At 46.4% G+C, this 284,013-nt stretch overlaps 4 protein-coding genes, 1 long non-coding RNA gene and 1 other non-coding gene across 46 annotated transcripts in view; 3 read left to right on the forward strand and 3 right to left on the reverse strand.

Moving 5' to 3' along the window:
- Positions 1 to 694: 694 nt before the first annotated feature.
- On the forward strand, positions 695 to 132,927 carry BPTF (bromodomain PHD finger transcription factor). 25 transcript variants are annotated; one of them, XM_070060437.1, is made up of 33 exons: positions 696 to 1,541; positions 26,340 to 27,162; positions 38,099 to 38,322; positions 43,190 to 43,393; positions 43,938 to 44,126; positions 61,195 to 61,383; positions 66,359 to 66,546; positions 68,658 to 69,013; positions 69,477 to 69,608; positions 80,164 to 80,293; positions 80,682 to 80,820; positions 84,010 to 84,186; positions 85,192 to 87,439; positions 91,597 to 91,721; positions 92,519 to 92,647; positions 94,578 to 94,728; positions 95,412 to 95,454; positions 98,422 to 98,668; positions 99,028 to 99,189; positions 99,428 to 99,579; positions 100,420 to 100,528; positions 105,417 to 105,634; positions 108,917 to 109,142; positions 109,785 to 109,870; positions 110,009 to 110,677; positions 112,121 to 112,203; positions 112,483 to 112,708; positions 116,297 to 116,622; positions 119,250 to 119,423; positions 120,156 to 120,348; positions 122,359 to 122,443; positions 126,916 to 127,102; positions 130,818 to 132,927. In XM_070060437.1, exons 1-33 carry the CDS (start codon positions 923 to 925, stop codon positions 130,852 to 130,854), a joined length of 9,246 nt encoding a protein of 3,081 aa, XP_069916538.1. In that variant the 5' UTR covers positions 696 to 922; the 3' UTR covers positions 130,855 to 132,927. The 25 variants fall into 25 exon arrangements, with proteins under 25 accessions (XP_069916545.1, XP_069916540.1, XP_069916538.1 ...); XM_070060450.1 differs by having other exon boundaries at positions 697 to 1,541; positions 110,009 to 110,272; XM_070060436.1 differs by having other exon boundaries at positions 109,785 to 110,677; positions 130,047 to 132,927.
- C17H17orf58 (chromosome 17 C17orf58 homolog) lies at positions 131,121 to 139,853 on the reverse strand. Of its 2 annotated transcripts, none has more exons than XM_051825134.2 (4): positions 139,187 to 139,853; positions 136,959 to 137,444; positions 136,761 to 136,860; positions 131,121 to 136,456 (listed from the first exon to the last, which is right to left on the reverse strand). In XM_051825134.2, the coding sequence occupies exons 1-4, from the start codon at positions 139,260 to 139,262 to the stop codon at positions 136,318 to 136,320; spliced, it is 801 nt and encodes a 266-aa protein (XP_051681094.2). In that variant the 5' UTR covers positions 139,263 to 139,853; the 3' UTR covers positions 131,121 to 136,317. The 2 variants fall into 2 exon arrangements, with proteins under 2 accessions (XP_051681094.2, XP_051681092.2); XM_051825132.2 differs by having other exon boundaries at positions 136,669 to 136,860; positions 139,187 to 139,824.
- A 2,788-nt stretch (positions 139,854 to 142,641) lies between these two features.
- LOC108178564 (uncharacterized) lies at positions 142,642 to 154,528 on the reverse strand. Of its 6 annotated transcripts, none has more exons than XR_011383422.1 (5): positions 154,321 to 154,528; positions 150,707 to 150,796; positions 147,719 to 148,012; positions 147,551 to 147,612; positions 142,642 to 144,125 (listed from the first exon to the last, which is right to left on the reverse strand). It is a non-coding gene; the product is annotated as an uncharacterized lncRNA (long non-coding RNA). The 6 variants fall into 6 exon arrangements; XR_007911361.2 differs by lacking the exon at positions 142,642 to 144,125 and adding an exon at positions 146,170 to 146,891; XR_011383421.1 differs by lacking the exons at positions 142,642 to 144,125; positions 147,719 to 148,012 and adding exons at positions 146,170 to 146,658; positions 146,765 to 146,891 and having other exon boundaries at positions 154,321 to 154,526.
- Positions 153,729 to 153,801, reverse strand: TRNAR-CCG (transfer RNA arginine (anticodon CCG)). Its single transcript has one exon. It is a non-coding gene; the product is annotated as a tRNA-Arg (tRNA).
- Positions 154,529 to 160,609: 6,081 nt separating the features above from the next.
- Positions 160,610 to 172,677, forward strand: KPNA2 (karyopherin subunit alpha 2). Of its 8 annotated transcripts, none has more exons than XM_070060459.1 (12): positions 160,610 to 160,744; positions 161,115 to 161,380; positions 162,254 to 162,351; positions 162,491 to 162,628; positions 166,294 to 166,382; positions 167,687 to 167,955; positions 168,188 to 168,282; positions 168,382 to 168,645; positions 168,822 to 169,055; positions 169,275 to 169,457; positions 170,700 to 170,849; positions 172,353 to 172,677. In XM_070060459.1, the coding sequence occupies exons 2-12, from the start codon at positions 161,359 to 161,361 to the stop codon at positions 172,443 to 172,445; spliced, it is 1,635 nt and encodes a 544-aa protein (XP_069916560.1). In that variant the 5' UTR covers positions 160,610 to 160,744; positions 161,115 to 161,358; the 3' UTR covers positions 172,446 to 172,677. The 8 variants fall into 8 exon arrangements, with proteins under 8 accessions (XP_069916560.1, XP_069916561.1, XP_051681086.1 ...); XM_070060460.1 differs by having other exon boundaries at positions 161,115 to 161,290; XM_051825126.2 differs by lacking the exon at positions 161,115 to 161,380 and having other exon boundaries at positions 160,646 to 160,744.
- A 62,395-nt stretch (positions 172,678 to 235,072) lies between these two features.
- Positions 235,073 to 284,013, forward strand: part of SMURF2 (SMAD specific E3 ubiquitin protein ligase 2) — a 142,321-nt gene continuing 93,380 nt past the window's right edge. Inside the window, exon 1 of one of the 4 annotated variants that reach the window (XM_017349279.3) lies at positions 235,073 to 235,613. In XM_017349279.3, the coding sequence (XP_017204768.2) occupies positions 235,562 to 235,613 (52 nt within the window). In that variant the 5' untranslated portion in view covers positions 235,073 to 235,561. Of the gene's footprint in view, positions 235,704 to 284,013 lie in introns of all 4 variants that reach the window. The other 3 variants (XM_070060465.1, XM_070060463.1, XM_070060462.1) reach the window with 3 other exon arrangements.

Genomic DNA, 284,013 nt, shown 5'->3' on the forward strand with positions numbered 1-284,013 from the left:
TAAACTGAGACCAGGTGAACTCGTCAGGTAAAGCTATTAAAATCCTCTCGCAATAATAGAAACATACAAGGCGCCGAGGTCGACCGCAGGTGGGCTGCCGCCTTTTCCAAGTTCCGGCCGCGGGGGTCCGGCTCGCAGCGGGACACGGGGGCAGGTGCCCGCGAGACCCCCGGAGGCCTTCCGGGTGTGGACGCCCCGCCAGGGCCCGGCAGCCCGGGGCGTGGCTCGCGACGGGTCCCCCGGGTCCACTTCAGGACTCTCGGGAGTTGCAGGTTTCTGGGGGGCTCGTTCCCGCCGGCGCCGCGCCCTCAGTGGTGACACTCGGGCACTTTCAGCATCACTTTCCCCACGCGGGCGGGAAGGGGGCGGTATGTCGGGGCTCCCCTGCCCTCCTCTCCGCCACCGGGGAAGGGAGGCGCCGGCGGAGGCCCTGCCGAGGCCGGGCGTCGCGCGGGGGGCTCCCGTCCCCCGGGGCCTTCGGCGGGGGGTACTGGGGAGGGGGCTGCATGCCCCTCTCTCCTGAGCGCCGCCGGCGCCCGCGGTCCCGGAGCGCCGGGCCCGGCTCCCCGCCCCCGACTCGGCGCTCCCGCGCTCCCTCTAGCGGCCGCCGCGCGGCCTCGCTCCGTCCCAGGCTCGTCGGCGGCGCAGCTCACGTGACCGCGCTCCGGGCCTGCGGCCGCTGTCGGTTCCCCCAGTCACCGAGCGAGAGGGAAGAAACAAGATGGCGGCTGAAGGCGATCCGGAGTGGGGCCCCAGCAATTCGGACTGAGCCTTCTCCCTCCACCCGCTTCCGCCGGCCGGGCCCCTCCCGCCCGGCCCCGCCGGCCTCCCCACCCGGCCCCGGCGCCCCCCACCGCCCCCACCCCGCGCCCGCCCCTCCCCCCTCCGCTTTCCCTTCTCCCCCCCGCGCCTCGGCTCCGACATGAGGGGCCGGCGGGGCAGGCCGCCCAAGCAGCCCGCGGCTCCCGCTGCGGAGCGCTGCGCCCCGGCCCCGCCGCCGCCGCCGCCGCCGCCGCCCACGTCCGGACCCATCGGGGGGCTCCGCTCGCGGCACCGCGGCAGCAGCCGGGGCAGGTGGGCCGCCGCCCAGGCTGAGGTGGCGCCCAAGACGCGGCTGAGCTCGCCCCGGGGGGGCAGCAGTAGCCGGAGGAAGCCGCCGCCGCCGCCGGCCCCCCCCAGCACCAGCGCCCCGGGCCGGGGGGGGCGAGGAGGCGGGGGCGGCAGGACGGGGGGCGGGGGCGGCGGCGGCCACCTGGCCCGGACCACCCCGGCCCGGAGGGCGGTCAACAAAGTGGTGTACGATGACCACGAGAGCGAGGAGGAGGAGGAGGAGGAGGACATGGTCTCTGAGGAAGAGGAGGAGGAGGAGGAGGACGGCGACGCCGAGGAGACCCAGGATTCGGAGGACGACGAGGAAGATGAGATGGAGGAGGACGACGATGACTCCGATTATCCGGAGGAGATGGAAGACGACGACGACGACGCCAGTTACTGCACGGAGAGCAGCTTCAGGAGCCATAGCACCTACAGCAGCACTCCAGGTACCCACCCAGCCCGGTGGCTGCAGGCTGCTTCCCCGCCGCCTCCCCCTCCCCCTGCTCACTCCCTCTCGAGTGCCGGGCATCCTGCTCCGGCCTCCCCCCACCCGCCTCCCCCCCCCTCGGACGGAGGGGAAATGCGACGGCACAGCAAGTGGCAAAAAAACTAGATTTACAAGAGGAAAGAGGCGCATTGTTCAAAATGGAGATTGCATTGTTGCAGTTTGCAGGCCACACGCTCGCTCGCCCTCTTTCTCTCCCCCCCAGCCCCCTCTTTTTCCTCTTCAGAATTTGTGCCAGTGCAGTGGCTCCACCGGGCAGGATCGAAACTTTGGCACTCGCCTATCCATTGCATTCATTTTTCTCCCCTTGTTTTGGTGTGGTTTTTTTTTTTTTTTTTTTTTGGAATGAAAGAAGCCTCTTGTTTTGCAAAAACCTCTTTGCATTTCTAATGTGGGCTCTTTGAGATTTTTATTATGTATCCCTTCCTTAAAAGGGAATTAAGGATTGGGACAGATTGTGGCACACAAACACGCACAAAACACGCTTCTCTTCGCACGCCTAGCTGGGCGGCTTACAAAATCGCGTGAAAGAGATGGGTCGGTGGACTGAGTCGGGAAGCCTTATCTGGTCCCGTGTTTGTTTTTATGCTTGGAGGGCTAATGGGCCGGTGCAACAGTTGCTAGTCAATTGCTGATTAAAAAGCAGTGCAGAAAAGCGCAGGAAAGCAGCCTTGGAAATGCACCCGATCTCCCAGAGCACCTTGGTGAGTCCACAGCAGAAGTGCAGAGGGGCAGGCAGGGCCGCCGCCGCCAGCCTGGTCCCTGGGCTGCGCTCGGGCTGAGCCGCCTCGCGTCACCTGTTGCGGAGGCCGTGGAGGTAGCTGATCGGGCAGTCGGCCTTGCCGGAGATGAACTTTTGGGATCGCTTCTCAGTTCCGCGGCAGAACGAGCAGATCTGTTACTCATTTTGTCCTTTTCCGTTTTGTTTCTGAAGAAAAAAGCCCTCCCTGGCGCTGGAGTGAAGGCTGCTCCGAGTGTTTTCAGAAAGTTCCTCTAGGAGATGCATTTGGTTAAGCACACTCGCAGCTGCTGCTTTGTGTGAAATCCGTGGTTGTGGCTCACTAAATTGTGAGGGGAAAAAAGAAGTAACTTGTAGCAGCAATCTGCATGACCTTTATATATTGTTAACCTCCATGAACTAAATTACAATTTGGTGTTAAGAACGTTTACAAAGTAAAGTTTATGAGGAAATGAGTTATTTTTAGAGAGACTAGGGTAGTAGAAGCAGTTAGAAGGAAATGTTTTTTTTTTTAAATAAATGCTTACATATGGGGGAAGTGTGGGTACTAACAGGTGGACGCGCACTTAGATTGCCCTGACATTAAATGAAGAAAGGTAGTTCATTTCTTTGGGCTGACAGGACAGCTGCCTGTCTTGCTCCCAAGAACCGAGCGTCCGGCACGCTTGTCTCCTGTGCAGAAGGAGCTAGATGCAAGTTTTGTCATCTCCTGTGGCAGTAGTTGTCACTGAGCAGTCGCAGGTTCATCCCCTGTGTGGAATCATGGAGACTGACTGACTGCCACCACTGCAGGAAGTTTCCCGGTTAGAGCTAAGGCTGGCAGGCAGGCGGCTCCGCTAACTTTCACTCCCATCTGAGGGCCCAGCAAATCATGCTAGGGGGGTTGATGGCTGTGCTGAGTTGAAGTACAGTTTGTGGTGAGGCTTCCTGTTTTTTTTTTTTTTTTTTTTTTTTTTAGTACTTGAATATTTGTGATACTTCCTTGACATTTTGTTTTTCTTAGCGACGCTGGTAGCCTAATTTGTGTATGCTTGTCCCATCCATATATAAAATTAACTCCTTAGTGGTAGGTATTGATGTTATACTCCCTGAGCTCTAAACCAGTGTTTGGCATGTAGCAGGTGCTCATCAAAGATTGATTGGATACGCAATTATTTGCTAGGTGAGAACTTGCAGTAGATGAAGTTTTGGTCATTCTGTAATTGGCAGGCGTAACTCCTAGACATTTTGGACTTGGGGAACTAAAAGTTGGTCTGATGAGATTCTGATGCTCGCTTTGAGTAGTTCATGTCCAGTCATGGAGTTACTGTTCCCAGTGCTGTTTCGCCTTGCTTCCCAGGTATTTTCCTTCCTTTACCCGATGTGGTATTAACTGGGATGTGTTGCCTTTGGGTACACATTACTTCTCAGGATTATGGTAAAAATAGATGCTCCATTGTGGGACCTAAACTTTGAGAATATGTCCGCTTGCCTAGTGAGTGGCACTGCTTGCTGACAGTGAGTTGTCAGGTGCTGGTTTCAGTAGTTTTGTTGTCTGGACTTCCCAGGAGGGAGGCTGTCAGGTCAATGTGTATATGCATTGGAAAAAAAGAAAACTTTTAGGACTGGTTTAAGACATCCCATGTACACATGAGAAAATGTGGTTGGTGTATTTGAATCCTGTTGTACTGTTAAGGCTAAATGAGGCATATACTTTATTGGTAATTTAGAATATTTGATTAATTTTTAGTTTAGAATGTTGGCTTAGCTGCTAACATTAAATCCCTGATGTAGGCAATAATCTCTTCATCTGTTGAGTACTACGTAGGTAATTCCAGAGGTCTTCAAAAAGTTCATGGAAAATATCTCTAATGAAACCATTTTGGCTTTCAAGATTGTTTTGTGCCTAAATAATTTGTCTTTTAATTCCATTTTCCATGGAGTTTTTGAAGTATCCTTATACAACTGTTGATATAGTCATAGATTTAAAAATGTTTATTCATTGGAGAATATTTTTTTCTTATAGAGAAAAATTTTAAAATAGGGATAACAACTTATTACTAATGCCAAATTGAAATCATTAGGTTTGCTAATGCTGGAGGCATTTGGCTGAATAGAGCTTTGATTTATCTGAATTTTTTAAATGGAGAATTCTTCCAGCTTACAGGTTTTATGACAGACTTTTGTCAGTGCACTGCAAAGGATTTGTATTGGAAATCTGGTCCGAATACACAGCTGAGAGAGTTCTGACCACTCTTTGAAGTTAAGCATTTGCTTATTTTAAGAAATTAAGTTATGCTTGAACAGAGTGGTTCTTGCATTTAATTTGTGTGACTTCTGAGAATACTTACCTGGAATTTTGAAATTTGGAACCTCTGATGATTTCAGAAAGCAAAACTTCTGGTGGTATCCTGGGAGAGTGAGTGATTATGTCCTCTAAGGAAGATGACTGTTGGAGTCTGGCCATGAATGGATCTGTAGATCACCCGATTAAGCATTTGTTAAGGGTTTGGCAAGTCTCATTTCCACCAGTGTCAAACACCTTTTCAGAATGAGTGCGATTCCTGATTGCTACAGGTTAGGTACAAAGTGCTGGGGGAGACTGCAAGGCAAGGCAAGGCAAGATCAGACCCTGTTGAGATGTGTGTGGGCGTGAGCCTGTGTGCTTCCTGCAGGGGCCTTGGATTGTGGGGCCGGTAGAGGGAGGGCGGCAGAGGGAGAAGTGTGGGCAGTTGCAAGTAATGAGTTTTGCTGGAGCCTGAGGATGTGAGTAGGAAACAAACTAAAGCTCTGTTGTATGCTGCGTTGGGCAGTACCTGGAGAACCAGGCTGGAGTCATTGTACTTTTCCTCCCTCATTGGTCCAATAAGCATTAGGCCTCAGGCATTTTGTACTCCCCAGCACCCAAGGGGTATGCTGGATTCCCACAAGCACCTCGCATAAGCATGAACCAAACCAAGTCACAGAAATGCCGTTGAGCCACAGTTATTTCCTTTTCCTGCTATTTGAGAGAATTACCAGGAAGGTGGCCTGAAGCCCTCTTTCTCCCAAACCCATTGCATATCTGTTTAATTTTAGGGGTTGGGATCAGTCAGAAGATGTGGAAATGGTGGGGTATGATTTAGTGAGACTCCTGGGGATTTAGCGTGGCTTCTGTCTGCAGGATGGGTCGGAGGAGAGGGAGATAACTGCTGGGATCTGGATGGGTGTTGTACTCCTGGGTGGAAGACCAGTCTAGCAGGTGCATCAGAGTTGCCTTGACATAACCCAAGTGATGTGAGAGGAATGCGTCAGCTGTGCCTCAGCAAGGATGGTAAGGCTTTCAGTAGCGGTGGGGACGCCAAGATTACAAGGAAATTAACGTGCTGTGTTTTCAGATAACAGTACCTGAAGAGGCTAAACAAGAGGATTAAATGCAAGGAAATGAGAGCCAAAGTTACCAAAAACTTGAGCAGCATAGTTTGTGAGTCGTGGAGAGGCGTATCCTAGTATGCAATAATGACCAATCTTGCATATAGTAGTTGTGTCTAGTTCAGCGCCTGTTTGATTCTCACCCATATGCAGATGCAGGCGTGGAGTGCTGTGTTGAGATGGTGTGTGCAGCAGCAGTGGAGATGTTGAGGCCAGGAGCTCTGGTCTCTTCTTTCCAGTCCTCCTCTGCCCTCTCAAGGCTTTGTGCTTTCCCTGTGGACCCTTGGAAATGGAGATGGGGCGGGGGGCAGCCTGGGTGGCACAGAGGGGGCCTCTTCCCACCTTGCTCTCAGCTAGGCTTAAATCCCCCTTCCTATGAGAAGCCTCTGGCACTGACCCTCATTAACCTAATTTTTTCATGCTTTTGGGTCTTTAAAATAATAAGCCTCAAGAGGCAGAATATTCTTAACTTTAAAAAAAAAAAGGCACAATGTATACATGCAGAATATACTTTAAAAGATTAGAGTCTCAGGCTCCTGGCTTCTGCCTGGCATAACCTAGGCTGTTAGGGCCATTTGAGCAATAAACCAGTGAGTTGAAGTTCCCTTTCTCTCTCTCTAACTCTGCCTTTCAAATGAATACATAAATCTTTAAAAAACAAGAAAACCGAAAAGAAACAGATGGAAAACTCAATCCCAGCCACTCCAATGTGAGATGCAAGAGTCCCAAGCATTAGTTTAACCTGCTATGCTGAAGTGCCCACCTCCTTTATTATTTTTAAAAATTTTGTTTATTTGAATGGCAGACAGAGGGAGAGAATATGAATGTTTCTAGCCATTGACTCACTCCCCAAAATGCCTGCAATGTCTGGGGCTGGCTAAAGGGCCTGAGTTTGGAGCTTAGAACGCAGTTGGAGTCTCCCTTCTGGTGTCAGGAACCCAACCACTTGAGCCATCATTGTTGCTGCCTAGGGTCCACACTAGCAAGAATTTGGAGTCAGGAGCTGTGCCTTCGACACAAACCCAGTCACTCTTACAGGGACCTGAGTGCCCCACCTGTGTCCTAACTGCTAGGCCAAATGCCTGCTCCCTAAAATTATTTTGATATGTTTTTCTACATACCAAGTTATATTGTTCAGATATTATTTTTTGATTTCTGGATGGTTTTAAAAACAGTAACAGTAATAGTTAACATTTATTGGATATTTAAATTGCTGAATGATTTTTTTTTTTTTTTTTTAAGATTTATTTATTTGAGAGTTACAGAGAGGGAGGGAGGGAGGAAGGGAGGGAGGGAGATTGGTCTTCCATCCATTGGTTCACTGCCCAACTGGCCGCAATGGCAGGAGCTGCGCCAATCTGAAACCAGGAGCCAGGTGCTTACTCCTGGTCTCCCATGCCAGTGCAGGCCCAAGGACCTGGGCCATCCTCCACTGCCTTCCCAGGGCACAGCAGAGAGCTGGACTGGAAGAGGAGCAACCGGGACAAAATCTGGCGCCCCGATCAGGACTAGAACCTGGTATGCTGGCCCCGCAGGCAGAGGATTAGCCTAGTGAGCCATGGCGCCAGCCTCCAGAATGTTTTTATCACCCCAAGAAGAAACCTGTGCCTATAGAAATTTTTCCACATTCTTATTTCCTGCCCCCATCCTCTGACAACCACTAACCTAGTTTCATTCTCTGTTGATTTGCCTCTTCTGGACATTTCTTGCCTTTTTTTAAATTTTCTTTTTTTAATCTTTTTTTTAAAAGATTTATTTTTTTATTTGAAAGAGTTACACAGAGGAGAGGCAGAGAGAGAGAGGTCTTTCATCCGATGGTTCACTCCCTAGTTGGCCACAACGGCCGGAGCTGCGCCAATCCGAAGCCAGGAACCAGGAGCTTCTTCTGGGTCTCCCATGTGGGTGCAGGGGCCCAAGGACTTGGGTCATCTACTGCTGCTTTCCCAGGCCATAGCAGAGAGCTGGATCAGAAGTGTAGCAGCTGGGTCTTGAACCGGCAAGCATATGGGATGCCAGCGCCTCAGGCCAGGGTGTTAACCTGCTGTGCCACAGTGCTGGCCCCTAAAATGTTTTTTAAAAAATATTTTGATATTTAATTGAAAGGCAGAGTGATAGAGGGGGAAAGGCAGGGATATCTTCTACTGGTTCACTCCCCAAATGCCCACCCCATTGTAATAATGCAAAGTAATACTTTATCAGTTGTTATGGTAGATAAGGATTTAACCTTAGGATTTTCTTTACCCTCTCCTTATCCTCATTGAAAAGAAAACATGATTTTTGGATAACTTGGGGATTGATTATAGCATTTTGACTATATAAATTATTTGCTATATTATCCTATGATGATGGAGTGTTTTCAGAAGTGGGAATTCTTTTCCTGTCTTATTAATTAATTAATAATTATACTTCCTGTCTTATTTTTTCTTCTGCTTAACATTGTTGGCCCAGTTTGCTGTGAGGGCTTTAGAGTCCCCTGGTGCTTATTGCTTTCCAGACTCTCAAGTGTAACCTTTCCAGGTTCTGCCCTGTTGCTCTCCTGCTCCCACAGCGCCCTCGCCAGCTCCACTACGTCACACTGGGAACTCTGTTTGCTGCGTGCCCATGTTGATGCGCTGTTTTCTGGGCCCTACATCTTTCTTAGTTTACTTTTTTTTAAGCACAAGCTTGGTTGCTTCCTAATAATGAGTGTGTGAGAAGTAAGCTCTTTTTACATCATTATATGTGTGAAAAATGCCCTTTTCTTTTTTTTTTTTTTTTAAGGGTTTATTTATATGAAAGGCAGAGTTATAGAGAGGCAGAGGCAGAGAGAGAAGTCTTCCTTTCACTGGTTCACTCCGCAGGTGGCTGCAATGGCTGGAGCTGGGCCAATCTGAAGCCAGGAGCTTCTTCTGGGTCTCCCACATGGGTGTTGGAGCCCAAGGACGTGGGCCATCTTCCACTGCTTTCCCAGGCCGTAGCAGGATCTGAAGTGGAGCAGCTGGGCTGTGGCGAAGTAGGTTAATCCTCCGCCTGCGGCGCCGACTTACAGCCATTTGAGGAGTGAACCAACAGAAAGAAAGCTTTTCTCTCTGTTTCTTTCTCTCACTGTCTGTAACTCTGCCTCTCAAATAAATAAATAAAAATCTTAAAAAAAAAAAAAAAAAGTGGAGCAGCCAGGACTCGAACTGGTGCCCTTATGGAATGCAGGCAGCAGAGGATTACTTGCTATGCCACGATGCCGGCCCCGAAAAGTGCCCTTTTTAAGCCTAATACTTGGACAGTTGCCAGGGATAGGGTCCTAAATAAAAACACAAAAATTCATTGAAGAAATAAAGCAGTTTCACTTGCCTTATTGTTTTCCAGCGTTTTGTTTATTTAAATTTCTGCTTACTTTTTATTTATTCGAAAGGCAGAGAAGGTACCCTTAACAGCCAGGGCTGGGCCAGACTGAAGCCAGGAACTGGGAACTCAGTCCAGGTATCCCTTTTGAGAGGCTGGGATCTGAGTACTTGAGTGATCGTAGCAGGGAGCTGGATTGGAATCAGAGGACCCAGGACTCAGAAATGGGATGGCGGGTGTCCCAGGTGGCAGCCTCACCATTGTGCCAAACTCCTGCCCTGGTGTCTCAGCAGGTAGTTCTCTGTTGAGAAGTCTGTTGCCCTCTGATTTTAGCATTCATGTTTGTCCTGTTTTTCGCCTTTCTAAAGCTGCTAGGCTCTTTCATGGCAGTTTTGCTGTGATCTCGTATCCCTCTGTGTAGGTCTTTTTTCCTTCCATTGATTGTGCTGGGTGCTTGGTAGGCCCTGTGTATCTAGAGACTCGTGACAGTTCTGGGAGCATTTCTTCTGTACATAATTTTCTTCCTCAATTTTGCGAAGTTCTTTCAAACTCCTATTTAGATGTTGGATCTTTTACACTGATCTTACTATGGTTTTTATCTTTCTCATCTTTTTTTTAAATTTTTTTAAACTATTTATTTATTTATTTAAAAGGCAGAGTCACAGAGAGGCAGAGAGAGAGAGAGAAAGGTCTTCCATCCGCTGGTTCACTCCCGAGATGGCCACAATGGCCAGAGCTGTGCCAATCAGAAGCCAGGAGCTAGGAGCTTCCTCTGGGTCTCCCATGCAGGTGACCTGCATTCCCAGGCCATAGCAGAGAGCCAGATCAGAAGTGGAGAGGCCAGGACACAAACCTGCGCCCATATGGGATGGATGCCAGCACTGCAGGCGAAGGTTTAACCTGTGCCACAGGGCAGGCCCCTGTCTCATTCTTTTTTATCTGTGTTTTCGGTCTGCTTTCTGGAAAATTTATTTCTTCTAAGCCTTCTTTTGAATCAGTTTTTTATTTCTACAATCAGATATTTAATTTCCAGAGCTGTTTTCTGTGTTTCTTTTTCATAGTATCCTGTTCATTGATAAAATATTTTCTTGTATTTCTCTGGGGATATAAATAATAATTACTGAGACTCAATTTACATATACAGTACAGATCATCTTTTTTATTGTACAATTATTTTAGTGTTTATTATCTACTTGAAAGGCAGCATGACAGAAAAAAGATACCTTCCATCTGCTGATTTGTCCCCAAATTCTCCCAACGTTTAGAGCTGGACAAGGCTGAAGCCAGGAGCTGGGAAATCTATTGAGGTACCCCAAGTGGGTGGCAGGGCCCCTAATATCTGGGCCATCGTCTGCAGTCTTCCCAGGTGCGTTAGCAGGAAGCTATATTGGCAGTAGAATGGCTGGGACTAAAACTGGCTCTCTGATATGGGACGTGGGCATCCCAAATGGTTACCTAACTCTCTGCACCATGACACCTGCCCTAGTAGTTCACCCCCCCTTTTTTTTTCTTTTATTAACTAAGTAATGTAGTCCATTATGTGGTTGTACCACAGTTGGGTTTATCTAGCAAGGACATTTGAATTGTTTCCACATTTTAGAGATTGTGAATAAAACTGCTGTAAATGTTCATTTACAAGTTTTTGTGTGAACATATGTTTTAATTTTTTGTGGGTAAATACCCAGGAGTGGAATTGCTGGGTTATATGCTAAGTGCGTTTTAATTTTCAGAAACTGCCAAACAGTTTCCCAGAATGGCTTTTTGTTTTTTTCAAGAAGCTGGTGAAGGCAGGGGAAAGAAGATTCAGGGTCTTGGGATCAGCACATGCGAAAGAATGAGGGAGAACCCTGAAGGTTTCAGATGGGAGTGCTGTGATGGCGTGAGTGTTGTAGGTCTCAGGCTGCGGACTAGCACGTGACTAGAGTGGGGTAAGCATGGATTAAGGTGTTAAGCTTAAGTAGGTCAGGTAACATCTTTAAGATTTATTTATTTTTAAGATTTATTTATTTGAAAGGCCGAGTTAGAGAGAGAGAGAGAGAGATTGTCTTCCATTAGCTGGTTCCCTCCCCAAATGCGGTAACAGCCAGGGCTGGGTCAGTCTCAAACCAGAAGCCAGGAGCTTCTTCCGCTCTCCCACATGGGTAGCAGAGGCCCAAGCATTTGGGCCATCTTCTGCTTTCCCAGGTGTGTGTGGGATTTGAACTGTATAGAATGCCCGTATCTCATGCAACAGCTTTATCTGCCACGCCACAGTGCTGTCCCCCATGGTGACTTCTTGTACTGGGTTGGCATAAGCAGAATAGAGAGAAATAATTCAAGAGTTAGAATGATGTCTTAGTGATAGATGATTAGGCTGGGACATGGTAATGAGCAGAAAAAGGAGTCAAGGATGAATTGACTCCTGAATCTCCCTGTTGCCTTTCCTATTTCTCCTCACCATGTGTTTGATCCTCAGGTGTTGTTGGATTCTTTGTGGCTCTCCCACACCTTCAGCTAATTCTCTGTTCCGGTGATTGCTCCTAGTTGCCTGTCCATCGCCTTCTCCAGCTGTCTTTCTTTAACCATCATGTGGTCTAGTTATCAAATATTGGGGGAGGGGCTGGTGCCATGGTAGTAGGCTAAGCCTCCACCTGCTGTGGAGTGCTGGTTCAACGCTCTCTGCCATGGCCTTAGAGAGCAGTAGAAGGTGGCCCAAGTGCTTGGGCCCCTATACACACATGGGAGACTCCAAGAAGCTCTTGGGTTCAGATCGGCCCAGCTCTACCCGTTGTAGCCATTTGGAAAGTGAGTCAGCATATCAAAGACCTTGCTTTCTTTCTCTCCCTCTTTGTTTGTAACTCTCTCAAATAAATAAATAAATAAATAAAATCTTTTAAAAAAATTAGGGGATTTCCTACATATCTTAATTACTGATTTCTAATAAAATTTCATTATGTTCAAAGAACATATTTCATAGGAATTTGATTTGTAAAATTTTTTATTTAAAAAACATGTGAAAGAGAGGAAGGGAGACAGGCAAAGATCTTCCTTCTGCTGGTTCACTCCACAAATGCCCACAACAGCTGGGGCTGGGCCAGGCTTAAGCCAGGAGCCCTGAACCCAGTGTGGGTCTCCCATGGCCTCCTAGGTTATGCATTAGCAGGAAGCTGGAATCTGCAGCAGAGCCAGGATATGGGGTGTGGACATCCCAGGCAGCGTCTTAACCACTGTGCCAAATGCCTGCCGCTGTCAAATGTTTTTAGAAGTTTGCCTTGCATCTGGAAATGCATGTTCCATGTGTACTTGAAAAGAAGATGTATTCTGCTGTTGCTGGGTGAAGTAGTCTGTGAATGTCAGTCAGGTCAGGTTGGTTGGTAGTGTTCAGATCTAGTTCTTGCTGATTTTCTGTCTTACCTGTTCTATTGATTACTGAGAGAATGAATGTTGAAGTCTACAGCTATTGCTAAGCCTTTGTCTAATTCTTAGATTTCCTGTGTTTTGAGGCTCTGTTACGAAGTCCACCAACCTTTAGCAAGGATTGCTTTGTCCTCTTATTTTGATCCTTCTGTCTTTACCTCCATATTTGTTAAGTCACTGGACTAAAATGGGTTGTGATTATCTGGTGCCTCCTTCCTTAGAGCTCCCTTCAGGGAAGGGAGGGTCCCATTCAGTCTCCCTCCCTTCTGTGAACTGGCTCAGGCAGCGGCAGCACAAGGTCACTGTTGAATGAGTCAGAGCCTCTGGATTCTTTTCCTTGCTGTTCATTATGGTAGCTATTTAAATTTAAATAAAGTAAAATTAAACCTTTTGTTCTTTAGTACTGTAGGGACTGCATCTGATTCTCCCACATGGGCGGTAGGGGGACCCAAATACTTGAGCCATTACCTGCTACCTCCCAGGGGGCACATTGGCAGGAAACTGGATGGGATGGGAACCAGACCAGCACTCAGTTATGGGCACTATGACCTGAGATGTGAGTGTTGCAGGTGGTGACTTAACCACTGTGCCACAATGCCTGCCTTGAGAAATTTGATAACTCGGGGCCGGCGCTGCTGCCGGCATAGTGGGTAAAGCTGCTGCCTGCAGCGCCATCATCCCATATGGGTGCCAGTTCGAGACCCGGCTGCTCCACTTCCAGTCCGGCTCTCTACTATGGCCCGGGAAAGCAGTAGAAGATGGCCCAAGTCCTTGGGCCCCTGCACCCGTGTGGGAGACCCAGAAGCTCCTGGCTTCGGATCAGCGCAGCTCTGGCCTTTGCGGCCAATTTGGAAGTGAACCAGTGGATGGAAGACCTCGCTCTGCCTCTGCCTTTCTGTAACTCTGACTTTCAAGTAAACAAAATCTTTAAAAAAATTTTCTTTTGATAACTCAGAATTCCAAGTTTAAAACTTGCTGTGTTAACTGAAAAGTGAAAAACTTGTGTATCCTAGTGTTTCTGGGTTCTCCTATATAACATCTCTTTTTTAGGAGTCATTGACCAATTTATTTAACAATTAATGTTCAAAGAAAAGATGTCCCCCCTTTTTGAGTGGAATCCCATTGTTACCAAAGTGATACTAAATTGTAACTGTGAAACCTCCTGAGATTTGCTAAGAAATTAGTGATTAGATTCCTCTGCACTCCTAAATATATTCTGTAGTTCACACACTTGGGAGGTGGCAGGGGCAAATGAGTCATTGAATGGCACTGTGCAGTAGGTGCAGTTTCTGTATTTTACAGAAATATGGCTTCCTCTTGATTTAAGTGTGTTCACATTGCCTCCATTGAAGTCTGTTTATAGTGTGTTCTACTTAGGGGGAACCTAAGAAGTATTTCAGAAATGCACTTATTAGGCTGTGTGGAATTTCTCTTGTCCTTTTTCCTTTCTAATACTTGCTTAGCTGTATTGAAACTTGCCTGAGGAAGTAGTCCAGCATTTCAAATAGGTGTTTTCCCTGTTCCTTTAGACACTGAAATTGTTTCCCACTTTTCTTAAAGACTTAGTAAATCACTCTTTTCTTTTTTCTTTCTTTCTTTCTTTCTTTTTTTTTTTTTTTTTAAGATTTATTTATTTTGTTTGACAGGCAGAATTAGAAAGAGTTGGGGAGAGACAGAGAGAAAGACCTTCTGTCTGCTGGTTCACTTAGCAAATGGCTGCAACGGCCATGGCTGGGCCAGACTGAAGCCAAGAGCCAGGAGCTTCATCCGGGTTTCTCACGTGGGTACAGCAACCCAAGCACTTGGACCATCTTCTGCTGCTTTCCCAGGAGCATTAGCAGGGAGCTGGATCTGAACCAGCTGGGACTTGAACCAGCTCTCATAAGGGAAGCCGGTTGCAGGCGGCAGCTTAACCTGCTGTGCCTCAGCGCTAGTCCCTAGCTGTTTGTTTTTCTGGCGGAAGAAGTTTCTGTTTTTACTTTGAGTATATTAATCATGAGTGTTGAATTTTGTTAATTGCTTTTTAAAATTTTTTTTAAAGATTGATTTAATTATTCTAAAGGTGGGTTTAGAGAGGCAGAGAGAGAGGTTTTCCAGCCACTGGTTCACTCCCCAAACAGTCGCAACAGGCAGAGCTGGGCTGATCCAAAGCCAGGAGCTTCTTCCGGGTCTCCCACATGGGTGCAGGAGCCCAGAGCTTGTGTCCTCTAATGCTTTCCTAGGCCATAGCAGAGAGCTGGATCAAAAGTGGAGCAGCCAGGACTCAAACCAGCACCAAATGGGATGCAGGCATTGCCTGCTATGCCAAAGTGCTGGCCCCTAATTGCTCTTTTTTTTTGTAGCTATTGAGATGTTCCTGTAGTTTTCCTCTTTAGTCTGTTGATGTGGTTTGGTGAATTATGCTGATTGATTTTCAAATGTTGCAATCCAGGAGCTAAATCTCACTTGCTTGTCATGTTTTATCCTTTTTAGATATTGTTTAGTTTGCTGGATTCTCATCTATGGTATTTTTTTAGGTTTTATATGTCTTGTGTTTATGAGGGGTACTGGCCTGTGGTTTTTTGGTAATGTCTTCATCTGATTTTGTTAACAAAGTAATGCTGGTGTCAAAATGGGTTGGAAAGTGTTGCTTTTTTTCTATTTTCTGCGAAAGATTTTGTAGAATTGAAATTGTATCTTCCTTAGAAGTTTGGTAGAATATGCCAGTGAAGCCATCTGGGCTTGGAGTTTTCTTTGTTGGAAGATTTTAAATTGTGAATTCAGTTCTTTTAATAGGTTATTCCAGTTATAAATTCCTTTTTGAATGGGCTTTGATTGTGTCTTTGAGGAATTGGTTCCTTTTACCTGTGTAGTTGGATTTGTGAACTAAAGTTATCCGTAGTATTCCCTAATTGTCCTTTAAATATCTATAGAATCTACAGTAATGTCACCTTTCCTGTAGAAATTTTTGTGTTCTGTCTTTTAAAAAAATTTTTCCCAGATTTATTTACTTGAAAGAGCGACAGAGTAAGAGAAAAATCTTTTTTTCTTTTTTTAAAGATTCATTTTATTTATTCGAAAGACAGAGTTAGAGAGAGAGGTAGAGTTAGAGAGAGAGGTGGAGACAGAGAGAGAGGTCTTCTATTGGCTGTTTGACTCCCAGATGGCCGCAACGGCCGGAGCTGCACTGATCCAAAGCCAGGAGCGAGGAGCCCCTTCTGGGTCCCTCATGTGGGCCCAAGGACTTGGGCCATCTTTCACTGCTATCCCAGGCCATAGCAGAGAGCTGGATCCTTGTAAGAGGAGCAGCCAGGACAAGAGCCTGCACCCAAATGGGGTGCCAGGGCTTTAACCTGCTGCGCCACAGTGCCAGCCCCAGAAAAATCTTTCTTCCATTGGTTCACTTTCCAAAGGGCCCACAACAGCCCAAGGTGGGCCAGGCTGAAGCCAGGAGCCTGGAACTCCATCTGGGTCTCCCACCTGGGTGACAGGGGGCTAAGAACTTGGGCCATCTTATGTTGCCTTTCTGTTCATTAGCAGGGAACTGGATCAGCATTGAGTAGTTGGAACTTGAACCAGAACTCTGATATGAGATGCTGGTGTCACCAGCAGTGGCTTAAACCTCTGAGGCACAGAGCCATAATGCCAGCCCCCTTAAAAATGTATTCTAATACTTGTACATTTTTGTGGGATTTAGTGTAATACTTCAACATACGTATAGAGTGAACTGATTAAATCGGGTAATTATTTCCATTTCCTCATCTTTAGGTTTGGGGTATTACTTCTTGTAGTGTATATGGATAATGCATTATTGTGGAGTACCTCACTTTTCACTTTTTTTTTCTTGGTCAGTTTGTCCAGAGGCTTATCAGTTTAGTTGATCTCTTCAGAGAGGTATCTTTTGAGTTCATTAATTTTTTTGTGTAGAGCTTTTCTCTTTTTCTTTCTTTTAAATACTATTAGTACCGGGGCCGGCGCTGTGGCATAGTGGATAAAGCCGCCGCCTGCAGTGCCAGCATCCCATATGGGCGCCGGTTCAAGACCCGGCTGCTCTGAAAGAAGCTCTTGTCTCCTGGCTTCGGATTTTTTTTTTAAAGATGTATTAATTTATTTGAAAGAACTACAGAGAGAGAAACTTCCACCTTTGGTTCACTACCCAAACGGCCACAACAGTCAGGCCTAGAAGCCTAGAACTCCATTTGGGTCTCCTACATGGGTGCCAGGGGTTCAAGTTCAAGTACTTGGGTCATTTTCTACTGTTTTCCAAGGCTCATTAGCAGGGTGCTTCTTCTGAAGTGGAGCAGCTGGACTTGAACTGGTGCCTCGTCGCAGGTAGGGGCTTAGCCCTCTTCGGCACAGCCCTGGCCAGCTTTTTCTTTTCTAACTCATTGATCTCTACGCTGTTCTTCATTGTTTCCCTCCAGCTTGCTTTGGGCTTAGTCTGTTCTAGTTTCTGAAGGGAGAAGCTTAAGATCATTGCCTTGAAACCTTCCTCGACACATTTTTTTTTAGCTGTCTCAATTTTAGATATGTTGTATTTTCATTTAGTTCACAGTATTTGTGAGTTACTCTTTGTCCTGTGGCTTGTTTGATATGTGCTTTTACTTTTCAAACCTTTGGAGGTTTCCCAGATGCATTTTTGGTTGTGTCTGTTACAGATTTCTAATTTAACTCCATGATGATCAGAGAGCTTACTTGGTGTGACTGAGTTTAAAAACATTGAGAATTGTCTTATGGCCTGAAGCATTATCTCCTCCAGAGAATGCTGCATCTGGGACCTCCACCTCAGGCTCCCACGTGGGTGGCTCACATTCGAGGGCTTGAGCCATCATCTGTTGCCTCCCAGGGTTCACATGAGCAGGAAGCTGGATTGGAAAGGGTGGAGCCAGGACTTGAACTGTGCACTTTGATATGGGATATCGACATCCCTAGAGGTCTCTTAACTGCTATGCCACGTGCCCATCCCAGGACTTGTATATCCTTGCTGATTTGCCCCCAACGTGTTCTGTTGATTGCTGAGAGAGGTGTGTTGAAGTCTACAACTGTTGTTTCGGATTTGTTCTCTTTCTCCTTGCAATTCTGTCTGTACTTAACGTATTTTTGAGGCTCTGTATTATATGTATCAACATGTATGGTTGTTTTGTCCCCTTCATTAGTTGATTCTTTTATCATTCTGAAATTACCTCTGTCCTTAGTAATATTTGTTGGTTTAAAATTTGCTCGTTAGTAGTAATATAGAGAATCCAGCCTTTTTTTTTTTTTTTTTTTTTTCTCTTAAGATGTGTTTATTGGGACCAGCACTGTGGTACAGCGGGTTAAAGCCCTGGCCTGAAGTGCTGGCATCCCATATAGGTGCTGTTTCTAGTCCTGGCTGCTGCTCTTCCAGTCCAGCTCTCTGTTATGGCCTGGGATAGCAGTGGAGGATGCCCAAGTCCTTGGGCTCCTGCACCTGTGTGGGAGACCTGGAAGAAGCTTCTGGCTTTGGATCGACTCAGCCATCTGGGGAGTGAACCAGTGGATGGAAGACCCCTCTCTCTTTGTCTCTACCTCTCTATAACTCTGTCTTTCAAATAATAAAATAAATCTTTAAAAAATTATTTATGGGGCTGGCGCCGTGGCTCACTTGGTTAATCCTCCACCTCTGACGCCGGCATCCCATATGGGCGCTGGGTTCTAGTCCCGGTTGCTCCTCTTCCAGTCCAGCTGCAGCTGGCGCAATGCGCTGATCCGAAGCCAGGAGCCAGGTGCTTCTCCTGGTCTCCCATGCGGGTGCAGGGCCCAAGCACTTGGGCCATCCTCCACTGCCCTCCCAGGCCACAGCAGAGAGCTGGATTGGAAGAGGAGCAACCGGGACCAGAACCCGGCGCCCATATGGGATCCCAGCGCTGCAAGGTGGAGGATTAACCAAGTGAGCCACGGCACCGGCCCCTAGAGAGCTGTTCTTATATTATTACTGGCATGAAGGGATAGGGATTTGGAACAGATGGAAAGTACTTGAAGTACACAACATTGTAAGTAATAACAATACTTCCTTTGGGACATTACTCCAGATCAGATGGTGAATCCTTGTTACTTTGACAAATGAACTTCATAATTATTGATTCATTTTTAAATATTTATTTATTTGAAAGGCAGAACAACAGAGAGAGGAGGAAAGACAGAAAAAGAGAGACCTTGCGTCTGCTGGTTCACTCTCCAAATGGCTGCCGGAGCCAGGGATGGGCCAGGGTGAAGCCAAGAGCCAGGAGCTGCATCCAGGTTTCCCACATAGATGGCAAGGGGCCAAGTACCTGGGTCGTCTTCCACTGCCTTCCCAGGTGCGTTAGCAGGAAGCTGGATCAGAAGCAGAGCAGTTGGGCCTCGATCTGGCACTCCTGATACAGGATGCTGGCATTGGAGGCGATAGCTTAACCCGCTGCAGCACAACCCCAGCTCCATCTTTCATGATTTTAAAAAATGTAACTATTAAATGCATCTCTTCATGGTTTTGTTATGTGTAACAATACTTAGATTTTATTTGATATAGAGTATTTTTTCATTTAAATTTTCATTTATTTTTTAAATTTTCTATCCATAAGTTTTTATTTCTTCAAGGATGTATTTTTCTTCTGTACCACTTTCTCTTTTTTTTTTTAAAGATTTATGGATTTATTTGAAAGGCAGAGTTACAGAGAGGCAGAGAGAGATCTTCCATATGCTGGTTCACTCCCCAAATGGCCATAATGGCTGGAGCTGTGCCGATCTGAAGCCAGGAGCTTCTTATGGGTCTCCCATGCGGTGCAGGGGCCCAAGCACTTGGCCATCTTCTACTGCTTTCCCAGGCCATTAATAGCAGAGAGCCGGGTTGGAAAGAGAGCATCTGGGACCAGCATTGCAGGCGGCAGCTTTACCTGCTGTGGCGGTTTTACCCGCTTTGCCACAGTGCCTGTCTCCCCCCGCCCCCACACTTTTTGAGTGTTTTTATTTTATTTATTTGAAATACAGGGTTACAGGGAGAGAGCTAGAGAGAGAGATCTTCCCTCCACTGGTTCCTTCTTCAAATGGCCACATGACTGGGGCTGGGCCAGGCCAAAGCCAGGACTCAACTCCATGTGTGCAGGGGCCATCTTCTGCTGCTTTCCCAGGCACATGAACTGGGAACTGGCTTGGAAGTGGAGCAGTTGAGACTTGAACCGCCACCTGTATGGCATGCTGGTGTCATAGGTGGAGGTTATCTCAGTGCACCACAGGCCCACACTGCCACCTTCTTTTTTGGCTTAGAAACAGTTTGTTCCTTTTCAGTAAGGATCATCTCAGGGTATCTCGGGAGCTCATGTAAGGGTAATCCGACCATGAGCTCTGTAGGTATGGTGGCACATCTTGGGTGCTTTGTTTACCTGGATACGTTCGATGACCAGAAATCAGCATCCAAACCCTTAAGTTCAGCATTTCTCTCTCTGTTTTAAGCATGTGCAACAGCAATTCAGCACCATTTTTTTGGGCCACCAGCCCAGTATTCAGACCCACTGTTTATGTTGGGCACACCTACCCATTGGACAGTTGTTGCTTCTGGAATGTGTGACATCTTTCAGATACTTGTTGGCTTTTTGAATATGCATACCTTGATGACCTGGGCAGTTTCTTGGGTATTAATCAAGCGAATACTAAGATTTGAGCCTTGATTTGCATGATATTGGGGCTTTCTGGGTCCAGTGAATAGCGAACCATTTTCACAGATCAACTAAGGCTGCTTACAGGAAGAGGAAAGTGGAGTATTAACTTCTGCCGCTCCCATCACTCCTGTACTGAGCAGTCCGGGTCTCTATGACATACTGGTTGGAAATGGGGACGTAGTACACTTTCCCCTTTAGAAACACACATTGTGTGTGGAGCTGTCTTAGGAGGTCTAGAAGTCTGAAAACAATCCTTTTAGAATCAATACAGTAAACATTTGGTGTCGAAAATTGCAGTGGCTGCTAGGTTTAATCTTGGCATTACTGCAGCCCTAGATCTCCATCCTCTACAGTCATTTTCTTTTTTTTTTTTAAGATTTATTTATTTGAAAGAGTTAACGCAGAGGCGGTTGGGGGGGAGAGGTAGGTCTTCCATCTGCTGGTTCACTCCCCAAATGGCCACAAAGGCTGGAGCTGTGCCAGTTTGAAGCCAGGAGCCAGGAGCTTCTTCCGGGTTTCCCAGGTGGGTGCAGGGGCCCAAGTACTTGGGCCATCTTCTGCTTTCCCGGGCCATAGCAGAGAGCTGGATTGGAAGTGAAGCAGGCAGGTGTAAAACAGCACCCATATGGGATGCCAGCCCTGCAAGCAGCGACTTTACCTGCTGTGCCACAACACTGGCCCCAACAGTAGTTTTTTTATGGGTATCATTAGTTGAGCAAATAATTTTAGTTACTACAATAATGAAGACATGACCTATGCTGTAACAGAGCTAACAAATGATCTGGGTACATGAAGAAAGGCCTGTAATGTGAATGTGCTCACGCTGTAGGGAGCGCTTTGCAAAGGGTCAGAGAAGCCTAGTGCCAAAGGCACAGCCAAGGACGATGGAGATGACATTGGAGCAGGGCCTTGAAGAATGTCTAGGATTTCTCGGAATGTTAGCAAAGTAGTATATGCACATGTGTATATATATTATATATAATATATATTTATATTAAAATATATAGATATGCTTTTTAAATTAAAAAAAAAGAGAAGTTAAGCAAATGCATATTATTGCCACAGTGCATATTTAGAAACTCAGGCACATAGAAAACAGCCCTAAGCAGTGGTTAATGCCTGATGAGTGCCGATGGCCGGGTTCATCCCCAGAGTTGAGAGAAGTGAGCATCCCTGTAGACACTGCCTTCCATTAAGGAATACAGGAAAGCAGGACGTTTTGCCTCAACAATTGCCAGGTCATTTTAATTAAAGTAGTAACATAATTTCTTCAGTAAGTTAACACCTGTTGAATGGTCCAGACTCTGTCATTTAGCCAAGCAGTTCATACTGTTAACCTAGACTGTGGGTAATCATTGACAAATTGTTGCCCTTTGGTCCTGCCCCCCGCCCCACCTTTCCCCTGCATTCCCTCCCTCCCTCCCTCCCTCCCTCCTTCCCTCCTTCCTTCCTTCCCTCCCTCCCTCCCCCTCCTCCTCCCTTCCTCCCTCCCCCTCCCCTCTCCTCCCCTCCCCTCCCTCCTTTTCTCCCCTCCCCTCCCCTCCCCTCCCCCTCCCTTTCTTCCTTCCCTCTCTTCCTTCCCTCCCTCCCTCCCTCCCTTCCTCTTTCTTTCTTTCTTTCTTTCTTTCTTTCTTTCTTTCTTTCTTTCTTTCTTTCTTTCTTTCTTTCTTTCTTTCTTTCTTTCTTTCTTTCTTTCTTTCTTTCCTCCCTCCTCTCCCCTCCCCTCCCCTCCCCTCCCCTCCCCTCCCCTCCTCTTCTCTTCTCTTCTCTTCTCTTCTCTTTCCTCTTGAAAGAGTTACAGAGAGGCAGAGGCAGGGGGAGAGAGAGAGAAAGAGAAAGTCTGTCTGCTGGTTCACTCCCCAAATGGATGCACAGCCGGAGCTGCACTGATCTGGAGCCAGGAGCTTCTTCCAGGTCTCCCACACGGGTGCAGGGCTCCAAGGGCTTGGGCCATCCTTCACTGCTTTTCCAGGCCATAGCAGAGAGCGGGATTGGAATTGGAGCAGCTGGGACTCATATGGGATGCAGGCACTGCAGGTGGCGGCTTTACCAGCTAAGCCATAACGCCAGCCCTAAAGCAGTGTTTTTCTTCTTTAAATATTTTGTTTATTTATTTATTTGTTTATTTATGTATGTATGTATTTGGGGGCTAGAGTAAGGGAGTGGGAGAGACAGAGAGAAAGATCTTCCATCCCCTGGTTCACTCCCGAAATGGCCACAACAGCCAGAGCTGGGCTGATCCAAAGCCAGGAACCAGGAGCTACTTCTGGGCTTCCCACCTGGTGCAGGGGCCCAAGCACTTGGGCCATCTTCCACTGCTTTCCCAGGCACATTAGCAGGGAGCTGGATAGGAAGTGGAGTAGCTGGGTCTCAAACTGGCACTCATGTAGGATGCTGGCGCTGCAGGTGGCAGGACCAGCCCTAAAGCAGTGTTTTTCAGCTTGGCTATACATCAGAATTATCTGGGGGAAAGGGTGAAAATGTACATTATTGATCTGGGTTCTGTAAATTTGGGTCTCATTTTAGACCGCTTTTAACAGCTTGCCAAATGGTTTTGCTGCACCTGCACCTAGTTCTAGGAAGGGCTGTTTCAAGGCAGCTTCTCAGACTTTAATGAGCACATGAATCACATGCAGATTTTGAAAAAACTACAGATTCTAATTTTTAAGATTTATTTTATTCATTTAAAAGGTAGAGTTATAGAGAGTGGGAGATATGCAGAAAGATCTTCCATCTACTGGGCCAGATCAAAGCCAGGAACCTGGAACTTCATCTGGGTCTCCCATGTGAGTGGCAGGGCCCCAAGTCCTGGGGCTGTCTTCTGCTGCTTCTCCAGGTGCATTAGCAGGGAGCTGGATGGGAAGTGTAGAGGCTGGGACTGCAACTAGTATTCAGAAGGGATGCAGGTGTCTCAGGCTGAGGCTTACACCCCTGAGCCACAATACCATCCTCAAACTTGAATCTTTGGCTATAATACAATTTTGTGTTCATGTAAGACCATTAGCAGTTACTAGAAGCAGCATTGTTTTATTGGTTTAAATGCTATTGTAGTTACTTAGATAGCCTGCCCATTTTTTTCTTTTAAAATACTATAACGAAAATGTATGGATGAGGACCAGTGCTGTGGCGTAGAGGATAAAGTCACCGCCTGCAGTGCCGGTATCCCATATGGGCGTCAGTTCGAGTCCCCACTGATCCATCCGATCCAGCTCTCTGCTGTGGCCTGGGAAGGTAGTGGAGGATGGCCCAAGCGCATGAGCCCCAGCACCCGCTGTGGGAGACTCGGAAGAACCTCCTGGCTCCTGGCTTCGGATCGGTGTAACTGCAGCCTTTGTGGCCAATTGGGGAGTGAACCAGCGGATGGAAGACCTCTCTCTCTTTGCCTTTCCTCCTCTCTCTAACTCTTTCAAATAAATAAATAAATCTTTAAAAAAAAATACAACAAAATAACATATTTGGATAAAAATACATGGATAAATGAAATATTTTTTAAAATATTAAAAAGCTTGCTTTTTCCCTGTCCCTAATTCTCTCCAGAAGCACTACTTTTAGAAGATTCTTAATGGGGGTGGCATTGTGGAGTAACAGGTTAAGCTTCCACCTATGATGTCATGGCCTGCAACACTGGTATCCCATATGGGTGCCAGTTTGGTCTTGGCTTCTCCACTTCCAGTCCAGCTCCCTGCTAATGGCCTGAGAAAGCAGCCAAGGATGGCCCAAGTTCATGGGTCCCTGCCACTGACCTGGGAGGCCCAGATGGAACCCCAGGCTCCTGGCTTCAACCTGGCCCAGCCCTGGCCATTGTGTCCATTTGGGGAGTGAACCAGCAGATGGAAGATCTTTCTCTCTCTCTGCCTCTCTCTGTCTGTAACTTTGCCTTTCAAATAAATAAAAAAAAATTTTAGAAATGATTCTTACATGACCTATTAGACATATATAGATATACTTTATCACTGTCTGCATATTCTTTTTTTCTTATAGTTTCTTTAGTCAAATGGCATCATTTGGTTTATTGTTCAGTTTATACCTAATATATTTGCAAGATTGTTTCATGTTAGCACATCTGAAATTTACCTTATTTTCAACTGCTAGATTTTATTCTGTTGTATACATACATCATAGCTGATTTAACTGTTGCTTTATATTTAGTTTAAAAAGGCAAATAAAACACACAGAATTCCAGCTTAAATTTATTCAAAAGACTGAGAGATAGAGATCTTCTCTTTGCTGTTCACACCCCAGATGTCAAAGCCAGGAGCTGGACTCGGTCCAGGTCTCCCACATGGGTGGAAGGGATGTCTCCCAGGGTCTGCATCAGCAGGACGCTGGAGTCAGGAATGGAGCTGGGTTTCCAGCCTGCAGGCTCTAGTGTGGGATGTGTGTTCCAGGCAGTGTCTTCAGCTGCTTTGCCAAGTGTCCACTCCTGAGCTTTTATAAATTATTAAGTCTTTTTGTATTTTCTTAAATGCATATGTGAGTAAATCTGTTAGATAAGTCCCAGGAAGTTGGGATTGCTGAGTCAAAAAGATACGTATGCATTCAGATAGATTTCCCTTTTTATTTTTTTCTTTTTGGCCAAATCACTTTCTAAAAATTTGAACCGATTTATATGTCCCAAAAATGTATGAGTGAACTGCCCAGTATTTAATATTAACAGTGTGAGAAGTGCTCTCATTATTCAGCGTGTGTAGAAGCATGATTTGGGTAGAAGCTGTTTTGTGGTTTCTAGCTGGGCTGCAGAGGCTGGGCCTAATCCAGGTCGCTCAGGTGGGTGGCAGGAGTCCAGGTACCCCCGCCGTACTGCTGCCTTCCAGGGGCTGCGCTGTCAGCAAGCTGGAGTGGAATGAGGAGCTAGAGGCGGGTATTGAGCCCGGGCACGCTCTGATGTGCCTTGTGTCTTTTTTTTTTTTTTTTTTTTTTGACAGGCAGAGTGGACAGTGAGAGAGAGAGACAGAGAGAGAGAAAGGTCTTCCTTTTGCCGTTGGTTCACCCTCCAATGGCCGCCGCTGCAGCCGGCGCACCGCGCTGATCCTGGCAGGAGCCAGGAGCCAGGTGCTTTTCCTGGTCTCCCATGGGGTGCAGGGCCCAAGCACCTGGGCCATCCTCCACTGCACTCCCTGGCCATAGCAGAGAGCTGGCCTGGAAGAGGGGCAACCGGGACAGAATCCGGCGCCCCAACCGGGACTAGAACCCGGTGTGCCGGCGCCGCAAGGTGGAGGATTAGCCTATTGAGCCACGGCGCCGGCCCCTTTTTTTTTTTTTTTTAAAGATGTACTTACTTATTTGAAAGTTAGAGTTACACAGAGAGAGGAGGAGAGGCAGAGAGAGAGAGAGAGAGAGAGAGAGGTCTTCCATCCGCTGGTTCACTTCCCAGTTGGCTGCCACAGCTGCGGTTACGCCGATCCTAGTCATCTGGGGGAGTGAACCAGTGGATGGCAGCTTTCTCTCTGTGTCTCTTTCTCTGCCTCAGATAAATAATAAAACTGAAAAATACAAAAACTCACCTTTTAATTTCAGTTTTCGTTTTTCAGGAACTTTTGACGTGCCCTCCCTCATAAGTGTGTAACAAATTTAGCTCTCGAATGATCCATTTATATACATACATGCATGTGCTGGCCATTGCCTCTCACATTGGAGAACAGGTGCCTCAGAGTTGCCCACCTGACCATTGAGAACTGTGATCTGTAGCTTGTTTCCTGGTGAGCCGCTCTTGTTTTTCTCTGGTACCGGAACCTTTCCTCTCTCCTCCTCCGTCCTTCCTGCTGCCCTTTCTGTTTCCGCCCTGAGCCCAAGGGACTTCTTGGGAAGTTCTTCTGGCAGCTGCGAAAGGGGCTCCGCGCTGCGGACAGGCCCCTCTGTGTGGCAGCTGTCACGTGTGAGCTGTCGCTTCCTCAGCCCGTGCCACTTATCTTACGCATAGATTTTTTTTCTCGTTTATATTGTCAGATCTTTCACAAATGCACTGTTACTTTTAAAAAGCATAAACTAGTTAATCCTTCTAGGTAATTAAGAGTTGATTATAATTCAGGTTTTTTTTAAACTTCTGCTTTGGAGTCTGTTGGGAAACTTTGGATTTAAGTTTTCTATACACTTTAAAATTGGAGATAAATCATTGCTTCTTGGTATTGAGAATTTAATTAGAGTAATAGAAGTGTGCTTACCTATATTTCGAGGTACATGTTCAAATAGGAAAAGCCAGAGAACCCTTGGTAGAAGGACGTAATGCACTGACTGATTTATAATGCTGCCATTTCTTCATTTACAGGTAGGCGGAAACCAAGAGCACACCGGCCCCGTTCTCCAATATTGGAAGAAAAAGATATCCCGCCCCTTGAATTTCCCAAGTCCTCTGAGGATTTAATGGTGCCTAATGAGCATATAATGAATGTTATTGCCATTTACGAGGTACTGCGGAACTTTGGCACTGTGCTAAGGTTGTCTCCTTTTCGCTTTGAGGACTTCTGTGCAGCCCTGGTGAGCCAAGAGCAGTGCACGCTCATGGCTGAGATGCACGTCGTGCTTCTGAAAGCAGTTCTGCGCGAAGAAGACACTTCCAACACCACCTTTGGGCCTGCTGACCTGAAAGACAGTGTGAATTCCACGCTGTATTTCATAGACGGGATGACGTGGCCTGAGGTGCTGCGGGTGTACTGTGAGAGCGATAAGGAGTACCATCACGTGCTTCCCTACCAGGAGGCGGAGGACTACCCCTACGGACCAGTCGAGAACAAGATCAAAGTCCTGCAGTTCTTAGTTGACCAGTTTCTTACGACAAATATTGCTCGGGAGGAACTGATGTCTGAAGGAGTGATCCAGTATGATGACCATTGTAGGGTTTGCCACAAACTTGGGGATTTGCTTTGCTGCGAGACGTGCTCTGCAGTATACCATTTGGAATGCGTGAAGCCGCCTCTTGAGGAGGTGCCAGAGGACGAGTGGCAGTGTGAAGTCTGTGTAGCACACAAGGTGCCTGGTGTGACTGACTGTGTTGCTGAAATCCAAAAAAACAAACCGTACATTCGACATGAGCCCATTGGATATGACCGCAGTCGGAGGAAATACTGGTTCTTAAACCGAAGACTCATAATGTAAGTCCATCTGGTTCTGAATTTGTGTATATATTTTAAATTAAACCCGTCCTCTTGATGGTTGATGTTACGGAGCTGTGCTGTCGAGGTGGTATAGACCGTTACGAATTAACAGTGAGCTGTGTAATCGCTGGCTTGCAGGAATATCTGCACTAAAGCGTTTTTTAGGTTGTGAAGACAGCGCGTCTGAAAGAAGCGAAGAGTGCACTCTGGCTCTGGTGACCTAGGACAGGAAGCCGGGCATCGCTGGGGCCCTGCCTGGGCCGGGCTCCCACAGAGCCGCTCTCCCACCTCTCTCGGGCGCTTTAGCTTCTCTGCATGTAAAACAGAGCGTCCTGAAGGCTGTCTTACAAACAACCAAAAACCCAGGAGGCTGTCTGAGGAAAGCTCAGTCCTGCCTGCTGGTTGCAGCCTTCTAGAAGACTCCCCGCTGACTCGGGCTCAGTATCTGGCTTCTGTGTGCCCGGGGTTTCAGGAAGCTCCTCTGAGCAGGCCAGTGGTGAGGTCAGGAGACAGAGTGGGAAAACTCAGGGTTCCCCTCTGTCTGCGTGGTGGCAGGGTGTAGTGTGGCCTGAGCACTGGATACTTGTAGAGACCTGGATTTTCCGGGTGCTGGGGTGAAAGGAGCAGCGGAGCAGGGCGTGGAGTCCGGGAGATGAGACTTTCATCAGCGTGGCTGTCAAGAAATCTGAATCTGCTCTATCCGGGCTTCTGTGCACAGGAGTGGTTTGGACTTAGCTGGAAGCCTGTGCTGTTTCTCTGCTTCTCGGGTCTGCAGTTCGCTAGTGTTAACGCCCTCTTGTGGCTGGTTTTCATGCAGTGCCTTGATTTGGAAACATCTCTTGGTCGCTTCCTCTTCACTTTCCCTGTTTTGTTTGTCTTGAGCTCTTCTTTCTTTTTCTTTTTCTTCTTCTTCTTTTTTTTTTTTTTTTTTTGGACAGGCAGAGTGGACAGTGAGAGAAAGACACAGAGAGAAAGGTCTTCCTTTGCCGTTGGTTCACCCTCCAATGGCCGCAGTGGCTGGTGCACTGCACTGATCTGAAGGCAGGAGCCAGGTGCTTCTCCTGGTCTCCCATGGGGTGCAGGTCCCAAGCACTTGGGCCATCCTCTACTGCACTCCCTGGCCACAGCAGAGAACTGGTCTGGAAGAGGGGCAACCGGGACTAGAACCCGGTGTGCCGGCGCCGCAGGTGGAGGATTAGCCTATTGAGCCACGGCGCCGGGGTTGAGCTCTTATTTCAATAAACACTGATCGCTGAACTTCTGTTTTAGTCTTCTGATTTTCTTACCTTTTCTCCTCAGTTTTCCTTGGGGAGGGAGAGTGTGTGTATGTGTTGCTGGTGTTTCTGTGAGATCCCCTTATCTTATTTGGTCTTCCAGCTGTACCATTTAGTTTTTCCTTTCTGGTACCTTAGTTTTTCTAAGAGCTCTTTTGTTAGTTTTTCCTCCCATGGGCATCCTCAGGAATTATATTAGTAATGTTTTTTCCCCATCTGTTTCTGTTAAGTTGCTGGTGCTTTTATTTATTATTTGTTTTTTAAAATAAAGTGTCACTTTTTTTAAAGATTTATTTATTTGAGAAGCAGAGTTAAAGAGAGACACAGAGATGGTTCTTCTATCTGCTTGTTCACTTCCCAGGTGGCCATAGCAGCTGGAGCTGGGCCAACGTGAGTGCAAGGGCCCAAGCAGTTGGGCCATCTTTCACTGCTTCCCCAGGCCATTAGCAGGGTGCTGGATTGGAAGTGGAGCAGCTGGGACTTGAACCAGTGCCCATATTGGATGCTGGTGCTGCAGGTGGAGGCTTGACCTAATACACCACAGCCCTGGCCCCAACTTGCTACTTCTTGGTGTCTGTTGCGGTCTCTCCCATCCTCAGATGATTATCCCTTTCTGTTCCTGATTATCTTTGTGGAACTACAGTTGGAACTCTGAGCAAGTAGGGGTGCCTTAGCAATTCTGAGTTTAACTGTGTTATTGAGGAATCCCTGATGTCAGTGTCTGTAGCTCTTTCCTCTACAACTGGTGAAGAGGCCCAGAGGGACCTTTTCCTGTGACCTTGGGACATTCGGGTCTAGCTCGTGGTGTTCTCGTGGCTTTGTGGTGTGGCTGTGTGCAGTGCACATAGTATTCTCCGAGTGTGGTGGTAGTTAAAGCCCCTGTTTTCTGGACGGCACCTTTGTTCACAGCTGAGTCTCTAGGAGCTCTTGGTCCAGAGATTCTCATTTTTATTTCCTCCAGGGACTAAGCCCACACTGGTGTGTGGCTCACAGGGAGCGAGTCTGGGGCGTGCTGCTCCTCTCTGCCAGTGCCTTTTGAGGATTGTGAGTGTGAATTAGGTTGGTTCTCAACTTCATCCTTTTGGCTTGAAATTGGGCTTTCTTGGCTCTGCCGAAGCAGTAATCACTTGTCCATCTGCTTTCCTGCTTTCACAATTTTTTCTGTTTCCTATTTTCCCTTGTGAGTTTGTGTCTTTAAAAATATTTCTTTAACATAGTTTCAAGAGAGTTTCAGGAGAGAGCAAAATTAGATCTGTCACCTTAACCCAGAAAGTGATGTGAAAAACAATAAAGTCTTTTTTAAAAGATTTATTTTTACTATTTATCTGAAAGTCAGAGTTACACAGAGAGAGGCAGAGAGAGAGAGAGAGAGAGCAAGAGAGAGAGAGATCTTCCATCTGCTGGTTCACTCCCCAGTTGGCCGCAAGGGCTGGAGCTGCGCCGATCCAAAGCCAGGAGCCAGGAGCTTCTTCCAAGTCTCCCAGGCGGGTGCAGGGGCCAAAGACTTGCACCATCTTCTACTGCTTTCCCAGACCATGGCAGAGAGCTGGATAGGAAGTGGAGCAGCTGGGACTCGAACCGGTGCCCATATGGGATGTTGGCACTGCAGGCGGTGGCCTTACTTGCTACGCCACAGCACCGACCCCACAATATATAAAGTCTTAAGTGTACATTTTATGTCTGGGTTTTGATCAGTTATTTTAAAAAATATGATTTTTTTTCTTCCATTAATCTCTCAAATGTCTGGTCATAGTGTTCATTGTGCAACATTTTTTGGCATCTTACTTTCCAAGTGGTAGCCAGAAACCTTTGTGGCAAGGTCGTTACAAATGGTGAGAGAAATGTCAGTACATTTTGATTTGCGTGCAAAGCTGCATTGTGACAGTTCCGTCACTGCCTGCCTGAGAGCCTGGTGCCTGTGCTCTCTGTAGACATTGGGCGGTGAACAGGCCAGGCTCCCTCTGCCTCAGATGAAAGGAACTGTGCACACAGGAGGAAGGGAAACTTGGTCATGCGCTTGCTGTCCTGCCTAGTCCCGCCCCTTCTCCGCCTTTTGGGTATTCCTTCTCACTGCCTCTTTCCCTGGCTGCCCCTCATGGCTAGAGAGACCACGGTGGGTTTTGTCCATGTCCAGATAAACCTTGACATCCTTGAGGCCTACTGCACAGTAACCAGTGGTCTGGACATAGAGCTAGTCTGCAGTGGTTTAGTAATAACAGCCAGGGGCAACATTTATTGAGCACTTAATGTATGCTTCACAGTATCCTAAGCATTTTATGTGTCTTTTTGGACAGTCCTTTCAACTGCCCAATAATTTAGGTGCTATTTTGTCTGCATTTTGTAGGTGAAGACACGAGAGATTAGCAAGGTTAAATAATTTGCCCTTGGATTTGTCAAGAGACTCTGGCTTTTAGGAGTGGGACATAGGATTTTTTCTGAAAGTTTTTAAGAATATTTTCAATACTGATTTGTTTCTGCAGTCTGTAGTTTCTTGGAAAGACCAAAACTTTCACTGGTCTAGCATTTTAAACCAGTGCTTATAACTGGATAAGAGATCCTATAATGGTTTTTGTTAAATTTGTACTGTGTGTTTCTGAGAACTTTTGATATTTGAAATATAAAAGTATTTTTTAGAAAATGTAAATGAAATCAAGTGGCATTCCACCCAAGTTCTGCTTCCTGATATTTTGGAACCAATATATAAAACAATACCCAGGGACGGCTGCTTCAGAGTCTGTACTGCTTAGCCTGTGATTGGAAAAGTGCAAACCTTGGAAACCATGTGACTCAAAGACCTTGGGAAGTTATCTTTTTAAGCACCTAGTGAATAAATTTTTGGTACATTATTGATAGTCTACTTTTTAAAATTGTACAGATTCATTGTTATGTTTAGAAATACAGTTAATTGGCAGACGCCGCAGCTCACTAGGCTAGTCCTCCACCTGCGGCGCCAGCACACCGGGTTCTAGTCCCGGCCAGGGTGCCGGATTCTGTCCCGGTTGCTCCTCTTCCAGTCCAGCTCTCTGCTGTGGCCCGGGAGTGCAGTGGAGGATGGCCCAAATGCTTCGGCCCTGCACCCTCATAGGAGACCAGGAGAAGCACCTGGCTCCTGGCTTCGGATCAGCGCGGTGCGCCAGCCGCGGCGGCCATTGGGGGGTGAACCAACGGCAAAAGGAAGACCTTTCTCTCTGTCTCTCTCTCACTGTCCACTCTGCCTGTCAAAAAAAAAAAAAAAGAGAGAGAGTTACTTAAATTTTTTAAAAAAGATTTATTTATTTATTTACTTGAGAGGCATAGTTACAGACAGAGAGAGGGAGAGATAGAGAGAGGTCTTTTACCCGCTGGTTCACTCTCTAAATGGCCACAACAGCTGGAGCTGTGCTGATCTGAAGCCAGGAGCTTTTTCTGATCACTCACATGGGTGCGGGGGCCCAAGTACTTGGGTCACCCTCTGCTGCTTTCCCAGGCCATTGGCAGGGAGCTTGATCCGAAGTGGAGTAGCCGGGACTTGAACCGGTGCCCATATGGGATGCAGATGTTTAACCTACTACACCACAGCGCCGACCCCTTAAATTTGTTTTAAGAGCTCTAATTGTAGACCTTCAAATTGCCTTTCTTGATGTATAGAAGAGTATGATTTTAGACAGAATAAGGGTATCTTTTTTTCCTGGCTCTAATAATTTTGAGTATTTTCTGTATAAACAGGAATTTTTAACATCATAGTGATAATTAACTATTCTGTGTTGACATTTTTAGTTAATCTGAAAGGTTTTACATCTTCTCTGAAAATTAGGTTACAACCGCTTCAGTTGAAATCTGCTGTAGTGGATTCCTTGTGGATTCCTAGTGAATGCTTTAAAGCCAGGTCAGTTACTCAGGCAGGTTACAGTTGTAAGGAGGCTCAGAAATGAGAGAGATGCCTCTCAGTGCACTGTAGCCCAGGTAGGGAGGGGCCGTGCCCGAAACAGCCTGTGCCAGCGGGTAGTTTTTGATTGTAAAGTTAGCAGTTAATAGATGTTCAACTTTTCCATTATTTTATTTAATAAGAATTTTTTTCTTAGATTTATTTATCTGAAAGAGTTAGAGAGAGAGGTTTTCTTTTTTTTTTTTAAATTTTTTGACAGGCAGTTAGGGAGACTCAGAGAGAAAGGTCTTCCTTCTGTTGGTTCACTCCCTAAATGGCTGCTACGGCCGGCGATGCGCCGATCCAAAGCCAGGAGCCAGGTGCTTTTTCCGGGTCCCCCATGCGGGTGCAGGGCCCAAGCACTTGGGCCATCCTCCACTGCCTTCCCGGGCCACAGAGCTAGACTGGAAGAGCAGCAACCGGGACAGAATCCAGCGCCCCAAGTGGGACTAGAACCCGGGGTACCCGCGCTGCAGGTGGAGGATTAGCCTGGTGAGCCGCAGCGCAGGCCTGAGAGAGAGGTTTTCTGTCTGTTAGTTCACTCCCCAAATGGTTGCAATGGCCAGAGCCGGGTTCGTCCAAAGGTAGGTGCCAGGAACCTCTTCTGGGTCTCCCATGTGGTTGGGCCTGAGCACCTGGGCCATCTCCTGCAGCTTTCCAAGGCCACAACCAGAGAGCTGGATCAGAAGTAGAGCAGCCAGGACTTGAACTGATGCCCATATGGGATGCTGGCATCAAAGGTGGCAGCTTTATCTGCTATGTCACAACACAGGCCCCTTAATAAGAATTTTAAAATGTTATTTGTGTAGGTTAGTAAAGCATATATGACAGACACAGAGGGAGAGGGAGAGATCAAGATCAAAAGAGAGGGGTCAGTATTGCTGTGTAGCAGGTAAAGCTGCTGGTATCCCATATGGGTGCCACTTCGATTCCTGTCTTCTCTCTCTCTTCCTTCCTTTCTCTCTGAAACTTTGACTTTAAAATAAATAAACTTTGAAAAAGAAGAAGATCAATACATCTGGCCGACTCCGTGGCTCACTAGGCTAATCCTCTGCCTGCGGCGTGGGCACCCCGGGTTCTAGTCCCGCTTGGGGCGCTGGATTCTGTCCCGGTTGCTCCTCTTCCAGTCCAGCTCTATGCTGTGGCCCGGGAAGGCAGTGGAGGATGGCCCAAGTCCTTGGGCTCTTTACCGCTTGGGAGACCAGGAGGAAACACCTGGCTCCTGGCTTTGTATCAGCACAGCGCACCGGCCATGGTGACCATTTTGAGGGGTGAACCAACAGAAGGAAGACCTTTCTCTCTGTCTCTCTCTCTCTCACTGTCTAACTCTGCCTGTCCAATAAATAAATAAATAAATAAATAAAATCTTCCATCTGCTGGTTTACTCCCCAAATGGCCTCAACAGCTGGGGCTGGACCAGCCTGAAGCCAGAAGCCAAGGGCTTCATCCAGGTCTCCCAGGTGGGTGCAAGGGCCCAAGCACTTGGGCCGTGTTCTGCTGAGTTCCCAGCCCATTAGCAGGGAGCTGGATTGGAAGTAGAACAGATGCAACTGGAACCAGTGCTCATATGGTGTGACTATGTTGTAGACAGTGGCTTAACCTACTGCGCCACAGCACCACCCCTATGGTGTATCTTTTTTAAAAAAATGATTTTTTTAAAAAGCAGAATGACAGAAGGAAGTTGGGGCAAGAGAAAGAGATTGAAGTTGATTTTGAGATCTTCCATCAGCTTCTTCACTCCCCAAATGACCATAACAGCCAGGTCTGGGCCAGGCCAAAGCCAGGAGCCAGCACTCCGTTCAGGTCTTCCACTTGAGAAGCAGGGGCCTAAGCATTTGGGCCGTATTCCACTGGCTTCCTAGGTACATTAACAGGAAGCTGGATTGGAAGTGCAGTTGCCAGGACTTGAACTGTTGCTCTAACATGGGTTGCAGGTATGGCAGGTGGCAACTTTTACCCCACTGTGCCACAGTGCTGGCCTCTGAGTTATACCCCTGGCTTTCTACCCTGACTCCCCAGTCTAGTTGCAGGACACCTGCTTACTTACTGGCTTTAATTGCCATTAGGCCTGTATCTGAATCCCTTCTGCTCGTGCAGTTTCTCCGTGCAGCAGCCTCATGTACACGTCCACGCAAGAGACACCTCAAACGTAGCATGTCTAAAACAGAACTCATCGTTTCCTCCCATCACCTACTGCTCACCTCTTTTCCACATTTTTAGGTTTGTGTTCCAGCCACATTGCACTTCCTAATATCAACATTTGGAGGTTTTCAAGGGCTGCTGTAACAAAGTGTCACGAAACAAGTGGCTTAAAACAGCAGGAATTTATGGACTCACTGTCCTGGGGGCCAGAGTCTGACATCACAGCGTCCCCAAGGGCTGTTGCACACCCCTCTCTTAGCTTCTGGCCGACTTGGCGTTTCTGGGCTCCAAGACAGTTGCCATACTTGACTCTCTGCTTTTATCTTCATACTGTTTGTCTCTCTGCTCTCTCATTGATCTGATTCCTAAATCCAGGATGATTTCATCTCAAGAAATTCTTGACTCACTTCATGCACAAAAACCGTATTTCCAAATAATGTCACCCTCTGAGGTTTCAGGTGGACCTGAATTTTCAGGGAAACTATTCAACCCAATATAGTAGTGTTCCTTACTGGTAATTTCTGTGGAAATAGAATTGAAATCCTGAAATTTACTGTTAGTCATTAACCTTCCCATCTGCCCTAGGTTAAAAACCAAGAAACTAAAATGTAGACATACAGTATGCATGTTTGCTCTTAATTATTTTCGTCGCAGACGTTGTTGTCTTGTCCTTGCCTGGTCTCTGCGAAGGTGTGCCGAGCAGAGTGCTTAAGGAAGCGAGCCTAAGGAATATAGCAGGCCTCTTAGGAACAGAACTGTGGAAACCCTGCTGCAGCTCCAAAAGCAGGTGTATAAGTGTATCACTGTGTGTTTACACGGGAAAGATGCTGCCACTTCTACAGTGAGGCAAATAATTGGGAGTTTACAAGTTGTCTAATAAGACCAACTATAAGCAAAGCCTGAACAGTTATTGTCATTATTCTGCCACTTTGTACTGGTAGAGAATTTTTCCTTCCGCAGCTTCACGGGGGAGAAACTTCAGTCAGTGTGATTGCTGCCTTTGATGGGCAGAATAAAAAATAGTTATAGGGTACCACAGTTTTAGAAGGACATTGACAAACTGCACATTTAGGGGAAGAATATCAAGTCAGTAAGAATTGGAAAGCAGGCTGTGTAAGGATCACTTAGAGTATTTGAGCTTGTCTGTCTTGAAAAAAAAAAACACAGTGAACTTACCAGTGCTGTGAAAGGTTTGAAGACAGGTGTGTGCAGGAGGTGTTTGATTTATTTCATGACCCTGACAGCACAGTCAGGATGAACTGGTGGGACCTAGCAGGGGTCTGAGTGATCTCGTTGTAGGCAAGAACTCTAAAAGAGCAGTTCAACCTAGAAGGGACTGCCGCAAGAAATAATGTATTTTCTTTTGTGGCTGGAAGACTTCTTCATGTATAGGTGCAGACCTGGCGCTAACACCGGCCGTTACGGGCCCTCTCAGTAGGCTGGAGTTGCTTGAAAAAATGGACAGAATATCCATTTAATTAGATTTGCTCCTATAGTAACGCATCTTTTTAAAAAAGGATTTATTGATTTTATTTATTTGAAAGGTAGAGTTGCAGAGAGAAGGAGAGGTAGAAAGAGATCTTCTATCTGCGGTTCAATCCCCAAATGGCTGCTACAGCTAGGGCTGTGCCATGCCAGCCAGGAGCTTCTTCTGGGTCTCTTCTGTGGGTACAGGGCCTAGGGATCCTGCCACCCATATGGGAGACCTGAATTGGTGCCTGGCTCCCGGTTCAGCCCTGGCCTTTGAGGACATTTGGTGAGAGAATCAGCAAATGGAAGCTCTGTTGTCAGTCTCTCTTTCTCATTCTGTGTCTGTGTTTGACTGACTCAAATAGATAAAAAGTGAATAATTTTTCAGAAATTTGTGTGCAAACTCATTTTTCTTTAAAAATTTTAATTACTGAATGAGTTTGTTGGGATTCTGTTGAATTTTTAAAAAATATTTATTTATTTGAAAGGTGGAGTTGCAGAGGGTTTCAGAGAGGGAGAGAGAGAGGTCTTTCATTCATTGGTTCACTTCCCAAATGGTTGCAACATCCAGAGCTGGGCCTATTCAGAGTCAGGAGCCTGGAGCTTCTTCCGGGTCTCCCAAGTGGGTGCAGGGGCCCAAGGACTTGGGCCATCTTCCACTGCTTTCCCAGGCCGTAGCAGAGAGCTGGATCAGAAGTGGAGCAGCCGGGACTCGAGCCAGCACCCATATGGGATGCCAGCACTGCAGGCAGCGACTTTACCTGCTATGCCACAGCGCCGGCCCCTCTGCTGAATTTTTATGTAGTATTGTGATAGTAGTAATAATATGTACTACTGAGTACTCGTGACATGCCCAGGTACTGTGCTGGAGGATTTTTCATTTTCCTGTAAATCTTCACGGTGACCCTAAGGCAGGTACTCCTGTGCCCTCATTGTACAAGTGAGGTAACCAGAATAGCTCAGAGACCTGGAGAGGTCATGTCTTGTCCATGTCCTCGTCTCCCATACAGCCAGGTCTTTCACAGCCATCAGTTTGCCACTTGGGAAGCCCGGAGGTTTATCAGGTTCCTCACCCATACTCCTCAGTCCCTTTTGAACAGGAGGGGAAATATCATTACTTGTGTTTGCCTAAGTCTTGGCTTAGACATGAATTTGCCTTATTTTTATTTTATTTATTTTTGATATTTATTTATTTATTTGAAAGGCAGAGTTATAGAGAGAGAGAAGGAGAGAGAGCTCCCACCTGCTGGTTCACTCTCCAAATGGCTGCAATGACCGGGGCTGGGCCAGGCTGAAGCCAGGATCCACGAGCTTCTTCTGAGTCTCCCACACAGGTGCAGGGGCCCAAGGACTTGGGCCATCCTCTACTGCTAACCCAGACCATAACAGAGAGTTGGATGGGAAGAGAAGCAGCCCGAACTAGAACTGGCACCCATATAGGATGTTGGCGCTTCAGGCTAGGGCTTTAACCCGCTGTGCCACAGTGCCAGCCCCAAGAGACTTTTAGGTGAGAGAGGAAGCTACTTCTTTCTAGTCTGAGTTTGATTGTCCATGAGAAAGAAAGATGATGGTGTTATTGCTCAACTAAGAGAATGTCTTCAAGAAGCAGCCCTTGGCAAAGCGTTTTTCTTATTTAGATGGGAGTATTTCAAAATATAATATGAATCTGCCTTCCACCTTCCATGTACTACTGAACACAGTTTGATCAGTGCTGACACGTTTGGGAGATACCATTCTGCTCGCCCTGTTGTTACATTGGTGGTCCTATAGTTCATGGAGGGGTGACTGCAACTGCCCTCCACGTGCTGTCACGGGACTCTGAATTCTGGGCTCCTCTCTTGTGTGTCATGATTTTAGATACCCTTCATTGCTGCGATCTAATTCCTCTCTTCCCTGCTTCCACTCTGAAATTATTTTATCTTCAGTTGCTCTGGGCAAAGAAATAAAAATAATTAACCATTGCTTAAATAAAATAAGAGTAAATTAAATAAGATCTGAAGGAATCTCTTCTGAGCACATATATTGAAATTTAGTGTATAAACTATGTTACATATTTTAATTTTGTACTGGGTAGATGAAATTGTCAGTTAAGTGGAGTTTTATGTAATATCTAAAGTATTTCCCCTCCCCTTTTTTTAAACAGAGAAGAAGACACAGAAAATGAAAATGAAAAGAAAATTTGGTACTACAGTACAAAGGTTCAGCTCGCAGAGTTAATCGACTCTCTAGACAAAGATTATTGGGAAGCAGAACTCTGCAAAATTCTAGAAGAAATGCGTGAGGAAATCCATCGGCACATGGACATAACTGAAGATCTGACCAATAAGGCTCGGGGCAGTAACAAATCCTTTCTGGCGGCAGCTAATGGTGAGAGGGGCATTTTCTCATTTTCTTTTTGTTAAATTTGAGATAAACTCTTTGGTATGAAATTACCACAGAATTTGAAAATATATTCAGAATTTTTAAAAGATTTATTTATTTATTTAAAAGGCAGAGTTATAGAGAGGCAGAGGCAGAGAGAGAGGTCCTCCATCCGCTGGTTCGCTCCCCATTTGGCTGAAGCCAGGAGCCAGGAGCTTCTTCCCGGTCTCCCACACAGGTGCAGGGGCCCAAGGACTTGGGCCATCTTGTACTGCTTTCCCAGGCTATAGCACAGAGCTGGATCGGAAGTGGAGCAGCCAGGACTTGAACCTGTGCCCATATGGGATGCAGGCACTGTAGGCAGTGGCTTTACCTGCTACGCCACAGTGCCAGCCCCCTAAAATCTTAATGTATGTATTTTTACTTTAATTTTCTATATTTCATTTTTATGAGAGAACCTTGTTCACTCCAACATACTTAGATGTGTTACACATTTTAGAGTTAAGTTTCTTGCTTTGGGTTTTTACTCATGCTCCTCATGTGGTTAACCTTTTTGGTAATCCTATTTTATTTTTAAAAACTTTAGAAAGGTTTATTTATGGAGCCGGTGCTGTGGAACAGTGGTTAAAGCCCCAGCCTGCAGCGCTAGCACCCGATATGGGCAGTGGTTCAAGTCCCAGCTGCTCCACTTCTGATCTGGCTCTCTGCTATGGCCTTGGAAAGCAGTGGAAGATTGCTCGAGTGCTTGGGCTCCTGCACTGGTGTGGGAGACTCGGAGGAAGCTCCTGGCTCCTGACTTCGGACCAGCTCAGCTCTGGTCATTGTGATTATTAGGGGAGTGAACCAACGGAATGGAAGACCTCTCTCTCTGTGTCTCTACCTCTCTCTATAACTCTTTGAAATAAATAAAATCTTTTAAAAATATTTATTTATTTGTAAGCCAGAGTTACAGAGAGAGAGACAGAGAGAGATTGAGGTCTTTCATCTGCTGGTTCACTCCCCAAATGGCTGCAACGGCTTGGACTAAGCCAGGCTGAAGCCAGGAGCCCAGAGCTTCATCTGAGTCTCCCATATGGGTGCAGGGGCCAAGCATTTGTGCCATCCTCTGATGCCTTCCCAGGCACATTAGCAGGGAGCTGCAGGATCGGAAGTGGAGCAGCTGGGTCTCGAACCAGCACCCATATGGGATGCTGGCATTGCAGGTGGAGGTTTAACCTGCTTTGCCACATTGCTAGTCCTGGCAATCCTATTTAAATCTTAAAAAATTCTGAAAATTTGAACTTTCCCTTCCTCCTTCCATCCCTTCTTTTTTGCTAATGAAATTTTTTTTTTTTTTTAAGATTTATTTATTTGAAAGTCAGAGTTACAGAGCGCAAGAGAGAGATGGAGAGACAGAAAGAGAGATCTTGTACTCACTTGTTCACTCCCCAAATTGGCTTCAAGGGCTGGAGCTGGGCCAATCCAAAGCCAGGAGCCAAGAACTACATTTGAGTCTTCCCTGTAGGTGCAGGGGCCCATGGATTTGGGCCATCTTGGTAGGGTGCTGGATCGGAAGTGGAGCAGCTGAGACTCGAACTGGCACTCATGGGATGCCGGCACTGCAGATGGTAGCTTTACCTGTTACCCCGTAGTGCCAGCCCCAGCTATTGAAACTTTTAACTTCAGAAAGTTTTAGGTTTATGGAAAAGTTGCAGAAATAGTACACAGTGTTCCTGTATTCCCTGCAGCTGATTCCCCTATTGTTAACATCTTACATTCCTGTGCTACCTGTGTCATAATTAGTGAGCCAGTGTTGATACACTGTTAATAACTCAAATGCATACTTTATTCACAATCCTTTTTTCTGTTTTTGTTTTTGTTTTGTTTTGTTTTTGGTCCAACCAAGGATATATCACTTGCTAGTTAGTCATCTCTTCTTCTTCTGTAATCTAGACTGACAGTTTCTCGGCCTTTCTTTGTTTTTGATGACCTTGACAGTTTTGAGCGCTGTTGGGCAGATGTTTTGTAGAATATGGGTTGTTCTCAGGTTCTTCACATGGTTAACCCAGGATTACGGATTGTGGATAGGAAGACCACAGAGATGAAGTGGTGTTCTCATATTAAGGGTCCCTTGATCATCTGGTTGCGGTAGTGTTAGGTTTCCCCACTGTCAAGTCTCTCTCTCTTCCTCTCCATTGATACTGTGTTCTTTGAAAGCAAGTCCTGGACAGTGCACCCTTGGGGGTGGTGAGTTATGTTCAACCTCCCTAAGTTTTTTGCACAGGATATTTGCTCTCCACTTAATCAGTCTTTGGTTTCTTATCACTATAGACTTGTGTATTTTATACCTTGAATTATAATTCAGTATTTCCTTATTTTCTTGTTCAACTCTGGCTTTTATTTTTATTTTTTAAAAGAAATTTTTTTTTTTATTTGAAAGGCAAGTTACAGAGTGTGTGAAAGATCTTCCATGCCTTGGTTCACTCCCCAAATAGCCACGATTGCTAGGGCAGGGCCAGGCCAAAGCCAGGAGCCAGGAGCTTCCTCTGGATCTCCCACATGGGTGGAGGGGTTCAAGTACCTAGACCACCCTCCACTGCTTTCCCAGGTCATTAGCAGGTAGCTGGATTGGAAGTGGAGCAGCGAGGACATGAACCCACACTCATATAGGATGCTGACGCTACAGGCAGCTGCTTAACAACTGTTACACTACAATGCTGACCCCTGTTTCTTCAGTTAATTTTTTATTTTATTTTATTTTATTTTTGACAGGCAGAGTGGACAGTGAGAGAGAGAGACAGAGAGAAAGGTCTTCCTTTGCCGTTGGTTCACCCTCCAATGGCCGCCGCGGCCGGCGCGCTGCGGCCGGCGCACTGCGCTGATCCGGTGGCAGGAGCCAGGAGCCAGGTGCTTTTCCTGGTCTCCCATGGGGTGCAGGGCCCAAGCACCTGGGCCATCCTCCACTGCACTCCCTGGCCACAGCAGTTAATTTTTTTAAACTCATAATTGCATGTGCTATATATTTTTCTAAAGATTTATTTATTTTAACATCTATTTGAACATTTATTTGAACAAGAGGTACGGAGAGAGAGAGAGAGAGAGACAGAGAGACAGAGAGATGTTCCATCTATAGTTCACTCCCCAAATGGCCGCAACAGCTGGGTCTGGGCCTGGCCAAAATTGGAAGCCAGGAGTTTCTTTCGGGTCTCCCACAAGTGTAGCAGGGGGAGACCCAAAAGCACTTGGGCCATTCTCTGATGTTTTCCCAGGTGTATTAGGGAGCTAAATCAGAATTGGAGCAGCCAGGACAGGAACTGGCCCCTACATGGGATGCCGGTATTGCAGGCTATGGCTTTACCTGCTACACCATTATGCTGGCCCTACATATTATTAATTTTTTTCTTTCTCTCTCTCTCTCTCTCTTTTTATTCTTATTTTTGACAGGCAGAGTTAGAGAGAGAGAGAGACAGAGACAGAGAGAAAGGTCTTCCTTCTGTTGGTTCACCCCCCAGATGGCTGTTACGGCCGGTGCCTGTGCCGATCCGAAGCCAGGAGCCAGGTGCTTCCTCCTGGTCTCCCATGAGAGTGCAGGGCCCAAGCACTTGGGCCATCCTCCACTGCCCTCCCAGGCCACAGCAGAGAGCTGGACTGGAAGAGGAGCAACCGGGACAGAAGCCGGTGCCCCAGCCGGGACTAGAACCCAGGGTGCCAGCACTACAGGCAGAGGATTAGCCTAGTGAGCCGTGGCGCCGGCCCATATGATTAATTTAAAAGTTTAAGCATTATAATAAGAGTGTGCAGTGAGAGGTGTATTTCCTTCCCAATCCCCAGTCTTTCCTTGTCCTAGAGCCAGTCATTATTGCCTTAAAAAGAAGTATTTATTTATTCAAAAGGCAGAATGAGAGATTTTTCATCAGCTGGTTTACTCCCCAAATGCTCTTAGGAGCCAGGACTGAGCCAGGCTGAAGCCAGGAGCCAGGAATTCCACGTGAGCCTCCCAGATGCATCCATTAGCAGGAAGCTGGTTCCAAAGCGGAGCAACCAGCTATGTATGTTCTGTGCAGGTTTAATAAGCATCAGCTGTATTTTCTAATGTGCCTTTTAACTTAGATAAAATGACCAGGTAGGTATACTTTTACCTAGCTGGTTCTGCTCTCCTGTATACATTATCTAATATATATAGGATCTTGTTAATTTTCTTCATCTCATTTTGCTTAATATAGATGTTTATGTTTAATGCATTCAGTTCAACTGTATCTATGCTTGTTCTCTTGAATTCATACATATTTCTGAAGAATGATAGTCATGCTGTCACACATGAGTCCTGTTAAACACAAATAGACTTTATCTTGAGAAACAGGCAGACTTAGTTACAATAAATTATATATTTTTTATGTCTGGTAGTTGGAATATTTCTCTATGACATCTGTTTAGAAAAATATGTACAATTTTGCCATCAGAAAAGTTCCAGTGTTCAGAACTCTGTGGGGATATCAATAACTCCCTCCCTTCTGTACTGCAGATGAATTGTAGGAACTTTTATTAATGTCAGCCAGGTTTTTTCCTCTCTTAATTTCCTTTCATGAATTATAATGGACAAACCCCTTTTTGGCGCATTAATAGAGAACCGTCTGCAGTCCCTTTAAAGCAGCACGAAGTAGACTTTAATCAAGTGTGTTGACTTACAAATATTTCCTATTGATCTATATATAAAACTATAAATACAGCATCATCTTAAATAAAGAATAAAACTAAAGCGTGAATAGATCATCAAAAAATATTTAGTGGTGGGGCCTTATCACATAATTCAGTTCTGGTACTTTGAAAACATTTAATTTTTCTCTTTAATAAATATTCCGAAGTGGCATTTATTTTTTGGTTATTTTTATTGTAGAAGAAATTTTGGAATCCATAAGAGCCAAAAAGGGAGAAGCTGATGATGTTAAAAGCCCAGAAGAAATTGAAAAAGACAAGAATGAGACTGAGAATAGTAATTGTAAAGATGCTGAGAGAAGCAGAGAAGAGGCTGACGACCAGTCCCTTGACAGAGACAATGACAGCAAGATGCCGGACGCTCCTGAGCAAGGAAAACCTGAGGGTAACGACATTACTTGGTTAAAAAGAAATACCTTGTCAGTGTTACTTATGAAACCTCCATCTTATTTGCAAAATGAAAGTTTCTGCTGCAGACAACCACTTAATTTTATGTTTCTAAGGAGATTAGGAGCCCCTCGTCTCTTGTAACATGCAAAACAGTTGTAATGCTTTGTATGTATTTTGGAGGATTTGTGATAAATGTTATACCCATGACTCTAATTATACTTTCTAAGAAGTTGCCACTTCCCTATGAGATTTGTTGGTGAAAAATTATTTATATTCTAGAATATCTATTTTTGTATGTGATAAAATATGTTCATTTTTATATTACTTACTTAAACTTTCTAATATATGAAATAGTTTAAAATATTCTCTTTGGATTGCCTGTTGGAAAATATCCTGGATCTAATTGCTTTAAAATGGCCATCAGATAGAAGTAGGATTTTTGATGGTTGATCATTTTTAGTTGTTGATTGCATGTGGCCATTTGTCCTGAAGCAATTTTAAAGAATATTTTTAAAGTTTTATTGTGCATTTTACTGTAGAGCCAACAGAAGTTGGGGATAAAGGTAACTCTGTGTCAGCAAATCTTGGCGACAACACAACAAATGCTTCTTCAGAAGAGACTAGTCCCTGTGAAGGGAGGAGCCCCCTGGGCTGTCTCCCAGAAACCCATGATAGCAGCAACATGGCAGAGAAGAAGGTGACCTCTGAGCTCCCCCACGATGTGCCAGGTACAGAGGGCAGTGTACCATGCCTCTGTAATGGGGGGAATCCTTCCCTTTTGTAGTCAAAGCTGAATGTCACCTTCAACTTGAAAGTCCTCGTGTGTGTTCATTCATGCTGCTTGCTCACGCCATCCCTGTTTGCTGAATTACCACCTAACATCTGGAGTTGCAGTTAGTGCTTGAGACTCATCGTAATCCTCATGCTGTTACAAACTTCATTTAAACATTTTTGCTTAATGGATTTATTTATATATTATCTTACCATACCATGGTGACAGGTACTTTGGTTTTAATTGCTTACATATTAATGGCTCAATGTTGAATGATTTAATCCTTCCAGTTCTGTATTTACTAACAAATTAATTTTATGTTTGCATGTGCTCATTTAGTTTTTGCATTTCAAATTAACATTATGGTAGAAAATCATCACACAACGTTCTTATAAGGTGTTATTTTGACGTAAAATGTAAGTTAACCAGTAATGTCATATTTTAAGCTTTTTAAAATTAAAATTATACTTGAAGTAAGTATATCACATTAAGAATGTCATTAGGCCTTTTCTTTTTTTTTTTAAATGAAAAAGAATTTTTGTCACAGGAGCTTATATGTGTTTTTAAAAATACTCAGAAGAGTAAAATAAGAAAATAAACACTAGTAATCCCACACAAAAAAAGAAAGCCCACCAGGAATTGTAGTTAATATCCTTAAAGAGCCTTTTCCTGTGTGTATAAGAACATCACCTGTTTTCGACTCCTGTACTTTCCTTTCTCTGTTGTATGTGAGGATGGAACTCCGGTGAGTTGGGAAGAAAGCAGTCCTGGAGCTTGGAAGACCTGCCTTCCAGGTCCACCTCTGCAGTGAAGTTCATGTCCTGAGGCTTCAAGGCCTCAGTGTTTGCTTTGTAACAAGAAGGGCCTTTTGTGAGTTGAGTACTTGTCAGCGGAAGGCTGAGGGGTGGGAAGCACTGGAATAACCATAGGCTCCTCACAGGGATGTCTGTGTAGCCAGCAGTGGGTCTGCTGCATTTTGTAGTGACCAAGACTGGTCATGGAGTGGAAGGAGTCTGCAGACCACCGTCTGGTACCATGAATAAACCCTGAAAACAACAGGCTTGGCATTGAGGGCTGGGGGAGAAGTAGTGGAATTGTCCTCACGTGCTTGAGGGGCCGTCTTTGGGGAGGAGGCAGGGATTAGACTTACTCGTTTATGAAATGTGAGGTGTTAGGTAATAAAAGTAGGAATTACAGTGAAAAGTTTGCTTAAATATTAACAGTTTTCTTAAAATTAGAGCTGTTTAGAAAATAGGAGTGAGAAAGTCCCTTTTCCTAAGGTATTTGATAAATACCAATTAGAAGATTTTGGTGAGTCCTTTATTGACTAGACTGGAGGAACTCAGAGTTCTGTAATTTGATTCTGTAACTTTGTGGCTCAATCTCTAGGTCCTGTCCAGTTAAGAAAATTTACACTATTGAAACTTCCACATGTTCAAGGTTAAAAGCTTTAAAGTGCAGTATTAAGCCCAAAATAATGTTTGGAAGCACTTCATTTTTATTGGACTCATGATAGCATTCTTAATAAATGCTTTTAAAAATCTTTGTCAGGATGAGTGTTTGGGGCGCTGGTTAAGACAGCATTCTCTCGAGATGCCAGCATCCAGTATCAGAGTGCCTGGCTTTGAATACTGTCTCTGCACCCTGTTCCAGGTTTCTGTGAAGCACACTCAGGGAGGTAGTGGTGGCGGCTCAGCTACCTGGAGCCCTGCCACCCATGAGAGAGGTGCGGATCAGGTACCTGGCTTCTGACTTCAGCCTGGCCCAGCCTCTGCGGTGGAGGGCATTTGAGAGAGTGAACCAGCAGATGGGAAGTCTGTTTCTCTGCCTTTCAAATAAAAAGAAAATATTCTTTGTCCTTTCAGATTAATTAATACTTAATGTAAACCTCAGTCATACTAGTATGTTTACATATGATTTAGTTCCCCTGTTTTTTGAAAATTATTTTCATGCTATTGGAAAGGCAGAGAGATAGAGATCTTCCATCTACTGGGATCACTGCCCAAATGGTCCACAACAGCCAAGGTTGGGCCATGCTGGAGCCAGGAGGCAGGAGCCCAGAACTCTGTATGGGTCTCCCACATGGGTGGCAGGGACTCAAGTGCTTGAGCTGCCATCCAGGGTGCGCCTTAGCAGGAAGCTGGATCACAAGCAGCTTGGACTTTCCCAGACACTCTGATCTGGGACGTGGGCGTCTCAAGTGGTGACTTAAACTTCTGTGCCAAATGCTTGCTCTGTTATTCTGTTTTTAAGTTAAACCCAATTGAATAATAACTGCCTGGATTTTCGTATACATTTCTCTTAAAGCTAGTATCATTTTATTCACTTCTATGAGATACATGTTCTTTTGTTCTTTGAATGATTTAGGGAGAAACCATTATCCTGGTATCTGACTTACATTTTAAAGAATACCAAATACAGGGCCGGCGCTGTGGCGCACTAGGTTAATCCTCCACCTGCGGTGCCAGCATCCCATATGGGCGCCAGGTTCTAGTCCCAGTTGCTCCTCTTCCAGTCCAGCTCTCTGCTGTGGCCCGGGAGGGCAGTGGAGGATGGCCCAAGTGCTTGGGCCCTGCACCCCATGGGAGACCAGGAGAAGCACCTGGCTCCTGGCTTTGGATTGGCGTAGCTCCGGCCATGGTGGCTATTTGGGGAGTGAACCAATGGAAGGAAGACCTTTCTCTCTGTCTCTCTGTCTCTGTCTCTCTCTCTCTCTCTCTGTCTCTCTCTCTCTAACTCTACCTGTCAATAAATTAAAAAAAAAAAGAATACCAAATAAATAATACATATAAACACTTAAGATCGTGCCTGACACAATATTAACTGTTCAAGAAATGCTAGATGTTTATTGTCACTGCCTTATCCAGTCAGCTCTTTTTAAGAGTAAGGAAGCCTAACAAGAAAAGAATAATAAAGTGGGTGAATTGAGTTATACCTTCTCTGATTCAGTAGTTATTAATGAACATAATCTTTCCAAAAGTGCTTTTTAAAAAAGATTACTTATTTGAAAGAGAGAGAGGAGGCAGGGGGTCTTTCATCCACTGGTTCACTCTCGAAATGTCTGCAGTAGCTGGGGCTGGGCCATTTGAAGTCAGAAACCTGGACCTGCATCCAGGTCTCCCACATGACTGGTAGGGCTTAAGCCTCAGGCCACCTTCTGCTGTTTTTCCAGGTACATTAGCAGGAAGCTAGATCTGAAATGGAGCAGCCCAGACATAAACCAGTGCTCCAATATGGCGTGCTTGTGTTGCGTGTGGTGGTTTAACCCCTCCACACCACAATTCTAGCCCCTAATTAACATAATTCTTGTAAATTAGAGCCCTTGTGGTTAAACCACAGTATAAATGGCATGTTGGTAGGGTCAGTACTGTTGTGTAGCAGGTAAAGCCACTGCCTGCAGTGCCGGCATCCCATATGGGCACCACTGGGGCTGGCGCTGTGGCTTAGTAGGTTAAGCCTCTGCCTCTGGTGCTGGCATCCCATATGGATGCAGTTTTGGGCCCTGGTTGCTCTACTTCCAATCTAGCTCTCTGCTATGGCCTGGGGAAACAGTAGAGGATGACCCAAGTCCTTGGACCCCTGCATCTATGTGGGAGACCCAGAAGAAGCTCCTGGGGACTGGCTTTGGATTGGCCCAGCTCTAGCTATTGTGGCCATCTAGGGAGTGAACCAGTGGATAAAAGACTGACTCTCTCTCTGCCTCTGTAACTCTCTGCCTTGCAAATAAATAAATGAATCTTTAAAAAAAAAATGGCATGTTCATGCAGATGTCACTAGTGTGTTTATGTGAGAATCTGCACACAAAATATTTAAGGAAGCTAGAATGGGAGCAATAGCAGTTGTCAATTACTGGCATGGGGTGTGTTTGGGGTCGTTAGTAGGATGAGAGTGGAGTATGACTAAGGATGCTATACCTGTAGTGAAAAAAATCTGACCATTATTTAATAGCTCATAGTTATCTTCATGACTGGACTGACTAGACTTCCAGGTGTCTGATATTTGCATAATTGTTCCCAAAACATGGAAATAGTCTTAAAGACTTTTAAATTTATCATACCAGCTTTTGTTTTCTTTTCTTTCTTTCTTTTTTTTTTTTTTTTACTTTTTAGAAGATTTCTTTATTTGAAGAAAGGCAGAGTTATAGAGAGAAAGAGATATCTTCCATCCGGTGGTTCACACTCCCCAAATGGCTGCAGCAGCCAGGGCTGGGCCAGGCAGAAATCAGGAGCCTGGAACTCCATCTTGAAGTCCCACATGGGTGCAGGGACTCTGGCACTGAGGTCATCTGATGCCGCTTTTCCAGGCACATGACAAGGAGCAGGATTGCAAGCGGGGCAGCCAGGGCTGAAAGCAGCACTCACAGGGGATCCAGTGTTGCAGGCAGTGGCGTAACTTGCTGCGCCACAGCACTGGCATCAGGTTTTAAAGAGAAACTCGATACTTTTGTAAGGTGGATAAACACTTTTATAGGTCCCCGATTTAAGAATATATCCGTTGAGAGAAATTAGTGCAGTATTTGAGTGCCCACCCTGTGCCTGGAGGTGTGCTAAATACTTTAAGGCGTCCCTAGACCCATCTCTGTCACCTCCTCTGATCACCTTGTGGACAGTAGGTGAGATGCATTGTTAGAAGAACTGGCCTGGGAGAATTGTTCTGGGCAGATTAAGGACAATAGCCGTAGCAGAAGACATCTTGCTTGCTTTTCTTTTCTGAAATTTCAGCACCATCCAGATGCCTAATTTAATCATTGAAACTTTGCAAATGAAGGATCCTGTCAGATTGAAAATTGTTTTCAGTGCAACATTTATATGCTAAACTTTTATTTGAAGTATACAGCACAGATATTAAATGGAGAACTTGAGTGAACACACCTGTGTAACCCTAGCCTGTCTCCTTTTAATCACCACTACGCCTGCCCCCACAAAGGTAGTAACTCTTCTGTCATCTGTCACCTTCAGTTGGTTTTGCGTTCTTAAAAGATAAGTTGGGAAAGCAGGCGTTTCGCTTGGCTGTTAAGATGATCGTGTTCCACATCCCAGTGCCTGCTGTTGGCGCCTGACTCCAGCTTCCTGCTGATGCAAATGCTGGGAGGCAGTGGTGATGGCTCGAGTGATTGGGTTTCTGCTGCTGTGGAAAACCTGGGTTGCTCTGGCTCCTGGCCCTGGCCTACCCTGGCTGTTACTGGCATTTGGCAGTTTAACTGGTGAAAGGGAGCATTCTCTCCTCTCTCCCTCTCTTTCCCGTTTTCCCTCTGTCTTTCACTTAAAAATTAAATAGAATCATATACTGTATATTCTTTGAAGAATTTTTTTAAGCATTTATTTATTTATTTGAAAGGCAGAGTTTAGAGGAGAGAGTGCTCTTCTATCCCCCCAAATGGCTGCAACGGCTGGAGCTGGGCTGATCGGGAGCTAGGAGCTTCTTCTGGATCGCCCATGTGGGTGCAGGGACCCAAGGACTTGGGCCATCCTTTGCTGTTTTCCCAGGCATATTAGCAAGGAGCTGGATCGGAAGTGGAGCAGTGGGTATTCGAACAGGTGCCCATATGCTATTGTCGCAGGTGGTGGCTTTATCTGCTACATCACAATGCCAATCCCTGTACAGATACATATTTTTTTTAACTTCAGCAATATATCAGAGAGAGCCATCCAAGTGTTGCTTGATTCATTCTGTTTTTTTTTTTTTTTTATTGGTGTAAGATATCCTGTTATATAGATAGATCACAATTAATTTATCCTTTTTGATATGTTACGGGCATTTGAGTGGTTTCCAGTTTGAGGCCATGATGAATGATGCTATAAAGAATATTCTTTTTTTTTTTTTTTTTTTTTTTTTTGACAGGCAGAGTGGACAGTGAGAGAGAGAGAAAGGTCTTCTTTTGCCGTTGGTTCACCCTCCAATGGCCGCCGCAGCCGGCGCACTGCGGCCGGCGCACCGCGCTGATCCGATGGCAGGAGCCAGGAGCCAGGTACTTACCCTGGTCTCCCATGGGGTGCAGGGCCCAAGCACTTGGGCCATCCTCCACTGCACTCCCTGGCCAGAGCAGAGAGCTGGCCTGGAAGAGGGGCAACCGGGACAGAATCCGGCGCCCCGACCGGGACTAGAACCCTGTGTGCCGGCGCCGCTAGGCGGAGGATTAGCCTAGTGAGCCGCGGCGCTGGCCTATAAAGAATATTCTTGTACATGTTTTTGTACACATAGGTATGCATTTCTCTAGCTAGAAACCTAGTTGTGGATTTCCTGGGTCATTGGATTTGTATATACTCTGATAGATGCTGCTACACAGTTTTCCAGAGGAGTCATTCAAGTTTACATTTCACCAACAGTGTATGAGACTTCCAGCTCCCATAGATCTGTGCCAACACTAGAGACTGGCAGTATCATGCTTTGTGTCTTTGCAAGGACATTCTCGTGGGCACATGAGGATAGCTTGCTATGACTTGCATTTGCAGTTCCTGGTGACCACGGATTTGGAGCGTGTGTGTATAGGTCATATTGTTTTCCTACTTTGTGAATACCTACATGTCTTTTGATCTGCTTTTTGTTTGGAGTTGTTATGAGTGAGGATAAGTCTAGTCCTTCTACTTCATCTTGATTAGAAGCACAAATTCCTACATTGTCTTTTGAAAGTTGGCCTCATCTCATAGTCTTAGAGTAAATATACCTTGGCTGTGGAGATTTGCCTTCTTATATATTCTTGCATCCAAATGATTAATATTTCCTTTAGGATTTTCCATCAGTTTTCATGAGTAAGATTGGCTTTCATTTTCCTTCTCTGATAATGTCCATGTCAGGCTTTGATATCAAGGTTAATTTTTTGAAGACTTACTTATTTATTTTGAAAGAGTTAGAGGGAAAGACTAAGAGAGACCTTCCATCTGCTGGTTCACTTCCCAGATTTTGTGCTTTTTTAAAGAAAAATTTACTTAATTTGAAAGGCAGAGAAAAGTGAGAAACCTGCCATCTACTGGTTCACTCCTCAAATGTCCACAGCAGCTGGGCTGGCCCAGAAAGACACCAGGGAGCCAGAAACTCAATCCAGGTCTCCCATGTTGGGGGCAGAGACCCAGCGACTGGGGCCATCACCTGCTGCCTCCCAGGGTCTGCGTTAGCAGGAGGTGGGAACTGGCTGCGGAGCCAGGACTCAAACCCAGGCACTTGGATATGGGATACAGGCATCCCAGTGGCATCTTAGCCATTGGGCTGAACACCTACTACTAGATTTCATTTCTTTTTTTTTTTTTTTTCTTAAGATTTATTTATTTATTTGAAAGTCAAGAGTTACAGAGAGGAGGAGATGTGCTGGGGTGGGGGTGGGGGGTGGTCTTCCATCTACTGGTTCACTCCCCAATTGGCTGCAATGGCTGGAGCTGTGCCAATCTGAAGCCAGAAACCAGGAGCTTCCTCCAGGTCTTCCCATGTGGGTGCAGGGACCCAAGGACTTGGAACATCTTCTGCTGCTTTCCCAGGCCATAGCAGAGAGCTGGATCGGAGGAGGAGCAGTTTGGTCTCGAACACACACCCACATGGGATCCTGGCACCGCAGGAGGAGGATTAACAACCTACTGCGCCAGCCATTTGTTTTTAATGTTTCCAAAGTGCACCAGGTTCCTTTTGCTTAGTGTTTGATATTTGCTACAATAGAATGACTTAAAAAAAATCTGAGAATTTAGAATCTCTTTAAAAAAACAAGATTTATTTATTTGAAAGATGGAGTTACAGAGAGGCAGAGGCAGAAAGAGGAGTCCTCCATCCTCTGGTTCACTCCCCAGATGGCTGCAACGGCTGAAGCTGAGTCGATCCAAAGCCAGGAGCAGGAGCTTCTTCCTGGTCTCCCACTTGGATGCAGGGGCCCAAGCACTTGGGCCATCTTCTGCTGTTTTCCCAGGCTATAGCAGAGAGCTGGATCAGAAGTGGAGCAGCTGTGCTCGAACCAGTGCCCATACTGGATGCTGGCTCTGGAATTGGCAGCTTTAACCCACTACGCTAAAGTGCCATCCAGCCCCTAGAATCTCTTTAGAAATCAATACACCAAGGCCAGCATTGTTTAGCTGTGGGTTGAGCCACTAACTGCGGTGCCAGCATCCCATTCAGCAATGCCGGTTTGAATCCTGGCTGCTCTGCTTCCCAGCCAGCTCCCTGCAGATGCCTGTGGGAAAGCAATGGAAGATGGCCCAACTACATGGGTTGCTGCCACCCACATAGAAGACACGGATGGAATCTAGACTTCTGATTTCCACCGCCTCTAGCCCTGACTGTTGCAGCCATTTGGAGAGTGAACCAGCAGTTGGAAGATGGTTTCCCTCCCTCCCTCCCTCCCTCCCTCCCTCTCTCTCCCTCTCCCTCTCCCTCTCCCTCCCTCTCTCTCTCTCTCTCTCTCTCTCACTCTGTGAGAGAGAGCGAGAGATTCTGCCTTTCAAATACATAAAATAAATCTTACAAAAAAATTATAACTTAGATTTTCTTTAGGAGCATATATATTTTATTTCAATTTCTATCAAAGTTTTGTCAGAGCATTGTCATTTTTGTGTAATTTGTTAGAAAATATACAAAGGAAAAATGACTATGCTCTGAAAAACCCCACAAGAGTGAGAACATTAGAAGAATGGACAGGTTTCATACCTGTTATATTCAGCGTGATAGATGATCAAACATTACATGTGGCTCAGATTGAAGATTAAACTGAAGTGTTGGACACCATGTTGAGAAAGATTGATAAGCATCACAATGAAGCATTGAAAAATTAATATCGCCTTCTCTCTCTCTTATATATGTATATATATATATACACACACACACACATATATATTCCTTAAAATTTCCCCTACATCTGAGTTCCAGACAGACATTTTATTTTGATTTGTGAGAATGGAAGTGTTGCCCATGTTGCAAGTATGTTGTTTGGCACTCAGTGTAACCTTTCTATAAATAACAGAAGGCCCAATTTCAGAATTTTTTGTTCTAGATTTTAGAATTGTAGTGGAATTGTCTAGTTTTAAATTTAAAGCCAAAGAGAAATCTTTATGGAATCTTCAGTTCTTTCTGGAATCTTAATTCAAATCCACTATGAGGAATTATATTCTGGCACACAGAGCAGATAGCATTTGTTCTGTTTACATTATGCCTCTGGATCTTAATGCCTGGAATTAGGAAAGTATCAGCAGTGGATAAAACTGGCTTCAGTTCTGTAACTATTTTTAACTGCTTTGAAGATGTTTCCATGAACATACTGAAAGTAACATCTATAAACTATCAGGACATATTAGGGGCTGGCGTTATAATGTAGCAGGTGAAGTGCCACTGGTAAGGCCAGCATCCCTGCTGATGAGTTTCCCTTCATTACAGCTCCCTGCTAATGACCCTGGGAAAGCGGCAAACGATGGCCCAAGTAACTGTGCCACTGCTACCCACGTGGGAAATCCAGGTGTTTCTGGCTCCTGGTTTAGGTCCAGGCCTGGCTGTTGTAGCCATTTGGAGAGCGAATCAGCAGATGAAAGATGAATCTTTATGTGTCTCTCCCTCTTTCTGTCACTCTGTCTTTCAAATAAATAAATCTTTTAAAAACAGAACATATTGATTTAACCTCTTCACTAGTTGGGATAATGAAACCTTTTTTTTTTTTTTTTTAAGATTTATTTAGTTATTGGAAAGTCAGAGTTACACACACACACAGAGAGAGAGAGAGAGAGAGAGGGAGGTCGGTCTGCCATCTGCTGGTTCACGCCCCAGATGACCGCAATGGCTGGAGCTGTGCCAATCTGGAGCCAGGAGTCTCTTCCTGGTTTCTCATGTGGGTGCAGGGACCCAAGGACTTGGGCCATCTTCCACTGCTATCCCAGGCCATAGCAGAAAGCTGGATCGGAAATGGAGCAACCAGCACTTGATGGGATGCCAGTGCCGCAGGCTGGGGCTTTACTTACTACACCACCGTGCTGGCCCCAGGATAATGAAACCTTAAAAGATAATACTTTGCTTTAGTTTTCAATCTTTAAAAAATGTTTCAAGAGGCAAAGATGCTGATGGGGTGTGGGGGAGAGAATATGCCTCCATCCACTGGTTCAGTCCCAAATGCCACCAGGTGCTGGGAATCGCAGGTCTCCTGTGCAGGTGACTGGAACCCATATTACTTAAGCCAACACCTTGGCCTCCCAGGCTCTGCCTTGGTGGGAAGCTGGAGTCAAGAATCAGACATGCTGATGTGGCATATGTGTGTCAGCGTCTAGGCGAAGTGCTCACTTCTGGTTTTGAATTTTGTTATAATGAATGTGGGACATTTGATACTGAAAGATAAAATGAAATACTACACATGTACTTCGACCTCATTTAAGGTAACAGTGTTGCCTGTATAGGTGCTGTGAGTAAATACCCTTTTGTTTCTCACTCTCTTTTGTGTGTTTAGTCTTTTTAAAAATACTATTTTTTAAAGATTTATTTATTTCTTTATTTGAGGCAGAGTTACAGAGAGGTAGACGCAGAGAGAGAAGGAGAGATCTTCCATCCGCTAGTTCACTTTCCAGATGGCCGCAATGGCTGGTACTACGCCGATCCAAAGCCAGGAGCCAAGAGCTTCTTCCAGGTCTCCCGTGACGGTGTAGGGGCCCAAGGACTAGGGCCATCTTCTACTGCTTTCTGAGGCTATAGCAGAGAGCTGGATCGGAAATGGAACAGCCAGGACTCGAACTGGTGCCCATATGGGATGCTGGCACTATAGACTGGGGCTTTAACCTGCTGCACCACAGCACCGGCCTCATAAAAATATTTTTTCTTTTAATTTTTTTTTAAAGATTTATTTATTTGGGTCTGGTGCGTGGCTCACTTGGTTAATCCTCCACGTGCGGTGCCAGCATCCCATATCCATATGGGCGTCGGGTTCTAGTCCCGGTTGCCCCTCTTCCAGTCCAGCTCTCTGCTGTGGCCCAGGAGGGCAGTGGAGGATGGCCCAAGTGCTTGGGCCCTTGCAACCACATGGGAGACCAGGAGGAGGCTCCTGGCTCCTGGCTTCGGATTGGCATAGCTCCAACTGTAGCAGCTATTTGGGGGGTGAACCAATGGAAGGAAGACCTTTCTCTCTCTCTCTCTCTCTCTCTCTCTCTCTCTCTCTCTCTCTCACTAACTCTATTTGTCGAATAAACTTAAAAAAAAAAAAAGATTTATTTATTTGACTGGAAGGCAGAGTTACAAAGAGAGAGCTATTCCATCTGCTGGTTCATTCCCAAAATGGCTGCAATGGCCAGGGCTGGACCAGGCCAAAGCCATGAGCCTGGAACTCCATCCCGGTCTCCTGTGTGGGTTTCCAGGATCCCAAGTATTTGGCAATCTTTTTATCTCATTTTTTTTTTCTTTTAAAAAGTTCCCCTTTTATAAACTTCAGGTGGAAAAGTCATTTTTTTCTGTATAGATTTTTGCTTACACTGTATTATTTTTTTATTTTTAAGCAGGCTTTTGACATTTTGAAGGCTTTTGTGTTCATGTTCAGAGTTGAAGATCAAAGTCTATAGATAATTTTGATTTGATAATTATTGAAGGAGTTTTCCTGTTACTTATTTACAGTGTTATCCCCAGTGAAAATAGTACTGTAAATACCAAAGCAATGGGGCTAGAACATTTGGATTGTGGGATGAAAATGTGCATGTTGCTAATGTAACTTCTCTGTCTTTTCTGAAGAAAGTCGCCTGTATAACTCACGTGTTCTTGCTTCACTGAATTGATCTCTGTGATTTGCTGAAAACTATACTTCTGTTCTCCTTTATTTTTTCACTTTATATTGTTTTATAAACATGTATGTTGCTGGGGTTCATTTGTGTTGCATGATAATATTCCTCTGCCCTCTTTGCCGTTGGTGTGACTGGATTTTTACTTGCTGGAAGTATTTAAATCATGTCACATCAGTCCTACTACTTCTCTACAGTCTTCTGAAGTGGACATTTTCTGACGGTTACAGAACGGGTACCATCTTAATGCAGTGAACATCAGTTCTTCACATATCTGCTGTCCAGTCCATGTACAAATGTCTGTGCATAAATTTTTTAATAAATCATTTCACGTGTTTGAAATATTTCCAGATAATATCCCCACGTGACATGACATTTGGTTTTATGTCTCCTGAGTCTCTTAGTCTCGAGCAATCTCCTTTTCCTTTTTTCCCATGCTGTTGACTTGGTGTGTCCTCCTGTGGAAAATCCTCATTCCGGATTTGTCTATATTTCCCTCCTTAGAATGAAGGCTTGGTTAGATTCAGTTTCAACTCTTTGGGTAAAAATATTTCAGAAGCAGTGTGCTGGGTACTTCATGTGTGCCTGGTTCCACCTTTAGAAATGCGAAGGTTAGCCATTGAATTCCGCCAGGAGTTTGTAAGCCTCTCTGTTGGTCTCTTCATTGGTACTCTTTCCATCATCAGTTATCTATTGGGGCATTGCAATGTGGAGACTCTGGCTGTTTTCTCTATTTTTTTTAACTGGACTTCTTCTGCAGAGCAGGAGTAGAAGCATAAATATTTAATTATTCCTTTAAAATTTTAATTGTCAGAATCAGGAGTTGGTGTCTCAACTATTTTCAGCCATAATTCATGAGTTACAGATTTTGGGAAGATGAGAGTGGCTTTCTCTTACTTTTAAAGTATCAGTTTGAACTCGGGTCTTTTTTTTTTTTTTTTTTTTTTTTTTTTTTTTTTTTGACAGGCAGAGTGGACAGTGAGAGAGAGAGACAGAGAGAAAGGTCTTCCTTTGCCGTTGGTTCACCCTCCAATGGCCGCCGCGTTGATCCGATGGCAGGAGCCAGGAGCCAGGTGCTTTTCCTGGTCTCCCATGGGGTGCAGGGCCCAAGCACCTGGGCCATCCTCCACTGCACTCCCTGGCCACAGCAGAGAGCTGGCCTGGAAGAGGGGCAACCGGGACAGAATCCGGCGCCCCTACCGGGACTAGAACCCGGTGTGCCGGCGCCGCTAGGCGGAGGATTAGCCTAGTGAGCCGCAGCGCCGGCCTTTTTTTGGTTTGTTTTTAAAAAGATGTATTTATTTGAAAGACTGACAAAAGAGGGAGATGGAGGGAGGGAGGAAGAGAGAGCAGTAAGGAGGGAGGGAAGATGGTAAGGAGGGAAGAGAGAGAAGAGAAAAAGAGAGAGATCAGATCTTTCATCTGCTGGTTCATTCCGCAAATAACTACAAACAACAGCTAGGCGTGGGCCAGGAACTCCATCCCGGTCTCCCTTGTTGGTGGGAGGGCCCTAGTATTTTAGCCATCATCTTCTGCTTTCCCAGACACATGAGCAGGGAGCTGAATCAGAGGCAGAGGAGCTGGCACTGGAATTGGCACTCTGATACGGGATGCTGGCATTGCAAGCTGCTGCTTAACCTGCTGTACCTCATGGGTCTTTAGAGAGGGACATGAGGGTATTGTAGAAATTCATGGATACTTGAAATTAAACGATAAATTTCTTTTAGTGTAATAAGTTTTTTAAAAATTTTATTTGTTTGAGAGGTAGAATTACAGACAGAAGGAGAGATCATCCATCTGTTGGTTTCCTCCCCAAATGGCTGCCACTGCCTGAGCTGGGCTGATCCAAAGCCAGGAGCCAGCAGCCTCTCCTGGGTTCCCCTCGTGGGTACAGGGGCCCAAGCACTTGGGCCATCTTCCACTGCTTTCCCAGGCTACAGCAGAGAGCTGGATTGGAATAGGAGCAACCGGGACACAAACTGGCACCCATGTAGGGATGCCAGCACCACAGGCAGAGACTTAACCTACTACGCCACTGCGCCAACCCCAGTGCAGTAAATGTGTAAAATTCACACATAGCTTTTTTGTTTGTATACATTTTTATAAACTTTTTGAAAAGTCCTTGTATGCATGCATCTCAGGGCTTTTTGCATTTCCCACCAGCTGTTTGACGGTCCCATCCTATTCAGTACGTTTGGGTCAGTCGCTTCTGTTGACAGTGGCAGCTGAGTCAGCGTCCTTGCTCTTTGGCAGAATAAGGTGTCGGAGGCTTCTGTTGCACATGCCCAGCCCTGAGCTGGGGTTCTCCTCTCCTCTCAGAGTCCTGCTTCCTTTCCGTGCTCGCGCTCTTGGGCCGTCACTGCCCGTAGGCTTTATTTGGTGGGTTCTTTGTTTCAGGTTGCCTTCAGTTTCTTGGGATCGCATCTGTAATGTCTAACTTTTTTAAAATACAAAATATTTATTTTATTTTAAAGCTAAAGCTTTGTACCTGAATATATTGCGAGAATTTTCACCTTCCTTTCTAGGTAACCATGGCTTTCTCTTCCCTTACAGGAAGCAATTTTTTGTTAGGTTTTGGTTATTCTAATGTTTTGAATGAAGTATTTGTAGATATATAAAAGAAAATACATATGTAAAATTCATATTTCCTTCCAGTATTGCTCTGGACCTTCCTTTTTTAAAAAAATATTTATTTATTTGAAAATCAGAGTTAAGAGAGAGAGAGAGGTTTTCCCTCCACTGATTCGCTCCCCAATTGGCCGCAAAGGTCAGAGCTGCAGGAGCTTCCTCCAGCTCTCCCACGTGGGTGCAGGGTCCCAGAGACTTGGGCCATCTTCTGCTTTCCCAGGCCATAGCAGAGAGCTGGATGGGAAGTAGAACAGCCAGGACTCAAACCAGCACCCATATGGGATGCTGGCACTGCAGGCAGCAGCTTTACCCGCTATGCCACAGCACTGGCCCCTACACCTTTCTTTTTTTTTTCTTTCTTTCTTTTTTTTTTAAGATTTATTTATTTTACTAGAAAGTCAGAGTTACACAGAGGAGGAGAGGCAGAAGCAGAGAGAGGTGTTGTCCATGTGCTGGCTTATTCCCCAGTTGCCTGCAATGGTTGGACTGCGCTGATCAGGAGCCAGGAGCTTCTTCGGGTCTCCCACGTGGGTGCAGGGGCCCAAGGGCTTGGGCTTGGGCCATCTTCTACTGCTTTCCCAGGCCATAGCAGAAAGCTGGATCAGAAGTGGAGCAGCCAGGACTTGAACTGGCGCCCATATGGGATGCCGGCACTGCAGGCGGCGGCTTTACATGCTGCGCCACAGTGTTTGCCCCTGCACCTTCCTTTTTACATTTAATCTTGGAGGTCACTTAGTACGTAGATGTGGTGATTATCCTTTAGCCTTACTAAGATGCATGATATTTATTGCATGTACTTTCTTCTATTCAACCCGTCCCCTGTTGATGGATTTTTGTTTGTTTCTGGGCTTTTTCCATTGTAAATAATGCTTCAGTGAGTAGCTCTGTAGATAATTAATTTAGTGTTCTTGCCCTGTGTGTTTTGAGAAAGATTTTTAGATTTGGAATGGTTAGGTTAGGCATAAATGCATTTAGGATTTTTCTAGATTTGTCAGTTCCCTTTTATCTACCTGGTACCATTTTGTATATGTGTGTATATGTACGCGTATGATTGACTGATTTACTTGAAAGGCAGAGTTGCAGAGAGAGAGGTCTTTCATCTGCTGATTCTCTCCTTAAATGGCCGTAACCACCAGAGCTGCACCGATCCAAAGCCAGGAGTCCCACCTACGTGCAGGGGCCCAAAGACTTAGGTCATCTTCCACTGCTTTCCCAGGCCACAGCTGAGAGCTGGATCAGAAGTGGAGCAGCCGGGACATGAACCGGTGCCCATATGAGGTGCTGGCACTGCAGGCGGTGGCTTTACCCACTACGCCACAGTGTCCGCCCCTGGTATCATTTTGTACCATTTGCTGCAGCGATGTGTGGGAGTGCATGTTGGCCTCCTGCCTTTCCACCAGAGTGTATTGTGAGATTTGGATTTTTTGCCAACAAAAGCTAAGAAAGTTTTAATTTGTGTTTTTCTTATGTTGAATTAGGTGAGCGTATTTCCATATGCTGGCTCCATTTTCACTTCTTTTGTGACTATTCATGTATTTTCTCATATTTCTGTTTAGATGATTGCTTATTTTTTTCCTCAAAAAAATTTTTAGGAACTTATTATACTTTAGAGTTAATCAGGATGATAGACTATCAACTGCCATTTACTTAAATGATTAAGGAGTGTCTTATTAGTGATAAAAAGCAAATACAGAATGGAACAATAACTTATGTCTTCAGTCTTGGTATTATTAATGTTGATCTACTTTTAGAAACTGTGCTCTTAGTATTACTGTTAAATTGTCCTTATGGGGCTGGTGTTGTGGTGTAGTGATTAAGCCACCACCTGCAACACTGACGTCCCGTATGAGTGCTGATTCGAGTTCCCAAGGCTCCTCTTCCAAATCAGCTCCCTGCTAATGGCCTGGGAGAAGCAGTGGAAGATGGCCCAAGTCCTTGGGCCCCTGCACCCACGTGGGAGATCTGAGGAAGCTCCTGGCTTTAGTCTGGTTCAGCCCTGGTCATTGTAGCCACCTGGGGAGTGAACCAGTGAGTGGAAGATTAATCGATTAATATCTCCCTCCCTCCCCCCTCTCTCCTCCCCTCCTTACTTTCCTCCCTCCCTCCCTCTCTCTCTTTCCCTTCCTCCCCTCTCCCTCTGTAATTCTGATTTTCAAATAAATAAGTCTTAAAATTGTCCTTAAAAAGTTAATCGTATTTAGACATTACCATTTAGTTAATTTGAGGGCATTGGAAACAGGCAGAAAATCTTAGATAAATAAGCCTTTTAAATTCTGGTTTTCATACTGTTTAGTTTGAAAAGAAAGAATATTATACGCTTTAGATTTTTACATATGTCAGCAGGACCACTTGTGGAATTTCTTGTATGTGCTAAGTTTCGGGAGATGGTTGTGTCACTTGATTGTTCATCAGTTCTGGGGTATCTGAAAGATGCCTGCCTGCCTGCCTGTTACTGTAGATGGTGAAGGTCGAGTCAGTGAGTTCATGGGCCAGGAGACTTAAAGGATAACTTGTAGGGTGGTACTTGGCAGTTTCCTTTTCACAGATTGCATTATTCATACATGAGTAGTTTTTCTTTTTCTTTTTTTTAAATAGTCATGTAATGAAATCCTCAATCAAATGTCTTTTCTGACAGTTATTTTTATGTGATTTCCAATTTAAAAATCAGATATTCTATTTTTCTAGAAGAACCTAACAAGACATGTGACAGCAGTAACACTAGTGCTACCACTACCTCCATCCAGCCTAATCTGGAAAACAGTAACAGCAGCAGTGAACTAAATTCTTCCCAGAGTGAATCTGCTCAGGCAGCTGATGATCCTGAAAATGGAGAAAGAGAATCCCATACACCTGTCTCTATTCAAGAAGAGATAGGTAAGAGTACACTTCATCCATTAAAGGGAGCTTTTTTTTTCTTTTTTTTTGAAAACAAGTTTTTCATTTTTTGGAGAAAAGTTTGGTGGGGGTGGGAAGATTTTCTTTTTCCATTTTTTTTCTTTTTCTTAAAACACAAGAGATTCTTGTACTTCATTTTTGTTTTGACATATACAAAAGCAACCAGAGGGGGGAAAAATAGAAGACTATTTTCGAACCACTTCCCCAAAGGTAACTACCATCAGCAGTTTGGTGTGTGACATCTAGATTTTACTCCTTGCAGTTACACTCCTGTATGTGGATTCGCAGGTTTACAAAGTTGTTCTGGTTTTGATTTTTTTTAATATAAATGGGATCATTCTGCATGTGTTGTTTTGCACCTTGCTATTTTCACTCAGTTTACCCCTAGGGAGCCTTTTCTTGTTATACATTGAATTTATTCTTTTAAACTGCTGCATGCATTCCACAGTATGGATAAGCAGAATTCATTTACTGTTTCTCTCTGTTAATGGACATTTAGGCTGTTTTTTCATTACTACAAATAGTGGTGCTCTTTAAAATCCAAGTGCTTCTGTCAGTGTCAGTAGAATTGCTGGTGAAATGGTAGGTACATTTGAAAAACAGGGATGACTGCTGCTTAATTGCACATCAAAAGGAATGTATACCAATAATTTATGTGCATACCTATTTCATATTCTCTCACTTAAATTCAGCATTATTAATCCTTTTATATTTTTGCCAGTAAAGAAAAATATTTCATTAAAAAATGTGCATATTCCTGTTCACTAATGGGGTTGTTTGTTGTGTTTGTTACACATTCTGTGAATCAATTATTCATATCCTCTCATTTTCCAGTATTGAAGTTTGATGTTTTTCCTTAATTTTCAGAATGCTTTATGTATTATGGTTATTAATCTTTGATTTTGCATATATATCTATATTGTAATTATTTGGTTTTGACTTGTCATACAGAAATCTTTACATTTTTAATAGTTAAATTTACCAGTTCTCTTCTTTAGGTTTCCCATGGGTTTTATGTTTTGCTAAGGGATACCACACCTATCCCATGAATGGACATACATATTACAGGAATTTCTCATAACTTCTGTAACTTCATCTTTACTCATTCTGGAGTATAATCTTGTGTATGGCATAATGTGGAAATCAACTAAATTAGGGCTTTTTCAATTGCAAGTGATGCTAATGGCAAATGACCAAACTAGCTTAAAGTAGTTTAGGAGAAGAGGGAATTTAATTAGCTCATATAACTAGGAAGTTCAGGCCATCAGGAGGCATAACTGGACCCTCAGGTATCAAAATTCTTTGTCTTCCTCTTTGTCTCCCTCCGTTTTTGGATCTACATATGTTTGTGTGTTAACTTCACTCCCTCCTAATACAGACAGGCTTTTTCCAAGTGGCAGGGAAGATGGCACCAACAGTTGTGTTCTTATCTTTGCAAGTTCTGTGATCCAAAGACAGGCACCACCTTCTCCAATTCAAAAGTCCTTAAGGAAAGAATTTGAGTGGCCCATCTTGGATCATAATGTTCCCACCACTGTGGCCAGGGCAGGTGAGGTGTTATGGTCGATGGCTCCAGCAAAAGTATGGGATTAGAGTTGGATAGGAATGATTTTCCAAAGAAAGGTGCTAAAAAATTAGACTGCAGTAAACATCCACAATGTCATCCTCTGGGAGCTTGGTACATACCTGTTTATTCATTTGCTCCATATATAACAACTTAGAAATGCCTCTGCTGTCAGCACAGAAACTACCCACAGCTGAAGGCTTCTGAAAACTTCTCTCCCATAATTATGTCTAGAAATTGTATCTAGAAATTGTTGTGTGTTAATTTTGACAGGTCTGGATATAGCTTATCTTGATCTCATAATCCACGAGCCAGATTTTTATTATTATTTTTACTTTATTTATTTGAGAGATAGAGTTACAGACAGTGAGGAGTGACAGAGGTCTTTCATCTGCCAGTTCATGCCCCAAATAGCCGCAACTGCTGGAGCTGGGCCAATCCGAAGCCAGGAGCCAGAGACTTCTTCCAGGTCTCCCACTGGGTGCAGGGGCCCAAGCACTTGGGCCATCTTCCACTGCTTTCCCAGGCCATCACCAGATGGCTAGATGGGAAAAGGGGCAGCCGAAATTAGAACCGGTGCCCATATGAGATGCAGGCAGAGGATTAACCTACTGTGCCACAGCGCCAGCCCATTGCCACATAGTTAATTTAGCTATCTGAAACACTCAATGTCCTGATAAAGGAGAGTATTCCTTGATAAATCTGGGAGGAGGACTGTGGTTGCGAAGTGAGAAGGATTTGAGAAGATTCCTCTTCTGGAGGCCACGCTGTTGGGAACGGCCTCTGCTATTTATTTGGGATGGCTTGCTGTGTACTACTGTGGGATTGAGCAATCGTACTTCCCAATTTGGAAGGATGGAGTTCTTTCTGGCAATAGCATACCCTTTACAGACTCGTAGGCACCTAGCCCAGTACCTTATGCTCAGTAACATGTGAGAGTCTCTGAAGGTCACTTTGCTTCCTTAGTTCGTCTGCTGAGTGGGCCAGTAGCCCTTGGCCTTGACTGAACACTATATCTATGCTTCTGCATCCCAGTGTTACTAAATGAGCTGCAGAGGCTGGGTGAGAGCAGATCTGTCCTGTGCTCCCAGGCTTTGCAGTGACTACTCCTTTCTCATAGGAGGAACATGGCTTTGGGGTAGGGGGTTCAGTAATGTCAGCCTTGTTCCTTTTCTCATTCAGGTCTTAGCCTTGGGGATGAGTTTTCTCCTTTTCCTTGTTTGCACTAAATCTAGTAAATAGAGGATTGAGTCTGAGAAGTATCGCATTGTGCTCTAAACTGAGAAGCTTCTTTAAAAAATTTTATTTTGAATATTTATTTTACTTGAAAGTTAGTTACAGAGAGAGAAGGAGAAACAGAGAGAACTTCCACCTGCTGGTTCACTCCCCAGATGGCCACAATGGCCAGGGCTGGGCCAGGCTGAAGCCAGGAGCCTGGAGTTCCTTCTGGGCCTCCCATGTGGGTAGCAGGGGCCCATGAACTTGGGCCATCCTCTGCTGCTTTCTCAGGCCATTTGCAAGGAGCTGGACTGGAAGCAAAGAAGCCAGGACTCAAATTGGCACCCATATGGGATGCCAGCATTGCAGGCCATGGCTTTACTCTCCACGCTACAATGCTGTCCGCCCCCCTCCCTTTTTTTTAAAGATGCATTTATTTGTTTGAAAGAGAGAATTAGAGAGAGTGAGTGCGAGAGAGCGCACATGACTGTCCACTGGTTCCCTCTCCCAAATGGTCCAAATGGCCAGGGCTGGCCAGGCCCGGGACAGGAGCCTGGAACCACCCCATCTGGGTCTCTCATGTGGGTGGCAGGGTCTAAGCACTTGGGCCATCTTCTTCTGCTTTCCCAGGAACATTAGCGGGGAGCTGAGTCAGAGGAGGAGCAGCCAGGACTTGAACCTGCACCTGCATGGGATGCTGGTGTCACAGGCGGGGTTTAATCTGTTTCGTCATGACACGGGCCTCTTCTACTCCGTCTTGATGTCGTCACTGCCACAGTTAGGAGTCAAAATCTTAAAATACTCTACTGGGTTATTTGGAACTAAATAGTTTTGACAGAAATCCATCAGACTTGTTTAAAACCAGAAAGGAATTTTGTTGGCTCATATAATTGAGAAATCCAGAGCTGGTGACAGCCTCAGATGTGTTGCTAGATCCAGGAAGGCAATTGAAGTTCTCCCAGTCTCCCTCTCAGGGCCCCCCTCATTGTTTCTTCTCTGTGATGGGTTTATTATTCCCCATTATTGACCGTTTTCTCCATGTTGCGAGAGTAAAAGTAGCCAACCCCTGATTTCTTAGCTTTCCTACTCAATGATACGAAAAAACCCAAAACCCATTCTGTGTCTCCAGATTCAAAAGATTGGAGTAGCTGTATACTCTGTAGTGGAGACACACTCTGTCTGACGAGCTCTGGATGCTGATCCTCACCCGCAGAGCAAGGTCCTTGATTTGCAGCATCATCTGATGACAGTGGAGGGAAAGCAAATTCCCAGAGCAGAGAAGGGCTTGGAGTTGGAACAGATGAAGGAGCAGACGGTTACCAGTTATCTTCACTCTTACAGTTTTCTTCAAAATACATCTCTGTTTTTCTTTACTTACTTAAAATGCCATCTTTATCATATATAGTATGGTAAATTCTGTCCTCATTTGCCAGTGTTGTGCAAATTTTTTCAAGCTTTAAATTAAAAGAGAAAAATCAGATCTTGTTCAACGGTCTGTTCAATAGGACAGTGATAGCAGTAGTTTTACAGTGTGTGGAGATTTTCAGCAAAAGTGACGACATGGGTATATAAGGGGGAAATGGCCGCTGGACTGGTCAATCTATCACTTTAAAAAATTACGTTACTGTGAAAATGTGAAATTATTGTGAAAATTTTTTATTTAAGTAGTTGACTTTTGCATTAAAAAGCTTATGTAGATAAATACTAGATTCCGAAGGGGAGCATTCAGTCGGCATTTGTGTTTATAAAGTCAAAACTATTAGATATTTTAAATGGAATATCAGTAGGAATCTTTCTAAAATTAATTATATCCTTTTTGTGCAGAAATCCTCACCGAATGTTTAAAACAACATCTCATTAGAATGTACTTATTATGTTTGTTACTTGTAAATCTGTAGCAGCCCTCCTGTTTTCTAATAGATAAGCTTTGAAATAACACAGTGCAGTAGAATTTTCTTTAAAATAGTAAATGACTCACACTGAAGTTCTGTTGTATTGTCTGTAAGTAAAGCATTTAAGAAGTAATGATCTTTCCTCTGGCTGTTCAAGGACTTTATCTGTTTGCTTTTTGGATCTTAGATATACATGAGATAATGAGTTTTGCATAAATAAGCTGTTGTTGTAATTACTTACTGTCAGCAATTCCTTTGTGGCTTTTTCATTTGATAATAGGTGACTTCAAATTGGAGAAGTCTAACGGGGAGCTCAGTGAGTCTCCTGGAGCTGGAAGAGGAGCATCTGGCTCAACTCGCATCATCACCAGATTGCGGAACCCAGATAGCAAGCTTAGTCAGCTGAAGAGCCAGCAGGTGGCAGCCGCAGCTCATGAGGCAAATAAATTATTTAAGGAGGGCAAAGAGGTGTGTTCTTTCAGAAAAAAGTCTCTGGAACGTGAAATAATTTTAATTAGTTTGCCTTAAATTAGCACCAGGAAGTGTTGTTGTACTTTTAAATTGTATTTTTTCTCTTTCCAAAAGTAGTGGGTAACAATAAGAAAGGTGTGAGGCTTATAATCTCATAGCATAATTACTCAAACTTCTAAGCATGCCAAGAAGTGTTATAAATGAGTGTGTACCTACTTCTTCTTAAAATACTTACGTGTTTTCTTGTACTTGGACGGCAGAGTGACAGACAGCCAGACAGAGATAGAGAGAGATCTTCCATCCATGGTTCACTCTCCAAATGTCTGCGACAATCAGGGTTGGGACAGGCTGAAGTCAGGAACCTGAAATTCCACCCAGATCTCCAGGGCTCCAGTCACCTGGGCTATTCTGTTGCCTCCCAGGATGCATTAGCAAGAAGTTGGACTGGAAGCAGAGCAGTGGGGACTTGAATCAGTGGTCTGATAAGGGATGCAGGTGTCCCAAGTGGTGGCTTAACCCACTGTGCTCAATACCCACCTATGGCATATACCTTCTTAACACTGTTTTCACATGTGGTAAAGAGTAAGCTGTTTGTGGGTTTCATTGGAGCTGTAGATGATTTACTGATCAGTTCTAGCTATGATCACACTGGGTGAATCAGCAGCTAAAGGATAGCAGAGTACAGCATCCCTGCTCTGATGGTGAGAATGGAATCAAAACCAGTACTCATCTCCTGCTGGCCATGATGACATGTCATTGTCTGCAGCGGTCTCCCAGACGTGGGGATTATTGCAGGGTAGATCACATAAGAATATACACTGTATTTTTCTTTTTTAAAAAGTATGTTTTTATTTATTTGAAAGAGTGACAGAGTGAGCGGTAGATATGGAGAGAGAGATATCTTTCATCTGCTGGTTGACTTGCCAAATGCCTGTAATAGCTGAGGCTGGGTCTGGCCGAAGCCAGGAGCCAGGAACACCAGCTGGGTCTGCCACATGGGTAGCAAGGGCCCAAGTTCTTGGGTCATCATCTGCCTCTCAGACTTGCTGGCTGGAAGCTGGATCAGAAATGGAGAAAGGACTTGATCCCAGGTTCTCTGGTAGGGATTACGTGCATCCCAAGCAGTGGCTTGGCTCACTGCACCGCAACATCACTTACTACAGTGTGCTTTTCCTAACAGTAGCCAGTCAGTTGCTTTAAAGCAGTGGTTTTCCTGGGGAGAAATTTTCCTAACTTACACTCAGCAAACCGTTTTTCCTGGAGGAGAGAAACGGCGGGAACGAACTGGACCCTTCCCTCAGAAGCCCCAGCCAGTCTAAACAGAGGCGCGTGCTCAGCTCTCTCAGCTGTCCGCCGAGGCACCCGCCTGGCCCTAACCATGTAACCTCGCTTTCCTCCAGTCTGAGTGACTGGGCAGTCATACTCTGTTTGTCCCTTCCGTCCTGATGGATGCCTTGTCCTCAACTAAAACCTGGCTACCTTGGCCCCCTCCCCACCAAAAAAGGGGGGGGGCAATAGTTTCAACCTTTTTTTTGGCTCCTACCCTTGTTAAGATGCACATTTTTTTTTTCATAGCAACCCAGTTCATATATTTAAAAGCTTCCTCAAATAGTATTTTGGCTTCATTATGTGGGAAACATTTTGGTATTTTCTAGTCCAACACATTGGTTTTTTTAAAGCTGAGTAAGACCCCGCTGTTGATTTCATAGTCACTCAAAGGTTGGGATTGCTGTTTGAAAACATGATTTTAAAGAATCCATGGACTTCTGTACTAAACCTGGGAGATAAAAGTAACAGGAAAGAAAAAAGGTATTTTGGGGAAATAGTGCATGTAATGCCTCCTAATTCCCTGTGTTATGTTTCAAATGTCATAGAGTTAAAGGTGAATAATTCTACACATGGAGTTCTGTTTGTAATTTTGAGGCTCATGAAAGTACTTAGTAACTAATATATAATAGGTGCTTGGTTTTAATTATTTTTAATCATCTTGTTTATTTGTAAGCAGTAACTTACTTGGAATTATTACTTACAAATATGGAAAGACAGTTGATCAGGCAGAATTTACATCTTTGGCTTGAATAATGGAGTCATTTTATTTTCCTGGTCAGGTACTTGTAGTTAACTCTCAAGGAGAAATTTCTCGGTTGAGCACCAAAAAAGAAGTGGTCATGAAAGGAAATATCAACAATTATTTTAAACTGGGTCAAGAAGGGAAGTATCGCGTCTACCACAATCAGTACTCCACCAATTCGTTTGCTTTGAATAAACACCAGCACAGAGAAGATCATGACAAGAGAAGGCATCTTGCACATAAGTTCTGTCTGACTCCAGCAGGAGAGTTCAAGTGGAATGGCTCTGTCCATGGGTCCAAAGTCCTCACCATATCTACCCTGAGATTGACTATCACCCAGTTAGAAAACAACATCCCTTCTTCCTTTCTTCACCCCAACTGGGCTTCACACAGGTAAAGCAAACTATGTTAATTTACTGCTAGAAGTATTCTAACTATTTATAAAATTATTGTGGGTGTCCACTTTAAAATGTCACTACCAATAAAATAAGTGAACTCAGTTCAGTCAGCAAACAGGGAGGAAGCCAGGAGCTCGAGTATACTATTAAGTTAGAGGCAGCACTACTGTGTGGAAGATTTTCAGGACACAGTCTTTTTTCCTGAAGTCAAGTGGAGACCATATAGAGTCCCAGAATACTGTTGAAAGGTTTAAGGAGTTGGAAAACTAAGTGTCCCCTGGAATCCCATGTGGTAGTTGAAATCCGATTCTGTGAGAATGAAACCTCCAGTAGATACTTGTTTCTGAGAAACCTAGAAACACAAATAATTAGTTGAGTCATCATGAATTATACCTGTGATGCTTTCAATTTAAGATCATCCAAATGAAATAATTTTTTTCTTTTCTTCTGAAATATAGGGCAAATTGGATCAAGGCAGTTCAGATGTGTAGCAAACCCAGAGAGTTTGCACTGGCATTAGCCATTTTGGAGTGTGCAGTTAAACCTGTTGTAATGCTACCAATATGGCGGGAGTCTTTAGGGCATACCAGGTGAGTGAGTTCTGAGGCTTGCGAATGATGCATTGTGGGCTTGGTCTTTTCAAATACTAGCCGGTCAGTTATGAAGGTTGATGTGTATAAGAGACCCTGTGAGACTTCCTTCTTCGTGTGTCCTAGCCCTCCTTTGTAAGATGTAAATGTGAGTGAACGTTACATCTTATCTCTGACACATAAATGAAGATCAGAAACAAAGCCATATGAAAATTAAAAGTACTTTATAAAGTAAAAAGCATTGTATTGAATTGGAAGCACACTCACGGTCTTTGAGTGTGTGTTCTAGAATAGTTCTAGAATATTTCAGATGCGGTGCCAGTGGTGTAACTTACGTCCTCTTTTTAGGGTTGAGTGTCTGTCTGAGGGTCATTCAGCTGCTTAGATCCAGAACTTGACTTAAGCAGATGATAAAAAAAGATAAAATCCGCAACAAATCTATTTTTAATCCCTGATTATTTTATTAGTATATAAAATAAAAAGTTATTATGGGACAGATTGTTGTGGTGCAGTTAGTTATGCCTCGACTTGGGACACTTGCAAATGTATCAGGGTCTCAGCTACTCCATGCTTCTGCTCCCACCCTGCGAATGTACCTGAGAAGCAGCAGATGATGTCTTAAGTACTTGCTTTCCTGCCACCCATGCAGAAGGCCCAGATGGGCTTCCTGGCTTCTGTCTTTGGCTTGACCCAGCACTGGCTTTTGTGGGTATTTAGGGAATGAATCAGCACATGGAAGACCTCCCTTCTCTCTCTCTCTCACTCTGCTTTTGAAATAAATAGATCTTTTTTAAAAAATAAAAAGTTGTTATAAAGCTAAGGAGTATGAGCCTATGGTAAAAAAATATTTGGGGTTGGCAGTGTGGCATGGTGGGTAAAGCTGCCACCTGTGACACCGGCATCCCATATGAGCGCTGGTTCAAGTCCAGCTGCTCCACTTCTGATCTAGCTCTCTGCTATGGCCTGAGAAAGCAGTGGAGGAAGGTCCCAGTCCTTGGGCCCCTGTACCCACCTGGGAGACTTCCCTGGCTGTTGTGGCCATATGGGGAGTGAACCAACAGATGGAAGATCTCTGTCTCTCCTCCTCTCTCTCTCTAACTCTTAACTTTCAAATAAATAAGTAAAAATATTTTTTTTTAAAAAATGCAGCTACTCAAGAATACAAAGCAAATCATTGTACCCTCCCTGCCTTCCTACAGGGCCCAAATCACAAGTATAATCTTGTAATTTTTAAAATGTAAATGTATTTTGTGCTGCTTTGTGCATGTTTTACTTTACAATAAAAATATTTTTAAGCAAAGTAAATCTAGGGATAGGCATTGTGATACAACAGGTTAAGCCACCACTTGAGATGCCCATTTCCCATACTGGAGTACCTGGGGTCAAGTTCCACCTCTGTTTCCTATCCAGCTTCCTGCTCATGTACCTAGAAGGCAACACATGATGGCCCAAGTACTTGCATTGCCTCCACCAACAGGGGAGACCCAGATGGAGCTCCTGCTCCTGGCATCAGCCTGGCCCAGCCCTGCCTGTTGCAGCACTTGTGGAGTGGGAAATCTCTCTCTGTGTCTCTGTCATTCTTTCTTTTAAATGAATAAATATTTTCTAAGAAGAAAAAGTAAATTTATTCCTACTAACCAGTTTTCTTTTACTTGTCTTCTTTGCTGTTTTCCACACAAAAATCTTGTTGACTTTTTTTCTTGCCATTTTGAATATTATTACTATCAGTAGAAGCTTCCACAAATGGAATGGACTTCTTCAAAAAAAGAAAGAATAAAGTTGGGGCTGGCATTTGAACTAGTGATTAAGACTCCATTTGGCACTTGGGACATCTGCATACAGTATCAGAGTGCCTGGGTTTGAGTCCAAGCTCCACTTTTTTTTTTTTTTTTTTTTAAGATTTATTTATTTATTTATTTGAAAGAGTTACACAGAGGAGAGGCAGAGAGAGAGAAAGAGGTCTTCCATCCAATGGTTCACTCCCCAGTTGACCACAACGGCCGGAGCTGCACTGATTTGAAGCCAGGAGCCAGGAGCTTCTTCCTGGTCTCCCATGCTGGGATGGCCTTGGGCCATCTTCTACTGCTTTCCCAGGCCACAGCAGAGAGCTGGATGGGAAATGGACAGATGGGTCTTGAACTGGCGCCCATAAGGGATGCTGGCGCTTCAGGCCAGGGTGTTAACCTGCTGCGCCACAGGGCTGGCCCCCTGAACTCCACTTTTAATTCCAGAGTCCGGCTAACATGCACCTTGGGAGGCAGATGACTCAAGTAGTGGGGTACCTGTCACCCACATGAGAGACTTGAATTGAGTTCCAGGCTTCTGACTTGGGCCTGGCCCCACCTTGGCTGTTGTGAGCTGTGGACTTTTTTTTTTTTTTTAAATGTTTATTTTATTTATTTGAAAGGCAGAGTTACAGAGAGAGGGAGATATGTGAAGAGAGATTTCCCATCCACTGATTTACTCCCCAAATGACCACAACAGCCAGGGCTGGGCCAGGCTGAAGTCAGAAGCCAGGAATTTCATTTGGGTCTCCCTTATTGGTGCAGGGGCCCAAGGACTTGGACCATCTTACACTGCTTTCCCAGGTACTTTAGCAAGGAGCTGGATCAGAAATGGAGCATATGGGACTTGAACCGGCGCCCATATGGGATGCAGGCATTGCAGGCGGCAGTTTAGCTCATTAAGCCGCAATGCCGGCCCCAGGCTGTGGACATTTGTCGAGTGAACCATCGGATGGGAGGGGTGTGTGTGGTATGTCTCCAAGTAAAATGAAAATTAATAATTAAAAAATAATCTGTAATGATATTCTGGTACAGATGCAAAGAGAAACAAATAGACCAGTGTTAGAGAATAAGGATTCCAGAGCTGTGATATGTGACAACAGTGGCATCACAGAGGACAAGCTATTCAATAAAAGGCAAAGGGTTGTTAGTTACTCATTGTGTGGGAAGTTGTGCTGCCTTTTTCACAGCCCATAAAAATGTCAATTCAATGTAGAATAAATCCTAAATGTGAAAAACAGAACTTTAAAATTCCAAATTGCTGGGCAGGTGTTTGGCCTAGGTAGCACTGGTGGTTGGAACGGCCACATCTTGTATGGGAGTTTCTGGGTTCAAATTCCAACTCTATTCCTGATTCCAGCTTCTTGCCAGTGCACATTCCGGAAGGTAGCAGGTGATGGCTCAAGTGCTTGGGTCCTTGCTACTCCTGTGGGATACCCAAATTTAGTTTCTGGCTGTTCGCTTCAGCCCATCCCCAGGTGTTGCAGGCATTTGGACAGTGAACCAGTGCATGGATTATCTCTTTCTGTCTCTCCAAGTAGAAGCTACAGGGTAAATACAGGGAGTAATCTAAGGCTCTGGATTGAAGTTCCCTCCTTCCCTCCCTCCTCTACTCCCTCCCTCCCTCCCTTCTCTACTCCCTCCCTCCCTCCCTTCTCTACTCCCTCTCTTCCTCCCTCCCTTCTCTACTCCCTCTTTCCCTCCCTCCCTCCTTCCTCTTCTCCCTCCCTCCCTTCCTCCTTTCCCCGACCCTTTGCCTGTTACTTCCTTGCCTTTCGTCCCTGGTGTCCCCCTCCTCCTTCCATACTTCTCACCTTTTCTCTCTCTCTTGATTGTTTCCTTTCCTTCCTGATGCGTACAGTATGTCCTGGGAGGTGCGTAAGGCAGGCAGCGTGTCTCCCACTGATTAGCACGTGGCAGTCTCATGTGGGTGTACGTGGGCTGCGCCTATATGGGTGACTTCCTTTTTCATGTTAAACAAGTTGTACATTCGTAAAATTGTGTGTAGTATGTAAGCGGCAGTGGGGATAATAAATTTAGCGCCTGTGAATTTACTACCCAACTTCAGCGTGAAGAACTTTACCGTTATTTTGGCGGGTTTTTACTCACGTTACCATGAATCTTCCATGAGATAACCACAATTTTTAAGTTTCTGTTATGCTGTTCTTTTTGCTGTGTAAGTTTCATCACATATGTATCAGTAAACAGTAGATTGGTTTCTGTTATTTTTGAATCTTATAATGATGAGTCATCATAAAAGACTGAATCATGAACTGGATGAAGGTATTTTTATTGGTTTTTATACTGTTATCCGAAGGATTAATATTCACAAAATACTTAAGAGCGCCTACAGTTTTATATAAGGCAAAAAATAAAGCCATTTATTAGACAGACAAAAGATATGAACATAGCTCAAATAAGAGGTAATAGAAATAGCCAAGCCGGTGCCGCGGCTCACTAGGCTAATCCTCCACCTTGCGGCGCCGGCACACCGGGTTCTAGTCCCGGTCGGGCGCCGGATTCTGTCCCGGTTGCCCCTCTTCTAGGCCAGCTCTCTGCTGTGGCCCGAGAGTGCAGTGGAGGATGGCCCAGGTGCTTGGGCCCTGCACCCCATGGGAGACCAGGAGAAGCACCTGGCTCCTGCCATTGGATCAGCGCAGTGTGCCGGGCGCGGCAGCCATTGGAGGGTGAACCAATGGCAAAGGAAGACCTTTCTCTCTGTCTCTCTCTCTCACTGTCCACTCTGCCTGTCCAAAAAAAAAAAAAAAAAAAAAACCTAAAAGATTTCAGTTTTCCTTGGAACTTAGGAAAAGCATGTTAAAGCCAGGGTCCATTGTTCCATATCCATCGGGTTGTCAGACTGAGTATTGAGAAAGATGTCTCCTAACAGGAGGAGGACTCTGCCAATTTCTTATCACAGAGCAATTGTGTAATGGTTGTTGTAACTAAGAGAACAGTTTGGTAAAGTTAAAAATGCAATTCTACTCTTACCTAATACCATGAAGAAACTCTTTCATGTATATATAAGAAAACATATAGAAGAAGCCTCTTTATAATATTCCGTAGTAGAAACATTGGGAATCCATCCCTAACTGTCCATAATTAGATGGGTTTTAATTGCAATATTACCCTATACAGCAATGAAAATCAAACGAGAAGAACAAGTGTCAGTGAGATTGAATCTGATGAATGTACGTACAATAGAGTAAAAATGATTCATCACTCAAAATGGACTTCGTATGATAACATTTGCATAAAGCTTAAAAGTTTGTGTGCTAATGAAATGCTGCAATATCAGGGGCTTCTGAAAGTTCATGAAAAATGCATATAACTTTTTTTTTATTGGTTTATTTGAAAGACAGAGTTAACAGGCAGAGAGAGAGAGAGAACTCTTGCATCCACTGGTTCACTCCCCAAATGGCCGCAATGGCCGGAGCTGGGCCGATCTGAAGCCAGAGCCAGGACCTTCTTCCGGGTCTCACATGTGGGTGTAGGGGCGCAAGGATTTGGGCCATCTTCTGTTGCTCTCCCAGGCCACCACAGAGAGCTGGATCAGAAGTGGAGCAGCTGGGTCTTGAACCAGCATCCATATGGGATGCCAGTGCTTCAAGTGGCGGCTTTATCTGCTGTGTCACTAAGCCAGCCCCACAAATAACTTTTTAAGATTTATTTTATTTATTTGAAAGGCAGAGTTAGAGAAAGGTAGATAGAGAATCTTCCAGTCACTGGTTCACTCCCCAGATGGCTGCTACTCCCCAAATGGCTGGGCCAGTCTGAAGCCAGAAGCCGGGAGATTTTTCCAGGTCTCCCACACGGGAGCAGAGCCCCAAGCACTTCCCAGGCACATTAGCAGGGAACTGAATTGGAGTGGAGCAGCCAGGACCTGAACCAGAGCTCATATTGCATGCTGGCTTGTAGGCAGTGACTCCACAACACCAACTCCTGTAATCTTTTAATTACATCTTTTCATGAAACTTTTGAAGCCTCCTTGTGTTGTTTCGGGATATAGACTTTGTGTTGTTTGTTTTTGTTTTTGTTTTTTTAAAGATATATTTATTTACTTGAAAGGCAGAGAGGGAGAAACAGAGATCTTCCATTGCCAGTTGACTCCCCAAATGACCGTATTGTCTGAGGCTGGCCCACGCAGAAGCCAGGAGATTCATCCAGGTCTCCAACACTTGGGCCGTCTTCTACTGCTTTCCCAGGCACATCAGCGGTGTGCTGGATCTAAAGTGGAGCAGCTGGGACTTGAACTGCTGCCCACATGGAATGCCGACACCATTGGCGCCTTAGGGATATTGACATTTATGGTGAAAGTTTAAGGAAATGCAAGGGCTATATATTTCAAACTCAAGAAACACAAATGTGTCACACCTGGTTAGAGAGAAATAATAATAATGGAAACTAGAAAAACATTCTGATCTGGATGTTTATGGAAATACTACTTGGTTGAAATTTGTGGGATGCAGAAGAGCTCCTAGAGAAAATTGGTATTTATATTAGAGCATTTATATTTATATTAGAAAAGAAAGGTTGTAAATTAGCTGGGTGTACATCTCAAGGAGTCAGCCAGTGAAAGGAAATGTGAAAGACAAGAGTAGACTTGACGAAATAGAAAACTACTGTAGTCATCATTAGTATTTATAAACCTCTGATAAGATTATCAAGGGGTAAAAAGGCAGGAAAACACAAATAACTAAAATCAAGATTAAAAAGGGGAACATATTAACCAGTATTTCTGATTCTCTGTCACCAGCACAGGTTTCTTTTTAAAGACTTCAGAGGGTTCAGTAGTGTAGTACAAGTTGAGTGTTTATCTGAAATGTGTGGGACTAGAAGTGTGTGGGATTTCAAGTTTTTCCAGGTTTTAGAATGTTTCCATATGCATAGTGATATATCCTGGGGAAGGGACCCAGGTCTGAATACAGGAATTGGTTATGTTTTTTGCACGCTTTATATAATTAGCCTGAATATGATTTTATACAATATTCTTAGAGTACCTATGTTTTGATAGTGAGCTGCCACATGAGGTCCTGTGTGGAATTTTCCACTTGCGGCATCATGTTGGTTCTCTACAAAGTTCAAATTTTGAAACATTTCAGATATTTGATTTAGGGATGCCCAACTTGTATTCAGGCTTCCCGCATCTACATAGAAATGGCCCACAGGGTTCTACTTGACTAGAGGATGTACGTTGGGAAAGAAAGGCCACACTGATCTCAGTCATTCCCAGAAGGGCTCAGGCCGTCCTCGTACCCAGGGAATACACTGCTGGTTGTATCATGGCACCTGTTGGTAGCAGATGGGCAGAACCAGATGATTTTGTAAGTAAGTGCTTTGTCAAGCTTTACGAACCAGAATTTTATTGAATCTTTTACCAGAATAGAAAAAGAAGGAAATCTTACAGATTATCATCTTTATTAGTATAAACTTGAAAGTAGAACTCAACAAATAGAATATTATAGCCCAGTCTCCTTTATTAATATTTATCATTGATTAATAATTGATAACAAATAGATGTGTATACAAGAAATCTTAAGTAAAATTTTAGCAAATATATTCAGGAATAAATTAAAATATAATAAATCATGGCTAAATTGGCTTCACCCTAGGCATGGAAGACTTGTTCAATAATAGGAGATTATTAAAACCATGCTATTTTAAGAAGTCAAAGAAAGGAAACTTTGATCATCTCATTAGATGCCAAGAAGGTATTTGTCAAAGTTTGTTATTTTTTACATTTTTAAATAAAAGTTAAATAGGAATATGTGGAGTCTTGTTTGTTTATTTTTTGGTGAAGATGTGTTTTGAAGACAGTGTTTTTTGGTGATACCCATGAAGAATTCCAGTTTCCATTCAGAAGGAAGAAAACAAAAATGTTCCCTGTCACCACTGCATTAGAGCTTTGTAAAAGCACTCACTTATGCAGTTTGCATTTCAGTGGTGGACGAGGAAAGAGAATCCAAAAACCAACTTAAAGATACGGGAATTTAGCTTTGGGAGCATTGCCCCTGATGTTTGAGGAGGGTGTACTTAAACCCATGCCTTAGCAAAAATATTTACATTGATGAAGATTAAAAACAAAAAAAGAAACTTCAGTAAGAAAGCATGAATTAATTTATGTTTTTGTTGTGATACTTTCTTTTTAAACAGATATAAAACCCAGATGCCATAGAGGAGAAAAGTGGATACATGTATTTAAAATTCTGAGTGGAAAAATACTATTATAATCAAAAGACAGATGACAAACTGAGGAAAAATATTTGTACCACAAATGGAAAATTTCCTTAATTGACAAAGACCTTTTATAAATGAAAAGGACTAATTGTCCAATACAAACAAGACAAAGGATTTGAACAGGCATTTTGCAGAAAAGTAAATGTGAAAGGCCAGTAGACATAAACAATAATTACGTCTCTCATAATTAAAGCACAATTGGGTAGTACTTCTTACCTCTCAGCTGGGCTGTGCCTTTGGAGGTTTGATACTAACTCTGCTCCAGGGATGGTAAGGGATAGCAAGGTGGCTTTATAAATGATGGTAGTGGGAGGTGCACGGTCATGGAGAGCAGTTTGCTGCCGTGTGTCAGCACAAAAAATGTATGAACTTGTAGACTCAGCTGTCCCACCAGCGGGGAATCTGGAGGGGTACTCCCCGAGCTTCCCAAGAAAGACATAATATGTGGCTTATTGCAACTCTGAGGGTAATAAAGCAAACACAAAAGGACCCTAAGCCCGGCACAGAGAATGTGAGTAGAGTTACAGCTCAGTCCATTTTAGCTGACTGTCAGTTGATCTGTGTCACTACCTCTCCCCTAAGGGTTTTCTTGGTGGCCATGAGAATAGAATCTTACTCTAAGATAGCAAGGGTCACAGGTGAGCCATAATGCCACCTCAAGGCATGGCATTCTCAGCGAAGCTAAGCTGTATTTGGTGATGAGAAAGAGCCTGCTTGCCCCATGAACACTAGGAGCACAAACTAGGCCCCTGTCCAGCTCTGAGCTCCCAGAGTGTCCCTGCACGAGTGTCAGTAAAGATAGCTCAGTTGCTGAGCCAGCCCTGGCCTTCTGGAGATGTATGGAAGCCAGGCCCACCAGTACTATGAGAAATGCTGCTTGGTCCTGGCGCAGTTGCTCCCTGCATACTGGAAGAGCGGGGACTGTCAGCTCTCCACCTTGCTGAGCTTGCCCCACTGCCTAGTTCCATGAGTAATGGTGAATGGATGGTATTTGAGTCAGTAAATCCCAGGGAAAATCTACTCCCTTCCCCCTCCTCCATCAGTTTATGAGAAACGAGGAGTCTTGTTGAGAATTTGCTGTACTGCTAGTGTATGGTTAACAGACATGAATGCTTAGCTGGGCAGAGATTTAGTTCAAGGATCCTATGTTCATAGGGACAAAGCATCTTAAAAGATAGGGGAGGGGCTCGATGGAGAAAGGACGGTTTCTGTTGGGAGGAATGGAGATACAGAGAATTAAATCCCATCCCACATCTTTCTAGCACCACTACCCCACGTTAACAGTCCTCTGTTCTTTCTGCATAGTTATGTGTGAGAAGTTGGCTACATCTGCTTAGGGTTTGATAAAAGCAGTTCTGTCTCTAGAAAGCTCAGAGACAGAAGCTGCTGTGTAGGTGTTGGTGCATGTCTGTTTATGACAGAAAGTCCTACTCATGAAACTCATTACATAAACGTGGAGCTCAGCGTAGGCCTGCCTGTTAGTGGTGGATGTCGGGATACCTGTTTTCCTGCCTGAGAAACAAGTGATGTTGGAGATCAGTGTGGACCTTCCTTTCTCAGCCTTCTCACTCCAGTGGGGCAGCCTCTGGGCCCAGTTGTGTGTGGATATAGGAAGCTTGGGTTCTGTTAGTGTACTCCATGCAGGCCTAAATTCCCCAGTGCTAGTGAGATTCAGAAATACTGGTTGATAGATCCGGATGGAGTTCCTGATACCTCATTTCTGCTGGCCAAGTCCTGGCTGTTGCAGCTGTTTGAGGAGTGAATCAGCAGGTGGAAGATGTCTCTCTGTGTCCCTTGCTTTGCCTTTCAAGTAAATAAATAAATTTAAAATATTGATTGATAAAAGTTATGTGATTTGTTGAGTCTTTGTTTTTTGGGGAGGGAAAATTCTATGTCTTTTTAATACGGAACTAGTTTTTGTAATATGTTCATGCAGTGATATGTTTTTAAATTCTTTAAAATTGAAATATTTTAAGACTTTTATAATAAATACTTAATTACTGAAATTATTCAGTTACTTACTTGCTTCTACTGACTTTCTGAAATTCACATTGGTATTGCCTGGCAGTGTAGGAACAAACCTATACACATGAGTTTTACTAATCCAGCTCCAACCACCATATCCTGTTACTCTGTATTCTTCTCCTTTTTGTTTCCAAACCTGGCATAAATGCAAATATTTTGATTAAATCACATGAGTGATTTGCAAGGGCCTTCTAGTACAGTTATTCATTGATGAAAAACTGTAGTGTGTACTGTCAGTACCTTTTGTGTAAATACATAATGGGCTATGTAATATAGCAGTCCAAAAATTTTAGGGTAGGCACGAAATAGTTCAGGAATAAATCATAAGTACTGCTTTGTGGGGGAGCAGATATATTTTTGCCCCCTTTGTTTTTTATTTTCTTTTGTCCGGATTATGAGATTATAACCAACCAGCCTTCAGACTCTCACCTAATTTTAAAATGCTGCCTCTCTTGTTTATTTTTCAAAGTTAAGTGTAATTTTCTTTGTCTCTATTCATGTGTACTTAGATTGCACAGGATGACATCAATTGAAAGAGAAGAAAAGGAAAAAGTCAAAAAAAAGGAGAAAAAACAAGAAGAGGAAGAAACAATGCAGCAGGCCACATGGGTAAAATACACATTTCCAGTTAAACATCAGGTAATTTTTACTCTAATCTTTTAAAATAGTGTTAACCATTTTTTCCATAACTTTGAATGCTTAATATTTTGTTTTACTTTTGGCACAATATTTTAATTAAACAAGTTGAGACAAAATACATATTCTGGCAACTTTATAGGGATAAGTTTATCTTTATTGACTATAGGAGGGTTATGCGACCATTTGTTGAAATTGTAATAAAACTGTAAAATTATGCTAAAATTTATTTATTAGAAAAAAGTAGTAAGTTCTTTTGTAAATCTTTGATTCTTAACAAAAACTTTTAGTTTGCCTGACTCAGTCTTGTTAGTAAAAATGTTTAAAACCACACCACCTCAAAAGCACTATCATTCCTCTGATTTAATCAAAGTATTTTCGTTTATGCCAGGTTTGGAAGCAAAAAGGAGAAGAATACAGAGTGACAGGATATGGTGGTTGGAGCTGGATTAGTAAAACTCATGTGTATAGGTTTGTTCCTAAACTGCCAGGCAATACCAATGTGAATTACAGAAAGTCAGTAGAAGGAAGTAAGTACCTAAATTATTTTAGTAAACTTACTATTTATTATAAAAGTCTTAAAACATTTAATATTTTAATTAGTAATAATTATTTTCTGCATAACCATTTATGATTTGTATTTTTTAATAAATTATAGTATATTGGCCATATTTGGGGAAAAGCATATTTTCGAAATGTTTAATAGTATATGCAAAATTGCTAATACAGTTTAATTATGAACTCCAAATATTTAAAAAATTATATTGGGGCAGTTGTTTTGGCTCAGTGGTTAAGTTGTCCACATCCTGAATCAGAGTGCTTGGGTTTAAGTCCCAACTCCTTCCCTCTCCAGCTTTCTGTAATGCCCTGGGAGGCGGCAGGTGTTGGCTGCAGAACTTGAGTCCCTGCTACCACTTGAACACGTCGGTTGAGTTCCAGGCTCATGGTTTTGGCCTAGCCCCCAGCTCTGGCTATTGTGAGCATGGAGGAAATGAGCTAGTATATTGGAGAGCTCTGTCTTTTTCTCTCTGACTTCCAAACATATCAAACTAAAATTTTTTTTTTAATTTTGTTACTTAAGATTTGAGTATCTACAATTTCAGTTTAAAAAATATAGGACTTGTTAAAAAGATCTCAGCTGTTTGATTGTAGTGTTTTCAGAATTTTAAGTTAATATTAGTCAACTTCTTAAAAAGTCAATGTTATTGATACCTCAGTATTATTGTACATAACAAAACCAGAAAGGAGTTGATACTGGGCATCCATAAGACTGTCACATAAATGAGCTGTTAATCTGTTGGCTAACAAACTTCAGTATTTAGAATCACAGAACTCTGGTGGTGAAGTGCCTTCTTAAGAGACTATCCAGGCCGGCGCCGCGGCTCACTAGGCTAATCCTCCGCATGCAGCGCCAGCACACCAGGTTCTACTCCCGGTCGGGGCATCGGATTCTGTCCCGGTTGCTCCTCTTCCAGTCCAGCTCTCTGCTGTGGCCAGGGAGTGCAGTGGAGAATGGCCCAAGTGCTTGGGCCCTGCACCTGCATGGGAGACCAGGAGGAAGCACCTGGCTCCTGGCTTCAGATTGGAGCAGCGCACCAGCCGTAGTGCCCATTTGGGGGGTGAACCAACAGAAGGAGGACCTTTCTCTCTGTCTGTCTCTTCTCACTGTCTGCCTGTCAAAAAAAAAAAAAAAAAAAAGACACTATCCATTTTCACATCTTGTTAAATGAGCAAATTATTTCTTGGAGATGCTGTGGGACATACTAAAGTTCACACATGTGAAGAATAAAGAACCCTGGCCAAAACCCATGTGTCCTGGCTTCTGTCACCCTTTCTGCTCTCTACCGGGTATCTCTCCTTGGTCATCTAAATGATTTTCAGTAGCAGTTCTCTTAGCTATGCAATATAAACTGCAAATTTATACTGTGATGTGTTCTTTTTTATTTTTATTTATTAATTTGAAAGTCAGTTACAGAGAGAGAAGGAGAGGCAGAGAGATCTTGTATCTGCTGGTTCACTCCCTAGTTGGCCACAACGGCTGGAGCTGCGCCAATCCAAAGCCAGGAACCAGGAGCTTCTATCAGATTTCTCACATGGCGCAAGGACCCAAGGAGTTGGGCCATCTTCCACTGCTTTCCCAGGCCATAGCAAAGAGCTGGATCTGAAGTGGAACAGCAGGAACTCAAATTGGCGCCCATATAGGATGCCAGCACTGCAGGCCAGGGCATAACCTGTTATGCCACAGAGCCAGCCCCCTGATATGCTCTTTCTTTGACACGTTTAGACTTGTTTAGGACATGATGAGGGTACTTGCACTTGCCTTCCTAACTGATGTTGCCAAATTGTGAATGGTTCTGCTAAGCCTGGAGTTGGAGGTTTGTAAAGGGGCCTGTGACTGTCTTAGATGCAGTAGATGCTCAGTGCCGTGCTCATTACTCAATCTTGTCATTATCTAATTATACTCATGTTAAATATAGATTATAGCAAATTCCAAAGGATCATCGCAAGTTCTTTTATTAACATTTTGTTGCTCCAATTACCCATTTAGCATTTAGACTTATACAGAGTGTTTTTTATTTAATTGTATCTAATCTAGTTTCACCTGTGAAATAAAATCCAGATTATTAATATACAGATTACTTATGCTTTTTCAGATTTATTTTATAGCAACTTTCCTTAGCATAGGCTTTTCTGCTACTCAAATGCTGGATCCTGGTCTGTTCAGGGGCCAGATTGGCCTTTCTTGAGCCTTTCAGGGAGACAAAGGGAAGAAAGCACCAATGCGAGTTACATTGTCCAGGGCTCCAGGCTTAGAAGGTCACAGCAACCACCAGCTAATGTCAGACCCATCAGTCTCTATAATAATGGTTAACTTAGATCGTGTACTGAAGGCACAGATGTGCTAAAAAACAGAAATTTAGTTCAGGGAACTTTTTTTTTTTTTTTTAAGATTTTATTTATTTGAGAGGCAGAGTTGTAGACAGAGAAAGGGAGAGACAGAGAGAAAGGTTTTCCATCCACTGGTTCACTCCCCAAATGGCCTCAGTGGCCAGGGCTGGGCCAGACTGAAGCCAGGAGCCAGGAGCTTCTTCTGGGGCTCCCACGTGGATGGAGGGGCCCAAACACCTGGGCCATCCTCCACTGTTTTTCCAGGCCATAAGGAGAAAGCTGGATTGGAAGAGGAGCAGCCAGGACATAAATCAGCGCCCGTATGGGATGCCAGCTCCACAGGTGGAGGCTTAACCTACTGCGCCACAGTGCCCGTCCCTCAGAGAACTCTTATCTTGGTGTCAGAAGAACAGTGTCAGATTTGGGTGGCTGCTGACTGTGTGCCTTATCTCTGCTGTCTAATGTCACTCTAAAAGTAGGCATTTTTATTCTGCATTGATTTTTAAGCTCTAATAAAGAATACATATGATATCTTTTATGTCAGGTAGACCTTTAATGGGGGAAAAACTCAAATGTTTAATAGTTGTCTACTTTACGTATTGGGATTCTTGCAGCTTGTAGATAGGGCTATATAAGCTCTGTTGGAGCAACTTTGTTATAGGTATGTAGTCCTGTAGAACCTTTAGCTTTTCTTCTTTTTTAATGAAAAACAATAAAATATTATAGGCTGGGAAATACTTGATTGTTTCTATCAAATTACATATTTTAAAATAAAGCAGATTGCTGATATTGGAAGTACCTGTAATTGCCATATACGTGGTTCCTTTTAGCCAATAATAGTATGGATGAAAATATGGATGAGTCAGATAAAAGGAAAAGTCCACGGAGTCCCAAAAAAATAAAAACAGAACCTGATTCTGCGAAAGGTGAGGTGAAAGATTCAGACTCTGCACAAGGAGCAGCCCAGAGTGAGATGGACGTCTCCAGGAGTGCCGAGAAGGACCAAGGTAAGGGAGCCCGGGGAGGGTGGCCTGGGCATCCTAAGAATGCCCTGGATCAGGTTCACTCCCCAGAAAAGACATTGCCTGTGTTGTCTTTCCTTACGTTGGACCTTAACTAGGAGGCCAAGTGTAACATTGTCTTTCTTTAGTAGCAGTTTTTTGAAGCATAATTTAGATCAGACAGTACACTCAAACTGTGTAAGTTCAGTGGTTTTTAGCATATTCACAGAATTGTTCAGCCATTGCCACATTTGATTGTAAAGCATCTTTATCACTTTGAAAGGAAGCCTCGTAGCACATTAGTTACTTCCCAGCCCCTCTCAGATGCTCCCAGTCCACCTATCCATTTTCTGTCTCTCCATTTATCTATTTGGGACATTACAAATGAGTGGAATCGCAGCATATGTGGCCCTCTGTGACTAGTGTCTTTCCCGTGGCCTGTTGTTTTCCACACGGCATCCATGTGTAGTAGGTGTCAGGACTTCAGTCTGTTTTATTTCCAAATAGTACTCCTTGATAGGGATTTCCCACTTCGTGTTTACCCGCTGACCGGCTGGTGGACAGCAGGCTCTTCCTGCCTTCTGGCTCTTGTGAATTATGCTGCTGTGAGCGTTTGGGTGCAGGTTTCTTTGTATTCACATGTTTCCACCTAGCTTGGATCTCTGCCCAGGAGTGGAATTACTTGATCATATGGTAACTCGATGCTTAATGTTTTCAGGACTTTACATTGTCTGTTGTAAAACATGTTTTTGTAGATACTTTATAAGCTAGAAAATGCATGTACCTAGAGGTACATGCTGTAAAATGCTATACAAAGTCTAATGTGAAGGTGCTGGTATTTGCAGTAGCCTGCCACAATGTAAGTAATTTTTAATTTTGTTGCATTCTATTATTTTTAAATACTAATAATAGAGTATTATAAAAGTAGGTATTTTTAAAAATTAAGACGTTCTCATGAGTTCCTCATTTCAGAGTAAAATTTGCATTTATGTAAATGTCTTTGTTTCGCAGATGTAAAAGAACTTTTAGATTCTGACCATAATAAATCCTTCAAGGAAGAACCAATGGAAATAGATGATGATGTGAAAACAGAATCCCATGTAAATTGTCAGGAAAGTTCTCCAGTAGATGTGGTCAATGTCAGTGAGGGTTTTCATCTAAGGACTAGTTACAAAAAGAAAGCAAAGTCATCTAAACTCGACGGACTTCTTGAAAGGAGAATTAAACAATTTACACTGGAAGAAAAACAGCGCCTTGAAAAAATGAAGTTGGAGGGTGGAATTAAAAGTGTGGGGAAATCGCCTACAAGTTCTTTGAAAAGTCTTTCTGAATCACCAGTAACAACAACAAAAGAAGGGTGTCAGAGTGACTTGGTTAGGCAGGAGCAAAGCCCCCATGCAAGTAATGAGAAATCTGAGGACTTGACTCAGGGATGTTCAGAAAGTGATTCCTCGGTCCTTGAAACTGGTGATCCTGGTCACACCACAAACAAACTTTACCCAAAAGAGCAAGCGTTAGCTGATGTCTCCATACAGAGCCCAGGGACAGACTGTCAGAAACAGAATTCTGTTGAAAATGACATAGACGAGAGTCTCCCGGAAGCTGCCAGTAAGGGGCAGGAACCCAGTAAGATCAAAACCAAAGGAAGTGGTTTTTTCATTGATGACGCTAAATTAGTCAGTGCAAATTACGTTGGTACCTTGGTTTGTAAGAACAAAAAAGCTCTCATGCAGGAGGATAATGACGCCGTTTCTCCTTCCAAGAGCGGTTTACTTCCCTCAGCGCCCAGAAGCACAAAAGCCGTGGACTTGGAAGGAAAGTTGGGCTGTGACTCGGAATGTAGTAGCACTTTGGAAAATAGTTCTGATACTATGTCTGTTCAGGATAGCATTGAGGAAGACATGGTTGTTCAGAATAGCAAAGAAGGTATTTCTGAACAGTTCAGAACTCAAGAACAAGGTGTGGAAGGCTTGGAGCCATTGCAGTGTCAGTTTGTTTCTGGTAAGTCCCCTGGAAACGGTGATGACAGGCTGCAGGATAAGGTCACTGAAGCTAATGGTAAAAAAACAAGTCAGCAGAAAAAGTTAGAGGAGAGACCAGTTAATAAATATATTGATCAACTAAATCTCAAAAACACCACTGACAAAAAGAATAATGAAAACAGAGAGTCTGAAAAGAAAGGACAGAAGGCAGGCGCTCTTCAGATAAATGGAAAAGATAAAGCAAAAGTGCATTTGAAAAGTGAATGTTTGAAAGATCTCTCTGAGAGCAAACTAGTGAGTGGTAATGTTGAACCAAAGGTTAATAATATAAATAAAACAATCCCTGAAAATGACATTAAGTCTTTGACTGTTAAAGAATCTGCTGTAAAGCCATTCATTAATGGTGATGTCATCATGGAAGATTTTAATGAAAAAATCAACTCAGAAACAAAATCACGGTCGCCAAGTTCTTCTGATGCTGAAGGTAACTACCAAGAAAGCTTGGGGACCCTGCCGTCAACCAAAGAATGTGACAGTACGCAGACTGCCACACCTCCACCATCTTACTCAGAAAATACTTCAGCAAATCAGATGGAAGATATGGAAGTTGAAACCTCCGAAGTTAAGAAGGCTACTCCATCACCCATGACTTCTGGAGAGGAATCTAATCTCAGTAATGACTTTGTTGATGGAAACGTCAATGGAGACTCTCAAAGAAAAACCGTCATCACAGAAGTGACCACGATGACATCCACAGTGGCCACAGAATCAAAAACTGTCATTCAAGTAGCAAAAGGCGATAAGCAAACTGTGGTCTCTTCCACAGAGAATTGTGCCAAGTCCACTGTCACGACCACGACGACAACTGTGACAAAGCTTTCCACACCCTCCACAGGCAGCAGCGTGGACATCATCTCTGTAAAGGAGCAGAGCAAAACTGTGGTCACCACGACAGTGACAGACTCCCTGACCACTGCAGGAGGCACACTGGTGACGTCCATGACTGTGAGCAAAGAGTACTCCACAAGAGACAAAGTGAAACTGATGAAATTTTCAAGACCCAAGAAGACGCGTTCAGGTACAGCTCTGCCATCCTATAGAAAGTTTGTTACCAAGAGCAGCAAGAAGAGCATATTTGTTTTGCCTAATGATGACTTAAAAAAGTTGGCCAGAAAAGGAGGAATCCGAGAAGTCCCTTATTTTAATTACAATGCAAAACCTGCCTTGGATATTTGGCCATACCCTTCTCCTAGACCAACCTTTGGTATCACTTGGAGGTATGTGCTCGAAAATGTATTTGGGGGAGGGAGAAAAGTTGGAAAGAATTCTCTCACAAAAGTATCTCATTTAAATAGATGAGGTTATAGAGATAAGACAGGGAAGCGTGTTCTTAATGCCCAAGTTAGTAATGGAAATAAGATAGAGAAAACTTCAAACTCGACCAGCCAGCTGGTAGGTGCTGAAGGTGCTTACTTAGGGAAAAATATTTAAAGACTTAAAATTTAAGGGAATCACTTAAAGTGAAATTCAATTTCATAAGACAAAAGGGATATATCAGTCATGGCTGCTTTTGTGATTTAGCTTTCCAAGTTACTGTCGTGTTTCCTTTGGGAACAGAACAGCCATAGAATTGGATAATCACCGACTTTCTGGAATGTTTTACATTTTATTTCCATTTCTGTAAGGCAATTCATAAAAACATAAAACATATGAAAACATGTCTAAATTTCATCATGATTTGGAAGTCTTCCTAATATGATTTATTTGCATGATGAACATTTGTTTTCAGAGTTTTCTGTTATTTGTAAGAAAAGGTAGTCTCTCAGATTTCTTAGGACTTTTCTGAAACCCAGAAATAGTCCTATTTAAAAACTTTCTGGGCACTTAGGTCTGGGAATGAGTCATAAGTTCATAGTGTCAGCAGTTGTAAAATCACACAGTTTATGTTGGGAAGGGTTCTTACAAATTCTTATCCTTTATATATGTACAACAGTTTGCCTCTAGCTACAGAGGGACAGAATTAGAAATAGTTCCTAGTTTCCTAAATGCCGTTCTGGTACTTTATCTGCTATATCACATTTCACACATTTGACCTTGCTTTGTCCTTTTTTCATGTCTGTCTCTATCTTTTCACCGTTAAAATCAAGAAGGATGGAACCTAAACAGTGAAAACATGGAGTTCTGGGAACAGGCTTGGTCATCAGGGTTGATCTTAGTTGCAGCCAGATTTTGCTAGGATCCTGAAGTTACTATTGCTAAGCAGATTTCATTTCTCTTTATGCTTTTTTCTATGTGTCTTTTAATATGTTTCAAATTTCTTTAAGTTAAAAATCATACATTTTTATTGCCTTTCTTTTTCAACCAGCTAATGTCAGAAAAGTCCAAACAAAGTAAATAAGTGCTTTACTGTAAAGGAATTGATTGACTAAGACGGTGGACCAGTCTCAGTTTGTTAGACCAAGTGTATTATGTCTCATCGTTTGATTTTAAATAAAGTATCATCACTCCGTGACACATTCCATAGAGACAGCTGAAAAGTACAATTTCTCTGCAGGGCCTGCAATGAAGGATTTGCAGAATCCTGCAGGGAATCAAGGAACTCTGCATTACAATTCATGGATTTGTAGGATTGCTCTGCACTTTTCTGCTTTCTTCATTGAGAGCGGTCCCAAAATGTGTCCTTGACTGTCCTGCAGGTAACTTCTTTCCCACTGGAAAAGTTACTGTGTACCAATACTTGAACTTGAATGACCTGGCCGTTGTGGAGGCCGGCCTTTCTGCTCGTTTCTGTTCTGAAATGGAAGGTTGGCCTGACAGGGAAGAATTTTTCTCTGAATTCTGGAGGATCAGTCACTAGTCCTAACCTAGTGGTGGTCAGGGCCCTTCTCTGCAGTGCTGGGTTTCAGGAGCCTGATGTTACAATGTATTACTCTGTACGGTGGCACCATTTGTGTCTGTATGGTTAATCTCTAATTGCTTAATGGAAAGAAATACCTCTGGTTCATACTGAACACATATTGCCTTCACATGTATGCTGAAGTCTTAATTTGCTTAAATTGACAGAAACATAATCCCTTCTGTTTAACAGAAGCGTGGGCAAATGTATAACTTCGTCCTGACTTTAGACTACATTTAAAATATATAAATCACTATAAAAACCGTGCATGTGAAATGTGTTTTTATACTAACACTTGAATGAAATACATCTGTAGCTTCGAGTAGGCGCTAGGAATGCCAGAGGTGCACCTAAGATCCTTTTTCACTTAGTCTTAATGCTGAGCAATATAGGAAAAGTGAAACCTTGTGTCACAGATGCAGTTGAGCCTCATTCCTCTCCAAGTTGTCCATTCCCTTAGGCCCTTTCCCCCAGGCCCTGGATCTGTGTTCCATTATCTCAGAAGTGGTGGTTGTCATCCACAATGCCAGCGCATCCTGTGAATGTTCTGAGTGAGCTGACGGACGTGCGGACTACTGCAGGGAGGGAAGGAGGAGGCACTTGTCAGCTGTGGATCACACCTAGGAGAAGTACTTCCCTCTAAAACCCATCTAATGCTGGATAAAACCTCGGAGGCTTTAAAATACATAGTCTTGGCCGTTCTTTACACCTTCAGTCTGCTGCAGCATACCTGTCTTCCGCCTTCCTCTCTCATGCCAGCCTCGTCTCCTCCTGCGCCCTTACACCCCTTCCCTCCAGCCCAGCAGCCCCGATGCGGTTTCTGTGGGCAGTGTGTGCTCCTGCACGCTTTCCTCGTGAGTGTATGTGTGCCCTTGGCCGCGCTCTGCCACTCCATACCCCTCACTTATCCTTTGAAACTCCAGCAGAGGTCTGATCCCCACCCCTAAGCCAAATCAGATGTCTCTCCCTTCCCCCCACCAACCCTGTAGAACAGAGACAGTCTGTGTTCCCAGATCCTTTCACAGAGTCCAGCTCATAGAAGTATTTTCTGAGTAGATGAATGAATGTGCAGGCTGATAATCCAGGACGTGTGTGTTCCTTCCCTCGTGGTAGTTCCATTTTGAAACAGGAATGCTTTATTGTCACATGAGGAGTGATTGGGGGGAAGAGGAGGAATGAGAACAAACCTTTCTTTCCAAACAAATGTTCGTTTGCTTTCCCCCTGAGACCAGAGTCGCCTAAGAGTTTCTGTGGATGTGGTCTGAAAGTGACAGACGCTCGCCCACCTCCCATTTCAGGGCATCCCTGCACTCGTTAACCTCTCCTCTCAAAGTTTAGAGGTGTTCTGTCCAAGTCAAAGGATTCATAGGGAAGGAGCACCAAGAAGAAAATACCGGTGTCACCGGTGCAGGTGGGAAGTTACTAAGAAGCTGCAGTAACTTTGGCCAGAGCTTTCCCTGTGTCACCTCAGTTATACAGGGGAAAGCACGACCTTTCAAATGCAGCATTGTCTAAGCTTGACCTCTGACCTCTGATAGTGGGACAAATCATTTTCATCTTACAGGCTTTTTGTGCCCTGCAGTCAGCCACAATGTTCATTTAAGTAATGTGAAAATGTCAACAAAGTAATTACACAAAGACCCTGATAGAGAATTGATAGCAAAATATTTTATGGCCAGTTCTGTTTAGGGCATGATATTCATTGCAGTTGGAAAACATTCACTTTGAAATATGCTTGTAGTGTTACTTTTAAAAGAACATTAAAAATGTTTGTTAACTTTTCATACACAATGCTTAGGGGAAAAGTGAGAATGCAGAGAGATTCCCTTGTCTCCTGACTAGTCACTAATATAGTGTTGTCCTTTTTCTAATAATGTTTTATTATTCACTGTAAGATTCTAAAACCACACTAATGTTTGGAAGTATCATTAGTATTAGCAATGTTCATCATCTAGTAGTTCGTGTTTTGAAGAGCCACCATTTGCATACAAAACTTTCTATCCATTTGGAAAAGTCTTGTTACTTTTGCAAGATGTCTTTGGTTTTGCTGAGCTTTTTGAGAAAATTTAAACATTTTCAGGTTTTGTTATCAGCAAAAAATGAATCAGTCAAGATTGTATACTTCAAAACTCCTCTATCATGTTTAGTAACACAATCGTTTTTCTGTATTTGCCATCCTTAATTTTTCTAAGAGGTGCTTTGGAATTAGGTTAGATTTATAAAACTTTAAAAGCTTGTTACCTTATCAACCCCTTACCATGCAATATGCTCACTTTACAAATACAAATTTATATGGCATTTGAAGTGACTGTAGATCTGTTTTAAGCTGTTACATGCATGTTATGCCTAAGAACAAAAAAATTTTGTTTGTCAGCATATAATGCCAGAGTCTTAGAGAACTGTATTATAGGTGCTAAAGTCATAATAAGGACAAGAAACATAGCATTCAGTTTAGCAGAACATGTGTTTGTGTGTGTGTGTGTGTGTGTGTATGTGTGTATGTGTACACATCTGGTTTTACTTGGATTTTTCTTTCAGGTATAGACTTCAGACTGTGAAGTCCTTAGCTGGAGTGAGCCTGATGTTACGGTTACTGTGGGCAAGCTTGAGATGGGATGACATGGCAGCCAAGGCTCCTCCAGGGGGAGGGACTACCCGGACAGGTAGGGGGAGTTATTTTCTAATTTAAGCTTCAAAGAAAATCACCTAACCATTCACTTAATTTGTAAGCATTTCTGTTTGTGAAAATAAAGTGCTTGTTTTGTGAAAACACATTCACATGCTATAAAATCCTGGGGTTCCCAGGGGGTATTCAGATTTCATAAATGATTGATTCCCTCGTACATGAAGCAGCCTGAAGTTTAAACAGATATTTATTGTTGTGGAATGCAAGTCCACAATGAAGTTAATAATTTTGACTATTTATTTTATTTATTTGAAAGTCAGAGATCTTCTGTCCTCTGGTTCATTCTCCAAATGGCTGCAACAGCCAGGGCTGGGCACAGCTGAAGCCAGGAGCCTGGAAATCCATCTGGGTTTCCCCCATAGGTGACAGGGACCCAAGCACTTTTGCCCGCTTCCACTGCTTTCCCGGGTACAATAGCAAGGAACTGAATCAGAAGTAGAGGAGCTGGGATTTGAACTGGTGCTCACATGGGATGCTGGTGTTGCAGGCAATTAACCCGCTGTACCACAACGCTGGCCCCAAATGTAAGTCATTTAAACTAAGACATCTGGAACCCTGTACTTGCCACCAGGAGCAAAGCTGTACACTACAGTAGTGTTTTGTTCGGTGTAGAAGTTTTCCCTCTGTAAGTTCACTATGGCAGTCTAACAATAATCTTGTTGTCATCGATTAATCAGTCGCATTTCCTTGCAGAAGCACCAGATAGCATATGTACTTTCTAGTCTCTGAGAATTTTAGGTGGTTATTAATACTATGTGACTTAAATCACCATAGAAACTTCTGAAACTGAAATCACAACAACAGAAATAATTAAGAGGCGAGATGTTGGTCCGTATGGCATTCGGTCTGAATATTGTGTCAGGAAAATCATTTGCCCCATTGGAGTTCCTGAAGCACCCAAAGGTAAGGAATGCAAAGAATTGGACGCTTTCATTATTAACCTGTTAGTCATAAACTTTGTGAGTTGAAATTTGATTATAATTATTTCCTTAATTATTTATTCAGCTTTTGAAAAAGACATTTTTTACTTCTGACTCCTGTATTTAATACAAGACATTTAAGTAACAGACATCAAGACTCCATGATGCCCACATTGATGCCTTAGCACAGGTGCAGTGAAGATGCGGGGTGCAGACTGATGCCAGACCATCAGCTCCAAGGGCAGCTCCCTGCGTTCTCCAGAGTCTTCTGGGTCCGGCACCTGGTGCAGAGCCCTAAGTGTAAGGCTGTTGTGAAATACTTGAGTGCTCAGGGTACATATACTCTAGGAGTCAGAAAAAGTACTGTGGAAACATTGGTAGAGCAGCTAGCTAAGAGGCAGTAGGCAGCAAATATGTAGAAGAATGAGACTCAGCCCCTGTTTTTCAGGAAGCAAAAAAAAAAAAAAAAAGATAATAGAATTCTGATATCATTATGTGTGAATGCCTTGCAGTAAGATAGGAAAGATTTGTAAGTGGTACATATCTGAAAAGAAGCATGCTAACAGTATCTTGTAGATAATTCTGAACACCTAGGAAACTCATGAGAATGAAAAGTGACTAATGCCAAAAAGAGTTATTTGAAGTGTCCAGATTGAAGTTTTACAGACAGTGATTACTTTAAAGTTTTTAGAAAAAATCTATTAAGAAATGTGTTTTTAAAAATGATGGCCTTCGGCACTGCAGCTCACTAGGCTAATCCTCCGCCTTGCGGCGCCGGCACACCGGGTTCTAGTCCCGGTCAGGGCGCCGGATTCTGTCCCGGTTGCCCCTCTTCCAGGCCAGCTCTCTGCTGTGGCCCGGGAGTGCAGTGGAGGATGGCCCAGGTGCTTGGGCCCTGCACCCCATGGGAGACCAGGAAAAGCACCTGGCTCCTGGCTCCTGGCTCCTGGCTCCTGCCATCGGATTAGCGCGGCGCGCTGGCCGCAGCGCGCCGGCCGCGGCGGCCATTGGAGGGTGAACCAATGGCAAAAAGGAAGACCTTTCTCTCTGTCTCTCTCTCTCACTGTCCACTCTGCCTGTCAAAAAAAAAAAAAAATGGCCTTAAAAAACATATTATTTTATAAAATTTCTCCCCAATGTACTTAAATTTTAAATGTAAAATTGTTTGACCTTTGGAACTTGTTACACTAACTTTAAAGCTCATCTTGGAGAATAGATGGCTAAAAGTGGCCTCTTGGAAAGGAACACTGTTAGGGCAGCATTGTCCTAAGAGAGGGTGAACGTCATGCGAACAGTGCGGCCTGGCAGGGGAGTAGACAGGCAGGTGGGAGGTGTTCCTGACAGGACTTCAGCCTCCTCGATTTTTTAAAATCTTACCATTAGGCAATTTTGTTTATCTTAATCTTTGCTTTTCTTGGTAACTTTGTCAAGGGAAGGTACATCTTGTCAATTTGTACATGACAAGGATGTCAAACTCACCACGAGTGCAGTGTGCTGGGCTTGGGAAGGAAGTTGTGTCCAGGTTAGGATCTGAAGGCTGAGTGCTGGCAGGTGGCTGAGGGAGGGGCTCGCAGTGTCCCAGCAGGGGGGACAGGGCGTGCCTGGGCTCGGAGGTTGGCCAAGCATGGCCCATGAGCCGTGCTGACTGCCTGCTTGTGTAAATAGTTTGATGAGAACACAGCCACGTTGCTCACGTAGGTGTTGTCTTTGGCCCCTTGCACCATACAAAGGCAAAGTTGAGGAGCTGCAGCAGACTCTCTGGCCTGCAGAGTCTTGAGTATTTGTACCATGTGGCCCTTTAAGAAGAAACCGTTTGCCAACTACTGCTTTTTGTGATATGAGAGGAGATGCCAAAGGTACTCTTGTTATAGAAGCTATATTGCTTAAGATACTTTTATTTTCTTTTTTCAAAGAAACACCTACACCTCAGAGGAAAGGGCTTCGGTCTAGTGCATTGCGGCCAAAGAGACCAGAGACACCCAAGCAAACAGGCCCTGTCATTATTGAAACCTGGGTGGCAGAGGAAGAGTTGGAGTTATGGGAGATCAGGGCCTTTGCTGAGAGGTAAGGAAATAGTTAACACCTGTCAGGTGTTGGAAGAGTTTATCACTTCAGAATTAAAGAATTAATACTTGAAAAGCTTGTTATGTTCTACTTAATTTTATTCTACTTTTTGATTGTAAGTACTGTCATATACAGTGTTTTAAAATTCTATTTTGGCCGGCGCCGCGGCTCACTAGGCTAATCCTCAGCCTAGCGGCGCCGGCACACCGGGCTCTAGTCCCGGTCGGGGTGCCGGATTCTGTCCCGGTTGCCCCTCTTCCAGGCCAGCTCTCTGCTGTGGCCAGGGAGTGCAGTGGAGGATGGCCCAGGTGCTTGGGCCCTGCACCCCATGGGAGACCAGGAAAAGCACCTGGCTCCTGGCTCCTGCCATCGGATCAGCGCGGTGTGCCGGCCGCACCGGCCGCGCCGGCCATTGGAGGGTGAACCAACGGCAAAGGAAGACCTTTCTCTCTGTCTCTCTCTCTCACTGTCCACTCTGCCTGTCAAAAATAAATAAATAAATAAATTAATAAATTAAAATTCTATTTTGTAATGTAGTCTCTGATTATCTTTTAAGTGTTTGATTTTTAAATTGAAGTCGTGGCGTACTTTTGTATGAGGTGAAAGTCAACTAGATTTCACGTAAGTCGGTCGTCAGATGTCTGAGAGGGTCGTCGCTGATGGTTCCTCCTTCTTTCCTACAGAGTGGAGAAAGAGAAAGCACAAGCAGTTGAGCAGCAGGCTAAGGTCAGTGAACGGAAGGCCCGGGAGGACTTCCAGGCCCAGGTGGAGGCTGCCCTGCGGCAGTAGAGTGGGCTCCCCAGCAGGTGGGGGGGGGTCGCAGCGAGGCCAAATTCCTGCACACCGGAAGTACAGTATTGTATATTCAAGTGGAGTTTTAAAAGTGGATCTCACATAGAAGTAGTCTGGAAAAAGCTCATGGAAAAGGCATTTTAGGAAAACATTTCATGGATTTCAGTATTTTTTTTTTGCAACAAAATAAAGTATCTTTTGATTCCATTTTCCATGAACTTTTAGGAGTACTCTTGCATATAATCTCATTACTTACAAATACCTGTGATACATCAGGCTGTGGTTTTACAGAAACAATGTGTGTATTTGGAGGAATTTAAAATAAGATTTCTATTTATTATCTTCATAATTCTATGAGTAGTTTTTATAAGTAACTTTTTCCTGCAATATTCTAATCTATAAAATCTCCCTTTTATGCAAAAAGCAATTGTATTAAAACTCTGAGTTTGTTGTAATTACTGGTCCTCAAGTTGCTAATAGCTTCTTAGCATTCCCATATAGTAAATAATGTATGTGTGTGTCTGAGTATTTGGAGCCCAAATATTTACTAAGAAGAGAGTATCAAAGTTTGAAACCACCTTGAGACTAAGAACTTTAAGGATATAGATGTAGTTATTAACATAACTTATTAACATAGTTATAAATAACTTTATAAATCACATATAAATCACAGTATTCATTTCAGACTAATCATTTCACATTTTATAAACACTTTAAAATTCTTACAAAATTTTTTTAGGATTGATTTATTTATGTATGTATTTGAAAGGCAGAGTTACAGAGAAAGAGATCTTCCACCCACTGATTCACTCCCCAAGTGGCCACAGGCTGAAGCCAGGAGCCAGGAGCTTCACCTGGGTCTCCCACATAGGTAGTAGGGGCCCAAACACTTGGGCCATCTTTTGCTGCATTCCTAGGGACCTGGATTGGAAGTGGAACAGCCAGGACTCAAACTGGTGCTCATAGGAGATGCCAGCGTCACAGCCCACAGCTTAATCCACTGTGTCACACACTGGCCTCCTTGTGATTCTTTTAGTTTCCCTTAGGTCCTTGTCTTCAGGTACATCAAAGGTCAAGAGAATAGCACTTTTATTTATTTATTTTTTAAAGATTCATTTATTTATTTACTTGAAAGACTAGAGACAGACGAGAGAGATCTGTGTGCTCGTTCACTCTCCAAATAGCAGAAAAGGCCAGGACTGAGCCAGGCCAATAGCACGTGCCGTGAACTCCATCCAGGTCTCCATGTTGGTGGCAAACCTCAAGCACTGGAGCTGTCATCTGCTATCTTCCCAGATGAATGAGCAGGAAGCTGTGTGGAAGTAGAGCAATCACAGTTCAGAGTGACACTCCAGTATGGCTTGTGGGTGTCCCAAGCGCCACAGCAGTCACCCCAAGAAAATAGCACTTTTAGATTCTGTGATTTTTATTTGTCATGGGAAATTTATCTCTAAACACAAGTATCTGTTCAAATCAGCCATCTGAGAGCTGGATCGGAAGAGTAGCAGCTGGGAGTAGAACCGGTGCCCATATGGGATGCCGGCACTTCAGGCTGGGACTTTAACCCACTGCGGCACAGTGCCGGCTCCCAAGAACTATCTTTAACTCTGTAGTTGTGAAGGTCTGACTGTACCACTCTATATAAGATAGTCTTTCTGTAAAAATGTTTGAACCAGGGGCCGGTGCCGCGGCTCACTAGGTTAATCCTCCACCTTGCGGCGCCGGCACACCGGGTTCTAGTCCCGGTCGGGGCGCCAGATTCTGTCCCGGTTGCCCCTCTTCCAGGCCAGCTCTCTGCTGTGGCCCGGGAAGGCAGTGGAGGATGGCCCAAGTGCTTGGGCCCTGCACCCCATGGGAGACCAGGAGAAGCACCTGGCTCCTGCCATCGGATCAGCGCGGTGCGCCGGCCGTGGCAGCCATTGGAAGGTGAACCAACGGCAAAGGAAGACCTTTCTCTCTCTCTCTGTCTCTCTCACTGTCCACTCTGCCTGTTAAAAAAAAGTTTGAACAGAACAGTGTCTGAGCTCCAGAAAATGTTTTCATGACTTTCCGCCTGCTGGATCACAGGGGTGGGTGCCACCTGGACTTGTGACAGTAGAGGCTGACGTGCGTTTGTCGTTGCGTAAATGAACATGACAGGAGCCAGACCTCGCAGCTGCCGTCACGTGCTCTCTGCTTTAGTTCTCACTGCTGCGCATCACTTCTTCCTGGCTGCAGGAAGAGTCCCCCCATTTATTTTCATTCTGGACACGTTGGTATTTATGCAGACTGGAAAAGTGGGATAATTTTTAATTCTCTAATGTGAACAGTGTAGTACTTTTAATGAAATACATGTGATGTAGAGACATGAAAATTCTGCCTTTGTGAAGACATTAATAAATTCAAGGGTAAATTTCTATGGGCATAGTTTCTTTCCAGAAGTAAAATATCAGAGGGGGCTGGCACTGTGGCGCAGCGGGTTAACGTCCTGGCCTGAAGTGCTGGCATCCCATATGGGCACCGGTTCGAGACCCGGTTGCTCCACTTCCAGTCCAGCTTTCTGCTATGGCCTGGGAAATCAGTAGAAGATGGCCCAAGTCCTTGGGCCCCCGCACCTGCGTGGGAGACCTGGAAAAAGCTCCTGGCTCCTGGCTTCAGATTGGCGCAGCTCCAGCCGTTGCAAGCCATCTAGGGAGTGAACCAGCAGATGGAAGACCTTTCTCCCTCTGTCTCTCCTCCTCTCTCTGTGTAACTCTGACTTTCAAATAAATAAATAAATCTTTAAAAAAAAAAAAGAAGTAAAATATCAGAAATTTAGGGTTTCTTAGGGTGGGAGAAATAGACACTAGAATTTAGCAGAATGGTTGTTTTTTTTATTTCAAACTATGTTGGTTCACTCCTTCTTATCTCCGACTTTCTTAGAAACGTTTGGAGCAGCAGAAACCTACCGTCATTGCTGCTGCCAGCACTTCCCCAGCAAACAGTACGACCAGTACCATCTCTCCAGCCCAGAAAGTCATGGTGGCTCCCATAAGTGGCTCAGTCACCACTGGAACTAAAATGGTACTGACTACTAAGGTTGGATCTCCAGCTACTGTAACATTCCAGCAGAACAAGAACTTCCATCAGACCTTTGCTACCTGGGTTAAGCAAGGCCAGTCTAATTCAGGTACACACCTGTGGTTACGTAAACCGATCGCTTCCACTCAGGAGAAGGAATGTCCGGTCCTTTACCTGCTGAACTGAAACACTTCCTTAGGGGTTATCTTTCTTCTGCAGCGGATTGTGCAGAGAAGCTGTAACAGTCGGTGTGTTACAGATAAGATCCATAGGATTACATTAGCAAAACTGCTCTCTTACATGATTTCACTCTCCACACTCACACAGTTCACTTTCTACGTGGAGAGGCATGTGTTGATTAGAAATTCAAACTGAGCCACGTTTCATGCATTGGTGCCCTTCCTGGAAGTCAGTATGTTGCTGGTTCTTTTAAATCTAAAGCTTATTAAATGTCTTATACCCCATTAGCCACCAGCACAGCTGCCACATCTGCTCCAACCATTGCCAGCACAGGTCAGACGTTCCAAATTACAGGCAGTCCCGTCACTATGGCAGGAAAAGTAATTACCAAACTGCCACTTCCTGCAAACAGCAAGATTGTCGCTGTAAATGTGCCGGCAACACCAGGAGGTAAGGGAAGAGAAGAGTTTCAACTCACATTTGCCAGATCATACTGTTGCCATTATTCTTCATTCCCCCCACTGACCTCAGTCTCGGACCTCGCATTCTGTGTAGCCCGCTATACAACCCTGCCACGCGTGGTCCCTCCTCAGCAACCGAGCAGCACTCATGCTTTTCATCGAGGCGCCGTTGCTAACCATTTCTTCATCTCTTTTTTTTTGGTCTTTGTGCTTTTGGCTTTTTTAAGGCGTTGTTCAAGTGCAGCAGAAGGTCCTGGGTATCATCCCGTCGAGCACGGGGGCGAGTCAACAGACCTTCACTTCGTTCCAGCCCCGGGCAGCCACCGTCACCATCAGGCCCAACACCTCCGGCTCTGCGGGAGCCACGGGCACGTCCCAGGTAAGAGCCCTTCGCGCGCGCCTTTCCTCCTGCAGCCTCTCGCGTGCACGGCGGGTTGTGGACTTTGGAAGCGGCCCCTTCCAGCTGGCTTTCCCTCACCTTCTACTTAATCAGTGACAAAGTACAGATTGTGAAAAGATGTATTTGTTATATTTATGATAACTAAAAATGATACATGAAATACCAGTTTTAATATTTAGTTAGTACATATACTTTATGAATAATAATTGCTTTCTAGAAAATTATTTGGCATAAAAACCACCTAAGGATGGTGTTGTTCAGCCTAGCTAAGAAGTAAAGTCAAAAATACAGTCTCTTCCTAGAATTGGTTTGTTTTCAGCCGCTATGTGTACATATTAGATGCATCATTTCATTGGTACTGGTAGATGGAAATGGTTTTTGAACAGTTTTGAAAATTTTCTGACCCTGCCAGTAAAACTGAAAATAACATGCTCCCTTCAACAGTATGAAAGAGCATTTGGTTTCCGATCTTGTGTCTTATATTCTCTCGGTAACTGGTGTGGGTTGGAGCTTAGAGAAGATAGGTCTCAGCATTTTCCTGTGACAGGTAGTTACAGAGCAGAGCCCTGCCGAGTCTCGCGCCTTTCTTTGAGTCTGCCGGCTGTGCTTGGTACCAGTGGCAAGAGATTTCATATGACCTCATTTGAATTGAATTAAATTTTGTCTCTTCAATAGAATTTAAAATGAAATGTCCAGGCACTTGTCATTTTTGAGGATATTTTTATCAATATGAAGTGTTGAAAGATCTTGTATTCCTAAGGACGTTGGCTTTTAGTGTTTTAAAAACATTTTCTTGATTGCCCTTTATGTCATTTATAGGTAATCACAGGGCCTCAGATCCGCCCCGGAATGACGGTGATCAGGACCCCACTGCAGCAGTCAACACTAGGGAAAGCGATTATCCGGACACCTGTGATGGTCCAGCCAGGTAGTCATGGGTCCAGTGTTACCATCTTACCTCTGCATAGGCAGTAGAAGACATTTGCTTATATTCTGTAGTTGACTCGAATTACTAGGAGATGCCAGTTGGAATTAATACCTCAAATCGTAATAAATTTCTAATCCATGTGATATACATCAGTAGGTATCATTTCATTCTGGGCCTTGCCAGTAAAATAAAAATTGGTTCTAGTAAGCTTATTAAAACTGAAAGAAACCTCTCATAAATGGAATCACAGGTTTAAATAATTGAAGTAAAGAAAATAAGCAAAGAGAACAGTTTGTGTAGCAGCAGATGGAGAGAAAAATCAAGGAAACAGCCAAAAAAATGTAGGAAACCAAATTACAAATGTAATACCATCCATCGAAGTAATGACAATTAGGATAAAATGACCGTAATAAACATTGAATACTGTAAAGACTGAGTTTCAGATAGCAAAACTATTTCTTCACAAGAAACATGGTAAAATCAAATTATTGTAAAAGATAAGAAAGAAAAAAAATCAAATTATTGTAAAAGATAAGAAAGAAAAAAAGATACTAGCTTCCTGCTGATGAGTAGCCTGTGAGGCTGCAACTGGTGGCTCCATCTGCTGGTTCGCTCCCGAAATGTCCACAACAGCCAGGGTTAGGCTACAACTGAAGACAGGAGCCCAGAAGGCAATCCAGGTCTCCCCCTGAGTGACAGTGACCCAAGTATGTGAACTATCATTTGCTGCCTTCCAGGGTGCTCCTTAGCAGGAAGCTAGATCAGAACCAGTGTAGCCAGATCTCGACCCCAGTCTCTGAAACAGCATGATGACATGATAATAATCAGCTTACCTGCTGCACCAGATGCCCTTCCCAAAATGTAATCCTTAGCATTATGAGTTAAGTTAGATGTCATTAAAGTGTATACAGCAAAACTGTTTGAAATCAAGGGAGACATTAACAGAACATAGACTACAACTTTTGTACTTTCCGGAATATAAATTCATTTTAAATATTTGTGCGCTGTTTGGTGGAAAGATGGTCCTTGAGCCACAAATAATACCTTGATAAGTTTCAAAAAGTAGAATCTAAAGAGGCCACATTCTTTGTAGTAAGGCTAGAAATTAATACTAAGATGTTATGCTAAATAACCTTTATTTACCTAGAAAGTGTTTTTCCACCAATTGGTTTATTTATTTGAAAGGCAGTTTACGGAGAGAAGGGAACGATAGAGATCTTCCACTGGTTCACTCCCCAAAAGGCTGTATCGTCTGGGACTGGGCCAGGCTGAAGCCAGGAGCCAGGAGCTTCTTCCAGGTCTCCTACATGGGTGCAGGGGCCCAAGCACTTGAGCCATCCTCCGCCACTTTCCCAGGTGCATTAGCAGGGAGCTGGATTGGAAGTGCAGCAGCCAGGAGTCCAGCTGGCACCTATATGGGATGCTGGCATCACAGGTGGCAGCTTAACCCATTGCGCCACAGCACTGGCCCCAAAAAATAAATCCTTAAAAAATAAATAAACTATGTGCACGAGTACTTAAAAAAATCATGGAATGTGGAATTTAAGAATGTTTATTTTTGTGCTAAAAATTTTTGAAATGCGTAGTTTTTCATGATACCCATTTTCTATGACTTTTTGAAGTACTCTCATAAGATATATTAAATAATGTTATACATAACGATATGGATGTGTTTTGCATATCAGGTTAAATAATAAGCTGCTAACAAGTGGAAGAGAGGAGGGAGGGGGAAGTAGAAGGGTTGGGATCCGGGACTGATTTGCAGGGACAAGTTGAAGTTTTAGAAAGGATGGCCAGAGAGAAGACTCCCTGAGAAGGTGAATGTGATTAAAGACCTGAAGGAGATGGCTGTGAACATGTGTAGGAAAAGGATTTTCATGAAGAAGGAGCAGCAGATGCAAACCCTGTGAGGTGGGAAAGGGGAGAGGGTGGAGGAATCGCAGAGCAGCGGGGCAGGTGATGTGTGTTTATGTCTCCGAGTTTGTTGGGACCACACTGGAACTTCACTTCCTTCCCACCTCTACACTAGCTTTTCTCAAAAACAGGATCCACGGTCTCCAGGGTATAATCAGAAATTACAAAGCTTTTAGATTTTGCATTTTGATGCTAATCTAAAAATAAACTCAACGTGTACATACTAGGAATCATCTGAATGACCATCAGATAATCAGTACCAGCCCTTTTATGTGTGTGTCTGTGTCTCTGATGGCATTGGTAACTCCAGGAGACTGCCTGAAGTGGTGGCAGGGCAAGGACACAGTGTCGGGTCCAGAGCCTCTTGTCCATGTCATCCTGTCTCTTGATTCACTTTGAGTAAATGAACAAGAATAGCCAAGAAGAATTTAGAAGAAGGAATAATAATGGAAGATTTGTCTTGCCTGTTATTAAAGCATATAAAGTTGTCAAAATTAGCAGGATGCCACCAATGGAAACTGAAAATAGATGACAGAGAAGCTATTTATCCCCATCTAAAAAAAAATTTAGGGGTTTAAAAATAAAGTTGGGGCAGGCATTTGGCATAGCAGTGAAGACATGACATGGGATGTCCATGTCCCATATTGGAGTGAAACATTGGAGCGACTGGGTTCGCACCTCAGCTGTGCTCCTGATACTAGCTTCCTGCTGATGAGTAGCCTGTGAGGCTGCAACTGGTGGCTCAAGAGTGTGGACCTTTCCCCCGGGGTGGGAGACCCAGTTCCAGGCTCCTTGCTTTTCCCTGCCCAGCCCAGACTGTTACAGGTATTTGAGGAATGAACTAGCAAATGGAAGATCTCGATAAGTCTGTGTCTCTCTGTCTCAGTGCATTTGAAATAAAAATTTAAAAATAAAAAGCAGATGGCAAAGTAGGAAAAATGATTATTTTAAAAATGTATCTTTAAAGTTTAGTTTGTTTAAGAGAGAGAGAGAGAGATGCCATCCTAATTTCACTCCCAAATGAGCACAGTGGCCCGGGCTGGTCCTTCTGCATGCCAGGAGCCTGGAGCTCTGTGCTGGCCTTCCACAGAGTGGCAGGGCCCCAAGCAGTTGGGCCATCATCCACAGAGTTTCCAGGTACATTCATTAGTGGGAAGCTGGACTGGGTGCAGAGCAACTGGAACTTGAACTGGTGCTCTGGTATGGGATGCTGGTATTGCAGGTGGCATCGTAGCTCACTGCACCACGATGCCAGCCTCTAAAAGTATATATTATTGGTTATGTATGGTATAGAGGGTTAAGCCACCACTTAGGACACCTTCATCCCATACTGAAGAGGTGGTTCAAGTCCCTGCTGCTTCACGTCCCATCCACCATCCACCACTCTGCCAATGCACCTGGGAAGCATCAGGTGGTGGTTTGAGTAGTTGTGTCCTTGCCACCTATGCAGGAGACCCAGACAGGGTTCCTGGCTCCTGGCTCCAGCCTGGTTCAGCCTGGTTCAGCCCGGCTATTGTGTTCATTTGGGGAATGAGCCAGCGAATAGAAGATCTCTTTCTTTGTCTCACTCTCCCTCTCTCTGTGTCACTCTTGCCTTTCGAATGAATGAATGAATGAATAACTTTTAAAAATAAAATTTAAAAATAAATTAGATATCACACAATATATACGTGTATTGGAACATCACATAGTACCCATAAACGTTCAAATTTTATGTCTTAAATTTGTTTTTAAAATAAATTTTTAAAAATTTAAGATTCATTTTAAATAAGTAGAAAAATAGAAAGTCTGGAGAGAGAGCTCACCCATGAAGAACAATGACTTGAAATATTTTTAAATGTTGGCCTTCCGTGGTAACTGGAAACATGGTGGTTCAGGCACTGCGATCCCGTGATGGGGTTTCTGATTCCCAGGGCAGTGTAGGTTCAGTGAGGCAGGTGCTCAGGGGTGGTAGGAGTCTAAACTGGCATCACCTTTCTTAAAGTTCATTTCAACACTCTGTTCCTACTGTGAACTCCCCAATACTTTAGGGAATTAATTCTAAGGAAATTACCAGAGACACACACAAAGAATGATTTCTCCAGGACATTATATTAAAGAAGAAAATGATAAAATGTTCCCAATGTCACTTTAGGCTGTTCTACGCATGTATAATAATATGAAATGTCATTCAGCCATTAAAAGAAATTCATACAGAAAAATAAATATGTGTTCACAGAAGGGGAAACTAAGGTAGTAAATATTTCAGAAAGTTGATGCTATTTGCTAATCACTAATGAGTCTGTAAATGTCAGACTAGCTACCAAGTGATTCCTCTTAGCGGAAAGGGGGAAACCTCCACGTGCCTTTTCCTTTAGCTTCAACAAGTTAAACAAGCAGCAGAGGCTTTCGGAAATCTATGGAGCCGTTCCAGTCCAACGTCAGTAGACATTTACTGAACAGTGACTGGGAATGGATTTTTTTGAACACTTTGCCCTGACATTAAGGGTGTTGTGGTCTGTATACCCCTGATTCCCCAGAATAGCTGTCACATAGCTGTAAGAGAAGCAGCTGGGCCAGGATAGTCCAAAACCTTCATTTCATTTTAAATTCATGCAAATTAATTATATGTTAAATTATCTTGTTTTGAATATTACATTCCTAAGAAGAAGATAGCCATTATAAATGATCTATTTTCCATATCCTCTTCTGCTTCCTTATTGTCATTTTGGCTTTAGAGTTACAGGAATAATGCTGGGTTTATTTTGTTTTGTTTTGCTCTGCTGCAGACAGCAGGAGCTAGACAGAAGTTGTTAGTAAGCCGATTGAAAGCAGGCTCAGTGCCACCAGGCAGTTCCTTTGGGTGTGGGCCTGTGTCTCAGTGCACCCTGGGCCTGCCTTCTGGAAAACCGGACCGAATCTGTTCATCTGAAGTGTGGGCTTAGTGCAGAGGGACTGAGGGCACGGGAGCATTCAGAATGTTCTGTCCGTGCAGGTGCTCCGCAGCAGGTGGTGACGCAGATCATCAGGGGCCAGCCCGTTTCCACCGCAGTCTCTGCCCCCAGCACGGTCTCCTCGACGCCTGGGCCGAAGACCTTAACCTCAGGAGCCTCCACTGCCAGTGTACAGTCTACAGCCTCCCCGGCCCCTCGCCCCCAGCAAGGACAGGTGAAGCTTACCATGGCTCAGCTCACCCAGTTAACACAGGGCCATGTAAGTAATACCACTTGAACTTCAAAGATGATCCCATTTATTCTTTCTTGCTGTGGGTTTAAAAACACATGTTCATTTTGATAAGATGCAAATGTATTTGTTTTAGAAATGGCTGCTTTCGGGGCCGGCGCCATGGCTCACTTGGTTAATCATCCGCCTGTGGCGCCAGCATCCCATATGGGCGCTGGGTTCTAGTCCTGGTTGCTCCTCTTCCAGTCTAGCTCTCTGCTGTGGCTCAGGAGGGCAGTGGAGGATGGCCCAAGTGCTTGGGCCCTGCACCTGCATGGGAGACCAGGAGGAAGCACCTGGCTCCTGGCTTTGGATCGGCACAGCACCAGCCTTGGCAGCCATTTGGGGGGTGAACCAATGGAAGGAAGACCTTTCTCTCTGTCTCTCTCACTGTCTATAACTCTATCTGTCAAATAAATTAAAAAAGAAATGGCTGCTTTCTGGAGCCATATAACACTATTTCTTTAGAAGCAAGCTGTAGTAAAGTCTAACCATCTAGTTCTTTATTTTTAAGATTTATTTATTTATTTGAAAGTCAGAGTTACACAGAGGAGAGGCAGAGAGAGAGAGAGAGAAAGGTCTTCCATCCACTGGTACACTCCCCAGTTGGCCTCAACGGCCAGAGCTGGGCTGATCTGAAGCCAGGAGATTTTTCTTGGTCTCCCACTTGGCTGCAGGGGCAAAGCACCTGGGCCATCTTCCACTGCTTTCCCAGGCCAGAGCAGAGAGCTGGATCAGAGGTGGAGTAGCTGAGACAGGAACTGGTGCCCACATAGGATGCCGGCACTGCAAGCAGCAGCTCAACCCACTACGCCACAGCACCGGCCCCCATCTAGTGTCTTTAGACAGTGAACTGTGAAAGTGAGACCGATACAACCTTTTTAACCACCAAATTAAGCTACTTCCTTACAGGACTCAGTATGGTTCTCAGGTCTTCCCATATTGATCAGTAGATTGAATGTGGTTCCCATTAAATCCCAAGAGATTTTTTTTAGTGGAATTTCATTAACTGATTTTTAGAATTTATGAGGAAGTGCAAAGATCCAGAATAACTGATACTTTCCAAGTACAGGAGCATTTGCTTTGTGTGATAACCTGATACCAAGCTTGCTGTGGTGCACACTAGTTGATAGAGTAAGCGCAGATGCAGGCCAGACAGGCCAGCCGAGCAGTGAAGTGCAGAGTGTACCTCTGCCTGTGTGGATACTTGTCACACGACCCATGTGACGCTGCTGATCCTGGAGGAAACCACAGATTCCTCAGTAACTGGTGCTGGAAAGCGGGATATGTATGGGAAATATATGGGATATACATGGGAAATATATGGGAAACTGAAACTGCACCACTGCCTTATCCATGTACAGATTTAATTAATTCCAGGAAGATCAAGTCCTAACTGAAAGACAAAACGATAATGCTTTTCAGAAGCAAAAATAGAATGTCCTGGCAGCTTTCTTAAATACCCAGAGACACTATAAAGGAAAAGATTTATAAATTCAGCTACATAGAGTCAAAAATTTAAAGCGCAGATACCTGTCTACAGCCAGTTAGATCAGTAAGCTGTAGTGTATTCGTACAGCAATGACGGCAAGCAAGCCATGGCCACACAGATCTGTGTAAGTGGTTGTCAAGTACAAAATGTTACAGCAGAAGCAAGTAGCAACAACAGCAACAAAGTGCATACGTTAGGATTCTATTTGTTTAAAACAAAACTAAACTACTTATGTAAAGGTACAGGGCTGAAATCCGGGCTGCCTGGAGGCAGCACCATTCCCTTGTGTTTTTGCTGAATAGCACTCTTACTAAAGTAGTGAACATCAGTGCCCCTATAAAGATACACACCTGTGTGCTAATACTCTCACAGCGACCATCTGCAGTTTGATGTTTACTAAATGATTATTATTTAAGTTATACTTGATATTTTGTTTGTTTCTAATTCCCCATTATGTCCTTAGTGGTCAAGGTTGCTGAATTAATAAGTTCTAGACAGGGGCCGGTGCTGTAGTGTGGTGGGTAAAACCACCTCCTGCAGTGCCGGCATCCCATGTGCACGCCAGTTCGGTGCCTGCTTCTCCTCTTCTGATCCAGCTCCCTGCTTATGGCCTGGGAAAGCAGTAGAAGAGTCCTTGGGCCCCTGCACCCACATGGGAGACCCAGAAGAAGCTCCTGGCTCCGCTTCGGATTGGCTTAGCTCTGGCCATTGTGGCCATTTGGGGAGTGAAGCAGCAGATGGAAGATCTCTCTCTCTGTCTCTGCCTCTCTGTTATTCTGCCTTTCAAATAAATAAATAAATCTTAAAAAAAAAAAAAAAGTTGTACATAGAAGAGACAGTACGCACACATTTAGTTCCTAATTCCCATTTTGATGACTGCTCAAACTTTGGTAATCCTCCTGACTTGGTGCCTGCATTTCTTATCTAAAACTGTTGGTTTGTTTGTTTATAAGATTTATTTATTTATTTGAAAGTTTCAAAGAGAGGGAGAGACAGAGTGAAAGAAATCTTCCATCTGCTGGTTCACTTCCACAATGACCGGGATTAGGCCAGACCAAAGCCAACAGCCAGTAGCATCATCCAGGTCTCCTGCGTGGATGGCACAGCCCCAGACACTTGGGCCATCTTTCACAGCTGCTCCCAGACCATCAGGAGGGAGCTGGATGAGAAGTGGAGCAGCCAGGACACAAACTGGTGCCCACCTGGGATGCTGGTCTCACAGGTGGTGGCTTCACCCACCACAATACAATGCCAGCCCCCCTAAAACCTTTGCACACACAGACACACACTAAAAATAATAAAACTCTGGAGACCTGGTGTCTTTCACTTTAACTTGCACAAGTGACGTGCCCTTGCTATCTTGACTTTTTAAATTGGGAATAGATTGCAGTATTATTTGCTCTGCTTCTGCACAAAGTCACAAACCCATTGTGAGAATCAAGTGAGGCAGTCATTTGAAGACGTTTTTACTGTTGTAAATAATGCGTGTGTAAGATGATTTAAAATCAGAATTTTGTGAAACCATAATCGTTCAGTTCAGTGCCCTCATTTTATGGACTGGGGGACTTGGATCCAGCGGTATGATGTTGCTTGTAGATGGATATCCGGCTGTCCAGTCAAGGACATAAATATCCTTTTTTTTTATTTGCCTAAATTCTTCCTTGTGCCATTCCACAGACATTCAAATATATCCATAGATTTTCATTGTACTGGAGGATCTTCATAACATACAAATGATGTTTTTACTAGTGTTGTTGATGGCTCGAACACTGTCTCCACAGGGTGGCAATCAAGGTTTGACAGTAGTAATTCAAGGACAAGGTCAAACTACGGGACAGCTGCAGCTGATACCTCAAGGGGTGACTGTCCTCCCTGGCCCAGGACAGCAGCTCATGCAAGCTGCCATGCCCAATGGGACCGTCCAGCGATTCCTCTTTACCCCTCTGGCAACGACAGCCACGACGGCCAGTACCACCACCACCACCACTGTTTCCACCACAGCAGCAGGTAGAGCTTTGCCTTCAGCAGCAGCCAAGGGGACAGGAAAAGCAGTGCCTATTTCGGGAGGGTGTGCATGAAGCCAGTGAGTTTGACCGTAGGTGCAGCCTCACACGTCTCGATGCTCTCGTGCCTCCTTACAGACTCTCTTCACCTTGTGAACAAAATACAGAAAAGGGAACAAAAGTAATGACCTCACACTCGTTCCGTGCCAAGCCTTGTAGCTGGGTGATTTCAGGGATGGTGGTTAAGGTGCAGCTCCGAGCCTCCAACAGGGAGCTGCAGATTCTGCGCCACTTGGTTAGCCTGCCCCTGCGCGGTGTGTGATCCGCCCCCACAGCAGAGGAGAAAGTGAGGCTGCCGGTAGCTTGGCCCAGAAGACCTGGCTGACTTCCAGAGACTGACTGGGCCTTGCTTCAGAAGCCAGGCCTCTGGAGAGACAGCAGAGTGTATGCAGGGCAGCCGAGAAACTTGGCCTCCACGTCCCGATTCAGGGGAGTCCTATCTGAGCACGTGTGCGAGGTAGTGTGTTTCAGAGGCATCTGTATTCACGCCTGAAATACTAAATCCTCAGTGTTCTTCCCCTTCCAGTTCTTTGTGCACAGTCTTAGGTTCGAGAGTAATAGATGTGGTTTGTCTTTGTTTTCACAGGTACAGGTGAACAAAAACAGAGTAAATTATCACCCCAGACCCAGGTGCAGCAAGCCCAAACCCTGCCACCATCTCAGTCACCAAGTGTGAGTCCTGCAGGAGCCCAGCCACAGACTGCTCCGCCTCCAGCTCAGCCCCCGCCCCCGCCCCCGCCCCAGTCCCCCGCTCAGCCTGAGGTTCAGGCTCAGCCTGAAGTTCAGACCCAAACAACTGTTGCGTCCCAGGTCCCTTCTGAAGCACAGCCCACCCAAGCGCAGTCATCCCAACCCCAAGGGACAGCACAGTGTCCGCCTCCGAGTACTGTCCAAGGACAGTCTCCTGTTCGTGTCCAGAGTCCACCACAGACTCGAGTACGTCCATCAACTCCATCCCAGGTGTCTCCTGGACAGCAGCCCCAGGTTCAGACTCCAACCTCACAACCGATTCCAATTCAACCACATACATCTCTTCAGATACCTTCCCAAGGCCAGCCACAGTCACAGCCCCAGGTACAGTCTTCAACTCCAACTCTTTCATCAGCACAAGCGTTAAATCAAGTTACTGTCTCATCCCCATCCCGCCCTCAGCTGCAGATACCGCAGCCACAGCCCCAAGTCCTTGCTGTGCCGCCTCCGCAGCAGCAGGTGCAGGTGGTGGCTCAGATACAGGCTCAGCAAGGTGGTGTGCCCCAGCAGATCAAACTCCAGTTACCTGTTCAAGTTCAGCCGAGCACCGCTGTGCAGGCTCACCACATTCAGAATGTGGTGACAGTGCAGGCAGCCAGTGTGCAAGAGCAGTTGCAAAGGGTTCAGCAACTCAGGGATCAGCAGCAAAAGAAGAAACAGCAACAGATAGAAATTAAGCGGGAACACACCCTCCAAGCTTCTAACCAAAGTGAAATCATTCAGAAACAGGTAAAGTTATTAAGTAAAAGCAGCATGTTCAGTAGCTTGAATTATTGTGCTGTGCATTAGACGTAGTGTTTGGTTGTGTGAGGTTTCCTAAATGAGAAAAAGTCATTGGCGTTTCAATTCAGAGAAGACACTAGATGGACCAAGTACTGAATGGCTAATACGGTTTGGAACTCTTTGTTGGGAAAAAAAAATATGTGTGTGTGTGTGTGTGTATGTATGTGTGTGTGTGTATATATATGTATATACACATACATATACACAAATATATAGAGAGTCAGTATTTATTTGAAACTGCTTGTGTTCTGGGAGAACTAAAAAAAAATGGAATTGTGAATTTCAGTATTATTAATGTAAAACTTGAAACTTGAAGGTCTGTCAAGATCTTAAAGCCGTTTCAGACACATAGCAATTTTTTGGATGTTATTTGCAGTTGACATTCCTTACTTTGCATGGAGACTAAGCAGATTACAAACAGATTCAACTTATTTGCATTTCTAGCTACACCTTTGTTTAAAAGTTTTAAAGACTGTGTTATTCTATAGCTTACATAGAAGGTAGTGACATGAAGTGACGTCTCGCAGCGGCCTTGAGTGGAGTAAGACAGTGTAGAGGAGTTAGTTACTGCGTGACATTGAAGTCACGTGCGTGACATCCTGTAGTGTTACCTGAGGGAGCCTCTCTCATCGGCAGCGCCTCGGCTCAGCACTGCACAGGAGTTTGTGGATTTCAGGCCTTCTAGTGGTGAGGTGCATTCCGTTCCTGGATCTCCGGGTCACAGTCCATGAAACTCACTCACCTCCCCTGAGCTCTGCCCTCATTAAGCTCCTCCTCTCTTTCCCATCACAAAAGATGACTGTAGTGATTAAGTGAGGCCTTGTTCATAGACACTCTTAAATAGCAAAATGATTTTTGAAATGTAGTATTCCTGTAAATTGACATTATTTGTAATGTGTTCAAATGCATTCTACCCAGCTCTCAGTATTGCGTAATCTATAAGGTGAGAATTACTTTCCATCCGTCCCCTGTGCTTTGTGTAAGGGAGTATGGCAAGGGATCAACTTGTTAGAAGTAATGCCTGGGAAGAGAAGACATAGTTGAGAACATAGCCTTTGGAAAATGATAGCTGAGCTAAAATTCCAGCTGTGTGACTGACTTAGTCTCAGACAAGTTGGTTAATTTCTTTGTCTCAGTAGAAAATTAGCACTGTGGTTCAGTGTTGAGGAATAAATGAGGTGATGTCAAGTACTTAGCCTAGCACGGTACCCAGGACATGGTAAGCATCCAGACCATGGTAGCTGCTAATTTTATCTGTATTGGGATCTAAGATTCTTACAGCTTTCTTTTTTTTAAATACACGTGTCCTCAGATTTCTGCTGTTGTTGTCTGTGTACTGACTTTTGGTCACTATAAAATATGCGCTTCTGGATTTGTTCTGTCCTGAAGGTGGTGATGAAGCATAATGCTGTCATAGAACATTTAAAACAGAAAAAGACCATGACTCCAGCTGAAAGAGAAGAGAATCAAAGGTAGGGAGAAACCAGGGTCTCGCTGCAGATAGGTCTCGTCTCTTTAGCCTGCACATGGCAGAGAGTTCTGAGCTTGTATTGGTTTTTCTTTGTCTGATTGAAGGCATTATCTGAGAACTGTTGGCACTAACAGCTACTCGTAACTGCCTTGAATGCATCCCTCTGAAGCTGTCCAGTCCCGGGGTGTTGTGTATCATCCTTAGACACCTAGAAGAGTCGTGACTTAAGCCTTTCAGCGTGAAGCCCCTAGCTTCTCATGGGTTGTGTATTTTTCTCTAGAATGATTGTGTGTAACCAGGTGATGAAGTACATTTTGGATAAGATAGATAAAGAAGAAAAACAGGCAGCAAAAAAGCGGAAGCGCGAGGAGAGCGTGGAACAGAAACGTAGCAAACAGAACGCCACCAAGCTCTCAGCTCTGCTCTTCAAACACAAAGAGCAGCTCAAAGCCGAGATTCTGAAAAAGAGAGCGCTCCTGGACAAGGATCTCCAGATCGAAGTGCAGGTAGGGCCGTGCCGCGGCTGGCATTTGCTATCTGCTGTCTTCTGTTCCCTTGAATTTTTGGATAAGCTAAAGATTTCAGCTTGCTTTCTAGAAATTACATTTGCAGGGCCAGCACTGTGGCATAGCGGGTAAAGCCGCCACCTGCAGTGTTGGCATCCCATATGAGCACCAGTTCAATTCCTGGCTGCTGCACTTCTGATCCAGCTCTCTGCTGTGGCCTGGAAAAAGCAGTAGAGGATGGGCCAAGTCCTTGGGCCCCTGCACCCATGTGGGAGACCTGGAGGAAGCTCCTGGCTCCTGGCTTCGGATCGGCGCAGCTCCAGCTGTTGCAGCCAATTGGGGAGTGAACCAGCGGATGCAAGACCTTTCTCTCTCTCTGGCCCTATCTTTCTATATATAACTCAGACTTTCAAATAAATAAATCGTAAAAAAAAAAAAAAGTAAGAAAAAGAAATGAAATCTGTGTATATAAAATACATAGAGGCGTGAGACACACACGTGCTTTTTTTTACCTAAATGTCTATTTAGACTGTGTTCTTAGGATATAGCTTTTATTGTTTATGACATAGTTTTGCCAAGAGGAGGGACTTGGTAGAATAAGAGAGACTATAAAACAATGTTAAAAGAATGAAAAATAAGTCTGCCCACTAAATAAGACAAATTTCTTTCTTGATTGATTTTCCAAGTTTTGCTGTTCTTCTGCTTTCTTGGGGAGTTTATTGAGAAGTGATAGAAAACATCTATTTAGATGAATTTAAACAGGCTTTGTTTCCTTTCATTGTTTTTTTTCTCTCTCCTTTGTGCTCATATGACACAGGAACTGTCTTACACACTAGCGTTCTAGAAGGCAAGTGGGCCACAAATGTCTTGTACATTTTAAGAGGATGAGAAATATTAAGAAAATACTGTTCAGACCCATAGTCAACATTCCATAACTGAAACATTCCAGATCTTCCCACTAAAGTCAGGAACCAGATGACGGTGCCAACAGTCAGCATTATTACTACTAAGTATCCCTGGAAGTTGTAGCCAATACGTTAGGAAAAGAAAAAGTTTGAGGGAAGAAAACTGTTGTCATGTATGATATGGTTATTGCATCAGAACCCCAAGACAAAATAGACTAAAAGGTATGAGAAATTCAGTAAAATAGTCAGTTACAGGATAAACATCGAAACCACAACCATCATAATGTACAATATGTGTTTTACAAAAACCAGCGTAATGAACAAAGACAATTCACAGTAGCCACAGAAAATGCAAATTAAGATACTTTTCAGACCAGAAATTTAAATGTAAGAAATAGAGAAAGAAAACATGATTTTCATAGTCTTAGAGTGGGAGAAAATCACTCTAGGTATTACAAAATCCAAGGCTCACAAAAGGAAAACATTTGGCATGTAATACCCTGTGTTTCTAGAGAACTTTTTTTCAGTATATTTCTAAAAATATAAAATGTTAGCAGCGTTTGAGCCCTAGAAATTCACTTCTAGAAATCCATCTAAGCAGTGAGGCAAGATGGCAGCTGAGGGCGTTCACCAGTGTGCTCCTGGGGCAGACGTTTGGAGCCAGCCTCACGTGCACGCAGAGGAGACGAGTGTCTCTCAGAAGAACTCTCTGGCCCTGGGTACCGAACGCTCCTAGTGTGCTCCTCATTCTCACATCACAGCAGCGTCCTTGGCCCCTCCCTACATATTCCCAAACACGCGTGGCTCATGAAGCCAGGCCGTTCCGGTGAACCTGTCAGGAGGTGTGTTGTGATGTGTGTTAGCAGAGCATGGGCAGCCATGCCCCACGGGGGCACGGACTGGGAGCAGGGCTACACAGAGGGCAAGGGGCATGCAGACTTGTTTTTCAAATACACCTTAGATGGGCCTTTTCTTTAGCCAAATCTTTGAAATTGCTTGGTTTTTCCTTTTTTCCTCTCCCTCTTCCTAAACATTTACACAAAGTATCTGCTTTAGAATAGAAAGCACCTGCAGGCCGAGGATCCACTGACGTGATCGTGTATGGCGGCTAACACCATTTCTGCTGTGAGAGTTTCAGAGAGACTGCCAGGATAAGGTGTGCACAGCAGGTGGCTGCTTGGAAAGAGTCAGTGGTTGGTTTTCTACTCGCACTGCTCCGCGATGTGAACAGGAGACTCAGGGGTCTCCCTCAGTACCTAGAACGCCTTCAGGTCTTTAACCTTTTTAAAAGGATGAGTCTAATTTTGAATATTGCTCTGAGGACATTTGGATAATTTTTTTCCCTCTTTTTTTCCTTTAAGCAGGAAAAGAAATCAAACCAGGCCTCTGTATAAAAGCATTTAAGGGAAATCGAGGCTATCCAGAGCACTGTGCTGAAAGACTATAGGCTTAGGGAGAAGAGCATTACTATGAAGAAAACGCCTCTGGAAGTTTTCTTGGTATTGCAGATTATTGCCAAAGTTTGTAAATGCCTCAGATCTCAAGAAATGTTCTTGATTATAGTTACGATTTCTTTACCCAGGTTTGTTCTTGGGTGCCAGTCGAAGTAGTTTTTCCCTAGGGCAGTGCAATTTGCTGTAGTCATTTGCACAGATAAGCTGCAGTCCTGGAAGTTAGGAGAAGTGTATCTAAAAAGTATTTCACACACACAAATAATGATTTTAATTTATGGGAAAAGCTACATTGAGGAAAAAAGTGTGTTCTGTTGCCTACCTTGTCTTACAGTCTTAACTTCTGGCCCTAGGAGCATAATAAACAAGACAGATCTGTCACTCACGTGTTTTGTGCAGGCCAGGCCACATGTTGAGTCCCATGTTCAGTCTCACTGTAGGGACACAGAGCAGGGCGACTGAGGTCACCTGAGCAACCACTGAAATAACCGGGAGGGGGCGAGCGGGCGGGGAGGCGGGGCCAGGGCTTTCTTTCTGGACACTGGCTCGTCTTTCTGTCAGGCCTCCTTGGAAGGTATCTGGCAGCTATCTAGTTGGTGTTAGAAGATCACTTTCTAAGTATTTTAATTGAGTTAATTTATAGTGTGAAAATACTCTCGTGCTATATTAAAAATACGAGTGTACTTAAAAAGTTTGTGGGAAATGGAATTAAAAGATTTAAGTGTTGGTGCAAAAACAGTAGAGGTCCATTGTGTAGTTTTTTATTCTATGCATTTCCGTGAACTTTTTGAGACTGATTCACTTATTTGAAGAGCAGGGTTACAGAGAGAGAGAGAGAGAGAAATCTTGATCTTCCATCTGCTGGTTCACTCCCCAAGTCACTGCAACAGCTATGGTTGGGCCAGGCTGAAGCCAGGAACCTGGAACTCCATCTGGGTCATCCGCATGGGTGGCAGGGGCCCAGGCATTTGGACTGTCCTCAGCTGCTTTCCTTTGCAAATAAGCAGGGAGCTGGATCAGAAGTGGAACAGCCTGGGCCTTGATCCAGCGCCTATAATAGGATGCCAGGTGTTGTGGTTGTGCCCACTGCACCACAACTCCAGCCTCCCATGAACTTTTTGAAGTTCACTAGGCTGAACTGTGGAGCTCTGTGCACAAGGGAGAGTAATGGATCGTTCTCTGTCCAGATCCCACACTCCCCTCCCCCAACGATGGTCTTGTATTGTTGACAGGAAGAGCTGAAGAGAGACCTGAAAATTAAGAAAGAGAAGGACGTGATGCAGGCAGTGCAGGCCACTGCGGTAGCTGCACCCCCAGCCCCAGTGGCAGCAGCTCCACCAGCCCCTCCGCCTTCGCCTCCCCCTGCACCCAGCCTGCAGCACCCAGGCCTCCTGTCCACGCCTACCTTACCTGCAGCTTCCCAGAAGAGGAAGCGGGAAGAGGAGAAAGACTCAGGCTCAAAGTCCAAGAAGAAGAAAATGATCTCTACTACCTCAAAGGAAACTAAGAAGGACACAAAGCTTTACTGTATCTGTAAAACGCCTTACGATGAGTCTAAGTGAGTAGATCTCTTTGAGCTCTAGTTTATTATATTGAAAGTTTAGCTGTTGAATGCACAGTTTTGAAGGAAATAAGCATATTGGTAGCAATATAAATGAAAGTTATTCAGTTTAAGGGTAACGATGTTTCCTCAGCGGTCTTGCCGCTGATACTCTTAACTTGACACCAGTAGAGTCAAATGTGATCCCTGTTTGTCCTTTGTTATATTCTTTCCTGTCAAAAACAAGCTTTCTGTCGCTCCTTTGCTTTTTCCTCTCTGTCTGCAGGAACTGTAACCCAGCAAGGGATGCCGGGTGCAGGTGCTCGGAATCAGAGCATCCTTTCTGGATTCTGTCCAGGGCCCTGTGGTTACGGCAGACCCGACTCCCTCCGAACCCGAGTGGGGCGAGATGGCTCAAACTTGAGTGATCCAGCTTTTTTGAGTGTTTTGTTTTGAGCAGTTCTGTTTTTTGTATTGGAATACTACACCTTAGTGTTTTTGTTAGTTTCCTCTTTCTTCCTGGGGACAAAGCCAGAAAAATAGAAAAAAAATGTTCCTTACACTCATTGCTCAAGAACGAGACTCAAAAATTTGATAAACATGGGAGCAAGAAGCTGTTTTTGACAGTGTGATTTGTATTTTGATGATATAAGCAAAATTTTAGAGACACTTAACCCGTAAATGTAGTATTTTTGTTTAGCTTTGTTTCAGTCATCACTGCATTCAACTAAGTATTTACCTTGTATTTTGAACATTAAAATGTAGACCCGCTTTTTAAAGCAATACCAGGAAGTTTGATTGTGCTTTAAAAACATGATCATTTAGATTTAGAAATGCTTAATGTCTACCTCAAGTGGATGCCTGATCAATCCATGAGATAAAATTGGGGCCTCTCTACTGTTGCGATGTTTCACCTCTGGTGGCACTGTCTAAATTACGACCTGTTTGCACATGTTTGGTGGATTCCACTGTGTGCTGAATTAAACACATCAGTTTAGGCATCCTCACTTGTCTGACCTCATTAGAAATTATACGTAATGTAAAAAGTGGAATCCTGTTAACTGATTTTTCCCTCAGTCTAATATGTGTACCTCACTTTAAGCAAAATACACTAAATGGTTTCTAAAAGAAAACAGAGTGAGTTTTTTCTTTACCAAAAAAGCTGCCTTTAGAACTCATTTATATAATAAAGTTTTGTCAAGCCTGTTTGAAGTACTTGGATCACAGAAATTCATTTTGTACATCAGTCTTTTAAAAAACTCAAGTTGCATAAAATGAGGTGCACGTGTACATGTGCTCATTTTGAGATTGCCTCATTATCTTGTGGATATTTCATATTTTTCAGTTTATCATTTTTTAACATTTCAGTGTACCAGCTTCATTCACTCCCAGTTCTAGTTGGAATAAATATTTTTTAGGAGTATCTTGTAATGTCTCCTACCAAAGTAGGCTCATTGGAAATCCAGTGAGAGTGACTAAAAATTGAAATTCAAGCTCTGAACTTACCTCCACAACACACAGCGCACCACCCTGCAGAGACCTTGAAAGAGCCCCGCTCCCGAGAACCACAGGGGCAAGCATGCAGTCACTCCGTAGCAACGGGATAAACCAGGGAGCCGTGTGTTCCTTCACACGCACGAAGCAGCTCCGTGGGAAGCCTGAGGGCCCCTCCGTCCCTCTGAGGGAATCCTCTGGGACGCCTTGGCAGGGCTGAGTGCCTGTGCAGTGGGCAAGGCCGGCCTGGCTCCCTGGATCTATACTCAGTCCTGCCCAGCGCCTGTCGGGGCCTTTAGATACAGCTGGCCGTGTCATTTTCTCATGCAGGAGCCTTCAGCGATAGTCACCCGTGGTGATGCGCTGGGAACAGCCCCACTTGGCCAAGCACCACAAAGCGTCTCGCGGTGCTGGCCTGCTGTCCTTACGTGGTCCCCCCACCAGTGTGTCCCTGGTGCGCTCCTGCAGCGCCCTGACCGTGCACTGGCGAGGCCCCTCTGCACACCACATGATAGGGGAGCTTTAAGTAGATTCATTTCCAACATGCAGTCAGAGAGCTTGATAGCAATGGGTTACTACATGTACCTTTCTTAGTTTTCTCCTTCATACCATTTTTGACCATTTATCTTCTACACCTGGCTGACCTGCATGTTCCTTGTAGTGTAACTTTACTTGGTGTTTGCGCTTTGCTTTGTTTTCCAATTTAAATTGTGAGATACATTTTCAAACCTATCTAAGAAATGGCCCTAATATCGAAAGGCTTCTGTGGACTAGGTTTGACAGATGTGAGTCTTGATTCCTGGGCTTTGGTTTTTGTGCCTGTTCCAGTTTGACACACATTCATTAAAAGGAAGGCATCACCATCAGTGTGTTGTTCATTTTTTCAAATCCCAGCTTGTTTTTAAAGACCCATATTTCACTACACAGTGTATTTGTTGAAATTGATGTGAGTGACTGTATGTTCCCGCCCCTGCTCCAGTGTCAGATGCTGTCTTTTGCCAGGGATAGAATGGCTGGATTGAGGATGTCTAGCTGACTCATTGTAGAAAGTTACTCTGTGAGAAAGTGAAACAGGACAGTGAAGACAGGTTTAAGTTCCATGCAGCTCAAAATGACAATTACATTGTCATTTTCATTGTGAATACTTTTAGGTTCTATATTGGCTGTGATCTTTGTACTAACTGGTATCATGGAGAATGTGTTGGCATCACAGAAAAGGAGGCTAAGAAAATGGATGTGTACATCTGTAATGATTGTAAACGGGCACAAGAGGGCAGCAGTGAGGAATTGTACTGTATCTGCAGAACACCTTATGATGAGTCACAGTGAGTTCTGATAAGAGCATCATATTTAATTATTCAGGAAGCCAAATTGCTCTGACTGGTTACTGATTTATTTTAAAATAAAAAGCAAGATTTTTTTTTCTGCATATATTATACACTTACATTACAAATTCCTTTCCAATTTTTTTTTCTCTTTTTCCCTCTTTACCTCCCCTTCAAAATTTATGTTGCTTCATGGTGAATGTTTGAGACATATTGGGGAAAATGTGGCTTAATGGTAGATTTGATTCTTCAACATGTAATATAGAAATGAATGGGATTAAAATAGCCTGACTTGTTTGGACTTTATCAGTATTTGAAATGGTGCTTTATTGTAGGTTAGGAAAAAACACTAATTTGGATGCAAACTCCGAGACTCTGTTATTAGCTTACAGGATTTTGAACTCCCATTTGATATGGTCCTAGTTGAAAGAGATTGGGCTTTATTTGTTTTCAGCTTTAAAATCAATTAAGTATTTTGCATTTTTACTCAAATGGGTTCTCCAGTATTACAGTGTTCTTAGTAAACTTTAACTTCCTGTTGTTAACATCAGAAAGACTAAATTAACACATTGGAATGTCAATCTCAAGAATTTTAAAATTAGTACTAAAACTGTTTTTGTCCCGGGGTCTAGCCAGTTCTCAGGTGCATGTTTGAACATTGTTTAAATAAAAAATTGTAGGTAATGTTGTCCCATCTGTTCTGGACTCACATTTCCATTTCGGATCTTACAGATTTTATATTGGCTGTGATCGGTGTCAGAACTGGTACCATGGGCGCTGCGTGGGCATCTTGCAGAGTGAGGCAGAGCTCATTGATGAGTATGTCTGTCCACAGTGCCAGTCGACAGAGGATGCCATGACAGTGCTCACGCCACTCACCGAGAAGGACTATGAGGGCTTGAAAAGGGTGCTGCGCTCCTTACAGGTGAGAACCACCCCGGCAAGCCAGGGAGGCCTGGCTGGGCTTTGAGGCTGGTATGCGATCATCCCCTGACTCCTGGAGTGGAGGGAAGTGCTTGGCTCATGGCAGTCCTTTGCGTGCTAGTGTCATAGGGGTCACTGTACCCATGTACCACCGCCACTGCTGTCCCGGGCCACAGCACAGAGCTGGATTGGAAGAGGAGCCGCCGGGACTAGAACCGGCGCCCATATTGAATGCTCCACCTGTGTTGCTGGAATCCCGTATTGGATCTGGTTCATGTCCCCGCTGCTCATTTTCTGATCCAACTCTCTGCTGTGGCCTGGGAAAGCAGTGGAGGATGGCCAAGTCCTTGGGCCCCTGCACCCACGTGGGAGACCAGGAAGAAGCTCTTGGCTCCTGGCTTTGCATCAGCCCAGCTCTGGCTGTTGCAACCATTTGGGGAGTGAACCTGGGCATGGAGGACTTTTCTGTCTGTCTCTCCCTCTCTCTGTCTGTAACCCTGCCTCTCAAATGAATAGAATTTTAAAAAATATATTAAAAAATGAAATATAGGGATAGTTTACAAGATAAGCTAACAATAGAGATGTATTTAAAACAGGAATAAATTGAAGCTTTTTCTTATTGTGATCATAATCCCAAGAATTTGGAAGTACCAACAAGAAAAGCAGTGTTCTCAGTGTGTGGCTGCGTCTCTGTTCTTCACATCATACCTCTGCCACCTCGTTAACCACCAGTGGCAAGCACACACGAACTTCACACAAGTGAGCACAGTGCCAGCTTCACTCACTGCATCACATGGGGACCAGAAGATAGGTTTCGTGTGCCAGATTTTGTATGGTAGCGCCCCAGCCCTTACAGCCAGGTCCTCAGATGACAAGCCTTTGAGATATATATATATATATATATATATATATATATATATATATATATAATTTATATATATATATTTTTTTTTTTTTTTTTTTTTGACAGGCAGAGTAGACAGACAGAGAGAAAGGTCTTCCTTTGCCGTTGGTTCACCCTCCAATGGCCGCCGCGGCCGGCGCACCGTGCTGATCCGATGGCAGGAGCCAGGTGCTTCTGGTCTCCCGTGGGGTGCAGGGCCCAAGCACTTGGGCCATCCTCCACTGCACTCCCGGGCCACAGCAGAGGGCTGGCCTGGAAGAGGAGCAACCGGGACAGAATCTGGCGCCCTGACCGGGACTAGAACCTGGTGTGCCGGTGCCGGCCAATATATATATATTTTTTTAATCTGTTTTTCACAGACTTTTTTTTTTTTTTTTTTTTTTTTTTTGTGACAGGCAGAGTGGACAGTGAGAGAGAGAGACAGAGAGAAAGGTCTTCCTTTGCCGTTGGTTCACCCTCCAATGGCCGCCGCTGCAGCCGGCGCACCGCGCTGATCCTGGCAGGAGCCAGGAGCCAGGTGCTTTTTCCTGGTCTCCCATGGGGTGCAGGGCCCAAGCACCTGGGCCATCCTCCACTGCACTCCCTGGCCATAGCAGAGAGCTGGCCTGGAAGAGGGGCAACCGGGACAGAATCCGGCGCCCCAACCGGGACTAGAACCCGGTGTGCCGGCGCCGCAAGGTGGAGGATTAGCCTATTGAGCCACGGCGCCGGCTCACAGACTTTTTTTTAAAAGATGTATTTATTTGACAGGCAGAAAGAGAGGGAGAAAGACAAAAAGAGAACAAGAGATCTTCCATCCATTGGTCCACACCCCAAATGGCCACAGCGGCCAAGGCTGGGCAAGACCAAAGCCAAGACCCGAGAACTCCATGCAGGTCTCCCATCTGGGTGACAAGAGCTGTGTGTTCAGGCCATCTTAATAATGCTGGTCCTGAGAGCTGTTACAATAGAACAGGTTTGTCTTGGGTAAAAATCATCCACTGTAAGTCATTTTATCTGTCAAATGTGAAACTGACCCTTGGAGTTTAATGGCTGGTTGAGGCAGTGACTCAGCTGGGAAGCTTGTTATAATTAATGACAACCAGTGGTGTTCGTTTTTTATCATAGGCCCATAAGATGGCCTGGCCTTTCCTGGAACCAGTGGACCCTAATGATGCACCTGATTATTACGGTGTCATTAAGGAACCTATGGGTAAGTATTTGAGTTGAATATGAAGTACTTTTCATTAAGTATCAGCAGATTATTTCTCACGTGTAAAATCAATATCATCAGGATGTCTTGAACTAGGCTGGTGAGGCGGTAAACTGTGTGGTCATTTCAGAGAGGAAATTGTATCTATTATAATGCTTAATTGTACATACCCTGGAACCCAGCAAATGTCTCAGCATTTATGTGTGCTCAAGTGTGTTGTTCATTGTAGCAGTGCTTGAAATGATGAAAATGGTGGAAAAGAGGTAAACAGCCATCAGTCAGTGGAGCTAAATCAAGGGGTATGTGGGTGGGATAGGATGCAACTGCATGGAGGAATGAATGAGGTCAGTGGGCCGACCGCCTGGCTGCCAGCCTTTTCGTCCTCTGCACCTCCTCCTCTCCTGAGGGAGAAGAACCTGGACGTACCCACGTGGAGAATATAACCTGAGTGATTATATTAAAAAATTTATCTGCATAAGAAATGATGAAAAATGGGGCCAGCGCTGTGGGCTTCACAGCAGGTAAAGCTTCCACCTACAGTGCCGATGTCCCACATGGGCGCCGGTTTGAGTCCCATATCCTCCACTTCTGATCCAGCTCCCTACCGATGCGCCTGGGAAAGCTGTGGAAGATGGACCAAGTGCTTGGTCTCGTATACCCACATGGGAGACCCAGAGGAAGCTCCTGGCTTCAGCTCAGCACAGCTCTGGCCATTGCGGCCATCTGGGGAATAAACCAGATAACCTCTCTGTAACTCTGACTTTCAAATAAGTAGATAAATCTTTAAAAAAAAAGAAAAAAAAAAAAAAGCTTCTGAAGCCTTCTAAAGGGCCGCTGCAGCTGATAAAGGAATTATGGTCCAAACGCTAGCTAAGTAGTTTTTATTTATTACTAAAAAATTGTTTTCCTTCTTCATGTGTACAGACAAATACCCTTGGGTCCCCCAAAGCAGGGACAGAACCAGGCTGAAGCCAGGAGCCAGGAACTCCATCCTGGTCTCCCACATGGGTGGCAGGGCCAAGTGCTTGGGCAGTTCTCCCCTGCTGTCTGAGGCGTGTTAGCAGGGAGCTGGACAGGAAGTGGAGCAGCAGGGACTTGCACCACTGTGCCTTTGTGGGCTGCCGATGTCACAGGCAGTGGCTTAGCCCGTGCACTGACCCCTAGAGCTTTTTTTTTCCCCCCTTTGGTCTCATGACCAAGGTAAACATGACTTACCTATTTCTTAAACAGTCTTAGATTTTAAGCACCAAATAGTTGCATATTTCCTAAGAATGCATGAAAGTGTTTGGACATACACGGCTAATGTGTGGCATGGTGAGACTGGCATGAAAACCATGGTTTCCTGTGAGAGTGTGCAAGAGCCAGCAAGGTGAGCAGCGTTTGTTTTCTTCGGCAGAAGTGGGTTTCTATGACTCGCTGTGTTCTGTGGCGTGCTTTGTGTGCACAGCACTTCTTTTCACATCAGCTGTATTAGAGACTTGTGTCATTTTTAATTGTATAAAATTCAAGTACTCTATTAAAGCACTCCCCATTGGTGGCTTTTTCATGTTTGCACAGTCTTTGGGCAGACAGCACAGCAGTGAGCTCTTTATCTGTGTTCATACACCTGCCTGCACCTGTTTGTTTTCTTAGGAAATTTGGCTAGAATTCAGATCTCTGGAGCAAAGAGTATGTATACTTTTTAGGCTTTTTTTTTTGTTTTTTAAATATTTTCAAATTATACTGCGATCAATGGGACCAGTTTCCTCCCATAGTGTGTATCTATAGCCCGCTAAAACACAGTGTGTTATCACTCTTTTAAATGGAATATGTTCTTTGAACATACTTATTTTAAAAGTAATGTGTTTGGTTTCCAGTCACAGATGTTGCAGAGGTGTGGAATAAAACGTCAGTTTTACCACTGCTCTCGTCCTGTCCCCAGAGGTCACCACTGCTAAGTGGCCAATGTCAGAGGTCTGGTCAATAACAAGTTAGAATTTTTTCTATACAAGTTTCCTGTTTGGAGGTTTTTCCCATTTTTCTCCTGGGATAGTCATCTGTTGTCAGTGTTATTTAAGGGCCATTTATATACTGCAGATGATGTAAAGTTTTATAGTGATTGTTTTGGTATATGGTAGTTTGTAAATTGGTTGGATTCATATCTGTTCTTTATGAATTCAGCCTGTATGTTCGTCTGTTATTAGGGACACCTAGTTAAGTTGGAACCATAAAACATCTAAGCACTACTCATATGCTTTATTTAAACTAATGGAGGAGAATTCGCCAGAACTTAAGGATGAAATAATAGTGTTCTGGTATGGTGCACAGAGTTCTCTTTCCTTTATCACTTCAGGGGTGAGGAAGCCTGCCTGCCAGGGGCCAGCGTGGTATTCATGATGTCATTTGTAGGCCATACAGAAGGATCAGCCTTCAGATCAGCCTGCTATGGATTTATTGAATTTCAAGTGCCACCTGCGGCAGCCCTGACAAAACCAGACCTGATGGTGGTGTGGGCGGCCCGCAGCCCCTCCTGACTTGTGTAGGAGAGGTGTGTCCATGCTTTGCTTGGATAGAATCCACCTGGGTGCGTTTTTGCAGTTCCCATTTACACATTTTATCCTGTGTCTGGGTAAACTGGAGATACCAAAGACAAATTTGTGTGTGTATATGCACATCCTAAAATTTAAAAGATAAAATTTGCTATTATCTGAAGTTTTTATGTTGAATACAGTTAGGTCTATATCTAACAAATTACATTCTCTCACATTAGTTTTATTTTTTTATTTTTTTTTTCCGTTTGTTTGTTTTAATTTGAAAGGCAGAGTTAGAATCTTCCCACCCACCAGTTCACCCCTCCAATGGCCACTACAGTCATGGCTGGGCCAGACTGAAGCCAGGAGCCCTGAACTCCATCCTAGTCTCTCATAGGGTGGCAGGGGCCTGGGTACTTGGGCCATCTTCAACTGCTTTGCCAGTGCTTTAGCACGGGAGCTAGGTTGGAGGTGGAGCAGGTGGGACTCAAACTGACACTTTGGGTGCTAATATGGAATGCAGGCAGTAGCCTACAGCGTCACAGCTCTGGTCCCTCAAGCCACATCTATTTTTTCCTCTTTTTTTTTTTTAGATTTATTTATTTATTTTCAAGTTAGAGTTACAGAGAAGGAGAGGCAGAGAGAGACAGAGGTGTTCCTCTGTCAATCTTTAAAAAACAATCTTTAAAAATTTAAAAAAAAAAAAAAGACACAGTTTAGAACACGCAAATCCCAAATCACAGTGCCTGGGTTCAAGTCTGGCTCCATTCTCCATTCCAGCTTCCTGATAATGCACACCCTGGGAGGCAGAAGATGGCTCAGGGACTTGGGTCCCTGCCATCTACATGGGAGGCCTGGTTAAGGTCCCTGGCTCATGGCTTCACTCCAGCCCCAGCCCTGTCTATTGCTGGCATTTGAGTAGTGATCCAGCAGCTAGGAGGGGGGTGTGTGTGTGTGTATCTGCCTGCCTGCCTGCCTGCCTGCCTTTTAAATAACTTTTTTCTTGGGAGAGTATTATAAAGGATACCAGTGAACGCCAGATAAAGAGGTGGATAGGACCAAGGTATGGGGAAAGAGACACAGAGTTTCCATGCCTTCCACGAGCCTCTGTGTGTTCAACTCTCTGGAGACTCCAGGAACCCAGCCCTTTTGGTTCTTGTGGAAGTGCGCTGCATAGGCATGATTGATTAGATCGTTGTCCGCTGGTGATCAGCTTAACTTCCGTGTCCTCTGCCTTCCCTGAAGCTTGCAAAGTCGCTTTGAAAGTCCAGCCCTCTGATGGTGCTTCCTTTGGGGTGATCCACACCACACTGACGCTCCCTAGGGAACCCAGCCACCTTTCTAACTGCGGAGATTCTAGGAGCTGTGTGGGAGAGGGAAACCAAATACGTGTTTCACAGTAACACAGTTGTCTGCCTTTGTCTGCTCCCCTAAAGCTTTTGCTGATTACCAGCTAATATTTTTTCCCTATCAGCTGATATTTTCCCTCTCCCATTTATTTTAAGTAGACACTGTGTCACTACCACCATGGATGGTAAGTCAGTATCAGCTGTTACAAATACAGGATAACAATAAAGAAAAGAAGGGGAAACCAACATGATGGGCAGAGCCAGGCTCCTTGCACCACCGGCTGGGAGCTGCTGTTCAGGACCCCCGTCTGCTGGCTGCCCATGGTGCCCTGGTTTGTGTGCGCAAATGTGCTAGACGTGTCGGTGTGCTTTCTTCTCTCTCAAACCGGTCGAATGAAGAGCGTTCTACATGGGTAACTGAAAGTTAAAGAACCTTCGTAACAGGAACCAGGAACCCCAGTGCAAAACACCGCTGGGACAGTCCCCCCGTGGTGAACTGGACGGGCTGCCTGCGTAGAGGATGGATCGGTTAGTGCTCGTGTTAACTACTGCAGGGTGTATGCAAGGGAGAAAACCTTAAAGCTTTGAAAATGTCTTACATTTTGTCTTTAAGACCTTGCCACCATGGAAGAAAGAATACAAAGACGATATTATGAAAAGCTGACGGAATTTGTGGCGGATATGACCAAAATTTTTGATAACTGCCGTTACTACAATCCCAGTGACTCCCCTTTTTACCAGTGTGCAGAGGTTCTTGAGTCATTCTTTGTACAGAAACTGAAAGGATTCAAGGCCAGCAGGTGAGTCCCTGTGCGCTCGATGCTCTGAGTGAGTTCAGCGTGGCAGACCCTGCACTGTGCATCTGAGGAGTCAGCCTCTACAGTGTCGCGGTTATGGTAAATCTGCATCTTACAATCCAAAAAAAAAAATCCAGACTTAACATTCTGATACCACCAAAGGCAGATTAATAATGAAAATATTAATTATTAAAAATAATGTGAGGTTTGATTTTGCTCTACCTAAAATTGGAGTCTTTTGAAAGTCAGAAAGCATTTCCCAGATACCTGAGGGGTGCAGAGAGCTGTCAGGTGCCACAGGCCACACAGCTGTCAAAGGCTCTGGCTCTCGGGTTTCCCTGTGTGAGTTCCTGCTGCTCTACCTCCGGAGGTGAGGGCAGTGTACAAATGGCTGCGTCTAGGGTCGAGGAAGGGGAGCCCTGCAGAGGGGAGACGTACTTTTTTTGTAGGCAAGGCCACAGACCCCTGTGTTTGGGAACCAGTAGTAATATAGGAAAAGCATTGCACAGCTTTGCCTCAGTTGCATCAAATTCAGTTCTGTGACCTTCACTTGCCTCTGTTTCTGAACTCGGCTCCCTCTCACAGCCGTGGTTTCTTCCTTCCTGTGGAGGGCTGTTCTCCATTCCCATGGTAGCTGCCACCATTCGGGAGCACTTGAGACCCCTCCCGCACCATCCTCATCCGTCAGCCCACACGCTCCATCACCCCCGCCTAGGCAGACTCGGCACCTTACCTTGGCGTCTGTGCATGGCCTAAGGGGCTGTGAGACCCAGCGCTCTGCAGTTTCCTCCGAAGAAAATCTGTAGCATGTGTTTTCTCGGTTGTCCTGGAGAAAGGTAGATGGCTACCAAGAGCTGTATTTCAGAGTCATAGAGACAGAAAGAAAAGGCATTGTGCACAGTAGGTTAAGCCGCTGGTATCCCATTTGGGCGCCTACTGGAGTCCTGGTTGCTCCACTTCCAATCCAGTTCCCTGTTGAAGGTCCTGGGAAAGCAGCTCAAGATGGCCAAGTGCTTGGGTCCCTGCCACCCACATGGGAGACCCGGTGGAGTTCCTGGCGTTGGGCTGGGCCAGCCCTGGCCGTTGCTGCCTTTTGGGGAGTGAACCAATAGATGGGGGATCGCTGTCTTTCCTTCTCTCTGTGTAACTATGCCAAATAAATAAATGAATCTTTTTAAAAGAGAGAGAGAAAGAAAAACCCACATCCAGTGACCTGCTCAGGAAAGGAATCAAAAGCTGCAGGCAAGGAAAGCAGGCAGGCGCAAGGTGTGGGCCGTGACCATCTCTGGGACTGCCCACACGTTTGTCATCCCGTGAACCCAGTGCTGCACAGCTTGAAGAGGAAAGTGACTTTCTCAGTTCTCTGAAAAATAAAAACAAAGTGAGGATGAAAAAGAGATAACACTCAGAGTATCGGGAGGATATGGTGGAAGCTGGCTGATCAGATTTCAGCAATCTGCATAATATAAATTTCTGGAAGATAGAAAGCAGGTGGAGGAAGACCAACTCATGAAGTCAGGCAAGCCGCAGCCCACTGACAGTGACACTGACATTGAGAAATCCTTGTTTCTCATTGAAAGTGCAGCCTGCCAGCCAGTAAGCCCTACAGACACACAGAGGCCTTCCAAGCCCCTGTGGGTCCTAAGAACCAAAAGGACAGCATGGTGACCAGCATTGTGGCAAGGTGGGCAAAGCTGGCTGTAATGCCTGGCATCCCATATGGGCACCGGTTCAAGTCCTGGCTGCTCCACTTCTGATCAAGCTCCCTGCTAATGTGCCTGGGAAAGCAGCGGAGGATGGCCCAAGTCCTTAAGCCCCTGCACCCACGTGGGAGACCTGGGTGAAGCTCCTGGCTCCTGGCTTTGGTCTGGCCCAACCCAACCATTGTGGCCATCTGGAGAGTGAACCAGTGTATGGAAGATCTCTCTCTGTATAACTCTTTCAAATAATTAAATAAATCTTTTTTTTTTCTTTTTTTTTTTTTTTTTCCCTGACAGGCAGAGTTAGACAGTGAGAGAGAGAGACAGAGAGAAAGGTCTTCCTTCCTTTGGTGCACCGATCCGAAGGCAGGAGCCAGGTGCTTCTCCTGGTCTCCCATGGGGTGCAGGGCCCAAGCACTTGGGCCATCCTCCACTGCACTCCCAGGCCGCAGCAGAGAGCTGGACTGGAAGAGGAGCAACCAGGACAGAATCCGGCGCCCCGACCGGGACTAGAACCTGGGGTGCTGGTGCCGCAGGCGGAGGATTAGCCTAGTGAGCCGCGGCGCCGGCCAAATAAATCTTCTTTTAAAAAATAAGTTGAAAGGACAGGTTGATTGGTCCCAGGGAGCCTGGGTCGCAGGTTGAGGAAAGGTGTAACAGGAGCACAGCTCATCGAAAGCCCCCTTGCTTTGTGATTTACACCTTGACAATGAACTATTCCTCAGATTAGGTTCCTGAAAAAATATTTCTACTCCAAAGGCCTTGGGAGAGAACTCTGCAGTAGAAGCTGGGGGGTCTGAACCCGCCCCGTGCCAGGCTGCTGGAGCGCTGAGGGCCAGGGTGGCAGCTGCTGGTGCAGAGGAAGAAACCTGGGGCCTGTGGCAGAACCAGAGGATGTGGGGCAGCCTGGCCGTGGGCCTGGGCAGCAGGCTGTGCCTGGCCCAGCCCCGCTCCTGCCCGGGTGGTGGTCTGTAGCTTTTCCTGCGCTCAGATGCACTCCTCTTCATCGAGGAGCTTGGAGCTGAACCGAGAGCTGCGCTCAGTTCTGTTGGGATCACAAGGCGCTCTGTCAGGAGCTGCAGAAAGGCCGCGCAGCACCCTCGGCCGCTTTGTGCAGGACCAGTGCTGCTTTGCCGTAGTTCCCCTCTCTAACTTGTGGTCCCCAGTGTTGTTTGCACATTATTTTTGTTATTGCGCTTTTTTACAATTCATCATTTATACCATCCATGTCCTTTCTTTTCTTACAGATTGTGATATCTTTAGTCTGAATTTTTAACTGGAATCAGAACTGGATGTTGAGGTCACTCTTATTGTACCACGTGATTACCTAATTCAAAATTGCCCCCCAGAAGTTGAGATTAGTTAATGCAGTTTTAATATGGAAAGATGTACAGTGGTAGACCACCTACTGCAGCAGCCATGAATGATGTATTTAAAAATTGTAAGCTCTTGGAAGACTGTATTTATCTGCTATTGCAATATAAAGTACTTTGACCTACTCCTGGGAACTGTACAGTAACTTGGTTTACTAACAAAAGTTGTGAATAAAACTGTGAAACTAGAAGAGAGGATTTCTGGGATTTAATAGAAAAAATGTGATTTTAATATTGCTATTTTCCTTCTTTTAATATAATTTTCCCTTCATGTTCCCCAGATTAATGTAAATAAACACACACGCACACTCATGCACACACACCCTTACTGCAAGGGGAGTGTTTCTGTAAATGTCTGTGGTCCCATTGACTAAAATGTTGTAGTCTTTATTAGAAAAATATATAGATATATATTTTTTTAAGATACTGGCTTTTTCCAGTAAGCTATCATGTTTAATGTACACTGAAAAGTTTTAATATTATAGGTTAAAATCTCCTTAATTGTTCCCTTGTACTTGCTTGCCAAGGGTGAATGAAAGAATATGGCTGCTTCCCCCAGACTGCCTGACCTTGGCATCCACATAAAGCATCATTGTTTTCGAAATGAAGGGTGCTTAATTGTTCCCTTTTTTCTGTGTTCTGTAGGTCTCATAACAACAAACTGCAGTCTACAGCTTCTTAAAGTTCAGCGTGTTAATCTAACATAAAACACAGCAAGAGTCTGGTTGTCTGAACTATTTTAAATTAAGGAGCCAGATGTTTTTAGTCAGGTTATCCTGACAAGACGTGACCTATACTTCGTTTTTATTGGTCCTAACAGTCCAGTTATATTCTTGGCCAATTTTGTCCAACGGACAAGGGAAAAAGCAAAGTCAACGACACCATTATCTTGTCAAGATCAAATGGTTTTACTATTGTGGCAGAAGCGGGAAAACTTTGTTTATTTGAAAAAAAAAAAAAAAAAAAGAAAGCAAGAAAAAAAGATACTATGGGGTCAAGTGTAACTCCATGGAAGTGCCACGTCTGCTCTTCAGTGAAGAAGCTGGTTTAGAGTCTCACAGGAAACTTTTGACTGTATTTATTTATTGTTGCAAAAAAGACGCTTTTTTATTGCTGCCCTCATTTGTCAGCTAATTATTTTTTCTTAAAAAATCCAGCCCCGGTTACATGTAATCCATCCTGTATCGTATCATGATTCCTGTAGGTAAAAGTACAAGACGACCTCTAGATGTCTTTTCTTTCTATGAAAGGAGCTGCTATGTACACATGTGCACACACACACAACTGGGAATCAACAATGAGTTTATTGTTCATGGGAGATAAAAGTTAAGCTTGCGTAAAGGTTGGGCTAAGCGGTCCTGGACTACAGACTCTGTTGCCTTGAATATACCAGTACCATTTGTCATTCACTCTGCACCAGGCTAAAATGAGTAAAATCTATTTGAAGGTATCTTGTTTGTAAACATTTGTCAGATTCTAATTTTTTCTTTTTGTATTAAAATTCAACTATGGATGTATATGAAACAAAATAAATGGAGATCCTTTTTCTCCCACAGCTGGAGGTGTCTGAGTGTGCGCTAATGCTTCTCTGTAAGCCTTTGTGGGGAGGGGGCCGCAGGTGGAGAGAGGCAGGAGCACCCACTGGCCCTGGGCTTCTCAGGACAGTGGCTGCCTTCATCTTTCATTCCCAGTCCATCGTCCTCACGGCAGAGAAGACCGTGCGGGGGTGCTCATCCTGTCGCATCACTGCTCATGCTGACCGTCACGGTAATGTGACAGAACGCGCATCGCCTTCATCTCCATCCTGTGCCGCCACACAGCCACTTAGATGTCAGGAAGGACATGTTTCAGACGTCCTCCTCTTTCTATTTTCTGTTTGTTGGTTGAGTTTGTGGTTTGTTTCTTTGTTCCACAAAAGGACAAGTAGTGTCAGCAGTAGGGAAAAGCACGGGCACAGCAGAGGAACAGCAGTGGGTTCTGCATGTCTTTCCTTGCAGTGTTCTGACTCGGCGCTGTACTACCGCACTGTAGCAGTAGCCTCTGTGGAATCCTCCATAGTTGGATTATGCAGCTTTGCAGAACTTTACCTAGATTTTGCACTGATTCATGTTAGCTCTGTCCTGTCGAATTCCAGGATTGATCAGATCATTGTTTTTAAAAGTTTCCTTCTGTTTAATGTTGCCCTGCTATGCAAAATCTTTCTAGGACCATAGTTTCTTAAAAGTTAATGACGTTGCTACAGTTCCCGATTCTTTCTTACGATTACAGGCTCAGGTGTACAGGTTATTCTGGGTTAATTTTATCTAACGATGCCCATTCCTTTTTGTACATAAAGATATCACTTAAATCTATGCTTACAAACTAAAGAGACTAATTGCTCAATATGAACACATAGAAGCAAAGTTTTTGCTTAAAATCTTAAAGTGGAATTAAAGATAGGTTATTTTGTCCTTTTCATTTTTAAAAGTTGTTACTTATTGTATGCACTGTGCTGATGCAAGAATTCTACATTTTAATGAATTATAAAATTATTCTGCATCTCATCACGTCACAGTATTTCTGTACTATTTATTCATATATATATAAATATATATGGGCTTAATAATTGAAAACTTGTTGCGGCAAGGACTTTCCTACCTGTAGGCAATAGATTGCTATGTTTTTAACAAATTGTTGCAAATTCTAAACAGCAATTCTTTTTGTACGTAATAGGACATTTCATCCTAGCAAAAATAAAGTAATGTTTTTGACATTGGATTTGGTGCAGTTTCTAATGAAACAATGGTTGCTTGGTTGGTTGATATATTTTCTGTAGCTGTTGGCATTGCCAAATTGTACAAAGGTAAATTTTATGGAGATCTCAAGACTAGGAAGATGTTAATTTCCTATGTGTATTTAATGGTATAAAGGCTTTTGCAATTTCTATCACCATATAAATACCTAAAGACATTTTATAGTTTTATCAACTACAGAGCTTTAGTCTTTGGAAAGTAATTTTTTGAAAAAACATTCTTATTTGAAAAGCTGCTTTTCTACGCGGATCCTTTGACAAGCGCCTGCTGTACAGCGAGATGCACCTGTGGGGAGAGCTGTTCCGCTTTCAGTAATCCACGTAGTGTGATGCACATTTGTGATACTGTCACGATGTTTCCAACCCAGTCTCTGGGCCTGTAAATACCTGGTTTGCATCAGTAGGTTTCCTTGACTAAGTATTTTCCATGTTTGTTATGCTTCATCCACCAAGTTCACAATCTTTGAAACCATTTCATAAAAAGTATTTTCATAATATTCTTAGGGCTTTTTTCTCTTAGCCATATTCTGCAGGATTTGCTTTTCATTATCCTGCAGTAGGTTAAAAAAAATTGTGAACTTTGGGGGATATTTTCTAAAGGAAAACACGTAATTTACCTTTTTATATTTCGAGTGGCCTGGAGTGTTGTGTGGAGACACTGAGATTTGCTGTGTTTGTAACCTACCTTCCTAGAATCTGCAAATAAAAGTTCTTTCCCTGTTTCTGTTCATTTCTGTTAGGCAGATCCCCTGCCTCTTCGTGTTTCTGATATTAAAGAATCGGCTTGGTGGCCTTTGAAAAAAATCTCTGTTCACTTTTCAGACCGCGTTGGAGAGAACCACAGGGGTATGACAGCCTTCTGTCCGCAGACGGGCTCAGGTGTCTAACCCTTACGATGAGAATGGCGTGTCCTGTGGCTTAGAAGTACTTGTGTGGCTGCAGGGGCTGTTTTTTAATAATTTGCAATTCTGAGGTGCTTCTAGAAACTTAGATTTGAGAAAGAGAAAAAACACTTCAAGTCACATTCCCTGTTTGGACTAAATTCAGCTAAAGAAATAAGCTGAATTTTTAAGATAATAAACTCCTGGTTTTGTAACTTGTTGCTTGCTCAAGTATGTCTTGGAATTGAGGTTCTGCATTAGGCAGAAGGTCAGTTTTTAAGTGTTTGCATACATGTGTGCTTGGCCAACCTTAAAAATGAATTCAAGAGAACTATAAACGGTAGCTACTACCCAAACAAGTGTGTGTGTTCTATAGACCTTTGCCTACCAAAAGAAAAATATATTTTCCTCCCAGAATTCTGAAGTAATAGCTTAACTATTGAACTGCTGGTGACTCTCCCTTGGAGGCAGCAGGTTTTTGGTGTTTTGTTTTTGTTTTTTTGACAGGCAGAGTGGACAGTGAGAGAGAGACAGAGAGAAAGGTCTTTGCCGTTGGTTCACCCTCCAATGGCCGCCGTGGCCGGCACACCGGCAGCAGGTATTTTATTGATGAGAGGCCATTGTGTGTGCCCACAGACAGACAGGGCACTGTAATGTGTGTCGAGTGCAAACTGTGCTTAAGGAAAGAAAAGTCCTCCTCTACGACAAGAGGATTAGAAACTATGATCCATGGGTTCATGGGTTCCCTAAGATTTCCTATAGGACTGAAGATTGTATCGGAAGTCCTGGCTCAAGGCTGAGCAGGGAAGTCCCCTGCCCGTTCTTCACGCCTCCCGTGTACACCCCGGCACCTGCTGCTGCTCCGCCTCACTCAGCCAGCCCTTGGAGACCTGGCCTAGAACGAGGGTCCAGCTTTTATCCGCGTGGTTTCTGAACAGTCTGTGTGTGTCCTGCCAGGGTGTTCCTATGAATGACAGGAGCTCCCAAATACCCACAAATCACGGCTCTGGCACAACAAGCCTAACCCTAACCCTCAAGTTTATAGAAAAGTGATTTTGTTTTTAAAACCAGTGCACTGTATAATTTTTTATGCCGTAACATCTGATCATCCAGTCAGCAATCTCTTTGGTAACTTTCTCCAGCATGTTTCTCAGGGTCACCAGCCAGCCCTTCGGTATCGAAAATTCAGCTTTGACTTAGGTCATTGCCACGATTTTATCCCTGAGTTGACGTTAGAGAAAACTCAACTCTGCAGCAGCTACACACTGCGTTACCAGTAGTTTATGTAGTAACGCAGTTGGTTCCCAAGAAGCAGTTTTTGAAAAAAATTTTAATGAGGTTGGACAAGACTCATGATTTGGATAAATTTCTCTAAAATCCCTTCAGCAATACTTTGCCTCCTAATAGGACCTCTGGACTTTATTTTACTAAATGCACCTCAAGTTTGGAGCCAATGAGGTGACAACAGATGTTACAACTCAGGCAGCTGCTGCTTGCTTCCCTGCACGGTGCTTGTGTGGGGCTTAGTCCCTGCAGTGCATCTTCAGCCATGCAGTTACCCCAAGGACAGCTCGGTCTCCCGAAAAATCTGCAGTGTGCTCGTGGGCTCAAGGATAACACCGGCATTAAATGGCTAGCGAGCACATCTACTTCAGAGTAGTCGGAAAACGGAACAGTCGCTTGCTTGCGTGCTGGCATGGTTGAATACTGATGGGGGGTGGGGGTTGTGTTTGTTTTCTGGAGTACATCTGAGAAAGCCTTTTCCTCAAATTGTTGAGGTTTGGTGAAGCTAAAAAAAAAAAAAGGTACATCCAAGATCGGACTTCAAAGCAAGGTTTACTACTTTACAAACATGGCACTTGGTCTTCATTGTAAAATGACATCAGATACACCCAGGATACATTTAGCATTGGAATAGCTGCCCGTTTAGCGTGAAACCTAAACTACTAGGAGCAGGGAGGCATTGGGGAGACAAGCTGTGTCATGTCTTGGTGCCTCAGGAACACTTGTCTGCTTGAAGTGAGCCCGTTAGGACTGACTGTTCAAATGTAAAATTTTAGTATTTGTCCTGGACTCTGCGCTTACTAATGTACAGAACTTAAAATGTGATGGTTTGCATATAAAATTTGGTTTGATTCATGATGTAAGCTATCCAAAGTTGTATATTTCAAGAAATGTGTGTGTGTGTGCGTGTGTGTGTGAACCATTTCTACTGAAGAGTTGGCATTAAATTAAAATAATTTAAAAACTTGACATGACGCCGTGATCTGTTAGCTGGACGGATCGCAGCGCAGCCGCGGGGCCGCTGGGTGGCGGGGCCGGGCCGCCGGGCTCGGGAAGCCGCGGTTCTAAGTGCGGTGCCTGCAGCCGGGGCAGCCGTGGGTGGGGACCCCGGGCCGGGAGGGCGGAGGCCGCCGGGAGTCAGGGGCACTGGGTGAGAGCCGCGCCCTGAACGCGCCCGGCCCGCCGGCGGTTAAACCTCTTCGCGTAGCCGCTGCCGGTGCCGAGCAGCCCGTCTCCCGGCCGCAGGCGCCCTCGCAGGACCTGCAGCAGGGCTGCGGGCAGCTGCCGCCTCTTGTGGTAGATGTGGCCCATCACGATGTACCTGCTGCCTGCACAGAACAGAGAGGGGGTCAGTGCCACTGCCCCTTCGACAGTGCCCAGACGGTGCAGGGCCGGCACCCCGAGCCTCCCCTCCAGCTCCCTGCTGACGACGGTCAAGTGCCCATGCCCCGTGCCACCCTCGGGGCGACCTGGAGGGAGCGCCGGGCTCCGGCAGAGCCCAGGCCGTGACACGCAGAGGTCACCGGGTCAGTTGCAATACCAGGCTTCAGCTCTGGGCACGGCTTATGGCAGCTGGAGACGTCCAGGGCGAGGATGTGCACGCGGAAGAAAAACCCGTCGGGCGCGACGTACAGGCGGCTCATCTTGTACAGCCCGTCGCGGTCCACCAGCAGCGTCACCAGCCGGACGCCCGTGCCCAGCACGTCCACGTCGTGCACGATCCCGTTCACGGCTGCGTTCCAGAAAGGGCGAGAGGAAAGAGCGTGGCTCGGACCCGGGCCGCGGCCCCCGCGGGCTGGCGGGTGGGGGGCCGCGGCGGGGCCGGCTCACCGAACTCGCTGGCGCAGAACGCCTCCCGCTCGTCCGCGTCCGCCCGGCAGGCGCGCGCGCAGGGCTCGGCGCCGGGCTCGGGGTCGCTCCGCGGCGGCGGCGGCGCGGGCGCGGGCCCCGGGGGCGGGGCGGCGGCGCGCGGCCGGTTGGGGTGGGCGTGGCCGTTGGGGGCCTCGGCGGCGCGCCGCGCGGCCGGGAAGCGCAGGGCCCGGGCGCGCGCGCGCCGCGGCGACGGGCGGTTGTCGGCCTGCGCGAGCCGCGGGGCCGGCGGGCCGGCGGGCGCGCGCGTGGCCTCCCGGAAGCCGGCCCGGTTCTCGGCGGGTGGCGGGGCCTTCCGGCGGCGGGGGTCGGGCCAGGCGCGGGGGGCGGTGTCCGCCGCGCGCGGCCGCCGGGGGGCTTCGGGGACCGGCTGCCCCCGGGGACCCGGCGTCACCTCGGCTCCCCGGACGCCGCTGGGGTCGGGCTTTCTGTCGCGAGGCGGCGACACTGTGAGGAGAGAACCGGGGGCGGCCGTCAGGGGCGGAGAAGCGGGGAGGGCGAAGGGAGGCCGCGGCGGGGAACGGGCGTGGCGCGGGGAGACCTCCGCAGGCACCTGCCGGGAGTGCCCGTGGGCTGAGGCGAGGAGACCCCCACGTGGCGTCCGAGTGGAGCGCGCGTCTCCCGGGCCCCCCAGGACAGGTTTAGGCGCCGAACCCCAAGGCGCCTTTGCAGGTCCGACAGCCCTGTGCTGCTTCTGGGGCTGGACGGCTTCCGACAGCCCTGGTTCGAGAACTCTCTCTGCCCCTCCTTTCGTATCCGTCTACACCGAGAGGTATAGATACGGCCGTGGCTGTGTAAACAGCCGCCTTTTTCGCTATTTACAGTTGGTAGAGAAAGTACGGAGAGCAGGCCCTGGGGGGAAAGTCTCAGGTTACAGGTCCTCCGGGTAGCTGAGGGCCCCCTGACCACCAACTATTTGGTTTTCCCATCCGTGTTTACACTGTCATCGCGGGCTCTGCGAGTGGGTTTTTTATCCGACTTCTCGGACACCACGGCGAAGAGCGGCTTTGCAAGCCGGGCCGGGAGGCGCAGGCCCCTGGCTAAGTATAAAAGCACACATCGCTCACGTACCCCCCCCAACACACACACACACACACACAATAATAATAATAACCATTCAAAGGGGATGGCGCGAGGACGAGCTTTTTAAATTATTACCCCGTCTCGGCAGCTCTGCAGACTGGTTGGCGAGCGCGGCCTGGAAGCGGCGCCAGGCTCCAAGCCCAGCCCGCGGGGTCACGTCCCCCTTTGCGGGGGTCGCAGTGCGGGCACCCGAGCCCCAGGACCGCGCCTCGCGGTGTTGCGGCTTGGCAACACTTCTTTGAAGGCGCTTTGTCCTGCCACACTGATCTCTAACATCAGCTTTGGCCCAGCGGCGCTAGCTGGGGAGGGTTCGTGGTTTTTGTTTTTGTTTGTTTGTTTTTGTTTTTGTTTTTGCAAAGGGGCTGGATCTGACTCCTTCTGCTCCGCGGCTGCACGGTTCCCAGCGGAATAAAGTCCTGGTGGACATCCAGGCTCTGGCTGTCCACGGTTGACCTCGCAACTGCTTCCCATTGATGCCACCATCTGTTGTCACGGGCAAGACCGCCTGATATGTGGGTGAAATGCCACCGAAGTCGGTCCATTTCCATGTGGGAAAAGAACCTAAATTGCCCCGCGACGTGCGGAAGCTGCTTTTCCCAGAGAGGGTGAAGCCAAAGGAACACCCCAGTGGGAGCAGAAACAAAAACAAAAAAACGCGAGCCCGCAGGGAGCGCCTGAGTTCTGTCCCCGCAGCGGCTGCGTTTCGCGTGCTGCAGGAAATGTGCGCGCCGATCCGCCGGGCCGGACCCCCGGCTCAGGTGTCCCCGGGCCGGCCGCGGGGCCAGGGGTCCCCGCTGCGCCCCACGAGCCCGGCCCGCGCCACGACCCCTTTGGCCACCCTCCCTCCCCTACGACGGAGCAAACTACTTAACATGCAAAGTTTTCCGCAGCCGGCCTGGCTCGCCGGCGGTCGTTGCAGACAGCGAGGGGGCATCGTTCTCCGAAAACGCGGAGGGGACACGGAATCCTGGGGACACAGTCCACTCCTTTCCAACGCGAACGCTGACCCGAAGTCGGCTCCCGCAGGCGCGGACCGTGGCGCGCTCTCCCCGGTCCGCTGCAGGTCCCAGCTGCCCTCCCGGGGCTCTGCATTCCGGCCACCTTACCTTTCCTTTCCAGCCCCGGGGCCTCGGGGGCTGATCCCACGAGCAAACAGAGAAGCCACAGAGCCCGAGCTGTCATTTCGGCAGGCAGGGTTCCCGGGCTCTCACACCCGGCCTGGGCTCGCGCTCGCCGGCTCTCCCCCACCCCCGTTCATGCTAATGAGGGGCAGCCAGTGGGGAAACGGGACTCAGGGAGCGGACCATTGAACAAAACCGAGCTGCAGGGATTTCTTGCCCTCGCTCGGGGGGCGAGCACATGGCCGCTCCGAGTCGTCCGTGGCGACCTGCGCCCCGCGATGCGGGGGCCCCGGGAGCTTCGCGTCTCAGCTTTGCGCCTGGGCGGTCTGCGAGGCCAGGGAGCAGAGGGTGGCGGGGCCGGGAAGGGATTGAGGCACTGGGGGCCGCAGGACGGGGTCAGGGGAATCCGCGATGGGAACGTGTTGCAGATGAAGCCAGCGCACCCGGAATGGCAGCCAACTCCCAGAAAGTTACTGCCTCCTAGGTTTGGCGAAACTGTCATCACACCACGTGGAGGCTCTTCCAAAAGTTCATGAAAATGCTTACTGCGATTTTAAAAACGTGGATGGGTTTCAAAAACTCTGCACCAAAATAAACCTAACTTTTGATTCCATTTCCCCGTGATCTGAAGTCCTCTTGCATATACCATACTGCCAGGACCAGAGAACAGAAACCCTCAGCAAAAACGGCTTTCTATTTCTCTCCTCTCCTTCCTCCCCCCACCTCCTCCTCTCCTCTCCTCTCCTCTCCTCTCCTCTCCTCTCCTCTCCTCTCCTCCCCCCACCTCCTCCTCTCCTCTCCTCTCCTCCCCCCACCTCCTCCTCTCCTCTCCTCTCCTCTCCTCCTCCTCTCCTCTCCTCTCCTCTGCTCCCCCCACCTCCTCCTCTCCTCTGCTCTCCTCTCCTCTCCTCCCCCCACCTCTTCCTCTCCTCTCCTCTCCTTTCCTCCCCCCACCTCTTCCTCTCCTCTCTTCTCCTCTTCTCCCCCCACCTCCTCCTCTCCTCTCTTCTCTCCTCTCCTCTCTTCTCCCCTCCCCATCCCTCCTCCTCCTCTTCCTCCTCTTTCTTCTTTCCTCTCTCTCTCTCTCCCTCCCTCCCTCCCTCCCTCCATCCATCCCTCCCTCTCTCTCATTGCAATTGCTGTTGAGTGACCAGATGCACGAATTCATAGAGCCCGGTGTAAAACACCTTTCATCATCGATCTCTGTGGGGAGGAGGATGGCTCGTCTCAAGAAAGGTAGACTTTCTAAGGAAGATGGACTCGCTCCCTCCTGACCGCCTGACTCCTGGAGACGGCGCTGTGGATGGGCCTGTGCCAGTCCCTTTCCTGGACTGAACAGAAACAGCGTTCACCCCGGGAAAGTCAGCTCACCAGGGTGACAACCTCAGCAACGCGCACGCATCTCGGGCCATGCGCTTTGGATCCAGAGGAAGTACAAGGTACAAGCCAGCAGACAGAAGTAAAAACCAAGAAGAAAAACCCACTGGTGCCCCAGAAGCTCATGTCTGAAAAGTCACAGTGCTGGTGAGCCGGCTGGGGCAGGGGGATCTTGCTGACAAAGACTCGGGGCGTGAGAAGGCCACACTCTGCGGCTTCGGGTGTCTTCCGAGGAGCTAAGGATGGCAGCCACCACACAGCAAAACAGCAGTTATACTGTGTGCTTCAAGTAGTTCATGGAACATAGAATTTTGTTTTTTAAGTCCAACATGATTATTTTACAATAAGCATTTCCCAAGAACTTCTAAAAAAAAAAAAAAAAGACTTACTTATTTGAAAGGCAGAGAAAGAGAGAAATCTTCCATCCACTGGTTCAATCCCCTAAATGTCTGCAACTCCCCCAAATGCCTGGGCCAGGCTGAAGCCAAGAGCCAAGAACTCCATCTGGGTCTCCTACGTGGGTGGCAGGGGCCTGAGGACGTGTCCCATCATCTGCTGCCTTCCCAGGCGCATCAGCAGGGAGCTGCATCCGCAGTAGAACAGCCGGGAATGGAACCAGCACTCCGATACAGGATGCTGGCGTCACAAGTGCCGGCTTAACACACTGCATCACAACACCTCCCCTCCAAGGGCTGCCTGAAGGTTCCTTGCACGGTCTGAACGTACCCATAGGTCGGAGCTGTGAAGTGGCCAGGTTGATGTCAACAAAGAATGTTCTTACAATCAAGATCTCCAAGAAAGCTGACTGCTTTTGGGGGGGCGGGGGTGGCAAATAGCTTCCGGTCACCGGGAGCATCCACCGGGGAGAACAGCAGAGACGCTGTGCAGTGGGTTCCCACAGCACACATGCTGTGCTTGGAGGGGTCCAGTGAGCAAACAGGACGCTGGAAGGCGACACCTGGCTCTGCAGTCTGGTCCTCCGCTGCCCACAGAGTATCAGCTCCGTGGAACCCCGTTCACGAAAAACAGATGCATAAACCGATACCATCTGCCCCTCTGCAATGGGCAGGGCCAGCGTGGAGGTGACTGGGAGCTCTGATTACCAGTCGGACACGTGCCTGCTGCACGCTAAACTCACGTTGCAGCTGAAGGAAGAGGGTGACCTTTCTTCATGTGGACATCAAAGGAGTGAATTCTGGCCTCCGAAACAGCAAGGCTGTGCACAGGACAATAAACCCTGGACAGTGCATGGCCCTGGGCCCTCTTAACGGTTGTCCTTGGAGCCCCCTGCTCTCACAGGCGCTTTCATAATATTAATTAGGCTGAAGTTTTCTCAGTTACGACAGAACCTTCCTGCCCTGACATTCAAGTCATCCGGATCCAGTCGGGTGTTCCTGGAACTCCTCTGTTATGGGAATGCTGAGAACTCCTGCACCCTGGAGAGGGAGAGAGCGGGCTGGAGGGCGCCCAGGGCTTCCAGGACGGCACCAGCTGGGCAGCATTTGGCTTGCAAGCTCAGAAGCTACATAAACGGCACGGATTGGGCCGGCGCTCCAGTGCATTTGGGGACCGGTTCTAGTCCCGGCTGCTCCACTTTCAATCTAGCAGAAGGAAGATCTCTCTCTCTCTCTCTCTGCCTCTCCTTCTCTCTCTGTAAAACTCTGACTTTCTTTTTCTTTGACAGGCAGAGTGGACAGAGAGAGAGAGACAGAGAGAAAGGTCTTCCTTTTCCGTTGGTTCACCCTCCAATGGCTGCCGCAGCCAGCGCACTGTGCTGATCTGAAGCCAGGAGCCAGGTGCTTCTCCTGGTCTCCCATGCACTTGGGCCATCCTCCACTGCACTCCCTGGCCACAGCAGAGAGCTGGCCTGGAAGAGGGGCAACCAGGACAGAATCCGGCGCCCCGACCGGGACTAGAACCCTGTGTGCCAGCGCCGCAAGGCGGAGGATTAGCCTAGTGAGCTACAGCGGCGCCAGCTGACTTTCAAGTAAATAAATAAATCTAAAAAAAAAAAAAAAAAAAAAAAAAAAAAAAAAGGAAAAAAAAAAAAAACACAACACGGATCTAGGTAGAGATCTCTTTACACAAATAAGCCACAGGAAAAGCCAGATTGTCACGGGGTGCTGGTAATGGAACCGGAGCAGAGGCAGGTTGTGTGCCCGGGATGTTTACTGCTGTTGGCTTCCCATAGCCTCACTGGGTTCCTGGCATGGAGCTTCTAAAAACCCTTGGGACTTCCCAAGTGATAGACACATCTTTGTTAGGCATGGGTGTCCTGGGTCACACCTGGTGCATGCTAAGGAGCTGACTTGTGGAGAGCCCTTGATAGCTGTGCATTTGTCCATTTCCTGTTGCTATAACAAAATACCTGAGGCTGGACACTTACAAAGAAAATAGGTTATTTCACTCCCAGTTGTGGAGGCCTCATTTGCTGGGTCTCTGGTGAGGGGATCCTGGCACCTGGGGAGTACATGGCCAGACAGGAGGCCAGAGCAGGGACAGTGCAGTCTTGCTTCTTTGTATCAACCCACACTTGCAGGAACAAACAGGGTTCCAGAAGAAACACATTAATTCTGGGTTCCACAGGAAACACACGAATTCCTTCTGAAGGCAGTGCCCCCACCCACTCAATCACTCCCCCCAGACTCCACCACCTCCCAACGTCACCACAGTGAGGACCAAGCTTCCAACACGTGAACCCTTGGGGACACACGCAAACCATGTCCACACCATAGCAGAGTGAGGACTTGCCATCAGCAAGACCAAACAGGTGGTCAGAGGGTCGGGACTTCGGCCCAGCGAAGAGAGGAGGCTGGAGACTGAGTTCAGTCATGGGTCCAAGGAGGTCCTCAGGCATGCCTACTTAACTATAGAATCTCTGGACAGAGATTCGGCAGAGGTTCCTGTTGAGAACAGAGTAACATTCTCGGATGGGGACATGCCGTGAGCCACAGGAGGAGGACACAGAAGCTCCAACTGAGAACGCTGCCCCGCGCGTCTCTCCATCTGACTGCTCCTGATCCACACCCTTCGGTAAAGCTGTCGTCACACCGAAGTGCCCTCCTGAGAGCTGGGAGTCATTCCAGAGAATGACCAGACCTGACATTGCACCTGAGGACCCCGGGGGTGTGGACAGTTGGTCTGCACTGAAGGCAATCTCGCTGTGGACCGTGCACTGTTATTGGCTGGGGCCGCACTGGCCCTGGGTGATTAACGCTGTTATTGAAATGCAATACCCCTGTGGGTATGGGACTACTCTGGAACCAGAAATACCAGTCATCATGGTTGTTCAAAACGAGAACAATACAGTTGCTTTGGTTCCCATTGGGTAAGTTACAGTCGTGGTCTGGTTCTTCGCTTTCAAGACCATCTTGATTTTGGAGCCGGGATGTCCCCAACTTCTTCCGACTTTCACAGACAGATTGACTCCCACAGGCGCTGGGCTAGGTCCTGGGATACACGGATTCCTCCCCTCAAGTGGCTCGCAGACTATTCTGGGAAGTCACATTCAATGTACCGTGTTGTGTGTAACATGAAGTTGCACCTGCTGGAGCGAAAGGCCTGGCTAACTGGAGGTGAGGCCAGGTGAAGTTTGTGGGGATAAGTCACAGAGACAGTGGCCCCCAGTATCTGCCAGTTCCACATCTATGAATTCAACCAACTGCAGATAAAAAAAATATTTGAAAAAACTGCATCTGTACTGAACATGTACAGGTTTTTTAAAAATTATTATTCCTTAAGTAATACTGTACGACAACTATTTACATGGCATTTACATGATATATCACAAGTGATCTAGAAATGACTTAAAGTATTCAGAAGGGGGCCTGCGTCGTGGCGGAGCAGGTAAATTCACCTCCTGTGACGCCAGCATCCCATATGGGTGCCAATTCATGTCCTGGCTGCTCCACTTCCCATCCAGCTCCCTGCTGGGAAGACAGTAGAAGATGACCCAAGTGTTTGGTGCCCTGCACCCACATGGGAAACCTGGATGAAGCTCCTGGCTCCATCCTGGCCCAGCCCTGGCTGTTATGGCCATTTGGTGAGTGAACCAGCAGGTTAAAGATCTCTCTCTCTCTCTGTGTCCCTCCCTCTCTCTTTTTCTGTAACTCTGACTTTCTTTCTTTCTTTCTTTCTTTCTTTCTTTCTTTCTTTCTTTCTTTCTTTCTTTCTTTCTTTCTTTCTTTTTTGACAGGCAGAGTGGACAGTGAGAGAGAGAGACAGAGAGAAAGGTCTTCCTTTTGCCATTGGTTCACTCTCCAATGGCCGCTGCAGCCGGCATGCCGCGCTGATCCGATGGCAGGAGCCAGGTGCTTCTCCTGGTCTCCCATGGGGTGCACGGCCCAAGTACTTGGGACATCCTCCACTGTACTCCCTGGCCACAGCAGAGAGCTGGCCTGGAAGAGGGGCAACCAGGACAGAATCCGGCGGCCCGACCGGGACTAGAACCCTGTGTGCCAGCGCTGCAAGGCGGAGGATTAGCCTATTGAGCCACGGCGCCGGCCTATGTAACTCTTTCAAATCAACAAAAAATAAATCTTCTTTTAAAAAAGTTCATGAAAGGGGCTGGCGCTGTGGCATAGCAGGTAAAGCTACCACCTGCAGTGCCAGCATCCCATATGGGCACTGGTTCGAGTCCCAGGTGCTCCACTTCCAATCCAGCTCTCTGTTATAGCCTGGGAAAGCTGTAGATGACCCAAGTCCTTGGGGCACTTGCACCCATGTGGGAGACCCAGAAGCAGCTCCTGGCTCCTGGCTTCAGATCAGTGCAACTCCAGCCATTGCAGCCATCTGGGGAGTGAACCAGCAGATGGAAGTCCTCTCTCTTTCTCTCTATCTCTCTGTAACTCTGCCTTTCAAATAAATAAATATTTTTAAAAGTTCATGAAAATGCATATTATGAACAAACTAGGCATCATTTTTTTTGCACCACAATAAATTTATCTTCTAATTCCATTTTCCACAAACTGTGACATCCTGAAATGCTGGGCACTGTGAGAAAATTTTGGGTGAGAAAATTCTTTGTTGTGCATTGTGGGGCGCTGAGGAGTGTTGCTGGCTTCAGCCCAGGAGACACCAACAGTGCTGCTTGTGCCCAGCTGCGGCAGCCAAAGCTGTCTCCAGACCTGGCCAAACATCTTGCAGGGGCAGAGTCGTGAACCACAGCCCTGCTCTCCAGCAAGGAAAATAAATCAGCTACAACTATAAAGGCAAAATGGAGAGGAGGCTGGCACTGTGGGCGGGGGTCAGGCTGCCGCCCGAGTCACTGGCCAGCCCCACCTGGGCGCAGGTTTGTGTCTTGGCTATTCCACTTCTGGTCCGGCTCCCTGCTAATGTGCCTGGGAAAGCAGCCGAAGATGGCCAAGCTGCACCATTGTGGGAGGTGGAGATGAAGCTCCTGATGCAGCCATTTGGGGAGTGAACCAGAGGATGGAAGCTCTCTCTCTCTCTCTCTTTTAAATAAATAAATCTTAAAATAAAATTTATTTGAAAGGAAGAGTTAATGATGCATCAACATCTACCTATTGATTTCTTCTTTTTTTAAGATTTATTTTTATTTGAAATGCAGAGTTACAGAGAGGGAGGGAGGGAGGGAGAGAGAGAGAGAGAGGTCTTTCATCTGTTGGTTCACTCCCCAGATGGCCACAATGGCCAGAGCTGCACTGATCCGAAGCCAGGAGCTTCTTCCAGGTCTTCCATGCAAGTGCAGGGGCCCAAGGACTGGGCCATCTTCTACTGCTTTCCCAGGCCATAGCAGAGAGCTGGATCGGAAGTGGAGCAGCTGGGACCCATATGCGATGCCAGCACTGCAGGTGGTGGCTTTACCCGCTAAGCCACAACACTGGCCCCCTATTGATTTCAATCAATACAGAATTCCGTATCAGAGGACCAGTTGCATCCTGGATGATCTGCCTCTGAGCCTGCTCTCTGGCACCTTGCAGAGGATGGCTGGCTGACTTCTTCTGCATTCCCCATCGGGCTGGGATACCAAAGCCGTGTTCCTACAGGGCCTGTATTCTTGGTCATCCGGTGTCGGGTGGGTGGCGGTGTTTTCCCATCACCACGTCTCGGGGCCGGGTCTGCCATGACACCCCCGCGAATCACTCGGTTGCAGCCACAGCCTCCTCCCTCCACTGAGCAGCAAAGAATCCCATACACAGGCTGGGCCCAGGACTGTGTCCACACCTCAAACAATGGCCATGGGTTCCTCACAGCTCTCGGGACTTGGAAGTCCAACATCGGGGTGGCGGCAGGGCTGGTTCTGGTGAGAGATCTCTTCCGGGTTTGCAGGTGGTTGCCTTCCTGCAGGGGTCTCACATGGTGGACACAGGAGAGCTCTGGTGTCTCCCCCTCCTCCTCCGACAGACGCTAATCCCTCTGGACCTCATCCAGACCTAATCAGCTCCCAAAGGCCCCACATATGAATCTGGGGACACAAACCTTCGGCCAGTAGCCCCCTTCTCTGCCTACTACGCAGCAGCTTGAGGGACCTCGAATGGTCAGGGCCAGCCTCAGCTTCCACTTGGATGGGACCACACACACGACAGGGTTTCCTGCTCTAACTGTTTCTCCCTGGAGCCCCAGGCAGGCCTCACAGCAAAAAGCTCTTCCAGGGACTTGAGACCAAATACCGGGAGGGGGCGCCCTCCTCGGCTCCGGCTCCTGGACCTCCGCATTCTGGAATTTTCTAAGTCCAGGGATAGCAGCACCTGCGGGAGCCCAACAGCGAGGGGAGGCACACCCACATGCAGAACACGTGTGTACCCCCCTCCCCTGGGAGAACCAGGCGCTGTCCGCGGCCCCCTCCCCCCCGCCCGTTCGTTAGAACTAAGCAGTGCTCCCCTTCTCGGGGGCCCGCCTCACCTTGGAGGGGCGCCCTCTGCTGGTCGGCCCTGAGCTGCGCCGCAGGGGCAGCCTGCGAATCCCACCCCCGCCCCCGCCTCCCTGGGGGTCGCTGATCTCCCAATTTACCAGGCTCCGACGTCTCCAGTTTCACTGAAGGTGATATCTGCGGTGCTGCTTCTCTCTTGTTACTTTTGTGAGATTTCCAAGACAAATAATAAAATAAATAAATCTTGAAAATAAAGAAGTCTTGAAAATATGGACGAATACAATACAAGTATCTGTATTTAGTCACACCTTTAAAAATGGAAACTCCTTGGTGCAGAGAGCAGCCCACATGGGTGACCGTTGGTGTCCCGGCTGCTCCACTTCCGAGACCCAGCTCCCTGCTAATGCCCCTGGGAAAGCGGCAGAGGACAGCCCGCGTGCTTGGACCCTGCCGTCCCTGGGGAGGCCCGGAAGAAGCTCCCGGCTCCTGGCTCTGGTCTGGCCCAGCCCCGGCTGTTGTGGCCATTCGGGGAGTGAGCCAGTGGGTGGAAGATCTCTTTCTCTTCTTTCTTTGTAACTCTGCCTTTCAATAAATACATAAGCCTTTACAAAATAAAAATGAAAATTCCAAAGTGGTCAAATAAATACAAAAACCGGCCAAATACTCAATGACTTTAGAAGAAAGGCTGTCAGTCACCTAGCAGGAGGAAGTGATTGGGAGAGGACCCAGCATGGGGCTCTGTCCTTTGGTCTGGCCCACGATTCAAGTCTGTTCTGTCTGTGACATTAGCTAACTGCACTCTGTGACATGTGACTTTTCTGTGTGGATGTTATATGTTGGTAAGAATTCTTTTTAAAAAATCCCAAGTAGGGGCCTTGTTGTGCTACAGTGGGGGTAAGCAGCTGCTTCCAACGCAGCTCCCTGCAAGTGTACCTGGGAAAGCAGCAGAAGATGGCTCAAGCCCTTAGGCCCCTGCCACCCGTGAGAGACCGGAAGGAGCTCCTGGTCCTGGCTTCCACCTGGCCAGCCGCAGCCATGGCAGCTGTTTGGGGAGTGAACCAGTAGATGGAAGATCTGTCTCTGCCTCTCCGTCACTCTGCCTTTCCGATAAATAAATCTTTTTAAAAACTGTAAAGTAGTGGGGCTGACGTTGTAGTACAGGTTCGTGTCCAGTTATTCAACTTCTGGTCCAGCTCCCTGCTAATGTGCCTGGGAAAGCAGTGGAGGATGGCCCAAGTGCTTGGGCCCCTGCACCTGCATGGGAGACCCAGATGAAGCTCCTGGCTGCTGGCTTTGGCCCGGCTCAACCTGGGGCATTGTGACCATCTGGGGAGCCAGTGTCACAGGCCAGCCCCAAGCCCCAGTGATTACTATTTCTTTACCTGGCTCAACTAAAATGAAAAGGAGGATTTTATGTAGAAACATTGAGTAGCTGAATTTTGCTATATTCATCCACCTACTACGGGTTCTGTCTTTGATTCTAGGTATCTCTTCCCTGGGGAGAACGTGGGTTTCTGCACTAATCGGAGGTACCGTCAGTGACGGGCACCCAGCATAACCGTGACGCAGTCTCCAGGGAACCCAGGGCTCTGCAACACCGGTCTCCTCATGGGCCAACCTTCCTCCTTGGGCGATGGCCAGGTTCCAGAATGAGGCCCTAGCTCAGTGTGGGCAGGTTCACACTCAGCTCTCCCAGATGTCTGTTTGGAGGCCCCTTAACTTCCTCTCTCCTTTTGCAGACTGTCTGGGGGCCCAGAAGTTGTAAAAGCTGGGGTGGGGCTCGCACTGTGGCAAAGCGGGCAAAGCCACCACCTGCAGTGCCAGCATCCCATAGGAGCGCTGGTTCAAGTCCCAGCTGCTCCTCTTCCGATCCAGCTCTCTGCTATGGCCTGGGAGAGCAATGGAAGATGGCCCAGGTCCTTGGGCCCCTGCACCTGCATGGGAGACATGGAAGAAGCTCCTGGCTCCTGGCTCCTGGCTTCAGATCAGCCATTGCGGCCATCCAGGGAGTGAACCAGTGGAATGGAAGACACCTCTCTCTCCCTCTCTCCCTCCCTCTCTCCCCCTCTGCCTCTCTTTCAAATAAGTAAATAAATCTTTAAAACACACACAAAAAGATTTGGGTCAACACGTGGGGCCTGCAATGTGTGACATGGTCCATTATCAACACACCCGTCTCGCTGCTGACAGTTGCTTCACGTTGCCAGGTGGGGGCTGGGTCCTTCATTGTCCTAGGGTCGGCTCTGCAGCATCCGCCCTCCCCCATGAGGGGCCAGGAATGAGCCTTCCTCCCAGTTGCAAGATCCCCTGCAGAGCACAAGTGGCCCTTGACCAATGGCGGGGGAGGGGGGTAGAGGGGAACAGGAGGGACGGGGGGGGGGGGGGGGGTGTGTGCACTGGCCTTGAAGTCCCAAAACACAGACAATGCATGGCTGCCACAGCAGAGCATCTTCAATTCTTCATGTTGATTTAGAACCAAATTTGAAAAATGTTACGTATCTTGTAATTTTATCTTTCTTCAGATGCAGCTATTAGGCAGAAGCCGTTAACTTTATTCCAAGATGTGATGCCTTTGTCTGTTACTAACGGCAAAAGGCAGACACTTTACGTATTAAAACATGAGTCTAGGGATGGGTGACGCCAGCCTGGAAGAATTCCATACCGCAAGTTGGATGCCTGGGTTTGAGTCCCGGCTCCACTCTCAATTCCACCTTGCTACTAAGGTGCACCCTGAGAGGCCACAGGCGAAGGTTCAAGTCCTTGGGTCCCTGCCACCCACGTGGGAAACACTGAGTTCTCAGCTGGTTTCATCCTGGCCCCCAGCTTCAGCTGTTGGGGGGCATTTGGGGAATGAACCAGCACATTCTCTCTCTCTCTCTCTCTCTCTCACACACACACACACACACACACGCAAATAAAATGAAAATAAATAAACACTTATAGTGGGAATCTGTAAAGAATCATGGCTGTGGGCCGGCGCCGCGGCTCACTAGGCTAATCCTCCGCCTTGCGGCGCCGGCACACAGGGTTCTAATCCCGGTTGGGGCGCCGGATTCTGTCCCGGTTGCCCCTCTTCCAGGCCAGCTCTCTGCTGTGGCCAGGGAGTGCAGTGGAGGATGGCTCAAGTACTTGGGCCCTGCACCCCATGGGAGACGGCCCCACGACGAAGAGAACCATCAGAGGCGGGTTGGGGGAGCCTCGGGTGTGTCCTCCATCCTTGCTGCCTCCTGAGCCCGGTCCTCCAGCCCCGCCCCAATCCACTGAGCGGCTGTGCCCCTGTCTTTACAGGGACTTACCTTTGCTCTGCTCCAGTTAAGATGGTCGGTGTCCGTGGCTGGCAACAGAAAGGAGCAGGTCAAGGAGAGTGAGGAGTTGTTTGGAGCAGCCTGGGGAAGAGAGCTGTGTTTCTTGAAGGAAGAGCTGCACCAGGACAGAAAGGCTGGACACTGCTTCTTGCATTTGCCCAGCATGAGGTCCCTGGAGAGGAGGAGCATGGCAGGTGGCAGCATGGTGAGGGGAGCAGGTGCAGAAGGCCCCGGACACAACCTGAGACAGCGTAGAACAGCCCGGAACAGCCTGGGACAGCCCAGGTCAGCCCAGGTCAGCCCAGGACAGCCTGAGACAGCGTGGAACAGCCCGGGACAGCCCAGGACAGCCCAGGTCAGCCCAGGTCAGCCCAGGACAGCCTGAGACAGCGTGGAACAGCCCGGGACAGCCCAGGACAGCCTGAGACAGCGTAGAACAGCCTGGAACAGCCCAGGACAGCCTGGGACAGCCTGGGACAGCCCAGGACAGCCTGGAACAGTCTGGGACAGCCTGGAATAGCCCGGAACAGCCTAGAACAACCTGGGACAGCCCAGGTCAGCCCAGGACAGCCTGGGACAGCCTGGAACAACCCCGGGACAGCCTGGGACAGCCTGAGACGGCCCGGGACAACCCGGGACAGCCTGGAACGGCCTGGGACAGCCTGGAACAGCCTGGAACAACCCCAGGACAGCCTGGGACAGCCTGAAACAGCCCAGGACAACCCGGGACAGCCTGGAACAGCCTGGGACAGCCTGAGACAGTGTGGAACAGCCTGGAACAGCCTAGAACAGCCCGTGACAGCCCGTGACAGCCTGGAACAGCCCAGGACAGCCTGGCTGCTCCGAAGGGGGCACCAAGGCACCAGGTGGCAGGGAAGAGCTTCCTGGGAGCGGAGAAGCTGTGGAACGCTCGGAGCTCACGGAAAGGCCAGAGAGGGCACACGGATGGCAGAGGCAAGAGGGGGAAGGGATGCGTGCGCATCTTCTGAGCCTTCACCAAGTGCCCGGCAACTTCTGAGCAGCGAGGCTCAGCACAAGGCAGACAGAGGGGTGGCCGGGGCTGGACGAGGGACAGCTCTTCCTCTGAGGCAGGAGACGGACGTGTGGGGCAGAGGTGGGAGGTGGTGGGAAGGGGGAAATGGGCAGTTTGCTCTGGGGTGTGTGTCTGAATCTGGGTATTCAGTCGGCACTCAATGTTTGCTGACTTCAGCTGAATGAGCCATGGTGCATGAGGAGGGTGAAGGGGAGAGCTGAGGGGAAGTCAGGTGGGCAGGGAGGAGGTCTGTGCCTCCAGGGAAAACCCAGGTTGGGTTTGGGTGCCCTGTTCTCAGACCCTGGCTTCTGGAATATGAGAGCCACAGTTTGCACGCAGGGGACCAGGGCTGCACGGTCGCCTTCCGTCCTCTGCCTACGTCATGCACATCACGCTTTCTGAGCGCCAACTGCATGCAGAGACCCCAGAGATGGAGCTGCAAATGACCCCCTCGTCTTCCTGACCCAAAAGTCCTTTCTGATCTAAAAGTTCCGCTCTGCTCTTACGAGGGGGGTGGGGATGAGGATGTGAGTTAAAATTCTCATTGGCAGTTTAGTTGCTCTTTTTAAAAATACATTTTTTAAAATTTTGAAATAAGGGCCGGCGCCGTGGCTCAATAGGCTAATCCTCCACCTTGCGGCGCCGGCACACCGGGTTCTAGTCCCGGTCAGGGCGCCGGATTCTGTCCCGGTTGCCCCTCTTCCAGGCGAGCTCTCTGCTATGGCCAGGGAGTGCAGTGGAGGATGGCCCAGGTGCTTGGGCCCTGCACCCCATGGGAGACCAGGAAAAGCACCTGGATCCTGGCTCCTGCCATAGGATCAGCGCGGTGCGCCGGCTGCAGCGGCGGCCATTGGAGGGTGAACCAACGGCAAAGGAAGACCTTTCTCTCTGTCTCTCTCTCACTGTCCACTCTGCCTGTCAAAAAAAAAAAATAAATAAATAAAATAAAATAAAAAAAAATAAATAAAAAAAAAATTTTGAAATAAGGGCAGAAAAAGTGCAAAGACAGCCCGCAGAGTTTGTGTAAACCCGCAGCCCGCCTTGCCCTGGTGCTAACATCATACACCACCGTGCCCTTCTCAGCACTGACACATAGCCGGCACCTGGGACAGCCCGGAGCAGCCTGGGACAGCCCGGGACAGCCCGGGACAACCTGGGACAGCCTGAGACAGTGTGGAACAACCGTGTCCTGATTCCACGGCCACCCTCACATCCAGGATGTCATGCGGCCTTGAGGGCACTGCTCAGGGTTACTCCTCGTGCGCAGGCTCCCAGGCAGGGCTGGAACTTGTCGGGCTAGCACACGGAGGCCCCTGAAAAGCTGCAACTGTGGTTGTATTTCTTCCCACTTCACTGATGTGCCGATCACACACAGCCCCTCACCCTCACCCCTAAAGGAAGCCACAGCTGCTCGTCCTAACAGCACAGCTCCTTGGTGCTGCAGTCTGGGGCCCAGCACGGGGCGGGGCGGGGGTGGGGGAGGCTCTGCTCCCGGGTCCCTTGGGATAAGGATGAGGCCAGAACTCTGCTGGCCACGCCCAGCCTAAACAGCTAGAGAAAGAGTCCACGTTATGTGTCCAGTCATCGATTTGGGTTTCCTACGGCTTTATTGTTCCCTTTAAAAAAATACAAAAAAGACTATTGGGAAGGAAAAATAAATGCGCAAAAATTTTAAAACTCGATATAAGTTAAGCCAGAGTAAATACTCTTCCTTACATACACACGATTTTGGTCAATTACACATCAAGGAGGCTGAGGGAAAGTTTTCTTCTGTAAAAAGCCAAGGATCCTCTCGGGGAATAATCCTAGGGTCCAGGTGCAAGCCCTCATTAATGGTGTTTCCAAGCACCACGTGTAAACATCTCTTAATTTGTAATACAATTGGCCTCGAGATCAAAGTAGAGGAGTGAAGTACCTATCTCAGAACCTGTCCTCGAGCTCCATTCGTCGCCTTTTCCCGCACAAAAACTGAATTTCGTGCGACCCAGATGGGACTCGAACCCACAATCCCCAGCTCCGGAGGCTGATGCCTTATCCATTAGGCCACTGGGTCACCACAGGATCCGGGTTCTCACACCGTCTCCTTACGTGATGGCATCATCGCGCCCCCGCCCCCTTGCACTGTGGTCTCGCGTTGGGCGGCGGACGGTTCTGAAGGCGTCCCCAGCGGCCACACTGCGCGCCTGCGCGCCAGGGCCGAACTACTCCCCGGGGGCTCCGACGGCGCCTGCGCAGTCGTTCCGGAGCGAGCGGCCCAGCCGCCAGTGCGCCTGCGCATGACCCTCCGCGTCCCGCGGGGACTGCGTGGCGAAGGAGCGGGCTCCGTCTGTTGGGTCCGCCGTCCGCTGCATTCTTTGCTGGAGGTTTCCAACCTCGGCTACCCGTTAGGCCCACCTGTTGAAGCAGAATTCCAACGCCTGCCCTACCCTCCGTTCTCAGCTGCTGTGGGCGCCCGGGCGGCGTCCTCGGGGGACCCTCGCGGATGGCGCGGTCCCGCCGCCCCAGCCCCCGCCTCGTCTCCCCGCCCGCCCGCCCGGGCGCCCCGCGTTTATTCAACACCCTCGTGCTTTACCGTGGGGGACGGTGGTCGGATTCCAGGGTGGGCTCGAATCTGTGCAGCCCCCTCCCACGAGGCTAACCAAGGTCCCTAAATACAGAACAGTGCTTGTTACCCCTGAAGACCTTGGGTGAAGAGACACTTTGTGGTCCCCTGCAGTGTCTTGACGCTGTGGCGAGCAAAGATTCGGCACCTAGGGTTTTTAAAGACAGTTTTCTTACCGTCTTAGACGTGTAATACCTACTGTTTGCAGATTTGTATGACATATGGGTAAACCAAACGGAAAAATTGAGATAGCGTAATGCTGCCCGTGGGAGTCAGCCTTGAGCATTCTGTTTGCATCGTTCGCACCCTTGGAGTGTGGGGTACGTCACTTCTGCTATTTTGTAAACGTGTGGCCCGTGACCCCTGAGGCGGCCAGGACATGCTTTTCGTGAGATCTGAGACGCTGTTCATCGCGTTCACAGATGCACTGACGGATGCGGAGGCAGAAGTGGGTTAAGAGGATCGCGGACTAAGGCCGTGACGCTAACTGGTCATATTCACCTCCAGGCGGATGGTGGAAGAGAGAAAGCCAGCTGGACTCCTGTAACTAGGAGACCCAATCGGGCTGCCTGCAGGTGTGTGTTGGCCAAGGGTTTAAAGGCACCTCCAGGATCCGGTTCTCTCGATTCTGTCCTACTGCTGCGTTCTCAGACATTCTTTCTTCCCAGTGGCAGAATATCTCCAGCAGCTCCGGACTTCCCATCTATTATCCTGCTTCCAAGTGAAGAGGGAGTGCACCTGTTCCCTGTTAGTCTAAACTTCTGGGCCTGATTCCTTTTTCTTTAGTTTGTGTATTTATTTTTCACCTTTATTTGAAAGGAAGAGACAGACAGAGGTCCTCCATCCTCTGGTTCACTCCCCCAGTTGCCCACGGCAGCCGGAGCTGGGCCAGGCTAAAGCCAGGAGTCTGGAACTCCATCTGGGCCTCCCACATGGACGGCAGAGACCCAAGGCAGCGACCCATCACCTATTAACTCCCAGGGTGTGCATTAGCAGGAAGCTGGATTGGAAGTAGAGCCAGATTCAAACCAGGCTCTCGGATATGGGTGGGAGGCTGGTGTCCCAAGCAGCAGCTTAACCCACAGCATCACAACACTGGCTTCCAGAGCTGCTTTCTCATGGTGATGATGGACTGTCCTCTTCCGCACCGGAATATTGATGCAATCAACCCTGCGCTGGCTCCCTCCCAGTCTCTCACCTGAACAATTTGAAATGCCTCGGGGCCGGCGCTGTGGCATAGCAGGTAAAGCCACCACCTGCAGTGCCAGCATCCCATATGGGTGCTGATTCAAGACCCGGCTGCACCATTTCCAAACCAGCTCTCTGCTGTGGTCTGGGAAAGCAGTAGAAGATGACCAAGTCTTTGGGCCCCTGCACCCACGTGGGAGCCCTAGAAGCTCCTGGCTCCTGGCTTCGGATCAGCGCAGCTCTGGCCATTGTGGCTGATTGGGGAGTGAACCAGCAGATGGAAGACCTCTCTCTCTCTCTGCCTTTCCTCCTCTGTCTGGGCAACTCTGACTTTCAAATAAATAAATAAATCTTAAGAAAAAGAAAAGAAATGCCTCGCTTCCCTGCCAGTCCCTTAGTTCAGGTATCAATATTTCATTCCATTTGGGGGATATGATTTGCTACAACAGAAGCCAGTTTTTTTTTTTTTTGTTTTGTTTAATTTGAGAGGTGGAGTTATAGACAGTGAGAGGGAGAAACAGAGAGAAAGGTCTTGTATCCATTGGTTCACTACCCAAATGGCCGCTATAGCCTGAGCTGAGCTGATCTGAAGCCAGGAGCCAGGAGCTTCTTCCAGGTCTCCCATGTGGGTGCAGGGGCCCAAGGACTTGGGCCATCTTCTGCTATTCCAGGCCACAGCAGAGAGCTGGATGGGAAGAGGAGCAGCTGGGACTCGAATCAGTGGCCATATGGGATGCCAGCGCTGCAGGTCAAGGATTAACCTACTGTGCCATGGCACTGGCCCCCAAAAGCCAGTTCTAAGCCAACTTAATTAGGGTCATTCCAACTGCCAAGAGAGATACACCCAAACCTGCTGTGGCTTTTCACGAGAGATATTTGCTCATGTAAAAGCGGAGGTCAGTTTTAGCCATCGCCACGGCTCACTAGGCTAATCCTCTGCCTTGCGGCGCTGGCACACCGGGTTCTAGTCCCGGTCGGGGTGCCAGATTCTGTCCCGGTAGCCCCTCTTCCAAGCCAGCTTTCTGCTGTGGCCAGGGAGTGCAGTGGAGGATGGCCCAAGTGCTTGGGCCCTGCACCCCATGGGAGACCAGGAGAAGCACCTGGCTCGTGCCATCGGATCAGCGCGGTGTGCCGGCCGCGGCGGCCATTGGAGGGTGAACCAATGGCAAAGGAAGACCTTTCTCTCTGTCTCTCTCTCTCTCACTGTCCACTCTGCCTGTCAAAAAAAAAAAAAAAAAAAAACAAAAACAAAAACCTGAGGTCAGGTTGGGAGGTGACCTAAGTACCCAGGCTCCTTCCCTCCTTCCGCCTTGCAGCTGCACCATCTCCCCCATAAGGTCCCCTCTGGGGCCAGGCTTGTCTACTGCAAGCCAGGAAAAAGAAGCCACACATACTTCCTAAGTGCCGACACAGAAGAAAAACGCATCATTTTTACTGGAGCTGTCCCTAAATCCTGCCCGTATCCACGGACACGAGGAAGCAGTCACTGGCTGGACACCAACAATCATTCCGAATGGAGGCGGATGTGGGTTTTGGTGGACACACACGGTTGTGTTCGCACTGACTTAAGTCAGAAAGGGGTTTATTTTAGGGATGTTGTAGAATTCACAGAACTGACAAGAAGGCCTAGAAAAAGGAGAGGAGCTCAGCTTCATCAGCTAGTGGTCATTGTCCTCTTGGGGCTGTTGCTTTGTCAGCTCCAACCACTTGCTTGCTCTGTCTCTACTCAAGATTAAAATCTTCAGGGCAAGCATTGTCGGCGCCTGTTCGAGATCCAGCTGCTGCACTTCAGATCCAGCTCCCTGCTTGCGTCCTGGGAAAACAGTGGAAGATGGTCCGCATGCATGGGCCCATGCCGCCCACATGGGAGCCCCAGGTGGAGCCCCAGGTTTCTGGCCCAGACTTGGCCATGGCAGCCTTTTGGGGGAGTGAGCTATTGGACAGATGGTCTCTCCCTCCCTCTGTGACTCTTCCGTTTAGAAGGAAGGACATCCCGGTTGCTCCTCTTCCAGTCCAGCTCTCTGCTGTGACCCAGGAAGGCAGTTGAGGATGGCCCAAGTGCTTGGGCCCTGCACCCGCGTGGGAGACCAGGAGGAAGCACCTGGCTCCTGGCTTCGGATCTGCAGCACGCCGGCCATGACAGCCATTTGGGGAGTGAACCAACGGAAGGAAGACCTTTCTCTTTGTCTCTCTCTCTCATTGTCTAACTCTGCCTGTCAAAAAAATAAACATAAAAATAAAAATAAAAACAAAGAAGGAAGGACAGGTGAAAGGGGAGGGCCTTGGAGAGCCTGCTGCCATTTTATTGGTGGGTGGGGAGACTGCAACAGGAGAGAAACAGTGGAGCCCCACCTACAGGATGTGGGCAGCAGGAGTGGCCAGGGTAGGCCCTGGATGGCTGGTGGCTATGTGGTTGACCTTGTGAATGGGTGGGGGATGATGAGGTGAGTCTGCAACACTCTGCAAGACACTGTGAACGTTATGGAATGAACGTTCGTGTCCATCACCCACATGCGTACGAGAGGTCTTCAAAAACTTCATGAACAGTGCAAATAATTTAAAAAAAAAAACAAGCATGAACTTTCTTGCATGAAAATAAACACCTTCTGGGGCTGTGCTGTGGCGTAGCGGGTAAAGCCACTGTCTGCAGAGCCAGTATCCCATATGGGTGCTGGTTCAAGTCCCCGCAGCTCCACTTCTGATCCAGCTCTCTGCTATGGCCTGGGAAAGCAGTGGAAGATGGCCCAGGTCCTTGGGCCCCTGCACCCGCGTGGGGTGACCAATTGGGGAGTGAACCAGTGGATGAAAGACCTCTCTCTCTCTCTCTCTGCCTCTCCTCTCTCTGTATAACTCTGCCTTTCAAATAAATAAATAAATCTTAAACAACAACAACAAACACCTTCTAATCCCATTTTATTTAAAACATATTATTTGTTACTTGAGAGGTAGAGAGACAGAGAAAGCTCTCGTCTGCTGGCTCATTCCTGCTGCAAGGCTGGGGCTGGCTGAGGTGGGAACTCAAACCAGGCCTCCCTCATGGGTGGCAGGAACTCAACTACCTGTGCCATCCCCTGCTATCTCCCAGGTATCTGCAAAAGAACCCACCAGAACAGCCCGTGAGAGGGAGCCCAGGTAGGTGTGTTGACCTGCTTGGGCAGGCAGACAGCCAGAGGTCGAGTACTGCTGCATGAAGGTGACAGTCCAAGAAGCAGACTTGCGACTGCAGGTGAGCTTCCCAGTGGTCCAACAGGTGTTCCCAGCCGGGTAATCTGCATTTCTGGGCGGAGCTGAGAAGGCTGCACAGCCCTTAGCTTAGGGGCTTTCCCAGTTCACCCGGTGCCCTGGAGCGACACTCCACAACGGCCCTTCCCTGCGGGCCACCTGTGTGCTACCTGCTGGCCTACTGGGCTAAGTGCCCGCTCACTTAACTCCATCCCTGTGTGTGTAACACTTAGAATCTTCTGGGAACATACTGCTCAATGTTTTTTTGTTTTTTTTTTTTTTTTTGGCAGGCAGAGTGGACAGTGAGAGAGAGAGACAGAGAGAAAGGTCTTCCTTTGCCGTTGGTTCACCCTCCAATGGCCGCCGCAGCCGGCATGCTGCCACCGGCGCACCGCGCTGATCCGATGGCAGGAGCCAGGTGCTTCTCCTGGTCTCCCATGGGGTGCAGGGCCCAAGCACTTGGGCCATCCTCCACTGCACTCCCTGGCCACAGCAGAGAGCTGGCCTGGAAGAGGGGCAACCGGGACAGAATCTGGCACCCCGACCGGGACTAGAACCTGGTGTGCCGGCGCCGCAAGGCAGAGGATTAGCCTAGTGACTGCTCAATGTTTTTAAAAGTATATGCTTATTGATTTATTTTCACTGGGTTTGAATGTCAGGAACAGAGAGAGAGAGAATGTGAGAGAGCACTTCCAACCACTGGTTTACTTCCCAAACACCAGTTAACAGCCAGGGCTGGGCCAAATTGAAGCCATGTGTGACAGCGCAATGTACTTGAACCTTCACCTCTGCCTGCCATGGTGTACATCAGCAAGAAGCTGGTTCGGAAGTGGCGTATCCAGAAGTCAAACCCGGCACTCCGCTGTGCTGCATCAAATTCCTATCTCATAATCGGTATTTTCAAGCGAAAGGAACTGAAGTAACAGCATTGGGTCCTGCGTACCTGCGGAGGTGAGGCAGGCTGCTGCCCAGAGCTCAGCTTCTTTACAACTTGGTTATTCAGAGTCTCAGGACTCCCAGCCTTCTATTCAGATCAGAGCTGCTTTCCCACCTCCAAGAATTAAACAAAAGGCATAGGCTTCCCAACTGGATGAATTTAGGTCATGTGCCGGCCCCGAACCATTCCCGGCAGCCAAGAGGAGGCCCTGCGCTGATTGGGTCGGGAGGAATTCCTTCCACATTCTTGCACGGAGGGGCATGGGGATACGCCGAGTGGGAGTAAGAGCAGCTCCTGTGAGCCCCTTGGCTGCTGTGCTACAAGGGAGCAGGCGTCGGTTCCTGCAAGAATTGGCAAAGTTCAGTTTGAAATTATTTTATAGTAAAAGGATCAATGCAAGTTTCCTTTAGAACACAGAAGAATAGCAGAAAGAAAACAAATGGCTCATAATCCTGATGCTAACAACCATCCTTACTGGTTAAAAAGAAAGAACATGACAAAAACTGCAGATTTTATTTGGAAATGCATTAAATACAACATAGACCGTTCCTGGGACAACTGGCAAAGCTGAACACAGAATATGATAAGTAATACCAGGAGAGTTCAGTTTTCCTGAATTGGATGACTGCTGTGTGATTGTATCAACGAAAGATAAGCTCTCTCCCCCGGGAGACGCATTCTAAAATGTTAGGGTAGGACATGCTTTTTGAAACTTTCAAATGGTTCCAAATATACACGCACATGCACAGAAAAACGGGTGTTTCCCTGTAAATATCGCAAAATGTCAGCATCTGGCAAATCTGGGTGAAGATTAGCAATTCTTTGACATTAAAAATTTGTAAAACGTGTTGGGAGAAGCAGACATCATAAACCGTTTGTTACCATCGCCGAAGCTTCTACAGCCTCTTATGACGCAATTAAAAAGACCCAAAAATTCCGACGGCAGGGTGCTTTACTCCCCGCTCCGTCCGCGGCCGAAAGCCTCGCCCGGTTCCTCCGGTTCTACCCTCAAAACGACGCGAAATGCCCTTCACACAACTGTTTTAGGTATGATGTCTTGAGAACTTTTTAAAAAAAATTGTAAGAATTTATTGATACATTGGATCCTCAAGGTCACAGCAGAGTTTTTTCATTTTCTCGGTATTTGCTTAACCCAGCCGCTCAAAAACGAACAAACAAAAAAACGACCAAGGAGCAATGCGCGGAAACGCGCAGTCAGTGGAGGTTGACAGACGGGGCTGGGAGCCGCCCCATCGCGCGGCATGCCGGGATCTGTAGTCCTCCCACTCCGGCCTGCAAGGCGCTCTGGGATATCGCCCGACCGCTCCTTCATCTCGCGAGGCTATACTCCGCTTCTAGGCCCTCTGACCCTCCTCCCCTTCTAACGTGTTTTTTAAATCCACCAATGGGTACAAAGCTTAGGCTCGAACTGGCCAATCGGAACGCGGAGCCACCGGGAAATTTAAATCGCGCCGGCCGGCTGCACGAGGCACACCGTCTCAGGGCTGATCCGCGGTAGACGTTTGCAGGGCGGCTGACCGGCAGTCTGTGGACACGCACCGCCTCCTGGGGAAGCCTGCGTCGGCTGTGCAGGTACAGCGTGAGGCCGCAGCCCGGCGCGGGCGGTAACGGCTGCCCGGGAGGCCGCGCTCGGCTTGCGGATGGCGGGAGGGGAGGCCGCGGGTACGCGCTGGGCCCGGCTGTGGCCTCCCTCGCGGATGAGGCCTTCGGGGCGTCGTTGAGTGTCGCGGCGGCTTAGTGGGCGGCGCGGAAGCTGGGGCTCCGGGGCGCCGAGGTTCGGGAGGCGGCGGCGAAAGCCGGAGCGCGGCGGGCTGGAGGGCGAGAGGCCGGCGGAAGGGCCGGGGCGCCGGCCTCGCCTCGGCGGGCCCCGCCGCGTCGTCCCTGGGGCGGGGGCGGAGGTGGCGGTTGGGGCCGAGTGAACACGGAGGTTCCGGCGGTGCGGGGTCGCCCCGGCCGCGGCCCCCGCGAGTCCAGGCTCTGGCAGTGTAGACGTGTGCGCGCCGCCGAGGCGCGGCCCCGCGCTGCGGGTGGGCGGCGTTCGCGGGGAACGCCGGGGCAGGCTCGGCGGGGTCGGGGTGCCCGGGGTGGTGGTTTGCCTGCCCGCGAGCGCGGCGGGGGTCCCTGCTGGCCCCCGAGGGTCTGCGTTCACTGCCGCTGCCCTCGTCCGTGGTGGGCTGTCGGGGGCCTGGCCCGGAGCCTCCCTGCCCGGGACGGGGGCGCTGGGGAAGGGGCGTGAGCGTCCAGAGACGCGAGATGGGATAGAGTGAACGATCCCTCTGTATGTGGAAGCGATAGTGTTTTGGACAGTTGTGTTAAGCAGTGGATCATTCCCCCTTTGGCCTTGTCAGTGTGGTGCCGGGCAAAGGGTGGGCAGTGCTGCTCCAGGGGGGCTTGGACCCTCGGAGGGGGGGGGGTTGTAGGAGCGACGGCCTGGCGTTCCTCCTGCAGGGTGGGGGTTGCTGGGCTTCCTGCCCTTGGGGTTCCGTTGGACAAAGCAGACTGGGAAACCGGAGTGTTGCCCTTCCTGCCTTCCAGCTGATTCCTTCGGTCTCGTCGCCATGTCCACCAATGAGAATGCCAACTCACCGGCCGCCCGGCTCCACAGATTCAAGAACAAGGGGAAGGACAGCACCGTGAGTACCTGCTGCTTCCCCGTGGGAGCTGCAAGACAGGAGCTGGGGTGGGAAGGGGGGGGACGGGAAGCTTTTTCCTTTTTTTTTTTTTTTTTGCAACAAAGTCGGATAGGTGAGGGGATGTGTGTCTTGTCTCAAGGAAATGAGACGGCGCCGAATAGAAGTGAACGTGGAGCTGAGGAAGGCCAAGAAGGATGACCAGATGCTGAAGAGGAGGAACGTGAGCTCCTTTCCCGACGATGCGACTTCGCCGCTGCAGGAAAACCGCAACAACCAGGTAGGTTCTGCAGCGGCTCGGCGTGTTTCTGACATCTCAGTTCCGTTCCTGGTGTTGGGCTTTAATGGTCACCTCTGTGAAGATTTCTGACTCCCCTTCGCGTGCCGGCTGCGGGGCTGTCTTGACCCGACCGCTCCGCTGTTGGCTGGCGCGTCCAGAGCCAACCACTTCCTGATGGGTTTCTGCCTCTTCTGGTGTTCTCCATTTCTTTTATTTGTTCACATCTTTTCCCTCCTGAGATCTTAACAGTAGCTTGTAATTTATCTTTGGCTTCATTCTGTACCATATACTTTTTTCCCGAAACACAATCATACCATATAACGTTTTGGTCAACAGTGGACTTCAGCATCATGGGATCTGACGAAGTGGTAACGGAATTGGTACATGAGTATATAGCTGAAGAAGAGGCAAGAAAAGGGAACTTATAGGGGGAAACGAACCTCCAAGAAATTGACAGTGACAGTTTTAGCAGAAGCTTTTGTGAAACTTGGCAAACTCCTGAAAGAGCTTGAAAATATGGACGTGAACGCTGAGAGGTTTCTGTCGGTAGGAAGGAATGTCATGGCACGTTAGCTGCTTCCCGCTGGTCTGCGATGGAAGGGAAATTCTCCACGGACGGACATGCGTGTTTCAGAGCAGCCCCTCGGGAGGAGCCTCGTGCAGGTCTTCCGGAGGCCATTGCTGTCATGGGAGGTGACGGCTCCATTCATGTCCCTGAGACCTCAGTGATGCCTAGACCCTGAGTAGACCCGGGACAGTGTATGTGATTGTTTGCTTTTAACAAAAGTATAAAGAGCAAAACTTTAAAAAACAAAGACAACTTTTGATAAGAAATACAAAGAAGGTATAGAGACAGGGGAGTGACCTAGTGTCTGAGATGCCACTTGGGATGCCTACGTCCCGCATCAGTGTCTGCCTTTGAGTCTCAGGCCTGCTTCTGGTAGAGCTTCCTGCTGAGGCACACCCCGGGGCAGCAGGCGATGGCTGAAATACTTGGGTCCCCGCCGCCCACGTGAAACCAGCTTTGAATTCCAGGCTCCCGGCTTTGGCTTGTTCAGCCCCAGCTATTGAGGGCATTTGGAGAATGAACCAGAGGATGGAAGCTCTCTATATCTCTTTCTTTCTTTTTTCTACTTTTTCTGTTTTTTTTTGAGGCTGCATTTTTATTATTTTTTTAAAATATTTATTTCCTTGGGGCCTGCACTGTGGCTCACTTGGTTAATCCTCCACCTGCAGCGCCGGCATCCCATATGGGCGCCGGGTTCTAGAACTGGTTGCTCCTCTTCCAGTCCAGCTCTCTGCTGTGGCCTGGGAGGACAGTGGAGGATGGCTCAAATCTTTGGGCCCTGCACCCGCATGGGAGACCAGGAGGAAGCACCTGGCTCCTGGTTTCTGATTGGCGCAGCACCGGCCGTAGCGGCCATTTGGGGAGTGAACCAGCGGAAGGAAGATCTTTCTCTCTGTCTCTCTCACTGTCTATAACTCTACCTGCCAAATAAATTTTAAAAAAATTTATTTCCTTGAGAATTAGAGTTACAAACAGAGAGAGAGAGACGGAGAGGTCTTAAATCTGCTGGTTCAGTCCCCACTTGGCTGCAACAGCCAGAGGTCTCCCAGGCAAGTGCAGGAGCCCAAGCACTTGGGCCATCTTCTGTTGCTTTTCCAGGCCATAGCAGAGAGCTGGATAGGAAGTGGAGCAGCTGGGACTACTAGAAACGGCGCCCATATGGGATGCCGGCACTGCAGGCAGAGGATTAACCTACTAGGCCACAGCGCTGGCCCCTCTTTCTTTCAAATAAGTATTTGTACAGCTGTATGGTGTTTTAATCTAAATGTTATAAAAGTTTTTAATTTTAAGGTTTGTAAACTACAGTAAGCGAAGGTTAATTTGTTATTGAAAAATGATTTTTAAATGACTTTAGTGTAGCCTTCGTGTGTAGTGTTTATGAAGCAGGCAAGTAGTCGGCAGCGATAGCCTGAGCTGTTACTCATCCCCGCTCGCCAGCTCACCCAGAGCAGCTTCCGTCTCCATTTACAGCAGGTGCCCTGTGTAGGAGTACCAGTTTTAAAATCTATCATGGTTTAGAGCGTGGTTGTACACTAGTTAGTGCCACCTAAGTCTGTGAACAGATACTCCGTGGTGTTTACCATAATGACGGCATTTTTCAGTGCATATCGCAGTGGTGACGTGTGATTGCTCTTAACCATGCTTTCCCTGCTCCGGGTCTGTGTTCCAGGAAAGACTTAAATTAAGCAAGCACGTCTTTGTTTTCTTTTTTTAATTAATTTTTAACTAAATAGCCAGGTGGACAGCTGCTTCAAATTTCCAATAGTGACTTTTTTTCTTAAAGATTTATTTTATTTATTTGACAGAGTTAGGGAGAGACAGAGATGTCTTCCATCTGCTGATTCTCTTCTGAAATGACTGTAACTGGCAAGGGCTGGGCCAGGCTGAAACCAGGAACCAGAAGCTTCTTCCAGGTCTCCCATGTGGATGTGAGGGCCCAAGCACTTGGCTCATCCTCTGTTGCTTTCCCAGGCCGTCAACAGGGAGTGGGATTGGAAGTAGAGCAGCCGGGACTCAAACCGGCACCCATGCTGATAGCGCAGGCAGCAGCTTTACCCACTGTGCCACAACACGGGCCCCACAGTTTTGTTTTCCAACTTCACTCTTCCAAAGATAATGGCCACTTTCTTACATCTTTTTTTTTTCCTGTTAATGCTTTATCTCTCCACATTTGTCATTTTTTTATGTGAATAAGATTACATGATACTACTAGCATAAATATGGTTTCCAGGTTACTAATACTCAGTCCCACTCTGTTTTTTTCAGCCTAGCAGGAAAAGTACTCCCTTCTCAGAATTCTGTAGTTCCCTGGTTCTGTGCTAAAAACGGAGAGGAAGTAAATAGCACATTATATATGTAACATGTTTAGGATTTATCTGTTTGTCAAATTGTTCCTCTCAGTTGTAGGCTTCTGGAGAGAAAGCAGCACTGTATTTAAAATTGTTTCAAGGCAGAAAGATTATCCGCTGGTTTATTCCCGCAAATGCCACAACAGTTGGGACTGGGCCAGGCCAAAGCTGGGAACTTATCTGGGGCTCCCACCATGTTGGTGGCAAGGACCCAGCTATCTGGACTTGCTGCCTCCCATGGTCCACGGTGCCAAGCAGACAAAGCCAGGCACTCAGTACGGGATTGGGCCTCTGGTGCCAGACACCTGCCTGGACGCTACCTTCAAGTTAAAAGCATTGGTTTGCAAACCTCCCTGCCGTGGTTCACAGCATACGACATAGTTAGAGCATTTTACTGTGGGAACGTGTGGGTTACAAGGTTAGGTAAGAAAGTCTCCAGTCCATTGCCTGTAACTCCCCTCCTTCTCCTTTGAAGCACATCTGAATGCAAGTGATACGGATGAGTCTTTGGTCTGCTCTAATTTGTTATGTTTAATTGTTCAGTTACTTTTCTTTTTAAAGTGATTAAATGCTTAGATAGTCCATAACTTAAGATTCTTAGGCAACAAGTTTGAACTGTCCTACATATAAAACATTTAACACAAAATTAGATGTAAGCCTAAACTTTCGGTAACTGACTGTAAACCTAAAACTGTCTTCACAGCAGCAGGTGTGAAATGGTAATCTGTAAAATTCTACTTTGCTTTCAGGGCACTGTACATTGGTCTGTTGATGACATTGTCAAAGGCATAACCAGCAACAATTTGGAAAGCCAGCTCCAAGCTACCCAAGCTGCTAGGTATGTTTTGTGTGCTGTAGCGTGGGGTAAGCTGAGAAACTTGCCTGTTAAAAGATTTTTTGGTAGGAAGGGGATGGATAGATGGTCTGTATAAAGATGAACCCAGCCATAGACCTGTTTTCAGTGGAGTTTGTCCTCAGGTGAAACATTAACTACAGCTTTTTGTAATTGCCTAAAGTTCTGCCCCCATTGGTAATTCCTGTTAACCTTTTGGTGTACTTGTCTTTTTTTTTTTTTTTTTTTTTTTTTTTTTTAAGATTTATTTGAAAAGCAGGGTTACAGAGAGGCAGAAGCAGAGAGAGAGAGGTCTTCCATCCACTAGTTCACTCCCCAAATGGCCGCATAGGCTGGAGCTGGGCCGATCTGGAGCCAGGAGCTTCCTCTGTGTCTCCCACGTGGGTGTAGGGGCCCAAGGACTTGGGCCATCCTCTCCTGCTTTCCCAGTCCATAGCAGAGAGCTAGATCGGAAGTAGAGCAGCCGGGACTCGAACCAGTGCCCATATGGGATGCTGAGTTTTACCTGCTATGCCACAGCACTGGTCCCTGTTTTTCTTTTAAAATTTATTTTATTTATTTGAAGAGTGGTGGGAGTGGGGTTGGGGGGAAGAGAATGGCCCACAATGGCCAAGGCTGGGCCATACTGAAGCCAAGATCCTGGAACTCCATTCTGGTCTCGCATAAGAGTGGCAGGGGCCCAGCCCAAGTACTTGGACTGTCTTTTGCTGCTTTCCCAGACATGTTAGCAGGGAACTGGATTGAAAGCAGAAGCACCCAGGACTTGAACCAGCACTGCCATACAGGATGCTGGCATTGCAGTCTGTGACTCCAGTTGCTGTGTCACAATGCCTGTCCTCTTTTCATGTACTTTTTAAAAAGCATTCCAAAAGTCGTTGGAAGGAAAAGAAGAAATACTTAGACTATTAGAAAAGAAATATATTTGGATCCTTATCTCTCACAATAGATAGCTGTGTATTCATAACAGAAAGAATTAATAGTTTTTATAGCTTGACAGGATTTAGAAAAACAGAATGGTAAGTGATCACAGGCCAGGTATCCGCCCTCACTGTCAGCCGGGGAAGTGCGTGGCAGCAGCATAGACTCGTCCTGTTAGGTTGTCACACTGATGAAGGAGCCCTGCCAGGGATTTGGGGTGGGGGAGGGTGAGACAAGCTCCCTGGGGTCTCAGCACTTCAGGATTTACTTATCTGTCTCATGTTCTAAGCTCTTGAATTCAATTTTAAATTGGTTCACGTACACACTTATTTATCACCTTCACCTTGTATTTCTCTTTTTCTTCCCCTTAGGAAACTGCTTTCCAGGGAAAAACAGCCCCCTATAGACAACATAATCCGGGCTGGTTTGATTCCAAAATTTGTGTCCTTCTTGGGCAGAACTGATTGTAGCCCCATTCAGTTTGAATCTGCCTGGGCGCTCACTAACATTGCTTCTGGGACCTCAGAACAAACTAAGGCGGTGGTGGATGGAGGTGCCATCCCAGCATTCATTTCCCTGTTGGCATCTCCCCATGCTCACATCAGCGAACAAGCTGTATGGGCTCTAGGGAACATTGCAGGTACTTTTAACTTTTTGTTTTTTGAGGTTGGGAGAATGACCTTTGTTATGAGTAGTGGTGACCTTTGTGTCGAGTTTTAAGCTTGCTTCAGGCCCCTGTTAGGGATGAAGATGGCATCTAACAAAGGCACCAGAGGGCATCTCAGGGACTTTCCCATGGTGCAGTCAGCCACAGAACGCTGCTGGTGCTAGTCAAGGAGGTTTGCTCAGCTTTGCCCTTCTTCTTTCTGCAGGTGATGGTTCAGTTTTCCGAGATTTGGTTATCAAGTATGGTGCAATTGACCCACTGTTGGCTCTTCTGGCTGTTCCTGATATGTCCTCTTTGGCAGTAAGTTACCAGCATAGTGAAGTTTCTCACTTCTCATCTGCATGTCCCTCTACTTCCTCAAAAGACAGGATCTCTCATTGCTGTTTCCTTCTCCCCTAGTGCGGTTACTTACGTAATCTGACATGGACACTTTCAAACCTTTGTCGCAACAAGAATCCTGCACCCCCATTAGATGCCGTTGAGCAGATTCTTCCTACTTTAGTTCGTCTCCTGCATCACGATGATCCGGAAGTGTTAGCAGATACCTGCTGGGCGATTTCCTATCTCACTGATGGTCCAAATGAGCGGATTGAAATGGTTGTGAAGACAGGAGTTGTGCCGCAACTCGTGAAGCTTCTAGGAGCTAATGATTTGCCAATTGTGGTAAGTTGTTAACTTCAAGATTAGAATATAAAGTACAAGGGACACAATCGATAGTAAATATTGAAATACTGCCTATTTCAGGCCATAAAGAGCCTCTTGTCCAAATTTTTAGGGTACAGACATTTTGAGCAATTGGAAAAAAAAATAATCAGCATCAACATTGTTTTCCTTTTCAGACTCCTGCGCTAAGAGCCATAGGGAATATTGTCACAGGGACAGATGAACAGACACAGGTTGTGATAGATGCGGGAGCACTTGCCGTCTTTCCCAGCCTGCTGACTAACCCCAAAACTAACATCCAGAAGGAGGCCACGTGGACAATGTCAAACATCACAGCTGGGCGTCAGGACCAGATACAGCAAGTTGTGAATCACGGATTGGTCCCGTTCCTTGTTGGTGTTCTCTCTAAGGTATTAGAGATTTAATCATATGATTGCATTTACAGGCCAACATTTTTGTGGTTGGGTACTATTCATTGAGTTCATTGATAAATAATAACCAGTAATCCCTTTCCTTTAAGGTTGGATAGAGCCAGTTGGTTGTTTCAATCATTATTTCTGTAAAATGAAATTTTGGAATCTCATTTGTGTGACTGTTCTGAACTAAAACCAATTCCTTTTGTTTAATAGGCAGACTTTAAGACACAAAAAGAAGCAGTATGGGCTGTAACCAACTATACAAGTGGCGGAACAGTTGAACAGATTGTGTACCTTGTTCACTGTGGTATAATAGAACCGTTGATGAACCTCTTGACCGCAAAGGATACCAAAATTATTCTGGTTATTCTGGATGCCATTTCAAATATCTTCCAGGTAAGCCCTAACAGGGTGGCATTTGTTTGAATTTGGGCTTCATGGTGATTGATTTGCTGTGTCGACTAGGGAGGGCAGCTAGATGACTCATTAGTAGTCAGAACCAGCAAGGCCATTTATGTAAGCCAGGCTCCCTTCAGTGGTGCACTCCCCAATAAGCACAACCCCTGGGGCCCTGCCAGGAGCCAGACGTGCAATCCAGGTCTGCCAAGTGGGTGGCAGACAAGTACCCGATTACCTGAGCCATCACTGCTGCCTATCAGCATTAACTGGAAGCTGGAATCAGGAGGTGGAGCTAGGAACTGAATCCAGGCATTCTGAGGCAGGATGCAGGTATCCTAGCTACCAGTCTAAATGCCCTTTTTTTTTTTTTTTTTTTTAAGATTTTATTTATTTGAGAGACAAGAGTAACAAAGGGAGAGACAGAGAGGTCTTCTGTCTGCTGGTTCACTTCCCAGTTGGCAACAACGGCTGGAGCTGGGTTGATTGGGAGCCAGGAGCTTCTTCCTGGTCTCCCATGCGGGTGCAGAGGCCCAAGGACTTGGGACGTCTTCCACTGCTTTCCCAGACCATAGCAGAGAGCTGGATCGGAAGAGGAGCAGCCCAGACACAAACTGGCGCACACACCTGCCATCCCCTCCATCCGTAGCCACTAGTGTAGGCTCAGCCTATTGCGCCACAGCACTGACTCCTCTAAATGCCCATTCTACCACACTCTTCCTAGGGATTATAAGAGGCATGTAACAGGTGATTAATGAATGACACGACTTTAATTGAAGTCAAGTCTTGAAGTGAAAGCTATTCATACTACTTATTTTGTCAGGTATATTTAACCCCCCAATTTCATGCTAAATTTTGGTGAAATTAGCTATATTTTTCTCGTTTGACCTGAGGATGATTTAACCCTGCCGGCACATGGCATTTTGCCGTAGTGATTGGTACCAACTTCTAGATCTGGTTCTGGAAATTATTACATGTTGAAGCTGGATTCAGAATAAGGAAGGCTGGTGTCTATCGCCATCTGTAAATTATGAGTGACTGGTTCTCCCACCTTCTCTCATGTACCTGCTACATTGAGTTTCAAAAAAAATATAAAGTGGACATAAGACTATCATTAGGATTGTTAAAGAAACTGTTAATGTGCATTCCTGTCTGATATATGAAAGCTTTGATATGTGTATTTTCATTAAAATAGAACCATCAGAGAATAAACCAGTAAACTGGACCTTTCTTTTCTTTTAGGCTGCTGAGAAATTAGGTGAAACTGAGAAACTTAGTATAATGATTGAAGAATGTGGAGGCTTGGATAAAATTGAAGCTCTTCAAAACCATGAGAATGAATCCGTGTATAGGGCTTCATTAAACTTGATTGAGAAGTACTTCTCTATAGAGGTGAGCTACTGTTAATAACAACTTGGAAAATACACATGTATGGGCAAACTATGAGATGTTCTTTTTTTCTCTTTGTACTTTAAGTGAGTTCCATACATTTAAAAAAATTTTTTTATAAAGATTTATTTATTTGAAAGAGTTACATAGAGAGAGGAGAGGCAGAGAGAGAGAGAGAGAGAGAGGTCTTGTATCTGCTGGTTCACTCTGCAGATGGCCACAACGGCCAGAGCTGAGCTGCTCCTAAGCCAAGAGCCAGAAGCTTCCTCCAGGTCTCCCATGTGGGTGCAGGGGCCGAAGGACTTGGGCCATCTTCCACTGCTTTCCCAGGCCATAGCAGAGAGCTGGATCGAAGTGGAGCAGCCGGGACTCGAACCAGTGCCCATATGGGCTGCTGGCACTGCAGGAGGCGACTTTACCTGCTACACCACAACACTGACCCCAATTTTAATGTTTTTGAGAGAGAACTATAAGCTGGTTCATTCCCTAAATGCCCATAATGCCTGAGTCTAGGCCAGGCTGAAGCTAGAAGCCAGGAGCTTAAACAAAGTCTCCATGTGGGTGACAGAGACTCGAGATACCAAGCCATTACTGCCTTCCCCCAGGGTGCATACTAACAGGAAGCTAAAATCAGGAGTTAGGGCCAGGATTTGAACTCCTAGTAGCTTTTTTTTTTTTTTTTTTTTTTTTGACAGGCAGAGTTAGGTCTTCCTTCCGTTGGTTCACCCCCCACATGGCCGCTATGGCCAGTGCACTGCCCCTATCTGAAGCCAGGAGCCAGGTGCTTCCTCCTGGTCTCCCATGCGGGTGCAGGGCCCAAGCACTTGGGCCATCCTCCACTGCCCTCCCGGGCCACAGCAGAGAGCTAGACTGGAAGAGGAGCAACCGGGACAGAATCCGGCGCCCCAACTGGGACTAGAACCCGGGGTGCCGGTGCCACAGGCTGAGGATTAGCCTATTGAGCCACGGCGCCGGCTGAACTCCTAGTATCTTAACTGCTAGGCCAAACACCCACCCCCTGTACCCTTGTTCAGTATTGCAAAATGTCAAAAAAATATATTTAGGACTTGCCCATATAATATTTGGGTTGATGATATTTAACCTGAAATTTTAAAAGTCACTAGTTTACTTTCAAATGAACAATCTTGGGAATCGGAATATCTTTAAAGTTTATGGTTGTCATTGTAGGGATTCTTGGAGAAGTGGGTGAACTCTGATCGTAGTTGGCTCTCTTTCTACTGACAAGTGGCAGGTGGAACAGAAAAATCTCAATTTTGCTTGTAGTAGCATTCTTTAACCCACTCAGAACTGCTTCTCCCAGGCATTCCTGACTTGTCCGGGTTTCAGCGGCCCTTCCCTCCTCCTGTGTCAGACAGAAAGAATATGGTCTCAGGGTTGAAGGTGGGTGTGCAGCTGTAAACTTTATGAGCAGGTCGAGACTTGAGGCATGCTACTGCTTAGAAATGTGCCATATTTATGGGGTCACGTTGCTTTTTCATGTTTCAGGAAGAGGAAGATCAGAATGTTGCGCCAGAGACCACCTCTGAAGGCTACACCTTCCAAGTGCAGGATGGGGCGCCGGGCGCCTTTCACTTCTGATCGCACTGCTGAGGCACCAGTCATTTTGTTGTTTGTCTTACTGTTTCTCTACTAAGACCTTTTTTTAAATGTGGTTTGTTATTGTAGCACTTTTACAACAAAACTATACTTGAACAGTTCCAAACTGTACATACTGTATGAAGCTTGTCCTCTGAATGGGTTTCTTACTTCTGTGGAATTTCGTATCTTACAGTGTCCTGTAAATAAAGATAAAATTCCACCCCTTTCTTCACCTGGTGTGTGTGTTGTTTTCTAATTCGGAGCTCTAATGTTGCAGATGAAGGGTCCGTGGCAACCAGTCAGTGGGGCCAGTCCTGACTGTAGGAGGTGGGGTGTGGATAACTTTTCTTCCGGATTCCGAGTCTCTTGGTTTGGTGCTAAGCTGCTGCTTGTCCTTTTGGTACTTAAACACCTGATATCTGTTTGCTAAAGCTGGAATCAGAAGTTTCACAGAAAGAGGAGTGAAGTTTCCAGAAGTCCTCAGCCAGTGTTTTTAGGTTTCACTGACCAGGGAGATGGGATAAAAATCTTAAATTTAGTCACGCTCCTCCTGGAGCTACAAGTGGGAATCGTTCCTCCCAAGTGAGACCTGGTGCTACATTGGCATCACCTGGGCACGGTTACCCAGGAGTTCTGGTTCATTTGTTGTAAGACTTTTTTTTTTTTTTGACAGGCGGAGTAGACAGAGAAAGGTCTTCCTTTTGCCATTGGTTCACCCTGCAATGGCCGCTGCGGCCGGCGCATCGCGCTGATCTGAAGCCAGGAGCCAGGTGCTTCTCCTGGTCTCCCATGCGGGTGCAGGACCCAAGCACTTGGGACATCCTCCACTGCACTCCCGGGCCACAGCAGAGAGCTGGCCTGGAAGAGGGGCAACCGGGAGGATTAGCCTAGTGAGCCGCGGCGCCGGCCTTGTTGTAAGACATTGTTTCTAAGTCACTGGTAATATAATTCAACAGGCTTCCACTTCTCCCCAGTCATCAAATATGTTTTTGTCTTTTGTAGATAACAGGGTTTTCCAGTTTCCTCCATGCAACTGTTCAATTGCTTACGCATGGCCAACACATGAAGTAACTCCCATAGCCGAGTTCCTGACGTGCCTGTACTTAGGGCATCTTGGGCGTCCTGGGAGGAAGACCCCTGAAGTGGAGAGAGGAGGAGGAAGCGGGCTCTGCACACTGCCCTGCCTTTCCCACTCTGCTCCTTTTCCTTCTCCAGCTTGGATGCTGGATCCAGAAGTCCTTGGCTTGAGAAAGGTACTGTTAAGTAGACCTCGACACCCCAAGTCTGAGGCGCTGGAGTGGCTGCAGGGGGACAGCAGCGGAACAGGCGCGTTGGTAGCAAGTGTGGGGTCTGTGTGTCAGGCGTGGCTCAGTAAGTGCAGCAGTGCACAGACAACTGATGTCCAAAATACGGGTTTTCATATTCTAGATAAAATCCTTAACGTGCTGGTTTCCTTGGGGGAGTCAGACGCCATTAGAGGCATTTGGATGTCATATTTAATTTGCTTGTGGGTGAGGTTTTCCATCTTGGAGAGTGGAGCTTCCCAGCAGTTGGATTTTTAAAAAGTCAGGCTGGCGCCGCGGCTCACTAAGCTAATCCTCCGCCTTGCGGCACCGGCACACCGGGTTCTAGTCCCGGTCAGGGTGCCGGATTCTGTCCCGGTTGCCCCTCTTCCAGGCCAGCCCTCTGCTGTGGCCCGGGAGTGCAGTGGAGGATGGCCCAAGTGCTTGGGCCCTGCACCCGCATGGGAGACCAGGATAAGCACCTGGCTCCTGCCTTCGGATCAGCGTGGTGCGCCAGCCGCGGCGGCCATTGGAGGGTGAACCTTTCTTTCTGTCTCCCTCTTTCTCACTGTCCACTCTGCCTGTCAAAAAAAAAAAAAAAAAAAAAAAAGTCACTGGTATGCAGCCGCCAAGTTAGGAAGCGTCCATGTCTCGTGAGGGACTTAATAGAACAGCTAAATGTGCAGCGTCCTCGCAGCTTTCAGGCTTGGGTTTGTATTCCGTGTCTTTGCCTGCAACTTTGATTTTCGTGTTTAAGGTGGGAAAGTAAAACTTCTAATTTCATGAGGCAATTATCAAAATAAATAGACTAACACTTGTTTTGTTGGTAATAATCTTCATGGGCTGACGCTCGTTAAAAGATGTGAACGTTAATGTTAAGCATCTCACAAAATGCTCGTTGTGTCCTGGCTTCAGTCTCCAGCTCCGTGACTGCTTTTCCAGCCCTGTGTTTCCTAAGGGGGTTTTTTGCTTCACACTCAACCTTTCTGTGGCTACATCATCACTGAGAGAGAAAGATGTGGGATCATTGAGATTGTTGGCTCAGTGCTTGGCTTCTTAAATTTCTCCCTTTCTGGGGGTGGGGGGGTAGGGGTGTGAGACTTCCCAGAACCAAGTCTGTTGAAACCAAAATTGTGTTCACCAGAGTGGTGTGTTCCTCTCCATCCCACCAACAGCACTAAGAGCAACCTCTTGAGTTTTGTTTATACGGGCAGCTTGACGCCCTGTGCGCTGCAGGATCCCAGCTGGCTCCCCGTGCCTCCCTCCCCCTCACTGGGGCTTGCCAAAACTCAGCTGACTGATTTTGGAAAGCTCTTGAAACATGTCATTAATTGTGCTTTCTTATGAGATTGGGCTATTGACCTAATTTGTGATGAACAAAACCTGGCCGAATCCCACGCCCCCAAGGGAAAGTGTCAGTGAAGTGTTGTTAGCAACATCACTGATCTTAGGTTTCAAAACCTCACCTAATAAAGATAAAATAAAAAACACCCAAGCTATCAAGTGAGGGGAAGGAGGACAATGTGATTTTGAGCACTTGTAGAGTGGCATGTTGTTGGCATGGTATGAAAGCATAATTCTGGTGTCTAAACGCCCAGTTCCTCCTAAATATTTGGGACAGTTTCATAACACTGTGTAGGAGTCGCATGCACCAAACCCTCTTAAACTGATCAGCGCGTGCATTCCTCCCAGGCTGTGCACTGTCATAAATGTCTTTTCTAATCCCCGTCCTGGGAGGGGTGTGGTGCAGTGGAAGCGGCCAGTATTTAGGAGCCAGTTGAGCCTGAATTCAGATGCTGCTGTTTGAGAGGTCAGTGAACGACCTTTGGGAAGTAGACGGTCTGTGGCACAGAAAGGACAGACACTAATGACCACATCCTATAAATACCCCACACAAGTGGGACAGCCCCTCACAACTTAGAGCTGCTTTTATCCTGTATTTTCACTTCATTTGTAAGGCACAGAGAGGGTTCACTCCCCACATGCCCACCAGAGCTGGGGCTTCTGGGCCAGGTAGAAACTAGCAGCCCAGAACCCATTTCAGGTCTCCCAGCTGAGTGGAACCGTCCCAGGTGTTGAAGCCATCACCTGCTGTCTCCCAGAAAGTGCATTTGCGGGAAGCTGAATCGAGCAGAGTCGGGACTCGAACCTGGCACTTCGACATGGGCTGCAGTTGTCCCAGCGGGCATCGTAAGCCAACGGCCAACATTTTAACATCCACATGTATTTCTTCCTTGGACTCCTGTTTTGATATATTTCAGCTTCTGGATGAAGTATATTACCACTCTTTTTTTTTTTTTTCTTATCAATCATAAACATTAACACGAGATCACCACTCTGGATTGTTTGTCTCTGCACTTAAAGGTAGGAAAGTCCGACGTGTTGTCAGCCTTTGGGCCCTGCAGCTGGAGGCAGTTTGCCGGGCAGTAGGGCTGGCCCACGGAGGCAGCCGCAGCCGCGTGCCTTTGTCTCAGACCTAATTCTGTTGCACACTAGGATTGGAGCACCTCATCAACTCCTCATTGGCCACGTGGACATTCGCCTGAGCCTCACGAGTCCCCTGTGGTGATGGTATGCAGGGAAGCTTGTCTGATTTAACACTGTAGGCCCCTACTAGTGCTAGGCAGCTCCTTGGATGGACACTTGGTGTTGAGACAGCAGCAACAAAGCTGTGTTTTCTAAGGTTGATTGGAGGGGCCGGCGCTGAGGCAGTGCCGGCATCCCATATGGGTGTTGGATGGAGTCCTGGCTGTGCCACTTCCAATCCAGCTCCCTGCTAATGTGCCTGGGAAAGCACTGGAAGATGGCCCAAGTGCTTGGGCCCCTGCACCCAGGGAGGAGACCCGGAAGACGCTCCTGGCTCCTGGTTTCGGCCTGACCCAGCCCCAGCTGTTACGGCCATCTGGGGAATGAACCAGCAGATGGAAGATCTCTCTTCTTTCTGTAACTCTGCCTTATTTGAAAGCCAGAGTTACAGAGAGATCTTCCATCCGCTGGTTCACTTCTCAAATGGCTGCAACAGTTGGGGCTGCATCAGGCAGAAGCCGGAAGCCAGGGTGTCCATCTGGGTCTCCTACAAGGTTGGCGGGGGCCCCAACACTTGGGCCATCTTCCGCTTCCTTCCCAGGTGCACCAGCGGGGAGCCGGATTGGAAGCGGAGCAGCCAAGTCTCAGACGGCTTACCCTGCTGTACCACACTGCCAGCCCCAAAGCTGTACGTTCTGCTTTCAAGGTGCTTTACTGTTTTCACCTTGAATAGTTTTAGGCAGAAATATTGGAAGCTTATCTGGAAAAACAAGGAAATGCTGGATGAATTAGGAAACTTTGAATTAATGAAAAGTCAAGGTGTGATGTATAGAAGGTAGCTGCAAAAATGTGATATTTTTAGAATACATGAGAACTGTGGGAAAACGTGGAAATGAGAACACTTCTGTAACCCTTGGCTCAGACCAAAGTTTTAGGTGACCAGTGGCTGTCACCGCTGGCCTCTCCTCCCAGCAGAGCCTGTCACTCAAACAGTAACTTAACAACCCTCTTGGTCTTCCTCCCTCAAGCCCTCCCTCCTACTCCTGCCCTGCCCCGCCCTGTAACGCCTGCCTGGGGTCTTAGATTCTAGCTTCCTGCTGAGGTGCACCCTGGGAGGCAGCAGGTGACACTACCTGTGTGGGAGACACAGATCGTGTTTCAGGCATTGGCCTGGCCCAGCTCTGGCTGCTGTGGGCATTTGAGAAATGATACCAGAAGATTCCCCCACCCTGTCCCATTAAAAAAAAAAAAATGGGAAAATGAAATTAAAGGATGTTTATAAAAATAGTAAGTTTCTTAGTTACAGAAGTAATACTAGTTTTAGAAAACTTGAAAAACACAGACTACCATAGAAATTAAAAAACCTCTAATCCCACCACTGGATTGTACATTTTGGCACAGAGAGGGATTCCAAACCTGAGATCTGGGATAGGTTACGGCATCCAAGAACTTCTGAAACTATATGCGAAGTTTCCTGTGAAATATGCGTGTACACTTTCCTTGGAAAGGAGCTCATGTAGTCCGATGAAAATTAGGTGTTTTTTTTTTTTTTGACAGGCAGAGTGGATAGTGAGAGAGAGAGACAGAGACAAAGGTCTTCCTTTGCCGTTGGTTCACCCTCCAATGGCTGCCGCGGCTGGTGCGCTGCGGCCCGCGCACTGCGCTGATCCGAAGGCAGGAACCAGGTGCTTCTCCTGGTCTCCCATGGGGTGCAGGGCCCAAGCACTTGGGCCATCCTCCACTGCACTCCCGGGCCACAGCAGAGAGTTGGCCTGGAAGGGGGGCAACCAGGACAGAATCTGGCGCCCCGACCGGGACTAGAACCCTGTTTGCCGGCGCCGCTAGGTGGAGGATTAGCCTAGTGAGCCGCGGCACCAGCCCGAAAATTAGGTTCTTAAAGGCATGGCTACCATCAAAACAGTAGCACCTTCCAAATTCCCACACTTCTAAAGAAATATTTGAAAGGCAGTTGAGAGCGAGACAGAGGGAGACCTTTCATCCTCTAGTTCACTCCCCAGAGTGGCAGCAGCCAGGGTTGGGCCCAGAGCTGGGAGCTGCATCCGGGTTTCCACAGGGGTGCAATGCTGCTTTGCCAGGAGCATCGGCAGGGAGCTGGGTCAGAAGCGGAGCAGCTGGGACTCGAAACAGCACTGATACGGGTGCTGGCATGGCCGGCAGCGGCTCACCCGCCGGGCCGCAACGCCAGCCCCCATTTTCTGCACATTTGTATTGTGGTTTTATGTCACCGTGTGAGCTTGCTCCATAAAGATCTCAGACCAATGGAGTTAGCCACAGTGTGGCTCTAGTTGAACAGGGGTCTTTAATGCCTGTCCCTAGCACACGGCATCTGGTCGACGTTCACTCCAAAGAGTGATGGAAGGCGCAGACCATGTGTGAGGCTTCAACCCCGGAAGCAGAAGATGGCAGGGGTGGGTTAGCATTCTCCCTTGCCCCAGAAGGTGGGTGGCAGGGAGGGAGGTCACGTCTGGCTGCTCAGCCTCCACCCACAGCCGGGTCTCGGGGAGGCCAGACCCAGACCCACGCTTCCTGGGGGCTGGTTCAGGGCTGTGGTTAGGAAGCCCCGGAGCTGGCCTGGCCTTGGCCTGTGGGGCCCGATCTGGCTCCCTCCCAGGCCTTCTCCTCTGTTCTGGAGGTAACGGCGGCCGTTTTCCTCTGGTCTTTCTGCTGTGGTAAGCAGACTTGCCTGTCTCAGAGGAGCCTGGCTTGGAGAATCCGCTGGCCAAAGCCACAGCTGGCTCCCAGATGGCTCGCGGGCCCAGAACCCACCACCGGCCCAACCTGGATTGTCGGGAGGCTTAAACCCCCCCTGCTCTGGGAGATTTATGGGCAGCTCTTGGGGAGGGCAGATGTCTAGAGCTAGGATAGGGCTGATCAGTTTCCTTCTTTGCGTGTTCTAGAATCCTGCTAAAACACAAGACACTGACCTCAGCTTTACCCCACCCGAAGAGTGAGTGAGAATAACTAGATAACCAGCGATCTATTGCTGACATCACTAAGAGACCTAACAAAGAAAGTTCTAGATCCCTTCTCTGTCTCTGACTCTCCTCCTCTCCACAGAGGTATCCACAACAAACACATATATGTGAGTACTTAAAAGTTTGCGAAAGTCATATTATGAAGAAACTGCATGGGCCTCTTTTTTTTTTTTTTTTTTTTTTTTAGATTTATTTTATTTATTTGCAAGACAGAGAGAGGTAGAGCAGAGAAAGAAAAAGGTCTCCCATCTACTGGTTCACTCCCCAATTGGCCACAACGTCCTGAGCTGTGCCAATCTGAAGCCAGGAGCTAAAAGCTTCATCCAGGTTTCCCATATGGGTTCAGGGGCCCAAGGACTTGGGTCATCTTGTACTGCCTTCCCAGGGCATAGCAGACAGCTGGATCGGAAGTGGTACAGCCTGGACTTGCACTGGCGTACATGTGGGATGCCAGCACTGCAGACCAGGGCTTTAACCCACTGCGCCACAGCGCCGGCCCCGGGCCTCTTTTTTTTTTCACCCCCAAAAATGATTTTTTAATTTCAATATTCCAAGTACTTTCCGAGGTTCCCTCGCATTGGGGGTGTGTGTGCACGCGTTGCAGGTGCCAATATGAAAGGAATTCATGGATATACTCAGGAGCTCTCTTCCAGGGGGAGTCTGCCTCCAAAGTGACCCAGGAAGATGCTCCGCTTCCCAGGCGAGAGTATCTGTCCATCCCATGCAGGTAGAAATGGGCGTCGGAGCACACACAGCTTCTTGCTGCCAAGACATTCTTGGGCGTGCATCTCCTGGAGATGGGGTAGAGCGCGCTCGCAGGCACTCACATACCTCAGCTGCTCAGGAAATACTTGACATAATTTCCTGCTCTCCGGAACGGGAGGGCCAGGAAGTTGGAAAGTCTGACTGTCTTCACGCTCTCCAACGCGGGCCCCGAGGACCCTGTGCTGTTCTCTTCCCCGCGCGCCTCTGAGTTCCTCTCTGCCTCTCTTTCGTGCTGGAACGTTCTTTCCCCCCCACCCCGAAGGGAGCCGAGAATCCCAGGAACGCGGGTTTCCCAGAGCGTGCTGGCCCGAGCTTCCTGAGGCTCTGCTGCTAACACGAGCTAACGAAGCTTGGAAAGCCCCCTGAGAGTCCTCCCAGCCGCGGCGGGCACGCGGCCAGCGCGAGGTGGACCCGCGGCTGCTTTTGCCCTGCACAGCAACAAAAATTCAAAAGGTGGAGAGGAAGGGAAGCCGACTGCCTCGTGCCATGGAGACTGCAAGTGAGGAGCGAGCCAGGCCACGCGGATTTAACGGCCTCCTTGGTTTGCTTCCGTCTCTCAGTGGGGCTCAGATGCTGGCATTGGCACTGGGTCTTTTTAGGCCTTTGTGCAAGATTTCAGGCAAAAAGAAAAAAAGGATTTTGTTTAAAAAGACATGATTTTATTTTTATCAAAAGCGATGAGTCTCACATGAGAGAGATTTTCTCCCTAAGGGATGTGTGACAAAGTCTGTGGCTATTTGGTGTTTATTGTCACATCTGGGGTAGCGGATGCTACAGTCATCCAGGCTGCGCCCAGCATACCCTCACCGTGAGGCATGAGCTGGCCCCAATGTCAACGGTATGGAGGTTCCAAAAGCCCGGTCCACAGGTTCGAAGCAGGGCAAGCATCTGGTATGGCCCTTACGATACTGTTAGGGAACCCACGTCCCTCTCAGAGCGCCTAGGCTGCAGTTCTGTCTCTAAGACAGCAGGCAATGGCTCAAGTGCTCAGGCCCCTGCCACCCCATATGGGAGACCTGGAGCTCCTGGCTCCTGGCTTTGGCCTGGCCTAGCTGTGGCTGTTGCGGGCATTTGGGGAGTAAACCAGCAGATGGAAGCTCTCTGTCTGCTCTCCGCCTTTCAGATTAAAACAACAACAATAAGATGAGCCAAACAAGCAGGTTTAAAGTGGGGAGAGAGAGAGATCTTCCATCAGCTGGTTCACCCCCCAAATAGCAGCAAAGGCCTGGGCCAGGCCGAAACCAGGAGCCAGGGGTTTCTTTCAGGTCTTCCACGTGGGTGCAGGGGCCCAGGGACGGGTCATCTTCTGCTGCTTTCCCAGGAGCATCAGCAGGGCGCTGGATCGGAAGTGGAGCAGTTGGGACATGAGCCAGAGCCCATACGCGATGCTGGGCTTGCAGGCAGTGGCTTTACTGTCTGTTCCAGGGAGCAGCGATCACCCTAATAGTTGGGACACCCACACCAGAATCCCGGGTTCTGTTCTTGTCTCCAACTTCCTGCCGGGGTGGATTCTAGGAGGCAGTGGTCATGGCTCAAGTAATTGGGTTCCTGCCACTCATGTGGGTAGATCTGGATTGCATTCCCAGCTCCTGGCCTGGCTCAGCCCTGGCTGTCGTGGGTGAGGGAACCAGTGGACTCCAGCTCTCTGTGTCTTAAAAAAATGAATGAAAGGATGGATGGATGAAAAAATTTGTTTCAAACATTAAAATTTTAATAGGAAAAAATTACCATGCCTCCTCTATCTGAATCACGGATATAAAATAAAGAGCAGCAGATGTTCGTAAGATTTCAGGGATTAACCCTCTCCAGCCTTCCAGGTTCAGGTGCCAGGAAGAACTTCCCCTGCCTAAGGCCAGCCCCCAGGGCTTCTAACTGGCTGCCCAGGTGTGCCAAGGTGCACAGAGTGAATTCTTTTGGTTTTACCCAGCGAGGTGAGAAACGTCCTCCTGATAGTGGTCTAGAAAGAGAGAGGAAGTGGACGCTATTGGTCAAAAACACAAAGTGCTTTTTTCCCACGGCAGGTCGCTGTCTGCTGCACGTGGACCAGGAGCCCTGGGCAGGGTTTGGCTGTGAAAAGCCCTGTGGGAGATGCTGAGTTCTGGGCAGGGGCAGGCGCCCTCCCGACAGGGAAAACCGCCACAAGGAGGCAGTAGAGCTTAGTGGTTAAGAGCGTGGGCTCCGGAATCCACTGGATCTCAGCCCAGGCTCTGGCACCTCCCAGCTGTGTGATCTCCGGCAAGTTGCTTAACTATTCTGTACCTCAAGTTCCAGCTCAGTGCAATGGGTATAAATCTAGCACCTAACTCCTCGGGAGGCTGTAAAGGCCGTGGAGACACCCAGCTCCATCCTCAATCAGTGCTGGCTGAAGCAACAGGGTGGGTGCCGTGTTGGGTGCAGAACTTAAGGCATCACCGCTCGGGATGCCCAGGTCCAGGTGCCTGGTTAGAGTCCAGGCGTCCCGGCTTCCAACCCGGCTTCCTGCTCATGCGCACCTGGGAGGCAGCAGGTGAGGGCTCAAGTGCTGGGCCCCTGCCCCCTGTGGGGGAGATCTGGATGGGTTCCCAGCTTCCCCTTCTTGGCTGTCGCAGGCATCTGGGGAGTGAACCAGCTGATGCAGGAGCTCTCTGTGCCTCTGTCTGCTTTTCAAATAAAGTGAAAGTAAATAAACGACTAAAACAGGAGTTTAAAGGGGGAACACTTTTCAGACAGATGATAATTTTTGCTTGCTTGTTTTTGAGAGCACAATACTTTTCTGGTGGCACAAAGTTGTTTAACCCCCAAATCTCAACAGTTGCTCAAAGAGCCTATCCCCAACCTCCCACCCCACCCCAGCTGTATCCTGTTCTGGTCACAAAGCTGATTTCAACAGCTACTCTCCACATCATTCTTGAAGGTCTGGTCACACAAAGGATGTATAGTTTGTTCTGTTACACTTTTGAGTATGAGAAGCATTCTCTCTCTCTCTCCTTCCTCCCTCCCTCCCTCCCTCCCTCCCTCCCTCCCTCCCTCCCTCTCTCCTTCCTCTCTCCCTCTCGCCTCTCCCTCCCTCTCTCCTCTCTCTCTCTCTCTCTCTGGAAAGCCATGAGTTCACACTGACAGGCCAGTTTCCATCCGGCACCACAGCCCTCTCTCTCTTCGCTTACCTGTGACTGTGACTGTGATGGCTTCCCTTCCCTGCTGGGGCTCCTACCGGTCCCAGGCCACATCCTGTGTGGACGCTTTGCTCCTTTGCTTGGGCCTGGGCTCCTTGTGTCAGGTGTCCCCTCTCTGTGAGCTCCCACTTCCTTCCTGCCTCTTGTCTCATCCTGGCCACAGACCCCTGTGTAGGAGGGGAGGGCAGGCGGTGGGGACACTTTGTACCCAGATGAGGCCCTTCGGTTAGGGCTGATTCCCTCCTGGGGCCCTGTCCAGCCTCGTCTGAAATTCCTTCTGTCTGGTGCAAGTGACAATGCAGGCTTCTCTTTAAATAGACCTCGCGATGGGCGGGCAGGCACAGTGGTTAAGTCACCACTTGGGATGCTGCCTCCGACACCTGACTGGTTTGAGTCCTGGCTTCCTCACTTATGATCCAGCTGCTCGTGTGCACCTGGGAGGCAGCAGATATGGCCCAAGTACTTGAGTCCCTGCCACCCGCACGGGAGAACCGATGGGTTCCTTGCTCCTGGCATCAGCCTGGTCCAGCTCCTGCCTGTTGGCAGGCATTTGGGGCGAGGACCAGCAGATGGAAGAGATCTCTTTCTCAAATGAGATGAAAACAAAAATATGTAAATAAACCTGGCAAGACCATCTTGTGTCCATTAGAGGGGATTGTCTGGTCCTCGTGCCTTGTAGCAAGAGATGAAAATAATCTGGTAAGTAAAAAAAAAAAAGATGCATTTTTATGAGGGTTCAAGTCACATGAGACCCGATGGGTAAACCAGCCAGTGGTCATAGGCCATCCGTTCTCTCCTCTGCTCCCCAGCCTTCAGAGGGGCTGCCTGCTCTTTGGGCCTCCCCCAGGGGGTGCCCACAGAGGACATTGTCCAAATGGGATTGGCTCATGGATGTGGGTGACATCGGCTCTGCTGTGCCTGCCGTTGACCTCTTTGCCTCACTGTGACTGCATCAGAAATTCCAGAACATTCTAAAGTTCCCAATACTGCCCATGTCCTCTGGCAGTGTTTAAACAGCACATGTATTTTGTTTGGTCCTCACTTAATTAAGAAAGTTTAAAATTAGTTCACAACATGAAACAAATCAGGAGCTCATCATTAAGCTCTGAGTCTTGGCTTCTCTGGACAAATCAGATGTGGCAAGGGATGGCCCCCAGTCCCACAGGGCAGCACGTGGCCAGAGCCGGCTGAGTGGCGGCTGCCCCTTTAGCTATGGCCACGCACTCTGTCTACTCGGGTCCTCACCACTCACTGCTCATCGCTGCCCCGAATCCTCACTCACCTGAAGGCATTGGAGGCTACAGCCCTTGGGATACCAGTTTTTTCCTTTCTTGGACTTGGACCCGACCTCTGCTCTTCCCGGGTATCTACCTACTGGCCTTTGGACTAGATCTACACGGCTGGTTCTTCTGGGTCGCCAACGGGCCTGCTGCAAAGCTTGGGTTTTGTCAGTCTTCACCATCATATGAGCCAATGCTGTATCCTCTCTCTCCTTCCATCCTCCCCCACACGTGCGTGCACACGAGACTCCTGCGAGAAGTTCATGGAAAACAGAATTAAATGACAGACTTAAGCTTAAAAGACTTTCATGGCTAAAAACTAAAATCCATGTGCAGCTTCTTCATAATACAGATTTTTTTTTTTTTTTTTTGACAGGCAGAGTGGACAGTGAGAGAGACAGAGAGAAAGGTCTTCCTTTGCCGTTGGTTCACCCTCCAATGGCCGCCGCAGCCGGCGTGCTGCGGCTGGCGCACCGCGCTGATCCGATGGCAGGAGCCAGGAGCCAGGTGCTTTTCCTGGTCTCCCATGGGGTGCAGGGCCCAAGCACCTGGGCCATCCTCTACTGCACTCCCTGGCCACAGCAGAGGGCTGGCCTGGAAGAGGGGCAACTGGGACAGAATCCGGCGCCCCGACCGGGACTAGAACCCGGTGTGCCGGCGCCGCTAGGCGGAGGATTAGCCTAGTGAGCCGCGGCGCCGGCCCCATAATACAGATTTTTTCATGAACTTTTTGAAGGCTCCTGCAAGTGTGAATTTCTTTTTTTAATTAAAAAAATTTTTTTTATTTATTTGAAAGGCAGCATTACAGAGAGGCAGAGGCAGAGAGAGGTCTTCCCATCTTCTGGTTCACTCCCCAAATGGCAGCAACTGCTGGAGCTGGGCCAAACCTGAAGCCAGGAGCCAGGAGCTTCTTCCGGGTCTCCCACGCGGGTGCAGGGCCCAAGGACCTGGGCCATCTTCTACTGCTTTCCCAGGCCACAGCAGAGAGCCGGATGGGAAGTGGAGCAGCCGGTACTTGAACCAGCGCTCATATGGGATGCCAGCACTGCAGGCGGTGGCTTTACCTGTCACGCCACAGCGCCAGCCCCACATACATGAATTTCAAAATAATCATATCCTTTAGGTTCATTACTACAACCTTTTTGAAGTTGCCCTGTACATCCTACCAGTTCTCTTTCTTACCCCTTGACTGTCACAAAAAAAAGTTGTAAACCTTCGTGTGCAAGGTTTCGTAGGAACATAAGATTTATCTCTCTGGGCGAAGTCCCCAGGAGTGCTGCTACTGGGTCCCGGGCTATGTGTGTGTTTGACTCTAGGAGAAACTGCCGAACTGCTTCCTAGAATGGCCGTCCTGTTTGACACTCCCACCATTTATCATTTTTTTTTATGATTTTATTATCCTAGTTGAATTAGCTAACGGTTGGCATTTTGAAGGCCGTTGGGGAGGGGGTTCGCACCCTTGTGTTATAATCTCGGCCGTCCCAGCCTCCTTCTGACCCTCACGTCGTAAGCCAAGCCCGAGGCCTGCAGGTTTTAGAGATTTGAAATAACAAACCTGGCTGCCTGAGATTTTCTTGGCTGGCACCAGGTCCTGCCAGGCTTTTGAATCAGCTGGGGGCAGGGAAGGGTCACGAGGAAGCTCAGGCTGCCCGGAGCCGACAGGAAGCGTGGGACGAAGCTTACTCCAGGCCTGGCTCCTGCTCAGCCTGGCTGGGGCCTGGGCACCGTCGGGAAATCAGCCTGGACTCTTTAAATCGCCCCACCCCTGAAAAATAAATTCATAAACAAGGAAGCTCCAGGCTGCTACTTTAAGAAGCAGCATCTTATGGTTTGGAATAAAACTGATTTGCAGAGGAACTTATGACCGTGTGTCTCTCGGGCTCTACACACCGTGTGCCAATGGCAGGTGGCCTGGGGACTTCTTTTCCTGGAGGTGGCTTCCTGGGGGTGTTAACTGATGCTGAAGACCCTGACCTTGTCCTTCTCACCTCCCCTGCACCCGCTTCCAAGTTAACATGGACAAAAGGGCTTTATTTTGCCTATGGTTATTATTATCTAACATGGTACTTTAAAAAAAAAAATCTTAATTCTAGTATCAATAAGTAGATTTGATCAGACATCAAAATGGTATGTCTTTTTAGTTTCCTGTCGTCTCACCTGAGTCTCCTAATACCACAGTGGTCAGGCCTTCCAAAGGTCCTATGACAGAAAGCCAGGTGCCCTGGTGCTGGTTCCATGCCTTGCCCCTCATTTGATGCAGTAACGCATGTATAATGTTTTATATTTATTTTTGTTCTTTATGATTTATTTATTTGAAAGGCAGAGAGAGAGAGAATTGATCTTCTGTCTGCTGGCTTACTCCCCAGATGACCTCAATGGCCTCAATGGCCGGGGCGAAGCCAGGCTGAAGCCAGACACCAGGAACTCCATACTGGTCTCCCTCCTGAATGGCAGGGGCCCTGGGCTGGCTTCCGCTGCTTTTCCAGGCACATGACCAGGGACCTGGATTAGAACCGGAGCAGCCAGGACTTGAACACGTGCTCTGATATGGGATATTGATGTTGGAGGTGACTTACGTCGCTGTGCCCCAGTGTTGGCCCCAGTGTTTTGTTTTGTTTTATTTATTTATTTATTTATTTATACAGGCAGAGTGGACAGAGAGAGAGAGAGAGAGAGAGAGAGAGAGAGAAAGGTCTTCCTTTTGCCATTGGTTCACCCTCCAATGGCCGCCGCCGCAGCCGGTGCGCTGCAGCTGGCTCACTGCACTGATCCGAAGCCAGGAGCCAGGTGCTTCTCCTGGTCTCCCATGGGGTGCAGGGCCCAAGCACCTGGGCCATCCTCCACTGCACTCCCTGGCCACAGCAGAGAGCTGGCCTGGAAGAGGGGCAACCGGGACAGAATCCGGTGCCCCGACCGGGACTAGAACCCGGTGTGCTGGCGCTGCAAGGTGGAGGATTAGCCTAGTGAGCCGCGGCGCCGGCCGACCCCAGTGTTCTGAATTTTAACCATCTTCACGTGTTCAATTCAGTGACATGAAGTGTATTCACAATGTTGGGCAACCACCAGCGCCATCTACTTCTAGCACTTTTTCCATCATTCCCAAGAGAAACCTCTGTACCCATTAATAGTAACTCCCCGTCCCAGCGCCCTCATGCCTTGGTGATGTCCCTTACACTGTCAGTCTCCGTAAATCTGCCTATTCTGGGTGCCTCGAGTCAGTGGCATCCCACTGCTAGGCTTAGTTCACTTAGCATCGTGCTTCTAGTGCTTTCTGAGTTCACCATGTTGTGTGTAGCGTGAGCCGGCCTTTCATTCCTTTCTAAGGCTGGGTGTGATTCCGTCGTATGTCTGAGCCACATCTTGTTTATCCGTTCCTCTCCGGTTGGATGTTTGGTTGGGTTCCAGCCTTTGGCTACTGTAAGTTGTGTGATGATGAATGTTGGTGTGCAAATGTCTGTCTGAGTCCCTGCTGTCAGTTCTCTGGGGGCATAACTGGCAGGGGAATCACATGGTGATTCTATGCTGACTTTTCCAGGCATCACCACATGATTTTCTGCAATGGCTGCACATGAGTTCCTAATGAGTGGTTATTTTTTTGAAGACTTATTTATTTATTTATTTATTTGAAAGTCAGAGTTACACAGAGAGAGAAGGAGAGGTAGACAGAGAGAGAGAGAGAGAGGTCTTTCATCTGCTGGTTCACTCCCCAGTTGGCTGCAACGGCCGGAGTTGTGCCGATCAGAAGCCAGGAGCCAGAGCCTCCTGCAGGTCTCCCACACGGGTGCAGAGGCCCAAAATCTTGGGCCATCTTCCACTGCTTTCCCAAGTAATGGCAGAGAGCTGGATTGGAAGTGGAGCGGCGGAGTCTCGAACCGGTGCCCATATGGGATGCCAGCACTGCAGGTGGTGGCCTCACTCACTATGCCACAGTGCCAGCCCCTTAGTGGTTATTTTTAAAAACATTTCTAAGTCCCAAATTAATGTATATCTATTAAAATAAACCTAAAACCACAGAGAAGGGTGGAAAGCTGAAGGTTACGATGAGGCAGTGCCAATGAGTTGGTGATGTGTCCTCGGACCTCCTGTGGCGCGTGGATGGCTGTGTCCTTGCTTCCATTTGTGGCCTCTCATGCTCCATCCTCTGCACAGAGCCACAGCAGGCTTCTCACTGCAAAGCAGAGCATGGGGCCGGGATTGTGGTACAGTGGGTAAGGCCGCCGCCTGCGACCCCAGCATCCCATATAGGAGCCAGTTCGAAACCCAGCTGCTCCACTTCCAGGCCAGCTCCCTAGTAATGTGCCTGGGGGAGCAGCAGAAGCTCAAGTGCTTGGGTCCCTGCCAGCCACGTGGGAGACCTCGGGGGAAGCTCCTGACTCCTGGTTTTGGACCGGCCCAGCTCCAGCTGTTGTAGCCATTTGGGAAGTGAACCAGGGGATGGAAGACCTCTCTCCCTCTCCTTCTCTCTCTCACTACATAACTCTGCCTTTCAAATAAATAAATACATCATAAAAAAAAAAAAAAGAGAGAAAAGCAGAACATAGTGCTCCCTTCCTGGGAGCTTCCATGCCCTGCCCCCTCGCCTTTGTGTTAACTCCAGATGTGGACCCTAGACATGGCTGGCACCCAGCCCCTTCCCCAGAACTGCCTCTCCTTCCCACCCCCCTCGTTCACTCTGCTCCAGCCAGAGCTGTTCCTGTCTTCGGATGTCTGTGTTGTTGGGTGTGTGCCGAGCTGGTTGCCTTGACCCCTCCCCCCATCCAGCCCTCTGCCCCAGGGACATCTTCTCAGGAGAGAGTCCACCGTGAATGTCTTATCTGCTGTCCAGATCCTTGAGCCCCGGACCCGGCCTTCGTTGTCAACTGTAGCATTTATCATCGCCTGCCCTCGTGTGATGGATGCTCCTAGTCAGCCTCCTCGACTCTCCATTGGAGTAAGACTCTTTCTCTGTCCCCCAGCCTCAAAGTTTGATCATTCAGTCTAAAAGACAGTGTCAGAGAGGGGGGAGGGGGAGGTCTTCCGTTAGCTGGTTCTCTTCTCAAAAAGCTGCAATTGCCAGGAGCCTGGAACTCCATCTGGGTCTCCCACATGGATGGCAGGGGTCCAAGTCCTTGGGCCATCAATTGTTCCCTCCCGGGGCACACATTAGCAGGAAGCTGGATTCAGAAGTGGAGCCAGCAATAGGCTAGTCCTCTGCCTGCAGCACTGGCACACCGGGTTCTAGTCCTGGTCGGGGCGCCAGTTCTGTCCTGGTTGCCCCTCTTCCAGGCCAGCTCTCTGCTGTGGCCCGGGAGTGCAGTGGAGGGTGGTCCAAGTCCTTGGGTCCTGTACCCCATGGGAGACCAGGAGAAGAACCTGGCTCCTGGCTTCAGACCAGCGCAATGCGCCGGCCGCAGCGTGCCGGCCGCGGCGGCCATTGGAGGGTGAACCAACGGCAAAAGGAAGACCTTTCTCTCTGTCTCTCTCTCTCACTGTCCACTCTGCCTGTCAAAAAAAAAAAAAAAAAAAAAAAAAAAAGAAGAAGTGGAGCCAAGACTTGATCCAGCCACTGTGGTGTGGGGTGCAGGCACCCTAAGAGGCATGTTAACCACTGCACACTCCTGCCCCAGAGTGAGATCTTTTCTACTCTGTTCTGGGTCTCCTGGTGCCTGATGAGTAGCGGGTGCTCATTTGTTAGGTGCATCACTTTGTTGGCTTGGGTGAGTGGATGAATACATGCACACACTCACACACATGCATAAAACAGATTCTTACTTACAAATATTTTCGATGTATTTGAAAAAGCTTGCAAAATGAATGCAAATGACTGCTTACCAAGAGACTGCAGTGATTCTGTGACATGATCATGACAGTCTTACATGTAAATTCAGAATAAGTATGCAGGTCTAAAATCTCGAGTAGGGGCTGGCGCTGTGGTGTAGCAGGTGAAGCCGCCTCCTGCAGTGCCGGCATCGCATATGGACACTAGTTCGAGTCCCAGCTGCTCCATTTCCGATCCAGCTCTCTGCTATGGCCTGGGAAAGCAGTAAAAGATGGCCCACATCCTTGGGCCCTTGCACCCTCATAGGAGACACAGAAGAAACTGCTGGCTCCTGGCTCCGGATCAGCCCAGCTCTGACCATTGTGGCCATTTGGGGAGTGAACCAGTGGATGAAAAATCTCTCTCTCTGTCTCTGCCTCTGGAACTCCGCTTTTCAAATCGGAAGAAAAAGAAAGAAGAAGGAAGGAAGGAAGGAAGGAAGGAAGGAAGGAAGGAAGGAAGGAAGAATATGACTTTAAAAAATAAAGTCAAATAAAATCTCGAGTAACATTTTATTTATTTATTTTTTGACAGGCAGAGTTAGAGAGAGAGAGAGAGAGAGAGAGAAAGGTCTTCCTTCCATTGGTTCACCCCCCAGATGGCCGCTATGACCGGTGCACTGCAGTGATCCGAAGCCAGGAATCAGGTGCTTCCTCCTGGTCTCCCATGGGGTGCAGGGCCCAAGCACTTGGCCCATCCTCCACTGCACTCCTGGGCCACAGCAGAGAGCTGGCCTGGAAGAGGAGCAACCGGGACTAGAACCCAGGGTGCTGGCACCGCAGGTGGAGAATCAGCCAAGTGAGCCATGGCGCTGGCCTCGAGTAACATTTTAAACCATCGCCTTCATTCTAGAGCTCAGTTGTTTCCTGCAATTAAACACGAGTTCTGCTTGGCTGTGGATTAGGTGGAAGCCCCTCTGACCCCGCCTTGCAGCCTCTAGCACTGATTTCTGATGCTGCGCCCGGCATCCTGTTTCAGGGTCTTTGTAGGAGGACAAGGATCTGCCCAGTCTCCAAGCCTCACGCCCATGCTGCTGTTCCGAACCTTGGTCTGGGGGTTAAACAGGGGGCTTAGCGAGAGCAGAGCAGGCCACAAACTCCAGTACAGGCTCTTCCATTTTGAAAAAAATTAAGATATAAAGTTATATGCCATAAAACCACCCTCTTCAAAGTATACAACTCAGTTCTCTTAGTGTATTCAGAACTATAAAACAATCACCACTATTTAACTTCGGAACATTTCATCCTCCCCTAAGTAAACCCTGTGTCCGACAGCAGGCACCCCATATCCACCCCCCTCCCTAGCTATAGACAACCACTCATTTTCTTCCCACGTCTGTGGATTTGCCTATCCCAGCTATTTCATATGAATGCAATCATGCAACACGTAGTTCTTTTTGTCTGGCGCATTTTATTTGACATATATTTTTTAAAGGTGTATTTATTTATTTGAAACTCAGAGTTACAGAGAGGGAGAGGCAAAGGCAAAGAGAGAGAGAGAGAGAGAGAGAGCAAGCGAGAGCGAGTGCTTCCAACTGCTTGTTCACTCCCCAAATGGCCACAACGACCAGGGCTGGGCCAAGCTGAAGCCAGGAGCCAGGAGCTTACTCTGGGTCTCCTACGTGGGTGCAGGGGCCCAAGCACTTGGGCCGCCTTCTGCTGTTCTCCCAGGTGCATTAGCAGGGAGCTGGATAGGAAGCGGATGGACCAGAGTTGAACCAGCACCCATATGGGATGCCGGCGCTCAGGCAGCACCTTTACCGGCTATGCCTTGTTGTCGGCCCCTTGACATCATATTTTCTTTCTTTCTTTCTTTCTTTCTTTCTTTCTTTCTTTCTTTCTTTCTTTCTTTCTTTCTTTCTTTCTTTCTTTCTTTCTTTCTTTCTTTCTTTCTTTCTTTCTTTCTTTCTTTCTTTCTTTCTTTCTTTCTTTCTTTCTTTCTTTCTTTCTTTCTTTCTCTTTTAAGATTTATGAATTCATTTGAAACTCAGAGTTATAGAGAGGCAGGGGCAGAGAGAGAGAAAGATTTTCCCTCTGCTGGTTTGCTCCCCAAAGGGCCACAATGGCCAGAGCTGGGCCAATCCAAAGCTAGGAGTCAGGAGCACGTGGGTGCAGGGGCCCAAGCACTTGAGCCATCCTCCTCTGATTTCCCAGGCACATTAGCAGGGCACTGGATCAAAAGTGGAGCAGTGGGACTTGAACTGGCATCCACATGGGATGCTGGCACTGCCAGCAGCGGCTTTACCAGCTTTGCCACAGTGCCGACCTCAACATATTTTCAAGATTCATATTGTATTGTAGCATGTATCAGTACTTTTTTTCCTTTTTATTGCCAAATAATGTTCCACTGTATAGAGATATATTTTGTTTATACAGTCATCGGTTGGTGGACATTTGGATTATAATCATTTTTGGCCATTATCAGCAATGCTGCTGTGAGCACTGTGAATAGATCTCTGTGTATAAGTGTTTCCAGTGTTGTCAGCTGGACCTGCTGGGTCACAGGACATTGTGGGGCAGCTCTATGGGTAACAGTTTGAAGAAGTAGCTGTTATTTTCCAAAGTGGCCATACTACTGTACATCCCCACCTGCAATGGATGAGTGTGCTGACTTTTCCACATCCTCACCAATACCACTTATCATTCATCTTTTTTATAACAGGCTCTCTAGTGGGCACAGAGTGAAATCTCACTGTGTTTTGTTTTGTTTTGTTTTGTTTTGTTTTTGACAGAGTTGGACAGTGAGAGAGAGACACACAGAGAGAAAGGTCTTCCTTCCATTGGTTCACCCCCGAAATGGCTGCTACGGCCGGCGCTGCGCCGATCTGAAGCCAGGAGCCAGGTGCTTCCTCCTGGTCTCCCATGCGGGTGCAGGGCCCAAGTACCCAGGCCATCCTCCACTGCTTCCCCAGGTGCATTAGCAGGGAGCTGAATCTGAAGTGGAGTAGCCAGGACTTGAACCAGCACCCATATGGGATGCCAGCTCCACAGGCAGAGACTTAATCTACTATGCCACAGTGCCGGCCCCCTTATTTGTGTTTTCTTAATAACCATTGACATGGAGCATCCTTTCATGCTTGCTGGTCATGTATAGGGCTTTTTTTTTTTTTAGAAATTCTGCTCAGATCCTTTGTTTACTTAATTTTTTAAAAATATTTATTTGAAATGCAGAGGGACACCCAGGGATGGGGGGTGGAGAGAGAGAAAGAGAGAGAGAGGGATAGGGAGAGCCCCCCACGTGCTGGTTTACCATCCACATGTCCACAACAGCCTGGGTGGGGACAGATCGACGCCAGGAGCCATGCACTCAATCTGGATTTTCCATGTCGGTGGTAGACACCCAACTACTTGAGCAGAAGCTGGGACTGGGAATGGAGTTGGGACTCAAACATGAGATGTGTTTGTCCCAGGCCTCACCTTAATTGCTACATCACATGCCTGTTCACCCTTGCCCATTTTTAAATCAGATTACTTGTCATTTTATTAACAGTAATTTATTGAGTTGTAAGAGGTCCTGATACATTTTGGATAATAGGCCTTTATCAGATACATGATTTGCAAATAGTTTTTTCCCATTGTCTGGGTTCTTTCCACTCTCTTGAAGCACAAATGTTCTGAACCATGATAAAGGCCAATTTATTGTTTTCTTTTGCTGATTGTGCTTTTCGTGTCATATCTAACAAATTGTTGTCTAATCCAAAGTCACAAGCATTTCTGTTTTCTCCTAGAGGTTTTTGCAGATTTTGTGAATCATTTTTGAGTTAATTTTTGTATATGATATGAAGTAGAGTATCTGACTTCATTCTTCTACATGTGGCTACAAAGTGGTCTCAACAGCATTATTGAAGACATTAATGTCTCCCTCATGAATTGGACATAAATTGAACACAAACATGAGGTTTATTTCTGGACTCCCAACTTTATTCCATTGATCCATACATCTATTTATGCCAGGACTACACTGCCTCAGCTTTGTAGTAAGTCTTTTTTTTTTCTTCTTTTTGACAGGCAGAGTTAGACAGTGAGAGAGCGAAACAGAGAGAAAGGTCTTCCTTCCGTTGGTTCACCCCTCAAATGGCTGTTACGGCTGGTGCACTGCGCTGATCCGAAGCCAGGAGCCAGGTGCTTCCTCCTGGTCTCCCATGTGGGTGCATGGCCCAAGCACTTGGGCCATCCTCCACTGCCTTCCCGGGCCTCAGCAGAGAGCTATACTGGAAGAGGAGTAACTGGGACAGAATCTGGTGCCCCAACCGGGACTAGAACCCAGAGTGCCGGTGCTGCAGGCAGAGGATTATCCAAGTGAGCCGTGGCACCGGCCTATAGTAAGTCTTGAAATCAGCAAGTGAGAGGCAGAGAGAAATGTCACCTCAGCTGATTAGTTCTTCAAGTGCCTGCAATAGCCAGGGATGGGCCCAATGGAAGCCAGAAGCTGGGAACTCAATCCGGGTTTCCTACGTGGCAGAGAGCCAAGTACCTGAGCCGTCACCTGCTCTCTGAGGGTCTGCATTTACAGGAAGCTGAAATGCAAAGTGGAAACATAACTTGAATCCAGGTGTTTCCATATGGGTTGTGGGTGTCCCATGGGGCAGCTTAACTGCTGCACCAAGTACTTGCCCCTTGTTTTTTCTCTCTCTCTTCTTAGAAATTTAGTTATTTATTTGAAATGTGAGTTACAGAGAGAGAGAGAGAGCGAGCGAGTGAGAATGAGAGAGAGCGAGTGAGAATGAGGGAGCTGCTGGTTCATTCCCCAAATGGTCACAATGGCCAGAACTGGACCAGTCCAAAGCCAGAAGCCAGGAGTTTCTTCTGAGTCTTCCACATGGGTGCAGGGCCATCTTCCACTGCTTTCCTAGGCACATTAGCAGGGAGCTGGACTTTAATTAGAGCAGTTGGGTCTTGAATTTGTACCCACAGGCATTGCCAGTACTGCCTTCATTGGCTTAATCCGCTTTGCCAGAGTGCTGGCCCCTTGTTCTCTTTTTAAAAGATTATGTTGGTTTTTCTGGGGCCCTGGCATTTCTATATAAATCTTAGAATCAGTTTGTTGATTTCTGCACAGAGAGGTTCCATTTTTTTTAAATTGCAAAATATTTCAAACAGAAGTTCAGAGCTTAATATAGAATCCTCTGCACCTACCATCTGTTTGAGCAACTTTTACTATTTTGCCATGTTTGCTTTAGATTTTTCTTTATTTTTAAGAAAATGAGGCATTACAGATGATTTATCACCATTGCCTCTCCTGTGTAGCCCTCACCACTCTCATCTTTCTGCAGAAATAACTATTGTCTTGAATGTCTGTGTATGTCTTTGTAATCTCTCTTTAATTTTTAAGATTTATTTAATTATTTATTTGAAAGAGTTACAGAGAGATAAGAGGGGGGAGAGGGAGAAATAATCTATTTCCTGGTTCACTCCCCAAATAGCTGTAATGACCAGAGCTGGGCTAGGATGAAGCCAGGAGCCAGAAGCTTCATCCGTGTCTCCCACGTGGGTGGCAGTGGCCTAGCACTTGGGCCATCTTCCACTGCTTTTCCCAGGCATTAGCAAGGAGCTGGACCAGAAATGGAACAGCTGGGACACAAACTGGTACCCATATGGGGATGTTGGCGTCACCCGCTAAGCCACAATGCTGGCGCCTGTTTCATTCTTCAAATGTCTACCATGACCGGAGCTGTGCTGGGCTAAAGTTGGGAGTCAGGAATCTCAATCCAGGTCTCACATGTGGGTTGTAGGAACCCAGTTGTTTGGGCCATCACTGCTGCCTCTTAGGGTCTGCATTTGCAAGAAGCAGGAGTCAGGAGCTGGAAGCAGGTATCCAGCCAAGTACTCTGATATGACATGGTGGTGTCTTAGCTGGCATTTAGCTGCTGGGCTGCACAACTTCCTCCCCCACACCCCCATTTATGGTTTTTAAATGTGTCCATAGTAATATATGTAACTTTAGTCTTTTTTCTTAAATTCCTTCATGGATGCTATTGCACAACTCTATGCAATTTATTTATCCAGAATATTGGTGGATACTTGACTTGTTGGCATGTTTTTTTGGCTACTACAGACAGAACTGCAATGGGCGTTCTTATTTGTTCCATTTTGGGTAAGTGCGTGAGAGTTTGCTAATGATGTATACCCAGAAGCAGAATTGCTGGGCTGAAGGATTGGTTCCCTGATTTTAGCAGCGATGGTCCAAGTTCTTCAACGTAGTGGTACCAGTTTGCAGCCTCACCGCCAGTGTGTGTGTTTCTCATCGCTGCACGTTCTTGCCGGCATCTGACACTGCCAGTCCTTTAATTTCTTGCCAATCTGAAGGATGTAAAGCGATCTTCCAGGGCTGTTTTAATTTATTCCCCTTTTAATGAGTTTGGAGTTTCTTTTCACAACCCCTTGACCATTCTGTGAATTTCCTTTTAATATCCTTTGCTCTTCTAGCACTCGGGCTGTTCGGTATTTTCTTCTTGATTTTAGAGAAGTTCTTTGTATTTTCTAAAAATGGACCCTAAAGTCTGTGGCTTTCTTTCTCCTGTGGTTATGGTCTTTTATTTTTCTGCTCGCCATCTTTCTTTCTTTTGGTTTAGAAGTTCTTTTTTTTTTTTTTTTTGTCATCTTGCTAATTTTACAGATAGATACTATTTCTTTTTTAAAGTTTATTATTTATTTTGAAAAGCAGAGAGAGTTAGTATCCATCTGCTGGTTCACTCCCCAGATACCTGAAATGGCTGGGCTGGGTTGGACTGAAGCCAGGAGCAGGGAGCTCAGTCCAGGTCTCCCATGTGGGCAGCAGGGACCTGACTACTTGAGTCATCACTTGCTACCCCCCAGAGTGTGCATTAGCAGGAAGCTGGAGTCAGGAGCCAGAGGTGGTTATTAAATCCAGGCACTCCAATATGGGGTGTGGGCCAAGAGCCCTGCCTTCTGAACTCTTTTATTGTTATTTTTGCCACAGAGATTTATTTACCTGAAAGGCAGTCTCCATGTGTCCACAATAGCCAGGGCTGGGGTCCAGGCTAAAGCCAGGAGCCTGGACCTTCATCTAAGTCTCCTATAGGGGTGGCAAGGACCCAAGTATTTCAACCATCTTCTGCTGCCTTCCCAAGTCCGTTCGCAAAGAGCTGGATGCAGAGTAGCTGGGTCTCAAACGGTGCTCTGACATGGGATGCCAGAGACATAAGTAGCATCTTAACTGTCTGTGCCATAGTGCCTGGCTCCTACACTCTGTTTTTTTTTTTTTTTTTTTTTTTAGATTAAAAAAATTTGTTTGGAAGGCAGAGTTACAGAGAGAGAGGGAAAGATAGAACGAAATCTTCCATCTGTTGGTTCACTCCCTAAATGGCTGCAACAGCAGGGGCTGGGCCAGGCTGATGCCAGGATCCAGGAGTTTCTTCCAGGTCTCCCACATAAGTGCAGGGCCCCAAGTACTTGGGACATCCTCTACTGCTTTCCCAGGCACATTACCAAAGAGCTGGATCAGAAGTGGAGCAGCCAGGTCTCGAACTGGTGCCCACATGGGATGCTGGCACTGCAAGTGGCAGCTTAACATATTATGCCACAACATGGCCCTCTCCCAACCCCTGCCCTCCACTCTGAGACTCTTTTACATCAGTATTTTGTACAAAGATTCTTTTGGAGCTTTCTACGTGGATGTCATGTCTTTTGCAAATAAGCACTGTTTTGCTAGCACATATGCCTCAATTTATTTTTATAATTCTGAATTTTGGGGGTCTTTATCACCTTCCCTAGGTCCTCTTATATGATGTTAAATATAAGTAGTGACAATGAGCGTTCATTTCTTGTTTTTGATCTTAACCGGAAGGCCCATGTTTTCATTATTTTTCTTGTACGTTTAGATAGAAAGTTTTCTTCAGGTTAAGGAAATTGGAGGCTAATCTAGTTTCCTGAGTAGATTATTACTATTATCTACAAACGTTGAATGCTATTGCGTGCTTTTTCTGCTTTTACTGAGATGGTCATACACAGGTACTTCAGAAAGTTCATGAAAAAATACACAGGACAGAAAAACTATGGACAGATGGAATCTGGGGCAGTCACCTGACCTCCCCTATAACTGCCTGGGGCTTACGTCATTCCGACAGGCATGTTACATGGGCCAGGGGTGGGACAGACACCTGCATCTTTCAGGTGTTTGGTGGAAACACTATTACTGCAGTTTCCCTAAAGGTTGGGTGCTGTTTTGGGGTTGCGTTCCTGGTGGGGCATTGGAGAAAGTTGCATGGTTTCCATTTAACATTCCTACCATCGTGTCCCTCTCCACGGGCTGGGGACCCAATGTGGAGATCTTGCTCTTTACTAAGGTGTCATACTAGCCTCTGGTTGCTATTACAAATTGTCACAAACCTAGGGGCTTAAAAACAACCCCTGCTTATTATCTTATACATACAGGGCCCGGAAGGTCTGAACTGGGTCTCCCTGAGCTAAATTCAAGGCATCAACAGGGCTGTGTTTTTTGCTGGGTGCTGCAGAGGAGAATACATGCTCTTGCCTTCTCCTGGCTCCCAGGGCTTGGGGGTTAGGATATACACATCTCTGGGGGGACCACAATTCGGCCTACCACCCAAGTGTATGTTCTAGTTGTATGCATTTAGGGACTAGGGAAATAGGCATGGGAGGCACGATTGAGTCAAGGTTCCCATTGTACCTGGCCTTCAGAGCCTCTAAGTCTTGTCCGTAGAAGACGGTGGTGTTTGGGTCTCTAGAAACGTCAATTCAGAGCTAATACGAAACACAAAGCCTGTTTTGTAATGTGGTGTTGACTACCTCAAGTGGTCCTGAGTGCTTTACTGAGAGTGAAAAACAGGAGATTCGTGCGAATCCTCAAAGCGGAGTTTTTGTGGAATACATACCACTTTCGCACCATTATGAAGTCAAAAAAATCGCAGATGAAACCATCCTAAGCCAGGGGCTGTCTGTTAGGTATCAGCCGGCAGGAAGGGGGTAAAAAGGGAGGGGGAGACTTATATTTCCTTTTGGGGTGCAGCCTGGGAGTTGAACACAGCATTTCTGCTCCTGGTCTACAGACTCGATAGTAGTGGGAACAGCCACATCAAAGAAAAACAGACTACAGGTGAGCACAAAAGGGTGACTTCTCTGTCCCCAGACACAAGCAGTGTGGTTAATTACCCCGGCGTGCCATTCAGAAGGAAACTTTCTCTATGTGCATCACAGTGTGCAAAACTTGGGGTGCACTGACTTATAAGACTGTGATGGGGTAGCCTAGAGTTGGCTGGAACAGGACCACGGTGGGTGAGAGCTGTCTTGAACTTGAACTACAGCCTTGCAATGGATGAGCAGTCAAACAGAAGGTGCCTGAATGCCTAGCAACTAAGAACTGTTACAGGGGCAGGTGTTTGGCCCTGTGGTTAAGTGACTGGTTAAGACTCTTGCGTCCCACATTGAAGTGCTTGGGTTCAATGCCCAGCTCCACTCCTGACTCCAGCTCCCTGCTGTGTGGGTCCTGGGAGGCAGTGGTGATGGCTCAGGTGAAGTCTTGAGTCCTTGGCTTCCATTCCTTTGGGCACTGTTGCGGACATGGGGTAGGGGTGGGGCAGCCAGCAGATTGGAGTTCTGTCTCTCTCTCTGTGTTTGTTGTTCTACTTCTCAAATTGAAAAGAATTGTTCACAGAAGTTTGGCTTGCTTTAGTCACCTTTATTTTGGTTCTTTGTAAAGTAGTAAAATCTATTTCCTATTTACTATGCCTTATTAGTACGTATAGATTTTGCTTTATTATTTTAAAATTTCTTTTACACAGTGATCGTCTTGAAAATAACAGACATCCCTGGCTCAAGCATGGCCCCCAAGGCAGGCAGTGTGCAGTGCTGTGGCAGCGACTCACGAAGTGCAGAGCTGGATTGAAGCCTGGATGATGTGGGGCTGGCACTGTAGCACAGCGGGTGAATGCCCTGGCCTGAAGCACCGGCATCCCATATGGGCGCTGGTTCGAGACCCGGCTGCTCCACTTCTGATCCAGCTCTCTGCTATGTCCTGGGAAAGCAGTAGAGGATGACCCAAGCCCTTGGGCCCCTGCACCCATGTGGGAGACCCGGAAGAAGCTCCTTGCTCCTGACTTCGGATTGGAACAGCTCCGGCCATTGTGGCCAATGAGGGAGTGAACTGTCGGATGGAAGACCTCTCTCTCTCTCTCTCTCTCTCTCTCTCTCTCTGCCTCTCCTTTCTCTGTGTAACTCTGACTTTCAAATAAATAAATAAATCTCTAAAAAAAAAAAAAAAAAAAAAAAGGAAGCCTGGATGATGGAGCCAGGCGGCCCTGGGTTCCTGGGTTCAGATCCTGACTCATGGGCCTTGGTTTCCTTGGATGTAAGAGGCTGTGAGGGTGCAGTGCAAGCAGCTCTCATGACTAAATCTCCCGGCAGTGTCACCAGGGGCCTGCATGTCACCGCCCTCTGTCCCTGGGAAGGTGGCCCACTGTACCTGCCTCCCTTCACCGCCTACCCCCCCCCCCATCTCTGTGTTGAACACACAGCTGTGTTCAGGAGGCTGCATGGCGAGGCTGCTGTTTATGGTCTCCACACTCTGCAGAGGCCTCCTGGGTTCACCAGGGGAAGTCCTTCCTCCCTGGGGCCACCATGGGCCGCTGTGACTGGGCCCTGTCTGGCCAGCCCTCCATGCAGCCAGTTTCTCTCTCTCTCTTCTCCCTGGGGTGGGGGAAGGGTGGTGGCACCATGCGTCACCAGGACTGTCCCAGCCTTTTAGCAAATCAGATCTTGAAGGAAAGGCACCTGTTCTTTTTGGGATTTCTCTTCGGGGCTGGTCCTGGGATTTGTAGCACATGTTTAAAGTTTCCTTGGAAAACCTATGGGAAAAAATATTAAAGAAAAACAGAGAGGAAAAGCAACAGGAATCAAAATGTCACATCCCCCGTGCGGAAGCTGAGTCCCGACCTAGCAGTGGGGAGCCAGGCTTCCTGTGGTCTCGCTTCTCAGGCGCAGCTCCACCCCGGCTGCCGCGAAGGCCCCAGACCACGTCGCCGTCGCCGGCCACACAGACGTCGCAGCCTCTGGCGGCTTACGGGCAGACTTGTCAGGGACTTCCTGCCTCTGATGCGTGAGCGGGGCGGGGCCTCTGAAGAAGAGAGGACCCTGGGGTTGTGGTGAGAGACGCTGGGGTGAGTGCAGCATTCCGTCCGGCCCCCTAATGTTAGCAGGCGGAGCTTTGTGCGAGGCACCCCCTACCCCAGCCAACCAAGTGCCTTGACCCTGCAGCCGGCAGGCAGCAGAGAATGTGTGAAGGGCTGGGTGGGCCGGGGATGAGGAGGAGAACTGCCGGCTGAGGGGTGGTGACAGCAGGACCCTTCTGCAGGGTGGCCCCACACCTGGTGGCTCCAGCACTGGGCATTGCTGAGGGCCAGACACGGGTCCCTGCATTCTGCTCCTCTCTCCACTTACAGGTGGAGAAGCTGAGACTCCCAGCGGTTCAGTGACAGCCCAGGAAGCCCAGAGGTGGGACTGGAACTAAGAGCTGTCGACTCTGGAGCCAAGATCTTTCTGCCCCTCCGCCTGTCCCGCCCATGCTATCCTCTGCCAGCTAAGTCAGGAAACAAAAGGACAAACTCTTGCTCCCTCCTTTTTTTCCCCTTAACATTCATTTATTTATTTGAAAGGCAGAGTGACACAGAGACGGAGACCATCCACTGGTTCACTCCTCAATGGCGGAGCCCAAATGGAGTGCTGGTTGTGCAGGCGGCGGCTTAATCTGCTGCACCACAATGCCAAACCCTTCTTCTTCTTCTTCTTCTTCTTCTTCTTCTTCTTCTTATTATTATTATTATTATTATTATTTTTGACAGGCAGTGTGGACAGTGAGAGAGAGAACAGAAAGGTCTACTCCTTTGCCGTTGGTTCACCCTCCAATGGCCGCCGCGGCTGGCGCCCCGCGCTGATCTGATGGCAGGAGCCAGGTACTTATCCTGGTCTCCCATGGGGTGCAGGGCCCAAGCACCTGGGCCATCCTCCACTGCACTCCCTGGCCACAGCAGAGAGCTGGCCTGGAAGAGGGGCAACCAGGACAGAATCCAGCGCCCCGACCGGGACTAGAACCCGGTGTGCCAAGGCGGAGGATTAGCCTAGTGAGCCGCGGCGCTGGCCCTATTATTATTATTATTATTATTATTATTTTTGACAGGCAGAGTGGACAGTGAGAGAGAGAGACAGAGAGAAAGGTCTTCCTTTGCCGTTGGTTCACCCTCCAATGGCCACTGCAGCCGGCGCGCTGTGCGCTGGCGCACCACACTGATCCGATGGCAGGAGCCAGGTGCTTCTCCTGGTCTCCCATGGGGTGCAGGGCCCAAGCACTTGGGCCATCCTCCACTGCACTCCCGGGCCACAGCAGAGAGCTGGCCTGGAAGAGGGGCAACCGGGACAGAATCCGGCGCCCCGACCGGGACTAGAACCTGGTGTGCCGGCGCTGCAAGGCGGAGTATTAGCCTATTGAGCCACAGCGCCGGCCCCCTATTATTATTTTTTAAAAGACTGATTGATTGATTTGAATGCAGAGTTACAGAGAGGCAAAGGCAGAGAAAGAGAGAGACAGACAGACAGAGAGGTCTTCCATGTGCTGGTTTACTCCCTAGGTGGCCTCAATGGCTGGAGCTGCACTGATCAGAAGCCAGGAGCCAGGTCTCCCAGGTGGGTGCAGGGGCCCAAGCACTTGGGCCATCCTTTGCTGCTTTCCCAGGCCGTAGCAGAGGGCTGGATCAGAAGTGGAGCAGCCGGGGCTTGAACTGGCGCCCATATGATATGCCAGCACTGCAGGCAGTGGCTTTACCCACTACGCTACAGTGCTGGCCCCTCTCCAACCTCTTATTTTTAAAAGCGTGTGTTACTGGCATTTTTAAATAATATGTTCCTCATGTTTGCAGGTGAAGCAGATTTCCATTGAAATTAATGGGCCCCATTGTTTAACAAGTTACCATAAATGCACCCAAATCTGGGAACTCAGGGAAAATAGTGTGCTTATTATGCATTTTCCAAAGGAGTAGTTAGATCTGTTGGCTTAAAATTGAGGCATTTCCCCTGAAAAGGTGTCAGGAGGTTGAAATATAACAAATGGAGCCACAGACCGACTGCTCACCCGTGAGTGGCTCCTGTGCCCTGGTTTTGCTTGCTGGCCCCGAGTGGTGTCTCCCACCGCAGTGGGTGGGGGCTGGAGCCTTTGCCCTCCCAGGCTGGCCCAGCAGCCCAGCTCCGCTCTTCTCTTCTCGGGTGACTGTCTTGTTCTCAGATCAGTTCTCTGGGCACACGGAGGCTCAGTCAAATCTCCTGCGGTGATCTCCTTCCTGATGCCGCAGATGGGGAAGGGCCCGGGGACTCTTCGTTGGAAGACAAACTGGAGAATCTGGGGAGAGCTGAGGCTGGTTCTAGGCATGCAAAGACTCTGCAGAGTGGAAAGCGGTCAGAGTCCTCCACCCCACCCCCACCCTGGAGGGACAGTTCATGCCCACCTCCCTGGCCTCCACCCCTCTCCCAGCTGTTGTCCCCAGAGAGCATGGCCTACGCAGATGCAGCCAGTGGGCATCTGTGTGTGTGTGTGTGTTCTGGACTCTTCTAGCCTGGCACGGAACTGTGAAGAGGGCATCTCCAGCAGCTCCGTCAGGGTTGAGCAGGCCCCCAGGATTCTAGGAAGGGGCTATGCTGGTAGCCCTGGAACTATCCTGCTTTTTTTTTTTTTTTTTTTTTTTTGAAAGACACAGAGACAGGGAGTGAAAGGAACACACAGACTGAGAGACCTTGCACCCACTGGTTCACTCTCCAAGTGCCTGTAACAGCCAAGGCTGGGCCAGGCTGGAGACAGGAGCCTAGAACTCAGTCTGCCTCAGTCCTGTCTCCCATGTGGGTGGCAGGGGCTCCGAGGGTGTGCACTGGAAGCAGAGTAGGGATTTGAACCCAGACAATCTCAGAGGGGATGTGGGCATCTCAGGGGCTGTCTTAACAGCCTGGGCCTGTCCTCCAAGTTCCATGTCCAGGGAAACTCCCCAGTCCCAGGCAAACTGGGATTGTCAGGGACTGTCCCGGGGAGGAGGTTGCTGTGGCTTCATCTCCAGCTTCTGGAAGGAGAACACGAGGTTGGAGCAAGGTGAGGAGAAATTGCGGGGACGAGGGGAGCTCAAGCCAGCAGGAGGTGGCACCGTCCCCTCCCTCCCAGCTATAATACAGAAGGGAGCATCAGACATAATCTAAAGACGAGAAGGGGCTGAGGTGTGCGGTCCTCGTCCCTGGGTTGTCAGCAGAGCCTGGGGGAACAGTGATGTCTACTTTGGGCCCCAGGCCCAACAGCCACGCCCACCTCCAGGCCATCTCCTAAGGCCGCTCTGTGTCTCCCATTGAGGAAAAACGTGTTCCTTAGTTTACAGGAAGGGTGGGGATGTACACACATGGACGTGAAAAGACCGTTATGATCCATTGCTCAACACGGAAAGCAGGTTGCAGAATGCTTAGCAATTACTGCCGCGTGAGCCCTTCTCTGAGGCTAAGGTAGAGGCAGCTCCAGGTGTCTCTAGACTCATCTCAAAGACGGCTTAGGGAGGCTTGTTTCGGTTTTCAAAGAGGAAGAAGAAAATACCGCAGCTGTTATGATCATGATTTGAATGCTCATAATAACAGTCTAAGCCCTGAGTTGCTCACTTCAGTTCGTCACAAACATAAGGCCCAGAGTTTGCCTGGAGATCGCAGCAGTTAGGCAGAGGGTCGGGAGAATGTTCTAGCTGATTTTGCTCTTTGGAAATTTGAATCAATACCTCTGCCCGTTTCCATGCTAAGTACTGCATTTGTGGGTCTTTCCTTAAACAGTCAAGTTGGTGCCATCATAGAATTCCTGGTATAGGTCTTATGACAGCAGTGCCCTTTGGTCAACAAGCAGAATCCAAAATTTATTTATTTATTTTAGATTTATTTATTTAAAAGCAGAGTAAGAGAGGGGAAGGAGGGAGGGAGGGACAGATGGAAGGGGACAGAGAGAGGCAGAGAGATTGACCTTCCATCTGCTGGTTTACTCCCCAGAGGCATGCAAGAACCAGGCTGGGCCAGCCAAAGCCAGGAGCCCAGAACTCAGCTGGGCCTCCCACATGGGTTGCTAAAGCTCAAGCACTTGAGCCACCTTCTGCTGCCTCCCAGAATGCATTAGTAGGAAGCTGGAACAGAAGTGGTATAACAGGGCTCAGACTGACGCTCTGATATGAGATGCAAGTATTGGAAGCAGCTGCTTAACCCTCTGTGCCACAATGCCCATCTCATGTTTACTTTTTGCAAGGCAGAGAGAGAGAGAGAGAGAGCAAGCATATACTCCCATCTCATCTGCTGGTTTACTTCCCAAATTCTCCCAATGGCCAAGGCTGGATGAGGCCAAAGCAAGAGCCAGTAACTCAATCCAGGTCTCCCATGTGAGTAGCAGGAACCTGATTCCTTGAGCCATCACTGCTGCCTCCCAGGGTCTCCGTTAGCAGGAAGCTGCAATCAGGAGAGGGGTCTAGAACCCAGGTACTCGGATGTGGGCACAGGCATCTTAGCTGCCAGGTTAATTGCCCACCCCAGAGTCCCAGTTTTGCAGCTCATCAAGGCAGAGCTACCAGGGCAGGCCTGCAAAATTGATTTCATCATCTTTGGACTGCAAAATCCGACTGTGGCGTGGAAGGCGGGGAGATTTCCCTCTGCCGGGACGCCTGAGTGTGGCATCCCAGGGGTCACCCAGCCAAGCTTGCTTCTGTGTGCCTTCCCGGGGAAGATGCAGAAAGCAGGCTTCCTTAGAGACCCCGGGGCAGTGGCCTCCTGGACTGTGTACCTACGACCTTCAGTCACAGAAAGACAAGGTTGGTCAAATGACTTGCTACAGAGCTGCTGGCTCTGAGGGTTCCTGCGGAGCCGGGACACAGGTCCTCCTTCCTCACTCAAGCGCCCGGCCGACCCAGCACCCACCCTTGCTGCCTTGCCAAGGCAGACTTCCTCACCCACAGGTTCCTGGGAGGACTGTGGCCCAGAAGCAGGGCGATCACACGCCTCGCTGGCTGTGGGGCACATCCTTGGCCCCCCAGCAGCCAGTCACCCAAGCTGGGAACCCCAGAGGAGGAAGCACCTGTTCCCTGGACGAAGGGGCGGGCCGTGGATTCCCTGCCATGCAGAATGAGTCACTGTGGGACCGCGGGGCGGATTTTACTCATCCCCCAGGAATGGTCCCTTGGAAGGCTCCAGAGTGACTCGCCTCAAGTGTTCTGTCTCAGGCACAGGGCATTTCCCCTCCCCGTTCCACGTCTGCAGTCACTTCCTCTCGGGACACATCCTGTTTCTGGGAGCAGGCGGCGTGCCAGGCAGAGCGTAGCCCTGAGCAGACGGGCGGAGACATCCTTCCTCTCATTTCTAGGCCAGCATCCCATCTGCCTCCCCAGTCCCAGATTTCCACCGGCAGCCCCGCTTTTCCCGGAACGCCAGGCAGGGAGAGCCCAGGAGGAACACGTTTCTATAGGCAACTCCTGTGCGTTGGGGGTGCTTAGAAGCCACCGCTGTCTCATCCCTGGCTTCTTGGGGCACAGGTCCATTCATTCATTCCTTCAATAAATGTTTACTGAATACCTACTATGTGCCAAGCCTTGTTCTGGATGCTGGGCTACAGTGGTAAACAAAACACAGGAATCAATGTCCTCCTAGCGATTATGATCTTCTGGGATTGACAGCTGATAAATGAGATAAAAACAACCTCAAACATTACAGCATGGAAGACAGTGACACGTGCTAAGCAGAGAGAACAAAGCTGGGACAGCAAACATGAATGGCGGGGATGAGGCAAGCATGAAATATTAAACAGAGTTGCTGGGGAAGAGCTTCTTGGGAAAGGGAGTGTTCAATAAAGCCTTGAAGAAGGCAAGGGAGGGAGCTGGTGGCAAGAGCATTCTGGGCAGCCAGAAGAGCAAGTGCCAAGGTCCTGGGGTTGGCGGTGTGCCTAGATGGTTCGATGAGCTGGAAAAAGGCCAGTGTGGCTAGGAGGGAAGGAGGAGGGGAGAGTCACAGGAGTCAAAGACAGAGAGGTTAAAAAGAGCAGTATTTAGGGGCTGGTGCTGTGGCGTAGCAGGTAAAGCTGCCACCTGCAGTACCGGCATCCCATATGGGTGCCGGTTTGAGACCCGGCTGCTTCTCTTCTGATCCAGCTCCCTGTTAAAGTGCCTGGGAAAGCAGTGGAAGATGGCCCAAGTCCTTGGGCCCCTGCACCCACATGGGAGACCTGGAAGAAGCTCCTGGCGCCTGGCTTCGGATCAGCGCAGCTCCAGCCATTGCAGCCAATTGGGGAGAGAACCAGCAGATAGAAGACCTCCCTCCCTCTCTCTCTCTCTCTCTCTCTGTGCCTCTCCTTCCATCTCTGCATAACTCTGACTTTCAAATAAATAAATCAATCTTTTTTTTTAAAGGAGCAGTATTCAGTATTTAGGCACAAATGGTGAGTGGCAATGTAGAATGTGGTTTTCACCATGCATGATGCAGGGAGTCACTGGTTTTTTTTTTTTTATTTTTATTTTTTATTTTTTTGACAGGCAGAGTGGACAGCGAGAGAGAGAGAGAGAGAGAGAGACAGAGAGAAAGGTCTTCCTTTGCCTTTGGTTCACCCTCCAATGGCCGCCGCGGCCAGCGCGCTGCGGCTGGCACACCACGCTGATCCGATGGCAGGAGCCAGGAGCCAGGTGCTTTTCCTGGTCTCCCATGGGGTGCAGGGCCCAAGCACTTGGGCCATCCTCCACTGCACTCCCTGGCCACAGCAGAGGGCTGGCCTGGAAGAGGGGCAACCGGGACAGAATCCGGCGCCCTGACTGGGACTAGAACCCGGTGTGCCGGCGCTGCTAGGCGGAGGATTAGCCTAGTGAGCCGCGGCGCCGGCTGGCACTGGGGGGTTTTAATAGTGAAGTGACAGCGTCTCATTTATGTCTTTTCAGACTCTCAGGAAGTTGTGCTGACTGTAATCCAAAGAAGGTGAGAGCAGGACGTGAAAGCAGGAAGACCGCTTAGGAGGGGACGACAGACAATTTAGAGGGGAGAGAATGGAGGCTTGGACGTATATGGTAGGGGGAATAGTGAGCAGTGGTTCTAGAATATTTTTTTAAGATTTATTTATTGGGGGGCAGCACTGTGGCGCAGCAGGTTAAACCACCACCTGCAGTGCTGTCAGCCCACATGGGTGCTGGTTCAAGTCTTGGTGCCCAAACGGGATGCCATGTCGCAGGCAGTGGTTTAACCCATTGAGCCACAATGCTGGTTCAATTCTGGAACATTCTGATGATAGTACTCACAGGATCTGCTGATAGACTAGATGTGGAATGTGAGAAAATACAAGGAAACAAAGATAACCCCAGTGTTTCCAGCTCAATCAAATGAAAGACTGGATCTGCTCTTAGTTGAGACGGGAAATCTTGCAAGAAGAACTGGTTCAGTGCAGAGCCTTTGGACACAGAAAGTGGAGGTGCCCACTAGACATCCATGTGGAGTTAGCAGGTGGGCGTTGGAGGGTCTGCAGGTCAGAGGAGAGGTCCTGGCTGCAGAAATAAATCTGTAGCCATGTTTTTAGTACTGGGATTGGTCAGCTTGGATTTCGGTTCCTATGGTGAACCTTTTAAAAATGTCAGCTTAAAAAATTCCTGGCATGTGATCCCTTCATGATGTAAGTCGGATGATATAATTCTTCTGATTCCTCTGCTTGAAGCCTTCAAGTGATTTCCCTCTGCACTCAGATTAAAAAGCAAAGTCTGAAGACAGTTTTGTAGGATCCACTGAACTAAAGCCTAACCTTAATTATCCTACCCCTGCATGTCCACTCAATTGAAGGACGCATTCCTGTGTTCTAAAAGAGACAATGGGAATTCCCAAAGCAGCACTGGGCCAAACAGTCCCAAACTGGAAGTGAACCAAATGCTGATCCATGGTAGAATGGGTGAGTACATTATGGTATATTTATAGGGTGCAGTGCTACACCACAGTGGAGAAAAAAGCGGACCATAACCAGACACAGCAAGAGCGAATCTCACAAACATAACATTGAATGCATAAAGCCAGACATCTGAGGGCCATCCTGTGGGATTCCATCTGTGTAATGCTCAAAACTGTCAGAATTAATCTGCAGGGATGGAAACTGAAGCAGTGGTTTCCTGCGGGTGGGCAGATGAGTAACGATGAGGCGGGTTTCAGGGTTGCTGAGAATGGTCTGGAGCCAGTCTTTGTGATGGTTCACAAGGGTGGGGCTGGCTGGCACGAATCCACTGCGTGTGCACTTAGGATTTGTGTACTTTTCTTACGTGTGTTGTATTTCCATAAAACACTTACCTAAGTCCTTATCTAAAAGGGGCCTTACGGTAACGCCACTCCTTCTCCCTCTTCTCATGTTTGCTCCTTCGCTCTTGTGACGCTTTTCTCTCTCCCTGCTGCTCTCTGATGCGCCGCTGTTGCTTGTTCCTCTTGGAGGCTTTTTGCATCTGCAGCTGCATCTTCTCCAGCAACTCACCCTCACCTAACTCCAGCCTCTGCTTGAACGTCCCCTTAGCAGAGGCGCGGTCCCTCGCTAACCTGTAGGAAATAACAGCCTGCACCACTCTTATCCGTTTACTCTTCTTCATTGTTCTCTTTTTAAGTGTATAAACAACAGAAAGAGACTGCTCACAGTTCTGGAGCCTGGAACATTCTAGATGGTGTTGTCAGCTGATTTGGTGTCTGGGAAAGGCTCGCTCCCTGCTTCATAAACCATGCCTCCTGGCTGCCTGCTCACACAAGCATCTCTTTATATACCATGGGTTTATATCTCCATTTATTTATTGTCTTTCTCTTTATTAGACTCTGTGCTGGTTGAGAATAGATGGATTCTTTGTTTCATTCACTGTGTGTCCCACTTTCTGAATTGGGCCCTGGCATGTGGTGGGTTCCTGGGTGAATGAATGAAATGTAAGTATAGAGCAGAAAGTAAGACACATATGTTCCTGCTCTCATGGAGAAAAGAATGCTGAGTCTTTATATTTTTAATTTTTAAAATTTGGAAAGCAGAAAAAGAGAGATTGAAAGATCGAAAGATTGGGGCGCCAGATTCTGTCCCGGTTGCCCCTCTTCCAGGCCAGCTCTCTGCTGTGGCCCAGGAGTGCAGTAGAGGATGGCCCAAGTGCTTGGGCCCTGCACCCCATGGGAGACCAGGAGAAGCACCTGGCTCCTGCCATTGGATCAGCGCGGGGCACTGGCCGCAGAGCGCCGGCCACGGCGGCCATTGGAGGGTGAACCAACGGCAAAGGAAGACCTTTCTCTCTCTCTCTCTCTCTCTGTCCACTCTGCCTGTCAAAAAAAAAAAAAAAAAAAAAGATTGAAAGATCTTCCATCTGCTGGTTTAATCCCCAAATGCCCACAACAGCCAGAGCTAGGCCTGGCCAAAACAAGAAGCTAAGGACACAATCTAGGTCTTCTCCATGGTTGGCAAGGACCCAAGTGCTTGAGTTATCAGCTGCCTCCCCCCAGGGTACACAGGAAGGTGGATTAGAAGCAGAGAATTGGGGCCAGCGCTGTGGTGCAGTAGGTTAATTCTCTGTCTGCGGCACTGGTTCGAGTCCCAGCTACTCCTCTAATGATCCAGCTCTCTGCTGTGGCCCGGGAAAGCAGTAGAAATGGCCTAAGTCCTTGGGCCCTTGCACCCACATGGGAGGCCTGGAAGAAGCTCTTGGCTCCTGGCTTCGGATTGGCCCAGCTCTGGCGGTCGTGGCCATTTGGGGAGTGAACCAGCAGATGGAAGACCTTTCTCTCTGTCTCTCCCTCTCACTGTCTGTAACTCTACCTGTCAAAGAAGCAGAGAATCTGGGATTCAGACCCAGGCACTCTGATATGGAATGTGAGCAGCCCAGGTAGTGTTATAACTGTTGTGCCAAGTACCCACCTATAGGCCTCTAGAAACTAGTATAGGTAGTTTATCTCAATCTCAGGGGCTGTATTTCTTTGTATTTCCATAGGGTCTCAGCCAAGGACTGAGACACAAAGTGGATTTTCAATAAATTAGTATTGTGGTCTTTAAAGTTATGCTTCTGGGCCTAGAAAGTCATTCTGATGGGGCCAGCACTGTGGTGTACCGGGAAAAGCTGCTGCCTGCAATGCCAGCATCCTATACGGGCATCAGTTTGAGTTCTGGCTGCTCCACTTCTGATCCAGCTCCTTGTTAAAGTGCCTGGGAAAGCAGTGGAAGATGGCCCAAGTCCTTGGGCCCCTGCACCCATGTGGGAGACCCAGAATAAGTTCCTGGCTCCTGGCTTCAGATAGGCCCAGCTCCAGCTACTGTGGACATTTGAGGAGTAAACCAGTAGATGGAAGACCTCTCTCTGCCTCTCTAATAAATAAATACTTTTTTTTTAAAAAAAAAAAGTCATTCTGTCAAAGAAAGAATGAAAACGATTGATTGAATATTTCTAGCCCTTTCTGGCTTCCTAGCCATAGAAAAGAGCCTGGATCCCAGCCACCACATTCTTGGAAATCACATCATGGTGTGTGTGTGTGTGTGTGTGTGTGTTCCCTAAGTATATGTTTCTGCTGACACCATCAGTTTATCAGAGATCACTAAATTATACCACCTTTTTTTTTTTTTTTTTTTTTTTTTTTTTTTTTTTTTTTTGACAGGCAGAGTGGACAGAGAGAGAGAGAGACAGAGAGAAAGGTCTTCCTTTGCCATTGGTTCACCCTCCAATGGCCGCCGCGGCCGGCGCACCGCGCTGATCCGATGGCAGGAGCCAGGTACTTATCCTGGTCTCCCATGGGGTGCAGGGCCCAAGCACCTGGGCCATCCTCCACTGCACTCCCGGGCCACAGCAGAGAGCTGGCCTGGAAGAGGAGCAACCGGGACAGAATCCGGCGCCCCAACCGGGACTAGAACCCGGTGTGCCGGCGCTGCTAGGTGGAGGATTAGCCTAGTGAGCTGCGGCGCCGGCCTATACCACCTTTCTATGTCTTGGCAAGACTATCGTATCCAGAGCAGCCATTCTGGGGCCTTAGAGCTACCCGTGTGTGGAGGCTGGACTTATCTTGATGAGGAGGAGCAAGGCCAGGCAGGGGTGACAGCAGATGAGAGCTTAAGACAGGTCTGTAGATCTGGGCAGATGCTGGGTTCCTGGGCTGGGGACCAAGCAGGACATGTTGCTTTAGCTCAAGGAGAGGTAGTGTCCCAAGAAGCTACCTGTATCTGGACTGGTGTGTGTGTGTGTGTGTGTGTTTAAGATTTATTTATTTATTTGAAAGGCAGAGTTACAGAGGCAGAGGCAGAGAGAGGTCTTCCATCTGCTGGTTCACTCCCCAAATGTCCATAACAGCAGAGCTGGGCTGATCCAAAGCCAGGAGCCAGGAGCTTCTTCCGGGTCTCCCACGCGGGTGCAGGTGCCCAAGGACTTGGGCCATCTTCTACTGCTTTCCCAGGCCACAGTAGAGGGCTGGATCGGAAGTGGAGCAGCCAGGACTTAAACCAGAGCCCGTATGGGATGCCAGCACTGCAGGCAGTGGCTTTAGCCACTATGCCACAGTGCCAGGCCCTGGCTGGTGTCTTGATGAGCTTCTCATACTCATTCATGTCTTCCCAACTGGCCATTGCTACCCTGTTTTTACAGGGATGTAAATACTTGGCCAAAGCTGTCTTAGGCTGCACTAGCAGCCGCCCGGCTACGCATCTGAGTGCTACAATCCCTGGTGCAGGAGAGGATCCCAGGGTTTTAAAGGGTTCCTCGCCCAGTAATAACCCTCCTCCTGCTTGTTGGGCCTTTTATTCCATCAGTTCACATACCTTCTTAAACAGCAATTAACTCTGTGCAGCTCCCACTGGAAGCAAGAGACGAGAAACACAGTGCCCCTTGTTCAGTGGGGAGAAGAGAGACGAGAGCATTCCTCAGTGTCTTGGCCTGAGGGCACACACAGTGAGTCAGCTCGACTCCCAGCAGAGTCTGCCATCCTGTCCACAGCCACGGGCCTTCCTGGAATCGCGACCCCACCCGGCCTGCTGCTCTCCTCCCTCTCGGCTCCGTGGGGTATGTTCCCACTCTTCCATTAGCTTGCTGTCTCTCAAAAGCATGTTTGGAATTTGCCAGCCGCGAAATCTTTTCTTCCTTTTGTTTTGTCCTTGTGGATTTGTCATCTTTTTATTTCTTGACGATTATTTTCATGAAGTCTTTCGAGGCAGGAGAGACAAACACATGTGGACAAAAATGCCATTACTAAAATGTGAGAATTTGAAAAAGCATGCTTATATCATCACTTTATAGAAAACGTAGGAGCAAAACGGTGGGGGGCATCTCATCCCACATTCCAACCAAATCATTATCACCCCTCTGGTGCCGTGCACAAGGGAGTCTTTCCTGCGTCTATTAATAGAATGTGGTCATTCTTGGTTTGCATAAAATTTATATCCTTCCTTACTCACTTGATTTTTTTTTAAAAAGATTTAGCTGTTTATTGGAAAATCAGAGCTACAGAGACGGAGATACAGAGAGAAATCTTCCATCTTCTGGTTCACTTCCCAAATGACTGCAATGGCCAGCACTGGTCCAGGCAAAATCCAAGAGCCAGAAGCTTTGTATGGGTCTCCCATGTGGGTGGCAAGGACCTAAACACTTGGGACCACTTCTTCTGCTTTCCCCGAATCAGCAGGGAGCTGGATTGGAAGTGGTACAACCAGGATACTGGGATGCTGGGATCACAGGCAGTGGCTTCACCTGCTGTGCCACAGTGTCGACCCCGACATTTTCTTTTCTTTTAAAGCACTTACTTATTTGAGAGACAGAGACACAGAGAAAGACAGACTGTGATCCCATCTGCTGGTTCACTCTCCAAATGGCCACAACAGTCAGGGCTGGGCCAGGCCAAAGCCAAGAACCTGGAACTTCATCCGAATCTCCCAGATGGGTGGCAGGGGACCCAAGTGTTGAGTCGTCACTTGTTTCCCAGAGTGCGCGTTAATCAGCAGGAAGCTGGGTCTGGGGGAGAGTGGGAACTCAAACCCAGACACTCTGCTAGGGCGTGCAGGCATCCCAAGCAGTGTCTGAGCTGCTAGGCCAGGTTCCTGCTCCCTCACTTGACATTTTCATCAGAAGTGTTGCCCTTGTGTTTTGACGGGATGTTTATAATCAGTGCTTTAAGGGTTGTATACTAGTCCTCCAAGGAGATTTACAAGAATATACTTTAACCAGAACCCTCTTGTTGGGCTCTGTTATCAAACACTTAAGGTGTTCCTGGAAGGGATTAATAAATGTAGTGGAGAAAGGGGATAAAGGGAAATTAGTCCTAAACTGTTGTACCCTGTATATTATGATTGTTGTTCTTAAGAGAAGTTATCATTTGAATGTTGCCAGTGGAATTTAATATGTGATAAGGGTGGTATAAATTACTGGGAAAATATAGATAATTTGTAAAAATCACATAGGAATTACAGAGGAGCCATCTGGGGGGAAAACTTGGATTCATATCTTTCACTGGGATAAATTCCAAATGGAATGAATATCTAGATGTTGAAAAAAGGAAAACTATAAAAACATATGAACAATCCATTTTAAAATTATTTCATAAAAGGAAATATTGCCCAAGTAAAGAACTCAGTCTATAAAGTTAGAAATGGATACATATGATTACGTTTAAAATCTAACTTCTTTTTTTAAGATTTACTTGTTTATTTGAAAGGATGAGTTAGAGAGAGAGGGAGGGAGAAAGAGATAGAGAGATCTTCCACCTGTTGGTTGACTCTCCAAATGGTCACAATGGCCAGGGTCAGACAAGGCCAGGATGGTGGAACTCCATCTAGGTCTCCCAAATGGGTGGTAAAGGCCCAGGCACTAATGCTTTCCCAGGGCATTAGCAGGGAGCTGAATAGGACAGTGAGAGGGAGAGACAGAGAGAAAGGTCTTCCTTTGCCATTGGTTCACCCTCCAGTGGCCGCCGCGGTCAGCGCACTGCGGCCGGCGCACCACACTGATCTGAAGGCAGGAGCCAGGTGCTTCTCCTGGTCTCCCATGGGGTGCAGGGCCCAAGGACTGGGGCCATCCTCCACTGCACTCCCTGGCCACAGCAGAGAGCTGGCCTGGAAGAGGGGCAACCGGGACAGAATCCGGCACCCCAACTGGGACTAGAACCCGGTGTGCCAGCGCCGCTGGTGGAGGATTAGCTTATTGAGCCGCGGTGCCAGCCAACATCTGGGACTTGAACCAGTGCTCATATAGGCTTCTCTCCTGTTCTAGCCCAACCATTGAGGGCTTTTAGGGAGTGAATCAGCAGATGGGAGATCTCACTCAGTTTCTCTGTGTCTATGCTTTTCAAATAAATAAAATTACAAAAAAAAAAAAAAGAAAAAAAGACAGTTGAAATTTATTCAATAAATACATCTCCTTAGGCTAGGTAACACTTTAATTAATTTATTATTATTATTTTTTTTAATCGTTTTAGCTTTCTTTTTTTTTTTTTTTTTTTTTTTGACAGGCAGAGTGGACAGTGAGAGAGAGAGACAGAGAGAAAGGTCTTCCTTTGCCGTTGGTTCACCCTCCAATGGCCGCCGCGGCCGGCGCGCTGCGGCCGGCGCACCGCGCTGATCCGATGGCAGGAGCCAGGAGCCAGGTGCTTTTCCTGGTCTCCCATGGGGTGCAGGGCCCAAGCACCTGGGCCATCCTCCACTGCACTCCCTGGCCACAGCAGAGGGCTGGCCTGGAAGAGGGGCAACCGGGACAGAATCCGGCGCCCCGACCGGGACTAGAACCCGGTGTGCCGGCGCCACAAGGCGGAGGATTAGCCTAGTGAGCCGCAGCGCCGGCCTAATTTATTATTTTTAATAATTATTTTAAAGTGAATGTTAAGTACATATGTGATCACATTGTACATATTAATTTATAAATTCTTTGAAAGGCAGAGAGAGAGAGAGAGAGAGAGAGAGTGAGTCTTCCATCTACTGGTTCATTTCCCAAGTGGTCTCAATAGTCAGAACTGGACCAGGCAAAGCCAGGAGCCAGAAACTCCAGCTGGGTCTCCCACATGAGTGGCAGGGGCCCAAGCACTTGGGCCATCCTCCATTGCTTTTCCAGACGGATTAGCAGGGAGCTGGGTCAGAGCAGACAGGACTTGATCCAGTGATCTGATATGGGATGCTAGCCTTGCAATCGGCAGTGTAACCGGCTGCGGGCAACACTTGCCTGTTCCCGTGAGCATTTTGAGTACCCTCATGTCACACAGAGTTGTCACTGCCTGGGCATCTGTTGAAACTGCAGGTTCTGATTCAGTAGGTCTGAGCTGGGGGCGGGATCTAATGGGCGTTCCCTTTAGGCCATGCCTTGGTTTTGTATCACACTGTGAGGAGCATGTTCAAAGCCAGCATCTCTTTGCCAACTCAAACAACTCAGCAATCCTTTCTTCTGTGTCAAGATCTGTCTCGGGCTGGCGCCCTGGCTCACTTGGTTAATCCTCCATCTGCAGTGCCGGCATCCCATATGGGCTCTGGGTTCTAATCCTGGTTGTTCCTCTTCCAGTACAGCTCTCTGCTGTGGCCCAGGTGCTTGGGCCCTGCACCTGCATAGGAGACCAGGAAGAAGCACCTGGCTCCTGGCTTCAGATCTGCACAGTGCACTGGCCGTGGCAGTCATTTGGGGAGTGAACCAATGGAAGGAAGACCTTTCTCTCTGTCTCTCTCTCTGTCTATAACTCTATGTGTCAAATAATAATAATAATTTAAAAAATCTGTCTCAATATAATTTCAGATGCAGCTCTGCCATAATCTCCTGGCTCTTTTCTGCAGAACCACATGGAACAAAGTGTTTTGTTTAAGATTTATTTATTATTTATTTGAAAGGTATAGTTACAGACAGAGAGGAAGTGACAGACAGAAAGGTCTTCCATCTGCTGGTTCACTCCCTAAATGTGTGCAGTGGCTGGAGCTGGGCCAATCTGGAGCCAGAAACCAGGAGCTTCTTCCAGGTCTCCCATGCGGTGCAGGGGCCCAAACACTTGGGCCATCTTCTACTGCTTTCCCTAGGCCATAGCAGAGAGCGGGATTGGAAGAGGAGCAGCCGGGACTAGAACCAGTGCCCATACAGGATGGCAGTGCCCCAGGTGGAGGTTTAGCCTCCTGTGTCACAGCGTCGGCCCCATGGAACAAGTTTAATTCATCTGGACTTAATAGCTTCTCAGGTGTTTTAAGGCTGCTGTTCTTTCTCAGTCTCCAAACATTCCTTGTCTCTTAGAGCAGAGCAGGTAGAACTGGAAGAATTGCTTGTTGTATATGTAGAGGGGGGCCATCACGTCTCTCACCCTCAATCGAATTCCACTACGATGTCAGCCCAGAGCCCTTGTCCCTTGAATGGCTCAGCGTCAACTAACACCTATGGATCAGAACTGAAGGTGTTGATTCACCTCTCCCTCAGCTTCTGCTTGGGCAGTTGACTCCTTGCACCCGAGGAGACCTCCGGTCCCCAACCCCCTCCACCGTAGGCTCCAGTTTCCTCGCTTGAATTTGCAGTGTGGCTGTCCCTGACTCACAGAGAGGATCAATAGCCACAGGAAGAGGGCAGTGTTGGGTTGGAGAATTTCTCCACCATGTGGACCAGTGTGTTCTTGGTCCTCGCAAATGACACCTGCATCTGTTTTATCTAGGAATCTTGTTCTTGACAAGGTGGCAGTTCTGCAGAAAGAATCTGTAACATTTGATAATGCAGACACTTTCACCATTAGCTTATGGAAGTGAGACTTTTCACTGTACCCTGTCCTCTTCCTCTGCCTATTCCCCCAATAGGGACTGAACTAATAAATATTGGTAACACATAATAACAATTATATATATATATGGTTCTACTATATATTCTTTGTGGAAAAATCAGAAAATATCAAAGTTGAAGAAAATAAAAATCTGATGACATTATCATTTGGTGGCAGTCACTGTTGACATTTGGTAGTCTCACAACTTAGGTTTTTAAAAAATTATTTACTTAGTTGAGAGGCAGAGAGATGGCAAAAGAGAAAGAGAGGTCTCCCATCCAGTGGTTCACTTTCCAAATGCCTGCAACAACTGGGGTTGGGCTAGGTTGAAGCAAGAAGCCAGGAATTTAGCCCAAGTCTTCCATGTGGGTGGCAGAGGCCCAACTACTTGAACCATCACCTGCTGCTTCCCAGGGTGTGCTTTAACAGGAAGCTGGGACCAAGAATAAAGCCAGGACGCAAGCCCAGGCACTTTGATATGGGATCCAGGCATCCCAAGTGGACTCTTTTTTTCATGGTCAAAAAATGTATATTTAGGATTAGTCAGCTGGACCTAGTTTAGATCCCAATTTTGTTGGCGACACCCAAAGCATCATAGTCAGGAGCCAGTGGGACATATGCCTTCTCCTCGCCGCCAGGTCTCATCGGGGAGTTGACTTTGGCCACATCAATGTCATGGAGTTTCTTCACAGCCTGTTTGATCTGCTGCTTGTTGGCCTTGGCATCCACGATGAACAGGAGTGTGTTGTTGTCTTCTGCCTTCCTCATGGTAGACTCAGTAGTCAGGAGAACTTAATGATGGCAAAGGGGTCAAGATTGTTCCTCCTGGGGGTTCTCTCCTGAGGATATTCAGGCTGCTGCTGGAGACTTAATGTCTTGGGCCAACAGAACATTGGTGATGTATGAATTTTTTTTTTTTTTTTGACAGGCAGAGTGGACAGTGAGAGAGAGACAGAGAGAAAGGTTTTCCTTTTGCCGTTGGTTCACCCTCCAATGGCCGCTGCGGCTGGCACGCTGCGGCCAGTGCATCGCGCTGATCCAAAGCCAGGAGCCAGGTGCTTCTCCTGGTCTCCCATGCGGGTGCAGGGCCCAAGCACTTGGGCCATCCTCCACTGCACTCCCGGGCCACAGCAGAGAGCTGGCCTGGAAGAGGGGCAACCGGGACAGAATCCGGCACCCAAACTGGGACTAGAACCCGGTGTGCTGGCGCCGCTAGGTGGAGGATTAGCCTATTGAGCCGCAGTGCCGACCTGATTTTTTTTTTTTGTCCTGCAGATTCCTTTCAGCCCTGCCTTCTTAGCTTTCAAAGCTTTTGCGTTGGGAGGGACAGGCGCTTCCTTCTTCTCCTTTGGTGCCATCTTGGTGAAGAGAGTTTCCCAAGTGGAGTGTTAACCAATGTAGCAAATACTGCATAGAAATTGTCATTTTCAGCAAGAAAATATACAGTGAATATAAAACAATACAGGAGATAGCTCTTATTTTTATTTTCTGTATGTCTAGGTATTCTCTCTCTTTATATTCATAAACATTTGCTATATTCATGCCTGTCCCCACTCAGAGGCTGAGATAACAAGTTCAGAGAACCACATTACTTCAGGTTGTTCTGCCATAGGGGTGCACACCTGGAGGTCTCTGCCCCCAGCATAGGGCAGGAATTCCCTCCGTGCTCTTGACTGGCCACGTCACTTTTCATGGCTTCGGTTCTATGGAAACCTATTTTAGAGAACATTTAGTGAACTGGCTCTGTATTACTTTCACATTGTGAGGATTTACTCTGCAAGAATATTATTTCACCTGTATTTAGACAGAGTTGCTTGTTTTGGCAATCCCTCTTTTGTTATGAGCATTCACATGAGCCAAACTCCACTTGCAGAAATGCCGTGGGCCAAGCTTCATGCTGTGTAAGTTCATACCTAAAGACTGTAAATTTCTGAATGGCTTCATAAGTTGAAATACAGCTTACTAATGCTCATTGCCCTTCCTGAGAAATTAACTCCAGAAGGTTGTAAATGCCTGTATACAGCATGGATTTAAACTGTTAATGATAGGAGTGAGTTCAGATGAGATGAATTCAGGAAGAAGACATATGAATCTTTTTAGATGGATTAGACCACAATGTTTTAACAATTTAATAAGAATTTGTAATATTGAGAGAAAACTCCTTTCGCCTCTATAAAGATATCACAAGTTACTCTGAAAGGATATTTTTAAATGACAGCCATTGGAAAATTAAGAAAGAATTCTGTGCATTTCAAGTTTGACAGGGCTTGGCACAATAAATAGTTGTTGAATGAATGTATAGCTTGTATTTATTTTACCAGGATAGTAGAAAAATATTGCTTTGGCCTCCTAATTGCCATATGGAGTATGTGTTTTTGGCAGGGGTGGTGTGGAGGACACACAGAGCCGGAGTGGAATTTTGTCTTTGGGTTTGAATATTTGGTTTTCAGACGTTCTCCTCATGTGGCCTTTTCTCAGCCATAACCCATTGACTCTGGTTCTGTTTTTTCTAACTGTCTGTACTAAATCTATGGCCCGCTTGGCTTCCTCTGCCAGTTCTGGTTAAGAGTCCTGTCTTCAAGGTGGTGAGGCAATGTTGGCCATGAAAGAGGTCAACCCGCTTGCACTCCCTGAATGGCAAACATGGGAATGGGACATTTAATGTTGCATGAAAGTGTTAGAGAATCAGTCTTTCTGCGGAATAAGAAAAGAAGATCCTTTCTTCAGCTCAGTCCCTATTCAAAAAAACCGTTCTTCCTAGATCTGAGCTAGGCCTCAGGAGGCCTTAAGCATTTCCACCCTCCCTCTTGGCACCCTGCCCAGCTTCCCTTTGAAGAAACCCAGGCTGGCCTGCTGGAGGCGGAGGGACCCTGTGGAGCAAAGGCAAATCTTCCCAACTGAGTCCATCTCAGATCAGCCAGTCCCCAGCTGACCTCCCAGTTGGCCAAAGATGAGCATGATTGAGTCTGGCTGAGAAAAGAAACCCAGCCCAAATTGCTGGCCCATATAATTGTGAGCGAAATAAATTATTGTGGTTTTACTCACTGAATTATGGGGTTGTTTGTTACATAGCAAAGACTAAATGGTGCACTCTGCAAAGGAGGCTAGATCACAACCTAGGTTTCATAACCAGCTCAATTGTACTTGATGCTCAGGCAGGCTTTGGAGCTATCCTGATCTTCCTTAATGTTCTTAGCCTCCCTACCGTACCACGTTGGTGTAGTCGTTGAGGACACTGTGGTTACAGATCTGGGTCTGAATCTAGTTTCATCTACTTGACTAGCTTTGTGACCTTGCACAATTTATTCACTTTCCTCTCCTTGAGGAACTGCAGGCGGAGGCCTAGCCTTCTATGTCCCAGCGCCAGCCCCTAGGAGGTGATTCTTAATTAGTCTCCACTAATCTTGAAAACTCTGTTCTCCTTTCCAGTGAGTAAGAGTGGGTGTATGATTACTTTTGACCAATAAGATGTGAAAGGAAACATGTAGGGAGCTTCTGGGAAAGATTTCTTAATCCCTAAAAGGAATACAGAAGAGAAATCTGTTTCATCTGAAGATGGTTGCTCCGTATGGGAGGCTGGGAACGGTAGCCGCCATCTTGTGGTCATGGAGGGAGTTACTCGAGGGAAAAGCTCAGAGGAAGGCAGAGGCCAGAGATGGAAAGAACCTGGGTCCTTGAACAAACCAATGAGCCACTGAAACTCCAACCACTCCAAACTGACTCACAACTGCTTGTTACATGAGATGATCAATCTTTATTGTTTAAGCCTGTTGAAGTCGATTTTCCTTTTCCTTGCAAACTAAAACACCCTAAATGATATATCCTTGGGACAGCACCTAGTATATAGTAAGCCCTCAGTAAGTATTAGCTTTTCTAGTGTGGGCATTTCAAGCAACCAGTTAAGATGCTACTTGGGATACCCAGATCCCATATTGGAGTTCCTGGGTTCGAGTCCCAACTATACTTCTGATAGTCAAGCTTCCCGCTAATGCACACCTTGGGAAGCAGCAGGTGATGGCTCAAGTACTTGGGTCCCTGCCACCCATGTGGGAGACTTGGGTTGAATTTATGGTTTTCCACTTTGGCCTGGCCCAGCCCTGGCTGTTGCAGACATTTAGGGAGTGGGCCATCAGATGGAAGATCTTTCTCTGGCTCGCTCTCTGCCTTTCAAATTAATAACAACAACAACAAAAGAGAATATTAGCTCTTCTTATAATCATAATGGTTTCTTTTCTTCAACTATTGGATGGTTTCAGAGTTCATAGATCATACAAAATTACTGAATCCTACTGACCCTCCAGGTTTCATACTTTTCTCTTAATGTCTAGCTCTAGTTCTAGAGTAGAGGTAGGCACCATGGCCAGTGAGCAAATCTAGCCTACTGCTTGCTTTTATAAATAAAGTTTTATTAAAACACAGCCACATTCACTCATCTATGGCTGCTTTTGCATTACAACACCAGAGTGGGGTTGAATAGCTGCAGTAGAGACTCTATGGCAGACAGAGCTTAAAATATTAGTTTTCTGATCCTTTGCAGAAAGGGTCACTAGCCCCTATTCTGCAGCAAATTCTTCACCCCTGAGTGAAGAGTCACATGCAAATCTAGTTATTAATGTAGATTGAGCTTACACCAAATAAATTTTGCATCACTGGATGTATAATGGATGTTCAAAAAGTTCAAAGGAAAGGTGTATTAAGAAAAAGCTATGCATGGATTTAAAATTCTTTGCATCAAAATAAACTCATCTTTCAATTCTACTTACCCATAAAAATTTTTAATGAAGATTGATGTAGATATTTGAAAGTCAGCGTTACAGAGAGAGAGAGAGATTTTCCATCTGCTGGTTCACTCCGCAAATGGCTACAATGACAGAAGCCAGGGACTTCATCCCTATCTCCCATGTGGGTGGCAGGGGCCCAAGCATTTGGGTTGCCTTCTGCTGCTTTTCTCAGGTCATTAGCAGGGAGGTTGATTGGAAGTGGAGCAGCCAGGACACAAACTGCTGCCCGTATGGGATGTTGGCATTGCAGGTGGCAGCTATACCTGCTGTGCCACAACACCAGCCCCTTAACCACAAACTTTTTGAAGTAGCCCCATTTAGTTAGACTCTTGTGGGCAAGTGATCGAGAACCCTACCCAAGCAGGGTGGTGGCTTTTGGAAAGGCTGGATATAGGGTCTCACATGGAATGATCCAGATCAGATTTCACTCTTAGCCGGCGCCGCGGCTCACTAGGCTAATCCTCCGCCTTGCGGTGCCGGCACACCGGGTTCTAGTCCCGGTCAGGGCACCGGATTCTGTCCCAGTTGCCCCTCTTCCAGGCCAGCTCTCTGCTGCGGCCCGGGGAATGCAGTGGAGGATGGCCCAGGTGCTTGGGCCCTGCACCCCATGGGAGACCAGGATAAGTACCTGGCTCCTGCCATCGGAGCAGCACGGTGCGCCGGCCGCAGCGCGCCAGCCACGGCGGCCATTGGAGGGTGAACCAACGACAAAGGAAGACCTTTCTCTCTCTCTCTCTCTCTCTCACTGTCCACTCTGCCTGTCAAAAAATAAATAAATAAATAAATAGATAGATTTCACTCTTTCCATCTCTGTGTTAACTCCACCTCAGTACCTACCATTGAGGACCACAGTGTGGCCCAACTTTGCTCCTGCCTCCTAGTTCACTTCCAATGGGAAAGAGGTAAAAATCTTTATCTCAATATTTTCAGTAAAACTGGTAACCTCAGCACTAAAAAGTGAATCTGGTAAGCACTGGTTTCCTTCTTGTCCTTTGAATTTTATGAACAAAAGGTCCATACACTGTACTGTATTGGTCTTGTAGTTGGCTATCTGTCTTCCTCCACTCAGCTACACCATCCAGGTACAATGCTCACCACCTAGTATGTTCTTAGCAAGCATAATTTTTTTCAAGATTTATTTATCTGTTTCAAAGGTAATAGTTACAGAGAGGCAGAGGCAGAGGCAAAGGCAGAGGCAGGGAGGGAGCGAGGGAGAGAGAGCCTTCCATCTGCTGGCTCACTCCCCAAATGGCCACAATGGCCAGAGCTGGGCTGATCCAAACCCAGGAGCCAGGAGCCAGGAGCCTTGAGCCATGTCTGGGTCTCTCACACAGATACAGGGGCCTGAGGACTTGGGCCATGTCCCACTGCTTTCTCAGACCATAGCAGAGAGCTGGATCAGAAGTGGAGCAGCTGGGACTCAAACTAGCACCCATTTGGGATGCCAGCACTGCAGGCAGCAGCTTTACGTGCTATGACATGCGCCAGCCCTGCAAACATCATTTTGAATGAATGAATGAATGGAGAAGTATTTGTATTTAAAAATTGGAACTGGGATCATCTCTCACATGAGACTATTTTTTTTTTTTTTTTAAATTTCTATGTGGGGCCGGCGCTGTGGCGCAGTGGGTTAACACCCTGGCCTGAGGCGCCAGCATCCCATATGGGCGCCAGTTCGAGACCTGGCTGCTCCTCTTCTGATCCAGTTCTCTGCTATGGCCTGGGAAAGCAGTAGAGGATGGCCCAGCTCCTTGGGCCCCTGCACACACATGGGAGACCCGGAAGAAGCTCCTGGCTCTTGGCTTCGGATCAGCTTAGCTCCTGCCATTGCGGCCATTTGGGGGGTTGAGCCAGCAGATGGAAGACCCCTCTCTCTCTCTCTGTGCCTCCTCTCTCTGTGTAACTCTGACTTTCAAATAAATAAATAAATCTTTAAAAAATTCTATTTAATGAACATTTTTTTTTCATTTGACAGGTAGAGTTATAGACAGTGAGAGAGAGAGAAAGGTTCCATTGGTTCACTCTCCAAATGGCCACTACGGCCGGTGCTGCACCTATCAGAAGTCAGGAGCCAGGTGCCTCCTCCTGGTCTCCCATGCAGGTGCAGGGCCCAAGGACCTGGGCCATCCTCTATTGCCTTCCTGGGCCACAGCAGAGAGCTGGACTGGAAGAGGAGCAACTGGGACTAGAACCCGGCGTCCATATGTGATGCCAGCGCCACAGGCGGAGGATTAACCAAGGGAGCCACGGTGCCGGCCCCTAAACTTTTTTTTTAACATCATTAAATCAGTGAGGCATGAACACCTGTCCAGAAACCAAACTCATGATGGTTATTTCAGATAGAGAGGAAGGAAGAAGAATTTACATTTTTTAATACAAAAATTCTGGCTGGTTAAGCCATGGCCTGCAACATTGGTATCCCGTATGAGCATTGGTTTGAGTCCCACCTGCTCTGCTTCCAATCCAGCTCCTTGTTAATGTGCCTGGAAAAGCAGCAGAAGAGGGCCTGAGGGCTTGGTCCCCTGCCATCCACAGGCAAAACCTGGATGGAGGTCCAGGCTCCTGGCTTCAGCCTGATGCAGCCTGGCCATTGTGGTCATTTTGGGAGTGAACCTGTGGATGGAAGATCTCTCTCTCTCTCTTTCTCCCCCCTTCTCTATCTCTCCCTCTCTGTAACTCTGAGTTTCAAATATATATATTATTTGTCAGATAGAGTTAGACAGTGAGGAGACAGAGAGACAGAGAGAAAGGTCTTCCTTCCGTTGGTTCACCCTCCAAATGGCCACCACGGCTGGAGCTACGCCAATCCGAAGCCAGGAGCCAGGTGCTTCTTTCTGGTCTCCCATGCAGGTCTTCCTTCTGTTGGTTCACCCCCCAAATGGCTGCCATGGCCAGCGCGCTGCGCCGATCCAAAGCCAGGAGGCAGGTGCCTCCTCCAGGTCGCCCATGTGGATGCAGGGACCCAAGCACTTGGGCCATCCTTCACTGCCTTCCTGGGCCACAGCAGAGAGCTGGACTGGAAGAGGAGCAACCAGGAATAGAACCAGGCGCCCATATGGGATGCCAGTGCCGCAGGCGGAGGATTAACCAAGTGAGCCACAGCGCTGGCTCCTAAATAAATATATTTTTCAAAAAAATAATCTTGTATATGTCTTTGTGTATACCTGTGATTATTTCCTTAGAAAAGATTTCTAGGGATGGAATTACAGATTATAACATGTGTTTGTTTGTTTTTTTAAAGATTTTATTTATTTGAGAGGTAGAGTTACAGATAGTGAGAGGGAGAGACAGAGAGAAAGGTCTTCCATCCTCTGGTCTATCCCAAAATGGTCACAATGGCTGTAGCTGGGCTGCTCTGAAGCCAGGAGCAAGAGCCAGGTGCCAGGAGCCAGGGGCTTCTTCCGGGTTTCCCACACAGGTGCAGGGGCCCAAGTACTTGGGCCATCTTCCACTGCTTTCCCAGGCCATAAGAAGAGAGCTGGATTGGAAGAGGAGCAGCCAGATCTTGAACCGGCGCCAATATGGGATGCCAGTGCCACAGGCAGAGGCTTAGCCACTATGCCACAGCACTGGCCCTTTAAGATTTATTTATTTATTTGAAAGGGGTACAGAGAGAGAGGAAGAGAGAGAGAGAGAGAGAGACATACCTTTCATCTGCTGGTTCATTCTCCATTTCACTGCAGTGGCCAGGGTTGGGCCAGGAGTCAGGAGGTTCATGAGTGAGGAGGTTCATCCATGTCTCCCACACGGATGCAGGAGCCCAAATACTTGGGCCATCTTCTGCTGCTTTCCCAGGCCATAAGCAGAGAGCTGGATTGGAAGAGGAACAACAGGACTAGAACCAGTGCCCTCATGGGATGCCAGCGCCACAGGTGGAGACTTAGCCCACTATGCCACAGCGTTGGCCCCTGGTTCACTTCTTGCATGGCCACAACAGCTGGGTCTGGGCCGGCCCAAAGCCAGGAGTGCAGAGCTCCATCTGGGTCTCCCATATGGGTGGCAGAGACCCAAGAATTCGGGCCAACCTCTGTTGCTTTTCCAGGCACATTAGCAGGAAGCTGGTTCAGAACTGGAGCCAGAATTCTAATCGGCTCTCCAGAATGGGATGTGGGTGTCTTAAGTGACAGCCTAACCAGCAGTACCACAACGTCCACCCCATAATGTGTCAGAAAACAGCCTGATTTTCTTCATCTAGAATGAGAGATGATCTCTAGTGGATCATCCATTCAATTACTAGAATTAGTCATTTTGATTAATTATAGATATCTGAATAGATATATTCACAATAAAATATAACATACTGGGGCCTGCATTGTGGTGTAGCGGGTAAAGCTGCTGCCTGTAGCACTGGCATCCCATGTGGGCACTGTTTGAGCCCCAGCTACTCCACTTCCAATACTACTCCCTGCTAATGCACCTGAGAAAGCAACGGAAGATGGCCCAAGTGCTTGGGTCCCTGCCACCCACATGGGAGACCCAGATGAAGTTTGGCTCCTGGCTGCGGCCTGGCCCAACTCTGGCCTTTGGGGCCATTTGGGGAGTGACACACACATTTGGGGAATGTGGAAGACACACTCTCTCTCTCACTCTCACTCTATGTTTCTCCCTCTTTCTCTCTTTCTGAAACTGTGCCTTTCAAATAAATAAAAAATAGATCTTTTAAAAAAATAACCTGCTAATTAAATAGTTAATTACATCATATCAAAGATGCACATTAGAGGCTTTCCTGTTTTGATAGGGCAGACACACTGGAAATCAAGTGCCTCCTGGGTGTTTGAAGGTGAGAAGGGAAACTGATCCCCAAGAGACAATGGGAACCCGAACGAGAACAGCCTCAAATCCTTTGGCACTGGAGCAGAAGAGAAAAGCAAATGAGGCTGAAGAGGTGGGCTGACGCGCCTGGTGATGCCAGTAACACCCCCTCAGCTGTCCGGACTGTGTCCTAAAGGCAGTGAGCAGACAATGAAGGATTTTAAGCAATGGTCTGCCATTGACCCGTGGGCTTACAAGTCATGTTGATGTCATTCTGGCCCATATTCTCTGCATTACCCATAAAGACTGCATCGTGCAAATATTTCCACATCTCCTCCCATCCTGCCCTTGGAGAATCAAGTTGTAGCTACTACAGTTTGTATTTTGAAGCTGATTGGATCTGATTTTTTCTTGAGCCTGCTCATGCTGTTTGGCCTGATCACCCAAAGTGGTTGCAGCCCAGAGATGCCCCCCGCTCCCTTCCTCCTGGGGCCTAAGCTGCTACCTCATTCTAAAAGGATGTGTTGCTTCACGATATCAGCTTACAGCAAAACATGCAGAGATAACTTTTCAAACATTTAATTGTAATATTTCCATGCTTAAATCATCAAACTGGCTTTGGAAAATATGCAATCTCTTCAAATTACATTCTCTTTTAACTCAGAATTCACAATGTAACAGGCTAGTTTGTGTACTTAAGACATTTGGAAATGCATGCATAAAATGGCCTAGATTTACATGATTTTCTATTTTTAAAAAAGCACAGTACTGTAAATGCAACATGTAATGAAAATCATCTGTATAGCATGCCTTGTTACCTGTATTGTATATGACAAGATATGGAAGGGACTTAGAGGCCATTGTCTTTTCCTAGGGCTCCTGTGACAATTTATCACAAATTGAATGGCTTAAAATAGCAGAAATTTATTCTTCCACAGATTTGAGGCTAGAAGTCCAAAATCAAGACTCTCGGACACTCTACACAGAACCTTCCTCGTCCTTCACAGCTTCTGGTGTTAACCAGAAGTTCTCGGCTGGCAGCAGCATCGCCCCAATGTCAGCTTCCCTTCCATTCCTGTGCGTCTCTGACTCCACCTGGAATTTTCCTCCTCTTCACAGGACCCCAGTCACATGGAGTTAGGACCCACTCTGATTACCTCATCTTGATTACTTCTACAAAGACCCTCTTTCCAAATCAGCTCACATTCATGACTACCAGGGGTTAGGACATCAACATATCTGTTTGGAGGACACAATTCAACCCGTAACAGAAGTCATCCATGTCATAGCTCTACTGAACATAGGAACCTGCAGTATAAGATCTGTCCAGATTCAAGACTTAGGCATGGAGCATGATGGTCTATTTAAGGCAAAACCAGACAGTCATGGTAGGGAGCTAGAGGAGGGTCCTGGCACCAGATCTCTCCGTTCCCACCAGGCTGCAATTGTTGCTGTTAATTTGACCCAGCTGAAGAAATTGGATGGCGAGCTGAGTGGGTAAGGTAAGGTCTACAGGGTGATACAGGCAAAGTCTTTGGCCAGGCAGAGGACAGAGCCCACTTGAGGGGAATCCAAGTGGTGGTGAACATTCTAGGGTACATGGATGATGGTCACTGCCTCTAGATGAGTACTTCCAATCAACATATCATGCAATTCGCTTTGGTAGTTTCAGTTTTCTAGTAGTCCTATTGAAAAAAGTAAAAGAAATAGGTGAATTAACCTTAATACTATATTTAATTTTATCCAGTGTATACAAAACATATTTTTTTTAAAAAGATTTATTTTATTTATTTGAAAGAGTTACAGAGAGAGGTAGAGACAGAGATCTTCCATCCACTGCTTCACTCCCCAAATGGCCACAATGGCTGGAGCTGCCCAATCCAAAGCCAGAAGCCAGGAGCTTCTTCCAGGTCTCCTACATGGGTGCAGGGGCCCAAGTACTTGGGCCATCTTCTACTGCTATCCCAGGCCATAGCAGAGAGGTGGATCAGAAGAGGAGCAGCCAGGACTAGAACCGGCGCCCATATGGGATGCTGGCACTCCAGGCCAGGGCTTTAACCTGCTAAGCCACAGTGCCGGCCCCACAAAACATCATTTTATCATGTCAGCAATATAAAAACATTAAGATATTTTTCTCTCCCCACCCCCATATTACTCTTTGAAATCCAGAGTTGACTTGACATTTGACCCACATCACCAGCCATATTGCAAGCACACAATAGCCATATATATTTCACTGCTCTAGATTCTGGAAGTGATACCCCTGGGTATCCAAGCCACAGGCTGAGCTGCAGGGGAGGCTCCAGGTATGGGGGAACAACATAGGCGGGAACCAGACAGAAATCAGGTCTTTGTGGGAGAACTTAACACAGGCCTGAAGAGGAAAAGGAATTCCAAGTGGAGACAAAGTGAATGCAGGGAAGAGGTGCCACTTAAACTTGCTTAAGTAAAGAAAGGGCTGGGTGGTCATTCCACAGTTTGGAGAGAATTTGTAAGAAGTACACCTCGGGGCCGGTGCTGTGGTGCAACAGGTTAATCCTCCACCTGCAGTGCTGGCATCTCATATGGGCACCCATTCTAGTCTCAGCTGCTCCTCTTCTGATCCAGCTTTCTGCTATGGTCTGGAAAAGCAGTGGAAGATGGCCCAAGTGCTTGGGCCTCTGCATCCATGTGGGAGAACCCAAGGAAACTCCTGGCTCCAGTTCAGCCCAGTTCCTGCCGTTGTGGCCATTTGGGGAGTGAACCAGCAGACGGAAGACCTCTCTCTCTGTCTCCCTCTCACTGTAACTCTTATCTGTCAAATAAATAAATAAAATCTTAAAAAAAAAAAAAAAGAGTACACCTGGGCCAGGAGTTCTGGCAGGAATCTGTCCATCACTCTCTGTCTCTCTCTCTCTTTAGGGTTGGGCGGCCTCTTATTCTCTGCTTCATCAGTGTGTTTCTAGATGCTCATTTCCTGTTTCATTTATCTACTTAAAAAGACCTCACTATGGTATTAAAAGGACTTCCTCAGTCTCGTGGTGTCCGGCTTTATGTTTCAAGGAGAGAAGATCTGATTGGCTTCTCTGTCAATTCACCTTAGGCTCAACTGGTTAAGGCCAAGTTTGCCTAATACAAACATGGCTACCCCAGCTCATTCCTGGGGTGAAGGCAGTGGTTCTCAAAGTGGATTCTCTGCATCAGTAGCATTAGAAATGCAAATTCATGGGCCTCATCCCAACCCACTGAATCAGTAACGGGGATAGAGCCCAGGGCACTGTGTTAGAGCAATAGAGGAGGGTAGATTTGCTCATAAGGGAGTGTGTGTAGGGACTACTATTAAGATAGAGAACAAGGGTGAGAGGAGTAGGGGAGCCCCGATCTGGAGAGACACAGGAAGATGTGCCCAGGATTCTCTCACTGGAGACCAGGTCTACTGAGAGAGGATCAGGGAAGAACAGTCACAGAATGTGGCTAAATCCTAAACCCTGTTGGGACAGTACTGTCCACAAGCGTTTTCCGTGACTTTGACTTTGAAGGAGCTAGGCTAGGTAGAGGTAGATGGGGAAATGAGTGGAGATGGTGGGGGGAGGGGTCAGGTTGACACCAACAAGTATGTGGGAGGCTGGGCTGGGCTGGGTTGGGCTTGACTGCTTCCTCAGTTATAAGTTGTGTGGAGGAAACTAAACCTTATGTTAAATTAAATTAAGGCAAATTAATGATATTTTTAAAATGAAAGAAAGTTGACTTTTTAAGCAATGGTATAAACTGCTCTGCGACTGATGTTTGCTTTTTTCCATGGCGCATAAACTGTATTAAATTTGAAATCTGCCCTACAAAAATAGCTTTGTAGGAGTACCATTATTAACATAACCTTACCTCAGACAGATTTTTTATTACTGGAGACAACTCGTGTATGTAAAAAAAAATATATTAATGGCTGGAGCAGAAGAAAAACACCATCCACAGATGGTAAGCATTTTCTTGCAGAGTCCCATCAAATTTAACATTAGACCTGGAAAACAGAAACACGTTTTGAACAAAAGGTGTTACATATTCTTATAGCCATGTGTAGATTTTCACCTATGGTCTAGAATACCATCTTAAAAAGTACCATGTTAAGTGATTAGTAAAATATGCTAATAAAAGAGTCTAAAACTTTTGTTCAAAAATGCTATTTAATGAGCTATTACAGCATTTTCATTGGAAGCTTCTATGACTGGAATTTAATCATGTTTATGGAAAAAGACTGATTTTATTGGTTTGAAGTAGGTGGTGCAAGTATACCTGAGGCAGATTCCTAACACAATGATTTGATGAAAGGTGTACAATTCTGCTGAGAGCAAATTAGGCATCATAAGGGAATAAAAAGGCTTTGGAAAGATTTTCTGCAGTTCCCATACCCATCAAAGGCATGTAGAGGCACAATTTACATTGGAAGTGGAGTTCTATTTTAGGAAGAAAGCAAAGGGTGAATTTTCTAAGAATTGTTATTCCTCCCCTTTTTTCTCAAAAATATACCTCAAAGTGTTGCTGGGGTGAAGCAGTGTGGTACATTTAATGCTAAAATCGTCTAATGAAAGCTTAGTTCTCCTTAGTGGAGTTTTCAGAGTGCGATTGTTCTCCACGTGTGATCTCTCGAGATGCAGCATCTGGATCACCTGGGACCTTGTTAGAGCTGCAGAGACTAGAGCCCCACCCTGAACTGCCCCAATCACAAGCCGTGTGTGTGTGTGTGTGTGTGTGTGTGTGTGTGTGTCTCACAGCAACCTGTGTTCCACAATCTCTCCGGGTGAATCTGTTGAGCTGATGTACTCCAATGTGTGAGAACCAGTTCCTAAACTTGGTTGTGTATCAGAGTCCCTATGGAGATTTTACATCAGGAAATTCTTTTTTTTTTTTTTTTTTGTAAAAGATTTATTTATTTATTTATTTGAAAGCTAAAGTTACATAGAGAGAAGGGGAGACAGAGAAAGAGGAGAGATTTTCCATGTGTTGGTTCACTCCCCATATGGCCACAAATGGATGGCACTGGGCCAGGCTGAAGCCAGGAGCCAGAGCTAGGAGTTTCTTCCAGGTCTCCCACATGGGTGCAGGGGCCCAAGCACTTGGGTCATCTTCCGCTGCTTTTCCCAGGCCATCAGCAAGGAGCTGGATCAGAAATAGAACAGCTGGGACTCGAACTGGCACCTATATGGGATGCTGGCATCAGAGGCAGGAGCTTTACCTGCCACGCCACAGTGCTGGCCCTTGTCATTTATTTGCTTCTTTTAAAACCTTAATTTTATTTTTCATTAGTAACTTAAAGTCAATGTCAAATAATAATTAAGATGGTAAGAAAACAATAATAAATGAGAGTATTATGCAGCTTAAGAAAAATATCTATCAATATATTGAATAATTTTTAAAATGTTCTTTTTAAAAAAAGATTTTATTTATTTGAAAGTCAGGCCAGCGCCGCAGCTCACTAGGCTAATCCTCCGCCTGCAGTGCTGGCACACCGGGTTCTAGTCCCAATCGGGGCGCCGGATTCTGTCCCGGTTGCCCCTCTTCCAGGCCAGCTCTCTGCTGTGGCCAGGGAGTGCAGTGGAGGATGGCCCAAGTGCTTGGGCCCTGCACCCCATGGGAGACCAGGAGAAGCACCTGGCTCCTGGCTTTGGATCAGCGCAGTGCACCGGCGGCGGCCATTGGAGGGTGAACCTACAGTAAAGGAAGACCTTTCTCTCTCTCTCTCTCTCTCACTGTCCACTCTGCCTGTCAAAAAAAAAAGTGCTACACAGAGAGAGGAGAGGCAGAGAGAGAGGTCTTCCATCCACTGGTTCACTCTCCAGATGGCCGCAATGGCCGGAGCTGTGCCTATCCGAAGCCAGGAGCCAGGAACCCCCTCTGGGTCTCCCACATGGGTGCAGGGGCCCAAGCACTTGGGCCAACCTCTACTGCTTTCCCAGGCCATAGCGGAGAGCTGGATCGGAAGTGGAGCAGCCAGGACTCAATCCAGCACTCATATGGGATGCCAGCACTGGAGGCAGCGGCTTTACCTGCTACGCCACAGTGCCAGCCGCTAAAATATTATTCTTGTGTGGACTTTGTTTTAAATGATAGGGGTTAAACTTAACGGAGCCCTCCTCTGAACTTTATGCCTGTAAATGTTTTTCTGCATTGTCACTCACATATCGAACTTCCTGCTCTCAACTTCACAACAGGCAGTCTCCTCCCATTCTGAAATCCTAACTTTTGTTATCTAACACAGGGCTGTAAACTATGCTGGTGGGTGGAATAAAGTGTGCGCTATACAAATAAGACAAATATGTGGAAATACATTGGTTTGCTAAGTTTACTGCCAATATCGAGCCTCTGAAATTGTGAATAACAGCTATTATTCAAACCAATTCAGGTATCTCCAGACCTTCTGTAGCATAAAGACGCCATTCTAAAGGTACTTGCTGGCTGCCCTGCTCGTAGTTCGGCACTCAGTATTTTTTGAATGAATTTCTAGCGCTGTCCCTTGTATTTCTAGTCTGTTGGGTCACTTTAATTATAGGGCTGCATTCAGACTGATCAAATGTTTGTGGAGGTCACTTCCCCGGAGAATCAACTGACCTCACTGATGAACTGAAAGCAATGACTGACACTGATTTAGGGTTAAAATTATTAATTTTATTAGACAATGAACATTCCACTAATGGAACAGCCTTAAGTAAACTAGCAAAGCGCACACAGAGAAATCCCCCGCGCTGTTGTCCTTGTGCGTTTCACTGTGCCACTTTTGCACAGGAAAGGATCTTCATAATTGCCATTTCAATGGCTGCACCCAGAAAAACTCGGCTGATGTAATATAAGCCACTGTTAGGCCCTTGGCTCACTCCCCTCTTGCTGTTATCCAAACGTCGTGAAGAACGTCTTCTGTATTGTTCTGTATTTGTTAAAAATAAATTCCTAGTAGTGCAAGTGCAGGATCAAAGTGTAAGGTGCACTTTTTTTTTTCCTCCTGAGATAACGAAACAAGGTACTGAAAAGGCTTTGCATATACAGCTGTCCAAGGTTGATCTGGGTGACAGTCTTCAAGGCGTTGGTGTTATCTCCCAGTCCTCGCTCCGCAGCTGGAGAAACAGCGAGCAGGTAACCTGATCTCGCCCATCAGGTGAGTGCTGGGCCGTGGTGGCAACTGCAGTTCCTGGGGGTTTGCAGAGACGCTGCAAGTGGGAAAAGTTATCCTTCCTCGCCTGGGAGACGCTGACTTCGGGGGACTCACTCCTCACCCAGCACCCGCACTCTCTCCGAGCGCCCTGCACACAGTAGGCGTCTAATAAGTGCAGCTGGTCCTGCACCGGTACACGCTCTACCTGAAGTGGGCTGCACACGAAGCCCCTCTAGGTGCCACAGCGCCACTCTGGCCCCTTGCCCGCTCCCTGCAGCACCCCCGTCGGACCCTGGCCTGCGGGGCGCGCCCGCCTCCCCCTGCCCGCGCCCAGGCGGAGCCCAGGCCGCCCGCCCCGAGCCCCGGGCACAGGCGCGCGCCGGCCCGCCCCGCCCCGGCCCCGCCCCCGCCGCCGGCCCCGCCCCCGCCCCATCTCCTCCCCGCCCCCCGAAGCCGACGAGTGGCGGCGGCCTCGGGACCCGGCTCCCTCAGACAAGAGGGCGGGTGGAGGAGGAAGCGGCCGAGCCCTGAGTCCTGCTGCGGCGCGCCGAGCACCGCCCGCCTCAGCCGGCCGGCCGGTCCCGTCGGCTCCCGGGCCTCGCCGAGCGGGGCGGAGGGGAAGGCCGCGGCTACTGCCAGGCGGCGGCGGGGGCGCGGGCGGAGGCGGCGCGGCCGGCCGCGGCTGCCGCTTTGTTGTGCGGCCCGGGCCGAGGAAGGAGAAGTGGGAGGAGGGGGGAGCTCGGCGTCCCGCTCCCTCCGCGGCTCATGGCGACGACGCTCGGCACATCCGGGACCCTCCGGCCGCCACGGCCGCGGCGCCGGCTGCCCGGGCCCCAGCCCCGGCCGCTGTGGTGACTCGGTCGCCGCGCCTCGCCGTCGCCCCCGCCCCGCCTGCCGGCCCGGAGCCCCGCCGCCGCCGCCGCCGCCCCGGCCGTCCCCGCCGCCGGGGACATGTCTAACCCCGGAGGCCGGCGGAACGGGCCCGTCAAGCTGCGCCTGACAGGTGAGGGGGGGCGGCCGGGGCGGCCGCGAGGTGGGCGAGCCGGCGGGGGGGTGCCTGTGGCCTTGGGAAGGGCCAGGGTCGCGATCAATGGTGAGTCGGGGGCCGGGGGCGTGGGAGGGCCTAGTTCAGAGAAGGTAGTTGGAAAAAGCACTCGCTCGGGTTGGGAAGCCCGAGGGTGAGTCGGGGGGTCTTTTGTGGAAGGGAGGGGTACGCCGGCTCGAACCGCAGGCGGAGTTGGGAGGTCGGGGAGTGTCGGCCGGGGGGTCCGATTCTAATCCGGGGGCTTCGGGGAGCGGCCCCGGGAGGCTGCCCAGGTGGGGTCGTGGAGGGGATTATTGAATCCGGTTGCTGCTGCGCGCAGTAAACACTCCTTAAAGATGGAGCGCTTAACGGGAGGGTGTGAGTGTGAGTGTGTGTGTGTGTGTGTGTGTGTGTGCGCGTGTGCGCGCGCGTTCGTTCCTGGCTTCTTAACTTGTGTGCCCGCGTGCGAAGCCTCCGCGCTCGGCTGCCAGCCCCGGCGGCCGTGCCACACACCTTGACCGCGCGGCTCGGGGAGGGAAGGAGACTGAGGTTGGCTTTTCCGGTGTGTCTGGCTGATCCCACGACTCTGGCTCATTGTACGCTCTGTGTTTTGGAAGTGTTTGATTGTAGGGTAGCATGTTTTGAGTTGTTCCTTGTAGGCCGCAGGACTTGTGGCTCCCTGCTAACTCTAGACCTGCCTTAAACACTTTTTTTTTTTTAAAGGGGCGAGGGTACTTGGCTAAGTGTACTCATACAACTTTCAAGGGAACTTTCTCTCACTTTCCCCACCCTCCCCTTTCCCTTTTCTAAATGGAAAAGAATGTCCATAGGGGTTTGCTAGATAGAAGACTAGTCTTAAAAAGTGTTTGATTCCAGGTGCGTGAAATCTTTATTACAGGTGCGTTTTGTGTATAGAGCTATTTCTGGTTTTCTTATATCAACATATCTCCCCCATTTTAAGGAAAAAAAATTATATTTGCTTGGGAACGTGTAGTTGAAATCAGTGTGTCATCATTCTAGTTTCACCGTTAATGAATTGAACACGTTTATATTTGGATGTGTGGTGAGAAATTTGGTTTTCCTTAGATTGGTGTGTGTATGTATGTGTGTGTGTGCGTGCACGGGCACCTGCGCGTGCGCCCGCGCGCTTCAGAATAAACTGTAATTATGTTTGCCCACACTAGACTTTGAGATTTATACGGACTAATTTTGTAGCTGAATGCTGTGTGTCACCTTCCAGTCCACTGGCTGAACCTTCTAGATAATAACCTGCAGTGAATTTGGTATTGGAGAAGTTAGCCTGAGTTGCCTGCAATTTTAAAACTATATTACCTCCATGAAAGTTTTGCCTTCCTTGGGGAAAATTGCGAAGAGCCATTAACTGAGTGGTTCTTAATGGAAAAATCTGGTTTGAAGGATGCTTGTCTTCCTTTCCTCCATTGAGTTTCTTTATTGTGGGAAATCCTTTAAGGAATCATTGTTGCTTCAGAGGTATCTGTTGCTGTTCCTATCTGGAGTCAGTGAGCATCGAAGGAACCTGTGCTTCCAGATGTGCACAAAGCATCAGAAATGGGCTGTTGCCATTGACTTCCCTCTGGGCTGTATACACGTACATAGAAAATGGAGGGGGGGAGGGAAATCGGGATTTTGATTTTCTGCGGATTACGTGAGTTTTGAGATTTTTAATATGATTCAGTAGGTCATAAAGTGTTTATCTGTGGTTTCCTTATTGCATGATACATTCTAAAAATTGAGTAAAATTAGATTTGTTAGGAAAGATTACACTTAATTTGTTTTCAGGGCAGAGGGAATGTTGGACTACATTTATAGAATGATTTTGTATATTTAGATTGTTCTGAGGGATTTTAAATACCCTTTGTCCCCTTAATTGTAAAAACAGTTTGAGGTACTCTCAATTTCTGAAAACCATTGGGAATTTCTGAATAGTTTTCTCTTAAAATTTGACAGATATTAAAAATATTGCCCTCCCCTGTGGTTACATTTGGTGGAATCTCTTCTGTTTTGCCAGGAAAGTTAACATATATATATATTTTTCATTTTAGTTCATCATTTACAAATTAGACAGTATAGATTTTAACAAATAGATTTCAAGAGCTGGATTCAATTAGCAGCTTTTTAGGACATAAACATTAAAGGGTTAGATGGAAAAGATTGTTTTGACTGACTGGATAAATGACAGGGCTGTGTTTGATGTGCGTCCAGGAATTGGTCTGGAGCTGGTGCCCAACTTCTCAGTCCATCTTGAGAAGCCAAATAAAATATTTAACCTAGGCCTCGTTTTGTTTAAAAAAAAAAAAAAAAAGTTGATTCTTTGTTAGGACCTTAAGAAATGTTTGGCATACCTTTAGACTAAGTGTTTAGCAGTTCATTTAGATCCAGGTTCCCTAATAGAGGAAAAATCTCTTCTAAAAAAAAAAATCCCCACAGTGAATTTTTTACTTTTTTATAGTACACTTGGGCTATAAGATGTTTTATTTAAAGTTATTGTTCTTTGCTTTATTTAACTTAATAGAAGACTAGTATTGTAAATTTATAGTGTCTTTGATTCCAAGGTGCTTTGTGAACTGTAGTTACTCAATTATGTTCTTAATGAGGAGTTGCCCCTTTACTGAAAGGCTAACAATTTTTTTGTGGTGACACACATACGATGATGGATAGGCAATATTTGAGCTCTGAGGTCTTTTGCTTATAACAGATAGTAGATTTTTTCACATATTCTTCCTAAAACCACAATCAGTGAACTGTTTGGTGTTTGTTAATGCTAAAAAGGTGGGGCTAATTAAATGCCCAATTTGAGATTCCTCAGGCTATTGGTGATGAAACAAATGAAATTTTGACCAGGTTACTTCAGTTCTTTGGGACATAATAACATATGATCATTAAAATAGTCTGTGTTAATGCTGTGAACTTCAACTAGTATTTCTAGAATTAATTGTTTATAAAATGTATATTTCATAGAGCATTGCTGTTATATGAATATCTGATACAGACTTTTCTTACGACCAGCTTAGAAAGAGAATATTCCTTATTTGGGTATAGTAAAAACATTTGGGGTAACTTTTTATGCCGTTATTGTTTTTGAAAACGAAAGGCTGGAAAAAAGCAGTTTAGTGTAATTTCTAATGTTTTAAATTCTTAGGTATGGAGAAATGACAGATTACTTCTCCAGAACATTTATTTCAGACCTTTTTGTAAAGTTAATGTGTTGCCCCTCATGTTACTAATTTATAAAACTCTTGGCAGTAAGAAGGTTAACCTTGTCTGTAACTTAAGGAAAATTAATTTTAAAATCTTGATTTAGATATTCTAGTATCTTTGCAGTATTTCACTGCATATTTTATTGATTCAAGGCTTAAAAAATTAAAACATTATTACATAGGTTTCTTGGTATGAAAATTCCTATATATAATAATGACTTACTCTCGGGGTGTTAGAGATTTGAATATCTCCCATTAATGTTATTTTCTTGGTGTTTCCGAAAAGGAAGCCAATATAGCTTAACTCCTTCCTTTTCTCTTAAGCTCTTCTCATCTAACCCTCTTCAGACAGGCTGTAGGACATGCCTGTGTTCTTCATGTAGTTCTGTTTTCTTGGTGAGTAAAGTGTGTTTGTGTTTTAATCATAGCTTCAGCTCCCTCCCCCCTTTTGGTTGAGCCATTACTATCATAGCATATTAACATCTCATTTATTTAGCATATAATTTAGCAGGTTTCACATATAACTCAATTTTCAAAGTAAATGGACAGTCACACTTAAGGCACACACAATTTTTATTTTAGGTATTTTTGGTGAGAGTCATTTTTTTTATGTCAAAAGTTTATTTATAAACATACCTAGTATGCTATACAAATACAATAATTTGATCCATTTTTCAAAGATATTGTACCTCTTTTTATTTTATTTATGTGAAAGAGTTAGAGACGGGGCGGGGTCTTCATCTACTGGTTCACTCCCAACGGCTGGAGCTTAGCGGATCCAAGCCGGGAGTCATGCTGGTGTTGCAGGCCAGGGCTTTAAACTGCTGTGCCATAGCACTGGCCCCCAAGATTGTAACTCTTAAAATACTTTTTGTATTTGTTAAATGATGAACTAAACAACCATTTTTCTTTTCATAGCAAGTTGGTGTCTTGCTATGAAAGGTGCAGCAAAGCCAGATCCAAAGTATACAGACCTCATCATTAGTTATTGCTGCTTGTTTTTCACTGAAAATGGTTAATTTTTCCTTGAGCCTTCCTCATAGAGCCTCCTATAGACTGCACAGAGTTTCTTTTTTTTTTTTTTTTTTTAAATAACGATTTATTTATTTAAATGTCAGTTAGAGGCAGAGCGGGAGAAAGAGATCTTCCATCCACTGGTTTACTCCCCACATGACTGCAAAAGCTGGGGCTAGGCCATGCAGAAGCCAGGAGCCACGAGCTTCATTGGATCTCCCAAGTGAGTGTCAGGGGCCCAAACATTTGAGCTATCTCTCGGTGCCTTTCCCAGGCCATTAGCAGGGAGCTGGAACAGAAGTGGAACATCTGGGACATGAACTTATGTCCATATGGGTTGTTGGCATTGCAGGCGGCAGCTTTAACCGCTATGGCAGAACACTAGCCCCACAATTAGTCTTTTGAAGTTGTAGTATGTCTGTGTTTCAAATAGACTATACTTAATATTTTACTTATGATTCATTATCATTAGGAATATCAATTGTTGTAATATATAATATGAGGATATCATCATGATCTGTAGAGAGAACTGTTTGACCCTGACTAAATGGTGATAGTTTTTGTTTTTTAAAGATTTATTTATTTTTACAGAGAGAGGGAGAGACAGAGTAAGAGGTCTTTCATCTGCTGATTCACTCCCCAGATGGCCACAACAGCCAGTGCCAGGCTGATCCAAAGCCAGGAACGTCTTCTGGGTCTCCCATGTGGATGCAGGGGCCCAAACATTTGGGCCATCTTCTACTGCTTGCCCGGTCATCAGCAGGGAGGTGGATCAGAAGTAGAGTAGCTGGGACTTGAACCAGTGTCCATATGGGATGCCAGTGCTGCAGGCACAGAGGCTTAAGCTGCTACACCACAGTGCCAGCCCCCGTTGATAGGTTTTTAACTTTTTTTTTCTTTCTGCCTTCATTTTTATTTACTGTTACTTTCTCTGTCCAAAGATGTTGGAACCTTGATATATACTGTTATAAAAATCAGCATCGTTGGGGCCAGCGCTGTGGCATAGCAGGTAAAGCTGCCTGCCGCCTGCAGTGCTGGCATCCCATATGGGCATCAGTTCGAGTTCTGGCTGCTCCACTTCTGTTCCAGCTCTCTGTTGTGGCCTGGGAAAGCAGTAGAAGATGGCCAAGGTCTTTGGGCCCCTGCACCCACCTGTAAGACCCCGAAGAAGCTCCAGGCTCCTGGCTTCGGATTGGCACAGCTCTGGCCATTTCGGCCATATGGGGAGTGAACCAACTAATGGGAGACTCCCCCCTTGACCCCCCCCCCCCCGCCTCTCTGTAGCTTTGCCTTTCAAATAAATAAGTAAATCTTTTATAAAAAAATAAGCATTGTTACATGTTTCTGTATGATCTACATGTGTTGAATGTTTATTAAATGTCAGACTGAGTTTTCATCTGTTATTCCATTTAGTTTTCACAATAGCTCTGTGAGGTAGGAGAAACAGACTTGGAGAGATGAAGTACATGTCAAACCCAACTTATCTATCTAGAAAACCTATTATAAACTTACTAGGATGTGTGTGGAAAAATTAAATACACTTCCATTCATTTGGAATTGCCTCACCCCTTGCAATACTTGTTCATCTTTAAGAACTCAGCTCAGTTACTACCCTTATCCCTAGCACTTTCCCTGACCTGAATTGACCTCTCCACTGAGATTCTTAGAAGTGTATTCCCGGGGCTGTCGCTGTGGTGCAGCAGGTTAAAGCCCTGGTCTGAAGTGCTGGCATCCCACATGGGTGTCAATTCTAGTCCCGGCTGCTCCTCTTCCAATCCGGCTCTGCTGTGGCCTGGGATAATGGTGGAAGATGGTCCAAGTCTTTGGAGCCCTGCGCCCATGTGAGAGACCCGGAGGAGGCTCCTGGCTCCGGATCGGCACAGTTCCGGCTGATGTGGCTATATGGGGAGTGAGCCAGCAGATGGAAGACCTCTCTCTCTGTCTCTACCTCTCTCTGTAACTCTTTCAAATAAATAAAATAAATCTTAAAAAAAAGTGTGTTCCCATAGTGTCAGACTTACCTCACTGACAGACATTTATTGTTTCTATGCTGCCATGAAGGCAGAATCCTTGTGTCATAATGGATTAGGAGCTTTGGACATTTTATTGAATGAGTGCTGGAGAGCTGTAAGTAGTTTAGCTCTACATGTGCTCTTTGTGGCTGGCTAGTGCACTGGATGTGAGCTGCAAGAGATGGAGATGAAGGCATAGGCAGGGACGAATCTATTTAGGAGCCATTGGAGCATTTAAAGTGTTCACATGTTTGTTTAGAAACAAATGGGGCAATATGGAGGATGGATTAGAATGGGAGCTGTGAAGATTGGTTTTAGGATAGCCAGCAGCCATTTCTCAGATTTTTTTTCTTGTTTTCATATTTATATCCTAATTTTGTTATTACAAATGATTGCTGTAAGCCTCTTTTTTTTTTTTAAGATTTTATTTGAGAGGTAGAGTTCAGACAGGGAGAGACAGAGAGAAGGCTAGTTCACTCCCTAAATGGTTGCAACAGCCGAAGCTGGGTTGATCTGAAGCCAGGAGCCAGGGGCTCCTATGCAAGTGCAGGAGCCCAAGTACTTGGGCCATCTTCACTGCTTTGCTGGGCTGTTAGCAGATAGCTGGATCAGAAGAGGAACAGCCGGGACATGAACTGGCACCCATGTAGGATGCCAGCACTGCAGGCAGAGGCTTAGGCTACTATGCTACAGCGCCAGCCCCTGTAAACATCTTGTTGTAGTAGGTAACACTGATTCTTTACAATTTTTTTTTCTTTTTCTAAAGATTTATTTGTTTGAAAGGCAGAATGACAGAAAAGGAGAGAAAGAGAGGGAGATACCTTCCATCTGTTGGTTCACTCCCCAGATGGCTACAATAGCTAGCCTTGAAGCCAGAAACTATCTAGGACTCCTGTATGGGTGGCAGGGACCCATGTACTTGGGCACTCATCTGTTGCCCTCTTGTCCTTATTAGCAGGGAGCTGGGTCAGAAGCAGAGCAGCTGGGGCTCCTGGAGGTATAGCAAGTGGTGGCTTAACCCATCACACCATAACAGACTCCAATGCTGATTTTTTTTTTCTTAAGGATTGTTTTCCTAGGATATTTATAGAAATAGTGTAATTGAGTTCTTGATTAGGTTTTCCTTAGACTGCTTCCTAAAAGAGTTGTATCCATTTAGAGTAACAGTGACTGAATAAGTGTCTTTCTGTGTTCAGTTAGAAGTATCTTTTGGCCGGCGCTGTGGCTCAGTAGGCTAATCCTCCGCCTTGCGGCGCCAGCACACCGGATTCTAGTCTCGGTCGGGGCGCCGGATTCTGTCCTGGTTGTCCCTCTTCCAGGCCAGCTCTCTGCTGTGGCCAGGGAGTGCAGTGGAGGATGGCCCAGGTGCTTGGGCCCTGCACCCCATGGGAGACCAGGAAAAGCACCTGGCTCCTGCCATCGGATCAGTGCGGTGCACCAGCCGCGGCGGCCGTTGGAGGGTGAACCAACGGCAAAGGAAGACCTTTCTCTCTGTCTCTCTCACTATCCACTCTGCCTGTCAAAAAAAAAAAAAAGTATCTTTTGGTTTTTATATTCTTTCTTTTTTTTTTTTTTTTTTTTTGACAGGCAGAGTGGACAGTGAGAGAGAGAGACAGAGAGAGAGAAGGGTCTTCCTTTTTGCCGTTGGTTCACCCTCCAATGGCCGCCGCTGCAGCCGGCGCACCGCGCTGATCCTGGCAGGAGCCAGGATCCAGGTGCTTTTCCTGGTCTCCCATGGGGTGCAGGGCCCAAGCACCTGGGCCATCCTCCACTGCACTCCCTGGCCATAGCAGAGAGCTGGCCTGGAAGAGGGGCAACCGGGACAGAATCCGGCGCCCCAACCGGGACTAGAACCCGGTGTGCCGGCGCCGCAAGGTGGAGGATTAGCCTATTGAGCCACGGCGCCGGCTTGGTTTTTATATTCTTTCTAATTTCATGGCATATAGTATCCAAACATTTGTGAAATTGAAGATTTTCCTATCTGTGTATTAATTATATTTCTCCTTTTTGACTTATCTGCCCTTGTCCTAATTATCTGTGAAGGCCTTAGTATATTCCCTTATTGATCTGCCTGAGCTTTAAAAATATATTAATTTGTTGTATCTGCTACAAACATTTCTGTGGTCTTTTGCTTTTCTTCTAATTTTGGCCATTTTTGGAGATGTAGAAATTATCATCTTAGAAGTCAAACCTGTCCAAATTTTTTGTTTTTCTTTCTAATTTTGGTAAGACATTTTTCCTCAGGAAGCTTGATAAATACTCATATTTAAGTACATTTTGTTTTAGCTTTTTTTTTTTTTTTTTTTGACAGGCAGAGTGGACAGTGAGAGAGAGACAGAGAGAAATGTCTTCCTTTTTGCCGTTGGTTCACCCTCCAGTGGCCACCGTGGCCGGTGCTCTGCGGCCGGCGCACTGCGTTGATCCAAAGCCAGGAGCCAGGTGCTTCTCCTGGTCTCCCATGCAGGTGCAGGGCCCAAGAACCGGGGCCATCCTCCACTGCTCTCCCTGGCCACAGCAGAGAGCTGGCCTGGAAGAGGGGCAACTGGGACAGAATCCAGCACCCCGACCAGGACTAGAACCCGCTGTGCCGGTGCTGCAGGCAGAGGATTAGCCTATTGAGCCGTGGCGTCGGCCTGTTTTAGCATTTTTAAAAAAGGTTTAAGAAATAATTACACCCCAAATTGTTATTCAGCCATCTCATTATTTATTAACCAACTATTTTTAAAAAATTAGTATATTGAAAGGCAGAGTTATAGAGACAGGTAGAGTCAGAGAGGGAGAGATATCTTCCATCTGCTGGTTCACCCCTCAAGCAGCTGCAACAGCCAAGGCAGGGCCAGGCTGAAGCCAGGAGCCGAAGGCTTCATCCAGGTCTCCCATGTGGATGCAGGAGCCCAAGCACTTGGGCCATCTTATTACTGCCTTCCCAGGCACATTAGCAGGGAGCTGGATCTGAAGTGGAGCAGCCAGGACTTGAACTGGGGCCTATATGGGATGCCAGCGCTGCAGGTGGTAGCTTTACCCGCTGCACCACAGCACCGGCCCTTACATTGTGTTTTCTAATTTTATTGCTTGTATTTAGTTGTTTTATATATATATATTTATATTTATATATATATAGTTGTTTTCGTTTTACTAGATTAATTTTGCTGAACAATGAACCTATTAATACTTCATTTGATGTTAGTTTTCTAAGTAGTATTTGGCACTTTTTACAGTGAATGTTAACATTTTATTTTTATTTTTTAAAAGATTTTTATTTATTTGAGAGGTAGAGTAAGAGTAACAGACAATGAGAGGGAGACTATCTGCTGGTTCACTCCCCAAATGGCTGCAGTGGCTTGAGCTGTGCTGATCCTGAGCCAGGAGCGTCTTCCAGGTCTTCCACACAGGTACAAGGGCCCAAACGCTTGGGCTGTCTTCAACTGCTTTCCCAGGCCATAACAGAGAGCTGGATCGGAAGTGGAGTAGCTGGAACTAGAAAGGGTGCCCATATGGGATGCTGGTGGAGGATTAACCTACTGCACCACAGCACCAGCTCCTCATGTTAACATTTTTTTTAAATTTTATTTTATTTAATGAACATAAATTTCCAAAGTACAGCTTATGGATTACAATAGCTTCCTCCCCCCCATAACTTCCCTCCCACCTACAACACTCCCCTCTCCCACTCCCTCTCCCCTTCCATTCACATCAAGATTGATCTTCTGTATTTAAAGATAATTGAAAATTAATTTAGCATATATTAAGTAAAGGTTTCAACAGTTTGCACCCACACAAAAACACAAAGTGTAAAATACTATTTGAGTACTAGTTATAGCATTAATTGTGTATTAATTACAGAGTTCAATAGTTTTAAGTAGAACATAAAAAATACTAAAAGGGTAAAGTATTAAGTTCCTTTTTTGTTGTTGTTGTTTGTTATATAGTTATTTTTTTATTTAATAAATGTGAATTTACAAAGTGCAACTTTTGTATTGTTGTGGCTCCCCCCCCAACCTCCCTCCCTCCCGTGGCCCTACCCTCTCCTACTCCCTCTCCCATCCCGCCCTTCATCGAGTTTCATTTTCAATTACCTTCATATACTGAAGATCAACTTAGTATATACTAAGCAAGGCTCATGTTAACATTTTAAAGAATTTCTTTTCCTTTGGATTTTTCCCACTAATGTATACATCACTGAATAAAGTAAGGAATTATATTTGTTTTAGAATAACTTCTGAAGGCACTAGTGACTTTTAAGAACCTCATTTGATATCATATTAAGTATCAAAACATATCTTACGTTTGATAGTTTGGTTTGGTTCTGTACTAAAAATTGACAGCAGGGGCTGGCGCTGTGGCACAGTGGGTTAAACTGCTGGCCTGCAGCGCCCGCATTCCTTATGGGCGCTGGTCAAGTCCCAGCTGCTCCACTGCTGATCCAGCTCCCTGCTAATTCACCTGGGAAAACAATAGAGGATGGCCCAAGTCCTTAGGCCTCTGCACCCATGTGGGAAACCAGGAAGAAGCTCCTGGTTGGCCAGTGCCATGGCTCAATAGGCTAATCCTCCACCTAGTAGCGCCAGCACACCGGGTTCTAGTCCCAGTCGGGGCGTCGGATTCTGTCCTGGTTGCCCCTCTTCCAGGCCAGCTCTCTGCTGTGGCCCGGGAAGGCAGTGGAGGATGGCCCAAGTGCTTGGGCCCTGCACCCCATGGGAGACCAGAAGAAGCTCCTGGCTCCTGCCTTCGGATTGGCGCGGTGCGCCTGCCACAGCGCACCAGCCGTCGCGGCCATTGGAGGGTGAACCAACGGCAAAGGAAGACCTTTCTCTCTCTCTCTCTCTCTCTCTGTCTCTCTCACTGTCCACTCTGCCTGTCAAAAAAAAAAAAAAAAAAGCTCCTGGTTCCTGGCTTGGGGTCGGCCCAGCTATAGCTGTTGCAGCCATTTGGGGAGTGAACCAGCAGATGGAAGACCTCTCTCTCTTTCTCTTTCTCTGTCTCTACCTTTCTCTGTAACTTTCAAATAAATCTTAAAAAACATTGACAGGGCCAGCGCCGTGTCTCACTTGGTTAATCCTCCGCCTGTGGCGCCAGCACCCTGGGTTCTAGTCCCAGTTGCTCCTCTTCCAGTCCAGCTCTCTGCTGTGGCCCAGGAGGGCAGTGGAGGATGGCCCAAGTGCTTGGGTCCCTGCACCTACATGGGAGACTGGGAGGAAGTACCCGGCTCCTGGCTTCGGATCGGCACAGCGCCGGCCGTAGTGCCCATTAGGGGAGTGAACCAGCGGAAGGAAGACCTTTCTCTCTCTCTCTCACTGTCTAACTCTGCCTGACAAATAAATAAATAAATAAATAAAATAAATTGACAATAGACTAAAAGCTAATTTTTGAATAAATATTAATGATTTCATTTTTAGGTAGGAATTACACAAAGATTGTACAAAGAACATTTTTTCTCAGAAAGTTTCTTCATGCCCTTTCATTCCCTCTTTCTCCTGGCCCTAGATCTTGTCCACCACCAGTATGCTTTCTGTTACTAAACTAGAAGTTCTGCCTTTTCTAGAATTTTGCGTAAATGAACTCATACAGTCTGTAATTTTCTGGGTTAGCCTTCTTTTACTTAGCATAATGCTTTTGAGATCCATCCACTTTGTTCTTTTTTATTCCTGAAGAATATTTCATTGTATACATATACCCCAGTTTATTTATCCACTCAGAAATAGCCAAAGACATTTGTTTCCAGTTTTTTTCCATTATGAATAAAGCTGCTATGAACATTTGGGTACATGAACTCTGTGAATATGTTTTTCTTTTGGGTAAAAGTAGAATTTTTGAGTGATTCAGTATGTTTCTTAACTTTTAAATCTACTAAACTGTTTCAAACTTGTGCCATTTTGCATTTCCAACAGCAATATTTGAGCATTCTGGTTGCTCCCTATCCTGGCCAGCACTTGATATTGTCAGTCTTTGATTTTTTTCATTTCAATTAGTATATACAGATACATAAAGATTTCATTGAATTTTAATTTTCATTTTGTTAATGACTTAAAACATTAAGCACCTTTTTATGGACTTATTTGTCCTTGTAATCTCTGTTCAAACTGTTTTGCTCATAATTTTAAAAATTGTGTTTTTCTTCTTACTGAGTTTTGAGATTTCTTTTTGTACTTTGGATGTAAGTCCTGTAGCAGATGTGTGTTTTGCAAATATTGTTTCCGAGTTCATGGTTTTTTTTGTCCCCCTAATAAGTTCCCAAAGAGAAGTTTTCAGTGTTGATGACCCTGTTTATCAATTTTTTCTTTTATGATTAGTTGATGCTTTTTGTGTCCTAAGTAATTTCTTTCTAACCCATGATTCTAAAGATTTTCTCCTATCCTCTAATCTGAATTATTTATAGTTTTAGCTCTTAAATTTAAATTAATGATGCTTTCAAAGATAATTTAATATGGTGTGAGACAAGTCAAGTGTTTTTGTTTGTTTTTTGTTTTTCCCTCTTCAATACGGGCATCCAATTTTCCCAGGACAAATTGTTGAATATACGTTTGTTTCCTCCATTGGATTGTTTTGGTCCCTTAGTTGAAAATCAATTGACAGTATATGTGTAGTTCTATTTCTAGCATATTCCTTTTTTCCTTTATAATACTATATTTTTTAAAAAACAGTTTTATTTATTTGAAAGAGTTTGAGAGAGAGACAGACAGGTTGCCATCCACTAGTTCACTCCCCAAATGGCTACAATAGCTAGGAACAAGCCAGGCCCGAGCCAGGAGTTTCTTCTGGGTCTCCCATGTGGGTGCAGGTGCAAGGGCCCAAACACTTGGGCCATCTTCTTTCCCAGGCACATTAGCAGGGAGCTGGATTGGAAGTTGAGCAGCTGAGAACTCAACTGGCACCCATATGAAATGCCTGTGTTGCAGGGGTTGGCTCTTCACCCACTATGCCACAACACTGTCTCCTAAAATAAGTGTTCTATAGAAAGTCTGCTAGTTCCAAACTTTGATAAAAAGCTTTTTATAAATATTTTGATAAGAATGATTTAATAAGTATAATTTCATATTTGATTAAGACCTTTTAATGCTTTAGAGCCATTATTTCATTTGTTCAGGCAACCAGTGTTCGTTGTTTTTGACCTATGCTGGACAGTGATAATTTTTATTATATAGTACCATGAATGGAGATACAAGAAATCAGAGTAAGCTTAGAGTAGGCCTTAAATTTTTTTCAGAAGTTTTGTTTTGTACTTTTAAGTTTTTAAATTATTTTTTCATTTCTTACTCGTGTAAGCGGGTTGTAACTAACATGACTTGAACAAAGCTTGCCTATTTACCAGATACTAAGCCCTTTCAATTATTTTTGGAAAAAGGAAGGTTATATAGAATAAACATACCTGAAATGAGGCCACAGAAAAGAAGGGTTATAATTGTGTTAAATGTGGAGTATTGCTTTTGCTTTTTTTTTTTTTTTTTTGTCCTGTAAAATAAAGGAACAAACTTTTTTTTTGGAATTTTTTAAACATCTTTATACTTCCAGCCAACAAATTAAAATGGTTAACAAGAAAAAATACAAATTCAGAGGTCTGGTATCGATGTTTAAAAAAGGCAAGTGCTTAAGCATTTCTATCGATTCAAACATCAATCTCTCGGCCACTCAGCTTCATGCCATTCATCATCTGGCAGGCTCGCTCTGCCACCTCTGGCGACTCAAACTTAACCACACCGCACCCCTTGGACTTCCCATTCTCCATCTTGATGTTGGCGTACAGCACGTGGCCACATTCGTTGAACTTGTCCTTTAGCATCTTCCATGTAAAATCAAATGGGAGATTTCTCACAAAGATCTGGCAAGCCTTCCTGGCCACCCCAGGAGCATGGCCTCCAGCTCCACCAAAGGAACCTGCAAAGCTTCCTCCAAAGTTGCCATGTTCCATCTCAATGGCACGGTCAAAACTGGCACCTCCACCGCCACCCATGGCTAGGCCCATGTGCTTGATGCCAGCGCCCAGGGCTGGGCCCATGCCCTCCAGGCTGTTGGCGCCCATGCGCTCCAGGCCCATGCACTCGAGGTTGTTGGCGCCCATGCTCTCCAGGCCAGTGGCCATGCGATCCATCACGGGACCCATCTGCTCCAGGCTGGCCCCCATGCCTGCTGGCACCATGTGCTCCATGCTCAGGCCCATGCGCTCGATGGCAGGGCCCGTGCGCTCCACGCCAGAGCCCATTTGCTCAATGGTCTGGCCCATGCGGTCAGTGGGTGTGGCCATGCGCTCCAGGCTGAAGCCCATGCCGGCGCCCATGTGCTCCACACCAGAGCCAATGCGCTCCATGGTCTGGCCCATGCGCTCGATGCTGGAGGCCATGTGATCGAGACCCAGCGGGCCCATGTGCTTGATGCCGGAGCCCATGCAGGAACAAACTTAATTTTAATAAAATCTGAATAGGCTTTTTTTTTTTTTAAGATTTATTTATTTATTTGAAAGGCAGAGTTACAGTGAGGCAGAGGCAGAGAGAAAAAAGTCTTCCATCTGCTGGTTCATTCCCCAAATGGCTGGAGCTGTGCCAGTCTGAACCCAGGAACTAGAAGCTTTTTCCGGGTCTCCCAGGCAGGTGCAGGGGCCCAAGGACTTGGGTCATCTTTTATTGCTTTCCCAGGCTATAGCAGAGAGCTAGATCAGAAGTGGAGCAGCCGGGTCTCAAACCCGTACCTATATGGAATGCCAGACAGTAGGTGGCAGCTTTACCTGCTATGCCACAGCACCAGTCCCTGAACAGGCTTTTTTGACCACAACCCATTCCCAGGAACTGTCACAAAGGAGAAATCCATAATGCGGATCTTATTTTCTGTATAAGATATACTTGGTAATTTTATGGGAGGCAGTTGGGAAAAGTATAGAACTTGGAGGCAGAAAATTTGAGTTCAGATCCTAGGTATGTCACTTAGAAGGTTTGTGTCTTTAAGCAAATCACTTATTTTCTCCGTGCCTGTACCTTTAGTTATAAGTACATGCTTAAAATGAATGTTATTTATTTTAGGAATCTGGACAATAAATAATGTGTGGTGTTCAAGCTGTAAAGGTTTGCATAAATATATTTGGTCATTTTTGACCAAAGATTGTGTTTTAAATACATAAGTCAAAATCAATTATGGCTTATATTTTAAAGGAGCATATATAGCATTAATAATTTAGAAGTTATACATCATTAATAATTAATATGTTGATTTAAGTGATACAATATTTTTAAAGATGGGCATGTATCTGGTATACTTTAGAGTAGCAGTATATCAAAGTGTTCATATAGTGAATTAAAATAATTGAAATATAATTAAGTTGAAAGCTTTAATCTCAAAGTAATACAGAAAACACTTGAACAATTCATCTCCAGATTTTCTTTGTAAGACATAAAGAGCTTTGGAGAATAGTTTTGGTTGGCTCAGAATTTGGGGAGGTTAGGGCTTGGGGATGAGATCCTTGTGCAGCATCCTGGTACTTTGAAATAGCCTGTAGTATCATCCCTGGCCAGTAGATGGGGATATTTCAGCACAGGTAGATGTTCCGGGCTGCTGAAGGAAAAAGAAACCCAGTCTCAGTGAGTGTGCTTGGAATTAATGTAGTTGAAGAATTAGAAACTGTGAAAGGTGACTCCATCTTTTAATGATAATCTATACTTATATATAATATATATAATCTATACTTATATATAATCTTTCTTATATAAACTCTATGCACATGTTATAGGAGCAAATACAAAAGTTCTTTTTACTTATTAGAATTGCGAATATTAGTAAATTTTACTTTTATGTTAATATGTTGTATGTCTTCAGGCTTTAAATATAACTTTCAGAGACCAACATTGTGGCGTAGTGGGTTAAGCTGCTGCCTACATTGCCGGCATCCCATATGGATGCCAGTTTGCTTCTCGGCTGTTCCACTTCCAATCTTGCTCCCTGGTAATATGCCTGGGAAAGAAACAGAGGATGGCCCCAGTGCTTCGGACTCTGCACCCCCCAGGGAGACCTGGAAGAAGCTTCTGACTTAATTTGGCCTGGCCCAGACCTGGTCTTTGCAACCATTTGGGGAGTGAACCAGGAGGTGGAAGATCTCACTCTCTATTTCTCCCTCTCTCTACTTGTGCCTTTCAAATAAATAAATATTTATATATATACATATGAATATATATATATACATTTTTCCAACAATGAAGAAGCAAACTTACTGATTTATTGGTTGGATTATTCAGAATCACATGACTCTAATACCATAAATGAGGTTAATAGGGCATTTTTAAATTTGACTTTGGGAGTTTTATAGAAAGAGGAGGATGTTAAGCATCTTTTTTAAATTTAAAAAGAAAATAGCCTTACATTAAAACCATGTAGGTGCTGATATGACACAGCGGGTTAAATCTTAACAACTACAGAAAACCCACTATCTGTAACAATACTTACTACATAGTAATCTTCAATAAATATTTATGCATTAAAAAAACTTACATGATCTTAAAGCCTTCATTTGAAACAAATAATATGATCTCTTTGTGATGTCACTGAATTAACTGACATTTATACAGTAATTTAAATTTTTTTTTATTTATTTGAAAGGCAGAGGGAAAGATACAGACAGAGAGATCTTCCATCTGATGATTCAGTTCCCAAATGGCTGCAGTAGCCAAGTCTGGGACAGGCCGAAGCCAGGAGCCAGAAACTCCATCCTGGGGGGCAGGGGCCCAACTGGTTGGGCCATCTTCTACTGCCTTCCCAGGTACCATTAGCGGGGAGCTAGATCCGAAGTGGAGCACTGGGCCTTGAACCAGCACTCTGATATGGAATGCTGGTGCTGCAAGTGGCCCTTTAACCTGCCGAGGTATAACACTGGCCCCTACCTTCATAATTTTGATGACATAAAATTACAAAAATAAAGGCCTTAAGTGTTCATTTGTTAACATTTGACTTGATGGATGGAACGAGCTCTTTTATGATACTCTGTAAATTTTTGCTTTTTTTGTTCAACTCACAAAAAATGCGTTTTAATGACCAAGTACACACACATTTACTTGTATATATAACAAACAAAATGCACTTTTCAAAAAAATTTTTTATATTTATTTGAAAGGCAGAGTTAGAGAGAGAGGCCTTCCATCCACTGGTTCACTCCATGGCCAGTGTACTTACACTAAGGAGAATGCAATGTAAAATGTTCTGCTTTATGTTTATTATTTGCCTTTCACTTTACAAAAATCAGCTATTCCAAATTGTACATTTTCTTGTGGGGAGAGGCCTTTCAGGCCACCAGTGAGACAAATTGGAATGTTGGTGGCGTTGTTGAAAAGGTAGTGAGTGGGTAGTATCTTTTTATAAGTCAGGTAATTTCTTTACTTTTCATCGAAATTGAAGGATCAATGTGTTAACTGATCATTAAAAATAATTTTCATAAAAATGGAAGTCAAATAAGTGTCATTTCTAGAATGCTTAAAAATTATAGATTTTTTTGGCATATGTAACTCAAAGAATTAAAATAGCTTAATGACACTACTATAACAGAACATTTTTCATTCCTGTAAATTTATTTATATAAGGTTTCTTAGCACTTATATTTGTAAAAAGAGAAAAAAGGGATAGAATTTATGCTAAACCTAGGCTTATTGCAGCAATAAGTACTATTTACTCATAAATACATTAGCTAATTGAAAATAAGACCCTACCCATCTCATTAAGAGATATATTTCCAATTCTCTCCTCTTTTATTGAATAATTGGTTTGTTCTAATAAGGATCTAGAAGAGATCTACATATTGTATTTGGTTGATATGTCTCAGGATTCTCTTAAACTACTGGTCTTCTTCCTCCTGCCCTTTATAATTTGAATTTTCTTTATCATTTTCTTCAATTTTATCACAGAAACCAGGTCTATTAAATACCTTCAGCATGTAAAAACTCCTAAGGATTTGGTTCTTGCCTTCCCATCACACCCCTTTATTCTAATACCTTGACCTCCTCATCTTTTCTTAAATTTCACATTCTCCCCTATCTCCAAGTTTTGAGATTTATTTCATTTGAAAGGCAGAGTCTCTCTCCCTCTCTCTCTCACACACACACACACACAGATGAAGAGAGAGAGAGGGAGGGAAGGATTTTCCACCCACTTGTTCACTCCCCAAATTGCTGCAATAGCCATGGCTGGCCCTAGCTAAAGCCAGGAGCCAAGAACTCCATCCAGGTTTCCCACATGAGTGGCAGGGGCCCAGGCACATGGGCCATCGTTCCATTGCTTTTCTGGACACATTAGCAAGGGAGCTGGATTGGAAGCAGAGCAACAGGGACTGGGACTTGGACCTGCACTACCATATGGGATGCCAGAGTTTCAGGTAGTGGCTCGACCCACTGCACCATGGTGCTGGCCCCATGTCCAAGTTTTTTTTTTTTTTTTTGACAGGCAGAGTGGACAGTGAGAGAGAGAGACAGAGAGAGAAAGGTCTTCCTTTGCCGTTGGTTCACCCTCCAATGGCCGCCGCTGCAGCCGGCGCACCGCGCTGATCCGATGGCAGGAGCCAGGAGCCAGGTGCTTTTCCTGGTCTCCCATGGGGTGCAGGGCCCAAGCACCTGGGCCATCCTCCACTGCACTCCCTGGCCATAGCAGAGAGCTGGCCTGGAAGAGGGGCAACCGGGACAGAATCCGGCGCCCCGACCGGGACTAGAACCCGGTGTGCCGGCGCCGCAAGGTGGAGGATTAGCCTATTGAGCCACGGCGCCGGCTCTATGTCCAAGTTTTTGAGAGCTGATTTCCTTAGTGTTGTTATCCTTCTTCCTCACCCAGTCTTTCTGCCCAATCTCAACTTTCAAAGTATAGCTGAAGCATTATCTCCTCTGAGAAGTCTTTCAGACTTCCTTAGGCTGGCTTGGGTGACTCTTTCTATCAGTTAGGGTTCTGGTAGGAAACAGGTAACATTGGCACAATAGGTGAACTTGTGTAATGAAGAGGCTACTTATGATGGAGTGGGGAGGATTAAAAGAAACCCACAAGGACTAGTGTGGCCCCCAGGAACCAGCAATGATATGAAGTTGACCATCTTTGGGCCAGCAAGGACAAAGGGAGAGACTAATGTATAACTAGAGAAACCAGAAAGACCCTTGCTGTTGCTTCTTGTTTTCTGAACCTAATTTGAAGCCAGAGTGCAAGAGAATCCAGTTTATGTTACCCATAGAGGTAGCCTCCTAGGATACAGGATAAAGGGTGGAGAATGGATTTGGAGGAGCAAATGTTTATTCTCCTGCAACATCATTGTATTTTATATATATATATATGTGTATATATATATATATATAGAGGTTATGTTTATATTTTCTCCAACACTGTGAGCTCTAGACTATCTCATTCATATTTGTATACCTGCAGTGCTCAATACCTGTTTATTAATGAATAAAAGTCTAAAAAGGGATGGATGAGAAACTATAAAGGCTTATTAGTACTGTTTCATGAAGAAAAAATAACTCCAAAACTTACAGGCCCAAAAACCTACAAGTCTACCCAATGATTTTATTATTTATTTATTATGGTTTCTGTGGAGCAGGAGTTTAGGAAGAGGCTTGATTAGGTAATTTTGGGTCAGGGTCTGTCATGTTTATTTGGATGATGGCTGGAGCTGCAATAGCCGAGGACGGGCTGAGTATTTTTCTCCCCTGCCCTGAAATCTTTTATTTAAGGTATACAAACTTCATGAATTTCATAAATAGAACTTTAAGAACATAGTGATAGTGATATTTCCCACCATGCCCACCCTCCCACCCCAACTCTTACCCTTCTTTCTCCTCCCTCTCCTATTCCCATTCTTACTGTTTACTAAGATCTATTTTCAATTAACTTTATATAAAGAAGATTAATTCTAAGAGTTAAACAAGTAGTATGAAAAAAGAGCTGTTCCTCAACAGTTTTTTGATTTCTCTTTTGATTTCTTCTGTGACCCCCTGTTCATTCAGGAACATGTTTTCAGTCTCCATGTGTTTGCATATGTTCTAGAGATTCTTGAATTGTTGATTTCCAGCTTTATTCTATTGTGGTCAGAGAAGATGCGTGGTATGATTTTAATTTTTTTTAATTTGCTGAGACCTGCTTTATGGCCTTGCATGTGGTCTATCCTAGAGAAAGTTGCATGCGCCAGTGAGAAGAATGTATTCTGCAACTGTAGGATGAAAAGTTCTGTAGATACCTGTTAAGTCCATTTGATCTGTAGTGTTGATTAACTGCTGTTTCTGTCTGGTTGATCTGTCCCTTGCTGAGAGTAGGGTATTGAAGTTTCCCATTACTATTATGTGGGAGTCTGTCTTCCTTTCTATCCATTAACATTTCTTTTAAATAGTCAGGTTCCCTGTAATTAGGTGCACCTACATTTATTATAGTCACATCTTCGTGTTGAGCTGATCACTTAATCATTGCATAATGCACTTCTTTGTCTCTCTTAACAGTTTTTGTGTTAAAGTCTGCTTTGTCTGGTATTAGGATGGCTACACCAGCTCTTTTTTGGTTTCTGTTAGCATGGAATATTTTTTTCCATCCTTTCACTTTGGCATGTATCTTTGTTGGTGAGATGTGTTTATTGTAGGCAGCAAATACATGTTTTTTTTCCCCCATTCAGCCAGTCTGTATCTTCTAGTTGGAGAGTTGAGGCCATTTACATTCAAGGTGACTATTGATAAGTAATGACTTTGCCCTGACGTTTTTCCATAAATATTTCTATTGTTTACTTTGGATTTCCTTTGTACCTTTACTGGGAGATCTTTTGCCTTCACCTTCTTTCATAGTGGTGACCATGTTTCTGTGTGTAGCACATCCTTAAGCATCTTTTGTAATGCTGGACGAATGATGACAAATTCTTTGTGTCTGTTTGTTATGGAAGGTCTTTATTTCACCTTCATTCATAATTGAGAGCTTTGCAGGGTGTAGTAATCTTGGTTGACAGTTTTTTTTTTCTCAAGACTTGGAATATATCTCACCATGGTCTCCTAGCCTGTAGGGGTTCTGATGAGAAGTCAGCTGTGAGTCTAGTTGAGATCCTCTGAAAGTAATCTGGCTTTTCTCTCCTGCACATTTTGGAATCTTTTCTTTATGTTTTACTATGGAGAGTTTGGCTACAATGTGTTATGAAGATCTTTTCTGGTCGGGTCTATTAGGAGTTCTGTGTGCTTCCTTTACTTGGACGTCCCTTTCTTTCTCCAAATTAGGGAAGTTTTCTGTAATTATTTCACTAAAAAGGCCTTGTAATCCATTCTCTCTTTCTGAGCCTTCAGAAACTCCTAAGACCCATATGTTGGGTCATTTGACAGTATCCCATGGATCTCCAACACTGTTTCTTAGTTTTCTAATTTCTTCTTTTTTTTTTGGTCTGACTGTAAAATTTCCAGAGATTTGTCTTCTAACCTATTCTTTCTTCTGCCTCATTGAGTGTTGTTAGGCTTTCCACCACATTTTTTATTCATTCTGTTGAATTCTTCATTTTCAGTGTTTTGGTTTGATTTCTCTTTAAAATCTCAAATTCATGAGAAAAAAAAATTTTTTTTAAATTTTTGACAGAGTGGACAGTGAGAGAGACAGAAAGGTCTTCCTTTTTGCTGTTGGTTCACCCTCCAATGGCCGCCGTGGCTGGCGCATCATGCTGATCCGAAGCCAGGAGCCAAGTGCTTCTTCTGGTCTCCCATGCGGGTGCAGGGCCCAAGGACTTGGGCCATCCTCCACTGCACTCCCTGGCCACAACAGATAGCTGGCCTGGAAGAGGAGCAACTGGGACAGAATCCGGCGCCCCGACCAGGACTAGAACCTGGTGTGCCGGCGCTGCAAGTTGATTACTTCTAAGTAATCCCCTGATCAATTTTTTGAATCTGTTTGACATTTCTTCATTCTCTTCATCTTAACATTCTAGTATTGAAGTGTTTTTGTGTTCCTTTGGGGTGTCATGTTGTTTTCCTTAGTCTTGTTTCTTGAATTGCTGTGTTTATTTTTAGGTGTTTGTGGAGATACTTGTTGATTTATTTATTTTCTCTGTGATGGCTTTTATCTTTGGGCTATGCCTTTGTGGATTAATGGAGTTGGAGTATCTGCTCTTTCACTGAATACCCTGAGGCATGTGCTGTGTGTGGCCAGGGAGCTCCATTCAGTGCTTCATGGGAGTGTCCAAGGTTTGTTCAACTTTATTGGCATAGTTTCATGCTAACTTCCCCTCCTCCCAGGAGACCATTGCCTGGGTGCTGGCCCCAGGGTTACAGTATTCATCCACTCTGCCACAAGAACCACACAAAGGATCTATACAGTCCTCGGTGTGAGCACAAATCCTGTAGCAGTGACTCTCACCAGGGAATCAGGGAGCCTTGAGCATGTGGAGCCAATCACAGTGACTGCCCGAAGACCCAGCTACACCCTGTGCCTTCACACTTAGCCACAGTGTTTTCACACAAGACTCCCACAGTCACGAGCACCCACTCCCCTGTCAGTGCTTCCAGCCAGACTCGGGTGTCTCCTCTCGGCTGGTTGCTGGTGGCACAGTTTTTATATATATCTAAAATGGTGCCCACTCACTCTTGGCTAGTTACAGGACACTGTTGCCCGGAGGTCGGGGAGAGAGAAATGTGCCCCCTTTTTATTTCCTCTAGGTTGGCAGGTATACTGTCCCCCATAGGGCTCCATGCTGGACTCATGCCAGGCTCTTCCTGTAGCTTTATTGCCAGTGGCTTGGGCTGCTGCAATCTGATCTCACTTTACTCTCCAAAGCTGGTGCTGAGGGGCCAGCTCTGTGGCATGGTGGGTGAAGCCACTGCCTGCAGCGCTGGCATCCCGTATGGATGCTGGTTTGAGTCCTGGCTGCTCCACTTCTGATCCATCTCTCTGCTATGGCTTGGGAAGGCAGCAGAGGATGGCGCACTCCTTGGGTCCCTGTACTCATGTGGGAGACCTGGAAGAAGCTCCAGGCTGCCACATTTGTTTTCTGGGGTTGGGCTGGATATACTAATGCAATACTTACAGATATCATTTTCAAGTTTTTATAATTATCTTATGTTCTACTTTTGAAGTTATATAATAATGAAGGAATTTTATTACAGAGCACTTAACAAGTGACATAAAAAGTTTCAACAACCTCTGGGAGAATTCTGATAGCTTTTGTTAAAGCATGAACATAAAATTATTTTGATATTCAATGGGGGCCGGGTGCTGGGATGTAGCCGGTAGAGCTGCCACCTGCAGTGCTGGCATTCCATATGGGTGCCAGTTCGAGTCCTGGCTGCTCCACTTCCAATCCAACTCTCTGCTATGGCCTGAGAAAGCAGTAGAAGGTGGTCCAAGTGCTTGGACCCCTGTACCTGCATGGGAGAGCTGGAAGAAGCTTCTGGCTCCTAGCTTCAGATCGATGCAGCTCCAGCCATTGCGGCCATCTGAAGAATGAACCAGTGGATGGAAGACCTTTCTCTCTCTCTCTCTCTCTGCTTCTCCTTCTCTCTCTCTGTAACTCTGACTTTCAAAATAAATAAATAAATCTTTTTTTTTTTTTTAAAGGTTATTCAATGGAAGGAGGAGGAGACTGGTAAAAAGAAAAAAGTCAGATACTATTTGAATGAAATAACATGTAAATAGAATTTTCTCACTTTCTGGAGTTTTTTTTTTTTTAAGATTTATTTATTTGAAAGGCAGAATTACAGAGAGGCAGAGAGAGAGAAAGAGGAGAGGAGAGGCAGAGAGAGAAGGGTCTTCCATCCACTGGTTCACTCCCCAGTGGCCACAACAGCTGGAGCTGCGTCGATCCGAAGCCAAGAGCTATGAGCTTCTTCTGGGTCTCCCAAGCGGGTGCAGGGGCCCAAACACTTGGGCCATCTTCTACTGTTTTCCCAGGCCATAGCAGAGAGCTGGATCAGAAGTGTAGCAGCCGGGACTTGAATTGGCGCTCATATGAGATGCTGGAACTGCAGGTGGCAGCTTTATCCACTACACCACAGCACTGGGCTTGGAATGATTTTTATATTGGAAAAATATGGGGTAGGCATTTGGTTTAGTGGTTAAGACGCTGGTTGGTACATCCATATGCCATGTTGGAGTGCCTTGGTTCTGATTACTAGCTCTGCTTTCAATTCCTGTTTCCTGCTAATGTGTACCATAGGAGGCAGCAGATGATGGCTTAGGTAACTGGATTCTTACCACTTATGTGGGAGACCTGGGAGGTATAGATTGTGTTCCTGGTTTCATCCCTGGCTCAGCCCTGGATATTGGGGACATTTGGGGAGTGAACTTGTAGAGGAGAGCTCTCTGTGTCTTTTGGATAAATGAATAAATAATAAGATTTAAAAAATCAAAATTCAAGGTTAACAATCAAAGAATGCTAGTGCTCCCATATGAGGTCTGTGTTTCCTTCCTCTCTTCCTTTCTCTTTTTCCTTTTTCTCCCTCCTTCCCTACCTTCTTCATTCCCTTCTCTCTCTTTCTCTCTCTCTCCTTCTCTCTCTCTCTTCCTCCAAACTTACCTCCCTTCTGACTATTCTTTAGTCTTTGTTCCATAACCCATAACAAAATAACCATAGAAAAAGTTTTTTAAAAAAGATACCTGTTTGAGGGACCTGCCCTCTCTTCCTCCCCTCTCTTCCCTTACTCTGTCTTTCAACTAATCTTAAAAAAAAAAAAAAAAAAAAAAAAAAAAAAAGTTGGGACCTCACCTCATCAGGTACAAAATTTAACTCAAAATACACTAAATATGTATAAAAGTATTAAATGAAAGCGCAAGTACTTGGATAGGCAATGATTTCTTAATTATGACATAAAAAATCACAACCAAAGAAAAAAATAGATAAGGTGGACTACATCAACATTGAAAGAACCTTTGTGTCCCAGAGGATATGATCAAAAACAAAAGAAAAAGAAAGGACAGCTAACGGAATATTTGCAAATCATGTCTTATAAGGGTCTAATATACAGGGGCTGTTGTTGTGGGTAAAAGCCATTGCCTGTGACACTGAAATCTCATATGGGTGTGGTTTGAGATCGGCTGCTCCATTTTTTTTTTTTTTTTAAAGATTTATTTATTTGGCTGGCGCCGCAGCTCAATAGGCTAATCCTCTGCCTGTGGCGTCAGCACACCAGGTTCTAGTCCTGGTCGGGGTGCCGGATTCTGTCCCGGTCGCTCCTCTTCCAGGCCAGCTCTCTGCTGTGTCCAGGGAGTGCAGTGGAGGATGGCCCAAGTGCTTGGGCCCTGCACTCCATGGGAGACCAGGAGAAGCACCTGGCTCCTGGCTTCAGATCAGTGCAGTGCGCCGGTCGCAGCATGCCGGCTGCAGTGGCCATTGTGGGGGTGAACCAACGGAAAAGGAAGACCTTTCTCTCTGTCTCTCTGACTGTCCATTCTGCCTGTCCAAAAAAAAAAAAAAAAAAAAATTATTTATTTATTTGAAAGGCAGAGAGAGAGAAGTATTCCATTTGCTGGTTTACTCCCTAAATGGCTGCAATGGCTAGAGCTGAGCTGATCTGAAGCCAGGAGCTTCTTGTGAGTCTCCCATGCGGGTGCAGGGGTCCAAACACTTGGGCCATCTTCTGCTTTCCCAGACCATAGCAGAGAGCTGGATTGGAAGTGAAGCAGCTGGAACTGGAACTGGTGCCCATATGGGGTGCTGGTGCCGCAGGTGGAGGCTTAGCCCACTGCGCTGGCCCCTGCCCCACTTCTGATCCAGCTCCCTGCTAATGTGCCTGGGAAAGCAATGGAAGATGGCCCCTGCACCCATGTGGGAGATCGGAAGAAACTTCTGGCTCCAGCCTGGCCTAACCCTCACTGTTGCAGCTATCTGGGGAGTGAACCAGTTAATGGACAATCTCTCTCTCTCTCTCTCTCTCTCTCCCTTCTTCTCTCTGTGTAACTCTTTCAAATAAAGAAAAAAAATTTTAAAAAAGAGGAATATATAGAATATATAAAAACTCTTACAGCTCAACAATAAAAGGACAACCAGTTGAAAAACGGGCAAAGGATCTCAATGGACATTTCTCCAAAAAGACATGTTATTGCTTAGTAAGCACATGAAAAGATGTTCAGTATCATGAGTCATTAGGGAAATGCAAATCAAAATCACAATGAGATACTACTTCACACCCAGAAGGACTGTAATTTCAAAACAGTGGGAAAATAACAGGTATAATAAGGATGTGGAGATATTGGAACTCTTATACATTGTTTGTAGAAATGTAAAATGGTTCAACTATGGTAAAGTTTGGCAGTTCCCTCAAGAAGTTACACTTTGAGGGGAGCAGACATTTAGCCTCGTGTTTAAAATGCTTGCCCCTACATTAGAGTACCTAAGTTTGATTCCCAGCTCTGGCTTCTAATTCTAGCTGATGCAAACTTTGGTGTAGGCAGTGGTGATGGCTCAAGTTATTGGGCTCCTGCTACTCATGTGGGAGATCTGGATTCAGTTCCTGGTTTCCAATTTCGGCCCCACAACTGTTGTAGGCATTTGGGAAGTATGCTGGTGGATGGGAGTTCGCTCTCAAATAAATATATATTTTTAAAATTTTTATTTATTTATTTGAGACGTAAGGTTTCAGACAGAGGGAGAGACAGAGGTCTTTGATCTGCTGGTTCACTCTCCAGATGGCCGCAATGGCCGGAGCCGCGCTGATCCAAAGTCAGGAGTCAGAAGCCTCTGGGTCTCTCACTCAGGTGCAGGAGCCCAAGGGTTTGGACTATCTTCCACTGCTTTCCCAGGCCATAGCAGAGAGCTGGATCGGAAGTGGAGCATCCAGGACTTGAAACGGTGCCCATATGGGATGCTGGCACTACAGGTGGCGGCTTAACCTGCTACATCACAGTGCCGGCCCCAATAGGTATTTTAAAAAACAAAGCTAAACATGCTTTTTGTGTAATCCAGCAAATTCACTTTTAGGTATGTATATCGGAGTATTAAAAACATGTTCACATGAAACTTACACTTAATATTATTCATAATAGCCAAAATAGTGTGGGGGAAACAACCCAGGAGTCTATTGACTGGTGAATGCATAGACAAAATGTGATGAGACTAGCTTTGTGGTGCAACAGTTTAAGCTGGTTCCTATGATGCTGGCATCCCATATGAGCTCTGGTTTGAGTCCCAATTGCTCTACTTCTGATCCTTCATTTAAAAAAAAAATTTTTTTTTTTAATGTTTTGCCAGGCAGAGTTAGTGTGTGTGAGAGAGAGACAGAGAGTTATAGACAGTGAGAGAGAGACAGAGAGAAAGGTCTTCCTTCCGTTGGTTCACTCCCCTAATGGCTGCTACGGCCGGCGCTACACCGATCCGAAGCCAGGAGCTGGGTGCTTCCTCCTGGTCTCCCATGCGAGTGCAGGGACCCAAGCACTTGGGCCATCCTCCGCTGCCCTCCCGGGCCACAGCAGAGAGCTGGACTGGAAGAGGAGCAACCGGGACTAGTACTCGGCGCCCCAACTAGGACTAGAACCCGGGGTGCCGGCGCCGCAAGCGGAGGATTAGCCAAGTGAGCCATGGCACCGGCCTTTGATGCTGCTTTCTACTAATGTGAGTGGGAAGGCAGCAACAGATGGCCTATGTGCTTGGGCCTCTGACATCCATGTGGAAGAACTTGATGGAGTTCAAAGCTTGTAGCTCTGGCCTGGTCCCTGCCATTGTGGCCATTTGGGAAGTGAACCAGCAGATGGAAGATCTCTCTTTCTCTCCCCTTCTTTCTGTAACAGGAACTCTGCCTTTCAAATAAATAAATACATCTTTAAAAAATACCCAAAGTGTGGTATAATTATACAATGAGATATTGTTAAGCTAGAAAAAGGCAATAAAGTGATAAACTGTAGCATGGATGATTTCAAAAACATGCTGGTTGAAAAAAAGGACACAATCAGAAAGCTGTTTTGAATTATTTCATAGAGATAAAAATGGAGGCAAATCCAGAGGGACAAAAAGCAGTTTCATAGTTGCCAGGAGATGGGGAGGCAGAATTATGAATGACTACTAATAGGAATGGGGTTTCTTTTTGGAGTGATGGAACTGTCCTAGAATTAGATATTGTGGTTGGTTGTGCAGCAATATCAATATACTAAAAACTACTGAATTTTAAATTTTAAAACAGTGAACTTCATGTTATGTGACATCTCAAAACAAGTTGCATTTTCCCATTCTGAAGTGAATATTGACTCTCAAAACTAATTATCTATTCTGATTCTTAAAGTGGGTGGCATTGAAAGTGAAGGAGGAAGCTTGTTCCCCTCCTAAAGCTGAAATGCTTTGAAGGTTGGGAAGGCAGTTCTGAAAGGTGACAATAACCACCAAAAATGATAGCCTTTCAGTGACCCACATCACTATGACTCTGGAAATAACCCAGATTCCCTGGAAGAGCACCCCTAGAAGTAAGCTTGACCATTTTGCTATCATCCGGTTCATCCTGACCACTGAGTCTGCATTGATGAAGACAGAAAAAACCACACTATAAACATTGCGTATATTCACGTCAGATCCAACAAGTAACACATCAAACATGTGTGAAGAAACTATGACATTGATGTGGCCAAGATCAATACTCTGATAGGCCAGATGGAGAGAAGGCAAAAGGTCGACTGGCTCCTGATTATGATGCGTGGGATGTTGCTGACAAAATTGGGATCCTGGAACTAAGTCCCGCTGGCTAATTCTAAATATGGTGTTTTTTTTTTTTTTGTTTTTTGTTTTTTTTTTTTTGACAGGCAGAGTGGACAGTGAGAGAGAGAGAGAGAGAGAGAGAAAGGTCTTCCTTTGCCGTTGGTTCACCCTCCAATGGCCACCGCGGCCAGCGCGCTGCGGCCGGCGCACCGCGCTGATCCGATGGCAGGAGCCAGGAGCCAGGTACTTTTCCTGGTCTCCCCTGGGGTGCAGGGCCCAAGCACTTGGGCCATCCTCCACTGCACTCCCTGGCCACAGCAGAGAGCTGGCCTGGAAGAGGGGCAACCGGGACAGAATCCGGCGCCCGGACCGGGACTAGAACCTGGTGTGCCGGCGCCACTAGGCGGAGGATTAGCCTAGTGAGCCGCGGCGCTGGCCCGGTATTATTATTATTATTATTTTTTTTAATCTTAAACCAAAAACAAGGGGGCTGATGCTGTAGTGCAGTTGGTTAACGCACTGGCCTCAAGCTCCGGCATCCCATATGGGTGCTGGTTTGAGATTCGGCTGCTCCACTTCTGCTCCAGCTCTCTGCCATGGCCTGGGAAAGCAGTGGAAGATGGCCCAAGTCCTTGGGCCCCTGCACCCAGATGGGAGACCTGAAAGAAGCTCCTGGCTTCGGATCGGTGCAGCTTTGGCCATTGCGGCCAATTGGGGAGTGAACCATCGGGTGGAAGACCTCTCTCTTTCTCTGCCTCTCCTCTCTCTGTGTAACTCTTTCAAATAAATCTTAAAAAAAAAAAAAACTCTGTCTCTCCTTCTGTCACTCTGAAAAAAAAAAAAAAGATGTCTTTTTTTTAAGCATAGGGGATTGGACAAAATGTTTATTTCTGCTTTGTCTCAAAACCCCACCCAATAAGAATAAAGGTGTAAAAACTGCTTAAATGTATAAGAGCAAAAAGAACAGGAGACAGCAAATAAGTAATGTCAAAAAATTTCAGGCAGAATGAGTAGGCATGTGGCACAGTGATTAAGACATCTAGGATGCCTATATACTGTATCAAAGTACCTGGGTTTGAATCTCTGCTCTGCTTCTAATGTAGCTTCCTGCTAATGAGCACTCTGTGAGATGGCAGATGATGGCTCAAATGCTTGGGTCTCCATCTCTCACATAGGAGACCCAGATGCAGTTTCAGGCTCCTGGCTTCAACCTGGCTGAAGCCTGGCTATTGTGAGCATTTAGGAAATGAACCAGTAGATGGAATATATGTCTGTGCCTTTCAAATAATTTTTTAATGATTTATTAATTTGAAAGGCAGAGTTACAGAGAGGCTAGGGTGTCTTCCATCTGCTGTTTCACTCCCCAAATGGCTCCAATGGCCAGAGCTGAGCTGATCTGAAGCCAGGATCCAGGAGCTTCATCCAGGTCTCCCATGTAGGTGTGGGGGCCCCAAGCACCTGGGTCATGTTCTGCTTTCCTAGGCCACAGCAGAGAGCTGGATCAGAAGTGGGGCAGCCAGGGCTCGAACTGGTACCTATATGGGATGCCAGCACTGCAGGCGGCGGCTTTAACTGCTATGCCACAATGCTGGCCCAAGATAGAGGGTTATTAGCTTATTATCAAATTATTTAGTGAAGAAAGTAGAATATAAAATATCTGCAGAGGGAGATACTAAGGACTTTAGCTTCACAGACCTCTAGAGAGAGAAAGGAATTAGAGAAAGCAGATACATCTGAGGGTGCAGGTGAGATATGGGGCTTAAAGTAGGGAGTGGTTTAAATTCTGTGAAAGGTTCTGTACACACATCATTTGGAATAGATGGGTGACTTTTCTTCCCCCACCCTTTAAAAGAGTTGAAGACTTACGCAGTTAACCAAAGTGGCTGCAGACCAGGGATGCCTGGCACTGTGGCAGGCATTTTTTTTTTTAAGATTTATTTATTTATTTGAAAGGCAGAGTTAGGCAGAGGCGGGGGGGAGGGGTCTTCCATTCTCTGGTTTACTCTCAAAATGGCCACAATGGCTGGAGCTGGGCCAGTCCAAAGCCAGGAGCCTGGAGCTTCTTCTAGGTCTCCCATGCAGGTGCAGGGGCCCAAGCCATCTTCTACTGCTTTCCCAGGCTGTAGCAGAGAGCTGGATCGGAAGTGGAGCAGCTGGGACTCAAACCGGTGCCCATATGGGATGCCAGCACTGCAGGGTGGCAGCTCTACCCGCTACACCACAGTTCTAGCCCCATCCTGGTTTCATCTTAAATGATAAAACTCCTAGCCCAATGGCACTGTTTAACTCCAAGAATACTAGCAGCCAAGAAAACCAGCTTTTGTCCTTTATGAAGAAGTCTTTCTGGAAAAATTGGGTAGCTCCAGAGAAAACACTTCTGAATTTTGGAGTTTCCTAATGAAGCAGCCACATCACCCAGCCAGATACTCTGCAGTGAAAGCCATCAGTTGCCAAATGGTGGAGGAAGTCTTACCACTCAGTTGTTAGACTTTGCACTTTGACATTAAGAATTAGCAATGGCATTGACTTCTCAACAGGAATACCAGAAGTTCAGTGCCCTCAAAATTCTGAGGGAAGATAATTTCTTGCCTAGACTCAACCATATGCTCAGTGAAGTGTAAAGGCAGAATAAAGGCATTTTGGATGCCAGCTCTTGAAAAATTATTTCCACTCATTATGCCCACCTGCCAATGAGGGCACACTATGCAAGAACACAAGAAGGATTATATTCATATATACCAGGGAAAGGCCGGAAAGGCAAAGAGAAGTCCTGGGATAGTAAGCCTGAAGACCAAACCAATCCAGGATAGGAGACTGAATTCTGTAAAAGTCTTGTGTATTTTTCCCTGGGAGAGGTTCTGTATTAGAACTCTAGTTTACAGATTTACATAACCCAAGTTTGTGAAAATGCATTGCCAGCTGTGAACATAATCAGTTTTTTAGTGTTTGACAATTTTGTAAGAAAGAGAAGCTGTTATGTCTTTTTTTTTTTTTTTTTTTGGACAGGCAGAGTGGACAGTGAGAGAGGCAGAGAGGGTGTTGGTTCACCCTCCAATGGCCACCGCGACCGGAGCAGTGCGCTGATCCTAAGCCAGGAGCCAGGTACTTTTCCTGGTCTCCCATGCGGGTGCAGGGCTCAAGGACTTGGGCCATCCTCCACTGCACTCCTGGGCCACAGCAGAGAGCTGGCCTGGAAGAGGAGCAACCGGGACAGAATCCAGCGCCCCTACCCGGACTAGAACCTGGTGTGCCGGTGCCACAGGCGGAGGATTAGCCTATTGAGCCGCAGCACCGGCCTGTTATGTCTTAAAATTATTGAATCTTAAAGTCTTTATTAAACTAATCATTTTTACTGTTGAACTTTTTTCTTTTTCTCCGCTTTGTCAGCTCATAGCTTTATTGCTAAAATACTCGCTCTATAGACACACTGAAGTTTTAGAGCTGGCTGAGATCCAAACAATTACTTTAACCTGTGGTATGTAGACCTTTAAGAAGTCTTTGGATTGGCTCCAGAGGTTACTGTGAATTTTCTGGATCATATGTAAAATTACATACGTGGACATTCTTTTTCTCTTTCCTCAGCATAGGGTCCAATTTCTTCATATCACAGAAAAAAGAAACTCAGAAATTAAGTATCTTATTTAACAGTGGTCCACTGACTCCTATTTTGATGTGCATTCTGCTGTCTAGCATGCTGTCTTTGGAGTCCTGAGTTAGTGTAGTTTTGGTTATAGAATTACTTAGATGAATCTAAGATCTAGGGGCAGCAGGTTGAGCTGCTGCTTGTGATGCCAGTCTCCCATATCAGAGTGCTGGTTTGAGTCCTGGCTGTTCAGCTGCCCATCCAGCTCCTTCCTAATGGCACCTGGGAGAGAAGCAGATGATGGCCCAAGTGCTTGGGCCCTTGCCACCCATGTGGGAGGCCCAGATGCAGTTCCTGGCTCCTGGTTTCAGCCTGGAGCAGCTTAAGCTGTCACAACTCTTTGGGGAGTGAACCAGTGGATGGAAGATCTCTAGTTCTTGCTCTCATTCTGCCTTTCAAATAGATAAATCTTAAAGACAAAAACAAGAACACAAAAAATTAAAAAGAACCAAGATCTAATAGTTTTTTTTTTTTTTTAAAAGTGATATTCTCTTGGCCGGCGCCATGGCTCACTAGGCTAATCCTCCACCTGCGGCGCTGGCACCCTGGCTTCTAGTCCCGGTTGGGGCGCCGGATTCTGTCCCGGTTGCTCCTCTTCCAGGCCAGCTCTCTGCTGTGGCCCGGGAGTACAGTGGAGGATGGCCCAGGTCCTTGGGTCCTGCACCCGCATGGGAGACTAGGAGGAAGCACCTGGCTGCAACGTGCTGGCCGTGGAGGCCGCTTGGGGGGTGAACCAATGGAAAAAGGAAGACCTTTCTCTCTGTTGGTTCACTCCCCAATGGCTGCTACAACTTGGGCCATCCTCCACTGCCTTCCCGGGCCACAGCAGAGAGCTGGACTGGAAGAGGAGCAACCGGGACTAGAACCTGGCACCCATACCGGTGCCGCAGGCGGAAGATTAGCCAAGTGAGCCACGGCGTTGGCCAAAAGTGATAAACTCTTAAATAGAGTTTAAAAACATGACTAGCCTGGATTAAACATTTCAAGTAGTCCTTAGCATTATGAAGAATAAGATTTTTACTCTTCTATATTTGAGGAAAACAATTGTGGGAAACAGTTGGAGAAAAAAATCTTAAAGTTTGCATCTTTCGCCGGCGCCGCTGCTCACTAGGCTAATCCTCCGCCTAGCGGCGCCGGCACACCGGGTTCTAGTCCCGGTCGGGGCGCCGGATTCTGTCCCGGTTGCCCCTCTTCCAGGCCAGCCCTCTGCTGTGGCCAGGGAGTGCAGTGGAGGATGGCCCAGGTGCTTGGGCCCTGCACCCCATGGGAGACCAGGAAAAGCACCTGGCTCCTGGCTCCTGCCATCGGATCAGCGCGGTGCGCCGGCCGCAGCGCGCCGGCCGCGGCGGCCATTGGAGGGTGAACCAACGGCAAAGGAAGACCTTTCTCTCTGTCTCTCTCTCTCACTGTCCACTCTGCCTGTCAAAAAATTAAAAATTAAAAAAAAAAAAAAGTTTGCATCTTTCAACACATTTTAATTTTGACACCATTGAATGTGTATTTAGGGACTTCTTTGGGGTGGTTTTCTTACTGTGTTGCATTTTTTTCTAAAATACAAATTGCCTTTTCCATCCTAGTTAGTAATATCTTTATTATTTCAGGCTTTTGTGGTCCTACAGTTTGAATGTTAGGTTTTTTTTGTAAATCTACTTGAAAGGAATAAAGACAGAAAAAGTGCTCTCGTCTGCTGGTTCACTCCATAAGTGCTGGCAACAGCAGTGGCTGAGCTAGCTGAAACCAGGAGCAAGGATGTTAGATCTCCAACATGAGTAGAAGGGACTTGAGCCATCACCTGCTGCCTCCCAGAGAGTGCATTAGCAGAAAGTAGGAATCAGGAGCAGACAGAGCTGGTACTGAAACCCAGGTATTCTGATATGGGATATGGGCCTTCCAAACAATGTGTTATCCTGGGCCAAATGCCTGCCCCTCCATTTTTGGGATAGGTGCTGTGGTGCAGTGGGTTAATCTGTCAGTTGGGATACCTGCATCCTAAATTGGAGTACAGGTTTAAGTCCTGGCTACTCCACTTTCCTGCAAATGCATCTTGGGGGCAGCAGGTGATGGCTCAAGTGCTTGGGTGTCTGCAACCCATGTGGGAGACCCAGATAGAGTTCCTGGCTCCTGGCTTTCACGTGGCCCAGTTCCAGCTGTTAGGGACATTGGGGAGTAAACCAGCGATGGAAACTCTGCCGCCGGCGCCGCAGCTCACTAGGCTAATCTTCCGCCTGTGGCACCGGCACCCCGGGTTCTAGTCCCGGTAGGGGCGCTGGATTCTGTCCCGGTTGCTCCTCTTCCTGTCCAGCTCTCTGCTGTGGCCCAGGAAGGCAGTGGAGGATGGCCCAAGTCCTTGAGCCCTGCACCCACATGGGAGACCAGGAAAAGCACCTGGCTCCTGGCTTCGGATCAGGGTGGTGTGCCGGCTGCAGTGGCCATTGGAGGGTGAATCAATGGTAAAGGAAGACCTTTCTCTCTGTCTCTCTCTCTCTCTCTCACTGTCCACTCTGCCTGTCAAAAAAAAAAAAAAAAGTCTGCCTTTGGCTCAGAAATTCCTTCCTTTTTCTGGGTTTAAAACTAGATTTATGTTGATAAGCAAACACAAAATGGTGTGCACCTTCCATCCCTGTATTTAAAAGTTTTTAACTTTGCTACACAATGAGAGGGGGAAAAGATCAGTGTTACCTTGGGATAATGTTACTTGGCTTGAACTATGAAGAATGAGATTTGACTGCACCCACTGCACCACAGCACCTATCCCAAAAATGGAGGGGCAGGCATTTGGCCCAGGATATAACTTGTTATGATACTGTGATTTATTTGAAATGACTTGGCTAATCAAGTTGTTGCCGTTTTTGTGTCTTTTGTGCATTATCTAAAAAGTTTTTAAAAGTTAGCTAAGTGTATATGCATGGCAAGTTTACCCTGTATGTACCGTGAAAAGATTAATTTCCATCCCTTTGTTTCTTAGTTTCCACCCCACCCCCTCCCAGGATGTAAGCAGTTACCAGTTTCCCCTATTTTGTAAATTGTCAACTGTTTAACTAGAGGATGCTTGTGGTTTTTGCCTGCTTATCTGTTTTTCTTTCTGGTAACTTTTATCCTATTTTTCCTTTTGGGAACCTCTCCTGTCCCAGTTTCAGTTGAAGTAATTCTAGTGGGCTAAGCCCCTAGACCCAAACTGCCCTAATCTCCAGGTGGAGAGAGGAACATGAACAAAATCAGAAGATTAAAAAGTACAAAGTTATGTGTAAGGAGGGGGAGAAAAGAAACTCTTCAAGTTAGATGGTACAGTGACTTACTGGTAGGTTGAGGAGTCTGGATTTTTTCCAGGAGGTAGTAAGAAGTTAGTATAACATTTCCAGGCAAGGCGGAACCTTGAGTTTATAATTGATTCACCATTCCTCACAGCTCAGTAAATTGTCAAGCCCTGTTCTTTCTCCTTTGAAATCTCTCTTGACCTATTCCTTTCTTTTCCATTCTTACTCCTTCCGCTACCATAATTCGGTCCTTTTGACATCAGAGTGAAATTATTGCTTAGTTAACAAACACATGGTTTCTCTTTGTGCAGTCCTCCTTCCTGCAGCCTGTTCTGGGCATCACTATCAGATTATTTTACCTAGAGTATCACTTTGATCATGTCTTTCCCCTCTTGAAAACCTTTAATAGCTGCCTGTTGTTTACAGGATCAGATCCAAGCTCCTTAGCTTGTCATTCAAGCCATTCCAAAAATTAAAACCAGTTTGCTTTTTAGCCTTAACTATTTCTTTTCTTTATTTAACCTAAATTCTAGCGAACTTGAATGTTTATTTCACTGTCTCATGTCTTGCCATTTTCATCTTTTAATTTTGTTTCTGTTTTTTCCTACTGGGTTGTGCTTTCTTTGGTCTTACTACTGGAGAAAATTTGTACCTATCTAAAGAGTTAAGTTAAAATTACTTCCTTTAGCTTCTTCAAATCATTTAGAAGCTCATTTGAGTTCTTCGCTCTGGAATTTTAACTCTTTTCTTAAACTTAAGGCACCTGTCACACAGGGCTTGCTACTGTGCTTGTTTATCTTAACTGCCTTGCTGGATGACAGTATTTATTTTCCACATATAATGCCTTTATATAGTTGTGTGCTTGATAAATATTCTGTTAATTGAGCTTTCTTATTTTGAACTACCCTTTGTGTTGGCTACAAATATTTTGGTAATTCATTGAGCCTAGTTGTTTCGCACTAACTTGTTTGTAGCTGTGTTATTTCTTAGTTGTGGCTTCAAGCTATAACTAGATAATAAAATTCTCAAGGGCAGGATATACAGAGTTCCAGAATTCCTCCATTCCACCAAAAATTTGAACTTAGAACTTCTTATACTGTGGAAAAAATTTAAAGTGTGTTTCTCAGAATACTAAAAACATACACATGTATATGAAGCACATAAGCTCGTATGGGATTTCTATAGCTCTGTTATATCAAGGAAACAGGTTCAAGTAGTCTTTTTTAGTACAGATGCACAGTATGATACCCTTTTCTATAATTTTATCATTTCTTTGTTCTAATAACCAGAAACTACTTTACTTAGAATAGTTGATTTTTAGTGGCTGGTGCAATCAGCGCGTGCAGAACTTATAAGAATAGTTGATTTTTTAGCAGTCTTGTTTGTGTGATCCCTTTGACTCTTAGACCTGTCATTATGATCAATTGTGAACTGAATTTGATCACTTGGACTAGTGAGATGTCATTGGTACATGCCACCTTGATGGGATTGAATTGGAATCCCCTGGCACATTTCTAACTCTACCATTTGGGGCAAGCCCAATTGAGCATGTCCCAAACTGTACATCTTCTCCCTCTCTTATTCCCATTCCCACTCTTATATTTAACAGAGATCACTTTTCAGTTAAATTTAAACACCTAAGATTAATTGTGTGTTAATTACGGAGTTTAAAAAAATACTTATTTATTTGAAATGCAGAGTTATAGAGGGAGAGGGAGAGTCAGAGAGATCTTCCATCTGCTTGTTCACTCCCCAGATGTCCACAACAACCGGAGCTGAGCTGATCCAAAGCCAGGAGCTGCCTCCGGGTCTCCCACGTGGAGTAGGGACCCAAGGACTTGGACTGTTTTCCACTGTTTTCCCAGGCCCATCAGCAGGGAGCTGGATTGGAAGTGGAGCAGCTGGAACTCAAACTGGTGCCCATTTGGGATGCCAGCACTGCAGATGGCAGCTTAACCCACTATGCCACGATGATGGCCCCAGAATAATTGATTTAAAAAAAAATTCTGTGAGAAGTATCTTTTATTCTTATGATGTTTAAAGATAATGGGATAATTTTATGATGTTTTATATTGACATTTTGTCATAGTTATGTCTTTAATAGTTGCCACTTAGTGCAGTTAATACATTATTTTTTTGATAGGGTATATTTGAGAATTATATTCTTATACTAATGGCTATTGAATTTTAATGTATATTCTTGTATCTCTGTTCTTGTCTAGTAATAAAAGAAAAATCAGTACCTTACATGTTGTCGTGTTTTGCTGCTCATTTTGGAATGCTTGAACATAATAACAAAGACCTATGTGACAAAAACATACTTAGATTATATGCTTATTTGATCTTTTTTAAAAAAGATTTATTTATTTGAAATGCAGACTTAGGGAGAGAATACTCACGTAAGCAAGAGAGATCTTCCATCCACTGGTTCACTCCCCAGATGGCCACAATGGCCAGGCTGGACCAAGCTGAAGCCAGGAACCAAGAGCTTCATCTGCTGCCTTCCACAGTGGCATTACCAAGAAACTAGATGGGATGTTGGCATGTCAAATGGTGACTTAACTTTTTTTTTTTTTTTTTTAAGATTTTATTTATTTATTTGGGAGGTAGAGTTACAGACAGTGAGAGGGAGAGACAGAAAGGTCTTCCTTCCATTGGTTCACTCCTCAGATGGCCACAACAGGTGGGCTGCGCCGATCCAGAGCCAGAAACCAGGAGCTTTTTCCAGGTCTCTCACACGGGTGCAGGGGCCCAAGGAATTGGGCCATCTTCTACTGCTTTCCCAGGCCACAGCAGAGAGCTGGATTGGAAGAGGGGCAGCCGAAACCAGAACCGGTGTCCATATGGGATGCCGGTGCCACAGACAGAAGATTAACCTACTGCACCATGGGGCCGGCTCCATGTGGTGACTTAAGTCTTGACACTACATGCCTGTCGCCAGAAGAGAGGACTCTTATTTCCTATTGCTTGAATAGGAGACAAATAGAGAAGACTCTTTTTGGTTGTTATAGTAACCAGTAAATACTCTGGTTCATGTTTAAGTATGTCTATGGAATATATTCCTAGGGTTGTTAGTGAATTATAAGGTAATTGTGTTTCAAGCCTTGTCAGAATATGCAGAATTGCCCTTCAAAGAGGTTATGTTAATTTACACTCGTGGCCATGTATTTAAAAAATGCTTGTTTCTTTGTAAATGTGAAAATACTGAGTTGTGATACATCTTTTAAATTTTTACCAATTTGATACATATTTGATCTTTTTTAAAAAGATTTATTTATTTATTTGAAAGAGTTAGAGGAAGAGAGAGAAATATCTTCCATCTGCTGGTTCATTCCTCAAATGGCTGAAACGGCCGGGGCTGGACCAGGCTGAAGCCAGGAGTCAGGAGCTTCCTTCAGATCTTTCACATGGGTGCAGGGGCCCAAGCACTTGGGCCATCTTATGCTACCTTCCAAGGTGCATTAGCTGGTACTGGATCAGAAGTGGAGCAGCCTGGTCTTGAACTGGTGCCTGTATGTGATGCTGGTATCACAGGCGGTGACTTTACCCGCTGTGCTACAATGCTGGTCCCTAATTTGTCTTGAAATGTTAGATTTTCCCGTTTGTGTTTGGGGAGCTAGTTTTCATCTGAAGTGCTTGATTTGCATGTTATTATTTTTTTAAAGATTTATTTATTTGAAAGGTAGAGATCTTCCATCCCTTGGTTCACTCCCCAAATGGCTGCAGTAGCTACACTGGGCCAGGCTGACGCCAGGAGCCAGTATCTCCATCTGGGTCTTTCATATGGGTGACAGGGGCCTAAATACTATTTACTTCCCAGGTTTATCAGCAAGGAACTGGATTGATAGTGCCATTGTCGAGACTCAAACTGACACTCTAGTATGGGATGCCGATGTTGCAAGTGGTAGCTTAACTTGCTTTACCACAATGCTTGTTCCTGCATGTTATGTTTTTATAGTAGATTTGCATGGAGTGTATAAAACTCTTTACAGCTTTTTTGGGGAACTGTTCTCTTCGCAGTTGCCTATGTTCTTAAGTTACCTCTAAATAAAGGTTAGTGTTGAGAGTTGTTTGCTGTCTTAAGCATGTTATCGAAGCATCGGAATTGTAGGGACCAGGATTTTACTGAAACCCATGATGCTTCTAATTAAGTTGTAAGATTATGCTTGTGTACAACAAACCAATGAAGATAGTTGAATTCTGGAATTTCAACTTGAAACAAAGCAAATATGACACATTTAATGATTATTGTGGTGCATGGTTAATACATGCTAAAGTGTTCATGTAAATAACTATTATTATTTTTATCAGCTAATACAAACATTTCACCCGGAATGATATTGAGTAGGTGTGGAATAGTTAGTGAAAAGGGAGTTCTTTTCTCTGCTTCTGTTTTTGAGAGGCAAAAAGAGCAAGCTCTAGCTGCTGGTTCATTGCACAAATGCCCGCGACAGTAGGGGGTTGGTGGGGAGCTGCAAGCTAGCAGCTAGGTACTCAATCCAAGTCTCCCATGTGGGTGACTACTTGGGCTTCACCACTGCCTCCCAGGATCTGTATTAGCTGGAGCTGAGAATTGTACCCAGGCACTCTGATACAGGATGTAGGTGTCCTAACCCATCATGTTAACTGTAATTGGGTCCCTGAAACTCTTGTGGGAGACCAGGATGGAGTTCTAGGCTCCTGAGTTTGGCATAGATGTTGTAGCCATTAGGGGAATGAACCAGTGAATGGAAGATCTCTCTCTCTCCCTCTCTCTAACTCTGCCTTTCAAATAAATAAAAAAAGATCCCCCCACATTTTTTTTTTTTAAGAATCCCCGATCAAATTGTAGTTTAGCACCTGAATATAGAGGAATCCATCACCAGAGATTTTTACCTTTTATTGTGATAATAAAAAGCATATATTCTTATTTGCCATGTTTTAAGAAATTACTTGCCTAGATCATGTCAGTCCTCAAAGTAATACTACGAAGTAGGTAAGTACAGATATAATCCTCAGAAACACAGATCTCAATAAGGTTGTTAATTTGTCCGAGGGCACACAGCTAGTTAAGTGTGGGAGAGCTATAATTTGAACCCAGATAATCTGTGTTTCATTTTAAGCCCTGCCTTCCTGAATTGTCTAGGTTTCTTGACAGTGATCTGGAGGCCTATGAACAGTTTTTCCCCCGCTTAAGGATTTAGCTTTTGTCTCATTTTACACTCGCCCGTCAGCTAATAAAAGGGTAGATTAAGCATTTCTAACTTCCTTTAGAATCAGGTTTTAGGTCAAATAGGATGAATTTTTTTTTTTTTAAGATTTATTTATTTATTTGAAAGTCAAGAGTTACACAGAGAAGGAGAGAGAGAGAGAGGTCTTCCATCTGCAGGTTCACTCCCCAATTGGCTGCAGTGGCCAGAGCTATGCCGATTCAAAGCTAGGAGCCAGGAGCTTCCCTCCGGGTCTCCCACAGGGGCGCCAGGGGCCCAAGGACCTGGGCCATCCTCCACTACCTTCCCAAGCCACAGCAGAGAGCTGGATCAGAAGTGGAGCAGCCAGGACTTAAATTGGTGCCCATATGGGATGCTGACACTGCGGATGGTGGCTTTACCCTCCACAGCACCGGCCCCAAGTATGTGTTTGAATTACAAGGTGTGGGTGTGTGTGGGTGTGGGTATGTGTTTTCTGTGCATGTCTGTTTCCCACAGTTGCCTGAATATAAGTCAGTTTGAGATTTATTTTATTTCATTAATACACATTCCCTGGAGAGTTGATGTTAGGAGTGTTGGGGAGTTGTTATTAACCATGTGGTGTGGTTTATACAGGATTCTTTGGTCAGTCTGGCTTCAGACATCATAGCCAGTAAAGAAATTTGTGAATAATGTGCTAACAGTCAAAACTTCTGGAGGTTAAATGCTTCACTTCCCCCCTCATTTATTTAAAGATTATTTATTTGAAAGAGTTAGAGATTTTGGTCTTCCATCCACTGGTTCAATCCCTGGTGGCCACAAAGGCCAGGGCTGGGCAAGGCCAAAGCCAGGAGCTTTTTCCAGGTTTTCCACATAGGTGGCAGTGGTCCAGACACTTGGGCCATCTTCTGCAGCTATTCACGGGCCATTAGTAGGGAACTGGATTGGAAGAGGAGCATCTGGGAAATGAACCAGCAACCATGTGGGATGCCTGCATTGGAGACAGTGGCTTTAGCCCACTAGAACACAGTGCTGTCTGCTCCCTGCCCCATCCACAATTTAAAGAGAGGCTTAGAGTAACATGAAAGTAATGAGTAGTTAATAGATGATGAGAAGCAATGTATGATAGTGAAGTGTGACTTTACTAGGTATCCTTATTTACTGATCCTCTTTAATCTTTAATTTCCATTTGTAGAGTGGGAATGAAGTTACCAATCTTGAGAATTTAATGAGCTAATCATGTAAAGTGCTTAGCACAGTGCATGAGAAGTAGCAGACCCTCAATGAATGTTAGTTATTGTTCAGATACATCTTACGTCCAATCCAGAGAATGTGAAAAATGGGAAGAGGTAAAATTCAGGATGTTGTCAAGTTTCTGGCTTCTTGAGAGGAAAGTAGTCTAAGTGCATTTTGTATTCAGAAAGAGATCATAGGTGCTGGGCTGATCTTCAGAAATGCATGAGTGTGTTCCTTGTGATTTCAAGATAAGTTAGTTCCCCTGTTTTGGCTGTGGAATTTTGTCCTTAAGTACCTCTCTCTGATTTCCCCCCAGAATTCAAATATCCACACGACTTTTACTTTCAAAAGCTCTTCTTTAACCCGTTTCGTATAAATTATGCATTTCCTCTTTTCAGGTGTGGCTTTTTAAAAAATATTTTTATTTAACTGAAAGAGAGACACAGGAGGGGAGAGATAGATAGATGATAGATCGATTGATTGATCAGTTGATCTTCCTTTCCTTGAGTCACTCCCCAAATGATTGCAACTCCCAGGGCCAGGCCAGGCCAAAGCCAGGAACCAGGAACTCCACCCAGGTCTCCCATGTGGGTGGAAGGGTCCTAGGATACATTAGCAGGCAGCTGGATCAGAAACGAAATAGTCAGGATTTGAGCTGGCACTGCAATATGGGATTCAGGAGTTCCAAGTGGTGGCTTAACTTGCTGCAGCACAATGATCACTCCTCAGGTTGTACTTTTGGAAAAGAATACTCTATTCTCATTTTCATCTGTCTTTTTACCTTTTGTTTGTACACTATTTCAGTCTTTGGTACTGTTTTGAAGCTACTCCTGGTAAGGATGCTGGTGCTGTAATTGATAATAAAACTTAACAAAGGACTTTTAACTTTCTTAACCTCACTACTTCACTTGACGAATAGCAACTAATAGTTGCTTTACAGGGACACCCTAGAGCTAGTAGAGTGCATGAAAGTAACCTTCAGGCTGGCGCCGCGGCTCACTAGGCTAATCCTCCGCCTTGCAGCGCCAGCACACCGGGTTCTAGTCCCGGTCGGGGCGCCGGATTCTGTCCCGGTTGCCCCTCTTCCAGGCCAGCTCTCTGCTGTGGCCCGGGAGTGCAGTGGAGGATGGCCCAAGTGCTTGGGCCCTGCACCCCATGGGAGACCAGGAGAAGTACCTGGCTCCTGCCATCGGATCAGCGCGGTGTGCCGGCGGCAGCGTGCCAGCCATGGCGGCCATTGGAGGGTGAACCAACGGCAAAGGAAGACCTTTCTCTCTATCTCTCTCTCTCTCACTGTCCACTCTGCCTGTCAAAAAATAATAATAATAATAATAACCTTCAGGCATGTATTCTTAAGTTGTCCCCAATCATACAAAAGCAGTGAAGGATGGCCCAAGTGCTTGGGCCCCTGCACCCATGTGGAATTCTTTAAAGATTTATTTTATTTATTTGAAAGACAGAGTTAGAGAGGTAGAGCCAGAGAAAGAGAGAGAGAGAGGTCTTCCATTCTTCTGGTTCACTCCCCAAATGGCTGCAATGGCCAGAGCTGAGCTGATCCGAAGCTAGGAACCAAGAGCCTCTTCCTGGTCTTCCATATGGATGCAGGGGCCCAAGGACTTGGGCCATCTTCTACTGCTTTGCCAGGCCACAGCAGAGAGCTGGATCGGAAGTGGAGCAGCCGGAACTTCAGCCGGAGCCCACATGAGATGCTGGTGCCACAGACTGGGGCTTTAACCCGCTGCTCCACAGTGCCGCCACAGCACCGGCCCCTGGAATTCTTTTATAAACAAACAAAACCTAGAGTTTTTGTGAACCACTTAATCTGCATTAACTTCATACTTAACCACTCCAGAGGCACAGGTAGACAATTACTCCCTCCAGTCACTTCAAGTGACTAATTTGTGATTTGTTGTCCTCTTATAAAACTACCCCATTCACTGAGATCAGGTTTATAGCCAGTCTTCATATTGAGAGCATTTTCGGGTTCTAACTATGTAATTGAAACACATGTTTTATGTCTCTTGCCTTGGCACTTGTTTAAAATACTCAATAACCCCTTCCATGTATTTTTCCTCTTTTGTGATTCTCAGATCAGTCTTCTAAACCTAAGGGTTATTGTCTTTGTAAGCTTTCTCTGTATCTTTTCCTGGACCTAAGCCTTTACTTTTTTTCTGGGGAGTTGTCTGTCCCTTACTGTGTAGGCACTCTGCATCAGAGAATATAGGACCATGATATCTAAGGTAGGAAGATTTTTAAAAAAGATTCATGTATTTATTTGAGAGGTAGAGTTACAGAGAGAGGGAGGAGAGACAGAGAGGTCTTCTATCACTGGTTCACTTCCCAAATGGTCACAATTGCTGGAGCTGGGCTGATCCAGAGCCAGGAGCCAGTAACTTCCTCCAGATCTTCCCACTTGGGTGCAGGGGCCCAAGCACTCAGGCTGTCTTCCATTGCTTTCCCAGGCCATTAGCAGGGAGCTGGATCAGAGGTGGAGCAGCCAGGACTTGAGCTGGCGCATATATGGGATGCTGGCACAGCAGGTGGAGGCTTAACCTACTAAACCACAGTGCTGGCCCCAGGCAGAAAGATATTAAGGAATCCCATAATGATAAAGAAGTTGGGAGAGAACTGTGGGGTCTTCATCTGAAGAGTTCGAATGTTAGAACACTGGAAGATGAGATAAAGGCTCAAGTTTTTTTATTTTTAAGATTTTATTCACTTAAATAAATAAATAAAGAGAGCTCTTCCATCACTGGCCCACTCCCCAAGTGGCGGCTCACTCCCCAAATGGCAACAACTACTGTAGCTGGGCCAGTCTGAAGCCAGGAGCTTCTTCTGGGTCTCCCATGCGAATGCAGAGGCCCAAGCACTTGGGCCATCTTCTACTGCTTTCCCAGGCCATAACAGAGAGCTGGGTCAGAAGAGAAGCAGCCTGAACACGAACTGGTATCCATAAGGCTGAACTTTTAAGGTAGGAAGTTAGGGACAGAGATGGAGATGTCTTTTTAGCTTTTGCCAGGGAATCCTTCAAAGAAGTTAGTTTTGAGTTACTGAGGCATTAGGTATCTTGGTGTACTAGTGTAAGCATGTGGGGATATAAGCCTTGGTTGAAGTTGTGAATCCCCCAAAGTGACCAGTGCAATTACAAATTATATAAATTGTCCTTGATATAATAATACTATATTATTATAATTATTATAGTAATAGACATATACATGAATCTGGGCTATAATGAATAATAAGACTCAGGAATCCAAACGGGACTTGACTCTTTGAACTGGCAGATCTCACAACAAACGGCAAAAAGATTTCTTCACTGTTTGACAGACAAATGTACACATAAAGTACCTAGACAGTTGCAATAGACCTGGTAGTCTGGTACTATCAGTTCTTGAATTGCCCCAAATGGTATGTTTTCTATAGAATTTCTTAGATAAGACTTAGGTGGACTAAGAACAGAATATTAAAAGAATACATCCACTCTTTTTATGTCGCTCAAGGAAGAGACCAGATTTCTTCTCCATGTCTGTCCACAAGAAATCAGATGGATCTGAACCATAATAAACAGAAACTTGTGAGACATAAAAGATAAGTGAGAAGAGATGAAATCAGCTGAATCACCGTTAGAAGATGCCAATCATGTGATGAAACCAGGATTCAGTAGATTCTCAAGTGGGAGAGGTCTGTCGGCTTCCTTGAATGGCCCAATCATATGATGTCTGTGAAACCTCCTATTAGCAAAGATTACATACTAAATGGAAAGGCCTAGAACCTGATCCAACAGAGTATAAGCAGGCTGTCAGGAATGGATAAATGGGGTGGGTCTTCTTAGCCAAAAGATCATGAACTATCTTTGTTTCATTTTAGAAAAGCTGAATCTTTGGATGTTTTTGATTGGTGATATTCGGGTTTGTTATAGACACAGAACTGGCTGGAGATTGTTTATAGCATGTGTGTGGTATGAAATTAAACAGCTAACTGTCCATATTTTGGATGTGATATATCTGAGTTAAGATTACATTACCGGCCGGCGCCGTGGCTCAATAGGCTAATCTTCCGCCTTGCGGCGCCGGCACACCGGGTTCTAGTCCTGGTCGGGGCGCCAGATTCTGTCCCGGTTGCCCCTCTTCCAGGCCAGCTCTCTGCTGTGGCCCAGGAGTGCAGTGGAGGATGACCCAAGTCCTTGAGCCCTGCACCCGCATGGGAGACCAGGTGAAGCACCTGGCTCCTGGCTTCGGATCAGCGCGGTGTGCTGGCCACAGCGCACCAGCCGCAGCGGTCATTGGAGGGTGAACCAACGGTAAAGGAAGACCTTTCTCTCTGTCTCTCTCTCACTGTCCACCCTGCTTGTAAAAAAAAAAAAAATTAAAGATTTCATTACCTAGTCAGATCTGTATTGCTATCAGATAGCTAGGTGGTCAGGTCAGAGTTTATCAGAGGGTAGATATGAGAATGTGAATGTTAGGAGAAATTTGGGTGTAGTTCTGTAACTATAAACATTGAAAAGTGGTCAGGTAGGGAAAAGTATCAGTTTATGGTATTCTAATTTTCTATCAATGTCTGAACATGAAACAACATGTATTTTGTTTGTGAATATGTAATTTGTATAGGGTTTGGCAGTCTTAGCTTGTCTGTGCTACACTCAGTGTCAGCTGGGATGACTCAAAATGTGGGGTCCATATTATCTGAAGGTTTACTTACTGATATTTCTAGCAGTTGAGCTGATGTCACCTAGAACCTTAGCTGGGATTCTCAGCTGAAATACTTCCCTATGTGACTTGAAACAACTTCAGGAGGAGTACTGAGAGAGAGAGACAAGCCAGGTGGAAGTCATTTTTGTTTATGTTCTAGTCTTAGAAATCATAGTGCTACTGTTGTGATCTATTTGTCATGGCAGTTATAAAGACTGGCATGATTTCAAGGAGAGTGGAAATAGACTTCTTTTTTTTATTTGTTTTATTTATTTGAAAGACAGAGTTACAGAGAGAGGTAGAGACAGAGAGAGAGAGGTCTTCCATCTGCTGGTTCACTCCCTAAATGGCCTCAATGGCTGGAGCTGAGCCAATCCAAAGCCAGGAGCCAGGAGCTTCATGTAGGGCCCCCACGCGGGTGCAGGGGCCCAAGGACTTGGGCCATCTTGCACTGCTATCCCAGGCCATAGCAGAGAGCTGGATTGGAAGAGGAGCAGCTGGGACTAGTACCGGCATCCATGTGGGATGCTGGCACTTCAGGCCAGGGCTTTAACCCATTGCACCACAGCGCTGGCCCCATAGACTTTCCATTTTGATAGGTGAGTAGCAGCAGGACTTGGAAAAAACATGGATAAACAAACGTTACTGTGGCCATTTTCAGAAAATAAAACCTGAAATTTTTTTCCTAATTTTTAAAAGGAAAACCATTTTATTTTATTTTTTTTTAATTTATTTTATTTTAAAGGCAGAGTTACAGAGAGACAGAGGTAGAGATAGAGAAACAGAACTTCTGTCCACTGGTTCATAGCCGTGACAGCTGCACTGATCGGAAACCAGGAGCCTGGGGTTTCTTGGGAGTCTCCCATGCAGGTGCAGGGGTCCAAAGACTTGGGCCATCCTCTGCTGCTTTCCCAGGTCATAGCAGAGAGCTAGATTGGAAGTAGAGCAGCCTGGACTCGAACAGGCACTGACACTGCAGGTGGCGGCTTTACCCGCTATGCCACAGTGCTGGCCTCCAAAGGAAACCATTTTAAATAATTGAAAATAATAAAGGTGGTGATGATGGTATTGTTCATCTTCAAAATTTTCTTGGATGTGCTAATTAAAATATATGGTTTTACACTTAAAAAATGGAAACATTGAATATATCCACTTTCTAACCATATCAAAATTAGATGCCTTAAAATAACTTCCTTTAATTTCCTTTCCATGAAAGAATACCTTTCTAAAAAAAAAAGGTATCATTTTCTGGGATTTTACAAGTATGGAAAAAGATTTAGAAACAGTAAGGCTTTTTTTTTTTTTTACAGCTTGTATTATAGTGCCTGTCACATTTAAGTCACTATGATGTGTGCTCTTGAGGACACAAAGACATACTACACTGTTGAAACAAAGACCTCTAATATTTTGCCCTTATAAGATAAGTGATCTGAATGTTACAACATATATTAAAGTGCTTTTGCTTTTGGATTTCCCAGTGGCCCAGAGAACTTTCAGAGAGTGAGTTTCTCAAACTGGGTCCAGATAGGGTGGATTTGGGTTTGGGTGGAGAAGATACCTTTGGTATAGAAAGATT

This window comes from Oryctolagus cuniculus, chromosome 17 (assembly GCF_964237555.1).
Source record: "Oryctolagus cuniculus chromosome 17, mOryCun1.1, whole genome shotgun sequence".
Lineage (NCBI taxonomy): Eukaryota > Metazoa > Chordata > Mammalia > Lagomorpha > Leporidae > Oryctolagus > Oryctolagus cuniculus.

What these genes read in the sequence shown, in the direction of transcription:
- BPTF (XM_070060434.1), top strand. Translation starts at nt 923, where the DNA reads ATGAGGGGCCGGCGGGGCAGGCCGCCCAAGCAGCCCGCGGCTCCCGCT. An exon ending in ACCTTTGGTATCACTTGGAG is followed by an intron (nt 87,440 to 91,596) that starts GTATGTGCTCGA and finishes TTTTTCTTTCAG; the next exon opens with GTATAGACTTCAGACTGTGA. An exon ending in GGGAGGGACTACCCGGACAG is followed by an intron (nt 91,722 to 92,518) that starts GTAGGGGGAGTT and finishes AAATCACCATAG; the next exon opens with AAACTTCTGAAACTGAAATC.
- C17H17orf58 (XM_051825132.2), bottom strand. Translation starts at nt 139,262, where the DNA reads ATGACAGCTCGGGCTCTGTGGCTTCTCTGTTTGCTCGTGGGATCAGCC. An exon ending in CCCGGGGCTGGAAAGGAAAG is followed by an intron (nt 137,445 to 139,186) that starts GTAAGGTGGCCG and finishes CTCTCCTCACAG; the next exon opens with TGTCGCCGCCTCGCGACAGA. An exon ending in GTTCTGCGCCAGCGAGTTCG is followed by an intron (nt 136,861 to 136,958) that starts GTGAGCCGGCCC and finishes TCTGGAACGCAG; the next exon opens with CCGTGAACGGGATCGTGCAC.
- KPNA2 (XM_070060459.1), top strand. Translation starts at nt 161,359, where the DNA reads ATGGCGGGAGGGGAGGCCGCGG. An exon ending in ACAAGGGGAAGGACAGCACC is followed by an intron (nt 162,352 to 162,490) that starts GTGAGTACCTGC and finishes TCTTGTCTCAAG; the next exon opens with GAAATGAGACGGCGCCGAAT. An exon ending in AGGAAAACCGCAACAACCAG is followed by an intron (nt 162,629 to 166,293) that starts GTAGGTTCTGCA and finishes CTTTGCTTTCAG; the next exon opens with GGCACTGTACATTGGTCTGT.